Consider the following 259362-nt stretch of genomic DNA (forward strand, 5'->3'; position numbering starts at 1 on the left):
AAAAAAAGTATTCAATGATATTTTTAAGGCTGATGATGCGAATGGAAATAAAACTTCCACAAAATATTTCAGCATTAACTCTACCGTTACTATACAATGTACAACTTCCAAACAGTTTAAATAAACAAATGTATCAGTTTATTGTGTTGTTTTAACAAAACCGTACTTACAATATACTGTACATGTCATTAATGACTTTATGACCATTCTGGAGCCAGGACCAGTTATATTTAGCTTGGGTACACTCTGTTAGGGTGAGAGTATTAGAGCAATGGTCTTTGTTCATTTGCAAATTATGTTTATTCCAGAAGTTACAAAATCTCGGGTCAAATAAGTGGATATGTATATAATCTCAGTCATTTATATAAAGTTGGTTAACTCCGTGGTGGAGATGGTTTATGATCTCATCCAACTGTGCAGCCAAGATTTTAAAATATTGGTGAATCATTTTTAAAGACTTAGATTAATGTATATAGTTTTGGTTTAAAATATATATAGCTAAGCTTGTATAAATTATTTGTTAATGACTTAATAAAGGTGTCATAATAACTATAGTTTAAGACGTCATAACGACTACACTTAAAGATGTCATAATAACTCTAGTTTAAGATGTCATACTACATTTGTAACTATCACATAAGATGTCATAACTGCAGTTATCACAAAACATCACAATAACTTAAGGATGTCATAATAGCTATAGTTTGATATGTCATAATAACTATAGTTTGATACGTCATAATAACTAGTTTGATACGTCATAATAACTACAGTTAAAGATGTCATAATAGCTATAGTTTGATATGTCATAATAACTAAAGTTGGATACGTCATAATAACTATAGTTTGATATGTCATAATAACTACAGTTAAAGATGTCGTAATAACTAGTTTAAGATGTCATAATAACTGTAGTTAAAGATGTCGTAATAACTAGTTTAAGATGTCATAATAACTATAGTTTGATACGTCATAATAACTTTAGTTTGATATGTCATAATAACTACAGTTAAAGATGTCATAATAGCTATAGTTTGATATGTCATAATAGCTATAGTTTGATATGTCATAATAACTACAGTTAATATGTCATAATAACTATAGTTTGATATGTCATAATAACTATAGTTTAAGATGTCATAATAACTATAGTTTGATATGTCATAATAACTATAGTTTAAGATGTCATAATAACTATAGTTTAAGATGTCATAATAAGTAGTTTAAGATGTCATAATAACTATAGTTTAAGATGTCATAATAAGTATAGTTTAAGATGTCATAATAACTATAGTTTACTATGTCATAATAACTATAGTTTGATACGTCATAATATCTATAGTTTACTATGTCATGATAACTATAGTATAAGACGTCATAATAAATATAGTTTAAGATGTCATAATAAGTATTTATCCCAGGGTACTGATATGTATATATATGGAAATGATATACCGAATTTGTAGATATTATGTGTCATTTTGGTTACCCAGGCATACCATATGTACCATCAAATGAATGTCCCAATCCTGCTCTTGAAGAGAGCATGAGTTTTTCAACAATTTTTTTTTTTTTTTTTTTCAAGTAAACAATATATATGATCTATATACAAGACTGAAAGCTTGCAGAAATATATATTCCTGTTGAAATTGGTTAATAATCAGTTAAACTTGGCTTTGTGTGGCAATACTCACTAGACGATAGGTGTGGTGTACAGAGTGTGTGAAATATACTTGTAAAAATCTGTTAATGACCTAAATATGCTTGTGTATTCATCAGTTGCTAAATACCATAAATGTTTTTGACTATTTAGCAATTGTTGAGTAATTACCAGAATATTTTGTTTAAATAACATTTTAATTACCATCAAGCAATTTGTATTTGTACAAATGTAAAAATGCCATGAGAAATTGAGTATTACAATGTTACTCCACATTTGTGATAATTTGGACTAACATAGGATTAGCCCGATGTCCAATCCATTTCACATATTGAAAGTCAATAAAACTTTGTTGAAATTGAAATAAAGCAACAAATCACTTTTGTATATGACATTTGTTATATACAATGTACCATCAGGTAATTTGTGTACATTTATTTGATAAATTTTAACAACTAGGCTATTTGTGTATTTCACAATTGCTAAATTGCAATGGTACATTATGAATAAGCTATATGTCTTTTTCACAATTTTTAAGTAGCATTTGTTCCAAGCTATTACATGGTGGGGTTCAACATTGTATGAAATTATTATGTAACACAAATTTTTAAATGGCAGCATCCGTACCAAGCACAGAAAAAACAAGGCTATACAAGTTTTATAAAAATTATATTACATATGTTGTCATATTGCCTAAATTCTGCAGATAACCATCAGTTGATGAGCTTTCAATTCCAATATATTCGCTAAGTTTTCAAACTGTTACAGAATTTGATTGATTTCTGTCTAAAGGAAATCGCAGTATATATATTGAACTCATAACTCATCGATGGCTGGTTAACCTTTAAAATTTCTAGTACCATATGTTTGGCAATATCATTACATACATAAACTATGATTAACCTTGGTAGCCTTGAGTTCAATACATGTAGGCCAGCCATTTTGAAAATCTGCGTTCCCTATTTACTTCATACAATGCGATCCGTCACCATTTGTGTACTTGACGATTGTCAAGTAAACCTGGCTTCTTGCATATTTGACAAATCAAGCTTGTTGTGTATTTGACAATTGTCAAGTAGCACCAGGCTATTTGAAAAATTGGTAAGAAGCACCAGTTAGCTGTCATCAGGTTTAAGCCCCGCCCCCTGCTTATGTGTACGGTAAAAAGTTCCAACTCTGATTGGCCGACAGAGGTGACCAATGATTGGTTGACACAGAAGGCCATGAACATGTAGGTCAACAGTGTTTTGACTGTTGATTTTGTTATTATTATATTATTATTATTATTATTATTAATTATCATTATTATTAATCATGTGATCAGTATGGTGTAGATCCAAGATGGCTGCTGCTGACCACGCTACCAATATAATGAAATCATCAAAATAAAATTCACGTTACAATAGAATTGTGTTTCATTGTCTTTATGATGCCTAATAATTCTTTATTAATGACATTTATTACAAGTATGAATGGAAATCATGATGCTTAACTAATGTACACATTGATTTCTAGGCAATTTTCTTGGGTTTGTTTGTTGCTGGGTTTATCGCCTCACAAACAGCCAGGGTCATTTTGAGTATCCTTGTAGTAGCTGTTGACTACCTCAGTAGTAGATGTTGACTTCCTCAGTAGTAGCTGTTGACTACCTCAGTAGTAGATGTTGACATCCTCAGTAGTAGCTGTTGACTACCTCAGTAGTAGATGTTGACTTCCTCAGTAGTAGCTGTTGACTACCTCAGTAGTAGATGTTGACTTCCTCAGTAGTAGCTGTTGACTACCTCAGTAGTAGATGTTGACTTCCTCAGTAGTAGCTGTTGACTTCCTCACAGCACAACATATTGGAGGCCCATCACATGCCATCCAAAGCAATGAGAAATTTGTGTTGTCCAAGGTTGCAACCACAACAGCACAGGACGATCCATAACTGACTAACTTCCGTGAGAAATACAAACTGCTCCATGAAGGGATCAAACATATTTTGTCTGATGCTTATTGGCTTAGCTATCACAGTCCTAATTCTCATGTGTGTCGGCTACATACTCAAATCTTGAAAATAAGTGGCTGTTTTAGCAAGTATTTCATGGCTTATTTTCAAGGCATTTTTAGCTGCTGGCCAAATGCAGCAAATTTTCTTTTGAAGAATTCACACAAGAGTTGAATCATTATCCAGTTAATCTACTCTAAGGTGAAGGAGATCAAACCTCAAAGGATAGACAGTAAAACTTTTCTTAGATGACCAGGCTTGACATTCATTGTATTTGAATTTGTTTATAATGAAGTAAATTAAATCTCCAATAGGGCTCATCCTTATATATCCTTAAACCCTGTAATTCAATTTCCGATAAAACGAATTATCTCTTCTGGTTCTGTTGGATTCCTTATATCAAACCAAATTTTACTGTTAATTAATCCATTACATAAAATTTCATATTTCAATTCATAAAACAATTTATGTGAGTGTCCTAATATTAGTATGGTAATTTTCTAATATTTGCCAGCGTTCACCTCCTTACTATGTATAAAAAAGAAAAAAATCTTTTGACAACAATTTATTTTCAATAAATACACTGCAATAAACAACAATTGCTATATAATATAAAACTAATAAATAAAAACTAAATTGATATTTATATCGACAGACACGGGTGTATATATAATATGTTATTGTATATTAGTTTTTTGGCAAGTTCAACATTATAAATCCATCAGATACAAAAAGCTATCATCAAGATCCGACACTACCTACACAAATACCGTATTCAATCTTATAAGGGCACCCCCATCTGTTTTCAGAAAAATAAGATGGGTGTGCTAATATTGAAACAAACATGCATAAAAATTTTCTTACTTCACCGATTTGTTAATATAATCTTTTCTTTTAACCAATAATTTTATATAGATATATAAATAAATAAAAAAAATGTTCACATCCCGATTTCCCGGTTGTAACATGATTGATTACACCACATTCCGAATAGCAACATCTCACGTGTAACATGTGGGCAAGGCCGTTGCGTTCCCCAACACAATCTGACAGATGGAGTGGGTTGCCGCAAAGTGCACATGATTTCAAAGCATGGGCTAAAGTCTCCAACTCGACTATTTGTCGGCCTGTAAATCGTCGGCCTGTACGCCATGAAATGTCCTCTTCTTCTTCATTGCCATGAGTTTGAGATGTTCTGACCTCTTCCTGACTAGATATAAATAAATTTTCTCCGCCGAGACTGTAACATGATGTAATACGGCACTGTCCTTCTTTTCAATGGACCATCTATTTGTTCTCGCGTCAATTAGAGCATCAGCCTTTCCTTGTTTTCTAGTTTTGCAAAACTGCCCCCCTTTACCCCTTGATCGCATTCTGTTGTAGGCGTAAACATTTATCTCTGATCAGCTGACTTTAAAATTATCAAACCGGATGTAAACTGTGCGTTATACATTGTATAATCAAGGACCCGGACGCCGGATCGCCGGACGCCGGATCGCCGGACTCATGACTGTGACGTCACAGAAGGGTCGGTCTACCTTAAGCACACCTATTTCAGGCTATTTTGTGTTTTTGCAGTGTGCGCTTATTAGGTCTAATACGATAAACATAACTGAAGTTAAAACTTTCAACAATATGACATATTTAGTGCCAATGTACCATAGCTGTCATAACAACACACAAAATGGGTGTGTTTTATCAAACAATTATTATGAAAATGTTTCCATATGAAATCAGCATTGAAAAAAAAAAGCATTTTATCAAATAGTTATTATGAAAATGTTTCCATATGAAATCAGCATTTGAAAATATAAGTGTTTTATCTTTTCACAATGATTCATCAGATATTGTCAATCCCTGGTTTCATTGACGTTCCTTAACTTAATGAAATTCCTCATCATCGGATCCCCATGGTTGATGGCACTACGCTTATCACATGATGTAGCGTAGCGTAGTGCGATCAACCTTGGGTATCCTATGGCGGAAATTCCTTTGCTTGAAATTTTCAATAAAAAATATTGGATTGAAGGAAGAATCCTTCTTTAATAAACCTTCTTTAACTTCTGTAATGCTTTCCTACAATTCTAAGTTAAGGAATATTGATAAATCTGAGGTCAGGTTAGTGAAGAAAATGATGGTATCCAGTATGTGCTTACTGGGATAGATGAATAGGTTGAATACAATATTAAATACAAATATTTATGTATATTGAATGATGGGCCTCTTCTCTCATTCAGAGAGCCAGATTTTGATTTACCTAGAATTTGGCATTACATGTACATCTGTATTAATACTTCATCAAATACATAGCTTAATTAAATCTGACAAGTGTTGTTGGGAGACCAGCATACAGCTCTGCCATTAAAAAACATAATTCAAAATAAGTGAAGAAAATGTTGAATTTTTTCCACTTCTGTGTAGAAATTAAATTTCCACTCATCGGCACTGTCATCAGAAATAATTTTCAACACTTAAACCAAAATTTGAGTTTGTTTACGGCATCAATAGTTAACTTAGTCTCAATGACTTCAAACATATATATTGTTACTTATTTTACTGCTCTGTATGACTCCCATCATTGTTATCAGCATTGCAGTACAAATAGTAGTAGATAAATGTCCATTTTAGATATATGTCAACATTAACACTTGTACACGAACCTTAACTTAACAATGTCATTAATGTAAAACAATATTCTTTAAATAGGCAAGCTAAAAAATGTAAACAAATTTGATGCTATGTTATTTACAACATAAAAAATCCATGTTGTAAACTCAAAAAAACTATTGCACTTGTTACAAAAAAAAATGGTATGTTAATTACCAAACTATTGCACCAGATATAGATCAAAAACTATGTTACCCACTGATTGCACGATATACAAGTGTCCTGTAAAAGAGAACTTGTTAATGTATTACTGGTAATAATTCTGGTCCTCTGGTGAGTATAGGTCAGTATGGTGTTATACCAACCTGATAGAATCTGAATCAAATTATAACAAGGTCAATATTTCAGATTCTGTAATACCATAATGACCAAATCAAAGATTAAAATTTTTTATGTGAAAATTGTTTACAAAAGGTTGGAATTGCATTATATTTATCTTCATAACAGGAAATTTTATTCGGGCATAGTGACATCACAATGATTAGCACACTATTAATGCAATATTGACCCGGTATTTCTAAAATTAGAAATATCAGGTCAATATCACAAAGTAGTAACCTCACACGTGACCATGTCTAAATTAGCCAATGAGAATCAATGAGAATTCAGGAAAATCAAAGCATATCTAATATTCATAAAACAGTTTATCATCGTACATGATATTGAAACCAAACTCTGACAAATCATTGGATACACTGAACTGTCATTTAAACTTATTTTAAAGTACAAATAAACTGTACAGAAAGGATGGTACGAAATAAGTAATACTTGTGTCTTGGAAGTAGACTTTTCAGATAGTTTCAATTTACACATATATATATATGTATGTATTCAACTGCTGTCAATAACACTTTGGTTCCATGTAACATAATACTGATAAAATTGTATTTTTTGTAGATATTATCACAGGGTCTTGTCACAAATTCCCAACCTACGACACAAAGTTTTTAAATTTTAAATAATATATTTTTTTATTTCTTTTTTCTTTTCTTTCAATGATCATGAATCCCGATTTATTACATATATACATCAACTGAAATATTCAAATCTTGTTTTATCTCTCAAACTATAACATGAATCATGGGTTCAATGAGTATTTGTGCCAAGCCCCTGTGGATAATAAACATAAAGTGTGTCCTTAAGAACTGACCAAGTATAGGTTAACACCCATTTATAAGTATCATAAAATCACTTAATTAAGATGGTCACTTATATAGCGTAAAACTGAGTGGCAGCAGAGGACTGGACCTCGGTCTGACCCAGTTTAAACTGGCTACGTTTGAGCCAATTAAGAAGAACTGTGGAGTTGACTGACGCTAAGTCTTTGGTTGGACTGGGAGGTTCCCAATTCTCGCATGTCTGTAACTTCACCTGGAGATGGCCCGACAGCTGGCAAAGACAAAAATAGATACTATTAGTTAATTTTAACACAAGTGTATGCAAAATGTTTTGAAATGAACTTTCCTTGGAATAGAACATTTTTCTGTGCAATGAACAAATTTTCATAGATTGTTTCAGTGAAACTGATCAGAACAAAGAATATTTTACTTGGAAACTGAATTCACAATGGAGGTATTTATAATATACTCACGCTGGAGTGATGAGTAAATAAAATAGTCGTCCACATCGGAAACAACTGAAAAAGACACAAACAGAAATAATCAAACCTATAATCTACAAAATAAATAATTTACCAATGTGAAACCTCAGTAAAAATACCTGCTGGTGTGTTATTAATCCAACCAGTAGATCAGTACAAACATATGTTTGATTTATAATTTTAAAGATTTTGACCTAATACAATATTTATAATACATGATACTGTACTCTTATATGAATCTTATGAATGACCGAAGACAAAATGGACAAACAAACCTTCGCCAAAACAGAGGAGTTACACTCTCGCAGGGCCTCCATCAGACTCAGGAAGTGTAGGTTGACCTTCTCTGCCAGCTGTAAAGTGGTAAGTTTTCATTTAAAGACCAATATAACTACCCAGTAAACTAGTACTATTTGTGATGTGAGGTAAAACTTGTGACGCTGTCTTCATTGTAATATAAACAAAAAAAATATTTATATATTAATGAGACTACTGTCTATTCAAAAATTATAAATGTCTATTATAAAACAAGAGATCCCAGAGGGATCTTGGCGCCCACCATTGAATGTTCTTCATAGGTTCCATGTCAGATTGATCTTTTCTCTACTTTTCTCTTCTTCTAAGTCTTACTAGTCTGTGTAAATTCAGAAGAAACCTCTAGTACTTTTCAAACAAGGGAAACCTATATATGAAATTTAAGATTTAGGCACCAAGGGGAACCTATATATGGAATTTGAGAAAGATTCCTTCAGTACTTTCTGAGAAATAGCGATAACAAACTTCAATGGTCAAAATCCAAGATGGCTGCCTGTCAGCCATGCTGTTTTCTGATTGGTCTCAAAATGCAATATGCATAACTAGGCACCAAGGGGAACCTACATATGAAATTTGAGAATGATCCCTTCAGTACTTCCTCAGAAATAGTGATAACAAACTTCATTTGTCAAAATCAAAGATGGCTGCCTGTCGGCCATCTTGTTTTCTGATTGGTCTCAAAATGCAATATGCATAACTAGGCACCCAGGGGAACCTACATATGAAATTTGAGGAAGATCCCTTCTGTACTTTCTCAGAAATAGCGATAACAAACTTCAATGGTCAAAATCCAAGATGGCTACCTGTCGGCCATCTTGTTTTCCGATCGGTCCCAAAATGCATTATGCATAACAAGGCACCAAGGGGAACCTACATATGAAATTTGAGAAAGATCCCTTCTGTACTTTCTCAGAAATAGCGATAACAAACTTCAATGGTCAAAATCAAAGATGGCTGCCTGTCGGCCATCTTGTTTTCTGATTGGTCTCAAAATGCAATATGCATAACTAGGCGCCAAGGGGAACCTACATATGAAATTTGAGAAGCTCCCTTCTGTACTTTTTCAGAAATAGCGATAACAAACTTCAATTGTCAAAATCCAAGATGGCTGCCTGTCGGCCATCTTGTTTTCTGATTGGTCCCAAAATGCAATATGCATAATAAGACACCAAGGGGAACCTACATATGAAATTTGAGAAAGATCCCTTCAGTACTTTCTGAGAAATAGCGATAACAAACTTCAATGGTCAAAATCCAAGATGGCTGCCTGTCGGCCATGCTGTTTTCTGATTGGTCTCAAAATGCAATATGCATAACTAGGCACCAAGGGGAACCTACATATGAAATTTGAGAATGATCCCTTCAGTACTTCCTCAGAAATAGTGATAACAAACTTCATTTGTCAAAATCAAAGATGGCTGCCTGTCGGCCATCTTGTTTTCTGATTGGTCTCAAAATGCAATATGCATAACTAGGCACCCAGGGGAACCTACATATGAAATTTGAGAAAGATCCCTTCAGTACTTTCTCAGAAATAGCGATAACAAACTTCAATGGTCAAAATCCAAGATGGCTGCCTGTCGGCCATGTTGTTTTCCGATCGGTCCCAAAATGCAATATGCATAACTAGGCACCAAGGGGAACCTACATATGAAATTTGAGAAAGATCCCTGCTGTACTTTCTCAGAAATAGCGATAACAAACTTCAATGGTCAAAATCCAAGATGGCTGCCTGTCGGCCATCTTGTTTTCCGATCGGTCCCAACATGCAATATGCATAACTAGGCACCAAGAGGAACCTACATATGAAATTTGAGAAAGATCCCTTCTGTACTTTCTCAGAAATAGCGATAACAAACTTCAATGGTCAAAATCCAAGATGGCTGCCTGTCGGCCATCTTGTTTTCCGATCAGTCCCAAAATGCAATATGCATAACTAGGCACCAAGAGGAACCTACATATGAAATTTGAGAAAGATCCCTTCAGTACTTTCTCAGAAATAGCGATAACAAACTTCAATGGTCAAAATCCAAGATGGCTGCCTGTCGGCCATGTTGTTTTCCGATCGGTCCCAAAATGCAATATGCATAACTAGGCACCAAGAGGAACCTACATATGAAATTTGAGAAAGATCCCTTCAGTACTTTGTCAGAAATACCGATAACAAACTTCAATGGTCAAAATCCAAGATGGCTGCCTGTCGGCCATCTTGTTTTTCGATCGGTCCCAACATGCAATATGCATAACTAGGCACCAAGGGGAACCTACATATGAAATTTGAGAAAGATCCCTTCTGTACTTTCTCAGAAATAGCGATAACAAACTTCAATGGTCAAAATCCAAGATGGCTGCCTGTCGGCCATCTTGTTTTCCGATCGGTCCCAAAATGCAATATGCATAACTAGGCACCAAGGGGAACCTACATATGAAATTTGAGAAAGATCCCTTCAGTACTTTCTCAGAAATAGCGATAACAAACTTCAATGGTCAAAATCCAAGATGGCTGCCTGTCGGCCATGTTGTTTTCCGATCGGTCCCAAAATGCAATATGCATAACTAGGCACCAAGAGGAACCTACATATGAAATTTGAGAAAGATCCCTTCAGTACTTTGTCAGAAATACCGATAACAAACTTCAATGGTCAAAATCCAAGATGGCTGCCTGTCGGCCATCTTGTTTTTGATCGGTCCCAACATGCAATATGCATAACTAGGCACCAAGGGGAACCTACATATGAAATTTGAGAAAGATCCCTTCTGTACTTTCTCAGAAATAGCGATAACAAACTTCAATGGTCAAAATCCAAGATGGCTGCCTGTCGGCCATCTTGTTTTCCGATCGGTCCCAAAATGCAATATGCATAACTAGGCACCAAGGGGAACCTACATATGAAATTTGAGAAAGATCCCTTCAGTACTTTCTCAGAAATAGCGATAACAAACTTCAATGGTCAAAATCCAAGATGGCTGCCTGTCGGCCATGTTGTTTTTCGATCGGTCCCAAAATGCAATATGCATAACTAGGCACCAAGAGGAACCTACATATGAAATTTGAGAAAGATCCCTTCAGTACTTTCTCAGAAATAGCGATAACAAACTTCAATGGTCAAAATCCAAGATGGCTGCCTGTCGGCCATCTTGTTTTCCGATCGGTCCCAAAATGCAATATGCATAACTTAGCACCAAGGGGAACCTATATATGAAATTTGAGAAAGATCCCTTCAGTACTTTCTCAGAAATAGCGATAACAAACTTCAATTGTCAAAATCCAAGATGGCTGCCTGTCGGCCATGTTGTTTTCTGATCGGTCCCAAAATGCAATATGCATAACTAGGCACCAAGGGGAACCTACATATGAAGTTTGAGAAAGATCTCTTCAGTACTTTCTGAGGATTAGCGATAACAAGAATTGTTTACGGACGGACGGAGGGACGGACGGACGGACGGACCACGGACCACGGACGCAGGGCGATTTGAATAGCCCACCATCTGATGATGGTGGGCTAATTATAAATAAAAATACTTTTAAGCTATTTATAACTACTTTTAATAAATTTCTTACAAACACACAGAATGTGACAATATTAATCCTGTAATAAGCCCAGATGGCCAACTCATAAAGTTTCACTTAAATAGCACTTGTCAGCATATATTGAGGATCTGTAAAAAAGACAATGGTGAGCTTATTTCCAGACATGAGCTTATTATCAGGCATGGACTTGTTACCAGACATGTGCTTATTATCAGACACATGCTTATTGCCAGACATGTGCTTATTGCCAGACATGGACATATTGCCAGACATAGACACATTGCTTATTGCCAGAAAAATGTACTACGTGTATAGAGTACTGTACAACCAATGCGAAGAGTTGGAAGGTTTTCAGTGACTTTTACATCATGTTATATATAACTTTTTATGAAACAAAACCTTGAGGGCGGAAACCTGTGGGTGACATACAGCAAAACCTGTGAAAGTGACAACTGAGAATATACTGCGCTAGTTACTGAAAATTGTCCATTGCCTTGTTAAATGAATCAATTTCTACATATACTATTCAAACAATGAGATGTACACATTCAAATTTTGGCTGACATATATTACAGAATTCTTTATCATAGTCTAGTCATCAGTGAGGACAAATGTCGGTATTAGTTGTTTTTGCTGTACAGGCTGAAGACAAGCTCAACACAGACATCAAGTGTCAACAGAAAAAATGTTCAGTTAAATTTCATTATATGAATGTTTATTGTGATTTAAAGATCTTATCGCATCAATCACAGGTTAATATTACTCAAAACATATTGTCTGGAGAGTGGGAAATTCAATTTAGCTTTACTTAAAAAAAAAAGCAATTCAAATAAAAAAAAATTGTACACAAAGAACCAGTGACCCTGGTGACCATATTTGACATGATCATTGGAACATAGGAAATATTTTGAAAAATGAAAACTGTTGAATATCTTATTAATTAATCTAAGAAAAATAAAACAATCTCTACATGTAACAATCTTACATTGACAGCATACAACACAGGACATGACAACACAGTGACAGGACAGTCTAGGCATAACCACACATCCAACAAGTGTCTAAAGCGGCCAGGGCAAAACTAACTCAGGGGCACACAATCTAGGCATAACCACACATCCAACAAGTGTCTAAAGCGGCCAGGGCAAAACTAGCTCAGGGGCACACAATCTAGGCATAACCACACATCCAACAAGTGTCTAAAGCGGCCAGGGCAAAACTAACTCAGGGGCACACAATCTAGGCCTAACTCACACATACAACAAGTGTCTAAAGCGGCCAGGGCAAAACTAGCTCAGGGGCACACAATCTAGGCCTACAATCTTGGCCTAACTCACACATACAACAGGAGAGCTGGTCTTAAGCAAGCTACAATATAGTTCAGGGGGAGACAACTGGGCCTAATACAGCAGGGCAGATGGTCTACAGCATGGCTACACTATAATTGAGGGGGAGACAACTGGGTCTTACACACAATTACAACAGGGCAGCTGGTCTACAGCAGGCCTACACTATAATCCAGGGGCAGACCACTGGGCCCAACACACAAATACAACAGGGCAGCTGGACTACAGCAGGCCTACACTATAATCCAGGGGCAGACAACTTGGTCTTACATACAAATACAACAGGGCAGCTGGTCTACAGCAGGCCTACACTATAATCCAGGGGCAGACCACTGGGCCTAACACAAAAATACAACAGGGCAGCTGGACTACAGCAGGCCTACATTATAATTCAGGGGGAGACTACTGGGCCTAACACACAAACACAACAGGGCAGCTGGACTACAGCAGGGCTACACTATAGTTCAGGGGCAGAAACCTCAGCATAACACACACATACCACAAGGCAGCTGGCCTTCACTGGGCCCAATTCACAGATACAACAGGGCAGCTGGTCTATACCATGACTAAACTATAGTTCAGGGGTAGACAACTAGGCCTAACTCACATACAACAGGGCAGTTGGTCTACAGTAGGACTATACTACTGTTCAGGGGCAAACAACTGTGTGCAACCAAAAGGCTGAACATGGGGCAGGCGAGTATGGCATCGGCTGACAGGCTCAAATGTTTTCTGTGATGTTATTCAAATAACATTGCCATGAAACCTGGTATACCCTTTACATAATTTTAACTATTCTGATTAGAACTATAGTGAGTCTCCCCAGTTTAAACATGTATATTTTCTCCAACCCTTCTTCTCAGTATATAATCTCCAACCCTTCTTCTCAGTATATAATCTCCAACCCTTCTTCTCAGTATATAATCTCCAACCCTTCTTCTCAGTATATAATCCCCAACCCTTCTTCTCAGTATATAATCCCCAACCCTTCTTCAGGTCAGAACATACTCTCCTATCTTTCTTCAGTAAAACTTCTTCAACCCTTCTAAAGCTCATAATCCCAAACAATTCTTCAGTTCCTACCCTCCAACTTTTATTCTTCAGTACATACTCTCAAACTCTTCAGTACATACAGTACTCTCCAACCCTTCTTTAATTCATACCCTCCAACTCTTCTTAAGTACATACTCTCCAACTCTCCTTCAGCTCATACTCTCCAACCCTTCTTCAGCTCATACTCTCCAACCCTTCTTCAGCTCATACTCTCCAACTCTTCTTCAGTACATAATCTCCAACCCTTCTTCAGTACATACTCTCAAACCCTTCCTTGGATCAGTACATACTCTCCATCCCCTCTTCATTATATTGTAAATATGTACTCTGCAACCCTTCTTCAGTTCATACTTTCTTACTCTTCTTCAGTACATACTCTCCAACCCTTCTTCAGTACATACTCTCCAACCCTTCTTCAGTACATACTCTCCAACCCTTCCTCAGATCAGTATATACTCCCAAACCTTTATTCAAGTCAGTATCCTTTAACATGGATATGGAGGAGAAAACCTAAAACCTGCCTTATTTATCTCCTAATAGATCATCCCTTCATGCCTCCTCCGGAATTTCATAACTATAACTTCTACCTTCTAACCAACCCCTTCATAACCCTTCTCATTTCTACTCCCTCTGGTTTCTCCCCACCATACCTATCCCTTTCCTGCCCAAATCTCCCCTAATCCACCTCACAGCCGATACCCACTACCCACGATTTGTGTTTTTGTTCGGTATGGTGGAAGGGAGAGCAAGCATGATCAAACCTGGTGAGTTACTTTGTTGTCCTTTGAAAGTTTTAATAGCAAAAATAATATGATATAAGTTGATATGTACTTATTAAAATGATTAGAGTATTCACTGTCCCCTGAAATATATGGGCTACAAACTAGAATGTTTTTACAAAGTATATTGTAAACATCTGGGAAAATGCATGTTGATATTATGTTATACTATTTGTAAATCATAGTCATGGATAGCAGAATATTCCTTCACAATCAACAAACCAGTGATGCTGTTGCATTGATCGAAAGAATAGAAAATAAAAAAATTTGAATTTAATACAAGTACCACCATATCTCCAGTTAATGAAAACTCTATGAAGACTAGTTACTCAACAAAAATATTTCTAAAACCATGATGATGAAATTTTTTATATCAAAGATATATATTTCCTCAAACTACAGTTGGTAGTACATTTAAGACCAGCAAGTGATGAGACCATGAGTACTGTGATTCTCTCTATACTAGAGAAGCTACTTCAGACCTAGATCTGTAGGTCTACGTCTAAACCTACCCCAGGCTCCTTTGGCGTAGACAGCATCTGTAGTATTCCTGGAGTTACTCGTCCCCAGAAGTCCATCACGGTAGAGGAAGCCACTTTGTAGCTATCACTGTGGATAGGGTGCTGGGCCGCAGCAGACTCGCAGTACATTGTCCACAACTGGTGACAGAGGTCAGAGATCAAACACAGAGTTCAGAGGTCAAAACAAACAGAGTTCAGATGTCAAAAAAGCAAAGATCAAACCAGCAGATGTCAGACAAAAAGGTGAACTTTTATATGTCAATTCTGTAGAAAACAAACTAATATCAGTTATCATGATTTCTTCTTAAGTAAACTACAGTAAGCAATTCTTTAACAGAGTATTCATTCAAGAAATGATATTCTATATAAAGAGTTCTCATTTTACAAATTATATTCTATTCATACAGTATTCATTCCACAAATATATACACATAGAATTTTCATTCCACAATTAAAAAGTCTGTTTAAACATTTTTCATTCCACAATTAAAATACTATTTATAGAATTTTCATTCCACAATTATAATTCTATTTATAGAATTTTCCTTCCACATTAAGATACAGTAACATTATTCGCTGCAATAACAAGTAACAATATAGTTAAATCATAGTTACCTGGCACAGTATAAAGGCATGGAAAAGGGAGCTCATGTGTAGAACATTGTCCTGGAAAGTAGAGGACAATAGAGTTAGTAAATCACATACAGAATTAAACATATGTAACAGAGCGCATGATTAATTAAATTTAAATTACTGCCTCCGCTATGGATCGAACCCGGGACCTCTGGCTTACTAGTCTTATGCTCAACCGATCAAGCTAAAGAGAAATCTCTCTAGTGGAGTGGTATAGTGCACCAGATGTTTACAAGGGTTACATAGCCCTCCAGGAAAGAACTCTTTCCAGAGTTTTCAGGGATTACAGCGATGCTTGTACAGCAAGGCTGAGTATTTTTCCCGGGTCCCTACATGGGCACCAAATTGTACCAGAGCACATAATTAATTTAATTCAAATCACTTCCTTTGCTAGGGATCAAACCTGGTGTCATACATAATATGTACCCCCCTACCAAAAGGTATCCGGATACTTTTGTATTCCTGCATAAAATGTACCCCCTACCAAAAATGTTTAATTTTGAAATTGTGAAGATGTCATAAGAGGACACAGCGGGTCACGGGGTGTCATTTACAATGTTTCTGACCCCTTCCCACCAAATCCCCACCCCCAGTCAAAAAATGATTTTTTATATTTTTTTATCCCAACTTTCAAATATGACTTAGGATCAACAAAGGAAACCTTCATATTCATAGGTAAACTTACTTTTTATGGAGAATAAAAAGTATCTGGATACTTATTTTGCAGGAGGTACATATTATGCATGACACAGGGAACCTCTGGTTTACTAGTCTTATTGTTTCTCTAGCCAAGCGGTATTGTGGCTACTAATTACCAGGGTTACATATATATCTCATTCAACATCCTATAAGTTTGAAAATGAAGTAAGAAATACTTGTACCTTTGACCTTTCATCAAATCCTGTCATGATAACGAGAACATGTTCAGCAATATAGGTACTGGCATCCAATGGGATTGGCAGGCAAGAGATGGGGGCGGAGCCTTCTGTCATTGCTGTGTGAGTCAGTGAGCCAATGAGGAGCCAGGACAGTAGACGGATATGTCCGATACAATCAGTAAACTCCTTTGGTCTGAGAAAGAAAGGATAGATTATTCATACCTATCAGGAGTCTAAATTGGAAAACTGAAGATTTTGTGATGCAACTAAAAATTCAATTGTTTTATTGCTTAAACCTCTTATTACAACCTAACATGTTCTGTTGTGCAGTGGACGGAGGGCGGTATGGCCACGGTAGGTACCTACAGCTAAACTTTGTTTTGTTGTACAGTGGACGGAGGGCGGTATGGCCACTGTAGGTACCTACAGGTAAACTTACCCCTGTTGTACAGTGGACGGAGGGCGGTGTGGCCAAGTAGTGCCTACAGGTAAACTTACCCCTGTTGTACAGTGGACGGAGGGTGGTATGGCCACGGTAGGTACAGGTAAACTTACCCCTGTTGTACGGTGGACGGAGGGCGGTATGACCATGGTAGGTACAGGTAAACTTACCCCTGTTGTACAGTGGACGGAGGGTGGTATGGCCACGGTAGGTACAGGTAAACTTACTCCTGTTGTACGGTGGACGGAGGGTGGTATGACCATGGTAGGTACAGGTAAACTTACCCCTGTTGTACAGTGGATGGAGGGCGGTATGGCCACGGTAGGTACAGGTAAATTTACCCCTGTTGTACGGTGGACGGAGGGCGGTATGACCATGGTAGGTACAGGTAAACTTACCCCTGTTGTACAGTGGACGGAGGTTGGTATGGCCACGGTAGGTACAGGTAAACTTACTCCTGTTGTACGGTGGACGGAGGGTGGTATGACCATGGTAGGTACAGGTAAACTTACCCCTGTTGTACAGTGGACGGAGGGCGGTATGACCATGGTAGGTACAGGTAAACTTACTCCTGTTGTACGGTGGACGGAGGGTGGTATGGCCACGGTAGGTACCTACAGGTAAACTTACCCCTGTTGTACGGTGGACGGAGGGCGGTATGGCCACGGTAGGTACCTACAGGTAAACTTACCCCTGTTGTACAGTGGACGGAGGGCGGTATGGCCACGGTAGGTACCTACAGGTAAACTTACCCCTGTTGTACAGTGGACGGAGGGCGGTGTGGCCAAGGTAGGTACCTACAGGTAAACTTACCCCTGTTGTACGGTGGACGGAGGGCGGTATGGCCACGGTAGGTACCTACAGGTAAACTTACTCCTGTTGTACGGTGGACGGAGGGCGGTATGGCCACGGTAGGTACCTACAGGTAAAATTACCCCTGTTGTACGGTGGACGGAGGGCGGTATGGCCACTGTAGGTACCTACAGGTAAACTTACCCCTGTTGTACAGTGGACGGAGGGTGATATAGCCACGGTAGGTAGCGGGAAATGGCCCTGTTATCGCGACCATTGCCGCGTGTCATCTCCAGGGAAACATACTGGGCTATACCAGACTTCAGCTGGCTCCCGAGGGTGTCCTCATTAAGACTGCTAGATCCTCCCTTCATATTACTCTGAAAGGGGACAAACATGTTATATGGCACATTAATTCAGCAGTCATTCATTGAATACATGATAGGTGACATATACAGGGTTTCAAAACATTGGCACATTTTGAAACTCTAGGGGTGAAGATCGAATAACCTTATTTATTTTTATTTTTAATAATATAAACTTTCATTAATCACTCTTGTTTGTTCCGGATGAGTATGTAGAGAAAACCTGGTCGGGTATGTCTCAACCATACCTTTTCATGTCCGATCATTATTTTGATATTTTCATGTGTTATTTCTAGTTTGGGCTCAGAAATGAGTTACCTTCTTGAAAACATCTTAACCCTGATGACAAGAGGAAGAAGTTTTGACTAAGTTTTCACCATTGTGTCCTGTTCTTCATTTGCATTTTTTTTTAGGATAAAGCTATGACCTTACCTTGACCTTGGTTAGTGTGTGGGGGTCAGCCACAAATTCAATGGAGTCATGTAGATGGTCCCTCATACACTCCGCAGCACACGTACTGATGAGCATGTTAGCATGACTGTGGTACAACATGCCTCCTTCACCAACGATGTTTGTGTTTCCAATGGTGCCTCCTGCATCCAGCACCACAAACTGTAAACAATACAAAGGTTAAGATATACATTATATAAAGGGCACATAGATAATATAAAGGTAACATTTTAAACCTAGTTGTTACCTTGACCCCAGACATCCTGGGTATCTAATCACAGTTAAACCTATCTGTGACCTTGACCCCATATTTCCAGGGCTTATGATTACACCTAAACCTAGCTGTGACCTTGGCCCTTATACATTTAGGGTATCTAATTTCAGTTTAAACATGGCTGTGACCTTGACCTTGTATATATAATTACTGTTAATGTGACCATCTCCATTTAGGACCACTTTTGTTTTAATGTTCAACAACGTAACGAGATTCCAGGCTAGACTGTCAGTGGCATACCTACCTGTACAAGAAGGAGGAAGTTCTCGTCAGGCAGACTGTGTTTAAACTTCATAGCTTGCATCAGTTCAAAAATAACAGTTCTGGTAAGATAGAGCTTGTCCCGTTCCTGTCAAACAAAAAGTGAACAACAGTTAGTGTGACTAATGGTTTGGACAGTTTTGTCAATCTACTCAAACAACATAGATATTCTGTTTAATCTGTCTGAAACTAATCTTTCACAAAACAAGACTTAAAGCTCTAAGATTGAAGAATGACGGGGGCATGCTGGAATTATCTTACCTTGAAGAAGACTCTGTTACATACAGAACAGGTGTCGGGGATATGCTGGAGATTATCTTACCTTGAAGAAGACTCTGTTACATACAGAACAGGTGTCAGGGATATGCTGGAATTATCTTACCTTGAAGTAGACTCTGTTACATACAGAACAGGTGTCGGGGATATGCTGGAGTTATCTTACCTTGAAGTAGACTCTGTTACATACAGAACAGGTGTCGGGATATGCTGGAGTTATCTTACCTTGAAGAAGACTCGGTTACACACGGAACAGATGTCGAGGATATGCTGGAGTTTGAAGGAGCAGTTCTGTATGGTGAAGCTGAGCAGCTTGGAAAATGGTTCAAGGATATACTGACAAAGATAAAACAATACATATGTCAGGTTTCTCTCGCTGTAATGTAAACCGAGTCTAATTATAGAGGCATGACTAATCCTGCATCTCTCATCTCTTCAACAATATATTCTGTGAATATTTTCGTCTAAAATTATGAAATAAGAGGACATTTTCCAATTTTGAACGGCAATTCTTCTCAAAATATATGAATTTTCATGTTAGAAAAAGAAACTTTTTTCTTTTTTTTTTTTTTTGAACCTTGGAAATAAATCATATATTACCTTATGGCAGGAAATTTGTGTTCTTTTACCAAACAAGAGGCCCATGGGCCTTAACGGTCACCTGAGATTTGAAATATTTCAGTTTATTTAATTGACCCTTTTTGCCCCCCCCCCCCCCCCCCCCCCCTATCAGCCCCTAGGGGTCAGTCAGGGCCAACATATGCATATTATTAAACTTTCATTCCATGCTGAAAATGTTAACCAGAATGAATTCCAATAGAAATCAAAACAAATCAGTCAAAAATGTGATTTCCCTATATAAACTATAGTAAAATTTACCCCCTCCCCAGGGGCAAACTTGTGACCCCAGGGTCATGAAATTTAAAATTTCAATAAAGCACCATAAGACCCTTCAAACTATAAAGAGTATTTGATTCCACCTTATTTCAGTCTTGAGAAGAAGATTTTTGAAATTTCAGTCAATTTGGCCCTTTTAAGCCCTGCCCATCAGCCCCGGGGGGGTCAGTCAGGGCCAACATGTGCATGCCATCAAACTGTCATCCCATGCTGACAATGTGTACAAAATTAGAATGAATTCCAAAACAAATAAAACAAATAAAAGTCAAAAATGTGATTTCCCTATATAAACTATAGTAAAGTTTACCCCCGCCCCAGGGGCAAACTTGAGACCCCAGGGTCATGAAATTCACAATTTTGGTAAAGCACCTTCAGACCCTGCCATCTATGAAGTGTATTTGATTCTATCATATCTGAGAGTAGAGAAGAAGATTTGTGAAATTTCAGTCAATTTGGCCCTTTTTAGCCCCGCCCATCAGCCCCTGGGGGTCAGTCAGGGCCAACATGTGCATGCCATCAAACTGTCATCCCATGCTGACAATGTTTACAAAATTAGAATGAATTCCAATAGAAATGAAATAAATTAAAGTCAAAAAAGAGATATCCCTATATAAACTATAGTAAAGTTTAGCCCCTCCCCAGGGGCAAACGTGAAACCCCTGGGTCATGAAATTTACAATTTTGGTAAAACACCTTAAGACCCTTCCATCTATAAAGAGTGTTTGATTCCAGCATATCTGAGAGTAGAGAAGAAGATTTTTGAAGTTTTAGTCAATTTGGCCCTTTTTAGCCCCGCCCATCAGCCCCTGGAGGTCAGTCAGGGCCAACATGTGCATGCCATCAAACTGTCATCCCATGCTGACAATGTTTACAAAATTAGAATGAATTCCAATAGAAATAAAATCAATTAAAGTCAAAAATGTGATTTCCCTATATAAACTATAGTAAAGTTTAGCCCCTCCCCAGGGACAAACGTGAAACCCCTGGGTCATGAAATTTACAATTTTGGTAAAGCACCTTAAGACCCTTCCATCTATGAAGAATGTTTGATTCCAGCATATCTGAGAGTAGAGAAGAAGATTTTTGAAGTTTTAGTCAATTTGACCCTTTTTGGCCCCGCCCCTCAGGCCCCTGGGGGGTGGGGACCATATAATTTACAATTTTGGTTGACCTTTAGCCATAGAAGCTTCCTGCCAAATTTCATAGAATTTGGTTGGTGGGTTTTGGAGAAGAAGTCGAAAATGTAAATTGTTTACGGACGCACGACGCACGACGGACGACGGACGACGCACGACGGACGACGCACGACGCACGACGACGGACAAAAGGGGATTAGAATAGGTCACTTGAGACTTTGTCTCAGGTGACCTAAAAATTTGTGTCTGACCAATCCATATTTATAAAAATTTTCACTTTTCACTTTTCTCCTCTTAATGGCTTATGTCAAAAACTGAAATGTGTTGATTCAGAAAGTTTCTTGTACACTGTAAAACAAATGTTATGTTAAATGAATTTACCCTAGCGTTGTTAATGCCCGATACTTTGAGGATGGCCAGGATGATCTTAAGGAGAGCTGTGGTGTCACACGGGTTCGGCAACACAGTCGGTAGCTTCCTCATGAAAATGTCAAACTGGCTGATGATGCTGGTCACCATGGGAGCGGAGGTTTCTAGGGAGATGTAGTTCATATAGGTGGACAGATTGTTCAGGAGTGTCATAATATTCTCAGGAGACGGCAGATTTTTACGGTTGTTCAACCCCTATGGACAAAATTCAAATATTAATACATTATGTATACCTGTATATACCAGCTGACTCAACCATAGAAATCCAAAAACAACCACATCAATGTTTCATATAGGGTGACAATCTATATCCAGATTTAGACTTGAAACATGTGTAACAGGCCTTTTTCTGATACAGTGAAACCTGACTTTACTGACCACTGATTTTAACGACATTCTGTATCATCCGACCAAATCCATCAGAACGGTGACAGGCTCCACTGTAATTGCCCATACTGACTTGACTGACACACTGTCATATCCGACACACTGACTTGACTGACACACTGTCATATCCGACACACTGACTTGACTGACACACTGTCATATCCGACACACTGACTTGACTGATACACTGTCATATCCGACACACTGACTTTACTGACACACTGTCATATCTGACACACTGACTTTACTGACACACTGTCATATCCGACACACTGACTTTACTGACACACTGTCATATCTGACACACTGACTTTACTGACACACTGTCATATCCGACACACTGACTTTACCGACACACTGTCATATCTGACACATTGACTTTACTGACACACTGTCATATCCGACACATTGACTTTACTGACACACTGTCATATCCGACACATTTTCTTTACTGACACACTGTCATATCTGACACACTGACTTTACTGACACATTGTCATATCCGACACATTGACTTTACTGACACACTGTCATATCCGACACACTGACTTTACTGACACACTGTCATATCCGACACATTGACTTTACTGACCCACTGTCATATCCGACACATTGACTTTACTGACACACTGTCATATCCGACACACTGACTTTACCGACACACTCATATCTGACAAACTGACTTTACTAACATACTGTCATATCTAACACATTGACTTTACTGACATACTGCCTTATCTAACACATTGACTTTACTGACACACTGTCATATCCAACACACTGACTTTACCAGAACACTGTCATATCCGACACACTGCTTTTACTGACATACTGCCATATCCGACACACTGCTTTTTACTGACATACTGCCATATCTGACACAATGACTTTACTGACACACTGTCATATCCGACACACTGACTCAGTCTCACAGTGAGTTGGTAAAGTCAGGTTTCACTGTATGTTCTTTGAACTACACTAGAAAGACAAATTCAGATTAATTGTAAAAATTTAAAATATACAATGTACTGCCCTCTATTCAGTATCAAAAAACTACAGAACTGATGAATATATTACAAATGTAAATACCTCTAACTTCACCAGCACTACTAACCTCTAACTTTACCAGCACTACTAACCTCTAACTTCACCAACACTACTAACCTCTAACTACACCAGCACTACTAACCTCTAACTTCACCACCACTACTAACCTCTAACTTCACCAACACTACTAACCTCTAACTTCACCAACACTACTTACCTCTAACTTCACCACCACTACTAACCTCTAACTTCACCAACACTACTAACCACTAACTATGTAGTAGTGTCATTATTTGACAATATACTTTTAATATGTTTTTGTATTTTAAATATACGCGCCGTATGAAACGGAAGTCAGCTTTCCGCGAAGCATTCTACGGTACGCAATGCGGCAATAGTTTTAGCGCGCGCGGTAGAATAGCACGTGAGAATGCGAGCGAGCTAATGAGCGGATGTGATGTAACGTGTATGTAAACCTGTTTGTAGTGTACGTATTGTCTATTTATGGAATGCGAGTGTTGAATGTTGGGTAGTTTTACCTGGCGCACTGGTCACTTATGAACAGAGCGGTCAGAGGGACAACATCGTATATTGGTAATCATAGCCAGCATAGAGACGAAAAGATGTAGCGAACACTAGAGTCATTAAACCTTATTAACTGAACGTTAAGACGAGTACAGAGGACTCGGCGGACATAGTCCGGGAAAACCCTCTTCATACTGAAGAGGGTTTATTTGTATAATAATAAATATTGGAAACAAGAACCCGGAGTTGTATTATTGAAGAAATAAGACGACTATTACATTGGCGCCCACGTAGGGACCCGGGAAAAATACTCAGCCTTGCTCCACAAGCATCGCTGTTACCCCTGGAAACTCGAGGACGAGTCCTTTCCTGGAGGGGGAGTATGTAACCCTGGTAAATACTAGCCGCAATATACCGCTCGGCTAGAGAGATCTTCTCTTTAGCTCGATCGGTTGAGCGTAAGACTAGTAAGCCAGAGGTCCCGGGTTCGATTCCTAGCGGAGGCAGTGATTTACATCTGGTACATTTCATAATTTGATATATATTTGTGTTTTTGCCTTGTAATATTTTTGGTCATATAGTTTCATTACTTCCGGTATAGCTTCGTATTTCCGGTAAATTTAGGGAACTTCCAGTTTTTGGTATTTCCGGTATTTTTGTACTTCCGATAAATATTTTGCTTCCGGTAAAACTTTAACATCCTGTTTATTCATACTTCCGGTAGTTAACTTTCGGCGATATATTTTTTTTTGAAAGTTTCAGTATTCTATAATATTTGTTGTTGGAAATCATTGACTTTTGTATTGATTTATAATTTTTTTTATAAAATCACTTAAAAATAATTGAATAATTTGAATTTTGTTTTCAGATTATTAATTTTTTTTTGTAGTGCGCTCACTTCAGTTTATTTTCTAGTTTGGATTTTGCATTTAAAATTGATTTGTTTTTCTTTACTTTTCCAATTGTAATTTACTTTGATTAATTTGAATGTTTTCATATTTAGCTTAAAACTTTTGTTAGTATTAATTGATTTTGCTATAGTTGTTTCAAATTAATAACTTAAATAGTGTATTAATTTGTTTGTCTTTCGATTAATTTATGCTTGATTGTTGAATCATTTAACTCTGCTTCAGGGAAATCACTCGTACTTGCAAAATTTTTATTTTTTTTTATTTTGGCTTTTCATTTAAATTGACTTCGTTAATTTTGCGGAATTTGTTTTCTCATTTTTTTCTATTTTTGCTTTATCTGTTTAGACATTTAGTTTTTTTTGTCGTCGTTCATTGATAGATTTGTTTAGATTTTTTTGATTTTTTTTTTTTTGTTCTTCAGTTTCGAAAGTTAACATGTAGGATTACTTTAGTTTTTGTTGTAAGTGGGATTTATTTATTTGTGGATACGTACTTGGTCGCAGTTGGGGTTCTATGTTACATGTGCGGTGTGGATTTTCTGTTTTATGTTGAATGAATGATGGTGCGTTAGGTGCTATTTATCGCTTATCGGATTGACATTTGCGGTTACTTATACGCGAATACTGTGGCTGAACGCGACCGAATATCATTCTTTGCAGGATTCATTCAGTTTTCTTTCAGGTGTTGGATCATTCATTGACGGTAGATGATGCAGAGCTGGTTGATTTTATTTGATTTGTAAGTGTGTATATCTATGAGAACAAGAGTAAAATACTTGTTCTGTGTTTGGTAAGAACACATAGATGAACTTCGTGTTTATTTACATGAATATTTTATTTGTGTTTTGTTGTATATATCGTACCACCGATTTCGCCATGACGGATACTACAGAGCAACCTGCACAGGCGGAAGCGATGCCTTTACAGGCGGAGGGGAACGCTGTAGAGGATGTGTCTAAGTTGTTTTCACAATTGGGTGCTAGACCTAAAGGTGATAGTTTAGTTACGTTAAGGAAACAGATGCTAGATTTTCTTAATTCCACAGGAGGATTGGACACTGCTGACCAACCGATTGCTGAACAAGTGGTAAGTGGTAATGTAGTTAGTCAGGGTAATGGTTCTATTACAGGCACTCTGGACACCAGATTCTACAAGTTACCGGTATTTTCTGGAGATGAAGGAAAAGGTGAGGCTACTTTCGATTTGTGGAAATACGAGGTACAATGTCTGATTGACACGGGTAAGTCACAGGATGTCATTGGGCAGTCTATCCGGAGATCTTTGAAGGGCACTGCAGCCAGAGTAGCCATGCGACTGGGAGCTAATGCCACGCCGGCACAGTTGATCGCCAAACTCAGAAGTTTGTATGGTATAGTGGATGACCAGGAGACATTGCTTGAGAACTTTTATGCCGCACATCAGCAACCCAAGGAGAACGTGACGGAATGGGCATGTAGACTGGAAGATTTGTTACTGAGAGCTGATTCTTGTATAGGACCCGAGGAACGCAATAAGCGATTGCACAACAAGTTTTGGTCTGGATTGAGGCCAGAGTTAAGAGATATTACCGGCCACAAGTATGACTCCATTGCTGACTATGAAGAACTCTGCATAGCAGTTAGATCAGTAGAGAGGACCAGGAACAGCGAGAAATCCTTGAAGACGACCGTTACCGCCAACTCAGCTGTTGAGGGGGAGGAGAAGGAGGATTTGAGATCCATGGTCAACCAGTTGTCTGCTGCTATTCAGAGGTTGGAAAAGCAGATATCCGATGGTGGAGCAACTTCTGGGAAGAACAGCCGGGATTACCGGAACCGGAATAGAGGGAACTCTAACAACTTCGGAGGAGGGTCCGTCTACAATTCCAAGCCATCGCAAGAGAAGCCTGATCATGATGACTCGTCGTCAGGCAAGAAGCCTGATATTATATGCTGGAGATGCAGGCAGCCTGGACATATCAAAGCACGATGTAGAGTAATCTTGGACCACTCACGCAGTTCGCTAAAAGGGAAGGAGTCTATGAAGACGGATCGCTCATAGATTTCCGAATTCAAGGTCCGAACAGAAGTGCTAAGACTACAAGGACGGGAACGCAGATGATTGGCAACGCTAATGAAGTGGATGTCAACATAGAAGGTAAGGAAACCAGAGCGTTATTGGATACAGGCGCAACCGTATCTACAGTTAGTCAGGAGTTTTATGAGTGTCATCTGAATCATTTGGAGTTACAGCCTATCAATGAGATGCTTGCCATAGAATGTGCTGATGGACAACAGTTGCCTTACTCAGGACTTATCGAAGCAGAAGTCAGTTTTGATGGTTTGTCCGGAAGAGGTGAGCAGAGATGTCTTTTGTTGGTAGTCCCTAACAGCAACTATAACTCCAAGGTACCAGTGTTGATTGGAACCAACGTTTTGTCAGTATTGTTGGAAGAATGTCGTGGTAGGAATGGATCGAAGTTCTTGCAGAGGGGATTGGATACTCCATGGTATTTGGCATTTCGCTGCATGACATTGAGAGATCGGGATTTAGCTAGGAATCGTAACAGCATTGGCCTAGTCAAGAATGCAGGAAACATGGATTGCGTCCTTAGACCAAACTCTACTATCACCCTGAAGGGATATGTAGACCAGCGGAGCGCTTATCCGACTACATGTGCTATCATTCAGCCCTCAGAACGATCCAAGTTGTCAAAGGATATTGATGTTACACCTACTGTGTTTTCCTATGACTGCGAAAGTTCACATCCATTGGACGTCCAACTGTCAAATTTAACAACGCATACCTTTATTATTCCTCCGAAGGCAATTTTATGCGAGATACAGCCGGTGGTTGTCCAAGAACTTCCTACTGTCGATGGAGAGGTTGGAAAACCAAAGTCATTTATGGACAAGATAGACTTTACCAATTCAGCAGTTTCGAAGGAGGAACTACAGCGAGGAACGGAACTCATACAGGAATACGAGGATATATTTTCACATGGTGATACTGACCTCGGATGTACTGATCTCGTGAAACACCGAATCGATGTGACTGACTCAGTTGCTTTTAAACAACGCCATAGGAGGATACCGCCATCCATGTATGACGAGGTGAAGACTCATCTACAGCAACTATTATCTGCCGGAGTCATCAAACCATCCTACAGTCCTTGGTCATCAAACATCGTGCTGGTGAGAAAGAAAGATGGATCATTGAGGATGTGTGTGGATTTCCGTCAGCTAAATCAACGAACCATCCGGGATTCCTATGCGTTACCACGAGTTGAGGACATTCTGGATTGCTTAGCTGGATCACACTACTTTACAGTGTTGGACTTGAAGTCAGGTTACCATCAGATTGAGCTGGAGGAAGAACACAAGGAGCGTACCGCATTTTCCGTCGGCCCACTAGGGTTTTACGAGTTTACACGGATGCCCTTCGGACTTACGAATGCTCCTGCGACATTTCAGCGCCTGATGGAGAGATGTATGGGAGACCTACATTTAGCTATTTGCCTGATATATCTAGATGATTTAATCATCTTTTCACGGACTTATGAGGAACACTTAGAACGACTCGGAAAGGTTTTTCAGAGGTTAAGGGACAACGGCTTGAAGCTAGCACCTAAGAAGTGTCAGTTCTTCATGAACAGAGTTGCCTATGTTGGACACATCGTCACACCAGAAGGCATTGAGGCTGATCCTAAGAAGATTGAGAAGGTGCGAGACTGGCCGACGCCGTCTAGTCCCGAGGAACTACGCCAATTCTTAGGGTTTGCAGGTTACTACAGGAAATTTGTAAAGGATTTTTCCAAGATTGCGAGACCTTTAACTGACCTGTTACCACCGACCAGAGTCAAGAAGAACAAAGGGAGGACCAAGTCTGAGATGAATGGCGTGAAGTGGACTTGGACATCGGAGCATGCTACAGCATTCAACGGACTGAAGGAGGCGTTGTGCAATCCACCAGTGCTCGGATATGCCAACTACAGTCAGCCGTTTGAGCTTCACACCGATGCAAGTACTCTCGGACTAGGAGCCGTTCTTTATCAAGAACAGGATGGACAGTTACGACCTATTTGCTACGCCAGTCGAGGATTGAGCAAGTCGGAGAGGAATTACCCGGCTCATAAATTGGAATTCCTGGCATTAAAATGGGCTGTTACGGAGAAGTTCCATGATCATCTATATGGACAGTCGTTCACCGTATTAACGGACAACAACCCGCTGACTTACGTCTTATCGAAAGCGAAGCTTGACGCGACGGGACATAGATGGTTATCTGCTCTAGCCGCTTATAACTTCGACATTAGGTATCGACCAGGACGGAACAACGCTGATGCAGACGCGTTATCACGGCTACCAGGATGCAACATTTCATCAGAATCTGTACAAGCTGTCTGTAAAGGAGCAACACATTGTAATGGGTCGTTGGTGGAATGCTTGAGCCTATCAACAGAGGTACTGGATATGCTTGACGATGATAACGGACATGGTTTCCAGACCATTACACCTCATCAGTGGCGAACTCTTCAGGCGGAGGACGAAGTTATTGGGAAATGGCTACCCGTCATAAGGAAGAATATGAAGCCCACACGGAAGAAGTTATCAGATATTCCAGAGAACGCCTACCTAAACCGATGCTGGGATAGCTGGAAACTGAAACGTGGTGTGCTATATCGGCGACTTTCGGATGGTGAGACTGAGGTAGATCAACTCGTACTTCCGATGACTATGCGAGAGAAGGTTATGACGTCTTTACACAATGACATCGGCCATCCTGGACGGGATAGGACGTTATCTTTGCTGAGAGATAGGTTCTTTTGGCCGGGAATGGCTAAAGATGTTGAGAAGTGGTTGAGGGAATGCCAGAGATGTATACTCAGGAAATCATCGACTAACATCAGAGCTCCTTTGGTTAACATCGTTACCACTCAACCTATGGACCTGGTGTGCATGGACTTCTTGAAATTGGAAGCATCGAAAGGTGGATTTCAAGATGTCTTGGTGATAACAGACCACTTTACTCGCTACGCCAAAGCCATTCCAACTCGGAGTCAGTCGGCTAAAGCAACAGCTGAGGCGTTGCAGGGATTCATCGAACATTATGGAGTTCCACGAAGATTACATTCCGACCAAGGCGCTAACTTCGAGGGAAAAGTAATAGAAAGTCTGTGTGAAACGCTTCATATCACCAAGTCACGAACGACACCGTACCATCCTAGCGGTAATGGAATGTGCGAACGTTTCAACAGGACTCTTATTGATATGTTGGGCACATTGGAACCACATCAAAAGAAAGACTGGAAGAGTTATATAGGTTCAATGACCTATGCGTACAACTGCACACGGCATAAGACCACGGGTTATTCGCCATTTCAACTAATGTTTGGACGACAACCACGACTGCCCGTTGATCTACTATGTGGAACGGACGAGGAAGCAGCGTCAACCAATATGCCGGATTTTGTTAAGAATATGAGAAACAGGATGTCTCATTCGTTCAGTTTAGCGAGTAGAAAGGCTCGGGAATCGCAGAGTCGTCAAAAGGCAGGCTACGATCTACGCAGTAGAGAAGCTGTTTTGGAACCGGGAGACCGAGTTCTTGTTAAGGTACTGGCCTTTGAAGGACGTCATAAGCTGGCGGATCGTTGGGAACCTGACGTGTATATCGTGCAGAGTCAACCCAATAGAGACATTCCTGTCTACACCATACTTAGAGAGAATGGAGAGGGAAAAAGTAGAACTCTTCACCGGAATCATCTACTTCCAATCGGAACGATACCACTGGAAACAGATGAAATACCCATTGCACATCCACCTCGACCGGTACCTCGTGCTAGGAAGTCGAAGTTGGAATGTGGACCACATCATCAAGAGTCTGTGGCTGAGATTGTCGACTCGCCGTCCGTGACTGACAGCTCAGATGAGGAATTTGTGGGTATGAACGTTCCTAGCAACGTTCAACGGCCACCCACACAGGACAAAGCACAGCCGAGCGAGAATGTGACATTTGTACCTGGACCTCGGACTGGCTTTATTGATGTGGAGACATCGGAATCGGAACCGGAAGATGAACCTGCAACTGCAGTACAGGGGAATATTACTTTGCCTGATCCGGAGATTCCAATACCAAGACGGTCTACCAGGAACAAACGACAGCCTAATTGGATGACATCAGGCGAGTTTGTTTGTTCACAGCAACCTGTTGGAGCAGAACCAGAATGGAAGGTGAAAGCTATGTTCCTGATGGATATAACATCTTCAGTATCCTTCAGAAATATGACAGCTCCAGCTCAACAGGCACTGTTGAATATTTTAACTTGTTAAGTATGTGTACTTTTGCATAACTATATATTTCATTTGTAGATGTAGTTGTAGGTGCAATTGGGACCCTTTGGAAGATGAGGACATCTTTCATTTGAGCGGGGGAATACCTGATGAAATTGAGGAGTAGACAGATTTTTTTCCTTTTTCCTCAGTTGCAGATTTTACATTGTATGATTTTTTTTTAGGTATGGATTTTCGTTGTATTAATTTTATGTTTTATTTACAGTCTGTCCTGAATATGCAGATGGGGACATCTTCCATCCATGGAGGGGAGAATGTAGTAGTGTCATTATTTGACAATATACTTTTAATATGTTTTTGTATTTTAAATATACGCGCCGTATGAAACGGAAGTCAGCTTTCCGCGAAGCATTCTACGGTACGCAATGCGGCAATAGTTTTAGCGCGCGCGGTAGAATAGCACGTGAGAATGCGAGCGAGCTAATGAGCGGATGTGATGTAACGTGTATGTAAACCTGTTTGTAGTGTACGTATTGTCTATTTATGGAATGCGAGTGTTGAATGTTGGGTAGTTTTACCTGGCGCACTGGTCACTTATGAACAGAGCGGTCAGAGGGACAACATCGTATATTGGTAATCATAGCCAGCATAGAGACGAAAAGATGTAGCGAACACTAGAGTCATTAAACCTTATTAACTGAACGTTAAGACGAGTACAGAGGACTCGGCGGACATAGTCCGGGAAAACCCTCTTCATACTGAAGAGGGTTTATTTGTATAATAATAAATATTGGAAACAAGAACCCGGAGTTGTATTATTGAAGAAATAAGACGACTATTACAACTACACCAACACTACTAACCTCTAACTTCACCAACACTACTAACCTCTAACTTCACCAGCACTACTAACCTCTAACTTCACCAACACTACTAACCTCTAACTTCACCAACACTACTAACCTCTAACTTCACCAGCACTACTAACCTCTAACTTCACCAACACTACTAACCTCTAACTTCACCAACACTACTAACCACTAACTACACCAACACTACTAACCTCTAACTACACCAGCACTACTAACCTCTAACTTCACCACCACTACTAACCTCTAACTACACCAACACTACTTACCTCTAACTTCACCAGCACTACTAACCTCTAACTACACCAACACAACTTACCTCTAAGAGAAACTGAATAGGAGCATGGCAGGTTAACTCATTGAAGTCCACCAATGCAGCGGCCATCGTTTTGAAAAATGGAGGGTCTGAAATTAATTTTAGAAATAATTATGTTAAAAGCTAACTTAAACAATTACAAGAATAACTGATACCTTCCCACGGGTGCTAATTCCAAACTTTTTAAATAATCTGAAGACTTTGTTTCATTAATAGAGGCAATCGTAGAATTAAAGGAATGGTTACACTCTCAATTCCTCAAAAACTTCTTCTTACCAGTTGTCAGATTTATCAGACACTAGGTTAAATTCTAACTAATCACAGGGTCTGAGGTACCATGACAACAAAGAAATGTATGTCACCAAAATAATACATCAAACTTGAATGAAATACACTGTATTACAGATTTTAAAGGTGAAGTGGTTTTCACCAATCTGTGGGTGGGGGAATGAATTTTTTGAAGTTGATGCAGGAGTTTAGGGAGAATTTTCAACAAAGGGGGAAATTCACAAACAAAAAAAGGGTAAATATGGAAAAATAATACAAAATGTCAGAGGGTAATTGAACATTTAAAATTTCATCAAAATCGATCCAAAAATCAAGAAGGAAATGTCTAGAAAAGAATTACCAACAAATGGTCATGAATTTGTTAATGAGGGTCCAAATGAAAATAACACCTAGAGGTACAACTTTAGGTGGGAGTTATGATATGTATAAAGTTTCATTCAAATTTGCCAACATGTATATGAGGAGTTGTCAGGACATGGACTTGACCAACAGATAGACAGGTTGATTATAAACTTTGCTCCAGGTATCAAACCCAAATCTACAGTGAGTAAACACCTCCAGTAAACTACTACTACATATTTTCCATTTTCTATGTACACTATTCAGTATTTCTCTTTCAAATTCATATCTAAATTACTTTTAAACAATGTTTTAGTGTTACCTTCAAGGTTACTCTGGAACAACATTGGAAACACTCCGTTAGGTGCCAATTGGTGTAGACAGCAGCGAAGGAACTGACGGGCGATACTGACGCTGTTACCGGGGACCATCAGGTTACTAACGTGGGAACAACAGTAAAGGTCAAGGTCATAAATACAATCATGTTCTCCATACTAATACACATCGCTACTTAGAGCAAATGTAAAGGTCAAGGTCAGTATCATTGATCTGTAAGGTCAAGGTCATCAATACAAACATGTTCTCCATACTAATACACATAGCTACTTAGAGCAAGGGTAAAGGTCAAGGTCAGAATGATTTACCTGTAAGGTCAAGGTCATCAATACAATCATGTTCTCCATACTAATACACATAGCTATTTAGAGCATTAATAAAGGCAAAGGTCAGTATTATTGACCCGTAAGGTCAAGTTCATCAATATAATCATGTTCTCCGTAGCTACTTTGATGAAGGGTAAATATCAGAGTCAGTATGACAGACCCCTAAGGTCAAGGTCATAATTATAATGTAAATGTCAAGGTCTTTACTAAATTCTGTTTTTGATTTACCAAATGTTCCTGATCATGACAACAATTATAAAACATCACCATAGAAACAAAATTATAGAATTATAGATAAATCTATATTAAAGAACATAAAATATGAAGAATTATCATTGGTAGTGTTGACAAAATCACAGGACTTTAGATAACATTGGCTTTATATTACTGCTACTACATTGAAGTAACACAAACCTTTCTCCTTGCCAAACAAACGGGCTACTGGAGGCAATTCTGAAAAAAGGGCAACAACTTCATTTAATTTAATACATCATACACAGACAAACAAGGGTATTCCTTCAGTAGTTACCTGTATTCCTCCAGTAGTTACCTGTATTCCTTCAGTCGTTACCTGTATTCCTTCAGTAGCTATCGGTATACCTTCAGTAGTTACCTGTGTACCTTCAGTAGTTACCTTTATACTTTCAGTAGTTACCTGTATACTTTCAGTAGTTACCTGTATTCCTTCAGTAGTTACCTGTATTCCTCCAGTAGTTACCTGTATTCCTTCAGTCGTTACCTGTATTCCTTCAGTAGCTATCGGTATACCTTCAGTAGTTACCTTTATACTTTCAGTAGTTACCTGTATACTTTCAGTAGTTACCTGTATACTTTCAGTAGTTACCTGTATACTTTCAGTAGTTGCCTGTATATCTTCAGTAGTTACCTGTATGACAGTGGTTACCTGTACAGTAGTTACATTACACTTACTTGGACACACACTGTAATGTCTCCAACAGAAGGGGCGTGGCCAGTGACGGTTCCCGGTGTATAAAATGTAGATAGTACTACAATACAGTAACCAATGGTGTCCTCATCGTATTGTTCCAGTATAGCGTTACACTCGGGACATCGCTCCACCATCACATTCTCACCGTACCGGGACGAGGTCGGCTTTTTAGGAGTTTTTCGGTTCGTTAGCTGCTCATTCTTTCTTGATCTGCGACTGTCGTAAAAAAAAATAATTGGAAAGTGGGATTTTGAATGACAGCCTGGGATATATGCCAATAATTGTTGCAGAATTCGATATCTAAACATTAATTTTGATAAAAGAAAAGTTTTATTTTGAATTTGATGAATAAATATAACTTGGGTTTGAAGTATGAAGAATGATCGCTGACAGTACTTTAATATACATGTACAACAAAAGCTGCAAATGGGCGAAGTTTTATTTTATTGATGAACAAATTACACCAAATGATTTCTATATTTGTTACTAATAAGACATAACATTGTAAGGTACCCTGTAGGTTTGTGTTCCTCGGGAGATGGTTCTGTCATATCCGGATAAATCTTCTGTAGCTCCACAGTGGTCAGTCCGGTCTTACGCGCCTTCCTCTGGCGGAAGTTTGGTTTGATGGTATTACACCTGCCGGGCAAGGTCAGCAGATCTTGTTCACCTATTGGACAATGTTATCGGTCAGTCAGGTTACTGTTGGACAATGTTATCAGTCAGTCAGGTTACTGTTGGACAATGTTATCGGTCAGTCCGGTTACTGTTTGACAATGTTATCGGTCAGTCAGGTTACTGTTGGACGATGTTATCGGTCAGTCAGGTTACTGTTGGACAATGTTATCGGTCACTCCGGTTACTGTTGGACAATGTTATCGGTCAGTCAGGTTACAAGTTGATACTTACTAATGTATATTTATCAGTAGAATTATTACAAATGTATCTGGCATAATGACAAAGGAACGGTACTTTGGAACAAATTTAAAACCATGGTATATACTCAGTAACACTAATGTACAGTAAAGTCAATTCCTCTCATCACCGTATTTATCCTACAATAATCCCAGGAGTCCAGTGTCTGAAATCATGTCCAATGTAAGAATGGGCTTATCACCAAAGAAAAACCCAAACTTTACTTGAACATCACCTCGGATTTTTTTGCAAAGTGCTTGTACAGCAAAAAGGTGCAAATAGTAAGTGTACAGTTGATGCGAAGTTCTTTTATCTAATCATAATTATGGTTTAGTTTTTTTCACTGATATCAAATTTTTTTGTTTTCTAGTTGAATGAAAGTTTGAAAGCCTACTGTCATAATAATATACGAAAATTGAATTTCGAATGTTTCATTCAGAGTCAAAGCAAAGAAAAGACTGGACGGATGCTATAGCAAATTGGAATCCAACAGAAAGTAACATAAATGCAGTTGTTGTGAAGTTTACACATTAAAATATGTTTCGTTGCAAAAGGCGAGAAATGATTTTATCTGACATTCATATAGACTTATCTACCTTTATTGTCTTCCTGTGTTAAATCGCCTCCAGAATCTGTGTGTTTCTCCGAATCATCAGCATCAGATGTTGTCTGTGTCTTCTCGCTATCCTCCGCACTCTCAATCTCCGACATTCCTCCGTGACTTATGTCGGCTGTGGTCGTAGTGGTTGATCGAGAGCTGGATCCGTCCGTGATACTGCTAGCTGCTGACCGCGTGGCCTTGCCGCTGAGATAGGCCGGTATCACAGATACAGGTTCTACAATGGCACTACCGTCCTTGCTGGTTGCCTTTGTTTTATCTGTTGAACTTTCAGTCATTATGTCCGGTTTAGAAGTAGAAAATGCCTGGAGTTGCTGGGCCATGATACTCTCCACAGTTGAGGGTGAAATCTGTTTCTCCTCTGTAGGGGTGGTGAGAATTTTGGCTGGTGAAGGTGGCCGGGCAGTTGGTGTTGTGGGACGTGTGATGGGTGTGGTAGGCGAGCGGGCAAGGGGAGACAACGGGCGGGAACGGACAGCTCGAGCATGATGGATACCTCCCCCACTCTTCCCCTGAAACCAAAGGTGTCAACCATTTACAGGTATCTAATGACTACAAAATTACATACTGACAAGTAATCACAACATTGTTCTAGTACAGGTTTTCCATGTTACAAGTGAAATAGATTCCAAAAGAAAAATAAATTCCAAAATGGATGGATATTCTATACAGAAGTCTCAGGTATGTATAGAAACCTTCAGCTAATCTATTCTATTTCTTAAGAAATTTGGTTTGTTTTTGTTTAACGTCCTATTAACATTCAGGGTCATTTAAGGACGTGCCAGGATTTGGAGGTGAAGGAAAGCCGGAGTACCCGGAGAAAAACCACCGGCCTACAGTCAGTACCTGGCAACTGCCCCACATAGGATTCGAACTCACAACTTGAACTCTTAAGAAACATACAATGTCAAATACAAAGTTATTGATTCTATTATTAAATAACTACTAAATAAATGTGAATTATCTCCTTATAATAAATTTGAATATTATTACTATTCACATAACACTGGTTAAGATAAAACACAACACTACAAACTATAATCTCATTAGCTTCCCATACTTTGAGAGACTGACTTTCTTCCTTGTCCTTGACCTTTGACCCCTTGCCACCAACCAAGTCTGGTTCATTGTACTCTATGATCTTGCGTGGCTTTCGCTGTCGGACGGGTCGTTTGGGTGTTTCCGTCGTCTCCTCCAGGCTCTGTTCTCGGATAGGAAAACAACCCCCGGAAGCCCCTCCTTCCTTTGTGTAGGACACGGTGCTTGCCTCAGAAGGTGACTTAAGGTTCACAGCCACTGTTTCCTTGGATTTAGGACTCTGCGGTGGGGTTTCCGTTTCTTGAATTTTCTCAAGGTCATTACTCATTTTGTTATCTGTATATCAGAGATGTACATGTAATCACAACAGAGGTCATTATCAATTCTACTGAAATCAAAGGGACCCCTGGGGGCTAAAGAGAAGCTCTCTCTGTTGTGGAAAGGTATAATGCAGCTTGAATCAAATAGGGTTACATATGATGGTGATATTTAATATTTCAAAACACTGACTTAGAGAAAAAAAAGTCATCAAAATATAGCAGTCGTAAAAACAAGACAATCTTAATCTCAGTTAAGACTGGAATTTCAGATTTGTTAAAAACTAAATTTTCAATTTTGCTTTTTTATTATAGTACTACAATATCAACTTTGAAAATAATGATGTCAGGTAAAATTAAATTTCGGCATCATCAAAGTATTATTTAAGTCCTATTTCCTTTACTTTATATCTTGTTAAAAAAAAAACCTAGTCCTTTTCATGGTTCTCAGAAATCTGTTATAAGTGCATGAAGTTGATTTATTGATTATTCTACAGAAAGTAAACCTGATAGATTTTACCTTTGCTTCTAATGACGGAAGGACTCGGGGGTGGGAAGCCATCATCGTGAGAGGTCTTACAGCGATGATGCTGGGCGTCAATAGTGTTGATCACGATGTGGATTAGTGTCTGTATGATGGCCGACATGGGCGATGTATAAAACTGGTACTGTCAACACAAACATCAAATTATACACAACATTCTAATCAAAGTACTGAAAGTACTGAAGACACAGGGGTGCAGATTTTGGTTGTGGTTTTTTTTGCAGTCAGGCGAGAGGTAGGTGGAGCTTATGCTGGGTGTTGTAAGATGTAGCAACGTAATTTGAAAAATCGAGTACTCTACTTGACCACCCATATACTATTTTCATGACCATGATAATGAAATAATTGCACTATTTAAAGGATTCAAAATGCTTTTTATTTTTTAATACAGTGTATGATAAAAGATGGTAAGTTGGCCTATATTGTAAACTAGAAATGGTATTTACACCTCTAGCATAGTCAAAGGGGATTGTAAGGGTTGCACAAATTTGTTTCAATATATACACTCATAAGCAAACAATACTTGTTGTTTTAATTACATGTTGGCTATCTTATACATATAATGAATATAATGATTATGTAATATATGTATCCACTCAGTGTACTGGTGAATTAACCTACTGAATTTGTTGTTAGGCAATACCTTGGTACACTAATACCAAAATAATATATTAATAATGAAAGCAGTAGATGGTTTTTGCTACAAATTCCAACTTTCTACACAGATTCCGCCGGAAACGGGTGATTTATTGTCTTTAAGCTGCAACTAGTAATTGCTATAAATGTCAAGCACAATTTTAACTCATAAAAGGCAAAGTAGCAGATCAGTCATATTGGCATTAGGACGCCACCGAAAATGGCCAACGGAATACAGGGACACATGGAGATTAAATGTTCCATCACAATATCAAATTCGACAAAAAGAAATCCTCAGGAGGAGATCAGAGAGCACTTTCATGTCTTGCAGACATATTTCTTATTTCCAAAGAATAAATCCTTTCTATATATATGTGTCTATACAGGCATGAGAGAATAAGAAGATATCTCAATGTTGTCCACATCATACATGCTGTACACCTCTCAAGAAATAAAACTACTCATTAACAAAAGTGTAGTGTTTATGTTTTATACTTTTTGCTTCAATGGCTTCATGACATAATAACCAAAAGATCTGAGTGCGAGATTGATAGGGTAGCGGTATCACCGTGGAGAAGGTAAAAGGACTTGGATGGTGCAGGACTTACGCCTCCTTGTATTAGGTGGTATGGTGACACACTCGGAGGGAGCGCGAAGTGTGAATAGGGCAAGAGATACAAGCATGAACTTTTTCGATCCGACCTCGGAATAGATAATCTATCATTGTGGAGTGTTGATTTCAGCGACGAGTTCGCGATTTGCTCAAGCTAATTATATAGGCACATTAATGACGCGAGTGGAGACGAAGGATCATTGTTTATGTTTTCGCTGCAAAAAAACAGTGAGCCTATACGGTTTTGCATACTGTATAAACTTTGTATGTGATAATATTGCTTGGTCGATGCCTCCAGAATGTTTCTATATGTGTTATTTGTCTGTTTTCTGTGTCAATGCCATGAATTAGCAAAACAAGAGGCCCATGGGCCTTAACGGTTACCTGAGATTTGAAATATTTCAGTTAATCTAATTGACCGTTTTGGTCCCACCCATCAGTCCAAGGGGGTCAGTCAGGGCCAACATGTGCATATCATTAAGCTGTCATCCCATGCTGATAATTTTAAGAAAGTTAGAATGAATTCCAATAGAAATCAAACAAATGATTGTCAAAAATGCAATTTCCCTATATAAGCTATAGCAAAGTTTACCCTCTCCCAAGGGGCAAACGTGCGACCCCAGGGTCATGAAATTCACAATTTAAGTAATGCACCATAAGACCCTTCAATCTATGAAAGTATTTGATTCTATCTTATATAGGTATTGAGAAGAAGATTTTTGAAATTTCAGTCAATTTGACCCTTTTTAGCCCCACCAATCAGTCCCTGGGGGTCAGTCAGGGCCAACATGTGCATACCATCAAACTATATTGTTTGTTAGTGAGATCTGAATGTAGCTATAACTTACTGGATGTATTGATATTGTCAGTTTTAAAATTAGAACATTTTTTTTAATCTGCAGCATCTGTCAGATGAAAATGTAGTTCGAATGGCCAAAATGGATAAACTGTACATGCATAGCAGCATTGAAACATATTAGTCAGCAAAGAGGCAAGAGGTTGTAGCTCTAAAAACCAGACGAAGCAAAGTTTTTTGTGCTAGATCTTGACCAGTACATTTCATTTATTTTATCCTATTGTTTGTTTATCACTAGTATATAAATTTTTATTTGGTATCGCAACGTTATGACCAATCAGCTAATAAAAATAGAATGATGTCCAAAAACTATGGTAGGTAGGTCAGTTTTTATTTCTATTCATTTTTTTCTGTACTTCTTTTTAAAATGAAATTCATGTATATCAGGTATTTTTTAATCTAGATTAAAATGTCAAATAATAAAATTATACAAAAAGTGTTGATATCCCATTTAATAAGGCATTCATCACAACGAAATTGAATGAAAACTATAGCTGGCTTTGAAAAACTTAGATCTAATAAAAGGTTTGTTAGCATTAGACTATTGGTGTATAAAATCATTCTTACGGGGTGTTATTCTATTCAAAAGGATATATATGTATATGCTTGTTTGTAGGCAGTATGATTGCACAATCAGAAATTATCAATGACAGCGAAGTACCGTTGTAAAATTTCACTACAGTATATGGGTTTCGAGAATCTGCTCATTTAGGCTAATTGTAAACGAAAATGTTTTGTTGAATGAGAAAACAATGTCTCACCTGCTGTGTTCACTGTTGGTCAATTGTAACAAGAGGCCCATGGGGCCTGTATCGCTTACCTGGTTGGATTAGACCAAATGTCAAAACAAGAGGCCCATGGGGCCTGTATCGCTCACCTGGTTGGACTTGACCAAATGTCAAAATAATGTTCATGTTCAATTCCTTTTGTTTGTTAACCTCAAACAATGCTATATATGGTTATAGCGTGGGGATCCCAACTGCATTAAAGAAATAATGAAGTCCAGACTCTCTGAGTTTACAACATGCATTTATAACTTTATGACTAGTAGTGATTTAAAGGAATTACCTCTATTTCCCATATGGGGCCCCACCTCTTTTGCCCCTCGGGGGTCAGAGTCACCATTTACGCAAAATCTGTTCCCCTTCCCCCAAGAATGTTTCTTACCAAATTGGGTTCAAATCCATTCATAACTATATGACTAGTAGCGATTTAAAGGAATTACCTCTATTTCCCCATTAGGCCCTGCCCCTTTGGCCCCTTGGGGGTCAGAGTCACCATTTATGCAAAATCTGTTCCCCTTCCCCCAAGAATGTTTCTTACCAAATTGGGTTCAAATCCATTCATAACTTTATGACTAGTAGCGATTTAAAGGAATTACCTCTATTTCCCCATTAGGCCCTGCCCCTTTGGCCCCTTGGGGGTCAGAGTCACCATATATGCAAAATCTGTTCCCCTTCCCCAAAGGATGTTTCTTATTAAATTGGGTTCAAATCCATTCATAACTTTATGACTAGTAGCGATTTAAAGGAATTACCTCTATTTTCCATGTGGGGCCCCGCCCCTTTGGCCCCTCGGGGGTCAGAGTCACCATTTATGCAAAATCTGTTCCCCTTCCCCAAAGGATGTTTCTTATTAAATTGGGTTCAAATCCATTCATAACTTTATGACTAGTAGCGATTTAAAGGAATTACTTCTATTTCCGCTATTGGGACCCGCCCCTTTGGCTCCTTTGGGGTCAGAGTCACCATTTATGCAAAATCTGTTCCCCTTCACATAAGAATGTTTCTGACCAATTTGGGTTTAAATCCATTCATAACTTTATGACTAGTAGCGATTTAAAGGAATTGCCTCAATTTCCCCTATTGGGCCCCACCCCTCAGGCCCCTTGGGGGTCAAAGTCACCATTTATCCAAAATTTGTTCCCCTTTTCCCAATAATGCTTCTGACTAAATTGGGTTCAAATCCATTCATAGCTTTAAGACTAGTAGCGATTTAAAGGAATTACCTCTATTTCCCCTATTGGGACCCGCCCCTTTGGCTCCTCGGGGGTCAGAGTCACCATTTATGCAAAATCTGTTCCCCTTTCACATAAGAATGTTTCTGACCAATTTGGGTTTAAATCCATTCATAACTTTATGACTAGTAGCGATTTAAAGGAATTGCCTCAATTTCCCTATTCAACCCCGCCCCTCAGGCCCCTTGGGGGTCAGTCACAATTTATGCAAAATCTATTCCCCTTCCCCCAAGAATGTTTCTGACCAAATTGGGTTCAAATCCATTCATAACTTTATGACTAGTAGCGATTCGAAGGAATTACCTCTATTTCTCCATTAGGCCCCACCCCCCTGGCCCCTTGGGGGTCAGAGTAACCATTTATGCAAAATCTGTTCCCCTTCCCTGAAGGATGTTTCTGACCAAATTGGGATCAAATCCATTCATAACTTTATGACTAGTAGCGATTTAAAGGAATTGCCTCAATTTCCCTATTCAACCCCGCCCCTCAGGCCCCTTGGGGGTCAGTCACAATTTATGCAAAATCTGTTCCCCTTCCCCCAAGAATGTTTCTGACCAAATTGGGTTCAAATCCATTCATAACTTTATGACTAGTAGCGATTCGAAGGAATTACCTCTATTTCTCCATTAGGCCCCACCCCCCTGGCCTCTTGGGGGTCAGAGTAACCATTTATGCAAAATCTGTTCCCCTTCCCCAAAGGATGTTTCTGACCAAATTGGGTTCAAATCCATTCATAACTTTATGACTAGTAGCGATTTAAAGGAATTGCCTCAATTTCCCCTATTGGGCCCCGCCCCTCAGGCCCCTTGGGGGTCAGAGTCACTATTTATGCAAAATCTGATCCCCTTCTGCCAAGGATGTTTCTGACCAAATTTGGTCAAAATCCAACACAAACTTTTTGACTAGTAGCGATTTGAAGCAAATGTTGACGGACGACGGACGACGGACGACAGACGACGGACGCCGCACCATGGCATAAGCTCACCGGACCTTCGGTCCAGGTGAGCTAATAATGGTATTATGTATCACTCCGGTGTGTTTTTGTTTTTAATTTTGACCCAACCAGGTATGTCTATACACGAGGTGTGGAAGGGGGCAAGCCTGCCGCCTGACAGTTTGGGGAAAATCCCACGTTAACCGCAACTTTGCATTTTTTTTAACAGCAACCATCTCTCATAATAGTTACCAATGTCTAATGATCACATTGCATAGTATTCTGATCAGGTATTACAATCACAACAGAAAGTCTGCGTCGGTACGTAGACACAGTAAATACAAGATGGGGCAAAATGTCTCCATGAAGGCAAAAATGACACACACAACAGCGACCAGGTTAAATATCCGTAAATAATTAAACTGTGATATTTCATTTAATAAACCGAACAAAATAATTAAGACATTTCTAATAAAAGCTACACACAAAGTGACGTAAATTTACAAGCTTTTAGCATTTAAATAAAATAATGACTAAATAAATTAGACCACTTATATTTTTTTCCAGATTTGATATCCGGGCCGATTCAGGATGTTGTACAAACAAGACTATACCTAAAAATAGAGCGGACAAACTGGCACTATCGGTAATCTTTCGAAGTCACGATTACTCGTCAATCTGTCCCGTCACTTCAATGTTTCTACCTTCTACATCGAATATACAGTATGAATCCAAGTTAACTTTGCTTATTTATCGACAATTTGCAGTGTTGTGTATGAATTACACAATCGGAAGTGAAGTTATATATACGTCAACCCTACGATAACATATCCAGTAGCCTGGTGTTGCATGTTTTCGTTAGGCTAGTGACTGAACTGTGAATTACTTTTTTAATTGTGGTATTTTCATTCATTTGACGACTGCATATTTCAGAATTGATAGTTTAGATAATTGAACATTCAATTCCACAATTTCAGCTTACGTGTTTGTGTAACCGGCTAGCTTTTAAAACTGATGTCAAAATCGTCCCAGTGTAATGAGGGTCTTATGTTTCCGATAGGCAATACTAGGGTACGAGGTTTTCCGAATGCTGGCCAGCTGGGGCTCCACATGGGTGTGTTTAAAATAATTTGGAATATTTCTGATCGCTGGGCAGAAGCATTTTAAAATTAATTAATCTAAAATCTTTTCCCTAAGTTATATATACACGGTGTTAGTTAAAAAAAGGAAAATCACTTCTCACAAATTATTATTTGAAAATCAAATTTTAAAATAGCATAAATAAAATCTCTTAAGATTTCTTTTTTTAGAAATTAATTACTTAATTACATGTTTTTATAATTATTGTATTATTCCTCCATATATTTATATGCTAAATACCCACGATTCTATGAAAAGTACTAATTTTGTTTATAAAGTGAATTTTAAAAGTACATGTTTTTTTAATACACATGCTAAGAGACCACCCATTTTTAGCCTCACTATTTTTAATTTGACCTTCACCTTGTCAACCCAAATATAACCTCGGGGGATGCTGGGAAGACAGAGCTTGCAGACGATGCAGCAAGTCTTGATTTCGATGATGTTTTTAATGAAAATCATAATTTTTAACATTTTCTATAAAAAGGCTTAGCAGAAAAATGATTTTTCTACACGAAAAACATAAATTGCATATCTTGCCTGCTTCTGACGCATGATTGCAGAGTTTTGGAACCGGAGATGGAGCAACAAGAACCTCTCGGTTTATTGACATATGCAGATCAGCGCAGCGCGTGCTCGCGTGATTAGTACTTCCGAGTTTACGAAGCCTATCGAAAACATGTAACTATCGATATGCAAGGAGACACCATACTATCAGTATGGCTACAGCAGGCTAGTTTCAAAAGTAAACATCAAACAAACAAAAATATACTTACACAATAAAATAAGAAGGAAATGATGTAATAATAATATTATTATGACTAATTTACATGAATCACAATAACTACAGTAATGCTTTCACATCTTCCGTTCAACAGATGCAAAAATCGTGTATATTACATTTGATTGAAGGGAGGTAATTCTAATATTATTCAGAGAGCTCGGTAGAGGTCAGTACCTGTAATTTTACCACTGCCATATCCGGTTCAGACCAATCCCTATGACTCAGGGGTATTACACCCCTGTGTCAAAAACCAAAAAATATTGAAGTAAAAAATTTCAGTTGTTTCAAATTCTCATTGATCATGATATAACCATATAAAATATTCATTTAAAATATAGGTGTATCAAAAGAACACTATGTTCCAAGACAGAATACAGAGGTCTTTTGTTGTATTGTAGATTTAACAGGCACCATAACTATGAATATAGTGAGGGGCCAAAAGTTATGTAAAATTCACTTTTCTTGCTTGAGATACAGTAAACACACAACCCCTATGAAGGCAGGGAACTTTAAATGTTTCACTTTGGTCTATATGGTTGATTTTTCATTGACAGGCTAGTACATAAACTACTAAATGGCCCAAAGTAATATGCAACATTTTTTAAATTATCAATGAGCAAGTGTGCAAGAAAGCTAATTTTAAAATAAGACACTCAAATATCTGTGACCAATGTCATGTCAGTGGAGGTTTTTCCATGGAAATATCTTTGATATGTCATGAATATCCATTTCTGCATTATTAACATATTAAATTGAATGAAATGTACCAAACTGACTCAAAGTCATATTCAATGAAGAAACATTGTGTCCAACTAGGTTTCCAAAATATTGCCTAGCTATCCACTTCTTAATGTCTATACTAAGAATATGAGGAAATCCCCAGCAATATAAATATGCAGTAAGTAAAGTATTACCTACCTTATACAGTATATACGAGTGTGGGGCCCTAGGTATTTACCTACCTTATACAGTATATACGAGTGTGGGGCCCTAGGTATTTACCTACCTTATACAGTATATACGAGTGTGGGGCCCTAGGTAGGATATCTGTATTACCTACCTTATACAGTATATACAAGTGTGGGGCCCTAGCTAGGATATCTGTATTACCTACCTTATACAGTATATACGAGTGTGGGGCCCTAGGTAGGATATCTATATTACCAACATTATACAGTATATACGAGTGTGGGGCCCTAGGTAGGATATCTGTATTACCTACCTTATACAGTATATACCAGTGCGGGGCCCTAGGTAGGATATCTGTATTACCTACCTTATACAGTATATACGAGTGTGGGGCCCTAGGTAGGTTATCTTTATTACCTACCTTATACAGTATATACGAGTGTGGGGCCCTAGGTAGGTTATCTTTATTACCTACCTTATACAGTATATACGAGTGTGGGGCCCTAGGTAGGTTATCTGTATTACCTACCTTATACAGTATATATGAGTGTGGGGCCCTAGGTAGGATATCTGTGTTACCTACCTTATACAGTATATACGAGTGCGGGGCCCTAGGTAGGATATCTGTATTACCTACCTTATACAGTATATACGAGTGTGGGGCCCTAGGTAGGTTATCTTTATTACCTACCTTATACAGTATATACGAGTGTGGGGCCCTAGGTAGGATATCTGTATTACCTACCTTATACAGTATATACGAGTGTGGGGCCCTAGGTAGGATATCTGTATTACCTACCTTATACAGTATATACCAGTGCGGGGCCCTAGGGAGGATATCTGTATTACCTACCTTATACAGTATATACGAGTGTGGGGCCCTAGGTAGGATATCTGTATTACCTACCTTATACAGTATATACGAGTGTGGGGCCCTAGGTAGGATATCTGTATTACCTACCTTATACAGTATATACGAGTGTGGGGCCCTAGGTAGGTTATCTTTATTACCTACCTTATACAGTATATATGAGTGTGGGGCCCTAGGTAGGATATCTGTATTACCTACCTTATACAGTATATACGAGTGTGGGGCCCTAGGTAGGATATCTGTATTAACTACCTTATACAGTATATACCAGTGCGGGGCCCTAGGGAGGATATCTGTATTACCTACCTTATACAGTATATACGAGTGTGGGGCCCTAGGTAGGATATCTGTATTACCTACCTTATACAGTATATACGAGTGTGGGGCCCTAGGTAGGATATCTGTATTACCTACCTTATACAGTATATACGAGTGTGGGGCCCTATGGAGGGTATCTGTATTACCTACCTTATACAGTATATATGAGTGTGGGGCCCTAGGGAGGATATCTGTATTACCTACCTTATACAGTATAACCAACAGAGTAGACAGCCAGGATATACGAGTGTGGGGTTCCAGGAACCACAAAGTATAGTTTGGTGGTTGATAGTCACTGGCGTAACGCTGTGGGGACGGGCTATACTGGAGAAGCAGCAGTGTTATTGGTAGAATGGTTTTCCCCAGACTAAAGTTACGATCCAGCACCTGTAACGGAACAATAGATCGGTTAATTTCAAAGACAATCATTATCTTTATACAGCAAACAAAAGCAACAAAAATATCAAACATCAAAATTTTGATGGCAATGCTTCAATATGATCTTACTAGAAGAGTGATTCAAATAATTTAACATATGTATGTAAAATGTAAATTTTATTCATTTTACAACATTTGATATATCAACTTATATTAATCACACTTGTTGGCCCAGATGGAAGTGTAAAAGGGGTCTCCATTGTGGGAGGAAACCAGAGTACCCGGAGAAAATCTGTCTGGTCCGGTAGGTGACCCCCATACTTTTTCACGTCTAAATATTTCCTGTAAAGTCTTTTCATGTATCATGGCTAAAGATAACACTGTGATGCAGTTCACTGCTTAAATATACTGCAAAACGTTTGAATCGTATCTTGAAGAATTATTTGTTTCAAAGGTTGTTTGGCAATGATTAAACTTATTCATTGTCAATTAACAATGAAATATGAATTTTTTTCAGAAATATTTGCGAAAGAAAACATACTTTTTTCATTTACCACAAGTAAGAAATAATGTAAAAACTTACAGCAGGAACCCCGGACAGAAATGCATTGAACACCGCAGATGATCTGAAAATAAAAACCATGGGCTATAATCTATCTGACACATGACTCAGTCTATGCCTAGGCATTTCTTGTTTTTACAATTCTGAAAGGATCAGAAAGGTCAAACAGGCAAAACTGTCTTTATAATTTTAACAGGTCATTGTATGCAATATTTTCATGAGGCAATGAGGAAACAAGCATGCTGGGTATTACTAAAGCAATACTTGATCTGTAGCTACTCATACTGAAGTTACATACCAACTTTCACCAACATAACTTGAAGCATGGCTGAGAAAAGTTCAGAAAACTGATTGGACGGACTGACTAACAGACAGACAGATAGACGAACAGACAAACAGACAAATAAACAGACAGATGAAGGACGAACAGGGAGGAATAAGAGATGAGGAGACACCAACCTGAGCTTGTTAGGAGGCACGCTGAAGGATTTTTCTGTCTGATTATATCCCAGTAAGATTTTCAGGTGTCTCAATACAACATTCTGGAAATAAAAACAACAGTTAAATCATAATACACGTATCTATCAGCCAATAAGCCCAGGAGTGCTACATAAAGTCCATTGTAAGTCCTGTACTCCTGACTGGGGAATCAAACTAGGATGCCCAGCTTATTGCAGAAAAATGAAACAGATCTTCTTGGTATCTGTACTAAACTGCAGTAAATGTGTTGATCACCAGACAGGGGCTTATTGCTGGATAAATACCATAATGGCCTCTTAGTGCCACCACCCAAGTCTCATTTTCAAATAGCATTTAGTATGATTTAGTAAGAATGCTCTCAACCCACTTGAATCCCTTGATTGAAATTTCTAATTTTAGAAATATCAATTGATCAATTATTTACTAGTTACAAATGTACAAAACAGATACCTATTTATAAAAACAAACAAACCTGAGTCTTGCTGGTGTTCTTATCATCATCCTGATGTTCACATTTCACCATAAACTGCAAATAAAAAAGAAAGTAAACATTTTCAGCCAATATGACAATGTTTATTTTAATTATTCACAACATCAGTGTTCTACAAATTCTCTTGTAACTTTGTGTAAAGCCAGTTTAGAACCCTACAACAATATGGAAGTATGTAGTGTGTGGTTAAAAGAAAGTAGAAAGGTCAAAGGTCAGATTAGGATTTTGAGGCAGAACATTCAAATTGAACTATACAGACATTCTACAGATGGCTGAGGAGCCCTGATACCTCAGTTGTTAGAGCATTGGACAATGTAACCTCAGGTGAGAATTGGAGGCAAGTGTTCCATCCCTTCCTGCTGAGGCAGTTCGTTTTTGTCAATGATGCTGAAATCATTAACTGTATGTCCTGTGCTGTGGTGTTCTTGGGCAAGACACTTTACTAAAATTGTTCTTAATGTTTTTAAGTGAGGTAGCCACCAGCTACTACAAGGAGACTCTGCCTAAAAATAACCCCTGGCTGTCATGGAGCTGGTTGTTCAGTGAGGTAGCCACCAGCTACTACACTGAGACTGCCTCAAAATGAACCTGGTTGTCATGGAGCAATAAACCCAGCAAACACACAAACATTCTGGTATTTGACTCAATTCTTATCCTTTTCAACACTAGTGGGATATACACTGATTGCCTTTTTACCTTTTTTAACAACCAAAATTTTTCTTATTCCCCAGTAACGTTTGAGAGATGCCAGGGTGAGAAGCCCTGGATTCATTCCTCTTACAAAAAGTTGTCTCTTACAGGAGGCCTTCAAACATTGGACTTGATGTAATTACAACATGTACAGATAATTCCAGTAATTAATGTATCAATGTATTGTTATCATATGACCTCTGACCTTCATCAGGAGGTTGACCAGTGTGTAGACTGTGTCTCTGTCCACTCCCTCCATATCCATGGCTTTCTGTAACAGGGCAGTAAAGTTACTCTCCTCATCTGTAAACTCCTTCAGCTGGCCACCTGGTAAAAAACGTTAAAATGTCACTTTAAAAATCGTTTTTAAATCTCTTACTGTATCAGTGAGGTTTCAATAACTGTTTTTTCTGTAATGTCAAAAAGAATCAAGAAACCTTTTTACAAAATCTATGATAACCTTATTCCTCATTATTTTTCATTTATTTATTTTAAAAACTTTTAATTTTAATGAGCTAAGGAATATTCATGAGTGCAGAGCATTGTATAAGTCCTCTTCTTCATATTTGCTGAATCATCAATTTTTAAAAATGTTAGCTAAAAGTGGTTCACAAATAAAAATGACCCTTTAAAAATCATTTTTAAATCTCTTACTGTATCAGTGAGGTTTCAATAACTGTTTTTTCTGTAATGTCAAAAAGAATCAAGAAACCTTTTTACAAAATCTATGATAACCTTATTCCTCATTATTTTTCATTTATTTATTTTAAAAACTTTTAATTTTAATGAGCTAAGGAATATTCATGAGTGCAGAGCATTGTATAAGTCCTCTTCTTCATATTTGCTGAATCATCAATTTTTAAAAATGTTAGCTAAAAGTGGTTCACAAATAAAAATGACCCTTTAAAAATCATTTTTAAATCTCTTACTGTATCAGTGAGGTTTCAATAACTGTTTTTTCTGTAATGTCAAAAAGAATCAAGAAACCTTTTTACAAAATCTATGATAACCTTATTCCTCATTATTTTTCATTTATTTATTTTAAAAACTTTTAATTTTAATGAGCTAAGGAATATTCATGAGTGCAGAGCATTGTATAAGTCCTCTTCTTCATATTTGCTGAATCATCAATTTTTAAAAATGTTAGCTAAAAGTGGTTCACAAATAAGGATTCCCTGAACTTTAATACTAAAATTTTACACGATGGGAGGGGCTTATTTGAGGATAAAAACAGTAGCAAAGTTTTTACCTGGAAACATCATGTTACCAAAGGTGCCCATGTTGAGTTTGGTGGTCATGCGTCGTCCGAGGTTGAAATACGGTTCCGACTGCTGTCTGATACAGGATTTCTCTTTGACTTGGTCCACTGAAGATAACAAACAACTACTGCATATATACAGCAAAACCTCCTTATACTGCCAATATTTGGCTTATTTAACAACAGCATTATTCAAGGTCAAAGGGCATGGCGATGGATACATTAAGAGGAATATTTGAGAAAATAGGGAAAATGGGGACAATGAAATTTATTGACAGTAAGTGAAGTTTGAAATACAAAGGGGCATTTTATTGGGTTTTACTGTACTATATATAAACAAGTATATTGAAATTTCAAGGTATACAAAGGCGAGGCAATTATATTGAGATTTCAAGGTAAACAAAGGCGAGGCAATTAATTTAAACAAGGAGCATTATATACAGGGGGGCAGTACACTAGTATACTAAAGCTTTATATTATTTATACAGAATTTAACTGTATATAAATATGTGTATGTACGAGGGGGTTGGGCCTGGGGTGGGCTTTATACAGAGGTGTTATATTGTAGGGGGCAGAGTACTGATTTTTTTGCTGTTTGTAAAAAAAAGGACAAATTATTGAGATCTTTAATCTCACTAATATCTAGATCATATGTTATTATATTCAACTTAATATGATAAATTTTTACATATAAAATGTACATGTATCAGTGATATTTTTACGAAGGGCTTCTTTAATTAAGACAAACAGTATTCAAACAATCATTTAAAAATTAGGTTTCGAGGTCTGCTTTGCCTGCAGTGTTATAATGCTGGGAGTCCAATACATGCCTACAAGTATAAAATTTATTAAAAAAAAAATTCAATAGTTGAAAACATTTTTTTTTCACTTATCAAATTTTACTGAATCTACAAGATTTCTTAAACCATAACTGTTCTATAAATGTGATATTAATCTCTATCTAATCATTAACAGAGAGTTACATTAACGTAATTATCTCAGGTACTGGTGATCAACATTACATGTGTTATTTGTGGGTGTTATTTTGTTGAGGGGTATGCATTATGACAGGGAGGGCTGAGGTAGGGACACAATATTAGTTAGTTAACTTCACTTCACCAAACACACAGGGTTCCAGGTAGGTTTTAGTGACACAAAATCAAAACTTACATCTTTGTTTCACACTTACTCTAAACAATAACGGCGGCCCACAAGGTCTAAAGTCAGTGGCATTTACCAACTTATTCATAAACACTTTTAGAGAAGAAGCTTTTTACGTATAGGTTCTATATTTTGTTTCTCATACCATTCAAAGGATTTGCATTTTTGAGAAATATCTTTTCACCTATAATTTTATTAATTTACAGAAGTAGTTTTTTCACCTGCGAGTCCTTTGGGAGAATTTTGAAGTAGAAATTTACCTATACAAATGTAAGTACTTCTGGAGGTTTTTTTTTATTATTCTAAGTTAAAAAAATTTTGAATAGGTTTGATGATTTTACTATTAATTATAATAAATTGATAGTTTTTTTTTATTGTAGGTGCTTTAATAGCTTTTCAACTATTACCTGTACATGTAGTGCTTTGTTCTGCTTCCTATACCACTCATAACATTTTAGTGTGTTACCTGTAGGTACTTTATGAGAAGTGTAATTTCACCTATAAATACTGAATCATAGATAAAGAACTAGCCCCTTCTCACCAATTTATTATTTATAGAAATCATTCAAGCACAAGAAAATAAATTATCTTATAGAGAATGTATTTATTCACTGTAACATCTAATGTATAAATTGTAAAATGAGGTTCGTAATCCATATTCCCTTATTTCCATTTATAATTTAAAAAGGTAGTGTGGTAAAACCAACACAGGAGGCGGAGGAGTCCAACGTCCTATCAGTAAAGGTAGGTGGATGTTTCGGTGATGGAATCCTAGGTGGATACCGAAGTATTCTAGCAGAGCTCCATAGACGAAAGGTAATCACAAATAGATAAGGGATGGAGCATCAACACAAAGGATTCCGTAAACTTGTAGGTTTTAATATGTTTACATGTTTCAGATGGCTAGGCCAACCGTCATCAGAACAATTTTACATTGGTAAAAGGATAGCTAAGGTGCAAATTACGGTTCAACAATCTGATTGTTACATTGTCACGTGTTTAAACAATGGTATAATAAAATGCCGGGAAAAGGCAGAGTAACTTGTGATGGACATGATGGAAATATGTTTATGGTTGGGATATTTAAAAATAGAAGATTACTGTTGAATAAAATTACATTAATAGGTTACAGTTTTTAGTTTTGTTGTGATTTAACAGAGTCAAAGATGCCATAAACACTGTAGATAGCGACTAGCGCATCTCTCAGGTAAGTTGGTTTTTCATCCTGGCAAAATGTGGAATTTAAGGTAGTGTTCTCTTGTACATACTCCTTGTAGTATTCTGTACGTTCTGTATCCGATTCTGAATCTGTGTCACTTAGTTATATAGATATATTGATGACATATTTACCCCCCCCCCCCCCCCAGAAATAATGGGACCTGGAGATACACACAGAAATCTGTTTATTCTTCATGTCAAATCTTGTGCATTATCTGAATTCTTGACAAAATTTCTAACAAGAAAATTTTGTTGAACTACCAGGTAAACATTTTTTATTCTGTTGTTCTTGCTGTAAAAAAATTGTTAAAATTAATAAATATCTAGATAAAAAAATTTTTTTTTTAAGTAAACAAATATGTTCACAACGTCAATTTCACTAAAATTCAAAATTATAGAAAAAGGAGGGTAATTTGTTTGATTATATATACTGGGTACAAAAAAAAAAATTGATATGTAAAATGAAATCATCGAAATAACCGATAAAATCATAATCATATTAAAATAAAAATGTTTACATACCAAAAAATGCTATATTAATATACATACCCACATAAAACTAATGATCACATGAATTCACAGATTATTTAATTACACTAGATATCCATTTGTTCTACAACTGAAATGAAAAGTCTGATTAGGATAAACCAGGACTCTGCAACCCAAAGTCACTGTAAATGACGGCACAAATGAAGCAGAGCTGATTAAGAGGTCACAAGGAAAAGTCTCCTTATTGCTAAATTTCATACTTATTTCCATTTTCATAATTGCACTTTTTCAAAGCTTCTTAAAAATCTTTGATACTCCCCAAAATATAAGATAAAATGTATTTCAACTTTTTAATAATTAATTTTATACATTGAACTTTGCTCTTTTATTCCTATGGATTAAATCTTAAATAAAATCAAACAAAATTTCCCCATGATGTAAATTTCACTATTTTTTTCCCACGAATTAAATTAAATTCAGACATCAATATCAAGCTTTAAATTTTCCTTGGATATGTAAATTTCGCTTTTTTTCCCATGAATTAAATTAAATCAAGCTTTGAATTTTCCCTTGATATGTAAATTTCAGTTTTTTTCCAATGGATTGAAAAATTGCTCATTTTTTCCTGTAAAACGAAACATTATGCTGAGTGAAATACGATGATTGAAGATTATAGAAATCGCCTTGTGACCTCTCGTTAGTTATTGTGTGGTATCAGCAGCCAACACTGAAAAGCACCACCCAGGATTACTGGACTTACAATGGAGTTTATGTAAGTGAATCTTCCATTTATGGTGGTGAGAAGCTGAAACAGACATACAGAAACATGGACGCAGGAATATCCCACCGTGGCCATCACTTTGCTTCAACGTATCTCTCCTAATCATTACCTCAACGTATCTCTCCTAATCCACTACCTGAATGTATCTATCCAATTTTTTTTTTTTTCCCATTCCACTCAAAATGACTTGTGCAATGTATCTATAGTTGCCAACATCTTGGGATTCCCATACGGGGAGACTACGCCTTAAAAATTCAAGTCTGATAAAATCACATTTATAGACCTACTTTTTACAAATTATAACACCTTCAAACAACACACTTAATTTTATACGGTCTTTTCTAGTGGACAACTGGATTTATTTTCTTAATTATAAATGACACAATAGTTAATTTATTAATGTCTAATAAAGATTTTCAGCCATGTTTGGGAAATTTGGCAAGTACATGTATATCAAATCTCTGCCAATAATGGGGAGTTGAACAAAATGTATGTTCATTTTTTCCAGTTTCAGACTGAATAAATTAACATGTTCAGATCTACATGAAACTTTGAAAGAATTTAGAGATTTTATTTGACAAATTGTATTTGATATAATAGAATTGTCTGATTTCTTTCAGCAATATTATCAGTGAGTATTCAAGTCAAGTGATACTTTACAAGCGGAGATGATTTTGTTTTAATTAAACATTGCCAGCTACAATTCCTATGAAAAACAATGTCACTTAAACTATAATGAGCCATACTTAAGATATTCCAAATACTGATAGAACTACAAAACACATGATTTTTGGGAACAAAGATACAAGGAGAAATTGGCCAATACTGGATATATTTCAGTTTTTGAAATTAATTATCTTCAACATTATGTGCCAGATACTGTATTAGGAATTGTTTTGTATGCATTTGCTTTCTAATCACTGGACATGATTCCATCCAAATGAAAGGTCATAACAAGAATATGTGACCAAAAACAATTCAAGAAGAAATAACCTACTTGGTGGCGCCACAGCAATTTCAGTTGTTCATAACATGAAGAATAAAAGTCAACATGAGATGTATTTAACAAAATTTTATGAAATGGTATGAAATGACTCTAGGCTATTGTGCACTTCCTCCTTGTAAATATAATAACAATATTCAATATACCAGATTAGAGCCTGTAAGAACAAATTTCTTCACCAGACAATCCTAGTTGTATTTTAACAGTCATGGTAATACTAGAAGGAACAAAAAATGCTACACTCTCAATGTATGTAAAAATAAATGATGGATAAGCACGAAGGCTGAAAACCTACGTTTGGGTGGTGTTGTCTTGGTAATGAGATGCATTGGGACTGACACGGCCCGACGGTAAGGGGGTTTCCCGTTCATACTCGTGCTCAGTGACCGGATACTGTCCGTCCGTGCCATCGCAAACCTGGCTCTGTTTATCTTCCGCAGGAAGTGCTCACTCTCTCTATCACTGCTTGTTAGATCTACAAAATGAGACTAAGTGTCATTGCCGGTTTAAATAAAGCCAGATGTCTTGAACTCTGTACTTCTGGCTGGAAATCAGTTACTAGATATGCTGTAACAATTGCTACCTGATCGCTCTACTCAGGTGATCACTGATGATCCTCAGTAAGATACAGGTGTCTTCTTCATTTGTTTGTAATCACAACCATATTCATTCTCAAATAAGCCCTGGGACCAATTTTCTAAATTCAGATTCAAAGTTGGGCAATGGGTTCATTATATAGCAGTTAAATTGCAATTTTTAGCATTTCTAATAAACTGCTAGGAATAGGGGTGGGCTTACTACCAGGCATGGACTTATTATCAGACTTGGGCTTATTCCAAGGCATAGGGTTATTCCAGGATATGGGCTTATTACCAGGCATGGGTTGTTTTTTTTACAAGGAATTGGTTTATTAATCGGAATGGGTTTATTAACAGACAGTGGCTTATTCCCAGGCATTGACTTATTACCAGACATGGGCTTTCAAAACGATGTATTTATATATATATATTTACACGTATATTCATGATTATGTATAAAGGATTTTAGAGGAGTTTTTAATTCATATCATATGAGGTTTTATGAAACCAGTCTAATATAAGTTTCAATTTTTGCGAGCATTGGCAAGGAAAAATTAAAACTACCGAGTAAGGTTTCCTAAAATCTCATATGAAATGAAAACCACTATCAAATACATTTTATCACACAACTCTAAAAACATACATTTTGGACAGGTTTCAAAGTGAAAATGTGGAGGACAAATCTAAATGGACGAATTCACTAGATACCACAGGTTGATTACCTGATAAAAATAAATATCAGTTTATGTTGGATTTTACAGAGATTACAGGTGATTCAGTTGAAGCAATGGATATGGGACAGAGAGACCTACCTGTAGGACAGGCGATGTCCCAGTGGCTCTGGGACAGAGAGACCTACCTGTAGGACAGGCGATGTCCCCATGGTTCTGGGACAGAGAGACCTACCTGTAAGACAGGCGATGTCCCCATGGTTCTGGGACAGAGAGACCTACCTGTAGGACAGGCGATGTCCCCATGGTTCTGGGACAGAGATACCTACCTGTAGGACAGGCAATGTCCCCGTGGTTCTGGGACAGAGAGACCTATCTGTAGGACAGGCGATATCTCCGTCATTCTGGGACAGAGAGACCTACCTGTAGGACAGGCAATGTCCCCATGGTTCTGGGACAGAGAGACCTATCAGTAGGACAGGTGATGTCCCTGTGGTATGGGACAGAGAGACCTACCTGTAGGACAGGGCAATGTCCCCATGGTTCTGGGACAGAGAGACCTACCTGTAGGACAGGTGATGTCCCTGTGGTATGGGACAGAGAGACCTACCTGTAGGACAGGCGATGTCCCCATGGTTCTGGGACAGAGAGACCTACCTGTAGGACAGGCGATGTCCCCATGGTTCTGGGACAGAGAGACCTATTGTAGGACAGGCGATGTCCCCATGGTTCTGGGACAGAGAGACCTACCTGTAGGACAGGCAATGTCCCCGTGGTTCTGGGACAGAGAGACCTACCTGTAGGACAGGCAATGTCCCCATGGTTCTGGGACAGAGAGACCTATCAGTAGGACAGGCAATGTCCCTATGGTTCTTGGACAGAGAGACCTACCAGTAGGACAATGTCCCTGTGGTTCTGGGACAGAGAGACCTACCAGTAGGACAATGTCCCTGTGGTTCTGGGACAGAGAGACCTACCTGTAGGGCAGGCGATATCTCCGTTGTTCTGGGAGAGAGAGACCTACCTGTAGGACAGGCGATGTCGCCGTGGTTCTGGGACAGAGAGACCTACCTGTAGGACAGGCGATGTCGCCGTGGTTCTCCAGGTCCAGCTGAGCTTCCAAAGACAGACTGTCAAAGCGAGCCAGGAAAAACTCCCAGGACAGGATCTTCTCGTCCTTCAGTACATTAGAGAGAAGTTGCATCCGCTGCAGGATCATGATCCGATCTGAGATAACATGGTCAAACTGGAACTCCATGCACTGGCACAGACACTGTGGAATGAAAATAAAAATCTTGCTTCGTAAATTCATGCATGTACTATGTAAAAAATATTCAATAAATCATGATTAATTATGTATAATCATGATGCAGTTTGTCTTTATTGTTTGTTTGCTTGGTTTATTGCCCCATGAACAGCGAGCGAGGATCATTTTGAGGCAAGGTCTCCTTGTAGTAGTTGGTGACTACCTCACTGAACAACTTCAGGAGGCCCTATCATTTGCTATCCAGAGCAATAAGGGTAAAGTGTCTTGCCCATGGACACAACCATGAGAGCACAGTCCAGCCAATTTTCTAAACTTCCACAAAAACATAAACTGACACGGGTAGGGAGCATCGAATCATGCACCTCAGATCTTCACAGACTGAGCTATCAAGCCCCCCTTGAATTTTTGAGACAGGGGCTGCTTGTAGTAGCTGGTGACTACCTCACTTCACAACATACTGGCGCCTCATCAAATAAATAATATCCATAACATTGGATTAAAGTATCTTGGCTCAGGACACCACCACAGATGATGATGTAAATTTGTTAAATAGGTTATTATACTTCTGTAGATAATTAAGCTTTCTACACAATTCTGAAATTCTTTGCTGTGCAACAAGGAAGATCTAGTGTATAATTTATGTAACTTTGTCCACTGTACTTCAAAATCAATATACATGTAGATATATATATCAACACACTTTGGGTATAAAAGTCTTGACAAAAATTTTTTTTACAATTGTAGAATCGTCATCAATAGAACTGATTGCTTACCTTGATTGAAGATTTCTTGATGGTCTCCAAGTACTGTATCGTTCTCTGGGCAATGGCGGCGTTGATATCAACGAGAGAGCCAATGAGGAGACAGAAGGCATGTGCCAGAGCGGTTTGTATGACCTGGTTATGTTGTATGGTTTCTCTGTCTAGGACCCTGGCCAACACAATCACCTTCTCAACTATACAAAATAAATATGACAGTTCAATCAGACATTCGTCTAAAACATCCAATTCAAAAGTGTATATTGAGAAAATTAAGATTTTGGAAAAAAAGACTGCAACCGAGCTCCCATATGCAAATTCTAACTTTTTGAAAAAGATTGCAACCTATTCTTGCTTGTGTAACAGCATAAAGTATATAATGGTAATTTAACATGAAAAATAACTTTTGAGGGCATGTAAACATTGTAAGCTCATAAATACAATTCAATTATACAGTACAAAATCATTGTAAGAACAGAGTATCTAACCTTTACTTAAACACAGTAGACACAATATTAGTTATATTAAACAGAGTGTGATAAAATACAAGATCAAATATCAATTAGGTGACTTACCAGCAGCAAATCTACATCGCCAATCATCAGAAATAAAATCGTCCTCTACGAGCCTCCAGAAAATGTCTGCCCCCGTCGGTAGTGTAAGACAGTGTAGCAGTAACGGTACACAAACTGATGCTAGGTGGGAGTGTTTGGCCTTCAGTAGCTTCCATAGACTGAAAACAGTGGAGTGGGGATATGTACGGTATGTGTTTGGAAATGATCTTTTTAAGATTTATTTCAACTACCATATATTCAATTACTTTTAGGACACATATATGGGGTATAAACTGTTTGGACAGACTTACATGTGCATGAAGTTTGGACACAGATTTATGGGGTAAAAGTGTTTGGAAAAACTTAATTGTGTATGAAGTGTATGGACACAGATTTATGGGGTATAAGTGTTTGGAAAAACTTACTTGGGTATGAAGAGTTTGGACAGATTTATGAGGTATAAAGTGTTTGGATAGACTTATTTGGGTATGAAGTGTTTGGACAGATTTATGGGGTATAAAGTAATTGGATAGACTTAATTAGGTATGAAGTGTTTGGACAGATTTATGGGGTATAAAGTGTTTGGATAGACTTACTTGGGTATGAAGTGTTTGGACAGATTTATGGGGTAAAAAGTGTTTTGATAGACTTACTTGGGTATGAAGTGTTTGGACAGATTTATGGGGTATAAAGCATTTGGATAGACTTACTTGGGTATGAAGTATTTGGACAGGCAGTATTTGACGAAGTCAGGACATTGGTTGATGGTGTAGTTCAGACATTCACCGTGGAGTATGAGGTACTTCATGGACACAAGCAGAGAGTAAAGGGCGTCTGTGTCGGATAGTTTACACAGCTCCTGGGGAATAGAGAGGCACATTATAAGACATTGCTAGATCTTAATACTGTGTAGTATCTGCTTTATTATCTAAAGTTGTTGATTAATTTAAAGAGTCATGATTGTCTTTTAATTCTTGATTAATTCAAATAGTCATTGTCTTTTAATTGTTGATTAATTCAAACAGACAAACAAACAAGAAAATGTCTGCAAGACATAAATTGCCTTGCTGCCACTTGAAACCTCGAAACACAGTTTGGTACGGATCGCATCAGCAGTTCCTGAGATTAAACCACACACTGGCCGGGTATGATGTTTTTAGGACATCCTTACCTGTAGGAACTGATAACCAGACCACACTGGACAGGTATGATGTTTTTAGGACATCCTTACCTGTAGGAACTGATAACCAGACCACACTGGACAGGTATGATGTTTTTAGGACATCCTTACCTGTAGGAACTGATAACCAGACCACACTGGACAGGTATGATGTTTTTAGGACATCCTTACCTGTAGAAACTGATAACCAGACCACACACTGGCTGGGTATGATGTTTTTGGGACACCCTTACCTGTAGGAACTGATAACCAGACCACACTGGACAGGTATGATGTTTTTAGGACATCCTTACCTGTAGGAACTGATAGCCAGACCACACTGGACAGGTATGATGTTTTTAGGACATCCTTACCTGTAGGAACTGATAACCAGACCACACACTGGACAGGTATGATGTTTTTAGGACACCCTTACCTGTAGGAACTGATAACCAGACCACACTGGACAGGTGTGATGTTTTTAGGACATCCTTACCTGTAGGAACTGATAACCAGACCACACTGGACAGGTATGATGTTTTTAGGACATCCTTACCTGTAGGAACTGATAACCAGACCACACTGGACAGGTATCATGTTTTTAGGACATCCTTACCTGTAGGAACTGATAACCAGACCACACTGGACAGGTATCATGTTTTTAGGACACCCTTACCTGTAGGAACTTGTGGAACAACTGTAGATGGATAGGCATGGTGGATACATCAAACTGGGGGATCTCTTCTTCCTTCTCTTCCTCCTCCTCTGGCTATCCTCTCCATTGGACGAGGAACCTGTAGTAAAATGATACATGTTATTCTTTATTTCATAAACTAATGAAATATCACAGCAGGATTCATATGTTTTTACTGTGGAAAGGTGTACCTACACTTTTCCAGGTGTAAAATGCTGGTTGCTTTGTTTACCTTTTTTTATTGTTTTATGGCCTGTGGAAAGTTAAGATTAATTTAATTATAAGGCAAAACGACCAGAAAAAGATGTTCACAAAAAATCACATCAATCTCAATTTAAGGAATGTTAAGAGGTAAAATGCTAAATATCAATGCAGGCAAGTAAATATCATTTTCAGTGTCACTTGTCCTTCGGGCAAGTTTAGGTTCAAATTAGTACATATATGTACTTGCCTAGGGTGAAATATAGTTGTTCAATTTACCTGAATTGGTAGCATATTTAATTTCTTAAAGAAATGAAAATTCCACTTGTCTTTAGGCAAATAATGAACAATATTTACTTGCCCACAGATCAAATCTACTGGCACTCGGCCATCGGACCTGGGATTTTCCTCGGCAATTATCACACCAAACAAACTTGTTAAAACAAATATATATATTTATATATATCTTATGGTAAAAGTCTATTGCATGCATGTATTGTTTGAGAATATAGCTGTAATACAGATCACTTTTCACAGACAATGTATCAAAGAATAGCACTCTTCTTACTAACAGGGCAAATATTTAAGTTTTTTTAAAGTATGAATTTTATTATTTTGTTTTTCAACAATTGCAAAAAAAGAAACACCAATTTTTATCAATCACTCTTGTAGACTCAGATGGAAGTGCACAAGGTATCTTACTATTGAAGTATCTGGAGAAAACCCATGTGGTCAGGCAGGTAACCCCCCCATACATTTGCACGTCCGAATATGGAATCAAACCCTGCCTGCCTAGGTGAAAGACAAGTGCCTGACCACTGTGCCATCTGACCATTCAGACTGACCAGTATGACGTGTTATAAGGTTACAGAAAATGGTGTGTCATGTCCTTCTGCCCTGTACATAGCATCCAGGGCCAGGTTGTTCAAAAGGTGATTAGGTTAATCACTTGATTAGTGAAAATTTTATTTCTCATTTGTTGAAAAACCTGTTAATATATCGTCTTGAAATTACGCCAGTTGGAAGAGAACTAAGAATTACAGAATTTCATGAAGTTTTGTCAAGTAAGTTCTACCAGAAATTATTATACCAGGATTTGAAAAATGTTGTTAAAATGTGATTAGCCTAATTGCCTTTTGAACAACTGGGCCCAGATGTACAACTAAACCGTCGTTAAGTACTATACCCAATATGTATCGTTGTCTAAACTTACTCTTCCTGTCAGTTGGTGAGGATGCGTGAGGATGAGGCTTGGTGTTGACCGAGGAGAACTTCACCTCCTCGATCTTTGGCACGTCCTTGGGTGGAATCTTGGCAGTGTCACGGGGACAGTAGCAGCACATGACCTTGGAAGTCAGCTGGTGCCACAGGGCCACATTCTGACAGAACGTACAACTGGATGCCTGCAGCTCTTGGCTACAGGTGTGGCTACCGTCCCATGTCACATTCAGCATCGATGTCAGTAAAGACATGATCTGACGACTCGTCTCATTGTAAATGCCAAGGTATTTAGGAAATTCTTGAAGTTCAAGCTGTTTTGGTAAAATAATTACAAGAACATATGGTTATTTTATCTGTTAATAAGCCCCAGACCACAAATAAGCATGGTTCTTCATTGTTGCAGAATCATCAATTTAAAAATAGTCAGCTATAAATGGTTCACAATTAAGCCCTCCTAAATCTTACCTTAAAATACTGAACTTCTACATTAGGGGAGGGGACTTATTTGAGGATAGATACGATATTATTTTCTTGATATTAAACACAACCAGTTTAAGCTGATACTATGTATTTCAACCAATATGTTTCCACTCTTCAAACTGGCAAAACATGGTGGTCATATTGGCTGCAATGTCCATACAAAGCTTTTCTAAGATGCATGAATACAAGAGTTTCAGAAAATGTACATAAAACACTTGCCTGTTTTAGACACATGTCTAGCATCATACAAAAGCAAGGAAGAACTAGTTCCGTCTCACGGTCGTAAATCTCATACGCCTCGACCACGACATGAGATTTCTCGGGGCTAAGAGGTGGAGGGCATTCCTCTATAGGGGTGCTAGGAGCAAATATCTGCTGGTGGTTACCACCTGTGGCCCCCGCCTTTTTGGACTCTCCCTGTGTGATGATAGTACACAGGTTCTCCACCCCGCTCTGGAACATGTTCAGCAGCATGTTGATAGGGATGATCACGTCTAGTGTTGACAGAATCTGAGGAGGAAAGTTCAACAAATATTTATATAAATTTGAAAACAACTGCAAAACAGGTAAAATCAACTTAGTATGTTGACCACTCTCCAGATGGAAGTGTAAGAGTGGTCTTACTGTGGGATTTAACCAGAGTACCCACAGAAAACCCATGAGGTTGGACAGGTGATCCAAACACCTTTTAACGTTAGATTGTTGCCAAGGTGAAAGAGTGCATTAACACTGCATTAACATTCTACCCATATAAAAGAAAGGATATGATAAACATTCAAAGGAACATTTGTATGAAACAATTTTTTTTTTAATTTGCCTACATGAATTTTTGTCTCATACTCAACATTCTCATTTGGCAGTGTGTATCTCCCATATCAAAGTTAACTAGAACACAGACATTTCAATAAGGGTCATACTGTGCGCCTTGAAGTGTATCTACCCTAAAAACTTAAAGCAAAATCATTTTTTATTCAGAAATATGGGTAATAATGTAAAAAGTCTGGCCTTTATAATGTACATTTGAACGCATATTCACAGTTCTATCGCACATCATAGTGTATCATCACATGAAATTTCAGAAAATTTGGCCAACAAGATTATGAGATGATTTCTAGAAATGAAAATACTGGTGGACAGACAGACACCATGATTACCATAGGGCGCCCACATTTCGATGCAGGACCATATCAACTTGACATTTACCTGTAGCCACTGCAGTGCTTGCTCCTGTACATAGGCACTGGTGTCAGTGAAGCGGTCAGAGATAAACTGGAGGATCTTCTCAGGACTGTCCGGTGTAAATGGCAGGGGACATAACTGGATGTCAAAGGCTTTGCTGAAATACAAAAGGAAAATGGATTCCTGAATTAACGTTTCTGTATAAACTCATATCAGATTAATTTTTGGTAAGTACACAAAGCAAGGACCTGAAAGATGCCTCTGACACAGTCATTAGATACAATGTACTTCTAATCTCCTAATAACCTTAAACTAAGCTATTTGATCAAAGGAAAGATTATTTTAATTTTCTTGAATCAAGAAACCTTGTAATCATCATTTAACTGTTATTTGGTGCTATTTGAAAAATTGTTTTATATTGGACTTTAGTTTTGTAAACTAGACAAATTGAAAATTAAAAAAAAATTATCCTGGAAGAATTTGTTGAAGGCAGTTGAAGAGAAAATGAAGTTTCAAAGCTGATCAGATATGCCCCTGCAGATTTTCAGTAACAACTAATTTTCAGGACAATGACAAGTTCATTTACCCGTGAATAACTTTGTTAACACTGAATTCATGGAGTTAATGTTGAAAAATTCAGTAAATGATGAGATTGTAAGGACAATCTTGTATTTTGAATATAGAAATAATAGCACTTGACAATATGTATAACTGCTTACTCAGGATTACCATTCAAGAAGAATTCATTTCCAGTTTGAAAATTTGGTTAACTTAGAATTAGGCTGATCAAAAATCATGGAGCCAGGGAGAACTTCTTCAATTTCATCGTGAATTGAAAAGGGGAGTGGGTATCGCAAAAGGGGTATCTCTTTGCCAATTTAGGGCATATTTTCAGCAATTCTTGAATAGCAGATTTTTTATGAAAATTTTGAAAAAGTTGACAGATAGATGTGGAGCTTCAGCCATTTTGATTTCATTCAGACATGAAAATGTTGATTGTTGATAATTACCTGAGAAGAACTTTGAGTTCGTGAAGATCTTCTGTAGGGACCTCTGTCCTGATGGCCTCCAACCAGTAAGGCATCACATAATCCCATATCTACAAAATAATACCGCTATTCAACATATACGTAAAATGATGATATCATTCACCTCAAAGGTGTTGATGTCATTTACCTCAAATGTGATGATGTCATCTACCTCAAAAGTGATTATGACATTTACCTCAAAAGTGATTATGACATTTACTTCAAAGGTGTTGATGTCATTTACCGCAAAAGTGATGATGTAATTGACCTCATTAGTGCTGATGTCACTTACCTCAAAAGTGATGATGTCATAAGGTACCAGACAGAAGAAACAGTTGAGGCCCTCCTTGATTTGTGTTGTCCTGCTCACCAGTGTGTCCCTGTAGCAAAATAAATCAGCTTTTATCACCAAGTTTGTCCACTGACCACCTTAATACCATAATTAAAGACTATCATATACATACAACATTGAACATGGGGAAGTTTTGTGGTTAATTTATAACTTCATCAAAAAATATTCTAATAACGTGTCCTATATATTTAGATGTGTTTTATGCTTGTTTATATGCCCAGTTTATTTGTTATCATCACCCTAGTCCATGCTAGTTCTCATTTGGTACATGTAATATATAATGGATTTGACCGAGATCTATATGGTGGATGTCATACAACACGGATTTGACCGAGATCTATATGGTGGATGTAATATAACATGGATTTGACAGAGATCTATATGGTGGATGTAATATATAATGGATTTGACCGAGATCTATATGGTGGATGTAATATAACATGGATTTGACAGAGATCTATATGGTGGATGTAATATAACATGGATTTGACAGAGATCTATACGGTGGATGTAATATATAATGGATTTGACCGAGATCTATATGGTGGATGTCATACAACACGGATTTGACCGAGATCTATACGGTGGATGTAATATAACATGGATTTGACCTGAGATCTATATGGTGGATGTAATATAACATGGATTTGACCGAGATCTATACGGTGGATGTAATATAACATGGATTTGACCGAGATCTATATGGTGGATGTCATATAACATGGATTTGACCGAGATCTATACGGTGGATGTAATATAACATGGATTTGACCGAGATCTATATGGTGGATGTAATATAACATGGATTTGACCGAGATCTATATGGTGGATGTAATATAACACGGATTTGACCGAGATCTATACGGTGGATGTAATATAACATGGATTTGACCGAGATCTATACGGTGGATGTCATGTAACATGGATTTGACCGAGATCTATATGGTGGATGTAATATAACATGGATTTGACCGAGATCTATATGGTGGATGTAATATAACATGGATTTGACAGAGATCTATATGGTGGATGTAATATAACATGGATTTGACCGAGATCTATACGGTGGATGTAATATAACATGGATTTGACCGAGATCTATACGGTGGATGTCATGTAAAATGGATTTGACCGAGATCTATATGGTGGATGTAATATAACATGGATTTGACCGAGATCTATATGGTGGATGTCATATAACATGGATTTGACCGAGATCTATACGGTGGATGTCATGTAACATGGATTTGACAGAGATCTATACGGTGGATGTAATATAACATGGATTTGACCGAGATCTATATGGTGGATGTAACATAACATGGATTTGACCTGAGATCTATATGGTGGATGTAATATAACATGGATTTGACCGAGATCTATACGGTGGATGTCATGTAACATGGATTTGACCGAGATCTATATGGTGGATGTAATATAACATGGATTTGACCGAGATCTATATGGTGGATGTAATATAACACGGATTTGACCGAGATCTATACGGTGGATGTAATATAACATGGATTTGACCGAGATCTATATGGTGGATGTCATGTAACATGGATTTGACCGAGATCTATATGGTGGATGTCATATAACATGGATTTGACCGAGATCTATACGGTGGATGTAATATAACATGGATTTGACCGAGATCTATACGGTGGATGTAATATAACATGGATTTGACCGAGATCTATACGGTGGATGTAATATAACATGGATTTGACCGAGATCTATATGGTGGATGTCATATAACATGGATTTGACCGAGATCTATATGGTGGATGTCATGTAACATGGATTTGACCGAGATCTATATGGTGGATGTAATATAACATGGATCTACATATACTCTACTCACCAGAACCCACCAACACGGGCATACTCGACTGGGTGGGGCAACAGACATGACACGATCACCTCAAAATGTGTGTGTCCAATCTCCTCCAGCCACTCGTAGATATACTGTAACAGGTAACATCAGGTATATATAGAGGTGTAAACATCTGTATGTAAGTCTGTGGAATAATGGGGTAGATCAAATGATGTCATTAGTCACAAATTAGTCATGCATGGTTCATACAGGTCTGTCGAAGAATTTTTCAAGCACTTTTCATGTGGTTTTCAAGTAATTTTAAGCACTTTTTCCCCCCAAGTATCAAAAGCTAGTCTAAGACTAAAATTTCCTAGAGAGTGGAATACTTACACCAGGTTTCAGCTTTTCTAATGCATTTCCAATGTTATCTACAACATCAAATACACTGAATTACCAGTACTGTACTATATATACTTATCACACACTAATTGTTCATTGTTTTCAGATACAAAACATGAAAGTATTTCTTTACCTAAAGTATTGAGTAAATAACAATGTGCATCTCATTAAGAGATTTTACATATATTTGCAATATTTGCATTTAATTATGAGTCTATCATAAAATTAGAATACAGTATCTTGTAAATCAGGTCCAAGAACATTTTAAGAATCAACTTTAAGGCAGGCGTTATCAGGTACATTAATTTTGCAAAAGTATTCACTACAGTACAACCATGAAAATAAACGCTCACAAAAAGTGAGTAATCTACAGTATTTTTGGATAAATCCATTAATTTCTAACTTTTGATCAGTATTGATATGTTGTAACACTGTACAGACTTACCATCAGGGAGATAGGCTGTCGCATCAAACCACTGGAACAACATGCCGAGCAGACGGCCCAGGATCTCCTGTAATTAATCAAAACTTTAAACTCAGCATACAGTATACATGTGCTAAAGAAAATTACAGACATGTAAATTGTTGCAAAAAGAGTTTTAATTAAGTAAACTATAGGAAAAATGTCTGTTATTATTTTACTTTCTTAGAGGCCAAGTTTTGTATGCAACACACTTCCACCTCGAGATATTCCCCAGACAAACTAACACAGGGAGTAATGGAGTAGTCCAAGGTCTGGCATAACCCTATTGGGAAATAATAACCATGATATATATTATAATACAGAAAGTCACCAATTAATCCACGTACAATAGGAATATCCTCTCGAGAGCTGCACAACTCCACCATCAGCCAAATGCCGTAGCGACTTAGCAGTTTTCTTTCTCCGGCTTCTTCCATGGCAAAAAAATCATCGTCATCAGTGAAATGTGGCCGATGTTCATCTCCCATCTCGACCATTCTCTTAGACTCGATGGGCTGGGCTTCCTTCAGGAGACTGCAACACAATCAACATTAAAGATTAAATTTCTAAAAGAGCACAACCAGAGTTTTAGCTAAAGCTGCCTGTATAGCCTTTTAAACTACATTTATAGAAAAAAAGGACCCCACTTATTTCAAGAAAGTCAATTCAAACTTGACGAGACCCATTTGATCTGAAAATTACTCCATTTATGAAAAGCCCATATGCAAACCTTATTACAACACAAAAACATTTAGGATAAAATCTCTGAAATTAAACAACACCAATTCAAAAGTAAAATCTCTCAAATCTTGTTTTGATTATGTAAAAAATTTGGCAAAAAATGGAATAAATTAAAAAAAAAAAAATCACTCAAGGACTATAATGTTAACATTATTCTTACCTTACAATGGCATCCATGAGATAGCGTTGCATCTCCAGACTACAGTCCCAGATCTCCGGTACACTGACATGGTATACATGGTTACGGCCTCGGTTAGTGTTGTGTCGCGACTCGTGACAGATCTGACAGTACCGAATTGGACGGTTCCCGTTGAAACTGGCGCAGTCAATCGAGAAACACGTACACATTGCCAGGTTGTCTCGTGATTTACAGTTCTGGAACGAAGGGAATAAACTTAATAAATGTATGATGTTAAAGAGAAAGGTGATTGCAATAAAATTCTTAAAGAATAAGCTGATCATTTTAAGAGCAAAATCTCATTTATACAGATGGTTGAAGCGTAAGACAGAGGATATAGTTGTAAATCTCAAGGTATTTTCACAGATGAAGCGTTAGAGAGAGGATATAAAGAGGTTACACAGTGAGTGGTTGTTTGATATGGAATTTATTTCACACTTGTAAGTTATTTTTTAAAAGTTACAAAAGACACTCGAAAGCTTGTGTCTTTTGTAAGTTTTAAAAAATAGCTAACAATTGTGAAATAAATTCCATATCCAAAAATCACGAGTCATGTGACCTGTTTCTACCACAATAATATTGGCTTGAATAAAACGGAAATGTGGCCAAGTCTTATTACCGGAAGGTCATATTCAACTAGTGGAATATAATATATATATATATCCAACAGTCGGCACATTTAAACAATGACTTGAGTGAAATAACACAGGGTATTGTGGTAGAAAGTTGTAAATCACACCTTATTTTCACATATGGTTGAAGCATGAGAGGGAGGATATAGTTGTATTTCACCTTATTTTCATAGTTGTAAATCTCACCTTATTTTCACAGATGGTTGAAGCGTGAGACATGGGCAGTAGTATGTCAGTCATATACTCGCTGTGTTCCTTCCTCAGCACGTCAGCACAGTCACTACAGATGTAGAGGGGAGGCGGTTTGTCACCGGAGTGGATAGCCAGGGCGGGGTTCAAACACATCTAAACCAAAACACACATTTTACCATCATATTACATGATATTATTTACATGATAAACCATGATATTACATAATATTAGTAATTATTAATAAGAGTATAATATTAAATGCAAAATTAACAGTCAAATACACTGCTGAATTATTTAAATAGATATTAAATAATTTAACTTCACTTCAAACATTCTGCTTACCCTTATGACCCCTTCTGTGTCAACATGTCATTAAGGCTATCTCTCTCCTAACAGGGGCTACTATCTCTATTCATAGAAAATTAACTTTTTTTGCTTGTTTGCGGATGTTTCATACTAGATTTGGTTAAAATCTGCTTGGCTCTTCTGAAAGAGTAGTCTTTGATGGAAAATTTATAATAGATGACAATCTTCATACGATTGTGTGAGCTCAAATTTGACCTTCAACCAAATAAATTCAAATATATTTCAAACTCCTGGTATCAGACAACATTGATAGCCATATCATTCTGTAACGGATGTCTTTCAATCCTCACCTTCACAGCCTGGCAGTTTCCGGAGTTTACACACCCTCGCCTCTGACACAGGACCGGGGGCCAGGCTTAAAAAAATACAGGACACAAAACATGAAATATTTCACTTTGTCAATCAATGATAAATACAAAACTTTATATAAGGCAGTCAAGTTATTCAGAACTAAATAGAACATTCATTTCATTTCATATGAGGATTACAAACCAACTTTAGTAATTATAGCAATCCTATGGCTATCTTTTTCATGTTTCTTCTAGAACTTAACCTATCAGTCAGTAAGTTTTTGAAATTTCCATGGGAAGAGTATAACATGTTCAGCTTTTCAAGTCAAAGAAAATTACAAAACTTTATAGACTTCCTTTTGACATCTTATGAAAAATATATATTTGAAATAGGTCTTTCCTCTGGCATATACATGTACCTGGATTTTTAAAGATATCTATACAATAAAGAAAGTTTTACTGATCCATTAGGTCATTTACCTTTCAAATAAAGAGGGATGTTAAATATGAATCAGGGATACTTCAGACATCAGTACTGACCTACATATCTGTAATTAATGCGCCTCCCTGTGTCCGACTGTGATGGACTCAGCTGTGGCCAGTAGTAGAACAACAGGTTGGCCGCTGGTGCCCGACCCGCTGGCGGACCATAGGCAATGATACTGAGGATGTCCTGTATAAAGACAATGTTATACATCGTTTCTTTGACCGATAAGTATAGATAGGTAAAAACTATGAAATATCAACATTTGTCAAACAGTATTCAACTCACAATAACACTTATAAAAAAGATGCAGATTGAAATTCTATGTTATTGTATTTTTTTTATGCAAAAACAAAATTGGTATTCAAAGAAAGGAAAATTATATATTTGTATTTCTGAAAAATTAAAGTTATTTCAAGTGGAAATAGACCAGAATGGAGAGAGATATGAATTTAATTTGCTGGTTATAAAACTCACCTTAATAAGGTCCCGCTTGATGCTCATAAAACACTCCATGATCTGAGAGTGGAAGGCTACAACAGCAAGTATACATTGGGTACAGGTAATATCAAACAAATAGCAGTGGTGTTGTGTAAGTGACCACATTATCACCAAATTCTATTTACCATATTCAACCTAATAAGTACATTCTCTGCTTACAAAAAACACAAAAGGGGCATGCTTAGTAAAACCATGTACTGCGAAAATATTTTGAGTTAAATTTGTGTGGAAAAAATAACTTTTTTTTTTTTTTACAACTCTTTATGTAGTGAAAACAGTCTTGGTTAAAGGACTTAAAATTCTATTAGCATATCAGTGAGGTCAGAATGTTTCAATTAACATCATCTTTTTTCTGAAAAAGTAGAGTGTGCTTATAATTATAGGGTAGGACCAGGACGTTATATAGGTAGAATATGGTAATATTTTTTGTGAGTACTGGTTATGATACAAAATACTTTTGTGAGTGATGGGCCGACTTGTCTAAATAAAATGTTTGAGGATACTTACAGCCATTATCTGTATGCTGTAACACCATAGTTATGATGGCCGCAGCGGACTCACTGGCATAGGACGGCTCGAGACAGCCATCGAATCCTACAATTCAAAATGTATCATATACAGTAAAACATGTTTAGTACGAACACGCTTATAGCGATTTTATGGATATTGCGAACTGATTCCGATTCCCTAGTTATTCTCCCTCTTACTTCTATGTAATTCTGTAATTATATTGCGAATTTCACATAGCGAAATATTGTCTATAGCGAACCAATTTAGCTGTCCCGACGGCTGAAATTCCATGTTATTTTAACACTATAGTACGAACTCATCTCCGAAGTCGGAGTCATGCCCTGGTGATCACGACGGTGTAATCGATAGGCACCCGAGGGCATGTTTCAGGGTGTATATTTGTACAGCGATTGAATCGGTGAGTTATGTTTTGATGACCCCTGAATAAAGTGAGCTGTTTTGTCGATGATTTTTATGTCAAGTTGTTAATCCATTCTTAGATGTCTAATTAGTGTGTACACAGTACATGTATGTTTCGCAATGGCTTTATCATCAAGCGATTGAGAGCTAGTGAAAGCGAGACTTCCGGGGTAAAGGTCACCGTGACCGATTTCGTCAGTATTGATGCAGATGTTGTAAAAGACATTATGAACGTTTTGGACAGTGAAAACGAAGAGAAAATAGAGACAGAGTAGGAACATTCCGTAATCAGTGGTGCTACGGCGAGTGATTATTTACGCGGGATAAGCCATTTTCTGGAGTCCCAATATGATATGTCAGATGTTTTAGTACTTTGTACACACTTGCCTCACCCGGAAAAGTTTCGCAGAAAGTTATACTGACTTAAAATATTGAATCGCTTCTTTAATTATACTTGCTGTAATTTTATTTTTACTATATTCATACAGCGAAGTTTTTAGGAAAAAACAATGAAATTCGTAATACATGTAATACGAACTATCGATATAACGAACTGATTCAGTTGGTCCCCTGGGATTCGTTATAACCGTGTTTTACTGTATATAATAAATGTATATCAAGAACGTTAACAAATTATATTTATCACAGTACATGTTTATCAAAAATAAACTATAATTAAATTGTCATGAAATCCTTTATAAATTTGATTAAAATTTCTGACTGGTTGCTCATCAGAAATATAACAAACTTCAATTGTCAAAATCCAAGATGGCTGCCTGTCGGCCATGTTGTTTTCCCATCGGTCCCAAAATGCAATATGCATAACTAGGCACCAAGAGGAACCTACATATGAAATTTGAGAAAGATCCCTTCAGTACTTTCTCAGAAAGAGCGATAACAAACTTCAATGGTCAAAATCCAAGATGGCTGCCTGTCGGCCATCTTGTTTTTCGATCGGTCCCAACATGCAATATGCATAACTAGGCACCAAGGGGAACCTACATATGAAATTTGAGAAAGATCCCTTCAGTACTTTCTCAGAAATAGCGATAACAAACTTCAATGGTCAAAATCCAAGATGGCTGCCTGTCGGCCATCTTGTTTTCCGATCGGTCCCAAAATGCAATATGCATAACTAGGCACCAAGGGGAACCTACATATGAAATTTGAGAAAGATCCCTTCAGTACTTTCTCAGAAATAGCGATAACAAACTTCAATGGTCAAAATCCAAGATGGCTGCCTGTCGGCCATGTTGTTTTTCGATCGGTCCCAAAATGCAATATGCATAACTAGGCACCAAGGGGAACCTACATATGAAATTTGAGAAAGATCCCTTCTGTACTTTCTCAGAAATAGCGATAACAAACTTCAATGGTCAAAATCCAAGATGGCTGCCTGTCGGCCATCTTGTTTTCCGATCGGTCCCAAAATGCAATATGCATAACTAGGCACCAAGGGGAACCTACATATGAAATTTGAGAATGATCCCTTCAGTACTTCCTCAGAAATAGTGATAACAAACTTCATTTGTCAAAATCAAAGATGGCTGCCTGTCGGCCATGTTGTTTTCTGATTGGTCTCAAAATGCAATATGCATAACTAGGCACCAAGGGGAACCTACATATGAAATTTGAGGAAGATCCCTTCAGTACTTTCTCAGAAATAGCGATAACAAACTTCAATGGTCAAAATCCAAGATGGCTGCCTGTCGGCCATGTTGTTTTCCGATCGGTCCCAAAATGCAATATGCATAACTAGGCACCAAGGGGAACCTACATAAGAAATTTGAGAAAGATCCCTTCAGTACTTTCTCAGAAATAGCGATAACAAACTTCAATTGTCAAAATCCAAGATGGCTGCCTGTCGGCCATGTTGTTTTCCGATCGGTCCCAAAATGCAATATGCATAACTAGGCACCAAGGGGAACCTACATAAGAAATTTGAGAAAGATCCCTTCAGTACTTTCTCAGAAATAGCGATAACAAACTTCAATTGTCAAAATCCAAGATGGCTGCCTGTCGGCCATGTTGTTTTCCCATCGGTCCCAAAATGCAATATGCATAACTAGGCACCAAGAGGAACCTACATATGAAATTTGAGAAAGATCCCTTCAGTACTTTCTCAGAAAGAGCGATAACAAACTTCAATGGTCAAAATCCAAGATGGCTGCCTGTCGGCCATCTTGTTTTTCGATCGGTCCCAACATGCAATATGCATAACTAGGCACCAAGGGGAACCTACATAAGAAATTTGAGAAAGATCCCTTCAGTACTTTCTCAGAAATAGCGATAACAAACTTCAATTGTCAAAATCCAAGATGGCTGCCTGTCGGCCATGTTGTTTTCCCATCGGTCCCAAAATGCAATATGCATAACTAGGCACCAAGGGGAACCTACATATGAAATTTGAGAAAGATCCCTTCAGTACTTTCTCAGAAATAGCGATAACAAACTTCAATTGTCAAAATCCAAGATGGCTGCCTGTCGGCCATGTTGTTTTTCGATCGGTCCCAAAATGCAATATGCATAACTAGGCACCAAGGGGAACCTACATATGAAGTTTGAGAAAGATCTCTTCAGTACTTTCTGAGGATTAGCGATAACAAGAATTGTTTACGGACGGACGGAGGGACGGACGGACGGAGGGACGGACGGACGGACGGACGACGGACCACGGACGCAGGGCGATTTGAATAGCCCACCATCTGATGATGGTGGGCTAATAAACATATATGCGTTCTACCACTGTTACACTATACTATATCACTGATTTTCTGACTGTCTGCTGTTTCATCCCAGGAAATGAAAGTGACTAACAAAGACATTTAGTTATAATTAATTCTGGTTTTTGGGATAATGAACAAAGAGAAATTAACTATAGAACATGTCAGATTAAATAAATTCCAATGCCTCCGCTAAGCATCGAACCCACGACCTCTGGCTTACTAGTCTTGCACTCAACCAATCCAGGTAAAGAGAAGTTCTGTCTAGCCAAGCGGTATATTTTGGCTTGTATTCAACAGAGTTTAACATAGAAACAGATGACTTCCTTAACATAGGTTTTATATGAATACATTACCTAGTGTCATCGGCAGCATGTTGCTACAGAGCAAGTCGATGGTGTCTTTGTGGAGGGTCGGGGGGAAAATAGCCAGTGTAGAGGCCACGGTGTAAGGGAGAGAATCCAATAAGTCATGCTCCAGGAACGGTACAAGACAGCCCAGCACCTTCAGTACATTCTCCCCGATCTCTGTAATAATCATATCTTATATAACAGCTGTCTGTGTCATTTTCAGTTTTATAGTAAATGCAATGCAGCTGCACCTGCTGTATATACTGTGTATGTACAACACCCAGCAATAAGCCTAATATGTCTAATATATAAGCCCAACCATGTTTACTGTAGCTCAGTAAAATTACTAGCAATAACAAATGCTTTATCATTGTCCAGTAATAAGCCCACCCCTTAACTTTGAGTTATGCATTGAATCTCTAGGTTGTCACAGTATAAATATGACATGTACATGAACTACCTTAGTTTTGAAAATTTGGGAAATCAATAAGGATCAAGGAATTTGTTAGATAAAAAATAATGAAAAACACACTAATTTATTTTTAAAACTCATGTTTTTTGACAATTTATTTTTGTTACTTAAAACATTTTTAACAGAAAACACAAATACTTAAGGTCTTTTTAATCATGCAGACTTACCTAGCTGTTTTACCTGCATGGTTGGTACAATATCAATCATGTCCAGAACGGCATAGTAGAGCTCTGTATACTTAAGGTTAGGAAACACAGACAGTCTGACACTGTCTCTCTGGCGCGGGCCATAACTCTCAGCAGGGAATGTTAGGGACATCCTTCAGCACGCTGCAATAGAAAAAGTGTGGCATTATGTAAAGACTGAAAAAATGAAGTTCAATGCTAAACCTTTTCATTCCTTTTCATAATAACATACTATAGTATTTTTAGTAATAATTCTTCCATTAAATACCGACAAGAAAATATAAAATGTCTTTAAATGAAACAAAATTGGCAAAAATTAATACTTTTTCTGTAAACTATGTACATTGTATATTGAAGTTGAATTATTGTAATTTTGAATTCAATACATGTATGAAAACACAGATGTACAATAGTGGAAAAAATACAATTGACTGCATGCATGATTTTCTTTTGGGCAACAAAACAAAGGGAAAAGATACTGATGAGCCGTACTATATATCAGAAGTCTAGATCTGATAATAAACCTTTCCAAAGGGAATAATTATAAATCTAGTCTGAGTTTCATCAGACCCCAACACCAGTCGTTAGACATTTTCACAAACTGGTGTCTTGTGTGAGGCCCAGACCTAGAGAGACATCTGGTGTTGGGGCCAGAGGAAATGTTATGTATAAAATTAATGTACATAAGGGATACTGATGAACTGTAACAGATAGGTCATCATGCAATGAAACATATTAAATCATCAATTATGACTCTTAAAATGTTGATATTATTTATCTTTGTACCTGAGAAGTGACTGAGAAAAGTACTTGAGTGTGTTCTCGATCTCAATACCAGTAGGCTGTGGCGTAGTGTTGTTGATGATGCGATACCTGTAATCCTTCAGGTTATGGATCTTGGACGCAACTTCAATGAAAACAAATTTAAAGAAATATGTTCATAATATCAAGGCAAAATCATATATAACTTTAACTACAATGTAATGGAATTTTATTAAGCTTTGTTTTTATCCCTTATCTACATTTATATACAGATCATAAGGAACAAACTGTGGGAACTTCATGATCAAATGATATTTTAATTAACAGTAAGATAGCCCCTGTAAGATGTAATCTTTTACCTTCATATCCAATTAAAACAAAAATATAGACACAATTGCATGAAGACATACAAATTCTTGTAACTGCTTCATCAACTTCTTACATTTTACAAACTACAGAGGGGGCAATAATGCATCTCCATCAAGTTAGATAATAGCAATGATAGATTGACTTAATTGTAAAGTGGTTGTTTTTTGTTTTTTGTTTTTTTTTTGTTGTTTTTTGTTTTGCAATAAGGTTTATAATACTATAGCCAGATTGCTATACCAATATTATATGGATTTGCACAAACAATGCTGTAAGACGAAGGAGTCAATAAACTGCAACATATCTAAGAAACGAAAACAAACAGCTGGACATCGCTGAAAGCCCACAAATTACATAACATCCCATCTATTTGATTGAGAAATTTGCTTTATCGAGATGCATATACTGGCTGAAAATATACTCACAAGTGGCTGCCTTTGTAGTCATCTTGATGGCTGGAAAGCAGACTAAGTGAAAGGTTATTTCGAAGAAATATCTGCCCAAATCATAACAACAATTTGGTCCATTGAACCATCTTCTTATTTCGGTCCGATGTTAAGTGTTGTTAACATCCGAGAAGTTCCGAAAAAAAGTTACTGCTGCTGATCGGTGTCGTTCTTATTTTTTGTCCATATTTGAAAATTGTCTTTTAGCCAAAATCTTTACTATTACATTAACTTCGGTACACGTCTTAAATCTTATTTTAGAAATGTCATGTGATATCAGATAAAATGGTGTTTTCCCTGTTTCAGATTTTAAACACGAAATGAAGTACAAATATCTACCTAACGTGGAAGTATTTTACATGGGTATAAAACCTCGTCGACACTTCTTAGCAAGTGCGTTCATTAGGAAAATTCTCGAAACGTTCCGATTGGTCTAATACAGCACAAGCAAGATGGCGAAAAGGTCGGACTGGGTTTACGATCAGTTGCTTTGTTTTCTGGGCAACCCCTTTTTCCAGATACCAGTGATAACGTACATGGAAGAAAACTGCCTGAGTAAGTACATTTTACATATTGTAATGTAAAAATGTTATATTTTTTCCTACGATGGTCCGTAATTAGCCGATAAATGCGTTGCCTAGGACTCATTTCATTTAGCAGATTTCTACAAATTAGACTTGTCAGAGCTGGATAACCGATATGATGGTTTTCTTTGAACTCGAAAATGTCGTTTGGGCTTTCATGGTAAATGTCCCTCATTTGTTGCATTTATTATCATATAATGATTCTGACACAAATATGACCAGAAGAATTTGTCTCTCCTAATTCCATACTGGTTCTTCAGAGCTGAATAGCCTAATGGAATATGTTGATCAATGCAATGTACATACTTGAAGCAGAACATACAAAAGGGAAGTATCATATGCTTAAGTTTGAACAACATCAACAAAAGTGATTTACATGAATCTGTCAATAATCTATTGGAAAATTTCCATTAAGGCATTGTTTTACCCATGGCCACCATCTATCAAAGAATCAAATCAAAGAATAAGATGTTTTTAAAATATTTTGTACAGGACCATGTTATCATTTTATCGTCTAAGGTGCTTTTTTTCATTTGCACAAGAATTTTGTAGCAAGTATAGTTTACATCGTAAATTTCTTTTTCATTTGCTCAAGAATTCTGTAACAAGTATTGTTTTCATCGTAAATTTGACCTAATAAATTTGTGGAAGAACATGGAAAAACACATTCCTGCTGACTGCCCTGGCAAGAATTGAACCCGGATCTTAGGTGTGATGTACTGGTAGTCACTAGCTCGACCAGCAGCTGAAGGATGCTAAATCAGCTGAGTCAGAGTGACTGCGAGACTATATTTAGTACTATGTAAAAGCCACAATGACTGGCTCAATTTACACCTGTACTTCCCCTTTTTCTTGAGATTTCTTAAATCTCAACATTCAGACTCGATTCTGATACTACCACCACGGGATTTTATTGGGTGCCAATATGAAAAAACAGGGACAACACATCTCCTGCCAAGAGCTCTGACGGGATCCTAGATCTAGCTCCAACATGATCATCTGTGACACTAGCAACTAAGCCAAAGTAGATTGTAGTATGGATTGGTCTAGTCTAGCTCTACCAGCTGAATCACAGGGACAACATGTGTATACATATCTAACACTGAGTACACTTTACAAGACATTCTGATCTTATCCTTTTACAAATGTATTCCATCTAATCCATGCATCCTCACTTCATTGGATTCCAGATCCATCTTTGATATTTTGTCATTTTTGGAAATGGCCAATATCCAAAGATCTTCAGTTTCATTATACATGTAGTAGGCAATGGTGTCACTGAGATGTGAATACATAAGCCCTGGCTTGCACTTCATTTTCCTAAGTATTTGTTTTAAGAGCGAGAAGTTTTAACATTCAACGTTTGCTCTAAATTAATACCTCAACTGTTTTAGTCGTCAAATTATTAAGCTATAGGTATATGTATGTGTATGATATAAATACTTAAATAGACTCATCAGATAGATATTTTGGTATTGATGTTTAGTAAGCTTTCTATTGGAATGATAATTGTGTTTCTGTGAACAGTTTTCTCGCAGTAAACACCTCCAGCATCGATCACCCCTGGTAGGTCATTATTATCAAAGAAGAGTTATTAACCAAGATCTGTATGTGATATTTGATCATGCCAAGCTTGTAGCTGGAATGAGTTGTTAATAAATATTACCTTGACTTTCATCAAAGATTACAAGGGTCAAAGATGTATACAGTTTACTGGTAGTCAAGATGAAACACGAATGTTTAAGTAACTGACCTTTAATTAATTGACCTACTCTAATTAAGTATGGTTAGTTGTTAATTCTGGGGAGTTTTATTTTTTTTTATTTTGATTGTTACTATATGCGTGGGGATTATTTCCATTTTTATTGATGTAGCTTTTTCTTTTCAATTTGTACATGTTCCATAGATACATCACAAAACAATACGCCTGTGGGGAATTTTCGTGACCTAATGACCTACGTATATTTAGTACAATTGAGTTTTCCCCTCAATTAACTGTATCAAAACTACGAAACACTTTTTTTTAAGAAAATCATGAGGTCTATAATTTAAGTACATGTATATACTTGGTGGTCATATAGGAATCTAAATCATTTTTTAAATAACTGATAATCTGTTAATTCTTGAGATCTGATCATGATTGTCAGACCAAATTTGTTCATCTTTTCTAGAGTGTGCATTTTTTATTTTGAGAGTAGATCTAGAGTCAGCTTTGAGGAGGCAGAGCATATCTGTTTATTATTGCCAGAAAAATATGTACAGAGTTGTTTTTTTAATCCCAAAATCTCCTCTCCTTCTGTTAAGATAAATCTGAAGAATAATTTTCCAGATAAGAAGCAACTACCTAACTTTTTGCTCTTGATCATGTGTCAGCAGTTTAATGTACAAAGTAGAGGCAGTGAAAAAAATGACATACCATGGTCTTCTAAGCCATAATAGTCATATAATCGTAGCCCTCTTTTTTATTTTAGAAATTGTAGCCCTCTTTTTTATTTTAGAAATTGCTCTCATGTAAACAAAGTTTGAGTTGAAATTGATTACAATAAAGACATTGAACTTAGATGCTGTAAAATAAACAATTTGAATTTAATATTTCATGAAATTCTTTTTTAAAATCAATACTGTCAATAAATTGATTTTTCATCATTTTGTTAGATTGTAATTGTCTGAGATATGATTTCCAGTTTATAATAAATGATTTATTATTTAAAGCTTTGTATAGTGGTAGAGAGTACTGTCTACATTGTCAGTATGATTCCATTACTACAGAACTGTAGTGTTTGATGTGCCAGTCAGCACAGGTATAATATTGATTGAGCTCTGCCTGCAATGCATCACAAAGACACACACTCTCACAATGACCTATACTGTCAACATGTCTCTAACAGTACATTGTAAGTCCACAGCTCAACCTTGACAATGTTGATGATGAGTCTGTACACATATTGGTCAGGGTAATTCCTGTCCAAAACTGGGAACCTCAAGCCATGATTGTCTTGACGTTTGTACATGTAACTCTCAAAAGAGATGTGTAATAAACAAATGGTATATATTATGAATATTTCCTGGCTAGATCAAAATGCAAACTGCTAACCCAGGGCTTCCAGCAGATCATTGAGAGTGTAATTAGGCAAATGAAATGAAAAACAACCTGCCTATGCTGAGACTCAAACTAGCGATGTCACGCTCTGTAAGCATACCGCTAAGCTAAACATAAATTCCTTCCATCCAGAGTTGGTAATTAGCTAGTCACAACCACAATAGGCTAGAGTGTGAATATCCCCTGGAAATGTATGTCATCGTTCTGAAAATTTTCAGAACCTGGTATGTTGACTTTCTCTGTAATACACACTAGATGCTACCACATGTATATGCAGCTTTGACCGCCGGTCTTCATTTGGGTAAAACATTATTATGATGATAAGATCACCCAAACTTGAAAAAAATGATTATACACAACTTACAATGTGCGGCGGGCGGGCGGGCAGCATGGAAGACTCAAGAGATGATCAATGTTACTTTCAATAACAAATAGACATCTTCAAAGTTGTCAAGCAGGCCTGATATTTAGCTTATTTCAAACCCAGATTGAATAAATGAATGGCATTATGATCTATTGCAGTTCAATTTATTATGTTATAGAAATTTTCCATCAATGCACCGTTCTGCTGCATACTTTATTAAAACATGACCAGATCCAATCTTGACATAATTTATAAAGTCTCAGTCAGAGGACAGAACCCAAATCCTTCCTCACAGGGGCTAATTAACATTCATTTGGTTCGTTTTTATTTAACGTCCTATTAACAGCCAGGGTCATTTAAGGACATGCCAAGTTTTGGAGGTGGAGGAAAGCCAGAGTACCCGGAGAAAAACCACCGGCCTACGGTCAGTACCTGGCAACGGCCTACGGTCAGTACCTGGCAACTGCCCCACGTAGGTTTCAAACTCGCAACCCAGAGGTGGAGGGCTAGTGATAAAGTTTCAGGACACCTTAACCACTCGGCCACCGCGGCCCCCGAAAAAAATTAACATTCAACTAAAGGGCGAAAGTGAGGCAGTGTCAAGGGGACTTTAGGAACATTAAAGTTGTAAGAAAGAAGAAAAAACAAATTTAGTCGCCTCTTACAATCATGAAATTAAATGGGGGCAGCAGTTACAATTCTAATGCTTACTTTGGATATCATGGATTCATGTTAAAACTTCTGCTGTTTGGCATTTAAATTTTCACCATTTCTTACTGCTGTGTCAAGTTTCCATAATAGGGAGGGCAGTTAATGGTCTTGGTTCATTAAACATTATATATATATTGCCCCAGATTATTAGCTGCAGCAGCCATTTCACTTTCCGGGCTTATTATACTTATTTGATTTAATGGCAGTGATGATTATCAGATCGCTATCCTCGTTAATTATTGATCGCGTTTTAGTACCACATGATAAAATCTCAGATATTGATTGGAAAACCTCACGAGAATTACCAGTATGGCCTGCCAGCCTCTCGAGTCTTGTACATCATCACACACCTATATATATATGTAATGCCTTAAGTAATTTGTGTGATATACCAAATTGCTTATGGCCTTCAGCTGAGGGCCTTCATTAGTAGACATTATAGTTTTGCATGTTATCCCAGGAGGGAATGATGCCCTATCATCTGGAGTCAGCATCCCTCAGAAATACAATGTATAAATGTATACATAAGAAATATTCAATGTATTTGTATTGTTTTATTATTATTATTTTGAGAGAGTCAGAGAGAGAAAGAGAGAGAGTCAGAGAGGGGGGACTTTTCTCCTTTCTCCTTCCTCTTTATTTAAGGAAGACAATTGTCATATATACCACATGGAATAACTCTTTTACACAGGAAACAAGAACATCCCTTGGGCTGTTTGTTAGGTTTTATAGTCCTGTCCAAGCTGTCTGGCACATTAGCATGACAGTCACAACATAGTAACATAATTCCATATCCAATTCACTTCCTGATGCATAGTCCACAAGGGAGGTAATTCAGTAAACATTTTAAAAAGTAGATTTAGACACAGAATATCAGCCCTTGACTGAGATAGATAATTTCTAACACATACAGGTAACATATGTTATTAATCCCAGATGATAAAGCTCATTGATCTCTACTTCTATGACATCACAATTAGTTTGATGACAAATGTTACATTATAACATTACAATCAGAGTGATGATGACCATTACATTATGACATCACAATCAGACATGATGATGAAGGTTAGATTATGACATCACAATCAGAGTGATGATTAACGCCATATCATGACATCATATTTAGACATGATGATTAAGATTAGATTATGACATCACAATCTGAGTGATGACTTTGCATTATAAAAAGTCTTTTTAAATTTCATGCTTATTCAGATTAAATCTTTTTTCGTGAAATTTTGAAAAATCTTACACTGTTTCCTTTTCATATGAAATTGCATGATGAAACATATTGCATCAGCTTTTTTAAAACCATGACGTCATGGTAACCATGACGACATTAACCTGTTTCTTTAACCTTATATTAAATTAATCATTTGTTGTTAAGATCTCACATACCTTAGGTTTACATGCCAATAGTTTTCTATTAATAGCATAATTGGTGTTCAATCCATATACATTGTATATATGTTTGTACATAGGCCTATGCTCACCTCTGGTCAGCACAGAAGTGACTTCATTTAAAACAAATTTTGATTAATCTTCATCCATTGGTCATGTAGGTGACTAACTCAAAGAAGTTTGTTTTCAGGGTGGAAAAGTCAAGATCACGGTTAACTACCAGGGGTATTTATAAAAATCTTTATCATCATTCCAGCAACTTCATTTAAAACCATGATTTTGATCAAACTTCAGGTAGTATGAGAATACCTTCAAACAAATTTGTATTTACAGGAGATTATGAGGGGATAAATGTGTCATTTTTGCAATACCTTGTTATCATTATTTTTTCCCATATACATTTCAGTATTTGATATGGCTGTTGACATCTGTGAAGAGCACCACACCATCCACAAACGATACAATAAGTTGGTAAGTAATATAGATGTATGTAATATGTTGGTAAATAATTTTATGTACATGTATATACACAAAAAGACATTATACATGTAACATGTAATAGCGTGTTAAGCATATATAGATGAGTTAAAGTTTTCAGCCTTATAATACTGAATTCAGTACTTTGTAACTATCTTTCCCCATATATATATGTTAATTTCAAATTTTTTTAAAACAGAAATTTCTGTATTATGATATTCTTACAATTTCATCCATGTGAAGGCCATGCAAGCAATTTTTTTCCGCCTTTAGACATTGATATTTTCACATTTCTTCCATTAGACAATTATTATTTTCACAATTTTATTCTTTACCTTGACAGGTGGAGAAGTTACTTGAAGGTTTCATTAGAGATTCTAAGCTGACACATGACGAGCTCATCAAAGCCTTGGCGGACATGAATGCTAGACCAGACCTTAGGGAGATTTTTCAGGTGAGAATATCTTCCTTATTTCTGAAAAGAATCCCTACTGAACACACTTTCATTATATGCGAGATAATTCTACTTCCTTGAACATATTTTCAATATTGTTACTGTTATAGCTAAAGCAAGTGTTCTGTACACTAAGTCTCATGAATAGTGTGACAGATAATAACCACATATTTTGGTTGGTTGGTTGGTTAGTGGTTTAACGTCTCCTTCCACTGCGTGGGCTGTGTTCAGACCACGTGAGGGGGCCGGTGGTCGAGTGCCTCCGGTGCCTGCGTCCCCCTCAGGTGAGTCTTGTCCTATCCATCCGGTACGTCCACAGGGCCAGATATCTCCCTGGGACAGACATGGGCGCGGCTAGGTGGTCCTTCTCGGTCCGATGTCGAACTCCATATGAATAAATAACCACATATGATGTAAATCTGTAATTATATAGGTCACTAGTGTTATAAATAGAATCACAAGTTAGTAGTCACATTAACAAGTGTTATTTCCACTAAATAAACTTGTCCTAACATAGCTGTTGCAGATTTAACTTGAAGCAGAGGATATGTTACAAAATGGCTGCAAATGAGGCATCATGTCAACATATTTGTACTTTCTGTCCATTTTTGATGCAAAATTAATTTCATATGAAGTGACCCTTCAACAACTTTCATATGAAATTCATCAAAGAATTTAATAAATTCGACCATATATGAAAATGCATAAGAATTTTCACTGCCTTTCCTCTAAATAGTGATATATATAATTACGGAATCTGCATTTTTCAATAGGTTACAAGCGTACAAGAGTAGCATAGCATTATGTCATGTGTTATATTTTGTCAACATTTATATATAATTTTGTACTACCCTGGTTATAAATATATATAAAATCTCATATTAATCACTCTTGTTGGCCAGTACGGAAGTGGTTAAGAGGTATATCGAGCTATTGTGAGAGCAAACCTATAGGGTTGGGATGGTAACCCCCATATCTTTTTATGTCTGAGCATGATCAGGACTCAAAATCCTGTTGTCTAACTAGGTGAACGACAAGTATTTATTGTAAAGGTGCCATATTGTTCTTATTAAAAAGCAATAATTTACGGCAAATAGACTCTGTTTATAATAGATAACAATGAAATGTTGTTTATAATAAATAACAATGAAATGTTGTTTATAATAGATAACAATGAAATGTTGTTTATAATAAATAACAATGAAATGTTGTTTATAATAAATAACAATGAAATGTTGTTTATAATAAATAGCAATGAAATCTTGTTTATAATAAATAACAATGAAATGTTGTTTATAATAGATAACAATGAAATGTTGTTCATAATAAATAACAATGAAATGTTGTTTATAATAAATAACAATGAAATGTTGTTTATAATAAATAACAATTAAAGGTAGAGGGAGGGTACACGTTTCACAAACCTCTTATCCTGTTGTTGTAGGTATTATTTGAGCAGATCCTTTGTACGGACCAGTTTGACCTGTTTGTACAACTGATGAACCAGAAGAATATCGAGCTTCAGCAACAAGCCCTTCTTTTGATCATGAAGCGACAAGGATCCCTTCCAAGTAGTCTACAAGATGACACTGGTGAAACTCCGCCTCCTTCCCAGGAAAATATCCACTCCGAGGAGGAGGTCCTACGGAAGGTTCTCATGTAAGAATGCAATTGGAGTTGTGTGAGGATTGGATATTTGTTTATTGTTTGTAGAATGGTACTCCATACATTGTTATCATTGTGGATAAAATTTGTGGGGGGGGGGGGGGGGGGGCTGCAGTGGCTGAGTGGTTAAGGTGTCCCCACACTTTATCACTATCCCTCCACCTCTGGGTGGCGAGTTTGAAACCTACGTGGGGCAGTTGCTTGGTACTGACCTTAGACCGCTGGTTTTTCTGCAGGTACTCCAGCTTTCCTCACCCTCCAAAAACCTGGCAAGTCCTTAAATGACCCTGGCAGCAAATAGAACGTTAAACAAAATAATCCAAACTAAACCAAATGGTGGAAATTTATAATAACTATCCTACTACAATACCAAATGAATGTACAAAGTTTCCTTTTGCTGCTGTAATTCCCTTCTGCAGCATACATGTATATACCGGTATATATATAGCCCGCAAAATATGACGGAGATAAAATTTGTACATCTTTATATTTCTGTAATAACAGGGAGTCTGAGAAATCAAAGGATGCCCCACGAGGAAACACACCATCAAGAACATCCCCGGAGGAACCACCACAGGCGGTGATAGCATCTCTGATGTTGACACCCACACATGTCCAAGCAGAGGGCCTCAAGTTGGAGGAGGAAAGGACAAAAGGACAGGAGAAAATAGTGGAGGTATACAGTGATATCTGGGCTTTAATCTTAATAAAGATCAAAATAAAATGAGCACTTCATCATGTTGAATTAACATTATGCTTATATATGTAAATGTAAACTTTATTTTACATCAATTGCGAAACAAGTTATATCAACTTATATTAATCAAGCTTGTTGGCCCGTATGGAAGCGCACTGGGGTCTTTCTGTGGAGGGAAACCAGAGTACCCTGAGGAAAACCCATGTGGTCGGGCAGGTGACCCCATACCTTTTCACGTTCGATCCGGGAATCAAACCCCGGCGGCCTAGGTGAAAGGCAACTGTGTTACCACTGTGCCACCCTGACCACCAATATGCTTATATATGAGTTGAGTGAAAAAAAAATACAATCTTGTACTTATGTCATTGTAATGTTGAGCTTCAGTCACAGCCTTATTTCTGTACTCTCCCATACTTGTGGTATTTGTATATTACAGGCTATGCAGAACGTAGCCATTGACGACACCCCTAAAGCACCAGTTGCCGTAGCAGCAGCCAGTAAACCCTCAAAACCTCTGACAGACCTCAAATCTGCAGTAAGTCGCGACCCTGTATCATATCAGCAGTCTCCTTGTCCTGTACTGTTTAAATTATTCATCAATGTAAATATTAAGTCTCAACCCAGTATTCATCAACCTGTATTATATCAGTAGTTATCAACCTGTCTCACTGCCTCTTCCCTATTTAAGTTCTTCACCAATAACTATATACCTTGTATTCCCATATGCATAGCTATTAGATTTGATGTTTGACTAATATAATGTATATTGAATATCTAAATTGAGTATTCACAACTGGAGATTATGATACAAAATAATATTATGTAATGTGAGGTCATAAGGTCAACAGGCAGCATTCAACAAAGATTGATTGCTTCAGCTAAGATGGTTCACATGTGAGATGAAAATATTTGAAATGGTATGTATTGGAATTAAAATTATCAAATGTATCAAAGTTTTTCCACCTTTAGTCACATATATATATATCAGATAGGAAAAATGGGTCATGATAGCTCTGTTGGTAGACAATATAACCTCGGGTGGTCATCCGAGGAGATAAGATTTTAGAGTATGAGAATTAGGAGTACAAAATAGCTCAGTTTGTAGATGTGCAGACAACATATTCTCTGGTAAGATTGGAGGTCAGTGCTCGATCCCTACCAAAGGTGGTTTCTGTCTCCCATGGCAGCTGAGATCAAGAACCATCTTGTATCAATGCAGATGTGGCCTTTAGCAATACAATTTACCATAAATTCTGTATGTAGTTCTGTGAGGTAGCCACCAACTGCTACAAGCAGATCTTGCCTCAAAATGACCCTGGCTATTCATGGGGTTATAAACCCAGCAAACAATTAATAAAGAAGATAAGTAGGATCTCAGGCAATATTGGTCATTTGAAATGTATTGATGAAAAACTTCCAAATTTCAACAGCCCCAAGTGTTCGAGAAGTTTAGCCCCAAATGTTCGCGAAGTTAAGGTGCTTTTCCATGATAGAGATGAACTCGGTTAGATATGGAGCAAGACTTTTTCTGTGGGCTTTTCGAGGCCATTAATGGGCTCAATTCCCAATGGAAATTATTTCATATTTAAATGGAATTCCCAAAATTTGCAGTCTACTCCTGAAAAAATCTTTCCCAATTCACCAATTTTCTTTAAAAAATTAGACAAAAAGGCCGCATCCCAATCCAGTATGAAAAAGCCCTGTCAGGACTCCTCTTCTGATTTCACATGCATTCAATATTACAGGGAGGATGGTTGCTGTTGCTTACATATATATTTATAGTGAGTTTACCTGTATGCTGATATCCTTATTTACATGTTTTCAGCCTTCCATAGCTATTACACCAGCACCAAAACCAGCTCCAGTTAAACCAGCTGCAGTCAAACCAGCTGCAGCAACAGTACAGGCTAAACCTACTCCCATCAAGCCTGCCCCACTGAGTGCTGCCACCCTGCCCAACATTTCTGGACAGTCCAAGGTGACAGGATCACAGGCAGCCGCCATGTGGATGCAGGAGGCCCAGAATGAGGCCACGTCGGGGAAACCTTCAGCAGCGGTTACTGCTGCAGCTGTGAGTTTTTATTTACGTGGATTATAATTTCACAATTCGTAATAGATAAAACATTTCTTTTGTGTCAAAGAATGATTCCTGATGATGTCGCTGCCCAAAGAGTGGATATTTGATATGCTCTGTGAATAGACTTTTATGTATTACAACCAGTATCTGCATTAAAATCCAGTACTAGTTGTGACTGATAGGAAATTCTATTCACGTACATATGATACTTACCAACTCCCGAAGAAAAGTACATATGATACTTACCAACTCCCGAAGAAAAGTACATACGATACTTACCAACTCCCGAACAAAAGTACATATGATACTTACCAACTCCTGAACAAAAGTACATATGATACTTACCAACTCCCGAACAAAAGTACATATGATACTCACCAACTCCCGAACAAAAGTACATATGATACTTACCAACTCCTGAAGTAAACATTTTATAATTTATTGTGCACTCTCTTCTAGCACACATCAAGATCAAGGAATTTAAAAAATCCATTCACAATAGTTTGTCTGTTTTGAAATGTAATATTTCAGGCTTGTATCTTGACAGACCTGCAGATGTTACCATACAGGCATTGAAAGTCTTTATCAAGGCTCATCTGAAAACAACTTAAATTCACCAGGTCAATCCTTATTTCATAAACAAGTAGGTCTGGCTCAACTGCCGATCCGCTTGAAGTACAAAAACAAAAACAACCTAGGTCTGCATTAGGTTATACTGATAACATATGCTGCTGTTTCAGGCGGAGTTGTCCAAGCTGGATGCCAACACAGCTGAAACAGAGACAGGACTACCTGAAGCAGCAGAGAGACAAACTTCTGTCCATGAAGAAAGCTGAGAGGGAGAAGCAGCTATTGTCTGCCGAGCAGACTCAGCAAGCACGCCCAACGTCGGCAAGAGTGGCACGTGCTGCACTTAAAAGTCAGAAAGAGGAGATAGCTTCAAGCAAAACCATGAGTCCTGAGGAGGAGAAGAAAATGGCCATGCGTCGTGCAATAGCCAGCAGGCTAAAATCAGAAATGTTAGAAAATAATTGAAAGGAATTCTTTCACTGATCATTTGTTTTAATGGTTTTTAAAATTGAAGATATCTGATACATGTTTTTTTTTTTTTTTTTTTTTAACAATTCAGAATTTATACTATCTGTTTATTAATTTTGCAATATTGATTGGTTTAAATCTTTTGAAAGTACACTTTAAAATTAAAAAAAAAAAAAAGAAACATTTCAAAACCTCTTACAGTATGTATAGTATGATTGCAATATTGAAATAGATCGTTATAATTGTATATGATCATTTTTATATAAATCATGTCATGAAATCATTAAAAAATGTTTTTTTCCCCCCCCAACATATTTGTGAAATCATATAGGATTTCTCTTCAAGCCAACAGTAGTATTTTTAACATGATGCAAACACAAGATATTAAAAGCAATGGTTGATGTACCTGCATCATCAGACCCAGCTGAAAATCACACTATAGCATACTGCAGTTTTCACATGGGGCCTAGGATGACGTACCTGTAGCTAGCCCAGAGTGCTTGAGCCAAGAATCACAAAATTTTTAGCTTAAAGAACATGGTCAATTCTTATTTGCATTTATTATACTGCTATATTTCTTAAAACATGAATTTAAATATTTCTTAAAACATGAATTCAAATACCGTAAGTATTCAACAAAGTGCCCACCATAATCTCTGAATCCAAAACTGGACTTGTTGTCGTTTCTCCCGAACTGAAATAGATTTGGATAAACCTTTTTCTATACCAGGCATGAGACTTGTATAGGTTTGTCGAAAAATAATGTTAAATTTTATCATATCAAATTTGTTAAAGAATAGCTCTTGACTTCAATAAGTGGAAATTTGAGAGGATTTGTGAAAATGAAATTACTGAAGAACTTATTATAGACTTCAAAATTTCTCAATCCAAGGTCAAATCCTGACACCACTGATATGATACAAGACTATTTATAAAGAAGACTAAATGTTTTGCTTTAACAAAGATAAAATTGACTTAATTCTGTAAAATATTCTCGAGACAGATAAAGTATTACTAATTAATTATTGGTTTAATTATACAATATTGTATGCTCGTGTCGGCTTTCTCTAGCGAGGCAACATTGTCAGTAGTAGTGATGATTCTTAATATATGTTGAGCCTTAATGAAATCAATGTGCGCTTATATAATGTTAAAGCAAGTATGAGAAGCCTTGTCATTTTTATAAATCATATTTTTTTTGCAAGTGTGTGCTGCTCTGTCTTTCGACTTGTGTGCTATTTATAGATGATATTTCTGTATTTTTATGTAGATGTTGTCGGCCAGTCTCAGCATTTCTCTCTGTAATCTTCTACTTGTAAACAAATTATTACTTTACATATGATGAAAAACAAAAATTATTCCATTAACTCTAATAAAATTACATGGGTCATGGGAGATGACCCCATTTCTCCTGCTGTTACAGCAGTTGGCATTTGTGTCAATTGGTTACTGATTTCGGCCCTTCAAAAAAAAAAAAAAAAAAAAACAGAAAGTGACATTTTTTGTTTCGTTGTGAGAGACAGTGAACAATAAAAATAAAACTGTTCCTCTTAGTGCAAAACTTTTGGTATCAACTCTACAAAAGAATAATCTTCTTGTGCCATTTTCACTGTGCAGTCTTTTAATCTCTCAGATAGCTAGTCATAGTAAAAATTATCAACTACATATTTTTTTGTTACTGTATATGATATTCAAGTTATTAATCCATTTGATGCTAACAGACAGTAGAATCACTAATTCCTGTGTAATGTAAACAGATATCTTAATCCATGGGTAAGATTTTTAAAGTTTAGAATGAGGCTTTGCCGAGTGCTAAACTTAAAATATCTTATCGGAAGGGTGGAGATATATCTGATCTCTGTCTAATCACTCATTGGTAACTGATTACCATAATTTCTCCCACACTTTCCAGTCATTTGATTCAAAGTTGTAATGGTGAAAAGAATTGATTTATTGTGACATCACCATCAATGTCATAACGAGTTTCGAGGTTTTCAGAATAACAACACGTCAGAACTATCTTGTTTCTGGGTTTGGGAAAAAAAAAAAAAATTCCCTACCAAAAATGAAAAAGTACCTGTGTGGAAGAAATAAGAAATCTCTTTTAAATGTTCCGTCCAGTATATTTTAGACCAAAATATTTATTTTCTCAATTGTTCGTCATGTACTATGTACATGCAGCAATAGAAAACTGATAATAGAAATTATTATATTTCACCTCATAGATATGTATGTTTTTAACACTGTTAAGTGTCAGCCTCTTCTGTGGGTATTAGTTTTAGAGTATTATTATAGTAACCGCATATAAGTACAAATTAAAGTGGCCTTATTTTTCCTCCTTGAATATTTGCATATTTAATCAAACCAAAAAAAAAAAAACAATTTTTTGTTAAAGTTAAATAAATGAACAGGTATTTTAGCGATGGTTGTTTATAACAACTGGTGTTTTGATATTGTGTCACAACCCCCTAAGATGATAAGCAGTCATGGTCTTAAGGACATTTCTTCTTGCCCAGAAAATTTACATAATCATATTATCTTTGGAGACACAAGGAATATACAATCTGGCATATACATTGGCCTAACTGGGCTGCTCTTTTTGTTTCAATACAAACTAATTTGTTTTTATGAAAATAAAAATAGACTAAATGATCAGATATTTCTGATGAGCCTTGAGAAAGACTTTTCTGGCTCAAAAGGCATTATTCCAGAATTTTTTACATTTAAAACAAATCTTTTTGTTAGTATAGGTGAACATGGCCCATTTAGTCTTAGTGGTCGGATTTCTTCACTTTCAATTTTGTATTATTACATGGCTGAACCGCCATGTAAAACTATCCCTGTGATAATCGAGATATAACTTTGACCAAAGATTCATTACGACTTCTTCTCACAGTGTATAAAATAGTTCACATTTTATTCACATTGCAGGCATTTCACATAATATAGGAATTTAAAACTGAGTTAGCTATTCACATGTGATGTTAAATTCTGTTTGTGTTATATACCTGATCCTGTGATAATGTCTTTGTTAAACATTCCGTTTCTTTATATTAATACTGGGTGATTGATAAATATAGCATCTATTCATTCCATATATTGAAACATGCATTTATATACACTAGACAACATATCAATACGTTACATAAAATGTGTAATATATAATTATCAAGATTACGGTGTCCATGTCCAAATAACATTAATCATGGAGAGGAAACTGGACATGTGGGGAAAATGTGGTTGGAGTTTATGTCTTTATACCACGGAAATGATAATTAAAAGTATTTTAAACAAATCCATTTTTTCTTCAAAGTTGTGCTGTATATTCCGTCCTTAAACCAAATTGTAATTTATGGTGACCTCATTTACCTGTGCATAATTTTTTTTTAAACTTATTATTCAGCTTTACAACATTTTCATTCCAGGTACATTCCATTATATAAAAGAAAATCCATTGTTGGATCAGAAATCCATGCTACATATAATACCAGACATATCATTACAATGTAAATGTATTGTATATTACAGTATGTATACAAATTTTACTCTGTTATCCGTACATACAGTACAACAACACAGTTATGTGTTGTTTCTCTTTGGGAATCTGCATTTCAAAAATGTAAACATTCATTTGAATATCACATTTTTTTTCATTGGAAAATCATTATTGAAAGTTTTAATGAATATGCTTCTGTTAAGTCAAATCTTGCATGATTTTGATTATGATAAATACTTATATTAATCATGTTTTGAAATTTGAAAAATGTTTTTTCTTGCTAATTGATATTAATTCTATGTAAGAGAATAAATATCACAGCCTGTAGTTTCCGTAGAAATCACAACACATTCTGATGTGGTTGGTGAGATTTTTCACGTTTATGTTGTACAGCTCTGTAAATCACCATGTTGTTCCTTCGGCACTTTTCACTTGTGATTGTTGTTATCACACATATCTGTAGTGAAGTCGTCACGTTATCTAGTATTCTCATGTCCCTCAAACTACAAGGTTGTGTCGCCATTAACAGTTTGATCTTTTAAACATACAAATTCATGAATTTGTAATTTTTGTCAGAATAAATGATTAAAAAAGAAAAAAAAATTCATTCTTTTTTTTTTCTTTTGAAATTTAACTACATGTATCTCAAATTACATAGGAGTATAAAAATGAAGTTTGTTGTCATTATTGTACAGCAAGTCAGAATTCCTTTGCTTGCAACTGTCTTCACCTAACATTGATTATAGCATATGACTTCAATATAGGTTACATGGTCCGAGGATTCTGACTGTAAGTGTTTGTAATCAAAGCAGTTATATGTACCACCAATAGAGAGAGTTCTGTAAACTTACATATTCTAGGGTACTCAAAATTTAGCAGATAACAGAATTTAAACATGTTGGAGCAATAATGAATTAGCGCACTAGTAGTGCTTGTGATAGAAAACAATGTACAGAAATTTTTATTAGCACAAACATGATTTAGCGGAAGGTTTCCAATACGAAAAACGCTAAATTAAGATTACCGCTTATGTATCTAATTTTACAGTATTAAGATGGTTTATCTCTGCACAAAAAAAAATATTTTTTTTGCAACGCCCTGAGAACTATTCGAAAACTTATGATACATAATCTATATTTATTAAAATGATTTTTTAATAAATATTACAGACTGTGTTTGACACAGCTAAAACTTCGGGTCATACCAGTAAAGTTGTGAGGATGATTGCTACATTAAGACTAGTATATCTTTTAGAGATTATCTCGCACTATGTAAAACTTGTGTGTAAATATGGCTTTCCTTCATACATTTCCTGTATATATTTGTTTGTAATGATATGTTGAATGTGTCTTACGTGCAATTTTTCTTGACTTTATGATATAAATATATATTATATATCCAGTTCAAGTCTGTTACAGTGTGTCTACATTACAGTACAACAGGGTATTTTGTATTCAGTTGAGAAATGAGTTATTTCTGGAGCTTTTTTGTACAATTTGTTGCCTGAGAATATACACAAATTATTTGGCCATCACAGTACTTACAAACTCTTCACTGAGATCAATGTCAACTATTTCCTTATTTCATAAGCAAGGGAAAATAGATTTTTTTAACACAATTGTTTTGGCTCTTATTCATAACTGTGTTAATCAAAATTGATTTACTTGCAAACAATAATTTATTATAATCCTAAAATCCGGTTATTCAGAGAGAATCCGATAATATATACCTGGGTATAGTCGGTAGTAATTAAGATTATTTCCACTTTGTCCGATACATATCATAACATAACTGTACTTGTGTTTGACAGTTATGCATGTCCCTTGTTGTGAGCATATCATGCACAGTAGCTTAATACATGAAATGATTTGGAAACAAATGTTTGACAAATGTGAATGAATAAATCTGCATTTATTCCTTGTATCCGAGTTGGACTTGTCTGTGACCTGGTACGAGAACTGTGTATTATTTAACAAAAGTTATTATATTCCATACCTAACCTCAAATAATGTTTACTTAATTACCTCCCCTACACGTTTTACATATTTTTGCCATCATAAAATGTACACACTGATGAGCTAATATGGAACAAGAGGCCTAATGGGCCTGTATTGCTCAACTGTTCTGCAGATCCAAATCGCAAATTAATACTCTATCTTTCCAGTATGAATAGACTATAAAATATGATATTAAGCGGTATGGGAATCTTGGTTTCCTGGTATTCAGTAGAAATGATTTTAAGATACATGCCTTGGTACATTTGACCTCAATGACCTGGAAGGTCAGTCAAAACAATTAATTTCATAAATAAGACAATGGAATCTGATATCAAAATTATATAACATTTAATGTTCAATTGACATTAAAGTTTTTTTAAAAATCAGAAAAAAAAAAATTTCTGTATATTTCAACAATCACTGTCACCTGGTAACATTTTTACACTCTTTTTCCTTTCAAAGTCCTCACTATTCACCTTACAAAACTCACGACCTTAAAAAAATCTTTTTACGCAATTGATCAGCAGTTATTTTTTATCTTTCTTTTTCTTCTTTTTCTTTCTTTGTTTTTCTCCTTGTTTTTCCCCTAATCCTGTGCCATCATCATATCCTTCATCGTCATCCTTGTGTTTCCTTTTTTTCGGCGTAGCACCAGGTACAATGATTGGATCCTCGGATGACGCACCAGTGGTAGCCACTTTCTTACTGTGTTCACCTGCGTGATGAAATCAATGCTATAACCCACCATGCTCTACATAGTTACATTGTGCCATGAAAAAGTTACAGGTAACTCATCTATTCACATTTCTCTAATATATGTCCATTTCCATCCATCTTCCACATATTTCTACATTTTTTAAACTTCGGTCACAAAAATTAACATGATCAATGGCTAAAAGGTATTTCAGTATCAAGTATCCAAAAATCTGCCGTCCCAAGAGAAGATAATTCAGAGCATCGGCCTATGTAAATTCTGACGGGTGAAGATCCTAGATAACATAAGTTAACACGATTTGTGATTTTTGGAAAGCTGAGAAATGAACTGGAGTGTGTCGACATAGTTTAGAACTTGGGCAAGATTTATACCCTAAATTACTCTGGATGGCATGTGATGGGCCTTCCATATGTCGTGCCATGAGGTAGTCACAGACCACTACAAGGACACCCTACCTCAAAATGACCCTGGCTGTCCACGGAATGATGAACCCAACATACAAAAGCCATCCCAAGATACATAAACTCATCATAGTGAATTTGATGTATATGATCCAACAAGTAAAACAAAATATTGTTGATATCTAGTCCGCCATACATCTATCTAGTCATTAATACAGTACCATACATAATACAACCTGTTTAAATATATAAAGGCTGTTCTCTATAAATCTATGTATCAAATAGATTCACTGTGCATTTATAATTTCTAATGTAGAAGTTTGGTAGTTTCTTCAAACTCTATTGAATTACACATATCTTACTTTGGCAAAATGACTTGTAAGTAGAACTCATTTTCCAACCCTCATCATAAATAGTATGATATAAGCTGAATTGATAAAACTAAACTGTAATACAAACTGAACTTAAACAACTAACCTGTACCAGCTGAACCCTCAGCATTATCTGGTCCCTGTTGACTTTTGGCCGCTTGCCACAAGGCATTCCTCTGGAAACGTTTGGCGGCATCTTTGTCAATATGTGGCATGATGGTAAGTTTGTCCTGTACATCCTTCACCCTCGTCATGTAGCTCCTGATGCGGTCCTGTTTATAAAGTATTTAATATTGATAAATAAATACAACTACAGCTGACACAAAATGAAAACAAAATTCTTTCATATACAGTGGAACTTCCTTAAACCAATCGTGCACGGTACATTTAGAGAGGGTACGGTTTGGAGAAGTGATCCATTTTGACTGGTCAGGATTCAGGGATAATGTTAATCATATAAAGTTTTGTATCTTTGGTATAGTGATGATATTATGGCGATATTTCATATATATGGGTTAGCTCACATAAGGCAAAGGCTAGTAAGCTTATGGTATGGTGAAGTACTTGTCCCTATAGTAAAACAAGTTTATCACAAGACCCTAACACCATTTGCTAAAACATTCATTGATTAAATGAATACAAACAAGTGGCATAATCTTCATTCATCTCCTCTCAATTAGTTACACAGAAAATATGTAACACTTTAACATTTACTTGTGCATCAGTGCATATACGAGATTATGTCGGCACAATTCAGAGAAGAATGAACAATGTAGTTAGTGATGATGGATATCAAATCATTATAAGCACTCGCTATATATGATCACTTGGTCACAGGCACTAGGTACATGTTCCCATCCCATGGTCAACATATGGTACATTAATTCACATAAAATAGAATTTGTGTCAGGTGCCTCAGCGCTAGGAAAAAATAACTGACGATGGGATTAAATGAATACCAGGTAAGTGCTAATTACATTGAAAAATAAATTATGTTTGAAGGTGGATTTTTTTAGTATTTGATAAAATAATGCACTCTCTCAATGATTTGTATTTTCTGGAAAAAAAATAATATGATGTACAAGATCTAAAGTCTAAACTGTGTATATCTTTCTCTTTTATTCATGTATATAAACAACATCATAGTTCTTGAACCAGTAAGATTTAAAATAACATAAGGCCTAAGAATAAATTTGTTTCTGCTAATCATACCAACCCTAAATTGTTGTGCCTACCCTGAAGTTTTTTTCAAGAAACAACATGTATTTTTTTTTTTTTTTTTTTGGACTAATCATAGAGATATGTTGTAAAATACCTGTGTTTCTGCTAATCAAACCAACCCTAAATTGTTGTGCCTACCCTGAAGATTTTTAAAGAAAATACTAATAAAGTCAAGATTCCTGGTCAAACCTTTGTAAAAAATTTTTGAAAAAATAGAAAGATTTCCCTACCTTCCCTATCCAGGGCTTTTTCTCACAGGTTTGGGATGGGGCCTTTTTGTCTCATTTTGGGAAGAAAATTGGTGAATTGGGAAAGATTTTTTCAGGAGTAAACTGAAAATTTTGGGAATTTGGCTTTAAAATGAAATCATTCCAATTGAGAATGGGGCCCATAAACAGCCCCAAAAAGCCCTCAGAAAAAGCCCTGCTATCTATTTTACACATATACATGTATTATTTTTTGGGGCCTAACCAGGGAGATAAGAAGGCAAATTCTATCTCACATACATGCACCTGCTATGTTAAAGAATATAGGCAAGGACATTCAATATAATTTACATGTACATGTATACCCTAGAAACCTAACTTACCAGTTCCTGTTTTACATGTATACCCTAGAAACCTAACTTACCAGTTCCTGTTTTACATGTATACCCTAGAAACCTAACTTACCAGTTCCTGTTTTACATGTATAACATAGAAACCTAACTTACCAGTTCCTGTTTTACATGTATGTACCCTAGAAACCTACCTTACCAGTTCCTGTTTTACATGTATACCTAGAAACCTAACTTACCAGTTCCTGTTTTACATGTGTACTCTAGAAACCTAACTTACCAGTTCCTGTTTTACATGTTTACCCTAGAAACCTAACTTACCAGTTCCTGTTTTACATGTATGTACCCTAGAAACCTAACTTACCAGTTCCTGTTTTACATGTATAACATAGAAACCTAACTTACCAGTTCCTGTTTTACATGTATGTACCCTAGAAACCTACCTTACCAGTTCCTGTTTTACATGTATGTACCCTAGAAACCTAACTTACCAGTTCCTGTTTTACATGTATACCCTAGAAACCTAACTTACCAGTTCCTGTTTTACATGTATACCCTAGAAACCTAACTTACCAGTTCCTGTTTTACATGTATACCCTAGAAACCTAACTTACCAGTTCCTGTTTTACATGTATACCCTAGAAACCTAACTTACCAGTTCCTGTTTTACATGTATACCCTAGAAACCTAACTTACCAGTTCCTGTTTTACATGTTTACTCTAGAAACCTAACTTACCAGTTCCTGTTTTACATGTATGTACCCTAGAAACCTAACTTACCAGTTCCTGTTTTACATGTTTACCCTAGAAACCTAACTTACCAGTTCCTGTTTTACATGTATACCTAGAAACCTAACTTACCAGTTCCTGTTTTACAGCATGCTCTTTAGGTTTCTCTCCACACACATTCAGGTACACTGAAAAGAGTGAAATAAAGTGCATTCATATTAAACTTGTGTCATTTTTGTTGTCATAATAGATTTATTAAGTATACAATCTAGCTGTTCACTTGTTAAATATTTCTACATCTACATATGAAAAATTACTGTGTAATTATACAAATGTACTTACTTTAAAATCACAAGAAAATATTTATCTTCAACTATGCACATACACCTATATGTATATATGATATACAAAATGTATCTGCAATGCATTTATAGAACATACCTTACTTTAATTATGTTTTTATTTGCCAATAAATTCTGAAGAATTTTATTTATTTATTCATTTATTGATTTTTTTTTTACTTACTCCAAAACAATGAATTAATTGTATAAGCACCAACCAAATCCAACTTGGCTTTGTCAAGGGGAGATAACTGAAATCAAACAAAAGTAATCAATATACAAAACTAATGAACCGTACATAAATAATGTGACAAAAGTGACTGGAGTTATTGGTCAATTATCACACAGTCAAAACAGTAAAATTGGGAAATAAACTACTACTTTTGCACGGAACTTTTAATTACTCCTTCCTATTACAGCTTTGGTGCTGTTAACCCTCCAAGTGAAAACTATAGGAAATTGGGATGGTTCCTTGAAGCTAATTATATATATAAAGAACCTGGGTTATGCATATGGCTGTCTTTAGGAGCAGGAGCAAAGACTCTGTGAAAAAGCAAGTAGTGTAAAAGTGATGAGCATAGGTCACCTTACTAACATATAGGCTAGTGGGAGTTTCCCTTAAGTCTAGAAATAGGATGTTTGTCTTGAAAGCAAGAGATCACTGGTTGAAGCCCTAATGTGTGCAGGGTATATCATTTGTATTGTGATGTGTGTACTTGAATGTTAATAAAAATATTGTTTAAACTAAACTAATGTGTGTAAGGTATTTGGATATTTTCATCACTCCTTCTTATTACAGATAATGTAGAGTAACTTTATAGACTGAGCTGAATGACTTTGACCAGGTACCTAAAATGGTTAGAGCCTCATTCTAAAGTTGAGAGGTCCCAGGTTCGAGTCCCGGTCTGGTTGCTACATTTTCTCACTCCTGTTACACTTGTTTTAAAAATATATCTTAAAGGAACACCCAGTACTAAAGTGAACACAAAATACTTGTTGGTTCAGGGATATATACTACAGTCTAACAGGTACATGTCTTATTGGCCAAGATTACATTTTGGGTATATAACTTAGACAGACAAGACTATGAAAATAACATTCTGTGTATCATACCTTTTCATGTAGCTCACTCTCTGGTACTTCAAGCCAGGGGCGGATGACTTTTTCCATATCTGATAATGAAGTGTCAAACGCTGCCAATTTTTCCTTCAATTCTGAGGGTATAGCATTTTCACTCTCTTCTGCTGTCTCCATGTTTTTTGTTTACAGCAGGAACGCTTTATAAATTGTTAAAACACATAATTAATATGAGAATCCTGTATGTAGATACATAGTAAGTAATACTTACGTAGGCTAGTAGCAGCGGTTATATAGCCTACGTGGATTTAGATTTGGGAATTTTTATCAGTTCCCTGTGGAAGACACTATGCGAGATTTATTGAAAACTCTTAATTAGAGTGGTAATACAAGTAGACCATATTTACAATAAATAATTAAATATACATGGAAAGCAACATTTTCTTTTCAAATGCTGATAGACAGATGATCGAACGAAAAGGTAGAAGACTGGAGTTGCACAGACATATATATTTTCCTATGAGTCGGAACCCGACTACACTTGTCTACAGTACAGTGTCGTTACTGAAAAATAGTTGCAGTCAAACGAAAATATTATTGTAATTTGTGGTGAATCCTGCATATTTGACTGACCGACCGTTTAAAACATACCCTTCAAACATAAACTTAATATCTGTCAAAGATGCTGGCTGTCGACTATCTATGTATGTTACGAGACATTTCCCTACACGTTCATCAGTAAGACTTCCAAACTCGTGGTTGTTGTTTTTACCGGAAATGAATAACTTGGTGAGATTGTCTCCCCTGAACAAAAGGCCAAATTGGCCTGATCGATATACGCATCTGTCCATCTTCGCTAGCCTAGGTTTCTGGCATGTTAAATATTTCCTAGACTATATATATATATATATATATGAACTTATCCTGTACTTCCATGAATACAATTACAGTAAATCATGTAAAGTTTGAATACTATAGTCATCATGATATTTTTTTTTTATTAATTTAGGAATTTGACATAACCCATGAAACGTGTAATAAAGTTATATAAGTCCTTATACATAGGGATATGTAAAAATAGCTCAGTCTAGTTAATAAAAGATGATTATGATACCCAAAAGAATGTTTAATTCTGCAATACAAGTATAAGGTAACTCTATATATATGATTTTAATGAAATAGGATACCAAACTCCATAAATCACAAGCGACCATCCTCTTTCAAATTGTACATGTTGACTTTTTTTAATTGCAAGAATTGCAAGAACGCTTGGAACACGTTTACATAATGTCCGAATATGTGTTCAATAACCATACGTACATAACCATAGTCCATTGGGCAAAGCAATACCTTTCCTGTGGGAAGGGCTGTAAAAGAAAGAAATCAAGACCAAAAACCTGAGATCAACCTTGTATTTAAGTCGCGTTACCGTAACACGACGTTTTGGGATGATCATTGCGATAATGGGTGATGTTTTCATGACGGTATGTGTAGGTAAAATACATTTATATATAAAAATACAGTTTTAGGTTCAAAGTTCCAGTAAAGTCGAATTGAATTTAATATAAATGAATCTTTCAACTGTACCGCTGGTCATAACATAGCACGAGATGTGTTTTAGAGTGAAGTTAAAAGTTGGAATTATAACGATTATCATTGTACTCAGATAGGGGTTGATTGAGGAGGATTAATGTCCTTGCTCCGGTTATAGCCGAGCCTAGGACACTCTCTCAGATAAAGGTCAGAGTTCAGAAGCTAACTGCAAGGGAACTGTGTTCATGTGACAACCCTGGCAAGCCGGGAAAACCACACTTGGTTTCGTTTGGAGACGTTAATCCAAAGCAGCCTTGATATACAATGTATATGGCAAAACATTCGTGACAGCGTTGGTGTGCAAACCTAATGATTTAAAAATACATTAATTTACTAATATCATTGAAGATGACAAAGGGTACATATATAATATCGAAATCTGTGCATTTGAAAATTAGATTTCTGTGTCTATCTGCGTTCAGAAAGCTGTGTTTCATTATATTCAATAACATTCCTAAGCATACGTATAGTAACGTTCACCTAACGTTTGAAAGAAAAACGATTTCCTTAAAAGTATTGACTCATTTCTGCATCTTTCCAACTGTCATGCAGTGAGGAAAATTCCAATAGTGAATTTTGTACTCTATGCGCATATATAACTCCGGACCTGTTCTTTTGGTTAATGTTTTATAATTCTTTTTTAAGATTAACAGTAACAAATATGTAAATCAGACTACACCCTGGTTTCCGGTTGTAAGTAGTCCTTTATAGGAATGGCACCAAAGGGAGGATGGGGGGGCTGGATCAGACCCCAGAAAAAAAATTAAATGTTATTATGCCCAAATTTTAAATCATATTTAAATGAGCAATTTAAATATGTAAATGAGATATTATCTCAAATTTTCACTATTCGCTCATTCACTACTACATGAACGTTTAACAATAGATGATATAGGCGCTTATTTTACTTTTCTTAATTGAGAAAGTATGAGATTATTTTTTCTTCAAGTTTCATGCAATTTGTGCCGAAATACACACACATATTTGAAAAAAAGAAGTTTTTCTCGTTGTGTATAATTGTTATAATGGAATGAGTTAAATTATAATTCTATGTTGTATTATGTTTCGGCATATCATCGTGATAACATATCTTATATAAGATAATACATTTTAAGGGATAGGAGATCTAACAATGCTATATAGTTTACATTCAGCACGTATCTGAATATAGCTGTTAGATTGTCTGACATGTGTAAAAGAGCTTTCAGATACCCCTTTTCCTCGTGGAATCAATTGAAATATACTTTTACCTGAAATGGTTTTACATGTACGTCTAACTGTAAAAAAGCACGTGTACTTGAGACATATTTAAAAATATAATCTGTTTAGTATAAAAAAGATATTCTGAATTGTATAAAATAAATATATATTGTAAAAGGGAATGGTAGGAGAGTTAAACAGAAGAAAATTAGGAGAATTTAGAAAATAATTTGCTCTATTTCGAAGGTACAATACCAAATAGACTGATTGATCAAGACAAAAGAGGTGGAGGACGCCAAACCGGAATCAAGTAAATAATGATTTAGTAGAGTAAAGTTACAAAAAAATATTATTGAATTATTCAATTTTTTCTTTTAATTTAAGTTTCCTATGTTTAGGACTTAACGTTTTTGTATCAAAGCTCATTTTAAACTTATCGAAACACTTTAAGTCTATATTAAGTTTATAAGTCTATATTAGTATATATAATGGCATCTTTTTTATTTGACAACCAATTTTGAAATTATTTGGATTTATTTTCATTTTCCCCATATTTTGTGTAAACCGTTGGATATCAAAACTAAGTTTTGTGTGCTATTTAGAATTTGCTTCAACCTCTCATATGTACATATATCTTGCAAATTTTGTATATAAAATGCATAAATTTGGCATTGATCTTTTATGTCCTGAATGCTCTAAAATGTTCGCGTAAGCATTTTGCAATTCTGACAACCACCAGGGAGCTTTGTTACATCAGGTTACCATTTTGACTTGTTTCTGATGCTGATGGTTCCTGCAGGGCAAGCTGAAATTTCTTCCAAAGAAACAGGTCTTCGGATTTTTCTTTGTCCCACTTTAACCGACCGATTGATTGCGTTCCTTACCACGTAATGACTAGTTATATCAATTAGTGGGTTTGACTAGAACCATCACCTAGGGACAGCATTCATAGCTTGTGTATAGATAAGCTCATATAAATAACAGAGTTTTTTCTTTCTTTGTTTTGTTTTGTTTGTTGTTGTTTTTTTTGTTTTTTTTTTGTTTTGTTTTTTGTGTGTGTTTGTGTGTGTGTGTGTGTGTGTGTGTGTGTGTGTTTGTTGTTGAAAACTGATGTGTACGCAACTGTGTATTTGCGTATAGGCAGCTACGCGCCTGAATACGACTGTATTTCAATCAGGAATATAATTTTATTAATGTGTCATTTGAAAAGATGCATCCACGTATTCAGCTTGCATTCAATCTTAACTTTGTTCCGTTTTTAACTGCATATCTGCATTTTGCATTTACCGCTACATTGACCAATCACATACTTCATCTTGACCAGTAACGCCACCTGTCGCGTCATTTCCGGGGACAAAAGAATATTATACGGCTATGCCGAAAAAGTTAATATATATACTTTTCTGCACATGCGCCCAGGAGGAATGTTATATACTCTTTCCTTAGAGTCTTCTCCCAAGAAGAAGAAGAACCTTTATATATATTTGTTGGACGTCTACTATATAAATATTCATGAAATCGGAGAGTTGTGACGATGCCAGTGACACCTATGGAAAAATAAATATTGACGAAAAGGAATAAATGAACCTTTATCACAAATTGTCAAATTGTTATCTATAAAATGAAGTGTTTTAAATTAGTTATTATCGCAAAGTGATCAATAAAATCAGTTCCTTTTTGAGAACTACCTTAGCAAGTTTCCTTAATTTTCAATTCTAAGTGAAAGACCGTACCACAACAACTGAATGATCTCTATTGCTAAAAATGAGATACTTATAGGGCATAATTATTTTATTTTTATTTTAATATAATTGTGATTTCATTATAGTATGAAATAATTAAGATTTTACTAATAAGATACATTAGTACATTGTAGTTTTCTTTTTAAAATGTCTCATTTTGGGTAGTTCTACGTGAGATGTCATGAACATGCAAATGTTGGTTTTTTCAGTAAATGATAATATTGCAGTATCTTGTCAAATATTCCCAACTCGCGGTCCATATAACTACCTGTATATCTGTCGAATACATATACATATGTACTATATGGACCAATTCCCCCCCAATCGATCTCTATAGGCAGTAATTCCTTGCTAAATCAATGGTCTAGCAAACAGGGACTTGAGAATTTGTCACAGTCTACAGGTATTTGGACCTTCCCTAGTGTGTATGTAGACTGTAACAAATTCTCAAGCCCCTGTGGTCTAGCTGGTCCAGTGCGGATCATCCACACTCTGCCATTGAAAACCCTCATTCGCTTATGATTTTCTTTTCATTTCCAGACAACATCATTTCAATTATTAACGCCGTAACAATTCTTTCTTGTCCTCTTGTCAAGTTTAGTACGGCATATCGTTGAAAGAGTTATCTCCCTTCACATATATCTAAAACGTCATTTCTAAGATTCTTAAACTATATATAAAAAAAAAAAGTAAAGATGGCTTTTTTCCCCGCAAGTTGGTGGAGTGTTAAGTCCCCGTATCATTTATCTAAATCTTACATGTCACGAGAATCCAAATGCCTTTGGTTCTGAACATACCTCCGTATATTTGTTTCTTTTTAGACTTCCCAATACCTAAACGTCGCTAATTTGATAAAGTTAATTATGGAATCTGGGTATCGCCGCATCCTTCAGTTTCCCCAACACCCTTCCGTTCGGATTCTCAAGTACACTATCGGTATCTCCCAAGAGTACAAGAAGGATCAATCTGGTCACTAGATTTCGTTAAAATCATATTGTAGAGGGAATAAACGGCCGCATGTACATCTTTAGATTTTGTACTCAGTTTTATTTCTACTAAATTCACACATTCATAATTAAACTCGAAATGTGATGATTAAAAACAAAGAAGGACGTGTCATTACGATGGACTATACATAGTCAAACTGTCAAAATCTTACCTATCTTTCTCCGTTTTAATATCCGTTGATTGAATAAGCAGGTCTGAAATAATCAGATAAATTATGTATTTAGTGGCGGAAAGGTAAACAGCAGAGTACGGATGTACAGGGGAAATCCCTTTCAGTTCCTGGGCCACGAGGATATTTCCCCTGGGGTTTATCTCTTTTTTTTCACATAATAATTTCCATTTTCTAATTTGTGATCAAATGTTAATTATTATGATGCAACCGTGTTGTAAGGGGAAGTTTGAATTGCGCAAACATTTCCCGGTAGTGTCGCATAATTAATCGCCCTGTTAGTCGCATGTCGCAACATTTAATTTATCTTAGAAAAGGGTCACAGATGTACTATACGCCTGTAATTATATGTCATTCCAATATCGTCGACATACATGCTTTTGCTTCCTCAGATAAACTAAACAAATCACTCTATCGTAATATTCAAGACTGTCTGTATATTTAATTCCATACAGATATCGCTTCCTTTTTCTGGAAACAATGTATATACTAATTATACACCACGAAAAGATCAGTGTAACAATGCACACAGTAGCAAATTCTCAAAAAATCTTTAATTAAATATAAAGCGCGATTCTTGATATACTTGGGAAACAATACTGGGATAAAAAAAAATACCACATACCTCCTTATGCCATTGTGATTTTATTGCCGTGAAAATACAACAAATTGCTACACAAACAAATAAATTCACCGTAAATAGATGGAAATATTTAAAAATGGTAATCAATCGAAGTGAATGTGTTTGCCCGTAAACAATGATGTATCACTTTGTCCGTGTATTGACAAGTTCATTGTTACAACACATGCAATGTTGAGATACACAGGTGTGGTGATATTTCTACTTTCCGTTACAATCAATATCTACTCGGAGGCAATCCTACAGGTATGTTGGGGATATTCGGCGGAATACACAATCTCGGTTTATATACAACTCGCCCGTGCGCCGACTCTCCTCTCTCTCAGCTTGTTTTCATTTTTTCTCTGCTGAGGAATAAAAGAATTCGAATTATTTAGTTCACATAGATCTATATGGACAGTGAATTTAAAGGAGTGTTGTGTTTCTCGACACCAATCAAGTTATGTCAGGTTCCTTGTCAGTTGTGTACCGTAAAACATGTTCACTCAAGTATGACGACGGTCCACACATTCCTCTGATTATTGTGCTGAACGCTGTAAGCCCGCGCCCGACTGAATCGCGATCATATACGATTTCGTACCTGTGGGCTCAGGTGAGGTGTGGACTGGCAAAGTACGGTATACTCACCTGAAGGGCCAGAGACAAGTGACACCCTATTGACAATACGGGGCAGCGAGTGTCTCTCTCACCTGTCTTTGACGGATATTACAAGGAAGTGCCGACCTGCTGTTTTCTTGTGTAACTATCACTGGGAAGTGTGTACTTGAAAAGTTTTAAAGAAATGTGTGTTTAAACTGAATGACACCGATCATTTTGGATGTTTTATTGTGTAAAGACATCATTGTATCGTAATTAGCGATATAAAGTACTTTTACATACCTGTACAAACACGGATATTATCATCTGTTCTCGCCTCATATGTGATATGTGGCCTGGATTAGTGGTTTTATTTATCTTCTCAAGAAGGCCGTCGACGAGGAAAGAAATATTGTATGCTATATCTATATAGTGTACTGTCGATATATAATATTTACTCTTTGGCTTTACGTGAAAATTATTTGACCGAGTTCGCGCAGGGACTGGTGTTTTAAAACTTTGGTGTTGACGCGACCCCCGGGACTTAGCGGGATGAGCGAAGGTGCAATGAGGCTGCTGGGCGCTGTGATAATGATGGCAGGTGTGGTGGGGGTTTCAGCCCAGTGCCAGGGCCCCAGTACTGCCGTGGTCGTGGTAGCAAGTGTTTTTAGTACACTTGCAGTCGTTTTCTTAGTGTTGGGAATTATTGCATTTCTTGTCTGGAGACGCCGAAGAGGTAAGTGTATTGTTATATAATTTACCTGTGCTTAGCCAGTGTGTTGCTGTCATAAATTTTTACACCTGAAACTTGCGACGTGTATCATAAATATCTCTCCATATGTAACATTTGTGTTAATCAGATGCTTCTCTTTTATTGTCTGAAACCTTCGATGGCCTTTAATTCAAATATATCCTCAAAAACCATACATGTTCTAAACTTGTTAAGCAGCAGCACACGTGCAAGTTTCAGAGAATAAATATCCAGTATTGACCATTGTCCACTAAATGGTTCGAAATGCCCTACAGCACGGACGAATTGTCGGACAATACTAATGTCCAACCTAACCCCAGGCCTGAGAAGTTAATCACTAAATGCTTGTAAACAAAATTCCTGTCCCAGATATAAATAGAAGTGTATTCAGTAATGTTCACAGCTGATATCATCATGAGCAAATTAAAGACGTGCATAGCCTAGTATGTTTTAATTCTAACGAGCATGAATCACCTGGCTTTCAATATGTTGTAAAAGTTAGCATTCCTGATGTTTTATACAATGAAGTCATATTGATCTTAAGAGTCATATCTTGTTAAAGTAGGCAGCTTTTATCATCTGTAGTCTAGCGGTATCACACCTGTCGCTGTGTTACCATCAGGTAAAAATAGCAGTTTAACTCCACATGCATTTATTACATTATCGACTCCGTGCAGTTACAAGTGATGCAAAGTCTAAAATGAAAATATTTTTTTTATATATGAGGGTAATTCTCGGTGAGGTTTAGAGATTTTTACCTATACTTTTGCTGAAAATCTCATTGAAATTCTCAGAATGTACTTTATTTGATACAAAAATACACCACTTTCTCAAAAATCCTTAACATTCTACAAAACATGAATGACCCTGAATTATCTCAGTATTTATAGTAGCTGTAACTTTTTTTTTCTAAATCATATTTCTCATATCAAAACAAAATTATGAAATTGTCACTCCACCCACCTCCACCCACCCTCAAACCCCAAATAAACTGGCATACTGGTTTGGTTACAATCAAATTTGAAATGTTTAAATCATTTTCACCTAAAGCTAACCATGCTTGAATTTCTTCTGTTCTAGACACCTACCTTTAAATTAATTCATAAGTATAAATATATCTGGTGCTTAGTAAGGTTTGAGCTCCCAAACTTGCCCTTGGCTGTATTGTGTGTCAATGATGTTTGGTGTGGCAGATATGTGCCAATTAAGCATTTTAAAAACAGTGCCAGATATTTAATGGCTCGAAATCTGATTTATCTCTTTACCTGTAGGACAATGGAATCAAACTCATCTAGGTTGTTAAATCAATGACCTAGTATTCAAAAGCGATAACCCGACATTTTTGTACAGTAAATATTCCTCTGATGTGACAGATCTTATAATTATATGGAGTACATGTATATGTAAGTTTGGTTGACCACCTGTGAAATTCACAGATTGTTACTATAACTTGTGACATTGTGCTTTTCCTGGCCATTTTGTGAGATTTCCACCTGGTTGAAATTTGATTTTTTTGTTTTTTTTTGTAACAAATGTGTAAAATTAACATTGAAGATTGGGATTGCTAGATTTCATATCATTACATTGAAAATTTTGATTAATTGATTGAGAAAAATAAACAACATACAAATTTGGGAAAAGGGCCTTAATATTTCAGACTCAACTTATAGGTAGGAAAAGCACTTCAGTCTTATTTTAGAAAAGATGGATTTTCCCTTGCGGTAGTTCCCACAAATAATGCCAAAAATCTTGAACATTATCACCCTTTGAGCTGAGTGCCTAGTCCTGAATGGTAATGTCGGAGAAAAAAAACCTAAAGATTATAGTCTTTTGAATTAGTCGCTTCTGTTAATTATGAGAAAATCTGGCAGATTATTCTATTAGATATCAAGGACTATTCGTTCTGTATAATTTAACAGCACTGGCTTATTGTGACAATTTAAACAAAGGTGAAGGACATATATGTATGGAATACATAGCACTTAGCAATTAGCAATACCCAAGAGGGGTCACCATTCAACAACCGTAATAATACAATATTGATTTTCAGGAGATATCAATATAAATTTACTATGCGTTTACTACAGAGCTTTGCCTACTCATCAAAACTGCTGAGCTTACTAGTATATATACACAAAATCATTTTAAACGCCTGACCTTTAGGCCTTTTTGTACTTATTTCTGCGACTGAAAAGAAGAAAGGCATCAGAATTATATCAAGATTTCATTTTCTAGTTGGTTAAGGTTTTTCAGTTTTATGAAAAGATTTTAATCTGTTAAATTAGGACCAATTTGATAAATTATTCCAAATTGTATACTTATATTTAAAATCACTCTCAATTAATAAGGATTTCTTTCTATTCTGAATTAAATGGTCATCATGTGCTCTATACAAAAGATAAGTGGATTATAATAATTGAAGTCTACAATAAATTTGTTTGAATTTCATTTGTAGATGATTATAAGGGTCATCTTAAACTGTGGGACTGTTAAGGGTCATCGTAAAATGTGGGAGTGTTAATGTTCGGGTGTTTCACACTCAACCAGCTGGACCCGTCTACCTGGTTTTTACCTGGATTGTAATTAAAGGGGACATTTGTTGACTTGATTTAGAGTCTCAATATAGCCTCATTTATATATAACAATAAGGATTAAATGTTCTGGGCTCTCCATACTCTTAGGTTGACTTGTTGAGTATTTGAACAGTATACATGTATACAAATCCAACCTATTAGGGTTAAGATAAACACATTATTTACACAAGCAGGAAATGATCTCAATCAGTCTGGCATACCGATGATGCAACTTTGTACACAAAATGAGTACCCAAGGTATTACTTAATATAATCTTAAGCCTCCATTTATTTTCGCTGCCTTGAGTAGTGGTGTAGAAGTTATGACGGGCAGAAACGTGTGACATGTTTATTTTTGTTTATCAATAATCTGCCGCCTCCGGGGCAGTATTATGATAAAACTTCAGGCAGTGTTCTGATAAAACTAGCAGTGTTATTAAACTCAAGGCAGTATTATAATTGAAAACCTGCAAGATTAAACAAACTTCGGATGACTTCTGGCAAAAAATATGACTTTTTTATTACGGCATTATTTATAATATGGTAAATCTTTTGAAGTTTATGTCTTACTGTTCCAAAAAAGAAAGAATTGAAAAAAATAAAATAAACATTTTCGCTCGACTTCTTACATAATTTCCATTCACATTTGTATAATATGCTAAAAATATGCATTTTTTAATGGTTGGGAATGAATTTTCAAATAACATTTTTCATTTATTAGTATTTTTGATATCAAAAAGCTCTTTACGAAGGTACTACATAAATTTGATCAAGTGAAGTTTTCAGACAAATATTCCTTTAATAATCAATATGTCTGTTGTGTAGTGTACTGTATTCAAGGAATGTCATCGGAATTCAGACAAACCCAGACAGTGTATAAAATGGGGACTTCGAGCGAACATTAATTGAGGTTTCACTGAGCACCAATCTCCCGAACACGCAACGCAATTGTTTGAACTGAAATCTGTGAAAAGTTGACATGCAATTTCTTGAGCAGCTAAAAAGTTCACAACCCAGCACATGGACAACCTGAACAAATTCACAACCCAGAACAGAAAATCTCTTGAAGCCTTTGTTAAGTAAAAATTGTATTGTTTGTCCGAATCGCAGATATAATTGTTCAAATGATGTCCCAGTGGAGTGTTTTATGTTTAAATTGCGTTTTTTTCATATGTCGGCATTCAATTAAGAGTTGATGGTGGATAAGAAATTTACCTGATCTCTTGAGTTTAAATACTTGTGTGACAACTCCTATAGGTTTACATATAGAGAATATCAGTTCACATTGTTCAAATGTGTATATAGAGAGAGATTCAATGTATTTGATAGCCTGATCCGGCAAGATTTTCGATAGCCAGGTTTTCAACACCTTAGGGAGAAACCTTTAATTTCCATACGTGTTTGTCACGGGACAGAAAGAGCTGGATTTATAGCAGATAATCATACAATACTATCTATATGATCTTCTTAGAAAATTCCACAGGATAAATACATATATTGGAGTTTTATACAGGGAATTAATTATCAAAGGGTATATGTACATTCTCAAGTGACATCAGCATTTTTGTATTTATAATGTTTGTGTATGTTCATTAATTCATTTTTTATAACATTTTGTTAATTTCATTCAAGGAATACCATTGCAAATATAATCTGCAATGCAGTGAATATGTATGAAAATAGTGAACAGGTATACATTTACATCTTTGGCATACATGCAAGAATTAATGCACAGCTGGCTTATGTCAGCGAGTCTCTCATGAAGTATTAGAATTCGACAAATATGTGACCGAAATATGAAACTGGAAAACCCTATACCTTTTTAGTTTAATTAAAATTTTTATAGGCAATATGGTAAGAAAAAGAAAGTTTATCAGCGTTTTATAAAAAAAAAAAGGAAAAGCAAAAATGATGATATTTTAAGTAAACAAAAACAATGCCTAGAAATTGGCATTACAATAATTTTTTTTTGTTTTTATTTGAAACAATGAATGAAGTTGTGTAGTATATTGCCGCGGGACATTTGATCAGTATATTCTGTCTACTTATTGTTGTAATAACACGGTATGTCACAGCTCTCTACCTACAGGGCTTCGACGCCATGTCACCAGCTTTATTTTGGATGATTTATAAGCGTGAGGTTGTATGGGGATCAAAGAGGAACAAGAAGTCTTTTCAAGCGTGACAACATTCCAGCCCGACGATGTCCTGTCAGCTAGTCCTCTTTCCCCATTTATCACACCTGTACAGGTATACTTACCTGGCCGTATAGGTAAAATGATGTCTTCCTGGCACTGTGACCTTACGGACCAGACCCGCCTGACACACACCTAACAATTAATGCAGGTGATGTCTTGTCTGACCCTGAAGCAGATGGTGTTCTGTAGGTGTGGATGGATTGGGGGGGGGGGGGGGGGGGGGGGGGGGGGTGAAGGAGGAGAAGATATTCACAGGTGTTGATAATGGTGACTGAGGGTAGTGGGTGGGGGTTGTAGGTGTTGATAGGGTGTCTGAGGGTAGTGGGTGGGGGCTGTAGGTGTTGATAGGGTGTCTGAGGGTAGTGGGTGGGGGCTGTAGGTGTTGATAGGGTGACTGAGGGTAGTGGGTGGGGGCTGTAGGTGTGGATGGATTAGAGGGAAGGGAAGGGGGGGGGGGGGGGTCCTTAGGGTGACTGAGTAAATGGGGGGAGGAGGCAGAGGGGGGATTCACAGGTGTTGACTGAGGGTAGTGGGTGGGGGTTGTAGGTGTCTATAGGGTGACTGAGGGTAGTGGGTGGGGGCTGTAGGTGTGGATGGATTAGAGGAAAGGGAAGGGGGGGGGATCCTTAGGGTGACTGAGTAAATGGGGGGAGGAGGCAGAGGGGGGATTCACAGGTGTTGACTGAGGGTAGTGGGTGGTGGCTGTAGGTGTCTATAGGGTGACTGAGGGTAGTGGGTGGGGGCTGTAGGTGTTGATAGGGTGACTGAGGGTAGTGGATGGTGGCTGTAGGTGTTGATAGGGTGACTGAGGGTAGTGGGTGGGGGCTGTAGGTGTTGATAGGGTGACTGAGGGTAGTGGGTGGGGGCTGTAGGTGTTGATAGGGTGACTGAGGGTAGTGGGTGGGGGCTGTAGGTGTTGATAGGGTGACTGAGGGTAGTGGGTGGGGGCTGTAGGTGTTGATAGGGTGACTGAGGGTAGTGGGTGGGGGCTGTAGGTGTTGATAGGGTGACTGAGGGTAGTGGGTGGGGGCTGTAGGTGTTGATAGGGTGACTGAGGGTAGTGGGTGGGGGCTGTAGGTGTTGATAGGGTGACTGAGGGTAGTGGGTGGGGGCTGTAGGTGTTGATAATGGTGACTGAGGGTAGTGGGTGGGGGTTGTAGGTGTGGATGGATTAGAGGAAAGGGAAGGGGGGGGGGGGGATCCTTAGGGTGACTGAGTAAATGGGGGGAGGAGGCAGAGGGGGGATTCACAGGTGTTGACTGAGGGTAGTGGGTGGGGGCTGTAGGTGTTGATAGGGTGTCTGAGGGTAGTGGGTGGGGGCTGTAGGTATTGATAGGGTGACTGAGGGTAGTGGGTGTGGGCTGTAGGTGGTGATAGGGTGACTGAGGGTAGTGGGTGGGGGCTGTAGGTGTTGATAGGGTGTCTGAGGGTAGTGGGTGGGGGCTGTAGGTATTGATAGGGTGACTGAGGGTAGTGGGTGGGGGCTGTAGGTATTGATAGGGTGACTGAGGGTAGTGGGTGTGGGCTGTAGGTGGTGATAGGGTGACTGAGGGTAGTGGGTGGGGGCTGTAGGTGTTGATAGGGTGTCTGAGGGTAGTGGGTGGGGGCTGTAGGTATTGATAGGGTGACTGAGGGTAGTGGGTGTGGGCTGTAGGTGTCGATAGGGTGACTGAGGGTAGTGGGTGGGGGCTGTAGGTGTTGATAGGGTGTCTGAGGGTAGTGGGTGGGGGCTGTAGGTATCGATAGGGTGACTGAGGGTAGTGGGTGTGGGCTGTAGGTGGTGATAGGGTGACTGAGGGTAGTGGGTGGGGGCTGTAGGTGTTGATAGGGTGTCTGAGGGTAGTGGGTGGGGGCTGTAGGTATTGATAGGGTGACTGAGGGTAGTGGGTGTGGGCTGTAGGTGTCGATAGGGTGACTGAGGGTAGTGGGTGGGGGCTGTAGGTGTCGATAGAGTGACTGAGGGTAGTGGGTGGGGGCTGTAGGTGTTGATAGGGTGTCTGAGGGTAGTGGGTGGGGGCTGTAGGTATTGATAGGGTGACTGAGGGTAGTGGGTGGGGGCTGTAGGTGTTGATAGGGTGACTGAGGGTAGTGGGTGGGGGCTGTAGGTGTTGATAGGGTGACTGAGGGTAGTGGGTGGGAGCTGTAGGTGTTGATAGGGTGACCAAGGGTAGTGGGTGGGGGCTGTAGGTGTTGATAGGGTGACTGAGGGTAGTGGGTGGGGGCTGTAGGTGTTGATAGGGTGACCAAGGGTAGTGGGTGGGGGCTGTAGGTGTAGATAGGGTGACTGAGGGTAGTGGGTGGGGGCTGTAGGTGTTGATAGGGTGACTGAGGGTAGTGGGTGGGGGCTGTAGGTGTTGATAGGGTGACTGAGGGTAGTGGGTGGGGGCTGTAGGTGTTGATAGGGTGACTGAGGGTAGTGGGTGGGGGCTGTAGGTGTCGATAGGGTGACTGAGGATAGTGGGTGGGGGCTGTAGGTGTTGATAGGGTGACGGAGGGTAGTGGGTGGGGGCTGTAGGTGTCGATAGGGTGACGGAGGGTAGTGGGTGGGGGCTGTAGGTGTTGATAGGGTGACTGAGGGGAGTAGGTGGGGGCTGTAGATGTTGATAGGGTGACTGAGGGTAGTGGGTGGGGGCTGTAGGTGTTGATAGGGGGACTGAGGGTAGTGGGTGGGGGCTGTAGGTGTCGATAGGGTGACTGAGGGTAGTGGGTGGGGGGCTGTAGGTGTTGATAGGGTGACGGAGGGTAGTGGGTGGGGGCTATAGGTGTTGATAGGGTGACTGAGGGCACTGGGTGGGGGCTGTAGGTGTTGATAGGGTGACTGAGGGTAGTGGGTGGGGGCTGTAGGTGTTGATAGGGTGACTGAAGGTAGTGGGTGGGGGCTGTAGGTGTTGATAGGGTGACCAAGGGTAGTGGGTGGGGGCTGTAGGTGTTGATAGGGTGTCTGAGGGTAGTGGGTGGGGGCTGTAGGTGTCGATAGGGTGTGTGATGGTAGTGGATGGGGGCTGTAGGTGTTGATAGGGTGACTGAGGGTAGTGGATGGGGGCTGTAGGTGTTGATAGGGTGACCAAGGGTAGTGGGTGGGGGCTGTAGGTGTTGATAGGGTGACTGAGGGTAGTGGATGGGGGCTGTAGGTGTTGATAGGGTGACTGAGGGTAGTGGGTGGGGGCTGTAGGTGTTGATAGGGTGACTGAGGGTAGTGGGTGGGGGCTGTAGGTGTAGATAGGGTGACTGAAGGTAGTGGGTGGGGGCTGTAGGTGTTAATAGGGTGACTGAGGGTAGTGGGTGGGGGCTGTAGGTGTTGATAGGGTGACCAAGGGTAGTGGGTGGGGGCTGTAGGTGTTGATAGGGTGACTGAGGGTAGTGGGTGGGGGCTGTAGGTGTTGATAGGGTGACTGAAGGTAGTGGGTGGGGGCTGTAGGTGTTGATAGGGTGACTGAGGGTAGTGGGTGGGGGCTGTAGGTGTCGATAGGGTGTGTGATGGTAGTGGATGGGGGCTGTAGGTGTTGATAGGGTGACTGAGGGTAGTGGGTGGGGGCTGTAGGTGTTGATAGGGTGTGTGATGGTAGTGGATGGGGGCTGTAGGTGTTGATAGGGGTGACTGAGGGTAGTGGATGGGGGCTGTAGGTGTTGATAGGGTGGCCAAGGGTAGTGGGTGGGGGCTGTAGGTGTTGATAGGGTGACTGAGGGTAGTGGGTGGGGGCTGTAGGTGTTGATAGGGTGACTGAAGGTAGTGGGTGGGGGCTGTAGGTGTTGATAGGGTGACTGAGGGTAGTGGGTGGGGGCTGTAGGTGTCGATAGGGTGTCTGAGGGTAGTGGGTGGGGGCTGTAGGTGTCGATAGGGTGTGTGATGGTAGTGGATGGGGGCTGTAGGTGTTGATAGGGTGACTGAGGGTAGTGGGTGGGGGCTGTAGGTGTTGATAGGATGACTGAGGGTAGTGGGTGGGGGCTGTAGGTGTTGATAGGGTGACTGAGGGTAGTGAGTGGGGGCTGTAGGTGTTGATAGGGTGACTGAGGGTAGTGGATGGGGGCTGTAGGTGTTGATAGGGTGTCTGAGGGTAGTGGGTGGGGGCTGTAGGTGTTGATAGGGTGACTGAGGGTAGTGGGTGGGGGCTGTAGGTGTTGATAGGGTGTCTGAGGGTAGTGGGTGGGGGCTGTAGGTGTTGATAGAGTGACTGAGGGTAGTGGGTGGGGGCTGTAGGTGTTGATAGGGTGACTGAGGGTAGTGGATGAGGGCTGTCGGGTGGGGGGTTGGGGGGGGGGGGGGGGGGGGGCTGCAGATATGGTAGTGTATGGTGGATGACTCTCACAAAGAATGTAAGGCAGACTCCAATTGTCCCTGTAGGGTTAAGGTCATTTCTGTAACACACAAGTAACTGGTCAGGAGCAAGTTATAGCAGTTCAGTGTTATATAAACAAGATCCAATTAGGGTAATGATATCACTTGGAAGAATAAACCTGGTATACAGCTCTTTTAATATAATGATGATAGATCAAATGTCTCCACAGGGAGGTACTTCAGTATTGTAAACACTGTATAGGCTACACGTGACACTCTATATACATTATAACTAAAACGGGTGTGAAAATATGTATGTCAAGTTCGAAGCCACTAGAGTTGGATCAGATATATCGTGGGCTGATGACTAGGTGAATGGTCTGGAATTTGAAGGATCTACAGAAATAAGGATTGAACTTTAGTCCAGTTGGAGATGTGAATGGGTGTTATAGGTCTATGTGGTGTGGTCGAGGGATACGACCGAATGACATGCTCCGATGGTGTCGAAATAGTCAGATGACAGTGGTTGACCATCAATCTCCGTTCACAATCACGTATTCAGTTATTCTGCAAGGAAATTGACACTTAACATGCAACTCATTTCTGAATTTGACATATCTGGGTTTTACAAAACATCATGAATTCTTCAGATGGTTTGAAATATCTCAAGGTCAATAATGCCATGGAGATAACTCCATCAACTTTTAACATTCAACAATTAAACTTTTAATATAAAACACTTTTAATGACATTCTTATGCCTCATTAACTCTGAAATTATTTCTTTTTGAATGTAGGGGTCAGAAAGTTGAGAATTAATGTGGAGTTATTTCCTATCATTTTTCAGGATCAACAGGACGCCTCTGTAAAAATTATTAGATTTTTTATATGTATCTTTAAAGGGGCATTCCTTCTTTTATTAAGTTTAGGCCGTTTACATTAATACAATAGTTTTACTCTCTGGATAAACCGAAGTTCTTCGAGTGTTAATTCCTAGAAATTCTTAATTCGCCCGAAGTATCACTAATTACCACAAAGACATAAATATTTGTATACAATACGTCTTTTTCCTGTACATTTCGGTGTTAATTTCATTACCTGTAAGCACAAACACTCATATAACCATCGTTTGGACATAGATTTCATCAATAGAAATTGTGCATGTTTCTGATGTCCAAACGAAGGAATGCCCCTTTAAGTAAGTGACATTGTGTATGGTTTTGATACAATATTGGCAAAAAAATCTCCCATTTATTACAACCGCAAAATTGGTATCCACATATTTCAGATATCTACATCCGTGAAATTAGTATTACATATAGACAGCATGTGGTTTACAATGCAACGACAGGTATTCTACACCTCTGTGTGGATATATCTTACCTGACAGGTGTAGGACAGAGTGTCCCTCTGGAATATATTAACACAGTTATGTGGACGCGTAGCCTTCAACAGCTGATGTACGAGTATGATAGCTGCACCTCTCCTGTCAAATGTAATACAATGACGTATATCCTAGCATCGGGTAGAAATTACCCTTGCTCTAGTTTGCAGAAGCCCATATTGCAATCAGTAGTATGCATTCTTGAACTATCGTAACAAATTTTTTGAAAATCTATAAATATCTTCTTTTTCTTCTTTAAATCTTTATGAAATAGTTTCGTTATTAACTAATAACGAAACTATTTCATAAAGATTTAAAGAAAAAATGTAGATATTCATAGATTAATAACGAAACTTTTTCATAAAGATTTAAAGAAAAAAAGAAGATATTCATAGATTTTTCAAAAAATTAGGATACTATTAAGAACTTCTTTCTATTTCTAAAATGTTTTCATTATATGTAGAAATAGAATAAAATTTTGATGGAAATTCCATATGTAATCCAGCTAAAGGTTTGCTGACCACACAAACAAACCCAAACATTGTCTGGCCTCCAGGTCACAAAGGTATGCCCTAGCTGACCATGGGATAGGGGTATACGCCCGAGGATTTTACGCCAATCTTCACTCCTCTCACCTCCTACACGTACCAAGGTCGGCAGCTACGGAAGTTGTTGCGTGGAAATTACTACCATAAGTAGCTCCATTCTGAGTGTCTTGTATTTACAGAGATAAGAACTTAGAGTTTATTTAATCACGGTGTAACTTAAGTCTCCAGTTTGTTTCTAGGGAATTAATATTGATTGGATAATGGGCAAGGGCCACATTCCGGGAGGGGTGTCACAATACATAGACACTTGTAATTAAATCTACCCTTCTGATGTCAACAACCTACCAATCTAGGGATGTGAGGATAGGCACCCGTAATTATAGTTGTCGGTGTCAACAACCGATCGATGTATGGGGGATAGACACTCGTAATTAACGGTAGTTTGGATGTAAGCGTGTTTCAGATAAACTTTTGATCATTGAAGTGTACTTTGAATCCATCATAATTAAGTTATGAAATATGTAATGATTATGTAAACATTATTTCCAATAGTTTAAAAAATTAATGATATCTATTTTCAAGACTTCAAAATCTAAGGACATTTACATTAATGAGATTCTGAAACTTAGTGATTTGCTTTAATGCATAGTATCTACGATATTTCTGTAATTATTATCAGTACAACAAATATGATTTGGTAGAAATCTCTTTTAAAAGTACAATTTTGATTATGAAAAAAAAGTTAAGATATTTTTTTTAATTCATTTATTCAACTTGGAAGTTGTTTTGCTGAAAACTGGACATATAATTTTCACCTAAATATTGTAAATACTACCATTATGATATTACCGTAGTCTCCAAAATTTAATGAAATTACCAAGTACAATTTTAGCCTTCAAATGTTAGGAGATTTTCAATACAGTACGTAATTGGCCATATGAAACTTCAAACTGACCATAAATCTATTTGAGGAAATTAACAGACTAATATATTTCGCTCTGGAAGCATTTCGCTAAATTTTGAGTGCTATAATTATCATAAATTTTATAAAAATATGGCTGTAGCATATTATATTGTTGATGCCTCAATTCATCATCATGCTATTTCTGTTAAAATCGGGAAATTTATATAATGTTCTAAAATTTGAAAATGTGCTGATTAATATCTTAGTGCGCCTTAATGAATATGTTTACAGTATATATTTTAATGAGGTAGAGAAAACTGTCACTCTTCACAATATAGAAAGTCACAAACATATGTAGCATTGTCTTGTAAACTAGCAGATATGATTAAATATGGCAGGAACTATTTGTCATGAGGCTGTCCCAACTTGGCGAGACAGGGCCCTTATGGCTAAAATAAGCTTATAGTGACAGTCGAGTGAATGTTCACTTCCTGTCATATATTGCTGTGAAAAAGCTTCTTAAGTACCTAAACAGGGAAGTAGATGACAAATTATGACACAACTTTGAAATTATGTTAAAAACATTTATTTCTCTGTTAATGGATTTTGCATAATGTTGTACACAGGTAAAATATACATTCTAATTTTCAGCCTGCAACAAAATTTAAGACATTTGAAAATAAATTGCATGCATTCACCATCACAAAGGTGCCTGTGAAATCTGCTTCAGAGAAATTAAGCTAATTTTCTTTTCAAAAGTTTATTTTGTAGGAAATATAGTAATAATTCTGTTCTCTGAAGTCCATTTGTCACTCTCTATAGATCTGCAATAGGGTTATCATGATGTGCAAGTTGCATGTATTTACTAAAAGCGAAACAGCACAAGGTCAGTTTTAAAGCTGAAATATGATGTATCTTTTGGTGGTCGGGACTGGCACAGTGTTAATTAAAACACAGTTGCCTTTCACCAAGGTGGCTATTGCTTGATTCCCTGATTGGACCTGATAAGGTATGGGGTCACGGTCTGCCCGACCACGTGGATTTTCCCTGAGTACCCCAGTTTCCTCCCACACTAAGAGCCCTCACGTGCTTCCAACTGGGTCAAAAAGAGTGATTAATATAAGTTGGTATAACTCGTTTCGCAATTGTTGTAAAATAAATAAATTTATATTATTCATATACAGAGACACTTGAAAATTTTTTAAGGAGAATAAAACTAGGTGCTTAGGGAGTGGAGGTGTCGTCTGCTTCATCGACGACACCCACCATACAAATCTAGGTTAAATTCCACCGGTTACGTCTCAAAATAAGGATGAGGGTGGTGAAAACAAAACCACTAGGTGTATCAACAAACATCCAACATGTCCAACTCCATATTGCATAAGAAAATAGAATGTATATATAGGAATGAAATCACAATGATGACCTTGAAACTTTCTCATTAGTATTCATCAACCGGTGTCTCTCAACACCGTGAAGTTAAATTTTCTGTCAGTAGTTGGAAATCATCATAAAAACAGATCCTAAATCGGATATGTGTTAAGTTGATAAGAAAGATAAAAAAGCCAAAACAGTTCCGATTTTGGTCAGAAAAGTGGATTTTAATCAACAAACTCCTGACAAATTGTTACACGTTATTGATGTTAGGAAAAGGAAAACTTGTTGTTTTATGATTTGAGTTCCAACTCGCTGCATGCAGTTGTAATTCCATTCTACACTAATCAATTATTCAGTGGAATTTATACCCGTCTGCTTCCGTATGATAGTGGCTCCCCAGACAGTGCATTCTTTTCTCTATACCCTGATGTGACAGATACAAATCTGCTACAGAAAATCTGGTCTATAAAATTGCTTTGCTTCTTAATGCTTTTAGAAGTGTTTTTAATTAAAACATGCTGAATTTATGTAAAATGTTTTTCATCATGAGCACACTAATTAGATAAGAACTTTAAAATTGCATTATTTATTTCAAATCAAGCACATTCATAATTAGATTTTGTTAGAATTCTTAGAAATATTTCTTTGAAGCATTTATTTCAAATTCAAGTCAGCAATTTATTCCCCCCCCCCCCCCCCCCCCCCCTCCCAAATAGAATTTAAATCACTGACATCATTTTTCAACTCTAAATCAAATCTCTGATACACTTTGACAGATAAGCTTTAATCTAAATAAAAAATTGAAATCATTTGTCAAAATATTTTAAAATTATCAATTCATATATACAATTCAATAGCATAGAATACCGTACTTATATCTTTGATAGGAATACATATACAGTAAAACTCACTTGTGTCGAACACGGTTGAATCGAATACATCGGATGAGTCGAACGTTTCGTTCGGTCCCGATTTTTTCCCTTCTTTATCTTAGTAAATTAAGCACGGATGACTCGAACACTGTTGAATCGAATACTGCGGTTGTGTCGAATATATTTTGTGGTCCCTCCCTTCTAAACTATACCAAAATTTCCATTTTTGTGTCGAACATCGAGGCGTCATGTTGTCTCAGGTAAAATTTGCTGGCCTCGTCTGATTGACCGAGTGTGACCGATCAGCCGTAACGGTGTTACCAGAGCCTATTGTTAGTTTCCGGCTGTCGGTTACGCATCATCCCATTGTTTATACAGGTGCTCGGGTGAAGTAAAACGTTCAGGTATACATAACTAAGAATAAAATGTGCACGTTTTAGTCTACAAACCAATATGTGTTCTGTTTACTGTTTTGATGCACACGGCCGCCGAAAAAAATAAGGAAAGAGTAAATGATAAATTACATATCTTCCATCGAATAATGCAAAAAAAAAATACCTGTCTGTCAATGATTTATTTATATATGCCTAAATTCTGAATACGACGATGCAATAGTAACAATGATATGCGGGATGTTTTTACTTTGTTCAAAAGATTGTGGCAATGCATGATTATGCAGCCGATAAACACTGACCGCGGCCTTCACCTTTGATACAAAATCAGCACGCGTACGGTCGATCAATTTTCCCGGACTGTTTATTGTTTAATATTGTTAAATTGGAGAACAATATCAACGGATTTTACGATAAATAATATGAGTAGAATATATACACTTACATTCTGATAATGTATGTAACGTTTTCATAGAATATTATGTTGTCATTTGCGACTCCCGTGTGTAAATCGTGTGTCTATGTCAAAGATGATTTTACGCATGAACTTTGTTTTTATCTGTAACTGTGCACAATATTGTTTATTAGATAAAGGAATAATTGTTATCATGTACAATTAATTAATTTCTTTGTTATTATTTATTGCTTATTTTCGACTATGTTATCATGCAAGCACTTGTTCTGCATACAAACCGATGATAGTCGGGTATTTTGTCTCCGTATACAAGCACGGATAAGTCGAACCATCGGATAAGTCGAATATTTTGCTTGGTCCCGTCGACTTCGACTTATCCGAGTTTTACTGTACTACATATATAGATTTGTGTTTATATAGGTATTTAACAATTTATTTCATGATTTGTGAAGCTTCAGGCCTGAACATGATATGGTAAAAGATATCACAATTTCTGTATAATTATTTAGCTATAGAGCCTTGATGCAGGAAATGGACCTGTTATGCATCAATGTGTTTGATGTGACCTTCACAGCCTCTAATTTGACCTTCAGCACTATATCCTGGGTAGACGAACAATACAGTCATTGAACTTCACCTCCTCTACTAATCCCTTCAATTTATTTTGAAAGAGAACCTGTAATGTTTGCAGGATTGGCGCCACAGGTTTCCATCTCAAACTGGACACAATAGTTATGTCCCTGACAGTTGACGGGGACATAAAGCTGTCGGCTATACCTTCATTTCCAAAGGGTGGGTCTTGCCCAATTCTGAGGTGGAGCATGCAGTATATAATGTAGGGGTCACTCTAGCGACAAAATTTGTCCAAGTCACGCAAGCAATTTCATATCGAATGTGTTAAATATCATTACATGAGTAAATAGCTCTGGTGTAGTTAAGTTACTGACTTTGAAATGTAATCCTATATGTCATCACAGTGTTTATGTACTCTGTACATGCCAACTAGACATTTACCTATTGTGGATTCTATGTAAGTTATGCACTATACAATGATTACTTACTGTAGCAATAGCACATCATTCTCATCTAAAATACAGAAATAAAATTCCTTAAGGATGTATGCTACCTTTACGGGGATATGACACAGCCAGGAAATAATGAACTGATTGTCATGAAAAATTGACATGAGTGATCTTTGTGTCACCATTTGCTTTTGTTATGAAAAATTACTATGCCTTTTCATATGTCATTTTCCCCTGAAATCTAGACCTTTATAAAAAAAAAATGCATTGAAAAAAGTGATTATTTCAAATAAGGATGAAAAATTGCCTCAATTCTCTGCAAATGTTTCCCGGTTAGAAGGAGAATCCTATTTTAGTGAGAATTTTTATAGAAGTAAGAATTTTGTTGTAAAATAGACTTAAGGATGCATGGTCACTGTATCATGAAATAGACTTAAGGATGTATGCTACCTTATTTTGATGTAGCCTTGAGGAAACTTAAAGATGTATGCTACCTTATTTTGATGAAGTCTTGAGAAAATTTCTTAATACTTATCTTAATTGTATTGACAAGACATTTTTGAGGGAGATATATTTTTAAGGTGCCATAATTCCTTAAGACATCAACTACCAAGGGTATTTTACCCATCTACAAAATGTACTTGCATATATCTGCAGGATAATTCTGGTAAACATGGAATTCAAGTGAATTGCATCAGTAAATTTTAAACATAGAGATCCAGTTATTTCAAGCTGTTTAAAGTTTAATTATGATAACTTAATATTTTCAATGCTGGCTCAGCCACCGTAGCAAATATGTCAGTCCCCTCCATCCCCACCCTTGTGTCTCAGGGTCTGAACTGGAAAATCTACTCGGAAGATAGATTATGCATTTCAGGAATTCCTCATGTTCTTCAGTAGAACAAATGTCTGTAGATCTATACTGTGGTAGGAGATCATTAATATTTACTGATAACACAAAAATATTTAGTGTAGAACATGTATGGACGAATCTTTAATGGTTGGCTAATTATAATTACATGCTTGAAGAATTGGAAAATTGAATTCATAAAAAAATAACCACAAAGACATTATTTATTTATGGAAGTGAGTTTTTATGTTATTCCCGTTCATCTGAATTAAGTACCTACGAACTGTTACGTTGTGTATAGTACTGTAAGTTATAACACTCGGGCAGTATGCCAGTCCTATGTTAGTTTATGGTATAAAGTGGGATAATGGACGGATTTATCATATTAAAAAGGCACATGACTTTTATAAAGTCTATATGAAATGTACCGCCTTTTGCCTGGGGCGAATCTTAACTTTAACCATTTAGCAAATGTGGGTTGTAGAAGTCTATATATAAACGCATATTTAATATATTATATAATCACGATTTTGACTTTATTATAATAGATACTGTGACTTTATTTATATAAGGGGCTGCTTTAGCTCAAAAGGGGCCACGATAGCTCAGTTACTTAGAGTGCCAGCCAGGTAACCTCAGGTGAAGGTCCCAGGTGTGTAGTTCAAAGCTCCCTATCCATGGCAGTTTGTGTTTCTCTGGAAGCAGAGAAACGAAACGGTCTGTATTGTTATAGTTGTTTCCCTGGGGAAGACACTTTACCCTAATTACTCTGGATGGCATGTGATGGGCCTGCCATATGTTGTTCAGTGAGGTAGCCACCAGCTACTACAAGGAGACCATGCCTCAAAATGACCTGGCTGTTCATAGGGTGATAAACCCAGCAAACAAACAAGCTACAGCTCAGTTGGTAGATCATTGGCCCTGATGGGTGGTCTCAGCTGAAGCAGTGATATCTTACTCGCCTTTCACCTTTAAGGTGACCAGGTTCAATTCCCAATCAAATATGAAGAGATGTGGGGTCAGGTGCCGGACCATGTGGGTTTTCTTCAAGTACTCTTGTTGTTTCCTCTAAGGATTAGACCCCTTGTGTAGATAAAGGTTAAAAAGAGTGAAATACATGTTGAAACAACTTGTTATACAATTGTTGTAAAATAAATTAACTTTATACCAGGTAGTGTTTAATTCCTACCCAGAGCATTTTTTGTTTCTCATGGAAGCTAAGATCACTCACTGGCCTTGCTCTGGATATAAAGTATAAACAACTATTAAGACAAGTTCATATTACTTGTTGTAAAGATGAAACTGACAACATATACTGTTATATAAAGAGTTATAGCAAGCTGTACACTTTGATTCAAGAGTGTGTAGGAAAGAGAAATTGATTGACCTGTTTATAGATACAAATGTCTTACTGTAATCTGTGCAGTAAGTCAGCAATAAACACTTTGGAGGTAAACAACAGGGGTCATTAACGTCTGCACCACTCATTCATCACATAATGACTGAGTGGTCAGCATTGTCTCTTGCTGATCACTGTCATTTGTATTGTTCTTTTTAACACAATGATATCACTGTCTTCTTTGGCTTGGTGGTAAGCGTTGGTTGAATGGCAAATCACGACAATTCAGTCAAGGTCACAGCTGAAGGAGAAGACAAAGTCACAGATAGTCAGGTTAAGGGAATGTCAAGAGATGTTAAAGACATTAAAGGTCACAGGAAGTCAGGTCAAGGTTATGGGTAATTAGGTCAAGACAAGGTCACAGATATGTTACTAGAGAAGGTCACAAGAAGGCAGACCAAGGTAATCAGGTTAAGACAAGGTCACAGTTGATCACATTAAAACAGGATCACTGCAGGTATTCCTTCAATTAAGGCAAGGACACAAAAGAATTGAAAGATACAGTCAAGTTAAGACAAGGTCACAGTTGTAAGGTCAAGGCAAGGTCACAGGTTGTCAGGCCAGGGCAAAGTCAGTAGCTTAGAGTAAATATATGTCACAGTCAGTATCAGTATCTAGGTCAATTGAGGCCAAACCTGTTGGAAATACAAGGATCATTATAGATACAATATTATGTAGCTGTAATTCATTTAAGAATGCAACAAAATACTCAGCAGTCAGCAATATAACAAGTGATATAAATCAACTGTTATAAACAGAAAATTAAAATTTCATATAGAATCCAGGTTGATTAATGGCCTTGTGTTCTGGGCTGAATAACTTATACCAGAAACACATGCATACAAATGTAAGCTATAGGTGTCATTTTGTGCATGTAATTATACCATATATAGATAAATTATGATAGGGACATTAATTAGAAGTTAATGGATATATGATTGATTAAAATTAATCACATATTTATTGAAATTGATATAATCAGCATAAGTTACATCTGATAATCAGGTATAAATCCACAGGTGTGATTCTTCCTAATCAGGTATGTGTAATTTCTCAGGTATGATTCAACAGGTATGATTCTACAGGTACGATTCCACAGGTATGATTCCTCTGGTATGGCTACTCAGGTATATAATTTTACAGGTAGGATATATTCCACAGGTAGGATTCTTCAGTATGACTCCTCCGTATAATTCCACAGGTATGATCTCGAGGTATGATTCCACAGGTATGGTTCCTGAAGTATGATTCCTCAGGTATGATTCCACAGGTATGGTTACTCAGGTATATGATTCCACAGGCAGGATTCTTCAGTATGGTTCCCAAGTATGATTCCACAGGTATGATCTTGAGGTATGATTCCTGAAGTATGATTCCTCACGTATGATTCCACAGGTATGATTCCACAGGTATGATTCCTCAGGTATGATTACTCAGGTACATGATTCCACGTACAGGTAGGATATATTCCACAGGCAGGATTCTTCAGTATGGTTCCCAAGTATGATTCCACAGGTATGATCTCCAGGTGTGATTCCACAGAAATCATTCCCTAGATGTACTTGTATTTGATTCAGTAGGTTTTAAATTCACCGACAGGTGTGCTGAAAAAAATGCAGATGTTGATTAATGAGATGTTGAAGATGATTTGTCTTTCCAATGGATGTTTCTGTCTAGGTAGTAATTGAACAGTTTTGCATTAAGCTTAAGGACACTTGGCCTACTAACTTTGTACATTTTTATCTTATTTTATTTTGTGATAGTTTATTTTCTTCCTTCCTGAAAAAGAATACCTAAACAAAATCATAATTTCAGCTGAAAATCAATAGAACAAGGACAAAATATGAGACTTTTGAAAAAGATAAAATTTACAAAATCACATATCAACAAGCATCTAACATTATACAGAATTCATATCGCAAATACAAAATGGTAATGTCAAAAATTTTCCAATAGTCTTCAGCAACCTGTATAGGTTATAAAGTAGACAATAGTGATAGAATATTTCCACTATTAAAATATCCTCATTATCAGTAGATAATGATAGACCAAATATATATCAACCATAAAATTTTACTCGGTTTTCATCAACTTGCATCTCTCGAAACACTACATGTAGCTGTTAAATTCTTATTATTAATCAACAGAATCATGTACGTGTACAGTCAAACCTGCTCTAACGGCCACCTTGAATAAGCGGCCACCTCCGTTAAGCGGCCAGTCTGTGGTCTGCCCGATAGAAAACACTATATAATGAACCTTAAATAAGCAGTCATCTGTCTAACGCGGCCAACGGCCACAATTAACAATCTGCCCCGAGTCGTTGTATCGTCCTGTATTAAGCGGCCATTTTGTCCGGAAGTATAAAAGCTGAGGCTGAACATGACAAACTATATGTGAAATGTACAAGCAAGCAAACTACAATTGCAGACTTCTAATTCATCAAAACTTTGATCTTTGTTGGTTTTCATTTCAAATACACTGTACATGGTATATTGTTATCAATATCAAAATACATGTATGAATAAGTGCATTATAATATGATAAATTCAATAAACTGTTGAAAAAAGAATTGGGCAACAGTCCGTTTCTGGCCCACCTGGTTTAAGCAGCCACCTGTCTTAAGCAGCCAATATCTGTTGGTCCCTTGGGTGGCCGCTTAATACAGGTGTAAGCACTGTAGGTAAATGTTACACTATTCTGAAACAAATCCACACAACTTTGGTTAAATTATTACCTTCAGTGTAAAAAAATTCATTATGTCAGTTATAATAATATAATTACTTAAATTTGTTACATTAAAATTTTCAGAATCATACAGTCAATTTATCTCTAGTTCACGACCGAAAATTATGAAATGAATGTTTTGATATAACCTGATAACAGAAATGAAATAAATGATCATTTGTACAATCAGAGAGAGTACATGGTAACTAGAAGAAAATGGAGTGAAGTGAATTTTTCTGTATGATACAGTCAGCTTAGGGCAGTGACCTATTAAATTAAGAGATATTATTTTAATTAAACACTGAGTAGTGTACAGCAGTGTCCAGACATTCTATTTGTGTATCGGATAGATATTGATTGGCAGGTACACAATAGCTGTTATACAGGTAGATACATATGATAGTCGGGTAATCAAATTCCATTCTAGGTCATTATAACCCGTTTAATGGGCTATATATACTGAAGAGGCCATTTAGATATATAAAGTGTTTTATAGGCCCAGCTAAGCATTAAACATTCAGAACACTGTTGAGATATACCCTACTAGGGAAACTGTTTTGTGGGATGACCTAGATAACATACCTGTAATTAGGTTAACAGGTATATACTGTCTTGTATACAGGCCTGTGTTTACCTGTGCATACCTGTTGTGTATTGTGTAGACATAGGTAATTGACTGCACAGCTGCCCCTGGTATATAACTTACAAACAATTCATCACCTGTTGTAGAATGTGTACCGTAGATATCACATGCTCGCCCTGTACAATTCATCACCTGTTGTAGAATGTGTACCGTAGTAATCACAATGCTCGCCCTGTACAATTCATCACCTGTTGTAGAAAATGTGTACCGTAGATATCATATGCTCGCCCTGTACAATTCATCACCTGTTGTAGAATGTGTACCGTAGTTATCACAATGCTGGCCCTGTACAATTCATCACCTGTTGTAGAATGTGTACCGTAGTTATCACAATGCTGGCCCTGTACAATTCATCACCTGTTGTAGAATGTGTACCGTATTTATCACAATGCTCGCCCTGTACAATTCATCACCTGTTGTAGAATGTGTACAGTTAGTTATCAAAATGCTCGCCCTGTACAATTCATTACCTGTTGTAGAATGTGTCATAAAATGATTGAAATAAAACCAAAAAAGATAAGATCTGAAAGTTGAAGAAGTTAGAAATCTGGTCAATAAGGAAGAGAAAAAAAGTCATTAAAATCTATACTGTAGACATCCATGCTGATCTTATAATGGGGGTGTATACTAGGTAAATATCTGTTGTTTACATAAAGCTCATTGACTGTTTACTGACACCCACCAAGGTGCAGTTTAAAAGCCCTCAGTTATGTGTCAAAATAAATCTATCTAATATATATATATACTATATATATCAAAGTGTAGTAAAAAGATATATTAGACAATTTCGATATTGTGCCACATCCATGCTGATCTTATAATGGGGGTGTATACTAGGTAAATATCTGTTGTTTACATAAAGCTCATTGACTGTTTACTGACACCCACCAAGGTGCAGTTTAAAAGCCCTCAGTTATGTGTCAAAATAAATCTATCTAATATATATATATACTATATATATCAAAGTGTAGTAAAAAGATATATTAGACAATTTCGATATTGTGCCACTTATCTAGCCGGCTTCTTATGTATTACACTGTTAACACTTTCTGGGAGTGTATATTACAGGACTAAATGGTTAACACTGTCTGGGAGTGTATATTACATGATTACATGGTTAACACTTTCTGGGAGTGTATATATTACAGGACTAAATGGTTAACACTGTCTAGGAGTGTATATTACAGGACTACATGGTTAACACTGTCTGGGAGTGTATATTACAGGACTACATGGTTAACACTGTCTGGGAGTGTATATTACAGGAGTACATGGTTAACACTGCCTGGGAGTGTATATTACAGGACTACATGGTTAACACTGTCTGGGAGTGTATATTACAGGACTACATGGTTAACACTGTCTGGGAGTGTATATTACAGGAGTACCTGGTTAACACTGTCTGGGAGTGTATATTACAGGACTACATGGTTAACACTGTCTGGGAGTGTATATTACAGGAGTACCTGGTTAACACTGTCTGGGAGTGTATATTACAGGACTACATGGTTAACACTGTCTGGGAGTGTATATTACAGGAGTACATGGTTAACACTGTCTGGGTGTGTATATTACATGATTACATAGTTAACACTGTCTGGGTGTGTATATTACATGATTACATGGTTACACTGTCTGGGAGTGTATATTACAGGAGTACCTGGTTAACACTGTCTGGGAGTGTATATTACAGGAGTACCTGGTTAACACTGTCTGGGAGTGTATATTACAGGAGTATCTGGTTAACACTGTCTGGGAGTGTATATTACAGGATTACCTGGTTAACACTGTCTGGGAGTGTATATTACGTATACAGGAGTACCTGGTTAACACTGTCTGGGAGTGTCTATTACAGACTACATGGTTAACACTGTCTGGGAGTGTATATTACAGGAGTACATGGTTAACACTGTCTAGGAGTGTATATTACAGGACTACATGGTTAACACTGTCTGGGAGTGTATATTACAGGACTACATGGTTAACACTGTCTGGGAGTGTATATTACAGGACTACATAGTTAACACTGTCTGGGAGTGTATATTACAGGACTACATGGTTAACACTGTCTGGGAGTGTATATTACAGGACTACATGGTTAACACTGTCTGGGAGTGTATATTACAGGAGTACCTGGTTAACACTGTCTGGGAGTGTATATTACAGGACTACATAGTTAACACTGTCTGGGAGTGTATATTACAGGAGTACCTGGTTAACACTGTCTGGGAGTGTATATTACAGGACTACATGGTTAACACTGTCTGGGAGTGTATATTACAGGAGTACATGGTTAACACTATGTCTGGGAGTGTATATTACAGGACTACATAGTTAACACTGTCTGGGAGTGTATATTACAGGAGTACATGGTTAACACTGTCTGGGAGTGTATATTACAGGAGTACATGGTTAACACTGTCTGGGAGTGTATATTACAGGAGTACATGGTTAACACTGTCTGGGAGTGTATATTACAGGACTAAATGGTTAACACTGTCTGGGAGTGTATATTACAGGACTACATAGTTAACACTGTCTGGGAGTGTATATTACAGGAGTACCTGTTTAACACTGTCTGGGAGTGTATATTGCAGGAGTACCTGGTTAACACTGTCTGGGAGTGTATATTAGGACTACATAGTTAACACTGTCTGGGAGTGTATATTACAGGACTAGATGGTTAACACTGTCTGGGAGTGTATATTACAGGAGTACATGGTTAACACTGTCTGGGAGTGTATATTATAGGAGTACCTGGTTAACACTATGTCTGGGAGTGTATATTACAGGACTACATGGTTAACACTGTCTGGGAGTGTATATTATAGGAGTACCTGGTTAACACTGTCTGGGAGTGTATATTACAGGACTACCTGGTTAACACTGTCTGGGAGTGTATATTACAGGAGTACATAGTAAACACTGTCTAGGAGTATATATTACAGGACTACATGGTTAACACTGTCTGGGAGTGTATATTACAGGACTAAATGGTTAACACTGTCTGGGAGTGTATATTACAGGACTAAATGGTTAACACTGTCTGGGAGTGTATATTACAGGAGTACATGGTTAACACTGTCTGGGAGTGTATATTACAGGACTACCTGGTTAACACTGTCTGGGAGTGTATATTAGGACTACATGGTTAACACTGTCTGGGAGTGTATATTACAGGACTAAATGGTTAACACTGTCTGGGAGTGTATATTACAGGACTACATGGTTAACACTGTCTGGGAGTGTATATTACAGGACTACATGGTTAACACTGTCTGGGAGTGTATATTACAGGACTACATGGTTAACACTGTCTGGGAGTGTATATTACAGGACTACCTGGTTAACACTGTCTGGGAGTGTATATTACAGGACTACATGGTTAACACTGTCTGGGAGTGTATATTACAGGACTACATGGTTAACACTGTCTGGGAGTGTATATTACAGGACTACATGGTTAACACTGTCTGGGAGTGTATATTACAGGACTACATGGTTAACACTGTCTGGGAGTGTATATTACAGGAGTACATGGTTAACACTGTCTGGGAGTGTATATTACAGGACTACATGGTTAACACTGTCTGGGAGTGTATATTACAGGACTACATGGTTAACACTGTCTGGGAGTGTATATTACAGGACTACATGGTTAACACTGTCTGGGAGTGTATATTACAGGAGTACATGGTTAACACTGTCTGGGAGTGTATATTACAGGAGTACATGGTTAACACTGTCTGGGAGTGTATATTACAGGACTACATGGTTAACACTGTCTGGGAGTGTATATTACAGGAGTACCTGGTTAACCCTATCTGGGAGGGTATATCACATGAGTACCTGGTTAACACTGTCTGGGAGTGTATATTATATGATTACATGGTTAACACTGTCTGGGAGTGTATATTACAGGACTACATGGTTAACACTATCTGGGAGTGTATATTACAGGAGTACTTGGTTAACATTGTCTGGGAGTGTATATTACAGGAGTACCTGGTTAACACTATCTGGGAGTGTATATTACAGGAGTACATGGTTAACACTGTCTGGGAGTGTATAGTACATGATTACATGGTTAACACTGTCGGGGAGTGTATATTACAGGAGTACATGGTTAACACTGTCTGGGAGTGTATATTACAGGAGTACCTGGTTAACCCTATCTGGGAGGGTATATCACATGAGTACCTGGTTAACACTGTCTGGGAGTGTATATTATATGATTACATGGTTAACACTGTCTGGGAGTGTATATTACAGGACTACATGGTTAACACTATCTGGGAGTGTATATTACAGGAGTACTTGGTTAACATTGTCTGGGAGTGTATATTACAGGAGTACCTGGTTAACACTATCTGGGAGTGTATATTACAGGAGTACATGGTTAACACTGTCTGGGAGTGTATAGTACATGATTACATGGTTAACACTGTCGGGGAGTGTATATTACAGGAGTACATGGTTAACACTGTCTGGGAGTGTATATTACAGGAGTACATGGTTAACACTGTCTGGGAGTGTATATTACAGGACTACATGGTTAACACTGTCTGGGAGTGTGTATTACAGGAGTACATGGTAAACACTGTCTGGGAGTGTATATTACAGGACTACATGGTTAACACTGTCTGGGAGTGTATATTACAGGACTACATGGTTAACACTGTCTGGGAGTGTATATTACAGGACTACCTGGTTAACACTGTCTGGGAGTGTATATTACAGGACTACATGGTTAACACTGTCTGGGAGTGTATATTACAGGACCACCTGGTTAACACTGTGTGGGAGTGTATATTACAGGCGTACCTGGTTAACACTGTCTGGGAGTGTATATTACAGGCGTACCTGGTAAACACTGTCTGGGAGTGTATATTACAGGACTACATGGTTAACACTGTCTGGGAGTGTATATTACAGGACTACATGGTTACTCTGCCAGGTAGTGTATATTACAGGACTACATGGTTAACACTGCCTGGGAGTGTATATTACAGGACTACATGGTTAACACTGTCTGGGAGTGTATATTACAAGACTACATGGTTAACACTGTCTGGGAGTGTATATAACACTTGTATTAGATATATTACGAAAATACTTGGTTAACAATAAGCATATTTGTTTATATTTTAGAGAAATTGAACAATCTAATTTTTGCTGCACAGTTTCTAGTGAACAAGGTAATAATTTATGGCAGGTATGATTAGGTATTTTTGTTTAATGATATATACATTATTGACAGCAGGTTTGATTTGTGAGGAAGATTGAAATCTGAAACTGTCTGTCGGAAGTTTGATAGCCAGCGACACAGCCATCAAGTCTACATTAATAGATGATGTTCACCGATTTAAATCTCCAGTGTACTCAAGGACACAAAGTTCATACATGCATGAATACCTGTGACCTGGGGTTTATGGAGGATAACTATGACCCAGGTTTCATACATGTCTGACCCAGGACCTGGAATAAAGTGTGGGTGGATCATTAATGTGTAATCATTTCATTGACAAATAATGAAATGCATTCAAGGGATACAATTCTATAGAATTAAGATGACTGTTAAGCTTATCCAAGACCAACTTTATATAAAGCCTTTTACTTCTTTTGTATATAAGTATATAATATGGTAGTGTGTTTGTATGAAACTGCAAAAAGAAAATTATGAGGACTAGCTGCTAATTGAGCATTTTATGTCTCTGTAAAGACAGCGTTCATCTCTTTATTAGTTGAGTACATGGTTTTGAGACACATGACTTGAAGACGTAGTATTTTTTTTATTTGGCCTCGAGGTGTCTGATTATTTTCTAAGAGCTCTAGTCACTAATTTGTCATTTAAAACCTGCCTCCATATATACCTAAAGGAATGAGAAAACTCATCACCATACTAATGAAAACAAAGCAAAATGATCTGGTTCAGACAGAAGCTTTGTGTAGATAGATATGCTTTAAGATAAAGGCCTGGTTGTTTATATAACACTGAGTCTCGCTGTGAAGAAGAAGAATACAAAATGAAAATTCTCATAAACTGACATTAATCCAGACTGGTTTTGATTGGCTATGTAGGTTGATATAAACATCAATGTCAGATATCTTACTGTTTACTACATATACCAGCTGATCAGAGTTACACACATACCCTGTAGTAATATTGTGATGGATGAAAAACAATACCAAGTGGTCATCTATGATTGTACTTCATTGGCTTGAATCCAAACCATAATTGGTTGAATATGTCTCATCCCTTATAAGTATGCCTACCATTTTGTGGCCAGACCATCTCATCCGGTCCATGCATCATACTTATAAGTTACTGACTTTCTTGAAAAAAAAAGTTCTAATTATGCAAGTATCTTTTTTAGACTTTTGAAAGGCTTTCAATTAACTCTTTCTTATTTGACCAAATTGGTAATAATGCATGGTTCATTTTTAAGGTACGCAAATAAAGGAAGTGTTGACTGCAGTAAAGAGTACTGACATTATATACAGCATTGAAAATAATTATTGTACAAGTGCTTCAGCAAATGTAAGGATGCTACCTACAATATTTGACCATATATGTCAACACATTATGGCCATTTTAAGACAAATATATATATGTATATATACTATGACCTCAGATGTCGATGAGGTCACAGAACTCTGAGGAAAAGTTGTTAGAGCCAATGTAGGGTCCTCTAGCCAGCCTGATTGTCAGACAAATAGAACTTGGCTTGACCATCTTAGATTCCTCTACTCCTATATATAACATAAGAGGGCCGCTGGTCGGCTCTTTTTCTATCGGATATGATTTTGCCGGTCGGCTCTTTTTCTATCGGATATGATTTTGCCGACTGTGACGCCTGTCAAAAGTATCTCGCTGTGTAAAACCTCTAACATTGTTGGAGTAAGATTCCTCTAGCCTGCATGGGCCCAGAAAAATAGGACTTTGCTGGCAGTACCATCTGAGATTTCTCCCTGTTGGTTCTCAGACAATTGCAAATAGGACTTGGCTTGGCCATCTTAGATTCCTCTAGCCTTGGCTGTCTTAGATTCCTCTAACCTGGTTCTCAGGAAAATAGGACTTTCTGGCAGTGCCATCTGAGATTTCTCTCTTGGTTCTCGGACAAACAGGACTTTGCAGTGCCATTTTGGTGTCCTCTAGCATAGTTCTCAGACAAACAGGATTTTACAGCGCCATCTTAAATTCTCCTATGCTGGGTCTCAGACAAACAGGACTTGGCTTGGCCATCCTAGATTCTGTAGGCCCGTTCTCAGACACAGCATTACAGCATTGTCTCAAGTCTTGTCCAGGCATTGCTATGTGGCTTTACTATGATCAAATGATGAGCTCTGGTAGCTTAGGGATAGATGTGAGATCAATCAGATTAAAGGCAGGTTGTATCATTATCATCACTGGAGGTTTGTGTGTACTAAACAGCTCTACAGGTCATAACAGACACATCATATGCATCCTTAAATAAGCCCCCTCCCCTAGTGTAAAAGTTATGTACCGTATTTATCCTCAAATAAGCCCCCTCCCCTAGTGTAAAAGTTAAGTACTGTATTTATCCTTAAATAAGCCCCCTCCCCTAGTGTAAAAGTTAAGTACCGTATTTATCCCCAAATAAGCCCACTCCCCAAGTGTAAAAGCTAAGTACCGTATTTATCCTCTAATTAGCCCACTCCCCTAGTGTGAAAGTTTAGTACCATATTTTTCCTCAAATAAGCCCACTCGCTTTGTGTAAAAGTTTAGTACCATAGTTTTCCTCAAATAAGCCCACTCGCCTTGTGTAAAAGTTTAGTACCATATTTTTCCTCAAATAAGCCCACTCGCCTTGTGTAAAAGTTTAGTACCATAGTTTTCCTCAAATAAGCCCACTCGCCTTGTGTAAAAGTTTAGTACCATATTTTTCTTCAAATAAGCCCACTCCCTTTGTGTAAAAGTTTAGTACCATATTTTTCCTCAAATAAGCCCACTCGCCTTGTGTAAAAGTTTAGTACCATATTTTTCTTCAAATAAGCCCACTCCCTTTGTGTAAAAGTTTAGTACCATAGTTTTCCTCAAATAAGCCCACTCGCCTTGTGTAAAAGTTTAGTACCATAGTTTTCCTCAAATAAGCCCACTCCCTTTGTGTAAAAGTTTAGTACCATATTTATGTTTCGGGATGATTTATATTTGTGAACCACTTTTAGTTTAATGTTTAAAAGTGATGATGCTGCAAAAGTGGTAGAGGGGACTTTTTGTGGGCAGGAGCTTTTTGTAGATATGGTATATAGAAGTTACACAACGAGTTGGATACGGAATTTATTTCACTTGAGTTAGTTATTTTTTTAAAGTTATAAAAGACAAGCTTTAGCAAGTGTGAAATAAATTCCATGTCCAAAAATCATGAGTCGTGTGACCTGTTTCTATCACAATGATATCGGTTTGAATCAAAGAGCAATTTGACCAAGTCTAACTTTGCGTATGCCGATATAGCTGTAAGCTGTACAAGTGACGGCTGGGACCTGGTGATGTGACGTCATTCGATTATTGATGACGTTTATAACAATTGAAGCTCAGGTCAAAGTTCGAATTCTTGACCAATCAAAAGACCGGAAGGTTATATCCAACAGTCAGAGCATTTCTACAATGGTCTGAGAGTGGAATAACACAGCGTATTGTGGTAGAGATTATAATGTACTATACACAGGTATAGTGTGGTGTAACAATATGGCTCAGCATCTGATTTCATTACAGGTGTGTTCCCATCCATGTCAGATTAAAATCCGCTCTATTGAACTTTAACTCTGACATGTGACAGCATTAATTTAAAAATTTATCTTTTGAGTTTTTCATCGAATGTAGTGAAAAATAAGCCAGTGTATACATAAAATGCAGGAAATATTAATTTAGGAAGAAGGCAGATAAACATGTGTTTTGAAAGCATGTACAATCCTTGTCATATTGACTTCCTTTTATCTGAAAACATTAACAATTCTGTGAACCGGTTATTTCTGTTTAAAGGAAATGTAGATTTCCAAATGCCGTAGAAACCAAATTTACAGAAGTGTATACAGTCTCCTACTACACCTATCGTGCATACCAAATATGTCTGAACATATTGAAAGCATATTAAATTTTGTTACTTACAACAAATTCTAAAAATTTCAAAATGCCTGTGTCCGTATCTATCAAATGATTTGTTTTCGATTTAAAAGTATAGCTTATTTGACTAGTGATTAAATTATTAAAATAATAAAAAAAAAAAACCTGATTTTGATGAAATTTGGTGTGTATAAGTGACATGTAGCACTGCTATGTTTGCCATTTGCTAGCATCTGATTGATGGAAATTTAGATGTTCAATTTCAATGAAATTTGGTGTTCAGCATATTTATGACTTAAGGAACATTAATATTGTGATTTGTTTAAAAATTCATTAGTGACAGTAGGGTAAAGTTTGGGGACTTCTTTAGCAGGTTTGTTATTTTGATGTTTTCTATGTTTCAGGCCTCTCCAGCCCACCTGGTACACCCTCAAAAAAGAACCATCTACAAGAAGTGAGGGATGTGCCCTCTCCAGAAGGGGGTGTGTCTAATCCAGCGTTCAGTGATATTGACGTCAGTCTTGCTGAGGAAGGTGAGTACATTATTTTAGTCCAAGATTCTTCATTTGTAAAAAAACATTATCCCCCACCGTACCCCCGTCCTTGCGCACACACACATCTTCAGATGTATCACCTACCATAATGTTATGGGTGCTTTAAAATTACAGGAGTCTATATCATTAGACAAGAAAATTGTCTGGAGATGAATGCCCGATTAATATTTTAACCAATAATCAGTTGACCTGGATTATAAATTGTGTACTTTAGTATTTGTTTTTTTATTTTTAAGACTTTTCAAGGGTTTGCATAAAATTCATAATTTTTCAACTGATTCTTTTGAAAATCTTGAATTTTTGTTAAATCTAAACATTGATATTTTCTTCTTAGTCAGAATTTAGATTCTAACTGATTATATCTACCTAATGTTGAATAAATATTTAGGCAAAACATATGCATATATATATAGAGTTTAAAGGACCACGTTCATGACATAATTTATGTAGCTCTAATTAAAATATCAGGTGTTGAAAAAGTAGGTGTATACTTGAAATTCCAGACTTGTATTTAATTTAAAACCCTCCATTATAATGTGTCTCTGTACAAAGTGCCAGATCTATATCAAGTTAGCTGATTGATCTAGTGACCTTCCCTCCCTTGAAGTGTAATGGGATGTTCTCATTGGATGGAACAGAATATAGAGCAATCTACTGAATTTCACAGTGGAGGGTTAGCTTACTGATGGAGTGATAAGGGGAGAGGTATCGAATGTTGGTATCAGCATATTTTTATTTTGTGAAAACCTGTCCATGCAAGTTCAACCTAATGTGCATACAACTGATTTGTGATAAGATGCTCTGCACTGTACCTTCCACGATCTTCTTGCCAGCTGGTATTTCCTCCTCAACTCCGATTGCCTCACAGGAAGTGTTTTGTCCCATATCAGTATAATATATTGGTGAACGAATGCCTACACTGCAGGTACATATTCTCACCTGTAACAAAAACAGAATGCCACTTGTAGCCTGAACCTTAAAAAAGATAGTTTTGTTTGTTTTAACTACTGCTTAATATTTAACAAGTTGAGTTTCACCTCTACTTTGTCAAATGGTATTCAAAATAATGTTTTATGCATCACTTTGTGAGATATATGACTACTTCAAATTATTGCTAATTTTTTGTTAGATATCAGGTAACTCTTCGACTATTGTCAACTTTGTCATGTAACTGGCTCCGACTATTGGCCAACTTTGCCAGGTAACTGGCTCCGACTATTGGCCAACTTTGCCAGGTAACTGGCTCCGACTATTGAATTGGAACCCCGACTATTGGCCAACTTTGTCAGGTAACTGGCTCCGACTATTGGCCAACTTTGCCAGGTAACTGGCTCCGACTATTGGCCAACTTTGTCAGGTAACTGGCTCCGACTATTGGCCAACTTTGTCAGGTAACTGGCTCCAACTATTGGCCAACTTTGTCAGGTAACTGGCTCCGACTATTGGCCCACTTTGTCAGGTAACTGCATGGCTCTGATTATTGGTTCACTTAGTCCGGTAAATGCCTTGACTAATTTTTCCACTTTGTAAGGTGACTGACTTCGAATTCTGACCCATTTTGTCAGGTAACTGTCTTTGACTGATTTGTCCACCTTGTCTGGTAACTGTCTTTGACTGATTTGTCCACTTTGTCAGGTAACTGTCTTTGACTAATTTGTCCACTTTGTCAGGTAACTGTCTTTGACTGATTTGTCCACTTTGTCAGGTAACTGTCTTTGACTAATTTGTCCACTTTGTCAGGTAACTGTCTTTGACTAATTTGTCCACTTTGTCAGGTAACTGTCTTTGACTGATTTGTCCACTTTGTCAGGTAACTGTCTTTGACTAATTTGTCCACTTTGTCAGGTAACTGTCTTTGACTTACTCTTAGTAATTCCATGGTCCTTTTAAATGTCTCATTAGATGATGACTCTGAATTTGCCAGCTTTTGAAATCCTTGGTCACTTTTGTCCATTGTGACTCAGACCAAGTCATTAATTCGTGTTTCAGCTATAGAATCTTGTGAAATTACTGACATATCAGAGGAATAAGTAGAAAGGCGATACTATGGGACAGTTAAAGACAAACTGGCACTTCATGGTGATTTATCAAAAACCTCATAAGCTCTCAATCAGTCATATTTTGTACAGGGCCCTCTGTAGTATAAACAGCTATTTTCCGATTACAGATGACATATGTAATTAATCTTTGATTAATGTGATCCTGAGGTATAATTCTGGCCACACAGGGTCATAACTGAGAATTTTATTAGGGAGTCACAACCTGTGGCCAGACCGTGGTGCCATAATGATGATTTTCCTGTTGTGAAAAAGTAATTATATTTGTCTCCTGCCTAGGGTAATTTTGCTGTAAGCTGTATGATATACTGTTTATTTTGCCTATTATTGGAGCTAACTTACTCAGTCATAATAAAGACCTGGCTTTTCAGACATAAGAGGATTTGATTACATTTGATTACTGTCTCGCTGTAAACAAATTATCCTTGTATTTATCTCCCCGTCAGTGAAACAAGTGTATAATTTTATTATGTACATGCCTATCAAGTCACACCAGAGTTCGTAAGGTCATTTAATTCCAAAAATTTCATAATTTCATGAAAATCTACAGACTCTTGTCTTGAAAGAACATCACTGAACAGGTTGGCCCTCTTTTTGGCAAAATCCCCTTTTTTCTATACTGTCCACTATTCTAGCAAAACAGTATTTAAACTCTGACCTTGGTCCGTATGAAATGTAAATGAACTAGTACTTAATACAGACCAATCAAAAGCCAATTAATTACTGTGATAGAAATTCTAAGATCCCCAATGTTGACTGAAAAAAGGAAAAAGGAGAAGTTTTAACTTAAGATGATAATGCTATTGATTAAGTCTTTATGAGCCTCATGCTGCATCTTAGCTGTGGCGGTCCAAACACCCCCTCCCCCTCCCGAGGCCGACACGATTGTCACAGAAAAAAGAGAAACAGGTGAAATTGAGCCTGATTGATAGAAAACTTAGAGGAAATAGGATTAGGCTTGAAAATCAATGGAATTAAAGAAACTAACACCAGACAGTTGTCGTCAATAGCCCACTCGTGATTATAATGGTCAGCTTAAACTGGACAGTGCACACCTGGGGAAAGTGACCATTATGTACATCAAAAACATCTGCTTATCTCTGATCATTGGGCACAGCGGTAAAGTAGTCCAAGCCACAGGCATAGGATATTGATTCTTAATATTACTATATAAGGTTATTATGTCCAGTTTGGATCTGGACGTTGGCCAAAATCTGATATTATCTGTGGTCATCCATGCCTGGGACTGACCACAATAAACATCAACACACTACGTTTCATTACTAGGTGAAATCTGAATGTTTTTATTATCAACAATTGTGATGTTGGAAAAGACAAGGGATGATGGTAGCTGTCAGGTATTAGAGAGTTCATTCAGGGGACACCCAGACAAGATGTTAAAGAATATACCCTCTAACCAAAATTAGATAGGATGTTATAGAATATCCTCTAACTAAAATTGATTTCTGTACAGCACCAATGTATGTCCTTAAACCCAAATTGATTTCTGATAAGCAAGAAATCGGGACTTGGAAAAATAACCAGATTATTTTTTAATAAGTTAAGCCAAAGATGTTACAGTCATTCGTCTGTAATGCTAAAACAATATTTCTTCTGTTTGACCTGTCAATAAAGACCATTGTAATGTGACAGTAAACCAATGTTTGTTATAGTCAGGTCTTTTTTATGTAGAAAGTAAACAGGTCATGACATTTGTTGACAGGTAACCAGATTCCAAATCAAGTTTTTGTAAAAAAAAAAAAAAAAAAATTAAGCATACCTGGTAAATAAAAGAATCTATAGTGACAGAGAGGTGGTGCTATTCCAAAATAGGCCAAACTGTAGTTACTGGTAGGGTGATCTTTAGGGCAGGTTTGACTACAGTTGTAGACATTTGGTAGATATAGACAGGTGGTTTTTAAGGCAGGTTCGACTTGTTATAGACAGGTGGTCTTTAAGACAGGTGGTCTTTAAGACAGGTGTGTCTAGTTATAGACAGGTGGTCTTTAAAACATGTTCGACTAGTTATAGACAGGTGGTCTTTAAGACATGTTCGACTAGTTATAGACAGGTGGTCTTTAAGACAGGTGTGTCTAGTTATAGACAGGTGGTCTTTAAGACTTGTCTGACTATTTATAGACATTTGGTAGATGTAGACAGGTGGTCTTTAAGACATTTGTGTCTAGTTATAGACAGGTGGTCTTTAAGACTTGTCTGACTATTTATAGACATTTGGTAGATATAGACAGGTGGTCTTTAAGACAGGTGTGTCTAGTTATAGACGGATGGTCTTTAAGACTTGTCTGACTATTTATAGACATTTGGTAGATATAGACAGGTGGTCTTTAAGACAGGTGTGTCTAGTTATAGACGGATGGTCTTTAAGACAGGTCTGACTATTTATAGACATTTGGTAGATATAGACAGGTGGTCTTTAAGAAAGGTCTGACTAATTATAGACAGGTGGTCTTTAAAAAGGTCTGCATGACTAGTTATGGAGATATGGTTTTAAGGCATGTTGAACCAGGTATAGACAGGTGGTTTATTTGACAGGGCTGACTGTATATTTATACACAGGTAGTTGCTATGGACAGGTAAGACAGATTTCACATTGTAGACAAGTGTAAGGTAGCTTACAGGTGACACCTAAGTATATACAGGTGCAGGTCTTTAAGACCAGTTTACTAGCTTTAGACAGGTGGTAGATATAGACAGGTTTAATTTGTATACCCTGTTAATATCAGGGGGGGGGGGGGGGGGGGGGATATATTTCATTCAGTTGGCCCCACACTTCCTATCCTACATCAACCCTCCATGGCTTTTGATTCAGTGGAAGAGATGCTATATAATATATATCATAGAAACTATTAATTTACATACAATGGTGCTTGAAAAACACGACCATCGTCACACCATCGGTATGTGACTGTCCTTAGGCAGGGAATCGGGACTAATTCAGTCCACGGGGCACTGTGCTGTCAAGGATTTGGACAAACTGGTTAAAATTCATGAGTGTATCTACACTAACAACATGTATGGTGATGTATAATGTATGGTAGAGTAATGGCTTCCAGCTCGGGGACCTGAGTATATATCAGTGTTGGATATGTAAATGGAATTAAACATGCATATTGCAGTATATATAGAGTAGAATTAGGGAAGTTTGTTTACTGAAATTCCTGGTACAACTGATGGCTACCTCAGTGGTTGGTTGGGTGGTGGTTTGTGACATCTCCTATCATATTGTCAAAGACTTGTGCTCAGTTGAAGTAAGAAGGTCAGTGGTCAGTTCTGCCGTGGTCTGAATCTGCTCTCTCTGGTGTGTTTTTACCATTTCCATACGTATGGCCACAGAGTCAAACGACTCCCCGGGACAGACATGAGTGTGGCATAGTGGTCCTTCTTGGTCCGGTGTTGAACTCCATATGGTCACCTCAATGACTGAACACAATAAGAACACACAGCAGCATAGGACAGTGACCAATGATCTCATCTCCGATCCATGAGAAACATAAACCGCCCCATTTAGGAATTGCAAACACCACCTTGGATGTATTGCCTGATGTTTAGGTACCAACTGAGATTTGTCAACACACACTTTCTCTTTAAGGGGAGAAGCAGTGTAGTGTACAGAAGCATAATAGAAGAAACATTAATTGTAGACAAAATGAAGGAATCTGAGCAGCGTCATTGTCTTTTGCAGTAACGGTTATAGCTCTAAACATGTTGTTGACTAATTGCTATACCCCTTTTATAGTACTTAAGTGAAACTTTTAAGACTAGACACTAACATTTGACCCATGCACCTTTTTTGCCCCATTTATACTCGTAACAACTTTTCTTCGATTTGCCCCACATACAGAAATCCGTGCCTGAGCCGGAGATCCATGTTTGCCCAATCCATCATTTATGTAGTGTTACATGGTCTACACCTGTATGGTGACTTTGATGTAAATATCTATCATATTTCTGTTTGTATGGACTGTGGTCTAGTAAATAAAACACCTACAAATTTATAGTACTTTAATGATTCTTGAACTCAGTGATTTCTCACCTTAGTTTATCACCGAACTTGAGGAAGACATCTTAGAAAGAATTTTTTTTTTTAAGTTTTTAAAAAATGAGTTGATCAATTGACTTTTTTACTATTTACCACCTCAATTATAAGATTTGTCTAGTGGAGCCAAAACATGTATCAATTTAGTTACAATTTGTACAGGAGTCATATATATATTCTTGTTTATGTTTTGCCCTTGGTTAAAGAATTTTTAGTTTGAATTATCGTTTCGCTGTTATGTCAGTATTCATTGATATTTTCACAACTTGGTGTAATTATGATTATAGTGTAGCCAGACAGACCTGTCAATTCTATTATAATTTCATATCCTAGTGTACAAATGCATTATACTGGTCATTTGTCTGATGATCATGAGGGTTATACTGAAATATCATGCATAAAACCCAACACTGGTCATGACATACAAAAATCTATTCTCTTAGAGAAAGATGGTTAATCACTTATCAGGCTTAGCATAGGATGCTGTCTATGACCTCTTGTTGAACACAGTACTGTGTCCGAGTTTGTGAATAAATCTTGAGACCTAGGATGGAATGCAGTACTGGTGCTAGACAGTTGTACATAAGGACCATGTTCAGGACATGATATACATGACAGGTCTGACAGGTGACAAGTCTCTCTCATCAGTGACAATTGTCTGTATTACGGGCGAGGGCCACACCCAAACCAGAGTACATGGTAAACACACATGTAAGAATGGTCATAATTAGCACTCTACCTGGACAGAAACAGGCATATATCACATGCTTACCTTACCTACCACACACAGGTACATAAATAACCCACCTGTGAATATATAACCTCACATATAGACTCACCTGTACCTGTCAGGGCATATGACTCAATATTTTTGTACAGTTGATATATACATTGTATAGTTTTAATACAAGAAATGGATATTTTAAAAACAATCATTCAGATTATTTTAATATCAGTTCTAATTAGTTCAGAGTATTAAAAACCAATCATTATTGATGCCTTTTTGGTATTTGGTTTCCATGGTCCAAGCCTTAATATTGGGTTTCCATGGTCCAAGCCTTAATATTTGGTTTCCATGGTCCAAGCCTTAATATTGGGTTTCCATGGTCCATGCTAATATTGGGTTTCCATGGTCCAAGCCTTTGATATTTGGTTTCTGTGATCCAAGCCTTTCATATTTGGTTCATGGTCCAAGACTTGGTAGTGGTTTTCCATAGTCCAAGCCTTTGATATTTGGTTTCCATGGTCCAAGCCTTTGATATTGGGTTTCCATGGTCCAAGCCTTTGATATTTGGTTTCCATGGTCCAAGCCTTTGATATTGGGTTTCCATGGTCCAAGCCTTTGATATTTGGTTTCCATGGTCCAAGCCTTTGATATTGGGTTTCCATGGTTCAAGCCTTCGATATTGGGTTTCCATGGTCCAAGCTTTGGTAGTGCCAGGTTTCCATGGTTCAAGCCTTCGATATTGGGTTTCCATGGTCCAAGCCTTGGTAGTGGGTTTCCATGGTTCAAGCCTTTGATATTGGGTTCCCATGGTCAAAGCAAGCCCTTGATATTGGGTTTCCATGGTCCATGCCTTGATATTCCTGGGGTTTCCACATGGTCCAAGCCTTTGATATCAGGTCTCCATGGTCCAAGACTCTGATATTTGGTCCTTAATTCAGGCCTATCATAATGGGTTTTTTTTTAGTCAAGCTTAAGTCAATGATATTTGGTTTCTTTAGTCAAGGGTTTGGTGCACTTGAGACCTCTGATATTGGGTTTCCTGAAGTTGAATGAGCATTGATAGCTGTATTTTACACTTAATGGTTATACCTAATGGCTGCTTGTCTTGCTGTCAGGTAGAAAAAGGTGTAGTAGTAATTACATTATCTGTATACTTATAAAAGAAGTGAAATTAGGTCTGATAAAATATCAAAATCATATTGAAAAGTATTTGAAACATGACCTTTGAAAACAATCTCCTTTTTTCTGTTTTTCAGGAGTAAGCTATGTCCAGTGTAAAGAGTACAAAGGATCGCCAGTAAAACAGAAGGTTAGTACACTACTTTATAGCATCTATCATGGACACTTAAACATGCATCTGTACCATCATAACAGGGAGAAAACATGCACCATTGTGTGACTGTGACAGAAAACATGCATCATTGTGTGACCGTGACAGAAAACATGCACCATTGTATGACTGTGACAGAAAGCATGCACCATTGCATGACCGTGACAGAAAACATGCACCATTGTGTGACCGTGACAGAAAACATGCACCATTGTGTGACCGTGACAGAAAACATGCACCATTGTGTGACTGTGACAGAAAACATGCACCATTGTGGGACTATGACAGAAAACATGCACCATTGTGTGACTGTGACAGAAAACATGCACCATTGTGGGACTATGACAGAAAACATGCACCAAAATGTGACCGTGACAGAAAACATGCACCATTGTGGGACTATGACAAAAAACATGCTCCATTGTGTGACCGTGACAGAAAACATGCACCATTGTGGGACTATGACAAAAAACATGCTCCATTGTGTGACCGTGACAGAAAACATGCACCATTGTGTGACCGTGACAGAAAACATGCACCATTGTATGACTGTGACAGAAAGCATGCACCATTGCATGACCGTGACAGAAAACATGCACCATTGTGTGACCGTGACAGAAAACATGCACCATTGTGTGACTGTGACAGAAACATGCACCATTGTGTGACCATGACAGAAAGCGTGCACCAAAATGTGACCGTGACAGAAAACATGCACCATTATATGACTGTGACAGAAAACATGCACCATTGTGTGACCGTGACAGAAAGCGTGCACCAAAATGTGACTGTGACAGAAAACATGCACCATTATATGACTGTGACAGAAACATGCACCATTGTGTGACCGTGACAGAAAACATGCACCATTGTGTGACCGTGACAGAAAACATGCACCATTGTGCGACTGTGACAGAAAACATGCACCATTGTGTCACAGCTACAGAAAGCATGCACCATCATGTCACAGAAGAAAATGCAGGTGTATAAACTCTGTAGTGGTGTGTGTTGTGTAACATTCCTACCTGTCTGTTCTGCACCACATAAATGTCACAATATAACCGTAAAAGTCACACACAGGTATTTACTGAACAAGTTACGTATTCATGGGAAGGTCTCATACAACCTTGTCCATTTTTCTCTAAAGATTTATAATATTGTTGTTTTTTTATTTAAGTATCTTCACAGATGTCCTTACAAACATTTTAATATCGCATACTTTAAAACACTATTCACTCTTCTGAATGACAATCATCCTATCTACACCTTGAGGTATGCCATTGAATATACTCTCTGATCATTAAAATGCAAATGTGGTTTTATATGTCCCATTTATTGTATGTTAAATCATACAGTTCGTGCTACATATAAAATTAATTGAGCAGACATTTATAATTGAAAATATGAAAACATATATGCTTTGATATCAATATATTTTTTTTTATTTTGAGAAGAAAACTTTTCTACGGATTTCTATTTCATTGCTTAATAGAACAAACATGGCTGCAGTTACACTGTTTTCCAACTCCAGGGTTTATGTAGAATTATACTGTACACATATCTGTGTGGGCTTCATAGATGATAGTCCTGTCACAGACGGACATATTTATTGGGCAAATTTGTAACTTACACCTACGAGGTAGATACATGTACTGGAAAGAAGTAGAACACGATAGTATAAATACTATTGTCTCCTTAGCCAACATCTTATTCAGATTCATTGAGAAGCTTAAAACGTACAGCTTTTGTTATCTAAAGATCTTAAATGTCTCGCTGAAATGTGTTTTTTTTATTATGATATTGAATGCGTCCTAGTGTAGAGTTTTATAGAGCGTTTTGTGTGTTTTATTTTCACCTGAGGTTAATTTAATACATGCATACCTGTAACATAAACACCTTATAAGATTTTTCAAATGGCGTCGGTCCGTCTGCTCATTAATTTGTCCATTAAACAATTATCTACTGTTTTGCAGGCTGTAAATTACTGGGTAATTACTCGGTGAATTTTGATGAAATTTCATATACATGTACTTTTTTCTTGCATCAAGTTTTGAAGCCAAAACTAAATCCATGGTCATATACATTTCCAAATACACTTTATGTCAATGTTACTTTTTTATGACAACACCTTACCCCTCTCCCTACTACCTGCCAAAAAATCTTAAATTTTAAGAATTCTGCTTGGTAAATTTCTATTTTTAATGTAAAGGAATCTTCATAGCTGTTTTTTTCTCTCATAATTCCCTTGACCTGAGTTGAATTTCGAAGTCATACTTTAGAAATGTAATAGATCACCATCCTTATTTTTTGAAAAATAACATTAAAAAACTCACTAAATCAAACACTTAACTGATTCTGATGAGACTCATTCATACAATTAGTCCATTTGTGATACCCTTGTCATATATTTTTAACTGAATTCAGAAGTTCTTCGTTTTTGTAAATGAGAGAAAAGGATTATATCTCGATAAAGTTTGCATTGCAATCCTGACTCCTCCTGATTTTATCAATGGTGTTAGTTTCACAGGAATTCTTGAGTAAGCAAAGTTTTTTTGTAGTCTTTCCTAAGCTTTGGGTGTGTAAGGGGATTCACAGGGAGTATGGTACACTGGTCCTAACAACATTATACCAGGTCACTTTTTATCGCCTGGTCTTTATACACAGGTAAAGGTTTTGTCCGGACTTTTCCTGTGAAAACTAACAACAGTGTCTATAACTTCACGACCAAACAATATATATAACTGACTTTACGATCTGAGTGTTATTCGACGGCCTTTGTCAGATCTGACAATTCAGATGGCAAATAAAAAAAAACACGTCCAGTATAGACTTTATAATATGGGGTGATTGCCCACGTAACTCTCTTACCAAGAATTTACGGCAGCTTTACGTCATGAGAAAAGTCGGAAAATTGCATGATCATACTGGTACATATTTGTCATAATTCCGGTTTACGATCAAGATCAGAAGATAGAAAAACTGTATTTATTATGCCAATACACTTGGATGCTTCACAGATACCGGCTAAATCTGGTTATGTAAATTCTATATGGGAAAACTATACCCTTATTCTTTTGTGAAGTCTTTCATTTCTAATTCAATTAAAATAAAACCTGTTCAACAAGACTCATTGCAAGGTATAACTCATTATCTTGTGTATAGGTGTAGATTTCAGGTAAATCTTAAAATACAATAACAAAACGTGGGTTTGGCTATTGTTAAATGTCAGCTATTCCAAATAAGGGCTCAAATTCAAATAAATGTTTTGAATTTGTTACAATATCTGTTAATTATGCTGTTGCTGTTTGTTATATGTATAGATAGATAGATATAAATGTGACCTAGAATGTTAAATTAATATACATGTAACATGGAGGCAGCAGAGTTGATAATTGATTACATGTTAGCAATTCTAGAATTGTGACAATAATCATGAACGGCAAAATATGATAGAATTATCTCGTATCAACAGTTGTTTGTGGCCAGCTAACGTTCAAGCTACAGTAACTACGTATACCCTGCAGGCTTGACAGTCCGCCATGATGTCGACTCGGATAGTTCGAACGTTCGTCATTTTAACGATTTAGACTCGGATAGTTCGAACTTAGGTTTAATTTCTCAGCATATAATTTCGAACAGTTCGAATAGGACCGACAATATTTATTTAATTTTGTTCGAACTAACCGGAGGTTTACCGTACTTGATTTCATTTTATGTCACATTACTTATAGGTAATGTTAGATTTCTGTTAATGTAATGTTTAATGATAAACTACCAAATTTCAGGCTCTAATGTTAAATTTCTGTTAATGCAATGTTTAATTAAACAATCAAATATCTATAATTTAGAATTTCTATTAATAGAATGTTTATTAATTCCAAATTTCAGGCTACAATGTTCAATTTCTGTTAATGTAATGTACGTTATATAATAAACTACCAATTTTCAGGCCAGCTATAATGTTTAATTTCTGTTAATATAATGCTTAAATAATGAACCACCATCTCTGCCTATAAAATTACATTTCTGTGAATGTATAAAATACAGTATAATTTAGCTGATTTTCTATGATATAATTTTACCTTTACCCTTTCAAGTTACCCATAATTCCACATTCCTACAGTTAATCACTGTGTCACAAACTTACTTCACAGAGTAATATATATAAGTACTACATCTAATATTCTATGTAAACATTTTCCAGTTGCCGCAGACAAATGGAGGGAAGGACAAGAAAACCTGGGCGTCCCTGCCTATGGGGGACATACCTGGCCTACAGAGGAATGGGTCTGTTGGCTCACTGGATGATGGACTCATGTCAATGGTACGGTTAAATGTCATTGTGTAAAGACTAAGACAAACCAACATAAAAATGTGTGTTGAGGGAAACATCAAATTGGTTGTTCAATAGTATATTTATTTGTTGGGTTTATCGCCCAATGAACAACCAGTCATTTTGAGGTAGAGTCTCCTTGTAGTAGATGGTGGCTACCTCACTGAACAACATATGGGAGGCCTGTTGCATGCCATCTAGACCAATTGGGGTAAAGTGTCTTCCCCAAGGATACAGGAGATAGGGTGTCTTCTCATCTGTTTGTCCCTCTGTTTGTCCATCTGTCTGTCCATCTCCATCAGTCCGTCTCTTTACACTCTCTAAATAGTGTGCAAAGAGTTCAAAAAATAGTTTTTGTTCACATTATCAGTATTAAAAGCAGTTATGAATATTTTACTTCATTTGATAAGAATGTGATAAGAATCATGCATCATTATGTGAGAAATATGAATATTTCAATAAAGCGTGGACAGTTTATCGGTATATGATAAAGAAGGCAAATCTGTTTTTATTTTTATCTCGTTTGCTGTTTGCAGGTTTATTATAATTTTCATTTCAATTTACACATCTGTGTGATGAAATATAGCACAGATCTACATGTATATATTTAGTCAACATGATAATGAAAACAAAGACCGTCCAGACTCTTTTGTTTCAGTACCTATAGTTTGGTGTGCATCAAGTGAAAATTACATTTCTTTCTAAATTAATTTCACATAGGTTCTCACTTTAGAATATTGAAAATCAAATAATTAAGAATCAATTCAAGACACCATATTTTACGAGAAAACATTTTTTGGTTGAACTTTTTAAAAATTGGGTCAACCTTTATCGACCTGTTCAACTAGTCCGTTCCTATCTACTCAATTACTATTATGCTTGTCCAATCAGGTGATAGAAATTTAACTCGATTTTCTAGCAGAATGATCACTTTCTGTCCCCACAAAGCGTTGAGCATGTCAGTTGAGATTTGTAAAACAGTTAATGTCTGGAAGTCCATGGTATGTGCTTGGTGCGACTGGGCAATTTAAAGTGACTCGGTGCAAATATTTGTGTTTAAACCCTAATCTGATGGCCATGAAAAGGGCGAACTTTACATACGAAAATCTCTGGTATCCTAAAGTTGGCTCAGTAAGTCATTAGTAAATCTCTGGTATCCTAAAGTTGGCTCAGTAAGTCATTAGTAAAATTCTGGTATCCTTAACTAGGCTCAGTAAGTCATAAGTAAAATTCTGGTATCCTTAACTAGGCTCAGTAAGTCATAAGTAAAATTCTGGTATCATTAACTGGGCTCAGTAAGTCATTAGTAAAACTCCAATATCCTTAACTAGGCTCAGTAAGTCATAAGTAAAACTTTGATATCCTTAACTGGGCTCAGTATTAGTCATAAGTAAAACTCTGGTATCCTTAACTTAAGGCTCAGTAAGTCATAAGTAAAATTCTGGTATCATTAACTGGGCTCAGTAAGTCATTAGTAAAACTCCAATATCCTTAACTAGGCTCAGTAAGTCATAAGTAAAACTTTGATATCCTTAACTGGGCTCAGTAAGTGTTAAGTAAAACTCTGGTATCTATAACTAGGCTCAGTAAGTCATTAGTAAAACTCTGGTATCCTTAACTAGGCTCAGTAAGTCATAAGTAAAGCTCTGGTATCCTTAACTAGACTCAGTAAGTCATAAGTAAAGCTCTGGTATCCTTAACTAGGCTCAATAAGTCATAAGTAAAACTCTGGTGTCATTAACTGGGCTTAGTAAGTCATTAGTAAAATTCTGGTATCATTAACTAGGCTCAGTAAGTAGTAAGTAAAACTTTGATATCCTTAACTGGGCTCAGTAAGTCACAAGTAAAGCTCTGGTATCCTTAACTAGGCTCAGTAAGTGTTAAGTAAAACTCTGGTATCCTTAACTATAGGCTCAGTAAGTCATAAGTAAAATTTTGTTAATAAGAAATTATGGATATGAAGAAGTTTAATATTGGGAATGGTGAAAACAGAAAAACTCTACCAGATCATGAACTCGACAAAAGTTGCTTTTCTTACTGATAGAGAAATATATTGTGCACACATGTCATAGTGTAAAATAGCCAATGACACAAGTACAGTAAATAGATATTAATTGCTGGGTCATTTTGTGGTCAAGCTAAAGGATGGTCACTGTATATAAGGCTTGGTCAGTGGTCAGTGGTCAGTTTGAAATACCAGGCCAAGTCGGTGTGCTATACAATAGGTCTTTGGCAGAGATTGATAGCCATTGACCTTATTCTGTACGAGTGTTTTCTTTAACTAAGTAATGTTTTCACCTGTAAATATCAAACACCAATTTATCAAACTACCAATTTAATATTAGAAAGTTGCTTGTATATTTATACATGTGCTTAATAATTGTAAAATATAGTGTATATTTGTATCATGACAAAGAAGTTTATATGTTAAATATGATATACATATATCATACCTATACAGGTGTGGGAGGATAGATGTGGGAGGACATCTCACGAGTACCTGTATTACAGGACAGGTGTGACACTGGGACGCTCCCAGAAAGTGTCAAATACCAGTATCTGAGATCTAGAGATAATTTTAAGCAACGAAAGACAATAAAAAATTTTTAATATTAACAAAACATGATATGGTGAAATCTTTAGAATTATACCCCACCTTCATTTAAGATTTATGTTTGACAAATAAAAAATAAATTCTTTTCCTTATACTTTTAAGCTAAACCTGAGGATGAAAAACTACCTTTATATACTCCTGAAGTAAATGGCCTGTGATATATTTGATCTTAGTGATAATTTAAAAACCGTGAGGATGTACACATTATATATAGATCTCTGTGTATAATTAGTAATTACTTTGTAAGAGATATATTCAGGTTACTATACACAAAAATTTAAAAACAGGAAATACCTGTTCACCAAAGTCTATTTTATGTTAATTTATCCAGTGTACACCTGTTATATGACTGTAAAACCGCAGGTAAATCATAGCAATTATCTTATGATTAATAATCCCTGTGTGAAAGGTCAGGTAAATTAAAATCGTTGAATGACTGAACCAGATTTGTTTTTCTTTTTTGACTTAATATCATTTAATACACAGGTACACAAAACTGTTTGTCATTATTTTTATCTTTTCTGGGATTTATAGATTTGACATTTTAAATAGTTGACTCAGACTCATCAATTCATAGAATTTTTTTAAAATGTGAAACAAAAACCAGCATTTTTGTGTTTCAAAATTAAAACTTCAACTTGTAGTAGTGATAATTATGATGGTTGCCCTTAGTTTATGATGATGATGATGATGATGATGATGATGATGATGATGATGATGATGACAAAATGTTGTGTATTGTTATGGTTATGCTCATGTGTTGAATTGAAAAATAAAAAATAAATACAAAATAAAAAAAATTAAAAAAAACTTCAACCTGTTATATTGGTAAGTAATGATTGCTTCGGTGGCGAAGTGGGAAATTCCTTTTCATTTAGGTGGCAGTCATTTCTGCAATCCTACATGAAAATGTATGTGATCACCTGCACCACCATGTCGGGTTTCTCTACATACTCTTGTTTTATCCCTTCAGTCACTTCCATATAGGACAAAAAAGTAGTAATATTAGTTGATATAACTTGTTTCACAATTGTTGTAAAATATATAATTTTATCTTTTATATATAATGATGTATATTTTTTGCTTGATCGCAGGACCCCGAAGTGACCAGTGTTTGGTTACAGAGCCAGGATTTCATTGGGTTAGGATTTAACATAGCGGGCAGTATGAGGGACGGAATCTTCGTCAGTCAAGTCCATAACAGAGGCCCAGCCATAGAGTCAGGGAAATTTAAAGTTGGTAAGTGACATGCCCAAATAAGGTAAATTCTATTGGTACCAGCTTCAGGATCGCATACATGTCAACCCTCCAAGGTATTTTAAAGACATCTGAATTCAAACATGGTTTGATCGTCATAATGGAGTCATCAAGGGCCACTAAAAACATATTAACACTCACCTCCCTCACAAATCAGTGCATTAATATGACTTAAAACTTGGTAAGAGAAAACCGTGGTCAGTAAATTGTTTACAAATGTTTAAATAATGATTCTATATCTGTACAAGTTACTCTGTTACATTAACATTCTGTTAATTTTTTTTGCCCTTCAGGAGACCGGATACGAAGTGTAACCATCTCATTTGATAACATGGTATTTGAGGATGCCCTGACTATCCTCAGTTACGCCTCTCCGTATCCTGTCAAGGTCACGCTACAGAAGGAGCAGCAACATCAGAAGAATCGCCGACTCAGCGATCACAGCACACGCCTGACTCACCCACTTTATCGCAGCCAATCAGTGGACACTTTACTTAAGATCAACAAACAGGCAAAAGTGACACCAAAAAGAAGTTTTAGTGAAATGAGATCGGAAACACGGGCAAATAATTCTCCTAAGAAAAATGTACTACATGTAAAACGAAATAGTGCGACAGAGGAAAACAAACCAAGTCAAATTCTCGCTACAGAGATTCCGCAAATCAAAGTAATTCCCGCCAAGAATATCAATTTAAACCAAGCTGTGGCCCCATCAGATGTGGTAGTTCATAAAGTGGATAATTTTAATGTCGAAGATGAAACGGAAAATGTGCAGTTAAGAAATAAAGATAATAAAAAGCTTACGCCAGCTGTTAAATTTGTTATGCAAGATAAGGCGTCAGATTCTTCATCCTTGGAGCCCGTATTACCAGCTAAAGATAGCACTGATACAGAGGCTGCACGCGACTTTGTGGAGGTATTTGATACGTTAAATGAAGAGGATAAGCTAGACATGCTTCGACTAAGTTACGAAGACCCAGACACTAGTGTTAATGAAAGCGTAGTGATACCGGCAAATGAGCCAGAGGTAGAGGAATCAGTGTCTAGCTTTGAAATAAAAACAGATTCTTCTGGATTAGATACTGATTATGTTAATATAGAGCTGAGGTCACCACCTCCCACGAAGCCAGAACGCAGGAAAAAGAAAAACTCAAATGAGGAAGGCAGCGAGCCTGGAACACCACAGTCAGACTTCAATGAAATTCCTCAGGAAATTTCGACAGATGACATCATACCCACTGTCTCTATGGTAGCAGAGTGTCAGCCAATCAACACACAGGAAATCTCTGAGGATTTCATTGTTGCCGAAAAACATGACCGAGATATCAGTTTTGGTTCTAAGGACTTCGAGTTATCTCCAGTCACGGTCAAGTCAGAGGAGGTGACCGCGATATCCTCCCCAAGTAAGCTTCCTCCGGATCTTGGACCTCCTCCTCCCTATTCCTCAGGAGGAGGGCGAAGACAGCGGTGGGGATTGTAGTCGCACTCTCGTGGATTACAGTCTGTCAGACATGGAAAGTACGTTGACACGACCTCGCAGTCCAGAGATTGTCATTGAAGAGGACACGATCATGCCCCAGTTTTTATCAAAAGAGCCACTCGAGTCGGTGATGCCTCGTCTGTTTTCACCAGCCGAGGACACTACAGACAGCTTGCAGACGACTCAACGCCACCTACAGGATTCGTCTAGTGACGATTCTGATGAACTAAGTACATCGGAAAACAAAGATTCTGTGGTTGAAATGGGAAAAGACTTGGACTTCAGTCTAAACATGACCTCTGACCCCAGCTTGTTTTCTACGCCGTTTCCGAAACGAAATACAAAGGAAACAGAAAGTGGTATGTCTTACGATATCTCCGTGCAGGAGTTAGATGCTATTGAGTCAGATAAGAAGAAAAGTTTGCATTCTTCTGGAGACCCTAAAGGGGGAATAGCCTATGTGATTAGGGACGATGTCGTGAGTGGTGTTCAGAGGACAATAAATTACGATCACAATACCGTGTCTAAATCAATGTCATATGCGGGGACAGAGCAATCGTCATTGGATCAGAAACAACGCACGGGTTCTCTGAAGGACATCAACAAAGGGTCCGAAGAGGAGGAGAGTGATCTCGATTGGTCAGGAAAAAGACTTGTTCGATCAGAATTATTTTCGGATATTCCCCAGAATGATTCTGTTAGTGATTGGACCGAACAAAAGCTCGACGATGAAGGGGAGAGTACTCTAGTGTTGCAGAGTACTTATCATGACAACAGTGTCACATCCTCTGAGGAAAATTTAAATGACATTGATAACCCAAGACTTATGAGGGCAAACATATTCAGGGCAAGAGAAAATCTTGCGAACTTGTCAGATAATTCTGATTCAATGATTCTTACTTCGGAATCCACCAGTCACAGTGAAAGTTCTACCCCTCCCCCTCCGTACACTACAGCAAACGGGGAAAACGATGTCGCTCTCTCCCCAGAAACAACACCTACCAAAACACCATTCAGCCTCAGTGATGTACAAAATGAACAGTCCATCAGTACCGACCTAGAGAACAATGAGGTCATCACAAACGTCATCTCGTCAAAGTTTGAAGTGTCCGGTAATGGTGGCTTTAACGTCGCTCTGAGTACCTCGCCCGAGCACGACACAGACTGCTAGCTACAGTGTTCATTGCAAAAAAATTACTACATTGTTACGGGTCAACATCACCGCTGCCCAACCATAAGTTCAAGGTCGATTTCATTGTTGTCTTAAGCTAAAGGTCAAGGTCATTGTTGTCTTAAGCTAACAACTCAAGACTACATGCAAATATTAACTCTTTCACTATAGGAGTATACTGGGATCAAGGTCAGTTTTACTGCTGCTGCCTAGGGGTCAAGGTCAGTGCTATTACAGCAGCGGTGAGGAGGTTTTATGTATGTGCTATTGCAGATGTTTTCGTGATCAGATTCAGCAAGTATGATGCATATTGTGTAGGAGTTGATTCTCTGTAGGTGTCAATGTCAGTGTTTGATACTCTGTAGAGGTCAATGTCAGTGTCTGATACTCTGTAGAGTTCAAGGTCAGTGTTTGATTATCTGTTGATGTCAAGGACATTGTTTCCTACTCTGGAAAGGTCAAAGACAGTGTTTGATACTCTGGAGGGGGTCAATGTCAGTGTTTGATGCTCTGTAGGTATCAAGGGCTGTGTTTGATACTCTGATGGGTCCAAGGTTAGTGTTTGATATGATGGAGAGGTCAAGGGCAGTGTTTGATACGATGGAGAGGTCAAAGTCAGTGTTTGACACTCTGTAGGAGACAAAGTCTCTCTTATGTTACAGTAACCATATAAGGTCAAGGTCAGTGTTTGATAATGCAAAGGTGCCAACATCACTGCAGGTATTGTTACTGGCTTACCCTGAGTCATCTTGGAAGTTCTTGATAGAATAAGTGTGTTCAGTGGATCCTGTAAATAGATATTCTACCTCTGTGATGTATTTAATTCCTCATATTTCTTAATACCAGAATAGTATCATTCAAGGTGTCATATGTATACTTAACATTCCGTCATCAGCTGTGTGGGAGGAGGAGGAGCTTTTAATCTACTCTGGTATTCACTGCCATATGTGTCCATTAATCACCGTAAACTTGGTGACATGTCCTAAACTATAATTAATGACAGTAGTTGTGGGCTTCAATAGGGCTGATCTGTGTAACTCGTACAACCATTTATCTATACATAGTAATGTCTCCAGGTATGGTTCAAACAAAATCTGAAATGTTGGTGAAAATAACCATCATTTGAATTCATATTGTTCATTTCATTTCATTTAGAGAACTTTTTGATATGATATCCCATCAGTTGATGAATGAAGATTTACTCTGATTCATTGTTTCATGAACATTGGCTTTACACATTATGTCAGATTTACATGTATCTTTTTTGCCAAATCTTGTAAAATGTCTGGGGTTTTCCTGCTGCAACACTTACTGCTGTGTGTATGAAACAAACTTGTATATACAATGTATATCTTCAATTTGACATTCATCAGATATTTTTTATTGTATATGCAACATCAGGAAGATGAGCATTGATGGTAGATTACAGCATTAGCAGTATATATATATATTTATACCATAGTAACTGTAGCATTATCCATCATTCCCGATAATATCACATGTCAGGTGAAAATGTGATATAATGCAAAATGATGACATTAACAGAAATACTGTGAAAATGATTTAATTTCAATATAAAGTTAAACATATGTTTATTTATCATACAATGACTGTTGTTTACACTGATGTCCTTTTTGTTTGTATACCATATTACCTCATGTAATATATATCCATTGTGACATCAATACACAAACAATGAACATGTCCGGAAGCTTTCTTTTTGAGCTCAGCCTCGCTTAAATAATTAATAACTTGTAAGACTTGTTTCATCAATATAGTTTTAAATAGAAACCTGTCACATGTGTAACTTCAGGTTTTTTTAAAAAAATTTTTTTCTAAATGGTCTATTGAAATATAACATGAACCATAAAACAACCAGTGTGTCAGTATATGTAGATATCAGAGTTGCCAGTCCAAGTTAAGAAACACTGAACAAATGCATACAAACTCATGTTTCTTAAAAAAGAAAAGTAATTTAGTACAATGTCTATTTGGCAATAAGCCTTTAATGTTTGACAATAAGGCTATGTTTTGTAATAAGTCTTTGGATGGCAGTAATCCTACTGTATGTTTGGTAATTAGCCTATAATTGGCAATAAGCCTATACTTGGCAATAAGCGTATATGTTTGACAACAAGTCTATGTTTGGCAATAAGCATATGTATGACAATAAGCATATGCTTGGTAATAAGCCTACACTTGGTAATAAGCATATGTTTGGTAATAAGCCTATACTTGGCAATAAGCATATGTTTGGTAATAAGTCTATACTTGGCAATAAGCATGTGTTTTGTAATAAGCCTATACTTGGCAATAAGCTTGTGTTTGGTAATAAGCCTATGCTTGGCAATAAGCCTGTGTTTGGCAATAAGCCTGTGATTGGTAATACGTCTGTGTTTGGTAATAAGCCTATGCTTGGCAATAAGCCTGTGCTTGGCAATAAGCCTATGTTTGGTAATAAGCCCAATACATGTCTATTGCAGTTCAATCAAAGTGCTAACAAAGACTATTTCTTTGTTCTTCAATAAGGCCTCCCCCTACTTTGTTCAATAAAAAATTCCTCAAAAATAAATTAAAATAATAATTTAATAGCATACTTATCTGCCAATAAGCCTATGCTTGGTAATAAGCAACTAATGTCTAATTTGCAGTTTATTTATATTTTCTTGTCCAGCCCTTCATCTGCACTGCCTATTTTCAGTCAAAGTTTGTATTTTCAATACCCCATCCTTTACCCACCCCTACCACTGCAACCCCTCAGGTTTATTACAGGATAAATACAATATGTTAAAACGTATGATAATTTATTACCTATTGAGTCAGACATTGAACTATTATGGTAAATAGTTTGTCAAAGGTTTTGTCTGTTTTCCAAAGTTTTGCTACCTCATTTTATTTCATATGAATCTGCAAGATTGTCCTCGGAATTGAAAATATTAAGAAATCAAGAGGTCAAGTGAAACCATATACAAACCTTAATCAGATTTTCTTTCTAACATTCCAAAGTTATTTGACAGGAGTTTGTTGTATCGGTATTTATTTATAATTCATAACACTGTGAAATTTAGTAATGCTCTGAAAAGCATTCTTGGAGAACTTGAAATGTTGTCAGCTAGACATCCAAAGTTAATGCAGACTGTGTGTGCTTTTAAAAAGAAATGTTTTAATAAGTGTACTCAAGGTCTGTAGTAGTATGAAAGGTTAAGAAAAATTATATTAAGTCATTATTAATCAAAAATAGAATGTTCACTGTTTTTCAAAAAAAAAAAAAAAAAATCTTTGTGGCAGTAAATATCTAAAAATATACATTTTGACTCAGGTTAAAACTGTTTTAGAAAAAAAAATGTCTTGGATACAATATTATGAAATTTTAGTATGAAACAGACAGTAAAATTGATAGTTTAACTGAAGGCCTAATTGTTATGATAGAAAACAAGACAAACTTTGTTTAATTTAGTTATACAAAGTAATGAGTAATTAATTTAACGGGATATTAAAGGTACCGCAGCAGATGGCTTGATTATTACACTGAAAACAGACATTGAAATTCAGTTGATCAGAATTGTCTCCTGGTGAAAATGTTTAAGAAATATTCTGTGTCAAATGCAATGATAGCTTTCTGAATTAAAGAATTGTAACGATTAAAATTTAGAATATTGTAAATATGTAAAATAAATTATTTTTTATTGAGAACAGGTTCCATGCGATGTACATACGTAATATCATTTTTTATTAACATTGTATCTATTTGTGTAGAAATGAATATATTCAAAATATATATGTACATGTAATTATAATACTTATATACAAAATTACTTGTATATAGCTTTTATCATATATGTTGACTTCATTTATATATGTACATGTATATATGTATTTATGTATGTCTATGCATTTTGTAAAAAAAAAAAAAAATCCATAATATTGGACAAATATGTATTTAAGTGCAATATAAAAGACACATTTTAATTGTTTACATTTAGGGCACAAAACACAATGGGACATACAACTATAATATCAAAACATCATGGTCAGTAGCTTCATCATGGTTAGAAGCCTCAATTCCTTTAAAATGATATAATGTCTTTCAGGCTGGACATCAGAATTCTGAGCGGTTCCTATGTATCTACTCTGTGAGTTTGCAGAGTATGCTGTGGTACTCGATCAGAGATCTTCAGAGAAAAATGGGATGCAAAAATCAGAATCGAAGGGCCAGAATGTAGGCCTCTGCACTAAAACATTATTTCATTTGTTTGATTAGTTTCTTTGAAACAAATTCTAATTTGTCAAATTGGTTGTGAATTTAAATTTAAGTAGCAGTTATTCATTTGTGGGTATTTTCAAAAAAATCATTTAATTGTCAGTGTAATTTGGTAGTTGTAGTATTGATGAAAACAGTTATCCTATTCATATCTTTATTATCAGAAATCAAATACTTTTGAATTCTGTTAAATTTCTACAACTGAAACAAGGACATAAAACAAAGCAAGTTTATATTGAACATATTTCCAGTAAGGTATATCAGATATTTTGGATGAAATTTGATATAATGGAAAGATTTTTTAAGATAAAAATTTATGTTGCACAATTTTGCAATTTCTTGCCATCTGAATATGCAACATTTAAAATGACAATCATAATTTCCAATTTGAAAGAAAATTCATGATGATTTAAAAAAAAGAGTACATGTATATTATGACAGAATGGAAACTGATACTTTGTCCTCACAGATCTTACAGAGTTACTTCCCTTAGTAAATTTCTTTTAATCCTTTCTAAAAAGCAATTTTCGAAAAAAAAAAAAAAAAATAAAAAATAAAAATGATAATATTTGTGTACAACCAGTATGTATCTTTAAATTATCATCAACAACAATTTTGTCTTGCATAACAAAACATAGGGAAACTTATTGATGGAAATATTAGTTAAATGAAGAGACCAAACCAATCAAATTTCTGATCAAAACAATTAAAATCTCATACCTGATCATTGTCAATTTGTCATTAATAAATGAAATTTGGTGCAAAATGATTGTTTTGATCAAAAGTATTAGTTTTGTTGGAGATATTGGGTCAAAATTTTACTTCTGTCGGAGAAAAGAAAAACCCATATATTTATATTTGCTAGGGCATGTCAAATTGTCCTAAATGCTGTGAGCATAATGTTTAAAACTGTACTAGTATAAGTTTAGTTATTTTGCAGATATACATGACAATGTTTTGTTGACAGGGTGCTGGGCATAGCCATGACGACATGAAAATGATTTAATCTTACCAGGGGGTATTTGTTTTCATAGATTTTTATTTCAATACTTCCATATTTAGTAGACCTAGAAGAATGAAGTAACACAGTTGACCATTACTAGGAATGATATCGTAATATAAGATAACAGATATACTTATTGTAAACACATTCCACTGATCAACTTATCAATTTCCAAATATAAAATAAACAATATTTTTTAATTTATATTCCAACGCATTGACATAGTGTATGGTATTTAAATATCATTTAATGATTTTATTATCCTTTAAATTGTATACAATTTTAACATGTTTTTTATTATAATCATTTTGAGCTGAACAAGCTCCGTATTTGTTATATTAAAACACATGGCATGTTTGCAGAAATCAAACTTTAATCAAATCAACATAATGTGTCATTTTGATCCACTTTATATAATGTGGGATGTCTCAAAACATGTATGTACTGTGGGACGTCTCAAAACATGTATGTACTGTGGGACGTCTCAAAACATGTATGTACTGTGGGACGTCTCAAGACATGTATGTACTGTGGGACGTCTCAGGACATGTATGTACTGTGGGACGTCTCAAAACATGTATGTACTGTGGGACGTCTCAAAACATGCATGTACTGTGGGACGTCACGGGATATATATTTACTATGGGACGTCTCAGGACACGTATGTACTGTGGGACGTCATGGGATATATATGTACTGTGGGACGTCTCAGGACATGTATGTACTGTGGGACGTCACGGGATATATATGTACTGTGGGACGTCTCAGGACATGTATGTACTGTGGGACGTCACGGGATATATATGTACTGTGGGACGTCTCAGGACATGTATGTTCTGTGGGACATCACGGGATATATATGTACTGTGGGACGTCACGGGATATGTATGTACTGTGGGACGTCTCGGGACATGTATGTACTGTGGGAAGTCTCGGAACCGTATGTACTGTGGGACGTCTCCGGACATGTATGTACTGTGGGACGTCTCAAAACATGTATGTTCTGTGGGACGTCTCAGGACATATATGTACTGTGGGACGTCTCAAAACATGTATGTACTGTGGGAGGTCACGGGATATATATGTACTGTGGGACGTCTCAAAACATGTATGTACTGTGGGACGTCACGGGATATATATTTACTGTGGGACGTCTCAGGACATGTATGTACTGTGGGACGTCTCGGGACATGTATGTACTGTAGGAAGTCTCGGAACCGTATGTACTGTGGGACGTCTCAGGACATGTATGTACTGTAGGACGTCTCAGGACATGTATGTACTGTGGGACATCTCAGGATATGTTTGTTCTGTGGGAAGTCTCGGAACCGTATGTACTGTGGGACGTCTCAGGATATGTATGTACTGTGGGACATCTCAGGACATGTATGTTCTGTGGGACATCTCAGGATATGTATGTCTTGTGGGACATCTCAGGATATGTATGTACTGTGGGACATCTCAGGATATGTATGTTCTGTGGGACATCTCAGGATATGTATGTCTTGTGGGACATCTCAGGATATGTATGTTCTGTGGGACGTCTCAGGATATGTACATTGTTTGTTACTGTGGGACGTTCTCATATGGGGAATGTTCTATGCTGTGGGACCCCGTCTCAGGGACATTGTATGTTCTGTGGGACATCTCAGGATATGTATGTTCTGTGGGACATCTCAGGATATGTATGTCTTGTGGGACATCTCAGGATATGTATGTACTGTGGGACATCTCAGGATATGTATGTTCTGTGGGACATCTCAGGATATGTATGTCTTGTGGGACATCTCAGGATATGTATGTTCTGTGGGACGTCTCAGGATATGTACATTGTTTGTACTGTGGGACGTCTCATATGGGGATGTGTCTATGCTGTGGGACCCCGTCTCAGGACATGTATGTCTTGTGGGACATCTCAGGATATGTTTGTTCTGTGGGACATCTCAGGATATGTATGTCTTGTGGGACATCTCAGGATATGTATGTTCTGTGGGACATCTCAGGATATGTATGTCTTGTGGGACATCTCAGGATATGTATGTACTGTGGGACGTCTCAGGACATGTATGTACTGTGGGACGTCTCAGGACATGTATGTACTGTGGGACGTCTCAGGACAAGTATGTACTGTGGGACATCTCAGGACATGTATGTACTGTGGGACATCTCAGGACAAGTATGTACTGTGGGACATCTCAGGACATGTATGTACTGTGGGACGTCTCAGGACACTATGTACTGTGGGACTTCTCAGAATGTTAGTACTATGATGAGCCAGTACTTAGGTTACTGACCTACTACACCATGGTGTAACACATACTCTGTATTATTACAAAATAAAGTCTATACTCAGGTTCTCTTATTTGTTTTTCTCCTCATTTACAGTTTGCCGTCATGTTGTCAAAAAATTACTGTTCTTAACTTGTTAATGGTGACACCATGAACCAATTGACAGGACATACCACAATGTGATCCTAATTCTGCCTAGATACTCCATAGGAACCTTCTAAAAAATGAATGTAGGTAAAACTGCAGAACTGTCGAATCACAGTCCCATAGCCCTTGGTAGGTGTCTTCGAGGTAGCGTCAGACACCCGCCACAATACCAGAGTTTAGAGAAAAAGTAGAGTGGGTCGTCGAGAAAACACAATTCAACACCATAGTACAGTTCCAGGCTATCTGTATTTAGCAACATCAGCGTACAAAGGACATCGTTACAGTTTTACAGAGTATAACTCGAAACACCACTCTCACTTCAATCCAGCAAAGCAACACCTAAGCATGTAAAACTCAACAGAAACCTGCAGAGCGCTTGCAGGAACAGAAGGAGCACACCACTGTGGTCAGCTCCTTTTTCCCTAAATGTGGCAATAATAATACACATAACACTTAGAAAAACAATTAGTGACAAGTAAATGTTGACCTTGTGTAATATAGATATGGACACGACAGGAGCCCCCAGATTGGTGTACCCCATCTGCAGTAGATAATGGGATTGAAAGGCAATAAAAACCTCTCTAACAGGGGGCAATAAAACTGAAGGAGAGCCATGCAGGCGATTAGTGCCACAGGCGTGAACAATTAATTACTTCATGGATTAACAGCCCAGCGTGTCCCCCCATCTGACTACCAACGGTCAACAGACAGATGTGCTATTAAAATACATACAACAATAATTGTATAGAATGATAGAAAAATACTACAAGAATATAGAAAAATACTACATGAACATGAAAATTAGCTAATGAATTGTAGGTATTAAGTCATTAATACAATATTAACAAGATAGAATGGGGTAAATGTCATTCATGTCAGGCTGCCAAAGTATATACACCTGTTCGGTCATCCATGGGTCACCTTTCATCCTCCTCCAGCTGCCTGCTTTGCTCAGCAGAGCATGGCATGTCAAGATGGGGGCAATAGGACCTTGGGAACCCCTCTGCTGGAGGAAGGGAATTTGTTTGGTTAGCCAATCATCTCATAGGCTCAGCAGTTTCCAGCCAATGGCAGCCTAGCAGATGGGTACAGTACATGTGCTCTGACCTGCCAAGTTACAGTCTCAAAAACTCTATTTGGGTGTAAGGTCCAGGTGCCAGCTCTGACCTGATATTGACTGTCCTGACGGCTGAAAAAACTTCCAAAACTACAGCTCACAATGTCACACTCAGATGAGGACCCAGGTATTGAGGAGGCTGTCGGCAAAGAAGAACTGGAGGTGGATAAAGTCAGAAAATGGGCAGCAGTCCAACATCTCTCCAGAAAAACAGTGAATCTACTGCTGGATCTAGGGTTCCAGTGCATGGAGGCTAATGATCTGTCTAGCTCCAACATTTCCATTGGCCAGAAGAAGCTTTTGCTTAAAGCAGTGGCTAAGACATTCCCATTTTCACAAGTTGCCAGACCTGGAGGAATCCCAGTCCAGCCTCCAATGTGGGATATAATCACTATTCTTTAGTGGAGGGGGAACCCACCGGGCCATTCGCATGTCACCTGTCGACAGGTGAGACATCAGCTGAGCCGACCACAACAAACCAGCCAGCATCAGAAGAGAAGGGGCTCACAGGCCCACCATCAAGTGAGCATGGGCCAGTGAACAGCTATTTGGACAGTGTGTCTAATCTACTGGGGCAGATGAGCCATGACTAGAATAGAGTGACTGGAAACAATTGTCCTCGGGAATCGGCATCGTTGAGAGACCCTCGAGTTTATCTTCGTGCAGCAGCTACTACAGGTAAGGGTGCAGCCTATCTAGACATTGTCAACTTTGTTAATGTCAGGGATGGCCAAATATCAGAGGAGGTTCTGGGGTCAGCAGATCACATGGTAGGGGGCCAGTTAGTTTACAAAGCAAAAATTGGAATCTATCTCTTGGTTCCACAGTGGTCGGCGGCAAACTTGGCCATCTTATACAAGTTGGTGCAGAATCAAGCCCTTTCTAGGGAAAGGATATTTGACAACTTGTCCTACACCACCTGAATTTATCAGATGTTGATCTGCTATCATCAGTCTGGTTTTTCGAGAGAATATCGAAGGCTGCAGGCTGAAGATCAGTTTCAATGGGGTACTGATGTACCTCATCTCCAAACAGTATATCTAAGGCTTAAACAACCTAGATCTGTTCCCCCAACTTCCAACAATAAGAAAAAGGGGCAAAAATCAGAGAAACTGGGAGTTTGTAGATGCCTGGGATGAGCTTCTCCCCTCTAATGATTCTGATAGATCCTTTATTCTTAATGGTATTTAATAATGGTTTTGATATTATTGATCCAAACTCATCCCCTATTCCTTGTGAAGCTCCCAATCATCCCTCTGCATCTATCCACAGCCCCCTTTACAAGTTGGCCTCAAAATAAGTTCAGACAGAGATTGATAATGGTAATTACATCCCTACTTTCACTAAACCCCTAATCATTAGCCCTATAGGGGTTATCCCTAAAACATCTGGGGGTGTCAGGCTCATCCATGACTGTAGCCGGCCAACAGGACAGGCAGTTAATGACTATTGTACACAGCTGGACAAACAAAAGTTTCAGTCTATAGATGATGCAGTTGGACTGCTCACCCCAGCTTGTTTTATGGCCAAGGTTGACCTTAAATCAGCCTATAGATCTGTAGCTATAAGTGAACATAGTAAAATGGTAACAGGACTCCCAATGTTTTTTTTAATTAACGAGGAACCTAATTATTTCTATGACTCCAAGCTACCCTTTGGTGCAAACTGGCAAGTTCATGTATTTTTCATAGAATTACACAAGCCATTCATGGGATTGTGTCTTGTGCTGGACACCATAATCTGGTAGTTTACTTAGATGACTTCTTCATTTGTGCAGATACTCAGGAGGAATGCTCCACTATGATAGCATATCTTATAAGCCTGTTGAGAAAGCTAGGATTTCTTATTAATTGGTCTAAGGTACATGGTCCAGCTCAGGTTATGACATTTTTGGGTGTAGAGATTGACTCAGTCAGAATGATGTTACAACTACCTTTAGAAAAGCTGGCAGCTCTTAGCTCCGATATTTGTGATTTCCGTAATCGCAAACGTGCTACTAAGCGACAGCTCCAGTCCAATGTTGGACAACTGTCATGGGCTGCCAATGTTATCCGAGGCGGGCAAGTATTTCTCCGCTGTTTCATTAACTCTATGGCAGCCCTTAAAAACCCGGCCCACAAAATCAAGTTAGTGGGCCCAATGTTGCAAGATATTGAATGGTGGGAAACAGGCCTATCTCTATTCAATGGAAGGTCATTGATACTCAATGACATCCCCTTCACTGCCATGTATACAGATGCATGTTCTGTTGGGGGTGGGGGACACTGGGGGGAGGACTGGTTCTACACAGCCTGGCCTCAAGATTTTCCTCAAGCTATACATTGGCTTCACCTTTCTGTCCCACCCAGGCCTTGACCTTGGCATTTGCCTTAACACGGCATGCTAATCCACAAGGTCCAGCCTTTGTTTATGAGTCACGGGGTACTGTCATCCCCCTAACATATGAATCCTTCCTTGATTGTGGGTTTAATGCAGTAGATATTTGGGCCATAGCTTTCGCAGGGGCGGGGCATCTTTTGCTTTAGAATGCGGCTTACCTGCTGACCTCATTCAATCTCGGGGAGATTGGCGTAGTGATGCCTATAAACGATATTTGGACCCCTCCTTGTCATTACGTCTCAAAGTGGCATGTACCTTGGGGAAGGCAGTGTTAAATAATGTAGGTTCTACTGAGAGATAGGCTGCATCCTTGTTTGTGTGTAACAATATAGGCATTGGCATATAAACTGTATTTATTACATCTTCTGCCGCTGGAAATCTTAAAGACTTAAGACAATATGTGTTATGGGCATCCTACATGTTGACTGCTGCATCTGTCAATCTTGAGTGGTCACCTAAGTCTGGACAGTGAAAGTGACCATCACTATTGTGTATTTGTGTAGCTGTGATGGTTACAACTCTCATGTCTCTTCCTGGACAATGAGGACTTATAATTCAATATCTTAAGGATGTACCCAATGAAATTTTAATCATTAACAGTAGTATTTGTTTTTCTGTTTTTAATGCATGTTTACAACCTTGATCCTATCTACTACTATTTAGACAGGTTTAGGCTTTTATTTTGGAAGACCAATATTTCATAATTTGTGCAATATATTGTCCACTGCTTCATATTGTGTATTGTTAAATTAACATTACATAATCATTAAATATTAGTTATTTCTGGCCCAAACCTGAGTTTGAGTTTTATATAGGTTTTTTGTATTCTACAGTAGATCTGATTAATTGGGTACAATATTATAAAAAAGAATCCAGACTAAGACAGTTCCTTTGTATTACTGTATTTATTAATGAACTCTGGTCTAGAAGTGACTTTAAATTCGCGAATGATGAGCTATTAGAGTAGACAAGACTCGTATCAGTAATTGATAGCCTGCCATCGTCAAAGGTGTTATTTTCATACAAATAATCATGAAGGATTAGAAGTCCTGATTGACTCTTGCATATTAACGCGAAAATAAATCCCACACGAAATATAAGTAATTAACAGTAACCTACACTGGTACGATAATCATAACGTAATCACAGTTCTCTATTATCCAAATCTTCGTATTAATTATTATAGAAATGAAGCCTTAAAATATCAACAGGAGTGCATCAAGTTCTCGATCTCAAAATTCTGACAAACACTTTTGAGCAAAATAATCAACAAGCAAATAATGGTATAAATAATGATGATGAGAGGCACCAAATGTGCATGATTCTTAGTCAGCAAAGAGCTTGAATGACATGAAAATTAGTGAAAAAATGAAAGTAAGCAAAAACCAACAAAGGGCAAAAACCCTGTTTGTAAGGATGAAGGGCACATGTTCAGGTGATGATGGTTGTAATTGGCCATGAAGTTTCATTTTAATCATCAAGTCCACAGAGCGATGACAGAAAATTCTCAGACGAAGGAACGCTTGGCCACAGCAGGGTAATATGACCTGCCATTTGATGGGAGTATGATTAAAAAAGACCACAACACAAAATATGATGAAAACAGAATTTATTTTTAATAACAACTAAAACAAGAATGTAGATAGAACTTAATGTACCAGGTAGACAACAAATATAATATTGATATCACAGATAAACACAAATAAACCATCATCATTTCATACATAAATATACGCTAATATAAGGCATTTAGAATAATATTATAAAAGTAAAAGACAAAATACATTGTATTAGTATCTAGAATGTCATATTCAATATATATGATGCCATATAGCTACTGAGTGTCATATTCAATGAATGTGATGCCATTTAGCTACTGAGTGTCATATTCAATGAATGCGATGCCCTAGCTACGAAGTGTCATATTCAATGAATGCAATACCCTAGATACTGAGTGTCATATTCAATTAATGTGATGCCCTAGCTACTGAGTGTCAAATTCAATGAATGTGATGCCCTACCTACTGAGTGTCAAATTCAATGAATGTGATGCCCTAGCTACTGAGTGTCATATTCAATGAATATGTTGCCATATAGCTACTGAGTGTCATATTCAATGAATGCGATATCCAAGCTACTGAGTGTCATATTCAATGAATGCGATATCCAAGCTACTGAGTGTCATATTCAATGAATGTGATGCCCTAGCTACTGAGTGTCATATTCAATGAATATGTTGCCATATAGCTACTGAGTGTCATATTCAATGAATGTGATGCCCTAGCTACGAAGTGTCATATTCAATGAATGTGATGCCCACATAACTACTGAGTGTCATATTCAATGAATGTGATGCCCTAGCTACTACCAATATGCATCTTGATTTTTACTTCCCAAAAGATTTGAACACAAAAAGATTTCAAATAAATGAGAGTTTGAAATATTTTGATCAATTACATGTATGTCCATCAATTCTGAATGTTTAGACAACCTCATAATAAAATTTGATGGGAGATTCTTCACAAATCAAAGATCGACAATGTAATGTCAAAATAGGCAGTTAAGACAGGCTGTGTTCTTTTATAGTGTATAAACCAATTACCTGGCCACAACAATGTCCCTGAAATTACGGAAATTCCTTAATTTAAACAATACGTCTTAAGGGAACTCCTTAAATTTTAATTGAAATGATTTCTATGGAAAATGTTGACTTAAGGAATTTGTAGGGGAAAACATTGATGGGGCCTCATGTATTACATGTAAAATGTAAAAATATGACCAAACTTGGACTCAAACCAGGGCCCTCTAAACTCAGGACACTCTCTACAATTTGAGCTACTCACAGTCGTTTAGCCTAGTCTAGTTCATCTAAATAACTTTTATGGTATTTAAGACACTTCTCATAATTCAATCTAAACCGTCACTTTTAGGAATACAAGGCTTAACACATATTTTCATTCCTTGGTCCAAAGTACACAAATGTACATGCAATTGTGATACATAAATACTATATAATTCATAACCAATATGGGCCATGGGTTGTGAATTTGTACAGAGTCCCTGTGTTTTAAACTATTTCTTTCACAAACACAGAATATTTAGGCTCATATATTCAAAACTAGATGCACAATGTTAAAATGACTTTTCGTTTCAGTATAATTTCTCCATAAATATCTACAGTCAAAGTGTCATGGATACATACAGGTGAGGATCAGAAACTGCTCTAACATTAAAAAAATCATCTACATATCAAATTGTAGTCATGACAATAACAAAAACACTCAATAATATAATGCAGGTATTTTATATCACGATTTCATCATGGAAATAATAAAACAGATGGATGATCAAGACTGAGTGGGTAAACAGACAGATGATCAAGATTGATTGATTCAGTAAACTTTGGTTTGTTTTGTTTAACGTCCTATTAACAGCCAGGGTCATTTAAGGACGTGCCAGGTTTTTGAGGCGGAGGAAAGCCGGAGTACCCGGAGACAAGAGGCCCATGGGGCCTGTATCGCTCACCTGGTTGGATTTGACCAAATGTCAAAATAATGTACATGTTCAATTTGTCAATACATATACAAAAATGTACTCTCTGAAAGACCATATGGATTAGTTTTACACCATAATGGTGTTTAAAGAAACTAAGTCCCTTAGGGTGGGGAAAACCCCTTTGGCCTATTTTTACATAAGAATTGTGTTTATCTCTTAATGCCCAGCGATGATATACATAGTTATGGGATTGAGGGTCACAGTAACCATTTATGCAAAATCTGTTCCCCCATCACCACGGATGTTTCTGACCAAATTGGGTTCAAATCCATTTAAAACTCAAATCTCTATTTCCCCTATTTGGCCCCTCCCTTCAGGCCCCTTGGGGGTCAGAGTCAATATTTATATAAACTCTCTTTCCCCCTTCCCCTAAGGATATTCCAGACCAAATTTGGTTCAAATCCATTCGTAACTTAATAATTAATAGCGATTTAAAGGATTAACCCCTATTTTCCCTATCAGACCCCACTCCCCAGTCCCCTGGGGATTCAGAGTAAAAAATCATACCAACTCGGTTCCCCTTCTCCAATGAATATTCTTGACCATATTTGGTTAAAATCCATTTAAAACTTTATGACTAGTAGCAATTAAAAGACTAATCTCTATTTCCCCTACTTGGCCCTGCCCCTTAGGCCCCTAGGGGTACAGAGTAAAAATTCATATAAACTCTGTTCTCCCTCCCCTCAAGGATGTTCCTGACCAAATTTGGTGAAAACCTATTCAATACTTTAGGACTAGTCGCAATTTAAAGGAGTAACTCTATTTCCCCTATTTGGCCCCGCCCCTCAGGCCCCTGGGGGTTGAGAATAAAGATTTACACAAACTTTGTTCCTCTTCCCCCAAGGATGTTACTGACCAAATTTGGTTCAAATTCATTTGTAACTTTATGACTAGTAACGATTTAAAGGAGTAACCCTATTTCCCCTATTTGGCCCCGCCCCTCAGGCCCTGGGGGTTCAGAGTAAAAATTTATACAAACTCTGTTCACCTTCTGCCAAGGATGTTCCTGACCAAATTTGGTTCAAATTCATTCATAACTTCATGACTAGTAGCGATTTAAAGGAGTAACTCTATTTCCCCTATTTGGCCCCGCCCCTCAGGCCCCTGGGGGTTCAGAGTAAAAATTTATACAAACTCTGTTCCCCTTCTGCCAAGGATGTTACTGACCAAATTTGGTTAAAATTCATTCATAACTTTATGACAAGTAGCGATTTAAAGGAGTAACCCTATTTCCCCTATTTGGCCCCGCCCCTCAGGCCCTGGGGGTTCAGAGTAAAAATTTATACAAACTCTGTTCACCTTCTGCCAAGGATGTTCCTGACCAAATTTGGTTCAAATTCATTCATAACTTCATGACTAGTAGCGATTTAAAAGAGTAACTCTATTTCCCCTATTTGGCCCCGCCCCTCAGGCCCCTGGGGGTTCAGAGTAAAAATTTATACAAACTCTGTTCACCTTCTGCCAAGGATGTTCCTGACCAAATTTGGTTCAAATTCATTCATAACTTCATGACTAGTAGCGATTTAAAGGAGTAACCCTATTTCCCCTATTTGGCCCCGCCCCTCAGGCCCTGGGGGTTCAGAGTAAAAATTTATACAAACTCTGTTCACCTTCTGCCAAGGATGTTCCTGACCAAATTTGGTTCAAATTCATTCATAACTTCATGACTAGTAGCGATTTAAAGGAGTAACTCTATTTCCCCTATTTGGCCCCGCCCCTCAGGCCCCTGGGGGTTCAGAGTAAAAATTTATACAAATTCTGTTCACCTTCTGCCAAGGATGTTCCTGACCAAATTTGGTTCAAATTCATTCATAACTTCATGACTAGTAGCGATTTAAAAGAGTAACTCTATTTCCCCTATTTGGCCCCGCCCCTCAGGCCCCTGGGGGTTCAGAGTAAAAATTTATACAAACTCTGTTCCCCTTCTGCCAAGGATGTTACTGACCAAATTTGGTTAAAATTCATTCATAACTTTATGACAAGTAGCGATTTAAAGGAGTAACCCTATTTCCCCTATTTGGCCCCGCCCCTCAGGCCCTGGGGGTTCAGAGTAAAAATTTATACAAACTCTGTTCACCTTCTGCCAAGGATGTTCCTGACCAAATTTGGTTCAAATTCATTCATAACTTCATGACTAGTAGCGATTTAAAAGAGTAACTCTATTTCCCCTATTTGGCCCCGCCCCTGAGGCCCCTGGGGGTTCAGAGTAAAAATTTATACAAACTCTGTTCACCTTCTGCCAAGGATGTTCCTGACCAAATTTGGTTCAAATTCATTCATAACTTCATGACTAGTAGCGATTTAAAGGAGTAACTCTATTTCCCCTATTTGGCCCCGCCCCTCAGGCCCTGGGTGTTCAGAGTAAAAATTTATACAAACTCTGTTCACCTTCTGCCAAGGATGTTCCTGACCAAATTTGGTTCAAATTCATTCATAACTTCATGACTAGTAGCGATTTAAAGGAGTAACTCTATTTCCCCTATTTGGCCCCGCCCCTCAGGCCCCTGGGGGTTCAGAGTAAAAATTTATACAAACTCTGTTCCCCTTCTGCCAAGGATGTTACTGACCAAATTTGGTTAAAATTCATTCATAACTTTATGACAAGTAGCGATTTAAAGGAGTAACCCTATTTCCCCTATTTGGCCCCGCCCCTCAGGCCCTGGGGGTTCAGAGTAAAAATTTATACAAACTCTGTTCCCCTTCTGCCAAGGATGTTCCTGACCAAATTTGGTTCAAATTCATTCATAACTTTATGACTAGTAGCGATTTAAAGGAGTAACCCTATTTCCCCTATTTGGCCCCGCCCCTCAGGCCCCTGGGGGTTCAGAGTAAAAATTTATACAAACTCTGTTCCCTTTCTGCCAAGGATGTTCCTGACCAAATTTGGTTCAAATTCATTCATAACTTCATGACTAGTAGCGATTTAAAGGAGTAACCCTATTTCCCCTATTTGGCCCCACCCCTCAGGCCCATGGGGGTTCAGAGTTAAAATGTATACAAACTCTGTTCCCCTTCCCCCAAGGATGTTCCTGACCAAATTTTGTGAAAATCCATTCAATACTTTAGAACTAGTAGCAATTTAAAGAAAAAGTTGACGGACGCCGGACGCCGGACACCGGACGACGGACGCCGGACAACGGACGCTGCACCATGGCATAAGCTCACCGGCCCTTCGGGCCAGGTGAGCTAAAAAACCACTGGCCTACAGTCAGTACCTGGCAACTGTCCCATGTAGGTCTCGAACTTGCAACCCAGAGGTGGAGGGCTAGTGTTAAAGTGTCGGGACACCTTAACCACTCGACCACCGCGGCCTGATTCAGTAAACAGACAGATGATCAAGATCGATTGATTCAGGAAACAGACAGATGATCAGGATCAATTCTGTAAACAGACGGATGATCCAAATCGATTCTGTAAACAGACAAATGATCAAGATCAATTCTGTAAACAGACGGATGATCAGGATCAATTATATAAACAGACGGATGATCATGATCGATTCTGTAAACAGACGGATGATCATGATCGATTCTGTAAACAGACGGATGATCAAGATCGATTCTGTAAAGAGATGGATGATCAAGATCCTTTCTGTAAACAGACAAATGATCACGATTGATTCTGTAAACAGACGGATGATCACGATCGATTCTGTAAACAGACGGATGATCAAGATCAATTCTGTAAACAGACGGATGATCAAGATCCATTCTGTAACAGACGGATGATCAAGATCAATTCTGTAAACACACGGATGATTAAGATCAATTCTGTAAACAGACAAATGATCAGGAACAATTCTGTAAACAGACGGATGATCACGATCGATTCTGTAAACAGACGGATGATCACGATCGATTCTGTAAACAGACAAATGATCAAGATCAATTCTGTAAACAGACGAATGATCAAGGTCCATTCTGTAAACAGACTGATGATCACGATCGATTCTGTAAACAGACAAATGATCAAGATCAATTCTGTAAACAGACGAATGATCAAGGTCCATTCTGTAAACAGACGGATGATCACGATCGATTCTGTAAAGAGACGGATGATCAAGATCGATTCTGTAAACAGACAAATGATCAGGATCAATTCTGTAAACAGACGGATGATCACGATCGATTCTGTAAACAGACGGATGATCACGATCGATTCTGTAAACAGACAAATGATCAAGATCAATTCTGTAAACAGACGAATGATCAAGGTCCATTCTGTAAACAGACTGATGATCACGATCGATTCTGTAAACAGACAAATGATCAAGATCAATTCTGTAAACAGACGAATGATCAAGGTCCATTCTGTAAACAGACGGATGATCATGATCGATTCTGTAAACAGACAAATGATCAAGATCAATTCTGTAAACAGACGAATGATCAAGGTCCATTCTGTAAACAGACTGATGATCACGATCGATTCTGTAAAGAGACGGATGATCAAGATCGATTCTGTAAACAGACAAATGATCAGGATCAATTTTGTAAACAGACGGATGATCACGATCGATTCTGTAAACAGACGGATGATCACTATCAATTCTGTAAACAGACAAATGATCAAGATCAATTCTGTAAACAGACGGATGATCAAGGTCCATTCTGTAAACAGACGGATGATCATGATCGATTCTGTAAACAGACAAATGATCAAGATCAATTCTGTAAACAGACGAATGATCAAGGTCCATTCTGTAAACAGACTGATGATCACGATCGATTCTGTAAACAGACAAATGATCAAGATCAATTCTGTAAACAGACGAATGATCAAGGTCCATTCTGTAAACAGACGGATGATCACGATCGATTCTGTAAAGAGACGGATGATCAAGATCGATTCTGTAAACAGACAAATGATCAGGATCAATTCTGTAAACAGACGGATGATCACGATCGATTCTGTAAACAGACGGATGATCACGATCAATTCTGTAAACAGACAAATGATCAAGATCAATTCTGTAAACAGACGGATGATCAAGGTCCATTCTGTAAACAGACGGATGATCATGATCGATTCTGTAAACAGACAAATGATCAAGATCAATTCTGTAAACAGACGAATGATCAAGGTCCATTCTGTAAACAGACTGATGATCACGATCGATTCTGTAAACAGACAAATGATCAAGATCAATTCTGTAAACAGACGAATGATCAAGGTCCATTCTGTAAACAGACGGATGATCACGATCGATTCTGTAAAGAGACGGATGATCAAGATCGATTCTGTAAACAGACAAATGATCAGGATCAATTATGTAAACAGACGGATGATCACGATCGATTCTGTAAACAGACGGATGATCACGATCAATTCTGTAAACAGACAAATGATCAAGATCAATTCTGTAAACAGACGGATGATCAAGGTCCATTCTGTAAACAGACGGATGATCATGATCGATTCTGTAAAGAGACGGATGATCACGATCGATTCTGTAAAGAGACGGATGATCAAGATCGATTCTGTAAATAGACAGATGATCAAGATTAGTGGGTAAATTCTATGCATGTAGTTGATGTTCAACTTACAGTACGCTAATTATTTTCACTATAAACACACATAAAACCAATACAGAAACCTTCACTGCCTACCATTTGGGTTGCTTTCACATATCTGGTTGAAGCAATTCAGATGGTAACATAAAATGGAACCTGTACATGATAAAATGTCGGCAAAAATAAATAACAATGCTTAAAGGCATTTTCTGTCAAATAGAAACACATGTGCACTAAAGTTTATAACAGTTTTTGAAATATACATACCTGGTACACAATACATCAATCTTGTTTTATAAAGAAGTACCACAGATTGCCAGCTAAATCCTGATCAGTTCTGTTTTCACTATCTGCACGGGAGACGATATTCAGTGAGGCGAGTCTCTAAATATGTGCCTGCATTTTTCTTACAGACTCAACCATTCTAACAGCAAACAAAGAACTTTGAGATTTACTCTGGAAGTAGTGATCATATTAATTAATTATATAATTAGTGTGACAAATATGTTCAGTCTCCACACAGGAAATACAAAACAAGATAATTCTGCGAATTACAGTCCTGCACTGAACTGTACTTGATAAATCAAATGACCTAGGTGAACCCATGCCCCAAGTGTGAAGATCCAGTACCTAATAAGTAGTGTAGGAGATATAACCTGGATTTTTTTTTTTTTTTTTGTAGGTCAAATGTCAAAATATAGATCCAAGTGACCTACTTATGACAAATAACAAATTATCTCGCCTACCTGAACCAAGGTCCCAAATATGAAGTTCCAATGACAAGTAGTGAAGGAGACAAAGCCTGGACAAGATAAAGTGCAGATGGACAAAAGGATGGATGCCAATTGGATGGACGGACACAACATAAAACTATCGCCCTCACCCGTTCCCAGTTGGGGACTAATAATTCATATTATCTATTATATATTAAACTGATGGCACCTGCCTTAAATCCATCTGACTTATTAGATATTATGCAGTTATAATAGTTCACTAACTGGTTAATTTATAAATGGCCTGAAAGTGATATTCCAGTGAATATAAATCCACACATTGAAATCTCTCCTTTACACCTCAAATTTTCCTGAGTAATTAATTCTTCTGTTCGTTAAATTAGCCCTTTTGTATCTAAGTGGCACTCAGTGGAACTTGCCTAAGAATACAAGAGTTTACTACTGACTTCTGAGTTATCTTAGATTCAACAATGTATATCTTAAGTATATGAATGTCATTACTTTAGTTCTAAGGTACAGATTGTACATATTTTGATCCAAGAACAGCCCATCTCACTTGGCATATTTTCAAGTTTCTATTTATACAGTTTGTTCTTTGTTGGGTTTATCACCCTGTCAACAGATGGGGTCATTTAAAAAAAAAATCCTTGTAGTAGCATGTGGCTACCTCACTGAACAATATACAGAAGGTTTGTCATATCACATCCAGAGCAATTACAGTAACTTGCCTTGCCCAAGGACACAACTACAACACTACACAGGATAGTCTGTGTTTCATTGAGAAACACAAACTTTCCCTGGTAGTGATCAATTACATGTACTCACTTCAGATCTTCATCCGGAGTGTCCAATGCTCTACCGACTGAATTATCACAACCCCTATATATTAAAGGTAAATAATGTCCTTGTGGTGAATTCACATAATAATAATGATAAAAAAACACAAACCATGAAATCGCTAGCGCTTTCACTTTGTTTCAGAGCAAGCTTTTCAACTGAAAAAATCTGAAGAGCTTTTTCCTGAAAGCAAGTGAAAGCGCTAGTGATTTCATGATTTGTGTTTTTTATTATTATATATATACATGTATGTACAAATTGAATTACACAAAATAATATTACAATAGCTTCACAAAGACAGTCATATTATTTGGATTTTTCAATAAAACATTTGTTCCAAGCATTTATTACATACAATTTTATCTTATTTGTCTTTTCAGGATTTCTGATGTTTTAATTTAGCAGGCATGCTTTGTATTCCCTTTATAGAAAGTAATGATTCAGCACTCTGTAAGTAAGTAGAGCCAGGCAGGTATTATTCTAATGCCCTCAAGGTCAGTTGTAGGTCATGTTGTTAGCTTCCTCCAAAAATTTATCAAATTTCCCACAAGAGTTCAGCAACACAACATTGGAAACCAGTCATCATTTGAAATCAGGAATGATAGACCCTGATAAGTTCTGTAATGTCCTTCCGACAAATTGGACAACCATCCCGGCGATTCAGGAGCATCTTTGAACATTCGTAACAGGTGATCATGTGGTGGCATGGACAGATGAGACAGTCTCGCATGCGGTCCATACAGATAGCACAGTCTGGGTCACGATCTTCCTCTATACCCTCTGTAGACAGACAAAATATCAAATTCACTTAAGGAGGTATCCAACATATAAACAATACCCTCACTGTTAGCAGACAAAACATAAGGTTTAGTTAAGGAGGTATCCTACATTTAAGTAGAAAGTACATCAGATTTAGTTAAGGAGGTATCCAACACATACAGTACCCTCTTGGCAATCATTTGTTTCCCACTGAAAATTCTCATTATGTGTCTCTTCACTTGTTATAATACAATCAAACATGGAAAACTGACAATGCCTCTTGGCAACAAGAACTCCACGGAAGTGAATTTGTCGCCTGCGCAGAAAGTTGGGTGATTACAAGAGTTATCACAAGGAAACAAAAATTTCTACTTTTAATAACAGTGACCTTGACCTTTGACCTTTGCACCTGAAAAGCAATCCCAAGCAAGCACTACTGGTACAGAAGATCTGCATGAAGTAAATGGTCGACCCTGGGGAACTCAAGTTATTGAGAATCCTCCTTTTGCAAGCGACACAAAAACATCATTTAGGAGGTATCCAACATATAGACAACCCTCCAGGCAAAAACATCAGTTTTACTTAAAGAGGATAAAAAAACTCTCCAATCAAAAACGTCAGTTTTACTTAAGGAGGATAAAAAAACTCTCTAATCAAAAACATCAGTTTTACTTAAGGAAGATAAAAATACTCTCTAATCAAAAACATCAGTTTTACTTAAAGAGGATAAAAATACTCTCTAATCAAAAACATCAGATTTGCTTATGGAGGTATCCAACATATAAAAATCATCCTCACTGTAAGCAGACAAAACATCAGGTTTAGTTAAGGAGGTATCCTACATTTAAGCAGACAAAACATCAAATTTATAGTTAAGGAGGTATCAAACATCTAACCATAGTCTGTCCAGATTCACTAAACGACCTATCAAGCTATTGAAAAGTCTAATGTATGAGTTAGATTTGTAATTGATGATAACATTATAAAACAGATTGTAATTTTGAAAGATATCAATATAAATTGGTCTGAAACCAATTCCAAAGAAATCATCTTAATGTAATTGTTGGTAAGAATACTTAAAAGATTATTTATAAGAGATTCATTGATACTTAACATGTTATCATGCTATCATTTTCATTTTACCAATCTAAAAATAAAGCACTTGGGACTGTTTTATCTAATATTTTGCACTCCATGACCCTGAATTTTCTTATTCCTTGAACAGTTTGTAAAAACTTTAACGAAACTGAATTTTATCATAAAATATAATATTTTGCACTCCATGACCCCCCCCCCCCCCCCCCCCCCCCCCCCCCCCTCATTCCTTTAATGATTTGTAGAAACTTTACCAAAACTGAATGATATCATAAGATCATTCCTATTATATAAGTTTCCAATATTGAATAAGGTTGACCTTGAAATACGATTTTAACATGTAGAAAAAAAGACCATATCTTACTCACTTTTACTTGACAAAGAAGATCCTCATTAAAGTGAAAATCATGAAAAACCAATACATTAATATCACAAAGGAAGACAAAGAGATTTAGGTAGATAATGATGCGAGTAAGGAAAAACCCAAACATAAGTCTGTAAGACCCTATCAGAGGTCGTCTCCAAGGCAACCTGAGAAACAAAGCACTCTGCATACCAGATATGCAGGGTTGATGAGGCTGAGGAGCTTGGCATGGGGTCCACACACCTAAGTCCCCACTAATTACAGCTCAATCAGAGAATCTGGAGGAGGCTCTCAATGTCAATCAGCAGCCGTACCAGGCCCTATATAGCACCAGTCAGACTCTCCACACCTCTAAACCAGTAATAAACCCATCCTCTCCGCATCATCAAAGAAAACTTCAATAAACACAAAAGATGTAGTTGACATAAATAACTATTTATAATAAAAAAGTATATCATAAGTATTGAATTTTTTCATAATTAAATTTCAAAATAATATGTAATGGAGACAAAAAATAGGTATTTGAGATGTTATTATTGTTTGATTTGAGAGATCTTAATCTTCATATAAGGTTGATATCAATCTGTGATAGTATTGTTGTTATATGACTGAAGGACTTACGATATAAGCCGATCTGTCATCCCATGTATATATCGGTCATTGACACACAAACACATACCTGGTAGGTACGCAAATATCATTTTCATAGCCATTGTCTTCAGAGCAAGATAAACAAAAAATTGCTGTCTTCTGCCAAGACTCTTTCAATAAAATACATACATATATAATTTTTATATGCAGTAGATATATATAGGTATGTAATTCAAATAAAACTTTCAGATATGTCTGCATATAGTAAGCTAAATGCCTTTTTGAGATACCATGCTGAATGGAAATTATCAGAAAACTTTCTCAGATACTGATCAAATAAACTAGAACTGACAGTTATATCATCAGGAATTTTAATTTCTTGTTTAAATCGTATCAATAAGTAAGAGGATCAAATCAAAAGGATTTTAATCGTGATCAAGGTCATTCCTTCAGGAAGTTTAGTTTATTATGACCTACATCCCAAAAAGACATCATCAGGTGCAAGTCATTCTAGGTCTCTGTATTTGTTCTTTACTGAGGCAAAGAGCCAAGTGTTGAGATGGACAGGGTATATGAATTTGTCTGTCCATACATGGTACAATATCCATCTACAAGAAACATCCTATTCTGGACATTCTCAGTAAAAACAAACTTCCAGGTGACATTTTTGTCAATAAAAAGGCATTCCCTAGCCTCAATTAATAAGTACTGAATATTTTTAGTCTTAGATAACAAGACAAGAGGCCCATGGGGCCTGTATCGCTCACCTGGTTAGATTTGACCAAATGTCAAAATAATGTTCATGTTCAATTCCTTTTGTTTGTCAACCTCCAACAATGCTATATATGGGGATCCCAACTGCTTTAAAGAAATAATGAAGTCCAGACTCTCTAAGTTTACAACATGCATTAATAACTTTATGACTAGTAGCGATTTAAAGGCATTACATCTATTTCCCCTATTGGGCCCCACCCCTTTGGCCCCTTGGGCGTCAGAGTCACCAATTATGCAAAATCTGTTCCCCTTCCCCCAAGGATGTTTCCGACTAAATTGGGTTCAAATCCATTCATAACTTTATGACAAGTAGCGATTTAAAGGAATTGCCTCAATTTCCCCTATTTGGCCCCGCCCCTCCGGCCCCTTGGGGGTCAGAGTCACAATTTATGCAAAATCTGTTCCCCTTCCCCCAAGGATGTTTCTAACCAAATTGGGATCAAATCCATTCATAACTTTATGACTAGTAGCGATTTAAAGGCATTACCTCTATTTCCCCTTTTGGGCCCCGCCCCTTTGGCCCCTTGGGGGTCAGAGTCACCATTTACGCAAAATCTGTTCCCCTTCCCCCAAGGATGTTCCTGACCAAATTGGGATCAAATCCATTCATAACTTTATGACAAGTAGCGATTTAAAGGAATTGCCTCAATTTCCCATATTTGGCCCTGCCCCTTTGGCCCCTTGGGGGTCAGAGTCACCATTTATGCAAAATCTGATCCCTTTCCGCCAAGGATGTTTCTGACCAAATTTGGTCAAAATGGTCAAAATCCAATAAGAACTTTTTGACTAATAGCAATTTGAAGCAAATGTTGACAGACGACGGACGGACGACGGACGCCGCGCCATGACATAAGCTCACCGGACCTTCGGTCCAGGTGAGCTAAAAACTGTTTGTGGGAACAAAAACAAACATCTCCATTTATAACAGGGTGTGCAACGATTCAAGTATCCCACGATTCGATTTGATTTTTTATTCTTACCTCACAATTCCATTATTTTCTATTAGATTATTTGTTAAGCCTAGAATTAATGTTTTTTTTCAAAAATAATACACAAACAAAAGATTAACAACAAGAGGCCCATGGGGCCTGCATCGCTCACCTGGTTGGATTAGGCCAAATGTCAAAATAATGTTCATATTCAATTTGTTTTATTTGTTAATCTCTAACAATGCTATATATGGTTATAGTGTGGGAATCCAAACTGCTTTAAAGATTAATGAAGTCCTGACTCTCTAAGGTCTGAAAGACCTCAAGAATTGCTTTTAGAACATGCATTCCTCACTTTATGACTAGTAGTGATTCAAAGGAATTACCTCTATTTCACCTATTGGGCCCCGCCCCTTTGGCCCCTCGGGGGTCAGAGTCACCATTTATGCAAAATCTGTTCTTCTTCCCCCAAGGATGTTTCTAATTAAATTGGGTTCAAATCCATTCATAACTTTATGATAAGTAGCGATTTAAAATAATTACCCCTATTTCCCCTATTGGGCCCCGCCCCTTTCGGGTCAGAGTCACCATTTATGCAATATCTCTTCCCCTTCCCCCAAGGATGTTTCTGACCAAATTGGGTTCAAATCCATTCATAACTTAATAACTAGTAGCGATTTAAAGGAATTACCTCTATTTCCCCTATTGGGCCCCGCCCTTTTGGCCCATTTGGGGTCAGAGTCACCATTTATGCAAAATCTGTTCTTCTCCCCCCAAGGATGTTTCTGACCAAATTGGGTTCAAATCCATTCATAACTTTATGACTAGTAGCGATTCAAAGGAATTACCTCTATTTCACCTATTGGGCCCCGCCCCTTTGGCCCCTCGGGGGTCAGAGTCACCATTTATGCAATATCTCTTCCCCTTCCCCCAAGGATGTTTCTGACCAAATTGGGTTCAAATCCATTCATAACTTAATAACTAGTAGCGATTTAAAGGAATTACCTCTATTTCCCCTATTGGGCCCCGCCCCTTTGGCCCCTTTGGGGTCAGAGTCACCATTTATGCAAAATCTGTTCTTCTTCCCCCAAGGATGTTTCTGACCAAATTGGGTTCAAATCCATTCATAACTTTATGACTAGTAGCGATTCAAAGGAATTACCTCTATTTCACCTATTGGGCCCCGCCCTTTTGGCCCCTCGGGGGTCAGAGTCACCATTTATGCACAATCTGTTCCCCTTCCACCAAGGATGTTTCTGACCAAATTGGGTTCAAATCCATTCATAACTTTATGACTAGTAGCGATTTAAAGGAATTACCTCTATTTCCCCTATTGGGCCCCGTCCCTTTGGCCCCTCTGGGGTCAGAGTCACCATTTACGCAAAATCTGTTCTTCTTCCCCCAAGGATGTTTCTAATTAAATTGGGTTCAAATCCATTCATAACTTTATGATTAGTAGCGATTTAAAATAATTACCCCTATTTCCCCTATTGGGCCCCGCCCCTTTGGGGTCAGAGTCACCATTTATGCAATATCTCTTCCCCTTCCCCCAAGGATGTTTCTGACCAAATTGGGTTCAAATCCATTCATAACTTAATAACTAGTAGCGATTTAAAGGAATTACCTCTATTTCCCCTATTGGGCCCCGCCCCTTTGGCCCCTTTGGGGTCAGAGTCACCATTTATGCAAAATCTGTTCTTCTTCCCCCAAGGATGTTTCTGACCAAATTGGGTTCAAATCCATTCATAACTTTATGACTAGTAGCGATTCAAAGGAATTACCTCTATTTCACCTATTGGGCCCCGCCCTTTTGGCCCCTCGGGGGTCAGAGTCACCATTTATGCACAATCTGTTCCCCTTCCACCAAGGATGTTTCTGACCAAATTGGGTTCAAATCCATTCATAATTTTATGACAAGTAGCGATTTAAAGGAATTACCTCTATTTCCCCTATTGGGCCCCGCCCCTTTGGCCCCTCTGGGGTCAGAGCTACCATTTATGCAAAATCTGTTCCCCTTCCCCAAGGATGCTTTCTGACCAACTTGGGTTCAAATCCATTCAAATCTTTATGACTAGTAGCGATTTAAAGGAATTACCTCTATTTCCCCTATTGGGCCCCGCCCCTTTGGCCCCTTGGCGGTCAGAGTCACCATTTATGCAAAATCTGTTCTTCTTCCCCCAAGGATGTTTCTGACCAAATTGGGTTCAAATCCATTCATAACTTGATGACTAGTAGTGATTCAAAGGAATTACCTCTATTTCCCCTATTGGGCCCCGCCCCTTTGGCCCCTCGGGGGTCAGAGTCACCATTTATGCAAAATCTGTTCCCCTTCCCCCAAGGATGTTTCTGACCAAATTGGGTTCAAATCCATTCATAACTTTATGACAAGTAGCGATTTAAAGGAATTACCTCTATTTCCCCTATTGGGCCCCGCCCCTTTGGCCCCTCGGGGGTCAGAGTCACCATTTATGCAAAATCTGTTCCCCTTCTCCCAAGGATGTTTCTGACCAAATTGGGTTCAAATCCCTTCATAACTTAACAACTAGTAGCGATTTAAAGGAATTACCTCTATTTCCCCTAATGGGCCCCGCCCCTTTGGCCCCTCTGGGGTCAGAGCTACCATTTATGCAAAATCTGTTCCCCTTCCCCAAAGGATGCTTCTGACCAACTTGGGTTCAAATCCATTCAAATCTTTATGACTAGTAGCGATTTAAAGGAATTACCTCTATTTCCCCTATTGGGCCCCGCCCCTTTGGCCCCTTGGCGGTCAGAGTCACCATTTATGCAAAATCTGTTCTTCTTCCCCCAAGGATGTTTCTGACCAAATTGGGTTCAAATCCATTCATAACTTTATGACTAGTAGTGATTCAAAGGAATTACCTCTATTTCCCCTATTGGGCCCCGTCCCTTTGGCCCCTCTGGGGTCAGAGTCACCATTTACGCAAAATCTGTTCTTCTTCCCCCAAGGATGTTTCTAATTAAATTGGGTTCAAATCCATTCATAACTTTATGATTAGTAGCGATTTAAAATAATTACCCCTATTTCCCCTATTGGGCCCCGCCCCTTTGGGGTCAGAGTCACCATTTATGCAATATCTCTTCCCCTTCCCCCAAGGATGTTTCTGACCAAATTGGGTTCAAATCCATTCATAACTTAATAACTAGTAGCGATTTAAAGGAATTACCTCTATTTCCCCTATTGGGCCCCGCCCCTTTGGCCCCTTTGGGGTCAGAGTCACCATTTATGCAAAATCTGTTCTTCTTCCCCCAAGGATGTTTCTGACCAAATTGGGTTCAAATCCATTCATAACTTTATGACTAGTAGCGATTCAAAGGAATTACCTCTATTTCACCTATTGGGCCCCGCCCTTTTGGCCCCTCGGGGGTCAGAGTCACCATTTATGCACAATCTGTTCCCCTTCCACCAAGGATGTTTCTGACCAAATTGGGTTCAAATCCATTCATAATTTTATGACAAGTAGCGATTTAAAGGAATTACCTCTATTTCCCCTATTGGGCCCCGCCCCTTTGGCCCCTCTGGGGTCAGAGCTACCATTTATGCAAAATCTGTTCCCCTTCCCCAAAGGATGCTTCTGACCAACTTGGGTTCAAATCCATTCAAATCTTTATGACTAGTAGCGATTTAAAGGAATTACCTCTATTTCCCCTATTGGGCCCCGCCCCTTTGGCCCCTTGGCGGTCAGAGTCACCATTTATGCAAAATCTGTTCTTCTTCCCCCAAGGATGTTTCTGACCAAATTGGGTTCAAATCCATTCATAACTTTATGACTAGTAGTGATTCAAAGGAATTACCTCTATTTCCCCTATTGGGCCCCGCCCCTTTGGCCCCTCGGGGGTCAGAGTCACCATTTATGCAAAATCTGTTCCCCTTCCCCCAAGGATGTTTCTGACCAAATTGGGTTCAAATCCATTCATAACTTTATGACAAGTAGCGATTTAAAGGAATTACCTCTATTTCCCCTATTGGGCCCCGCCCTTTTGGCCCCTCTGGGGTCAGAGTCACCATTTATGCAAAATCTGTTCCCCTTCTGCCAAGGATGTTTCTGACCAAATTGGGTTCAAATCCATTCATAACTTTATGCCTAGTAGCGCTTTAAAGGAATTACCTCTATTTCCCCTATTGGGCCCCATCCCTTTGGCCCCTCCGGGGTCAGAGCTACCATTTATGCAAAATCTGTTCCCCTTCCCCCAAGGATGTTTCTGACCAAATTGGGTTCAAATCCATTCATAACTTTATGACTAGTAGCGATTTAAAGGAATTACCTCTATTTCCCCTATTGGGCCCCGCCCCTTTGGCCCTTCGGGGGTCAGAGTCACCATTTATGCAAAATCTGTTCCCCTTCTGCCAAGGATGTTTCTGGCCGAATTTGGTCAAAATCCAATAAGAACTTTTTGACTAGTAGCGATTTGAAGCAAATGTTGACGGACGACGGACGGACGGACGGCGGACGGACGGACGACGGACGGACGACGGACGCTGCGCCATGACATAAGCTCACCGGACCTTCGGTCCAGGTAAGCTAAAAATTCAGCAGACAGTTGTGTTTATGTGTGCTTTCCCTCCAAATGATTGAAAGCCGAAATGCTTCCTTACCGATGGTTTTAAAGAAGCTGATGGATCAACTAGATCTGGTCTGTCATCCATTATAACATAATATTGTTGTATTAATGTCACAGTTGCTGTGATTGGTTAAACAAGCTCATAGAACAAGCCGTCAGCCAATCAAATGTATCGTCTGCATAACTCACTGCTTTTGCAGAAACCAGAATTTTATTCTAACATGCAGAAACTAATTGAACTCTGGACATAATGAATCGAGAATCAAATTGACATCAATAAATCGTGATTCATCATAATCGCGGTGAATTGTACTGCTATCTTATGAGTATGTCACATTTACTGTTTACTATGAAATATGTTAGCATTAATAATAACAAGATGCCCATGGGCCTTAACGGTCACCTCAGTTTTGAAATAATTCTGCAAATTTGACCCTTTTTGACCCTGCCCACCAGCACCTGGGGGCCAATAACTGCATACCAGCAAACTGTCTTCCAAAACTGCTAATTCCAATAGAAATGACATAAATGATAGTCAAAAATGTGATTTCCTTATATAAACAACAGTAAAGAGTACCTCCTCCAAAGGGGCAAACATGAGACCCCAGGGCCATAAAAAATTTGGTAAGGCACCTTCAAACCCTTCCATCTATAAAAAGTAATTGATTCTATCTTAAATTGGTCTTAAATGAATTCCAATAGAAATGAAACAAATCGTAGTCAAAAATGGGATTTTCCTATATAAACTATAGTAAAGTTTACCCCCTCCCCAGGGGCAAACGTGAGACCCCAGGGTCATGAAATTCACAACTGTGGTAAAGCACCTTAAGACCTTTCTATCTGTGAAGAGTATTTGATTCTACAACATCTGGAAGTTAAGAAGAAGATTTTTGAAATTTTAGTCAATTTGACTCTTTTTGGCCCCACCCATCAGCCCCTGGGGATCGGTCAAGGCCAACATGTCCAAACCATTAAACTGTCATCCCATGCTGATAATGTTACATGTAATCTAGCTGCCAGTTGTAGAACTTAAAGAACTAAATAAGTTTCCAATAATTTTTGTAAGTTGATTATTAATAGTTTTATTCAATAGTTTAGGGTTAAGATTATAAAATGTTTTGAAGTAATGGATAACTGTTCTATTTATATCATGTAGGCGTTTGAGATTTTTGGATTTAGTTTCTAGTAGATAAAGTATCTAGCTCTATGACTAGGTACCAAAAAATCCATGTCAAAGAAGGATCATGCAGGGGGAACTTTGCAATCATTTTGTCCGTCACTGCCGTATAGAATTTCCTGATTGTCTTGCAAAAGTAAAAATAAAATGCGATTACTTATGAATTATCTGTCAAGAGTTTAATTTCTATCTGTGGTAATTATATAAACTTTTACCTGAAAAACCAACTCAATGCCAACTGACAAAATGTGGCGTTTTATATCACATACTGCGCTTGATCTGATCGAAAAGTTAGCTTTAAACAACTTGCAATAGGCATGCTCATATCCGAAAACACTTTTAGAAATCCAATCGTGATTTTTTTCCCATGGTGATTTTTAACTTGGCGAGCTTAGTGGACCAGATAGCGATCTTTTTCCTTTTAGGCGACGGCATATTTCACGAAATATCAAAGGGATTGTTCAGTTATAAACTGAGAATGTGAATATTACTCACTACTTTTGTAGGCCTAAGCTTAGTTATCACGTTCAGAAGTCAGCTCTCCGAACGTGCTTCCGTCGCTACCAACCGGATGTGATGTGATGTGCGACGCATGGTGTAATCTTTACAAAAACTGTAAGAGTTATTCCCCTTTGAACACTCCCAAGCTAAAGTCGCCGATTTCATGGCTTTGCGCGAGGCGACTTGAGAAAACTTTATCGATGTGTGAGATTTGTACCTCACGTTACGTGAGGATTGCTTCAACGTGAGAAGGGACATTTTAGGGACGTTTTTACGTGAGTTTTTTGTCTCACGTGAGTGAGTTGGCAACCCTGCCCTGGGGGGGGGAGGGGGGGGGGGGGACCATATAATTAACATTTTTGGTTGACTTTTGGCCATGGAAGCTTCCTTTCATTCAATTTGGTTCAGCAACTTAGTACTTAGAACTATGGTCATTCAACTCCTAGTTTAATTCAAATCAATTATTATACAGACAAAACTATTAACTATAGTCAAAAGATAAAAATTTGACCCTGACTTCTGACTTTGATCTCTGACTGTTCCATTGGTTGTTTAATTTTGATCATTCAGGTTCATAACTTCCTATCTGTACATATTGGACCTTGAACTTTGACCCAGTGACCTTAACATTTTATCAAGTCAGTTCTCCCTTGAATTTGATCAGGTTAACTTCATAATATAGTACATGTTGTAAGAAAATATTTCATTTACCAATTGGATTAGAAAATTGGAAAACAGACTTTAAACCCAGTGACCTTGGCCTTTCAATTCACTGGACACTTCTGATATGATTCTGGTAAACTTCGTTTCATTAAATTACAAAAAAAAAAAAAAAAAAATCCTGTCTCAGTTCTGTATGATACTCACTTTTCTTCTGCTCATCCTGGGGGACATTACCCTGGTGTGATAGCGCAGGAATCATGGACTCAAACAGATGCCCCACACCTGATGAGCTCTTTATCTGTTCGAGGCGAGCTGTAAATGAAAAGGTAAAATATATAGTACACAAGGATTACAATACCTTAAGCTTATTGATAAACGACCACAAATCCTTTTTTGCAGCATTGTTTCAACAATATATGAATTCAATATTGAAGCTAATTACATGTATAGATTAAATCAAATGATTTTCTACACATTTTCAAATTATTATGAATGAAGTGTCCACATGTATTAGAATGATTTCAATGAGTAATTAAATAAATTAAAATGATAATGAGAACAGAAAAAATAGCAAATTATTGAATTCAGTTGATGAATATTCTTTCTTCTACATGCATTTTTGTATAGAAATACAGCACAAAATTTTACCAAGAAAAAGAAATGTGCTTTTTATTTATTACATTTTCATTATGTACTAATTTTGTTTATGTACCTTTCTTCCGTTCCTCTCTCTGCTCCTCTGACAATATTAAGGGCTCTCCACCAGATCTGAAGAACAGGGTCTTTCCCATCCTCTCCAACATAATCCGCACTGAAAAGTACATTTTTTTTGTATATTAAAAAAAGTGTATTTATTTGCTGAAAGATTTAACCAATACCACCACTGAAAAGTATAGTAAAAAAATCATTTGCTAAAAAAACACTTTATCATCATCACTGAAATGTACATCTCCAAAATCCAAGGGTTTAGTTACCTTGTCTGCACATCATACATGGTTTCATTTACAATGTATATGGTTACAGAAGCTGTTTGTCAAATTTTATTAAACAAAAAATATTTATCCTTAACAAAATAATGTAAGCAACATCTAACATAGGATTTACCTACATATGAGGTGAACTTACCTTTCTGGATGGCTTTCTGCGAGGAGAATGAGCTCGGTGTGATTTCTACCTCTGGGATACAGTACACAGGAAATAAGAATCGCAGACCCATCGTCCTCTGTAACAAACCCAGTGATTGGTTGACAAAATTTCTCTGTGATTTCAGCTTTATGGTTTTCTATACACCCTTACAGCCAAATGTGCCATTTTCCTGATTCAGCACCAGGGCCTTATAGAACTATGTATGTATTATATACATTATATACAAGTACTGTATAGGGATAGATGATACACTTAATATTTACTAGAAGGGATGATTACTTTTATCAGAATGAATATTAACCAAACATATATATATCTGAGATTTTGTCCATATATAGGTAAACTACTAGAGTATTTGAGTGAATCTAAAATGCTTTTAAAGATCACAACCTTCACTTACATTTAGAAATCAGGTTAAATTGATTAAGGTGGCTAGAGTTGTGTCCCTTATACCATCATACATTGAATGGTGATAAATCATATTTGCCAACCCTCACTATTTAGAAGCAAGACTTATTAAACTATTTTTAAACACAAGTTTTCATCACAACTTCTGCATTCTTTATGACTTCAAAGATCAAAATATTAATAATATTAAGACAACAGCCTCTTTAAGTGTGTTTTTTTAACATTTAAAAAAGAATGGTCTATTTTTCAGCAAACTGAATGTCTCCTATAAAAATTCCAAAAAGTTGGCAAATTAAATTTAGGTATCCCAGAACCACCTTTAAAATCCAAGGGTTTAGTTCTCTCTTTAATTTTCTCCTATACATGCATTCACACATCGTACATAAATCCAACCCTGCATCAAAGTGCATGCATTTCCAGGATGATCTGAGAACATGCTATAAATAAACAGTTATCATACCTCCTTAATGTTTGTCCTTTGAACAATATCATCTATCTTCAGCCTCAGTGTGTTGCTGCTGATGACAGCTTCTGGCTTACATACGTGAGATATTCCTGGCAAACAAACACAGAGAGCATGATTTATTGAATTTAAACCAAAATTTACTTACTCCGTAGTTAACTGTAAATATGGTAATTTTGCGGGGTGTTAATTTCGCAATCAAAAGGACTCCGCATAATTAGCATAAATTTCCCCTAACATAAATTTCCATGTTTACAGTAAACAAAGGATTATAGTTGTGCAAAATTTCAGATAAGTAATTAAATACAGACCTATTTTGTCATTTCTGAAGTCCATCGTTTAATTGAATTTTCAATTTTTAATTTTGACATCAGAATTAGTTTAATTTCATTTTTCAATCATATTTTTTATTTTAATTAAAAATCAACCAATCATCTCCTACGACACATACAACTTACTTTCAAACAGATCTTTCTTCACCTCCAAGTCCTCTATAACACATTCAATGATAATATCGGCATCACAAACAGCCTCCTCTAGCCGACTCATACACAGTACCTGGCCCTGAGGAGTGAGGATGGCAAACAAGTAACATTCAATAAATCACTAATTAGGCAACTTTTGTACAACATAAGACCTAGCCCTATGGAGGGAAAGTTAAAATAAATAACTTGAAATTATGTAAACTTTACACAATATAGGATATCATCCTATGAGGGGGAAATGTCTTTACCATTACAATAATTGAGGGCAAAATATGAACAAAAGGAAAGTTAACACATGTATTTTGCAAAGAATCTGAAGATTATAATTCTTATAATGTCATGTTCTCAAAATGAGAACTGAGGTAGTGAGAACAAAACCACAAGGCATACTAATTATACTTAAACTAATATAATATACACATATGAAATACAGTGTATAATATACTGATTATACCAACAAGCATCTATAGAGACTGTGGTATGTGAAACAAACCCTTGATACCATTAGTTTAGGGAAATATATGAAAAGATGTTATTTCATATGGTATCAAGAAATGTAAAATTCACAATATGGATATTGATGTTATAATACTTATTGTCACAATATATATATTCCTTTTTGTTAAGTTTTAAATAAAGACCAAGTTAAGTTAGTGGCTGATGAAGACGACGATGGTTCACTTTTTTTTCCCAATTTCAGATGGCATGGTATCAATTATATCTTAGTCATTGAATTTTATTATTTGATTGAGTTTTGGGAAGGGATTTAATTCAATATAGGTGATAAAAGTAAATGTGACTTACAATAAAGTTTTTATGAATTAATAATCCCTCTTCTCTTAGATTCTTTTTATCTTCCTCCATACGCTGGAATACACTGTTGAGGTTCTTTAGGCTAGCATCATGGATCTTTACACGATGGCCATGGTATGCTAGCTCACCTTCAAAATAGATCATTCATTATTACATGCATTGCATATGTTTATATGAAAGTAAATACCATATGATAATTCTACATCTTCTAAATCTATGGCCATTCCCTTTAGTGATGGCTGATGTTGTTGCCAGTTAAAGGTGGGGTTCCGGTCTACACATATAAACAGTGAGTTTTAATCTCCTTCTTAAATTAAAAGGCAAGCATTTTCGACTTCCTGGTAGCAGATGGTTATAGCTATTCGACAAAGTGTTAGCTACATTTCCAAAGCACCGGTTAAAAATTACCATAAGTTATAGTGTGAGAGGTTGGAACCCAATTATAACAAGGATTTGTCTCTGATTATAGAGATTGTGATGGCTGGAAGAGAGTAAAAAGTTCCTGTAAATACTCTGAAGCTGTTCCATTTATTGCCTTATAAACATCAAAATCTTTGCATCCGGAACTCCCCGGGGTATCTACATTTCAGCAACAACACCCTATGAGTTCAGGATGTGGTGTGATATGCTCCCTCTTTCAAGTACAGGAATCCAGTTCTGGACCCTCTGGGCAGTTAATTATATAATCAGTCTATCAGATACACCAAAGAGCAATTTAAGCGAATCGAGAAGTAACAAGCAAATGTACCAATATCTTACATGCATCTGTGGTGATGAACTGCTGGATACACCCAATGTCTCTGATTTGGTAATAACAGGGACTTGCTATATCATTTACCTGTTTTTCCATGTTTAGAGAGCTACCAAAGTGTCCACCAAGGTTTCTCACAGCTTAATACTATATAATGGACAGCCTCAATAGTTTGTGCACCAACCTATAGCTTATATATAGGTGACCTTTTGTGTGATGGCACTATGGGAAAAGACAATTAGTTCTGTCTTTTCCCGATTTATAACGTAGCTTGAGCATTTGAGTCCAAGTACTGATGTCATTTAGACAGGCTTTTAGACTTGTCCCTAGTCATCTTGTGGTATTTAGGGCTACTGGTCTAAGACTAGCTGGCAATGCACTCAATGTATATTGAGTGACTATTGGCAAACATAGCGAGCCCCAGTGATATAGGCCTCATATAACTTGTGCATTTGCATTGTTTCAATGAGTGATTCTTACTACAGTTGCCTGGTTTCAAATAATACATACTGTATAACAACATGTCTAGTAGATTCTAGTAGAGTGGATTTTTTAATACTGTATACATTACATTATATGGGTTGTTAGAAACCGGGCAGCACAGGGACATGTCTAGTCTAATTAGAAAAATAGCCAGAAATACCTTTATATAAAGGCTTTATATAAAAGTACAATAATACTACTGGGACATGTCCCTGTTCACTAGCACCTGTGATTCTTACCTGCGATTTTAGTGCCAAGAAGTCCAGCTCCTATTACAGCGATCTTCACCATTTCGAATTATATTTTAACAAAAATATTAATCAAATAGGTGTATGACACCACAAGAACGACGGCAAATGCATAATTTATAGTCAATTAAATGGTGCGTAACCACAGATGTTGAAATCCATTTGTTTACGCTTCCGTCATCCATCTTGAAAAGCAAGGGAGAAATAATTAATTATTTAGAATTGTAATTAATTCTTCTGCTATTATAGCGCTATGCATGTATATTCTAGTTGTTATCTGCTACATAATAATTATATCATTATATAATTTTACACGTGTAATTAAATATCTATCACATTTTTCAAATTATTTTTTTTTCGTTAAAGTTGTGACGTGTGACGTTAACAATAATGACTGCTCCCATGTATGGAAAATTTTGGCGTCCTTGGTTGTGGACCTAATTTTCCCAATTTATAATGAGTTATTTATAGATACGGTTTTAATCATGAGTACACAGTTGAATCGTTCAGAGAAGGCACGGGAACGATGGAAACTTTTAGCAAAGGTAATAATTTCAGTGATTTTCTGTAAACATAATTCAGCTCTACAGGTGCCCGATTTGTGCTTGTCGCATCACACACTGCATGTGCCACGGGGGGGGGGGGGGGGGGCGTCACTATCAATCATACGGCTCTGTATACGCTTGAGATTTCAGTTTATCTGTGTCTGTCACTCAGCTAAAGGAGTATTCTTATTTTATTAAGGGGGTAGACTTGAGCCGTTGGTTACCATGCCGGGGACCTGGGTTTGATTCCTGTGTTTTTATCTTTCACATTGCAATTTGGTGCCAACTGAAATCCCAGTGATATGGTATTGAGAGTCTTAAGATTTAGGTAAATCAAAAGAAAAATAGAGAGAGTAGTGTAAAGAAATAGGTCAGCATGGCTTGTACATGGTGTTAAATATGGTCTCATTGTCACTCAGCTAACAGAGTATGATTCTTTGGCTCAGGGGTACTGTAGAACCATGTAGAGATTTATATAACTATAGTTATTATATAGATCTCTGGTAAAACGTACCATGGGCATGGGTTATCACTCAGGTGACGATGGTTCGCAATTTGATTCTTGTTGGGACATTGGGTTGGGCTGTGTTTTTCTCTGTTCTTTCACACTGTTATTTTACAATTGTGTATTTGGACCTAGCTTGACTGATGTCCATTAAATAGTACATTATTGTAGATGACTTTTTATGTGTCTCATTCGAAAAAATGCAGCTGCATTTTAATCTAGTGCATGCATCTCCAGGCAATTATAAACTAATGTCTACAGTCATCGAGCCAGGTGTACTTGCAGAGTAACGCTGTAGTCATAGCTTGTGACCTTGTCTTGTAGAGTAAACGCTGTAGTCATAGCTTGTGACCTTGTCTTTGTAGAGTATAACGCTGTAGTCATAGCTTGTGACCTTGTCTTTGTAGAGTATAACGCTGTAGTCATAGCTTGTGACCTTGTCTTTGTAGAGTATTACACTGTAGCCATAGCTTGTCTTTGTAGAGTATTACACTGTAGCCATAGCTTGTCTTTGTAGAGTATTACACTGTAGCCATAGCTTGTCTTTGTAGAGTATTACACTGTAGCCATAGCTTGTCTTTGTAGAGTATTACACTGTAGCCATAGCTTGTCTTTGTAGAGTATTACACTGTAGCCATAGCTTGTCTTTGTAGAGTATAACACTGTAGCCATAGCTTGTCTTTGTACCTAGTGTTGTAGAGTATAACACTGTAGCCATAGCTTGTCTTTGTAGAGTATTAGACTGTAGCCATAGCTTGTCTTTGTAGAGTATTACACTGTAGCCATAGTTTGTCTTTGTAGAGTATAACACTGTAGCCATAGCTTGTCTTTGTAGAGTATTACACTGTAGCCATAGTTTGTCTTTGTAGAGTATAACACTGTAGCCATAGCTTGTCTTTGTAGAGTATTACACTGTAGCCATAGCTTATCTTTGTAGAGTATTACACTGTAGCCATAGTTTGTCTTTGTAGAGTATAACACTGTAGCCATAGCTTGTCTTTGTAGAGTATTACACTGTAGCCATAGTTTGTCTTTGTAGAGTATAACACTGTAGCCATAGCTTGTCTTTGTAGAGTATTACACTGTAGCCATAGCTTGTCTTTGTAGAGTATTACACTGTAGCCATAGCTTGTCTTTGTAGAGTATTACACTGTAGCCATAGATTGTCTTTGAATTACTGCATTTTTTTCTGCCAATTTGTATTGGGATCCGAATTTAGGCCCTGGAGTGTTAAGTTCTCTTTAATGAAATCATCATTTCTAAAAACTGATATTTTCATGTGAAGATGTGAAATTCAGAAATCTATGTTCACAATTTCCTCCTAATTTCATGGTTTCAGTTTGGTTGCAAAAATAAAAAGTTCTGTGCCAGGTGGAACCATCCAAAAATAGTCAGGAAAACTCTGCAGGTTACCAATTAATTATTGGACTTCCATGTTGTACATGTACCATCTTCTCTATAGCCAATATTTCTCTGGTCTTTACAGTAAGTTTACACCATGTCTGGTGTCAGGGCCAGAGGAAACTCGGGCTACCTTTTCTCATGATTATCTGTAAATTTCTTTTCGTGGTGTCATCCTGGGCACCAGTTGATAGACTAACCTCTTGTGCCAAGGGAAAGACCCCTATTAAGGCATTTGATAGACGATGTAAAGAACCCTTTTCACCACATTTATTTTTGGCATGTTTCCAGGCATTAAAAGGAGAAAGATCTGATGAGACATGTCAGAGTACTGTGTCCGTCCGAAGGTTCGGCAGCTATAGCCTACTACAGACTCAGGAACTCTCTACACCCGAAGATGTGAAAAATTGCGGATCAACATGGCACCGCTACACTTGTCCTGAAGTTCAGAACTTTTCCATGACCATCAGGTAGGTACTTCAGTGCTTTAACTATATAAGTATAATATCAGAATATCTTATCTTCTCCAAGTGTTAATTATAATTTTTAACTGAATTTAATGGGTCCAGATCGAGTCTTTCATTTCTGGTATTTTTATTTCAGACACTTAGCGGGGACGATAAAACCTGAGACTGTGTTTGGTTTTAACAATACAGGGAATGTTTGTAAGTAGATTTTCTTTGGTTGATTACACTGATTATGTACAGCTGCCATAGTGGCGATAAATTTAAACTATTTTACTGGTATATTAACTGTAGAAGGGTATACAAGTCACAAACCAATCAACACTTTGCATAAAGTTAACTCGAGTTTATTAAAGTAAACAGAATCAATTATATAAACTAAGTATACACATATGAAGTATAGACAAATAAATAATTGTCAGTAATCCATGCCCCAATAACATGGTAACAAATGCACCTATCTAGAGCACTAATTAACACAGCCAACTCTCCATACCGTGATCCCCCAGCCAACACTAACGTAACCTACACCCTATCGTATCCTAACATAGGTGTGCTGCTGTCAGCTCGTGCAGTACTGTTAGTCAGTACCTGGTGGCAACGTTATCGGAGCCTAGTTGGCCGAGAGGTTATCCTCTCCGGGTGCGTTGGCTGGGTATCTGACCATGCAAGTCCCCGAGTATCACTGTGCAGCCCCTTTTATACCCCAGCCCTGGTCCTACTTGCAGCCTGCATCCCTGCATCCCATACCCATTCTGATCGTACAAATCTATATGGCATATGCGTAGTAAGCTCAGAACCTCTTCCGGCAACTCATCAAGATCTGGTCGTCTCCAAAATAAATATCTCTGTAAACTTACTGTGTGTTCCTTTATTTGGATCGTACCAGTTGTACTGAATAGGTAAGGTAACATATAATGGAAGATGAATCTGTAAAAGGAGACTTTAATATTTCAATCAAAATTGTAAATGAATTATATTAAAGCCTATTTTCACATACACGTACATTCTTACCAGCCTAAAGGATATGTTTCATGATAACCAAACCCAGATTAATCAGTCCTGAACATATACAGAAATAATAAATTCTTTTTTCTCATACATCAAAATTGCATAAAATAAATGAACTATCAATAATTCCAAATTTTTCAATTCAACTAGATTACCTCCCTTGTGATTTAAACGTCATGCAGAAATATAAATGGATCTGACTTGATTCAGATGAGATAGAAAAATCTAGCACTTAGTAGCCTGTGAGATTTTTCTGTTTGGAACAAGAAATTCATGTAAAACTTGGTAACCTGTGAGAGTTTTTGGTCTGGAACAAGAAATTCATATTTTAAATGTGTACATAATAAATTGATTTGGAAGATAAACATATTTACACCACATTCCTAATATGCTGGATGTTGTTTCTGTTTCAGGTGTTTGGCCCTCAGAAGAAGTGATGGCCTACCATACTCAGACGTACCTTAACGACTTCAGGTACCGGTATATATCACCTGAGGAGCTACATATACTCACTCACTTTGTAAACAAGTTTGTGTGAAATCTAACAAACATATTTATTTTACACACAACAACTTATTAGAAATTATATATCTGCAAATCTGACACCAATGTAGAACTATATCTACACACTACTGTACACTGCATATAAACAATGTTATGAATCAAGGAAATACAGCTTAGCATGCATTCTCCCAACTGTCTGTCCTTCTGAAGTTTTAACTCAAATTTTTCAAAAGGCTGAGCTGGGATACTGACTTCCGACATGGATGTTATGTTTGGATATGCAAATACATTGTAATGTAATTCAGTTGAATTTTTTTCATATACATATTTGTATATTCCTTTTTTTCCTAATTTTCAAAACTATTTCTGCCAAACCAGGAGCAATAACACTCTTTAATGTGTCACAAACATATAGTTTTAAAATATCAAAGATATTTCTCTTTGCATGAAAATGTTATTTTTGATGATAATGGTGTGCAATGTAAGGCGTTGTTGAGACCAACAAATAAGCATTTCATTTGTGTAGTAGTTTTATGAAATGAATTACAAAGGAAATCATTTCCAAGGATTTTGATTGACTTACTAAAACAGAGGTGTGTTTTTTTTGACAGTGGAGCAGCAGTCTGTGAGTTGGGAGGTGGAATGACCTGTCTAGCTGGAGTCATGGTAAGTCTCATCCGAGATAGAGAAAGTCTTCAGTCAAACCTGTCATATACAACCCTCCAAGGGAGGCAACAAAAAAGTCACACATGACAGGTGGTCTCTTAATCCAGGTTCAGGTAACTAGTATAGTAAATAACATTGGGAGGGGGAGGGGGGTGGGGGAAATATGGTCAGATATTAGAGGGAGTCATTTAATTCAGGTGGTCGCTAAGGCAGGTTTGACTGTCCTCAGTAAGGCTCTTGGTCATTAAAATAAATGCTGGCTATTTGACATTGATACCAGTGTGTTTGGGACATATAAAGCAGTTCTCAAAAGTTGGTTCCAGTACATTATCTAAGAAATAATTAACGATGATTCGTGTATTATTGCAGGATATACAATGAGGACGAGGATATTTTGCAATTAAATTAATAACGAAGGCCGCAGGCCTGAGTTATTAATTAAAATTGCAAAATATCCGAGTCCGAGTTGTATATCCTGCAACAATACACGAGTCAAAGTTGATTATTTCTATTCTACCATGTACTGTTTAGTTCTGAGATCGACCTCTTTCTAATAGAAAAACAGCAAAGAAACCCCGGGAAAACCTTGTAATTTATTTCTTGAGTATTGCATTATTTGTTGATGAAAAATACAGGCAATACAGTACTATGATCAAGAGCATCTATCATATTGCATTGATTTTGAAAATTAAAAAAAAAAGGATAAAAAAAAAAGAAAAAAAGTGGGGGCCTCCGTAGGATTCGAACTCGCGTCGTGATAAAAATATATTGAAAGACTAACCCATTAGCCCAATCGGCTATAGTAACCTTTTATGAAGCAGGTGAATATTAGATATTTAAAATTGTAACAGCCGTGACTCACGAGCGTGTATTATTGGCACGAGCGTGGGTTATTGGAAAATAATACATGGTTTTTAACCAATCAAAACTGGCGTTACATAGCAAACATGGTAGAATATAAATTATAAATGCTTTGCAATTTCTACTGTGTGAGTCTGAAAAAGAAAAAATTTCCATCTGCTTCAAAGCAGTGAAAAGTTTTAAAAAAATTGAGCATTTCTGAATTGCTGTTACCTGATTTTTTTAGCCCACCATCATCAGATGGTGGGCTGTTCAAATCGCCCTGCGTCCGTGGTCCGTCGTCCGTCCGTCCCTCCGTCCGTCCGTCCGTCCCTCCGTCCGTCCCTCCGTCCGTAAACAATTTTTTTTATCACTATTTCTCAGAAAGTACTGAAGGGATCTTTCTCAAATTTCATATGTAGGTTCCCCTTGGTGCCTAGTTATGCATATTGCGTTTTGAGACCAATCGGAAAACAAAATGGCCGACAGGCAGCCATCTTGGATTTTGACAATTGAAGTTTGTTATCGCTATTTCTGAGAAAGTACTGAAGGGATCTTTCTGAAATTTCATATGTAGGTTTCCCTTGGTGCCTAGTTACGCATATTGCATTTTGAGACCAATCGGATAACAACATGGCCGACAGGCAGCCATCTTGGATTTTGACAATTGAAGTTTGTTATCGCTATTTCTGAGAAAGTACTGAAGGGATCTTTCTGAAATTTCATATGAAGGTTCCCCTTGGTGCCTAGTTATGCATATTGCGTTTTGAGACCAATCGGATAACAACATGGCCGACAGGCAGCCATCTTGGATTTTGACAATTGAAGTTTGTTATCGCTATTTCTGAGAAAGTACTGAAGGGATCTTTCTCAAATTTCATATGTAGGTTCCCCTTGGTGCGTTGTTATGCATATTGCGATTTGAGACCAATCGGTAAACAACATGGCCGACAGGCAGCCATCTTGGATTTTGACAATTGAAGTTTGTTATCACTATTTCTGAGAAAGTACTGAATGGATCTTTCTGAAATTTCATATGTAGGTTTCCCTTGGTGCTTAGTTATGTATATTGCGTTTTGAGACCAATCAGAAAACAAAATGGCCGACAGGCAGCCATCTTGGATTTTGACAATTGAAGTTTGTTATCACTATTTCTGAGAAAGTACTGAATGGATCTTTCTGAAATTTCATATGTAGGTTTCCCTTGGTGCCTAGTTATGCATATTGCGTTTTGGGACCAATCAGAAAACAACATGGCCGACAGGCAGCCATCTTGGATTTTGACAATTGAAGTTTGTTATCGCTATTTCTGAGAAAGTACTGAATGGATCTTTCTCAAATTTCATATGGAGGTTCCCCTTGGTGCCTCGTTATGCTAATTGCATTTTGAGATCAATTTGAAAACAATATGGCCGACAGACCGCCATCTTGGATTTTGACAATTGAAGTTTGTTATCTCTATTTCTCAAAGTACTGAATGGATCTTTCTCAAATTTCATAAGTAGGTTCCCCTTGGTCCCTTGTATTGCATTTTTGGACCAGTCTGTCCTGAAAACAACCTGGCAAACAAACAGCCATTATCGTTAAATCTCAAATTTCTTATATAGCTAGGATTCCCTTGTTTGAAAAGTACTGGAGAGATGTCTCAATTTGTACAGATTAGTAAAATGAAGGGAAAAGTAGAGAAAAGATCAATCTGACATGGAACCTATGAAGATCATTCAATGGTGGGCGCCAAGATCCCTCTGGGATCTCTTGTTCTTTTTTTTTCCAGCTATCCATATTGTCTGATGCTGAAAGCATGCTACTGACAGATGGCAATGAAGAATCTGTGGATAGTAAGTGTTTATGGTGGTCAAAACTATCTACTGTCTTTGATCAGCTTTAAATTATTACCATAGCAGATTATTGATATTAACATATACTGGACCTCATTTTCTAAATGACCAAATAAGGTCAAAACTATTGTTCTGTATCTTTTTTCACAGTCTACCTGGTACTTTATTTAACAATGGCCTTCTGGATGTGAAAAATAATATTAACTTGATAAAACCTACTTTTAACATTTTCTGATATTTTTTTTAATAACAAAAGAAGAAACTTTTTTGTTGTTGTTTGGCCTTGTTCCTATGTACTTCTAGGCTTAATAACAAAATCATTAAATTGATACATATATATTAGATAGATAGAAAGTGGAACGATTTGTCTAAATATTTTTTTTGAAATAATGTGCATATTTACAGGTATCTAAATGCATGTACATTTGTAATACAATTTGTTTATCTACTGTTTAGGCCATAACTAGTATTGCTTTGCATCATAGTCAATAAATTATGTGACGTTTATAAACATTATGACGTCATCCTGTTCCTAAGCAATAAAACAATCACCTAAAGATGGCCTAGAGGCCTGAAAGCACTAGCAATAATGTTGTGTTGATTTTCTTTTATTTTTGATATATATGTATATATACACGACTTGAAAACGTTAGAGATAATCAACTGTATTCGCCTTGTTTATCCTTTTATATTTACATATATAAATACCTAAAGTCCTTTTGAAGGATAGATATCGAGGGGGAAAACAATATTTACTGCAGGCCTCTCTTTCCTTTTTGGCTTCTTGAGGTAGAATGATGAGGTTTTACCAAATAGATTTCAGTCAATGATGTCATCAAGTTAAACATATTCCTATTGTTTACAGATCTAAACAAGATAATCGAAAACAACAGTTCAGCCTTTGGAAAGACAAAGGTTACAAGCAGGTTTGTATTGTTATTCAAATAGAAATTATCATTGTTTCAATTTTAGACATCTAAAAGTACTCGATGGGGTCAGTTATATATCTGAATATGGGCCTATGCAATGGAAATGTGGAAAAGAAGGGATGGACTTATCCCAGGCAATAGCTATAGGCTAATGATACCTGCTAAATTACAATGTCAAAATATCACTTGTAAAAAAAAAATTCTGTTTTTATAATATAAATATAACTTATCACAGATAAAATAAGGATTACACAGTAATAGATCTCTGTGATTTTATTTGATCTTTTTCCATCATGAAATCTTGTTTTCTGAAACTGGATTTCATACTAAAGCATTGAGCTGGTTATTTCAGAATGTTGCGGTGGGGGAGTGGCCCGGTAGAGGAATCCCTGGTCGAGAAGTTTGATATCATCCTCTGCGCTGACTGGTAGGTGTATTTTAATAGTTGTAATGATCAAAGACAGGAACAATTTCTTGTTGAACTAAATTATCGACTCTTATTGAGATTTGTGACACTGATAACTTTCTAATTGACACAGAATTACATTGAATATTCATGGCCACCATGGCATCGTTTTTATGACTGACATCAATGATGTCATTAACAATTGTCATTCAGGCTACCTATGTTTCAAACAAATTAAAATGCCTTGTTGATGTTGATGATATTGTGGTTCAGGTATGATAATACATTTACACATGGATATTTACATGTTATTTACAGTAAAACAGCATGTTTTTAAACTGCATGTCAGTACCACCTCACATGTTACAAATGAGTCACAGTTTTTACTCACAGTAGTCAAGAAATAAACATATTTACACATGTACATACTGTACGAAGGAAATAATATTAGTAATGATCTTTTAATGATATATAGATCTACCGATTGTGGTGTAATTTATTAATTTTTCGTCATTTCAGTTTGTTTTTTGATGAAGGCAGGAAAGATCTTGTGGACCTAGTTTATACCATGCTCAAACCAAAAGTAAGTCTGTTAAATGTTCCATGTTACTTTCTGTATCAACATATTTACTTACCAAGTGAAACATCAGCGTATACATTGTATATCATATAGTTCTTTGATTAAAGTACAATATGTTGGTCAGCTTATTGAATTTAGATTGTTATCAAATTATATTGTAATTTTTTAGGTTAAATCATGAGTAAAATCCTGTCCAAATCTCGTTAACTATTATATAATGTTAAAGTGAATGCTATATATTAGAGATTTCTAGTTAAGGGCAATAACTCTTCAGACACTTAGTGTTTTTAAACCTGCTAATACTAGGAACCTTAATTTGTTAGGGTAAGGTGTTAATGTATGCACCACGGCGAGGCAAGACATTTGACCAGTTTGTCACGTTAGCCGGAGAGAAGTTTCACACCACTGTAAAGGAGGAGTATGATCCTACAGTATGGAGTCTTCATAAAAAGGTACAATATATAGTCTATAGTCTGAAGTCTTCACAAACAGGTACAATATCTAGTCTACAGTCTACACAAACATGTACAATATATAGTCTACAGTCTACACAAACAGGTACAATGTATAGTCTACAGTCTACACAAACAGGTACAATATATAGTCTAAAGTCTGCACAAACAGGTTCAATATCTAGTCTACAGTCTACACAAACAGGTACAATATATAGTCTACAGTGGGAAGTCTACACAAACAGGTACAATATATAGTCTACACAAACATGTACAATATATAGTCTACACAAACAGGTACAATATATAGTCTACAGTCTACACAAACAGGTACAATATATAGTGTACAGTCTACACAAACATGTACAATATATAGTCTACAGTCTACACAGACAGGTACAATATATAGTCTACAGTCTACACAGACAGGTACAATATATAGTCTACAGTGGGAAGTCTACACAAACAGGTACAATATATAGTCTACAGTCTACACAAACATGTACAATATATAGTCTACAGTCTACACAGACAGGTACAATATATAGTCTACAGTCTACACAGACAGGTACAATATATAGTCTACAGTGGGAAGTCTACACAAACAGGTACAATATATAGAATACAATGTACACAAACAGGTACAATATATAGTCTACAGTCTACACAAACAGGTACAATATATAGTCTACAGTCTACACAAACAGGTTCAATATCTAGTCTACAGTCTACACAAACAGGTACAATATGTAGTCTACAGTCTACACAAACAGGTACAATATATAGTCTACAGTCTACACAAACGGGTACAATATATAGTCTACAGTCTACACAAACAGGTACAATATATAGTCTACAGTCTACACAAACAGGTACAATATATAGTCTACAGTCTACACAAACAGTTACAATATATATTGTACACAAACAGGTACAACGTATAGTCTACAGTCTACACAAACAGGTACAATATATAGTCTACAGCCTACACAAACAGGTACAATATATAGTCTATAGCCTACACAAACAGGTACAATATATAGTCTACAGTCTACAGTCTACACAAACAGGTACAATATATAGTGTACAGTCTACACAAACAGGTACAATATCTAGTCTACAGTCTACACAAACAGGTACAATATATAGTCTACAGTCTACACAAACAGGTACAATATATAGTCTACAGTCTACACAAACAGGTACAATATGTAGTCTACAGTCTACACAAACAGGTACAATATGTATCTACAGTCTACACAAACAGGTTCAATATATAGTCTACAGTCTACACAAACAGGTACAATATGTAGTCTACAGTCTACACAAACAGGTACAATATATAGTCTACAGCCTACACAAACAGGTACAATATATAGTCTACAGTCTACACAAACAGGTACAATATGTAGTCTACAGTCTACACAAACATGTACAATATATAGTCTACTGTCTACACAAACAGGTACAATATATAGTCTACTGTCTACACAAACAGGTACAATATGTAGTCTACAGTCTACACAAACAGGTACAATATATAGTCTACTGTCTACACAAACAGGTACAATATATAGTCTACAGTCTACACAAACAGGTACAATATGTAGTCTACAGTCTACACAAACAGGTACAATATGTATCTACAGTCTACACAAACAGGTTCAATATATAGTCTACAGTCTACACAAACAGGTACAATATGTAGTCTACAGTCTACACAAATAGGTACAATATATAGTCTACAGTCTACACAAACATGTACAATATGTAGTCTACAGTCTACACAAACAGGTACAATATGTAGTCTACAGTCTACACAAATAGGTACAATATGTAGTCTACAGTCTACACAAACATGTACAATATTAGTCTACAGCCTACACAAACAGGTACAATATATAGTCTACAGCCTACACAAACAGGTACAATATGTAGTCTACAGTCTACACAAACATGTACAATATTAGTCTACAGTCTACACAAACAGGTACAATATATAGTCTAGTCTACACAAACAGGTACAATATATAGTCTACAGTCTACACAAACAGATACAATATAAAGTCTACAGTCTACACAAACATGTACAATATATAGTCTACAGTCAAGGGTCTACACAAACAGATACAATGTATAGTCTACAGTCTACACAAACAGGTACAATATGTAGTCTACAGTCTACACAAATAGGTACAATATATAGTCTACAGTCTACACAAACAGGTACAATATATAGTCTACAGTCTGAAGTCTTCACAAACAGGTACAATATATAGTCTACAGTCTACACAAACAGATACAATATATAGTCTACAGTCTACACAAACAGGTACAATATATAGTCTACAGTCTGGAGTCTACACAAACAGGTACAATATGTAGTCTACAGTCTACACCAACAGGTACAATGTATAGTCTACAGTCTACACAAACAGGTACAATATGTAGTCTACAGTCTACACAAATAGGTACAATATATAGTCTACAGTCTACACAAACAGGTACAATATATAGTCTACAGTCTGAAGTCTTCACAAACAGGTACAATATGTAGTCTACAGTCTACACCAACAGGTACAATGTATAGTCTACAGTCTACACAAACAGGTACAATATGTAGTCTACAGTCTACACAAACAGGTACAATATGTAGTCTACAGTCTACACAAACAGGTACAATATATAGTCTACAGTCTACACAAACAGGTACAATATATAGTCTACAGTCTACACAAACAGGTACAATATATAGTCTACAGTCTGAAGTCTTCACAAACAGGTACAATATATAGTCTACAGTCTACACAAACAGATATAATATGTAGTCTACATTCTACACAAACAGGTACAATATATAGTCTACAGTCTACACAAACAGGTACAATATATAGTCTACAGTCTACACGAACAGGTACAATATATAGTCTACAGTCTACACAAACAGATACAATATATAGTCTACAGTCTACACAAACAGGTACAATATATAGTCTACAGTCTACACAAACAGGTACAATATGTAGTCTACAGTCTACACAAACATGTACAATATTAGTCTACAGTCTACACAAACAGGTACAATATATAGTCTACAGTCTACACAAACAGGTACAATATATAGTCTACAGTCTACACAAACAGGTACAATATATAGTCTACAGTCTACACAAACAGGTACAATATATAGTGTACAGTCTACACAAACAGGTACAATATGTAGTCTACACAAACAGGTACAATATATAGTCTACAGTGGGAAGTCTACACAAACAGATACAATATATAGTCTGAAGTCTTCACAAACAGGTACAATATATAGTCTACAATCTACACAAACAGGTACAATATATAGTGTACAGTCTACACAAACAGGTACAATATATAGTCTACAGTCTATTCCAACAGGTTCAATGTATAGTCTACAGTCTACACAAACAGGTACAATATCTAGTCTACAGTCTACACAAACAGGTACAATATATATAGTCTACAGTCTACACAAACAGGTACAATATATAGTCTACTGTCTACACAAACAGGTACAATATATATAGTCTACAGTCTACACAAACAGGTACAATATATAGTCTACTGTCTACACAAACATGTACAATATATAGTCTACACAAACAGGTACAATATATAGTCTACACAAACAGGTACAATATATAGTCTACAGTGGGAAGTCTACACAAACAGGTACAATATATAGTCTACAGCCTACACAAACAGGTACAATATATAGTCTACAGCCTACACAAACAGGTACAATATATAGTCTACAGCCTACACAAACAGGTACAATATATAGTCTACAGCCTACACAAACAGGTACAATATATAGTCTACAGCCTACACAAACAGGTACAATATATAGTCTACAGTCTACACAAACAGGTACAATATATAGTCTACAGCCTACACAAACAGGTACAATATGTAGTCTACAGTCTACACAAACAGGTACAATATATAGTCTACAATCTACACAGACACAATATATAGTCTACAGTCTACACAAACAGGTACAATATATAGTCTACGCAAACAGGTACAATATATAGTCTACAGTCTACACAAACAGGTACAATGTATAGTCTACAGTTTGGAGTCTACACAAACAGGTACAATATATAGTCTACAGTCTACACAAACAGGTACAATATATAGTCTACAATCTACACAGACATACAATATATAGTCTACAGTCTACACAAACGGGTACAATATATAGTCTACAGTCTACACAAACAGTTACAATATATAGTATACAGACTCCACAAACATGTACAATATATAGTCTACACAAACAGGTACAATATGTAGTCTACAGTCTACACAAACAGGTACAATATATAGTCTACAGTCTACACAAACGGGTACAATATATAGCCTACAGTCTACACAAACGGGTACAATATATAGTCTACAGTCTGGAGTCTACACAAACAGGTACAATATATAGTCTACAGACTCCACAAACAGCTTAAAACTTTATTTCAGTACAAAAAAAATTCACAAATTACAAGAGTTTTTACAGTATATGTGCATACATAATATCAAAGTTTGTCAGCCCTCTAGCGGCTTCGTTCCTCAAGGGATTTTGCTCAACCTTCACACAGTGATACAGGACCACAATATCCATGTTAAGTTTAACCCTCACGCCTTTTTTGGGTCAAGGTCACTGTTACTATTTTTAGAGCAGGGGCTGGTGCTTAAGCAATACCCAGTGTACTTGTTGGTCGTGTACTGATGATTTTAACCTGTGTTATTTTCAGATGGATGCAAAAGGCCTGGAGCACTATGATGCCAACATTCATTTCCCCTTATTTCTGTCCATGGAGCGAATCAACGAGGCTAGCTGATACCTGTACTGTTGATAATGTGACCTTGTGATACTAATTTAGATCCATGAACACTTGGAACTTCATACAACACCTTGGATTTGATATGTGTATAAATATACATGCACAAAGAATTTAAATATTTCATTCAATGGAAAACTGTTTTCTCCCAAACAGCGAAAAATCAGGGGGAAAAACACACTTATTATATGTTACAAATTTAATCTTATATCTGTAAGAAAATTTTTTTGAACAATGATTAAGATCAATGCATGACATAAATACCCTGTCAGTATAATGCATGACATAAATACCCTGTCAGTATAAACACCTTCCACAAAAAGGTAATATTGTTTTGAAAAATATAGTTCCCTAGTTACAAAATGGATGCTGAATCTCACATCCAAAGTTTTGTGGCACAATATTTATGGAGTTCCGGGTGATTATGAATGTACACTGCCTTCCAAATAACCATGACATATTGTCCGGACTTTCTGTCACTTTATAGAATTTTTAGAAAAAGAAATTTTTTGAGGAAATTTATTTTTCAACAATTACACGATTGTTACACTGTAAAACGTATTATGATATAAAGCTATTAAGTAAAAAAACCCAAAAAACTGCAATATTTAAATCTGAATAATTATACTGGATTTTGCATTATACTGTTTTAAAAAGAAGTTCCATGACTTATGGAGAGCAGTGTATATTTATACACATGGTGTTAAATGTACCAAAGACGTCTGTATTACGCAGACTAGGTAACGATACTCAGACAGAAATTGATACTCATTGTTGTGTAAAGCTGATAAGACTGTGATCTAAGTTTAACAGTTCATACTAAAGTGATTTTATCTCTATAGATATTTTTACAAGGTATAGTCATTAAAATCCAAAATTGCGATGGAATGTTTCATTAAACATATCATTATAGATACAGTTGTACCTCCTAACTGTAAATCAGTTATATCTTGTGTGCGATTTATTTCTGCATTAATCTGCGAGTAGAATCAATCGCAAATTCAAATCCTCCCCAATTATTTGTACGAAAATAACACCTTTGGATGACAGCAAAGCTATTGGTAAAGAATACGAGTTTTGTGGAGTCCATGGCTCTAAAAGCTCATCATTTGCAATTTTAAAGTCATTTCTAGATCAGCGTTTGTGAATTATGTACATTTGTATTTGCAAATATGTCTGAAGAGATAGTTTCGTGAAATAAAGTATTCGCGAAATCTAAGTGATTTACAGTATCACCGATTTGAACAAATTAACGATTTTCTAATCCCATGTGATTGTCCCTGAACTAAGTACATTTGTATACTGTTATGCCCGTCAATTTTGTGTATTTTCATGTTAGTAAACTTAAAAAATACCCTTAACCAAATTAACCAAAAAAAAAGACTTTAGAAAAGTAATTTAGTGTTAACTGTGAAGATATTCCTCTTTATTTTCAGCATTTTGGAAAAACAACAGACTTTTTTTCTTGACAGTCAAGGAGCTCATAGAAGTTGGCCACCCTTTCCCCTTCCTGTGTGTACATGAAATAGGTGTAAAGATACATTGTCAACTGGTTTGATGATGATGGGGTTTGATTGTATGTATATTGTTTGTATGTATGACATGTACAATATCTGTTTACAATGAAAGTTGCTGATTTTTTTTAATTTGTGAATTTTTTAGATATTATTTATTAAAGTATATAAGTATGTAGGTATAGAATGTTACATCATTCCTCGGTGTAGTGGTTTTTACTGTGTTAGAGCGTTGTACATTTATTTTCTATGCTTTATAGACATTCTGCTTTTTGAAAAAAAATATGCAAACAAAACCACATTCCAATATGTTAGAAAAATCTGCAAAAGGGGCTATATTTTATTTTAGGCCTGCTACCTGTATATATGTATCCAGACTTGTACAAACCTACATGTGACATACAAACATTGCTCATGTGTGACCGACATGTGACATACAAACATTGCTCATGTGTGACCTACATGTGACATACAAACATCACTCATGTGTGACCGACATGTGACTACAAACGTCACTCATGTGTGACCTACATGTGACCTACAAACATTGCTCATGTGTGACCTACATGTGACATACAAAGGTCACTCATGTGTGACCTACATGTGACATACAAACGTCACTCATGTGTGACCGACATGTGACTACAAACGTCACTCATGTGTGACCGACATGTGACTACAAACGTCACTCATGTGTGATCTACATGTGACATACAAATGTCACTCATGTGTGACCTACATGTGACCTACAAACATTGCTCATGTGTGACCTACATGTGACATACAAAGGTCACTCATGTGTGACCTACATGTGACATACAAACGTCACTCATGTGTGACCGACATGTGACTACAAACGTCACTCATGTGTGACCGACATGTGACTACAAACGTCACTCATGTGTGACCGACATGTGACTACAAACGTCACTCATGTGTGACCTACATGTGACATACAAACGTCACTCATGTGTGACCTACATGTGACATACAAACCTTACTGAAGTGTGACTTGAGTTAACCTGTTTTGAAGTAATTGATGTTTGAAGTTTTACACATTAGTATTATTGACTAGTCTTTGTTTTGATGTGTTTTGAGTTCCTTACATCCTGATTTAATTTTTGCTGACTCATGGATGATTGACTTTATGTAATTTCTATTTTTATACGTTTTAAAATGTCCTTGAATTGTCCTTGTACATATACCAACTTTATCTGTGGGTATGCTGAATTACATGTAAATACTGGATATTTATAATTTCTATGTTATTATTAGGTTAATGTAATTACCAAATAGTTACTAAGTACATGTAATTACCAAGTAGTTATATGTAATTACTCAACAGATGTAAGTACATAAAGAGACATAATATCCTAGCTGCTACAACATAGCTCTCCTGAGATACCTATCTATATAGGGACAGAGGAGACAGGGTAAGATTGTTCATTTTGACAGTATCCACAGGGACTTGACACAAATTCTCAACACACTGTCCTTATACATGTATATAGATCACCGCTAAGGAACTTGTGCCAAGTCCCTGTGATTGTTTCCATTAATGGGGTGGTAACTGGTGTGAACATTTGCCACAATGACTATACATATCATATCATTGGTGAACATTGAAATAAAACAAAAGAGTATTGGATATTTTTTGTTCTTGTTATTCTTTCAATTGCAAAGCTGACATATTGTTTGAGAAACAGTACTTTTCTATTTACAGGTACTGAAGATTTATAAATCTTACTACATACTAAAAGTTTCAGACCACTAGAAGTTGCTCTACTTGGTATTTGACCTCCACAAGGTATGACCTTCACAATCAATTAAGGTTATTTGTTGGAGCAAATTTTAGAGCACTTCATCAGAGACCTACAGGCAAAGAACTACAAAGATTGTGATATGTTGATTTGACTTTAAACTTTGTGATGTGACCTTGACCTCTGAGTCAATTCAATAATTAGTCACTCTGAAAATATTTATAAATATTCATAAAAAGATACATCATGGTGTTGACAAAGTTTCCATGTTGGGTTTATCTACCCATCAATGGCAATGCCCATTTATGGTATCCATGTAGTAGCTGGTGGCTACCTTACTAAACAACATACTGAAAGCCTATACATGCCGTATATAGAAATTATGTTTAAGTGCCCTGCCCAAAGACACACCACAACAATACTGTGGCGGTGTGGTTTGAGCATTATGGTCATTTGACTTGCAGCAATGTGACTTTGATCATAGGTGTTGACATCTGTAATTTGACCATCAGGCAGACTTCAGCAGATAAAATGTCATGATTTTGACCATGAAATTTAAAATCATAAATATAATTTTGTGTGAGGTAAAATGTAGCTGTCTGATCAAGTTCATAGTGATTTGACCTAAAAGTATGTGTCCACATGAAATGTCGGACATAAACGATCCTAGTTCTGATATCCCACAGTCACAGGAAACACTACATAAATCTAATGCTTTCTATTTAGATTCTTACATCAACTTATATAGCATTAGATTATAACGCTATTTTACCTTGTAATGAGGGAATGGAGAGTTTCAAAAGTGAGATATGGATTTAACTTCTATCTCTTTAATACGTCCCAGTTGTTACTATAATCTTAAAGGCGGACAAGAGGGGCGTACCATGAACTGCGTATTTCCATACAGATTTAAATATGTGTTCAGTCGAAATAAGTATCATTATATAGGAAGCCGTAATCATTGCAAAACCCAAGATACATCACAAAAGTCAATACGACTTAATTTGATGTCAACCAGTGATTACAGTGATTATAAAGATAGGGTGACAATCCGGTACAGATGACAAGAAAACGCGTACAACTAAATATGTAAAAACAAGAGTGTCGTTTGGTAAATTGAGGAAATTTTAGTTCAGAAAGCTTTACTAAATATGAGGAGTTTTATACAAATACATAATCTATTAAAGACAAAGAGCTAGTTTATGCTTTGATATTACGAGCAGGTGTTAATGTTTGAAATATTTCTAACAGGAAGAATGGCTTTATCCACAGGGGTTTGGCACGAATTCCGAACCCACAGTTCGTATACTGTAGTATAGTATTTTAATACAAATTCGTGCCAAGTCCCTGTGGCTTTACCGACACATTACCAGCGATTTGTTAACATTTCAAGAACAATCTAAATAGCTCACAGATGGTCACTCAAATATCAACAAAATCAATTCGCGAGGAATATGCTGTACAAACAGTTGCTATGGTAATCGGAAATGTGGATAATCCTTTAGCTCCTTATCACGTGCAATTACGTCACCAATAGAATTGACGAAACAGATGTACCAAGGCACGCGTGTTCTATAGGGAAGTATAACGCCTTAGAGGGAAATATAATGAAAAAAGGGGATAACTTTGTTTGAACATGTTATTGTCATAAAACAAAGGGATTGGGCACAAGTTATTAACTGTTAGCTGCACTCTCGCTCCTAAGGGTATAATTGTGTGCAGTCATTGTATCGAAGGACAAAAGTCATTGTATCGAAGAACAATGAGCCCATGCAACATTCATACTTTTGGTCCATTCTTCAAAATTCATGAATTCAAGCAAACGCCGTTTCCCCCACAGATGCCTGCGTTTGGGATTATAGTAATACATGTACATGAAAGTAAACAATATCAGTTTTAATCAAATTTACATATACACATTATCAAAGTTTATATCGAGTGGATCGATTTGTATAATAAAAGATACATTTGAGTTTAATTATTTTAGAAACGCTGTGATGTGTCATCATTAATTGGTAATTACATATTACTCATAAAAAAGAAACCGAGTCCCTGTAATTTCCACTAGCATCCATAATAGACTGAAAAGGGTTACAGACAAGCATGCAGTCACTTCGGATTTCAGATCCGTTTTATTCTCATACAAACAACTAATTGGTATCGATAACGCATTATAATATGTGCATGACACATTACAACCATTGCAGTAAATGTAGCAGTACGTGAGCTCAAGATCTGGCCAGGACAAGACACGAAAAAAGTCTCCTGACGTCATTTGTGTGTTCCTATATCGGTATGGTTTACTGAAAGTTTTGAGAAACTACACAAATTCCTTGATATCCGTGCTCTGTCGTAAGAAAAAATCCAAAAATTTAGCAGCCCACTTTAAAAAAAAATAGCGCTTTGATACAAACTCGGTGCCGTTTAGTGAAAAACGACGCTTTTTTCGTAACGTCAAAGCAAAAAGCAAGAATAGCCACAATATTAAGTCCCGAGAGGCTACAACGATTAAACCTCCCAGCATTAAAATGCATGTATACTGTTGGATTAGAGGTGATTTTATCAACGTATTTAGAAATTCTAAATAACATAGACTATGGCAACCGTGTCAGCTCTAGTACTAAAGTATATGTTTCAGTTGGATCTCAACAAGAGGCCGTCCCGTGGACCTAAACATATAAGAGTCCGTGGCCATATCGGAAAGATCAGGAAAAAGAAGTTTTTCATTCATTAAGATTCATTAATGGACCATTGGAACAGTTTGTCGCAACATGGTATTGTCAAAGAATTTAAAATTGAACATGTTCTTGACAATTACTGGTTAAACGACACTTTTTCAAATGCATTGATGTTGAAAAGCGTTCAAACAGATGTTAAAAAGGCTTGTGGTTACCACACCATTTCTGGTGTAGTTTTTAAAGAGTGCGCTGATGAGTTATGTGTTCCACTGTGCAATATTTTCAACCGTTCTTTGAATGTTTTTGAAAGAGCTAATTATGTAAATTAAATGTAGTTTCTAATTACAGACCAGTGTCTTTACTTCCAATTTTATCTAGAGTTTTCGAAAAACTTGTTGACGTTCATTTTTCAAAATTTATAAATACGCTTAGCTGCGACAGAGACGTGTAGGCCTATATATCTGATGTACACGTCTCTGGCTGCGACGAGCAACATAGTTTCATGCCAAGAAGGTCTACTTTGATAGTTCTAGTTTGAAAACTGGATAGTTATAAAATCTAGTTAATTTAATGTTCGTATCCTCAAGTTCTACAAGCACATCTTGATGGTCATACTTCGTACAAATCCCTACCCATGGTACGCGCTTTATAGATCACTGGGACCAGAACTATATATATATACATGTACGGTATATAGGCCTATAGGTATATACTATAATACACGTGGAACGTGGGTTGATATAATGCATATTTAGTTAAAAGTCCAAAGTTGTTGACAACCTCGTAAGATTGTAAGTCTCTTTTGCTGATTAATCCCTTTGTCAATTTATGCAATAAAATATGTTTAAACTTTAAACTAGTCTCTCGGAGCATCTCGAATGTAGCACTTGATATCGCGACTTCACGGATGGGATATCGGTGGTTGTGACTCAGCCACCATTGCGGGCAAAGAATTCCATGTATCAACAATTCTGTTTTTAAAAGCATGGTCCCTAACTGTAGTCACGAAACAGTTTTTGTGTAGTTTTCTGGAATTTCCCTGGTAATTTGAATCCCTCGATCGGTCAAACAGGATTAGGTTGTTAATGTTCATAATTTTATAAACTTGAATCATGTCTTCCCTTATTCACTTATACTTGTCCCCTAGAGTGCTGGTAAAGTGAGTTTATTTCTGAATAGGATTTCCCCCCATGTAGGATGGACCCAGGATTTCCGGAATTCGTGCGAAGTCACTGTGTCATAGATCTACGCCGTTAGAGGTCTTGGTCTGTTGTTGATTGTAGTGTTGCTATTGTTATAGGGGAATGGTTTCCGATAAGTTTTGTAAACTTTTGCCAAATCCTATTGATATCATAAATCAAACACCATTAATTTTCCCTGGTAAGGGACTGGGGATTACTCCGTGAAACCCCCTGGACATGTATGAGTTAATGTTTATTTACTTTAGTTTTGAAATACGCTTTTCCTCGTAACTTAGGTGTGTCGCCAGGGTATATTGTTCCACTTGTAAGTAATATATATGTCAGTTGTGATAATATAAATTAATATATATATATAGGTACATTACGTTTATCTCAGAGAAACTCGTGTTTAAGGCGCGATTGTACCATAGTTCATTGCTGCGTGAAATTGACCAATCAGCATTCGCCGTTGTGTATCGAACGACAAATATTTAGCCTACAGGCCATGCTGTGCCGATGTGACAGTTCAACATCATGACCGGCACATTCAGTACGATGTTCACGGGTGGATCAGAGATGGTTGTCACCATGGACAGGACTGTATTTGAGGTGACATCTTACATCTATGTGTTTTGGGCATTATCTGTTTTGATTGCTCTACAATTTGTGAATGCCCCGTACGGACGGTACACGCGCGAGGGATGGGGTTTGCAGATTAATGGAAAGCTGGCATGGTTCCTACAGGAGATCCCCTCTATACTAGTGCCCATGTACTTGTTATTATTTACAGAGTCTCCAACGATATCGTATACGCCTAACAGGATTATGTTATCGTGTTTTCTCATTCATTATTTCCAGCGGTAAGTTATATAATTTGTCGAGTGTTGTTGGAACTCTTTTGCGAAGGAGGTAGATATAGTCTTGTAAATGTAAACAAATGTGACCGGTTGCTCAACACCGATCATCTTAGGTGTTTCCTTTGCTCTTTATTATTCCACAAACATACATACAAATAGGATACATTACATGTTCACACTCGCATTCATATTTATTACCTTAAGACAACTTTCGATTACAATTGCATACATCTATCCATTATATTACACGCACGTACCGGGTAATAACACGCTTGTACTGGCTGTACATCTCTCTATATTGCAGCCATGTAATAAGAACGGCATTGGCATTCAGTCGTGGCAGATCCTTCCCTTACGAGTCGGATTTCTAGAATGACACGGACAGTAAGTATTTACACAGAGGTCAGAATAGTTGCGGTGATATAGGGTGTTTTTTGCTCATGCAAGGGACCAGTCCAAAAGTCAACATCATGGTCGAACATAACAACACATTTACATTCCAAACTGATATTTACACACCCGTATGTACACACATACCTCGGCTACACAAACACCATGTGATCATAAGCTGTCAAAACTGAACAAAAGAATTTATACTTGGTTTGCATTCCTAATATGGTGCGTAACAGTTGCTTCTTAACCCAACATATTTAAACAATGATAATAAAAAATGGGATGGACCCATATGCAACAGTTCAGCTTGCAGCTAGTTTTACATATAGACAAACGTGCTTGATTTCCTGTTTCTAAATATATGTACATTTGTATTCATTGTCCTCCTGCTGTGCTACTGCTAAAGGGTACAAAATACTTCCTAAATTACTTTCTGTACTGGCTCTATGGCTTTATCTGTATTAAATGCTTGTTATGTATTTATCTGTATTATTTGACTTTTATTCATTAATAACTGTGATATTCTTCATGTTTAGAGATTTTTTTATACAACATCTGCTTTTCATGGCCTTTGGGTCGTATGCTTTTCATGCTTTTTTATTGCTTTTGATTTACATGTGTTATCTTGAATACAAGCTCTTCAGAGTTTGTGTTACATTTAAAACATGCTCAACTTTTAGATATAGATTCTGTATCTGTAACGACAATAGTTATACTATCACAATCAATTTAAATGGCTTATGCAGAAGCCTAAGTTTCCTCTGGGTCTCGACACCGGAAATGGATATTTTGACATAGTTGTCTGGTCATACATCATGAAACATTTATCTGTCGGAATGTCCAAGTGTGGTGTCAGGGCCAGAGGAAACTTAGGTTAGTCTAGATATAGTATTATCTACTGTTACTGTTGAAGTGGAAAAGCATTTGACTTTTCGAATATATTAAAAAGTCTTGAATGCTTTTCAGCTACAACAGTAGCTAGTCTGATAATATTGCACCTACATGTTCCTAATTGTGCATCATGCGTTCTCTCCTTGTAAAGGACTTGACTAAATTGTTTTCTGTTGCAATTGTAATCAGGGTAACCCTACTAACCCAGCAGTTACCGGGTAGTCCATAGTGTTCTGACTATCAAACCACAGTTTACTTTTGATCTCTGTCCTGACGGATAGCCTTTCCCTGCTCTCAAGCCATCAGGTTTTACAATGAAGTGTTGGAGAGTCGATAGAAAACTCAGACTACACCATAGTCTGATTGTGCTTTTATAGTGGAACTGGACTGGGACGAGTATTAGTGGCCCTGTAGCTGAAATGGTTAGACAATCTGTTTAGAGTTCAGAGGTCCCGGGTTTGAGTCCCACTCTGGTCATTATTTGTAGTATATCCAGTGGGATATATGACAGGTCTGTTTCAGTCAATGAAGAATGAATAATTTACGGTAACAAAAAGATTTTAGTAAACTAGACTCGGATGTAAAGCCAGTGTCTTAGAGATCATTGTGGACACTAGCTTCACAGATAAACAACAATTTTCAGTTTTATTAATACTTCCAACATCTAAATTTGATATTTAATGATAATAATGTTTTCCTTGTTTCAATTATTCCTTTGAAATCGTATTGACAAACTTCAGCATAATAAATTTGTATTGTGTGATTTATATTTTGACAAATTAATTGTATTTTCAGGTCACTGATATTTCCATTCCTAATAAGGGGAGGTAAGCCGACACCATTGGTACCATTTGTACTTGCCTTTGTTTTCTGTCTTGTGAACGGATACATCCAGGCGGGATATCTGCTCCACCATGCAGACTTTGGGGACAAGTGGACTTCAAACCCTCAGTTTTACTTAGGTATTTCATTATTTACAAAGATTAAGAAATACATTGTATATTTCTATAGGTATTCTATCCAGGAAAGTAAATAAGATCAATTAACAAAATGTCAATTAAGTTAATTAATCTCCTTTTAATGCCATATGCATGATATGAATATTTCATAATGGCTTTGTCTTTGAAAATTAAATTTTACCAATAAAATCTTGTCGCAACAGAAAATAAGGTATTGATTCAATAAAAGAAGTGGATGTCACATTAACAAACCTAGTAATTGTCTTTAAATGGTCATATTATTGTGCCTTCTCATGAATATCACAGGGGTTTGTTATACAAATGAGCAATTATAAGAGTAACCAAATTAACTACTAAAATGATATAAGAATCAAAGAAGATGAGCATGTGACTATAAGCTTTTAAATTCAAATTTACATGATGAAGGGTTATTTGCATATTGTTTCATTATTAACTCTATCCTAATTTTTTTGCAGGAGTAGTCATGTTTTTTGTTGGGATGTTTATAAACATACATTCTGACCACATTTTACGGAATCTCAGAAAACCAGGGGAGAAAGGATACAAAATTCCACAAGGTAAATGTATACAGTGTATAGGTTATAATATACCTACATTCTACTAGCTATTATACCAGGAAAACATATAATGCCTCTTTATAATGTATTCATAAAACTATAAATGACATTATGGTATTCATTCATGTTATCATGTGCATTATGGAAATTCAAAGAATACCATTCACATACACCAAATTTGTAACATGTAAATTTATGTATAAATGGTAATCAAAATAAGAAAAAAATGCCAAAAAATAATATAAAAAAAAAAAAAGAGAGAGTGAGAAACATTTGGATGAACAAACAATTATGGTCCTAGTTTGTGTACATCATTTCCATCCTTTACATACCCTGCATTTCTTCCTTAATTTCAGGGGGAATGTTTGATTATGTGTCTGGTGCTAACTTTTTCGGAGAGATATGTGAATGGTGTGGGTTTGCTGTGGCCTGTGGAACTCTGCCAACATACAGCTTTGCTCTCTTCACTGTCTGTAATATAGGACCTCGTGCGTGTCAACACCACAGGTAAGAAAATGGATAGTCAGAGAATATGTTACAAATTAACAAATACTGAACCTACTGACACTACAGGTGAGAAAACGGATAAATACTGTACCTACTTACACTACAGGTGAGAAAACGGATAAATACTGTACCTACTTACAATACAGGTGAGAAAACGGATAAATACTGTACCTACAAATGTACTTACACTACAGGTGAGAAAACGGATAAATACTGTACCTACTTACACTACAGGTGAGAAAACGGATAAATACTGTACCTACAAATGTACTAACACTACAGGTGAGAAAACGGATAAATACTGTACCTACTTACACTACAGGTGAGAAAACGGATAAATACTGTACCTACTAACACTACAGGTGAGAAAACGGATAAATACTGTACCTACTAACAATACAGGTGAGAAAACGGATAAATACTGTACCTACTTACACTACAGGTGAGAAAACGGATAAATACTGTACCTACTTACACTACAGGTGAGAAAACGGATAAATACTGTACCTACTAACACTACAGGTGAGGAAACGGATAAATTCTGTACCTACTAACACTACAGGTGAGAAAACGGATAAATACTGTACCTACTAACACTATACAGGTGAGAAAACGGATGAATACTGTACCTACTTACACTACAGGTGAAAAAACCCAAAAAAACCTGAACCTATTAAAGGAAATCCATTGTATTCAGATATACAGGTTTGCATAGGTAAGAAAATCTGTTTGATATTTCAAGCAAATTAAAAAACATGATTATTTGAACAGGTCAGAATAGTCTAACTATATGTTTAACAGGAAAAGAGCACCTTGCATTAATAGTAAATATGATATGTACACAGGTAAAGGTTGTGGGGTACGTAGATAAGATGTGTACACACGTAAAGTGAATGATCAACAGGTTGTTCGAGTGTAAGGGTCAATGATCATGGCTGCCTGTCGTGATTTGTAGATTGTGTCAATATTTCACACTGATAACGAGCTTTGATATCACTCCCACCCATCAGCACTGTAAAGCTCCCGTTCTCCATACCCTAGCTATCAAACCAGGTCAACCAGAGACCTTTATATTATTAATATATCTACGATATATAGGTCTCTGGGTTATCCAAAGATCAAAAGTCCTATAGAGACTTTTGAGATATTTGCAATGCTTGCTTATTGTTTCTATGCTAGGGTAAAACATGTCGACAAATCTGCAGCTTGCTAAGTATACTTCTGCATGAAGCTGGCATAAGGGACTGTAAGCCGAGGGTTCATGACAGACACTAGGGTTTTGTAAAGGAAGGTGTTCGATCTGGTTAATATTTCATGTTATTGACCTCTCATGAGGTCAGTATCATATTCGAGACCCTGCTCAGTCGATTGTTAGAGCATCTGCATACATAACCTGAGGCAAAGTTACGAGGTCCGTGGTTAGACACTTCCTATCCGCGACAGTTAGTGTTTCTCAGGAAGCTGATCAGAAACAGACTGGTCTGTGCTGTTGTGGCTGTGTCCTTTGGCAAGACATACCCTAATTACACTGTATGGCATGCGACAGACCTTTTCTATGTTCATTGAGGGAGCCATTGGCTATTACAAGGAGCCCCTCCCTCAAATGACTGTTTATGGGGCATGTTTATGACATCATTGTCAAGACAACAAAAGAATACAACACTGGAAGATAAGGATATATTTTCTGAAATCCTGAACCAAACATCCACCCTTAATTGCCTGGGTCACATAGTGAAAGAACTAGTCTTCAGCTGCATTAAATAAAATGGTTATTTATTAACCCTCAAATGATGTTATTTACTTCCCTTTGTGACAGTCAATATCAATGTCTTGCGTATTGAATCTTTGGGTTAATAAATATTTTTATTCATCTCTGCTAAAGTCAGTAATTGTATACAGTAACGCATATTTTATGTGATAACACACTAGCGATAAAAGCAAAATTGAAAGGATTTGTTTGATTTTGTAGATACTACTTGGAGAAGTTTGAAGACTACCCAAAGGAAAGGAAGGCCGTGATTCCATTTGTGATCTGATCAACTATAAGAATTCCATTTGTATTTCTGGTCTGCAGGACATCTCCGAGTCGGAATCTGTTGTTCCATTTGTAAATAGTAAGCAGGACAATCAGTTAACTTGAGACAAGACAGTGTTAAATAGGTGCCAAAATTAGATTACTGAGGTATTAAGTTTTATATTCCTGCTGGAACTTGTTTCTTATACTTTACATTTGATCTTTTACTTGATGTGATTTTACTTTTCTGCTAGATATTAAAAGAGTTATATCTACTATAAGCCGTCTTGTTATTGGTGTATATATAGCCCATCTGATGATGGTGAGTTGTGTAAATCGCCCATCGTCTGTGGTCCATCCTTAACAATACTTGTTATTGCTATTTCGTATTTTGTATATCTTTTTCAAAGTATTACATATATTTCCATTGGTACATACAGTAAAACTTTATCTCAAAGTCAGTTAGGCCATGAAAGCACTTTCAGTATTCAAGTTTACAGAGTACATTCTATATGATTTCAAACGTTAAAACTGAATTTGTGTTTACTGAAGTTGTAATAAAGTTTTGAATTATTACAGTTTGAGATAATGAAAGTTTGACTGTAGATCTATTTTGAGACTAATGAGAAGAAATCATTATGTTATCTTTTACCAGCTGAAATTTTACATCAGTGAAAAAAAAAAAATATACAAAATATACAAATTATCTCCCCTTGGTTATAAGTATTACAATTACAGTGTATGTATAAGCAAATGATGCAACACAGATCCAATAGATTTTCAACAGGTTTTTAATCTTTTGATAAACAGTTCAACAATATCCACAATCTTTCATCACAGACTTCATACAAGTCACTGTTCAAAACAATGGAGACATCAGAGGATCTAGGCTAGACATGGCACATTTCTTACATATATAATACATTGTTGGTTTGTCGTGTCAAGAGATTAACGTTGAGCCAGCCACATGCATTTACCCCAGAATTACTACATGAATCTAATTTATATCTGATCCTACAGTTAAAAAATTTCATATTGCTTTAGATATTTACAATATATCTTTTATTTATAAAGATGTTAAGTCTATCTCAACTAGCTATATAAAACTACACTGTACTACAAAATCTGTTTTCAACATTGAAAGATTTTTTTTCTCTGCTGTGAAGATGCTTTAATTTGAAATTACATCTTACGAACAATATACTTGGTATACATCATTTAAACAAAGACATATTTGATAATTATTGATGTGCCTGCTATTTCATTAAATGTTGTATATTTTGTTCTTTACTTAACATAACAATAACAAGTCATTCTCCTGTGACTGACACATCTTAAGAGTATTCTTCAAGAAAATGTTATTTTGTTCGTTCATGGAGAAATAGGTTTAAATTGGAATTTCAAATATTGGATTGATACATTACTAATACTATGGCAGAGCATATGAATCATCTTGTATGGAATTCATTTTATTGTGTCTATCACACGGAGTTAAATACTTGATATTAATTTCACAAAACATGATAAAAACTAACATATATTTTAAAAGGAAACAATAAAATATATAAAACTTCATCAATGCCGTATCATAACGGCCATCAAATCAGAGCATTAAAAATTGAGTCAAAATTTTGTAAATTATCAAAGACTTGATAGGTTTTCACTTATAACAAGAATGAACTTGCAGATTCTTACAACACAGGTAACGGATACAATGTACATGGTTCTCACTGCTAACATATACAATGTACATGGTTCTCACTGCTAACATATACAATGTACATGGTTCTCACAGCTAACACACACAATGTACATGGTTCTCACAGCTAACACATATAATGTACATGGTTCTCACAGCTAACAGACACAATGTACATGGTTCTCACTGCTAACACACACAATGTACATGGTTCTCACTGCTAACATATACAATGTACATGGTTCTCACAGCTAACACACACAATGTACATGGTTCTCACTGCTAACACAGACAATTAACATGGTTCTCACTGCTAACATATACAATGTACATGGTTCTCACAGCTAACACATACAATGTACATGGTTCTCACAGCTAACATATACAATGTACATGGTTCTCACTGCTAACACACACAATGTACATGGTTCTCACAGCTAACACACACAATGTACATGGTTCTCACAGCTAACACAGACGATGTACATGGCTCTCACTGCTAACACATACAATGTACATGGTTCTCACAGCTAACACATACAATGTACATGGCTCTCACTGCTAACACACACAATGTACATGGTTCTCACAGCTAACACATACAATGTACATGGTTCTCACAGCTAACATATACAATGTACATGGTTCTCACTGCTAACACAGACGATGTACATGGTTCTCACAGCTAACATACAATGTACATGGTTCTCACAGCTAACATACAATGTACATGGTTCTCACAGCTAACATATACAATGTACATGGTTCTCACAGCTAACACACACAATGTACATGGTTCTCACAGCTAACACATATAATGTACATGGTTCTCACAGCTAACAGACACAATGTACATGGTTCTCACAGCTAACACACACAATGTACATGGTTCTCACAGCTAACACACACAATGTACATGGTTCTCACAGTAAACACATACAATGTACATGGTTCTCACAGCTAACACATAAAATGTACATGGTTTTTCACTACAAAATATACAATGTACATATACCTGGTTCTCACTATTAAAACATTTAATGAAGTTGTTTTCTCATTACATATATTTTCACAACTGTCACACAAAAATCAGGGTGCTTACAAATCTGCCTAAACCAAATTCAAGACTATTTCAAAGCTTCTCAAGGCTAAAATTAAACTTTCAAGGAGCTTTTCGTAAGAAATATTATCAATAATACATTTAACATAAAGGATTTTTCCAATTCCTACTGCTTCATACTTTACATGTGGTATTTCAGTATTGATTCGCCAATTTCATTTTCTTGAGGTCTTATAAGTTTGAGACGCAAAATGCTTTTAAAAATTTGCATTAGAACTGTCATCTTTGAATCTATCAACCAAACTTTAAACAAAGAGCTTCTTTTCCAATTTGAATTGAGAGTTGTAATTACATACAACAACGAGTCACAACACATACAACAGTTATTATTCTTACTTCATTACAATTCACAGTTTACAATATTGATGAATCACTGAAGATTTCTTCACATGATTTGATGATGATAATTGTTCCCATTCAACCAAAGTTAACATTTCATCATCATACTTTTGTAACAAACTGATGATAATAAAAAAGATAAAATCTTTTAAAAGTTACATAGGCATCAAATCAACCGATAAGGGTGAGGAACAAATCACATTTTGGAGAAAGCAATTTCATATTTATATTTGATAAGCTATTCTAGAGTAAATGGATTTATCTACAAATTCAGTATCCATGGCATTTCAGGATTTCTTAAAAAATATCATGGGTAAATTGATCATAGCATGCAGTATGATTTTCTAAAATTCCTACTTTTCAATGATCTGGTGTTTGAAAGTTAACGAATTAAAGTGTCCTGTGAAAAATGTTCTTAATACCATAACATTGGTTATTTAAATACCAATCAATATAAAATACATTTATATTGTAGTCTTATTTTCTGATTGCGTAGTCTAGGATGACATGTCTGATATCATACAAATACAAAATATTCAGTTTTAACACGCTCAGGTACATATACAAATTCAATTTCTGAGCAAATGTTTTGAATGTGGAATTCAAGTCATTGAAAATGTGAAATGTTCTCTGCACACAAATTTGAGCATATGAAAGAATGGTTTGATCACAATGGCTAAACAGAAACAAAATTCTTTGTAGATCTCAGTTCTGATGATCTCGGCTTTAATCAAGATCATGCATTTATTTTAAAATATGGGATATAAAATACAGGATTTTAGACCTGAATGAGGTACCTCCATATCAGATATTGGAGAATCAGTTTTTATTTTCATTTCTTAAATATCCTCTAATCAGTGAAATCCAAGACCAGCTCAATTGTCTTAATTTCTTCAAAATATTTTCAATTAACTTTTCAGATCAGTATACAATAACATCTGTCTGTAACTCTCTTTATCTGTGAATAATAACCATATTGCAAATTGACACACAATTTAATTTGGTTTCTCTATCACAGTTGGATAAAATCACAATATATTGAAACTCTGTAGTGCAAAATGCAGTCATTTTACAAAGCATGTTTTAGATTGTGACCAGAGAATTGTTTTTCAAAACAAATTTTCTAGTTGCCATAACTAATTACAAATGGTGAATTTAAGGCGACATGGCCACCAAAATAGGTGCCACTTTCAGCCCTGAATAAATTTCAATCAGAATATCATGATTTTTTTCATTTTGATTTTGTAAAATAGCAAGGAAAATATTGCTGTCATCTGACACACCCTGGATTCCATATCTGTAATACTGTATATAGCGGACTGTACAGACTATCGCCTGTGCTTAGCCAGCAAGGCTTCCACTTCTGTCTGCGAGGCTTTGTCCTGTAGAGAGAATGCAAGGTCAAAATATAAACAGCTTGTATGAAGAGTTATAGGCTAAAATACAATACATAGAAGAAAGGATCAATGTCCAACATATCCCAAGGTCAATTTTCAAAGAGATCAAGGTCAAAACATAGTAGCATGTAGATAGAGTTCAAAGGTAAAAAAACAAACTCTAGTAAGTTCAAAGCGTAAGCATATATATAGATATATATACATGTACATGTTTCTCTCGGTACAACTCTGCAGGATATTTTAGGTCAGCTATGCTATTCTATAGTACCATATTAGTCCTGTAATATAGCAAGTGGGTCAACAAAATCTTTCATTAAAGGTGACTTTAACAACTGGGATAGTGACAGGTGGCCTATACTTACATCCTGACTAACTACTGGGATGGTGACAGGTGACCTATACTAACTACTGGGATGGTGACAGGTGACCTATACTAACTACTGGGATGGTGACAGGTGACCTATACTTACATCCTGACTAACTACTGGGATGGTGACAGGTGACCTATACTAACTACTGGGATGGTGACAGGTGACCTATACTTACATCCTGACTAACTACTGGGATGGTGACAGGTGACCTATACTAACTACTGGGATGGTGACAGGTGACCTATACTTACAACCTGACTAACTACAATGGTGACAGGTGACCTATACTAACATCCTGACTAACTACTGGGATAGTGACAGGTGGCCTATACTAACATCCTGACTAACTACTGGGATAGTGACAGGTGACCTATACTTACATCCTGACTAACTCCTGGGATGGTGACAGGTGACCTATACTTACAACCTGACTAACTACTGGGATGGTGACAGGTGACCTATACTTACAACCTGACTAACTCCTGGGATGGTGACAGGTGACCTATACTTACATCCTGAATAACTACTGGGATGGTGACAGGTGACCTATACTTACATCCTGACTAACTACTGGGATGGTGACAGGTGACCTATACTTACAACCTGACTAACTCCTGGGATGGTGACAGGTGACCTATACTAACTACTGTGATAGTGACAGGTGGCCTATACTTACATCCTGACTAACTACTGGGATGGTGACAGGTGACCTATACTTACAACCTGACTAACTCCTGGGATGGTGACAGGTGACCTATACTTACATCCTGACTAACTACTGGGATGGTGACAGGTGACCTATACTTACATCCTGACTAACTACTGGGATGGTGACAGGTGACCTATACTTACAACCTGACTAACTCCTGGGATGGTGACAGGTGACCTATACTAACTACTGGGATAGTGACAGGTGGCCTATACTTACATCCTGACTAACTACAGGGATGGTGACAGGTGACGTATACTAACTACTAGGATGGTGACAGGTGACCTATACTTACAACCTGACTAACTACTGGGATGGTGACAGGTGACCTATACTAACTACTGGGATGGTGACAGGTGACCTATACTTACATCCTGACTAACTACTGGGACAGTGACAGGTGACCTATACTTGCATCCTGACTAACTACTGGGACAGTGACAGGTGACCTATACTTACATCCTGACTAACTACTGGGATGGTGACAGGTGACCTATACTAACTACTGGGATGGTGACAGGTGGCCTATACTTACATCCTGACTAACTACTGGGATGGTGACAGGTGACCTATACTTACATCCTGACTAACTACTGGGACAGTGACAGGTGACCTATACTTACAACCTGACTAACTCCTGGGATGGTGACAGGTGACCTATACTAACTACTGGGATAGTGACAGGTGGCCTATACTTACATCCTGACTAACTACTGGAATGGTGACAGGTGACCTATACTTACTACTGGGATGGTGACAGGTGACCTATACTTACATCCTGACTAACTACTGGGATGGTGACAGGTGACCTATACTTACATCCTGACTAACTACTGGGACAGTGACAGGTGACCTATACTTACATCCTGACTAACTACTGGGATGGTGACAGGTGACCTATACTTACATCCTGACTAACTACTGGGACAGTGACAGGTGACCCTATACTTACTACTGGGATGGTGACAGGTGACCTATACTTGCATCCTGACTAACTACTGGACAGTGACAGTGACCTATACTACTACTGGGTGACAGTGACCTATACTTACATCCTGACTAACTACTGGGATGGTGACAGGTGACCTATACTAACTACTGGGATGGTGACAGGTGACCTATACTTACTACTACTGGGATAGTGACAGGTGACCTATACTTACATCCTGACTAACTACTGGGATGGTGACAGGTGACCTATACTTACTACTGGGATGGTGACAGGTGACCTATACTTACTACTGGGATGGTGACAGGTGACCTATACTTACTACTGGGATGGTGACAGGTGACCTATACTTACATCCTGACTAACTACTGGGATGGTGACAGGTGACCTATACTAACTACTGGGATGGTGACAGGTGACCTATACTAACTACTGGAATGGTGACAGGTGACCTATACTAACTACTGGGATGGTGACAGGTGACCTATACTTGCATCCTGACTAACTACAGGGATGGTGACAGGTGACCTATACTAACTACTGGGATGGTGACAGGTGACCTATACTTGCATCCTGACTAACTACTGGGACAGTGACAGGTGACCTATACTTACATCCTGACTAACTACTGGGATGGTGACAGGTGGCCTATACTTACAACCTGACTAACTACTGGGATGGTGACAGGTGACCTATACTAACTACTGGGGTGGTGACAGGTGACCTATACTTACATCCTGACTAACTACTGGGATGGTGACAGGTGACCTATACTTACTACTGGGATGGTGACAGGTGACCTATACTTACATCCTGACTAACTACTGGGATGGTGACAGGTGACCTATACTTACTACTGGGATGGTGACAGGTGACCTATACTAACTACTGGGATGGTGACAGGTGACCTATACTAACTACTGGGATGGTGACAGGTGACCTATACTAACTACTGGGATGATGACAGGTGACCTATACTTACATCCTGACTAACTCCTGGGATGGTGACAGGTGACCTATACTAACTACTGGGATGGTGACAGGTGACCTATACTAACTACTGGGATGGTGACAGGTGACCTATACTAACTACTGGGATGGTGACAGGTGACCTATACTTACATCCTGACTAACTACTGGGATGGTGACAGGTGACCTATACTTACATCCTGACTAACTACTGGGATGGTGACAGGTGACCTATACTAACTACTGGGATGGTGACAGGTGGCCTATACTTACATCCTGACTAACTACTGGGATAGTGACAGGTGACCTATACTAACTACTGGGATGGTGACAGGTGACATATACTAACTACTGGGATGGTGACAGGTGACATATACTTACATCCTGACTAACTCCTGGGATGGTGACAGGTGACCTATACTAACTACTAGGATGGTGACAGGTGACCTATACTTACATCCTGACTAACTACTGGGATGGTGACAGGTGACCTATACTAACTACTGGGATGGTGACAGGTGACCTATACTTACATCCTGACTAACTACTGGGATGGTGACAGGTGACCTATACTTACAACCTGACTAACTACTGGGATGGTGACAGGTGACCTATACTTACATCCTGACTAACTACTGGGATGGTGACAGGTGACCTATACTAACTACTGGGATGGTGACAGGTGACCTATACTAACTACTGGGATGGTGACAGGTGACCCATACTAACTACTGGGATGGTGACAGGTGGCCTATACTTACAACCTGACTAACTACTGGGATGGTGACAGGTGACCTATACTAACTACTGGGGTGGTGACAGGTGACCTATACTTACATCCTGACTAACTACTGGGATGGTGACAGGTGACCTATACTTACTACTGGGATGGTGACAGGTGACCTATACTTACATCCTGACTAACTACTGGGATGGTGACAGGTGACCTATACTTACTACTGGGATGGTGACAGGTGACCTATACTAACTACTGGGATGGTGACAGGTGACCTATACTAACTACTGGGATGGTGACAGGTGACCTATACTAACTACTGGGATGATGACAGGTGACCTATACTTACATCCTGACTAACTCCTGGGATGGTGACAGGTGACCTATACTAACTACTGGGATGGTGACAGGTGACCTATACTAACTACTGGGATGGTGACAGGTGACCTATACTAACTACTGGGATGGTGACAGGTGACCTATACTTACATCCTGACTAACTACTGGGATGGTGACAGGTGACCTATACTTACATCCTGACTAACTACTGGGATGGTGACAGGTGACCTATACTAACTACTGGGATGGTGACAGGTGGCCTATACTTACATCCTGACTAACTACTGGGATAGTGACAGGTGACCTATACTAACTACTGGGATGGTGACAGGTGACATATACTAACTACTGGGATGGTGACAGGTGACATATACTTACATCCTGACTAACTCCTGGGATGGTGACAGGTGACCTATACTAACTACTAGGATGGTGACAGGTGACCTATACTTACATCCTGACTAACTACTGGGATGGTGACAGGTGACCTATACTAACTACTGGGATGGTGACAGGTGACCTATACTTACATCCTGACTAACTACTGGGATGGTGACAGGTGACCTATACTTACAACCTGACTAACTACTGGGATGGTGACAGGTGACCTATACTTACATCCTGACTAACTACTGGGATGGTGACAGGTGACCTATACTTACAACCTGACTAACTACTGGGATGGTGACAGGTGACCTATACTAACTACTGGGGTGGTGACAGGTGACCTATACTTACTACTGGGATGGTGACAGGTGACCTATACTAACTACTGGGATGGTGACAGGTGACCTATACTAACTACTGGGATGGTGACAGGTGACATATACTAACTACTGGGATGGTGACAGGTGACCTATACTTACATCCTGACTAACTACTGGGATGGTGACAGGTGACCTATACTTACATCCTGACTAACAACTGGGATAGTGACAGGTGGCCTATACTTACAACCTGACTAACTAATGGGATGGTGACAGGTGACCTATACTTACATCCTGACTAACTACTGGGATGGTGACAGGTGACCTATACTTACTACTGGGATGGTGACAGGTGACCTATACTAACTACTGGGATGGTGACAGGTGACCTATACTAACTACTGGGATGGTGACAGGTGACCTATACTTACATCCTGACTAACTACTGGGATGGTGACAGGTGACCTATACTAACAACTGGGATGGTGACAGGTGACCTATACTTACATCCTGACTAACTACTGGGATGGTGACAGGTGACCTATACTTACATCCTGACTAACTACTGGGATGGTGACAGGTGACCTATACTTACTACTGGGATGGTGACAGGTGACCTATACTTACATCCTGACTAACTACTGGGATGGTGACAGGTGACCTATACTTACATCCTGACTAACTACTGGGACAGTGACAGGTGACCTATACTTACTACTGGGATGGTGACAGGTGACCTATACTTACATCCTGACTAACTACTGGGACAGTGACAGGTGACCTATACTTACTACTGGGATGGTGACAGGTGACCTATACTTACATCCTGACTAACTACTGGGATGGTGACAGGTGACCTATACTAACTACTGGGATGGTGACAGGTGACCTATACTTGCATCCTGACTAACTACTGGGACAGTGACAGGTGACCTATACTTACATCCTGACTAACTACTGGGATGGTGACAGGTGACCTATACTAACTACTGGGATGGTGACAGGTGACCTATACTAACTACTGGGATAGTGACAGGTGGCCTATACTTACATCCTGACTAACTACTGGGATGGTGACAGGTGACCTATACTTACTACTGGGATGGTGACAGGTGACCTATACTTACTACTGGGATGGTGACAGGTGACCTATACTTACATCCTGACTAACTACTGGGATGGTGACAGGTGACCTATACTAACTACTGGGATGGTGACAGGTGACCTATACTAACTACTGGAATGGTGACAGGTGACCTATACTAACTACTGGGATGGTGACAGGTGACCTATACTTGCATCCTGACTAACTACTTGGATGGTGACAGGTGACCTATACTAACTACTGGGATGGTGACAGGTGACCTATACTTGCATCCTGACTAACTACTGGGACAGTGACAGGTGACCTATACTTACATCCTGACTAACTACTGGGATGGTGACAGGTGGCCTATACTTACAACCTGACTAACAACTGGGATGGTGACAGGTGACCTATACTAACTACTGGGGTGGTGACAGGTGACCTATACTTACATCCTGACTAACTACTGGGATGGTGACAGGTGACGTATACTTACTACTGGGATGGTGACAGGTGACCTATACTAACTACTGGGATGGTGACAGGTGACCTATACTAACTACTGGGATGGTGACAGGTGACCTATACTTACATCCTGACTAACTACTGGGATGGTGACAGGTGACCTATACTAACTACTGGGATGGTGACAGGTGACCTATACTTACATCCTGACTAACTACTGGGATGGTGACAGGTGACCTATACTTACATCCTGACTAACTACTGGGATGGTGACAGGTGACCTATACTTACTACTGGGATGGTGACAGGTGACCTATACTTACATCCTGACTAACTACTGGGATGGTGACAGGTGACCTATACTTACATCCTGACTAACTACTGGGACAGTGACAGGTGACCTATACTTACTACTGGGATGGTGACAGGTGACCTATACTTACATCCTGACTAACTACTGGGACAGTGACAGGTGACCTATACTTACTACTGGGATGGTGACAGGTGACCTATACTTACATCCTGACTAACTACTGGGATGGTGACAGGTGACCTATACTAACTACTGGGATGGTGACAGGTGACCTATACTTGCATCCTGACTAACTACTGGGACAGTGACAGGTGACCTATACTTACATCCTGACTAACTACTGGGATGGTGACAGGTGACCTATACTAACTACTGGGATGGTGACAGGTGACCTATACTAACTACTGGGATAGTGACAGGTGGCCTATACTTACATCCTGACTAACTACTGGGATGGTGACAGGTGACCTATACTTACTACTGGGATGGTGACAGGTGACCTATACTTACTACTGGGATGGTGACAGGTGACCTATACTTACATCCTGACTAACTACTGGGATGGTGACAGGTGACCTATACTAACTACTGGGATGGTGACAGGTGACTTATACTAACTACTGGAATGGTGACAGGTGACCTATACTAACTACTGGGATGGTGACAGGTGACCTATACTTGCATCCTGACTAACTACTTGGATGGTGACAGGTGACCTATACTAACTACTGGGATGGTGACAGGTGACCTATACTTGCATCCTGACTAACTACTGGGACAGTGACAGGTGACCTATACTTACATCCTGACTAACTACTGGGATGGTGACAGGTGGCCTATACTTACAACCTGACTAACTACTGGGATGGTGACAGGTGACCTATACTAACTACTGGGGTGGTGACAGGTGACCTATACTTACATCCTGACTAACTACTGGGATGGTGACAGGTGACCTATACTTACTACTGGGATGGTGACAGGTGACCTATACTTACATCCTGACTAACTACTGGGATGGTGACAGGTGACCTATACTTACTACTGGGATGGTGACAGGTGACATATACTAACTACTGGGATGGTGACAGGTGACCTATACTTACATCCTGACTAACTACTGGGATGGTGACAGGTGACGTATACTTACTACTGGGATGGTGACAGGTGACCTATACTTACATCCTGACTAACTACTGGGATGGTGACAGGTGACCTATACTAACTACTGGGATGGTGACAGGTGACCTATACTTGCATCCTGACTAACTACTGGGACAGTGACAGGTGACCTATACTTACATCCTGACTAACTACTGGGATGGTGACAGGTGACCTATACTAACTACTGGGATGGTGACAGGTGACCTATACTAACTACTGGGATAGTGACAGGTGGCCTATACTTACATCCTGACTAACTACTGGGATGGTGACAGGTGACCTATACTTACTACTGGGATGGTGACAGGTGACCTATACTTACTACTGGGATGGTGACAGGTGACCTATACTTACATCCTGACTAACTACTGGGATGGTGACAGGTGACCTATACTAACTACTGGGATGGTGACAGGTGACCTATACTAACTACTGGAATGGTGACAGGTGACCTATACTAACTACTGGGATGGTGACAGGTGACCTATACTTGCATCCTGACTAACTACTTGGATGGTGACAGGTGACCTATACTAACTACTGGGATGGTGACAGGTGACCTATACTTGCATCCTGACTAACTACTGGGACAGTGACAGGTGACCTATACTTACATCCTGACTAACTACTGGGATGGTGACAGGTGGCCTATACTTACAACCTGACTAACTACTGGGATGGTGACAGGTGACCTATACTAACTACTGGGGTGGTGACAGGTGACCTATACTTACATCCTGACTAACTACTGGGATGGTGACAGGTGACCTATACTTACTACTGGGATGGTGACAGGTGACCTATACTTACTACTGGGATGGTGACAGGTGACCTATACTTACTACTGGGATGGTGACAGGTGACCTATACTAACTACTGGGATGGTGACAGGTGACCTATACTAACTACTGGGATGGTGACAGGTGACCTATACTAACTACTGGGATGATGACAGGTGACCTATACTTACATCCTGACTAACTCCTGGGATGGTGACAGGTGACCTATACTAACTACTGGGATGGTGACAGGTGACCTATACTTACATCCTGACTAACTACTGGGATGGTGACAGGTGACCTATACTAACTACTGGGATGGTGACAGGTGACCTATACTTACATCCTGACTAACTACTGGGATGGTGACAGGTGACCTATACTTACATCCTGACTAACTACTGGGATGGTGACAGGTGACCTATACTTACTACTGGGATGGTGACAGGTGACCTATACTAACTACTGGGATGGTGACAGGTGACCTATACTAACTACTGGGATGATGACAGGTGACCTATACTTACATCCTGACTAACTCCTGGGATGGTGACAGGTGACCTATACTAACTACTGGGATGGTGACAGGTGACCTATACTTACATCCTGACTAACTACTGGGATGGTGACAGGTGACCTATACTTACTACTGGGATGGTGACAGGTGACATATACTAACTACTGGGATGGTGACAGGTGACCTATACTTACATCCTGACTAACTACTGGGATGGTGACAGGTGACGTATACTAACTACTGGGATGGTGACAGGTGACCTATACTAACTACTGGAATGGTGACAGGTGACGTATACTAACTACTGGGATGGTGACAGGTGACCTATACTTACAACCTGACTAACTACAATGGTGACAGGTGACCTATACTAACATCCTGACTAACTACTGGGATGGTGACAGGTGACCTATACTAACTACTGGGATGGTGACAGGTGACCTATACTAACTACTGGGATGGTGACAGGTGACCTATACTTACATCCTGACTAACTACTGGGATGGTGACAGCCTTTTCCAACCATACAACAGCTTGTACATTGTTACTTTGTTGAAGGTAGCACTGCAATTACAAAACAATTTACTCAGACACTATGGACTATCAGCTTTTGCTTTCAGCCTGTACAGTATATAATTATAATCAGGAGATTAGATTTTATCTTTTATTTTTACAAGAATAAAATCATTGTTCATAAATGTGATAAATAGGTATGTTATCATTCCTTATCCAAACAAAGATATTCACCTTGGCAATAAATAACATGTTTTCTTTCCATTTTCCTGGGTTCAGTCTTTCAGCCTGAAAGTCAGAAATCATGGAAAATATATATCACATTACAACATAAACCTGATAAAGAAACAATGTATTGATGAGAAATTCTGAATCCCAGCTGTCTATTGTGTAATGAGGAAGTGCCATACTGTTACAGAACTAGAAGTTTTTACTTGGCGGGTATACATAGAGTAACTGTGACATCTGGAGTTAAAGAGCAATTCCACCCAAAGTCAGGATATGCTTGAGTGTAAGTTAATTAATAAACAGTGCATGGGGTATACAGTATATTAAAATACATTTTAAGAAACAGCTTGTGTTATGCTTTGATGATGATGTCACTTCAATTGTGATGTCACAATACTCTCTGTTAAATGTAGCACTTTTCTTATACATTTGGTATTTCAATTAAATATAAACATTTTTTTGAATATAAAACCATTGCATTGTTTAAATATATCCCTGGTTCAGTTCAATAAAACGACTTATACACCTAAATGAAAGTCCATAACCAATTAAATGTTTTGAATTGAGAATCCCACGTAAGCAGTTTTGGCAAGGAATTATTCAAGGGAAGGAAACCAATGTTGAATTTATCTGAATATATTGTTTCATTCAATAGAAATATTTAAGATAATGATATTACCTCCAGAAAGTTTTGTAAGGCCTCTTCAACAGTCGCTGTAGGTGGGGTAGCATACAGGGCAGCAGCGGCCTTCCTCTCTATCCATGACAGCATGTATACCTGTCGGACCACTTATACATTACAGAAACACAATACCATGTATTGTTACATCACATCAGAAATAAACGAGGTATCGCTAAATGATACACATTCGCTCAATCCGTTCGGTATCTCCTTTTAACCCAAAATCGAATTTCTAGCAAGCAATCCTAATGAAGAAACAGTGTGTGAAGCCTGAGATTGATAGGTTCATTTGAAATCAAGTTATAGCAAGTGACCTTGACCTTTGACCCAGATAGAAATCCCAAGCAGTAGTAGTGTCCTGATTAGTATGATTGATAAATTACATAAATTACATAAAAGATAATTGTCTTATATCAATTAACAAACAAGTTTTATCAACCCATGATGTTCAAGATGGATGTGTACAAATCTCGGTGCAAACCAGAACCTCCATCGGAGAGAAGCATGTTGGGACAGCACAGGTGACCCTATACATTTTCACATCTTATTTAGGTATAAACCCCAAGCTCTCTTGGTGTGAGGCAATTCAAGTGTTCTACATACAGCACCACCAATTAACATGAGTGATTACATACCCCGAAACACCAGCGCCCCAACAGGTGGTGGTTAGAAGGATCATCTGGGTTAATCTGTATGGCTCGTTCTATATGTTCCTAGAAGAGTAGGGGGAAATAACAATTCTAAATACATGTAAGAAATATTGCAGAAGTATCTATATTTCAGTCCTGGGAATCAACATGTATTTGAATCTTCGTTTATGATTTATTTGATAATATTTCACTGTGAAATACATATACATTTTTGTACATTGTACTACTAAAGATGTAGGATCACAACGTACATGACAGACATGGCAAGGCCTGTGATTGGTTCAATTTGTTTTAGATAAGTAAATATATATTTATGTATAATCTTCATCAATCTCTATAATACTAACCTTGAACACATATCCATTTTTTATTTTTTCCTGCGTTCCTTCATAATCTCCAATACTTCCCACCGTAATTGCAAACCTGCACCAGAAAAGAAAATGTTTCATGGTTATAGGAAAGGCCGACCTAAAAAATGATCTAGCAATAAATTATGGATGTAAAATCAGAAGTATTGAGTGATACCAAATACATACATTTGCAAGTATAGAATGATGTGGATAATTTCCAGGTCTTTGTCAGAATTTTCACACACTGGGCCTAACTCATATAATAAGTATCTTACTTGAATGGCTATGTCATATAGAGTATATTGAATGACTTTAATAAATTTACAGGACATTGTCACAAATAACTCTAATTTTTCTATGTAATGTTGCCACAAATAATTCTAATTATTCTGTATATCATAACTCATATTCATAAGAATGCAGGTGAAAACTTTCAAGTTAATTTCTATATAAGGCAGACAAATTCAGACTTGGTTGGCATGTGTAGACAACTGTGTGACATCATATATTGTGATATCATAAATACTTTATGAGATCACAATAGTGTTTTTACATAAGTATATCATGCCTTTTGATACTGATGACCTAGGTGTATTTCATTTTGTTTGGTTTGTTTTTGTGTAACGTCCTAACAACCAGGGTCATTTAAGGATGTGCCAGGTTTTGGAGGTGGAGGAAAGCCGGAGTACCCGGAGAAAAACCACCGGCCTACGGTCAGTACCTGGCAACTGCCCCATGTAGGTTTAAAACTCGCAACCCAGAGGTGGAGGGCTAGTGTTAAAGTGTCGGGACACCTTAACCACTCGGCCACCGCGGCCCCCGTGTATTGCATGGCAGCAGGCCAGGGCAGTTATGTGATAAGTGAAGATTATATATGAAAGGTTTTTAGATAGTGTATACCAGGTAAATAATCTATTATATATATATATTTTACAATTATAGTCTTTTGATGAGGTTGATACATGGTTTAAAATAATATATATCGACTGAGGACGAAGTTTTTATTTCAGAAATACTTAGTCAACCACCATTTTTTACCTTTTTAAATTTGTTATCAGGAATCATGTGACAATATTTTAGCCAATAAGAAAGTGTTCAAATATTATTTTAAAATAAAAACATCTAAATTCCATTTTATCGAAGTTAACATACCATTTATGGGCGTTAGCACAATCCTCATTCAGTGTCAGGGCCTTGGCTGCACTATCCTTGGCACTGTACACCATTTCCTTTTTCTTATCCTCATGTCCTAGACTTCCTTCAATCTGGGACACCTGATATGTACACTTAGAAAGACGCCAGTGGAAGTCGGCATCATCCAGAAACTAGAATAGTGAAAATTTCATTATAGGGACACAAAAAATGGCCCAGTGGAAGTCCACATCATCCAGAAACTACTACAGTGAATATGTCATTATAGGGACACTTAGAAAGGCCCAGTGGAGGTCTGCATCATCCAGAAACTACTACAGTGAAAACTAGTGAAAATGTCATTATAGGGACACTTAGAAAGGCCCAGTGGAGGTCTGCATCATCCAGAAACTACTACAGTGAACAAGTCATTATAGGGACACTTAGAAAGGCCCAGTGGAGGTTCGCATCATCCAGAAACTACAACAGTGAGCATGTCATTATAGGGACACTTAGAAAGGTCCAGTGGAGGTCCGCATCATCCAGAAACTACAACAGTGAACATGTCATTATAGGGACACTTAGAAAGGCCCAGTGGAGGTCTGCATCATCCAGAAACTACAACAGTGAACAAGTCATTATTGGGACACTTAGAAAGATGTCAGTGGAGGTCTGCATCATCCAGAAACTACTACAGTGAAAACTAGTGAAAATGTCATTATAGGGACACTTAGAAAGGCCCAGTGAAGGTCTGCATCATCTAGAAACTACTACAGTTAACAACTCATTATAAGGACACTTAGAAAGATGTCAGTGGGAGTCTGCATCATCCAGAAACTACATCAGTGAACATGTCATTATAGGGACACTTAGAAAGGTCCAGTGGAGGTCTGCATCATCCAGAAACTACAACAGTGAACATGTCATTATAGGGACACTTAGAAAGATGTCAGTGGAGGTCCGCATCATGTCATTATAGAGACACTTAGAAAGGCCCAGTGGAAGTCCGCATCATCCAGAAACTACTACAGTGAACATGTCATTATAGGGAAACTTAGAAAGGCCCAGTGGAGGTCTGCATCATCCAGAAACTACTACAGTGAAAACTAGTGAAAATGTCATTATAGGGACACTTAGAAAGGCCCAGTGGAGGTCTGCATCATCCAGAAACTACTACAGTGAACAAGTCATTATAGGGACACTTAGAAAGGCCCAGTGGAGGTTCGCATCATCCAGAAACTACAACAGTGAGCATGTCATTATAGGGACACTTAGAAAGGTCCAGTGGAGGTCCGCATCATCCAGAAACTACAACAGTGAACATGTCATTATAGGGACACTTAGAAAGGCCCAGTGGAGGTCTGCATCATCCAGAAACTACAACAGTGAACAAGTCATTATTGGGACACTTAGAAAGATGTCAGTGGAGGTCTGCATCATCCAGAAACTACTACAGTGAAAACTAGTGAAAATGTCATTATAGGGACACTTAGAAAGGCCCAGTGAAGGTCTGCATCATCTAGAAACTACTACAGTTAACAACTCATTATAAGGACACTTAGAAAGATGTCAGTGGGAGTCTGCATCATCCAGAAACTACATCAGTGAACATGTCATTATAGGGACACTTAGAAAGGTCCAGTGGAGGTCTGCATCATCCAGAAACTACAACAGTGAACATGTCATTATAGGGACACTTAGAAAGATGTCAGTGGAGGTCCGCATCATGTCATTATAGAGACACTTAGAAAGGCCCAGTGGAAGTCCGCATCATCCAGAAACTACTACAGTGAACATGTCATTATAGGGAAACTTAGAGAGGCCCAGTGGAGGTCTGCATCATCCAGAAACTACAACAGTGAACATGTCATTATTGGGACACTTAGAAAGGCCCAGTGGAGGTCTGCATCATCTAGAAACTACTACAGTGAACAAGTCATTATAGGGACACTTAGAAAGGTCCAGTGGAGGTCCGCATCATCCAGAAACTACTACAGTGAAAACTAGTGAAAACGTCATTATAGGGACACTTAGAAAGGCCCAGTGGAGGTCTGCATCATCCAGAAACTACTACAGTGAACATGTCATTATAGGGACACTTAGAAAGGTCCAGTGGAGGTCCGCATCATCCAGAAACTACTACAGTGAAAACTAGTGAAAACGTCATTATAGGGACACTTAGAAAGGCCCAGTGGAGGTCTGCATCATCCAGAAACTACAACAGTGAACATGTCATTATTGGGACACTTAGAAAGGCCCAGTGGAGGTCTGCATCATCCAGAAACTACTACAGTGAACATGTCATTATGGGGACACTTAGAAAGATGTCAGTGGAAGTCCACATCATCCAGAAACTACAACAGTGAAAATGTCGTTATAGGGACATTTAGAAAGACCCAGTGGAGGTCTGCATCATCCAGAAACTACTACAGTGAACAAGTCCACATCATAGGGAAAATACAGCCTCAAATCATTATTAGAGTGTTCATGCATATTATCGAAAAAATATATCATTTAAGATTCATGTACTTTGAAATAATGAATGAATATTATTGTGGAATTGATTCTATAAAATCTCTAATGACCTGGGATTTGTGTTTCAGGAGAAGGCTGTAAGCTTTCTGTTTGTCATCGTCTCCCCCATCCAGAAGGTGATCCACTTGCTGGTAAACTTGGACTTTTTGTTCATCGACGGACTGTTGTCTGTTTGTCTGTCCAGGTGTGATATCCTCCACTTGTAATTCCCTGAAGGACTCGACAAACTCTTGATCACTTGGCGAACTAACAGTTCCTGACCTGCACAAAACCAAAATTCTGTGTGAACATATTGATAGTTTAACATTAGAACAGGATAAAATACTGCATAAAATCAGCCAAGTGTTTGAAGCCTAAATATACAGTTAGTCCACTGATTGGTTAAGTTTGGTTTATTTTGTTTAACATCCTATTAACAACCAGGGTCATTTAAGATGAAAGATGGAGGAAAGTCGGAGTACCTGCAGAAAAACCACTGGCCTACGGTCAGTACCAGGCAACTGCCACACGTGGGTTTCAAACTCGTGACCCAGAGGTGGAGGGCTAGTGATAAAGTGTCAGGAAACCTTAACCACTCGACCACCGTGTTAGGTAAAAAAAAAGAGTTACTACAGAAAATCCTAAAACTGTCTAATTATACACATATTTATCATGTACATGTACACTGTAAATTGGCAATCTAGAGGCCAAATACATACAACTTCGTCAATGAATGACATGGGCTTAAAGCATATAATATATATATTGCAAGAAAATGAAATAGGAATTTAAGCATTTTTTTTTTTAAATAACTACAATAGCCATGGGTGGACCTAGACCAGACAGGGGCCTATTGCAAGATATCTGCACCTTGAAAATTTGTATGTGGATTGTCTCCCTTTATTCATATTTTTTTATCCAAAAAAATAATTGTAATAGGATTGTGTTCCTTTGTCAGTAATTCACATTTTCAAACTCTCTTTTTGCTTTTTAATTTTCTTTTTACATAACTCAATACTTCTGTACAACAGAAAATGGATCTCCTCTTTGCATGATATATATTATGAGCTTATACATGTAGATAAATTACAAATGATCGGATATTATAATTTTGTGTACTATCATGGTAAGTTCAGATGAAACAGATCACATGCAGTTTCAATTTATTTTTCTATTGATTGACTGCTACCTTGACATACTTGTGTGATACATTTAGTATAATTTAACAAAAGGCCCATGGGCCTTGACAGTCACCTGAGTTTTGAAATAATTCAGTTAATTTTACCCTTTTTGGCCCCACCTATCAGCCCCTAGGGGGGGGGGGGGGGGGGGGGGGGGGGGGGGGGGGGGGGGGGGAAGTCAGAGCATAAATGTGCATACCCTCAAACTCATCCCATGCTGATTATGGTAACCAAGTTAGAATGAATTCCAACTGAAATCAACTAAATGATAGTCAAAGATGTGATTTCCCTATATATATGCCACTCTCCCGTAGCAAACTAGTACTTGAGACACCAGGGTTATGGAATTCACAATTTGGATAAAGCACCTAAAGACCCTTCCATCTATGAAAAGTATTTGATTCTACCTTATTTCGGTCATAAGAAGAATATTTCTGAAATTTCTGTCTCTTTTGGCCCTGCCCCTCAGTCCCCTGGGGGTGGAGACCATATAATTTACAATTTTAGTTGTCATTTGGCCATGGAAGGTTTCTGAAAAATTTCAGTGAAATTGGTTCAGGGGTTTCTGAGAAGTGGAAAATTGTTTAGGAACAGACAAATTACACCACACCCAATGACAGACAAAAGGCGATTAAAATATGTCACTTGAGACTTTTTCTTGGATGACCCAAAAAGGCAAAAAACAAGTTTTTGAGGTCAATCTCTCCAGAGTAAGCAATCTTTAAACTTTTACACAATAGTTTATATCTGCAGTGGAAATTCTTAATGTTATAAAAATGTAGACTTCTTGCTTTTAAAACCTGCAGAAATGTATGTGTCATTTATTCAAAATAGATAAATATCTTTTATTTATATTTATTACTGATTCAATCTGTTATTTCCAATTGATTTAAAATATAATCATAATTTTGGCCTAAGCTAATAGATAACCTAGTACATTTGTGCTGATGACATAACTCATGGTGTTATTTCCAATCTCAAACATATTAAACAATTTACCGGTATATAAAAAATGAACATGTACAAGATTATTTATCTGGTTGCTATCATGATCCAATGAACGAGATAGCCATCTCTGGCCATCTTACCATGTCTGGTGTAGGGCCAGAGAGCACAACCATATTATATGAAAACATGGATTTTTCCGACACTGTTTGGTGTCGCTATGATTTTGGTGCAGATAAAATAAAATCGGGCATGATATAACACCTAACTTAGATATATTGATAAGCGAGATATTTCTATACATTAAACACCTGTTTAATCCCTCGTTGGTTTTTAATTCCATCTGTATATATAGATCATTGACTATATTGCAAACTATGTAGGTCGCAGTTGGGCTAATCACCCTATCAGAGTATGATAGAGCAAGAAGAAAAAAAATAACATCTATTTCTATATAGTCTACCAATTACAATGCATTTTTGCGTTAAATAGAAAAGGCTTTGGGATGCAATAAGCTCAGTATCTTAGTATTCTTGATTTAAACAATGTAAGAAGAAAATTATATTTGGTCTTTTCGCTACATTGCGTTCCTGTTCGAGTATTTATTTGCATCGTCTCCCTGAATAAATCACCAATATGGGACTAAATGGGTGTTTGGAGGTAAATAAATATCTCATTCATCCATATTTGTAACTTAAGGTAGTTGTTATATCATGCCCAATTTTATGATGCACCAGATCTTAGCAACACCAAACGTGTCGGAGAATTCAACGTGTTCATATAGTAGGCCTTGTGCGCCCTGGCCACAGGGGCATGTCTAGTCTTATATTGAAAAATAGCCATGCCCCTGTGCTCTGGCCCTACACCAGACAAAGAAACTCGGGCTATGTGGCAGACAGGGGGTACAGTCGTTTCGGTACCTGGTCGTTTCGGTACTTTAAAAAAAAGTTGTTTCGGTACTTTTCGGAAGTCGGTTCGGCATTTTCAAAAAGTTGTTTCGGTACTAAACGAGTCGTTTCGGTACTTTAAGAGTTGTTTCGGTATTTCATTGTGATATTAAATAATGATAATTAACTGGTTGTTGGTTGTTTATTTAACGTTTACCTTACCGTCTGATTTGTTTATACAATCATGCACATCACACTTCAAACGTGATCACGGTTGTTTTCTTAAATGTTATATATACGTCCCGATATACTTAGTAATTTGTTTTATTGGTCTTACATGTTTTATATACGTCCCGATATACTTAGTAATTTATATACAAGATATCAAATAGCCATGGCGCATGTCTTCAAACCTCTGACATTTATAGGGACTTTAATCGTAGATTGTGACGGATTTAAGATGATGATAATAGGAACCATGAACAATGAAGCAATTCTGTTTAGCTCGAACGTAATGAATAGTCATTCATATTACAAACGTAAACGTTCATTCTGTTTGACTATTAGAGTTTTCTCCCTTTGTTCAGTTAGGATACTTGGTAAAAATAGCACAACAATCGTCAAAACATGGTCTTAAGACGTTCATTATTGGTCGAAAATAAGACTTATATTCAGGTACCGAAACTACTTTTGTAAATACCGAAACGACTTTCGCAAAGTACCGAAACGACTTCCGCAAGTACCGAAACAACTTCCGCAAGTACCGAAACGACCGAGTACCGAAACAACTTGGTACCGATACGACTTGAATTCGGCAGACAGATCTAGGAAAACTATACAAGTATCATAGAATGTACCCTCCATAAGCATCTTCAAACGTTTCATCATCATCATCGCCACTACTAGCATGTACGGAATAAAATCCCGGACTCCGGCGACGTTTCTTTTGTGTTTCCAGCTGCTGTCGGAGCTCTTTCACCTCAGCCTTGAGTTCGCTGATGGATGCAGACAGTCGCCGGATCTCCCTGAGAAAGGTCCCCGTTATTTTCAAGTAAAGGATAGTTCCACCTAAACCAATGAATATACCTGTCCCCAAAGCACCAAAGAAAGGCGCGTTTGGTCGCAAAAGGGAGGACATCTTGAGGTTAAAGAACCAAAACGAAACGAAACTAAAGAGTATCTGAAGACAAACAAACAGTCGGACTCTTCAACCGGATGTGGATAAGTACGTGTAGCGCCCTCTGTAAATAAACACGAAATACATACACGTTGTGGTGCACCAGTGGTCGGATGCAAGCATTTAAAATTATAGACATTTTTTGTTGACGCTGTTAGCTGTTGTATGCCATGATGATTATTATATATTAAAATTGTTGTTTATTTGTTTATATCAACATACTAAATCATCAACAAACCGTGTCGCTATGAATTAACGGTCCAAGGGCCCATAACTATAATTGATGCCTACTTATCAACTTCCGGTCAACTGTCAAAGAAAGTCAAAATGCCTCACGTTCTTATTAGCACTCAGATCCGTTTGGTAAGGCATTTGGATTTGTGTCAGTTAATATGAGCATTATAAGAATGTTAAAATACATCTTATTTTCCTTAAAATTATGACGGAATGGTACGATAATGAGCTAATTATTCAAAACAGTGATCTAGATTTCTACTCGTTTCTTATTAGGTCCTACTTCTACAAGTAATGGTGTATGTAGCCTAGTCATGGACTTTTAACAAACACTTACAAAACTTGTACAGTAAATGACAACCACACATGCATACAGGTACAACACAGTTACACAATACAATCATTTTAATTTATATATATATTTTGTTATTTTCAGGAAAGTGGTCCAACAGTTGTTGGAGATGAGTGGAGTGATAAGAAACTGATGGAACACCTAGGTGCCTCTATGATGAAGACATTAGGAAACAATTTGTATGTTACTCTCAGCAATATTTAATGTTAGAGGTTTAAAACAAGACAATGTACTTTGCAAACAAGCAGACTAAGAACATTTTATATGTATACTATAGGAGTAGATATACAAAAAAGATGTACATCTACATCTACATGTACCATGTATTATTTCAAAATGTGTTAGCAAAACATGTGCAAAGTTTAAATAATTTAAATAACAATAGCCTTTATGAAAGAATAGCAACAGTGACATTTTATTTCAGGATATCTAACATCAACCCAAAGAGCATATATATAAGATAATTGCTTACCATTCAGCCATTGGTGAATTATCATGTTGTTAAGTTGAAATGGTTTTCAGCTAATCAAATCATGGAGTGATGCATAAGAAATTATATTTCTGAAAACTGAGTTAGTGCAGTTAAATTTCCATAATCAAATGTTATAATTTTATCATTGTGCTAAGTGCTAAGTATGATTTTGGGGTATTTTTTTTCTTACAGTATGGAGTATCGTACACCTGACCCTCCCCGTGTGGTGCTGGATAAGCTAGAGAAGCTAGACTATCATGTGGTAGCCATGACTGGCATCGGCCAGACATGCATCTGGACCCTACACAAACCAGACCACAACACACTCGATAAAAAGGTTACCACCTCCAAAGGTGACAGTTGACTTGGGTATAGAGATATTACATAGACAACAGGCAATTTAGGAAGAAGACCTTCAGCATTATATGAAATCTATATGTATACACAGCATAGAAAGAAATAATGAAAATAAAATCACAGTATTATACAACATGTGGATAAAAGTATCTAGCAGGAAAATATTGGAAGTGTAACTTTATACAATAAGGGACCACAAACTACCCAAGAGTATGATTTTGAAAAAAAAACCAAAAAAAAAAAACCCAATAGATTTAATGTTTGCATATTGTCTTATTATTCAGACAACATATCATACAAATGTTTAAAGATATTTCTGTAACTTTTTGCTTTGTAATGTGGAATCATAATGGTGATAGAAGATACAATTTCATGCAAAGTCATCAATCCTTTGAAGATGAAATTTCACAAATACATTCAATCTGAATGGTAATGCTGTATTTTTACTCGAATAAGCACCCTCTCCTAGTGTTAATGTTAAGTACCAATTAATACTCAAATAAGCCCTCTCCTCTTGTGTTTGAGTTTAGTACCATATTTATCCTGAAATAAGCCCCCTCCCCTAGTGTAAAAGTTTAGTACCATATTTATCCTGAAATAAGTCCCCTCCCCTAGTGTTAATGTTTAGTAATGTATTTATCCTCAAGTAAGCACTCTCTTCTTTTGTTAAATTAAGTACCATATTACTCCTCAAATGCCCCCTCCCCTAGTGTAAGTTTATTCCCATATTTTCCCTCAGGTAAGTCCCCTCCCTTAGTGTTAAAGTTTAGTATGGTATTAACTCTAGTATCTTTTAATAAAGCCTTCCCTAGTGTAAAAAATACTGCTGTAGAAATCTTCAAATAAGGCCCCCACATCTAGTGTAAAATTTCAGTATTTAAGTTTGGGGAGGCCTTATTTGTGAACCACATCTAGCTTAATAATTTCAAATTGTTGATTCTGCTAAAATGAAGAGAGATTTGTATGTTTGGAAAGGGCTAATTTGTAGGAAGGGGCTTATTTGCATATAAATACAGTACATGTTTGGCTATGAGGGTTTCGGAATGATTAATGCAGTACTATTTGTTTACTCAAAATAACATTATATGGTTGATAAAATTACATTCGGTGTTTGATGAAAACCCACAGATATCATCATTTTGATGGTCTGTTACAGCAATGATTAAACAGAATATGAATATTAATAAGCTTGTAATTGGACTGTCAGCATTTTTGCATTTAATGTTAAATATCACTGGCCAGTCCTTATCTGCAAAGGAAAGGGTTTCACTACCAATGTCCATATGCAGAGATTTATTTATTGAAAGGGAAAGTGCAACTCCTGTTTTTGAGGATACCAAACTCTTGATTTGTTTTATATTATATGTCAGTCATTTTGGAACCGTTGACACTTTCCAAAAAAAAAAAAGTGCCAACAGTCCTCAAGTTGGTGAAGGGAATATTTATTTGGGAGAGGTCTTTTCACTGTATATGGGAGAGATGTGTTTGTATGTTTATTTTGTACGTGGTACATATGTTGCAGTGAATCAGAAATATATTTGAATCTCATTGTGCTTGTTAATATTTTCATTGTATCAATATAAATAATTGATGTGAATTTAAAAAATAAAAACTGGTATTCATGGAGAAAAGTTTGATTTTTTTTTGTAAGCAAATCTAAACTTCTGGAGTTTGAATTGTCAAGGGAATACTATTTAAATGTCCCAGAGGCACAGGGTCATGATATTGAGCCACAAGCATGCTTAGATGATGGGTTGCAAAGTTTGTTCAAATGAATGGACTTTTCAATCTCACTGACATCAATGTTTTAAAATCTTTAAAAGACCTCTAAATAACCAAGAGGTACATGGTCATGGGATTTGCTGGGATGAATTTTGGCAATTAAGGAAAGAAAGGAAATTAATCTGAGTTCGATATAGGACCATCCTGCCTTTTGTAACAAAAATCCAGAAGGCGATGTAATGTCGAAAATGTACTGTTTCAGAGAGGGCAGTGTAATAAAGCTGGATGATGAATAATCTAATTCATGTTGATCATTATAATTATGCTTTGTAATCACAACAGGGGAGGTTTGAGTATTTATGGAGGAAAAAAAAACCAAATCGCTGCAGATTTTTAAAAAGCATCACGTGATCATCGCCTTAAGCTTGTTAGTTCTACCAGAGACCTATATACTAAATATAGGTCTCTGGTTCTACTAAAAGCGCCATTTGTAGAAAAAAACAGGAAGAAAAGGGGGGAAAAAGGAGTGCCTCGATAACCATAATCTGCTAAATATTGGCAGTAATTTGTTATATATATGGTATATATATATATATTATCAACCATCAAGTGTGTATCCGGAATTAATCAATATCATCTTTTTATGTTAGTATGTTAATTGTTCCGTAATTTGTGTCCGTCCATCACCGGAAGTTGTTTTGATGTTTAGTTGAAGAAGAATAAAATATAAGTTGGAGGCAGCACGTGTTAGAGATTTTTTCTATATTGTACACACAGCCAAGCAAACCCCAAACTCAACAAATTCATAGACAATTTAACGACTTGATTTTCAGAAAAATAATCATTGCCTTTCCCCTATTTTTATCATTTCATTTACACTAGAACGTGCGTATTCTCTCTCATATTTAAGACTCTGTAGACTGGCTAACTCTTATTACCAAGCTTGTTTTTCAACACAAAAAAATGTATGCCCTTATCTATAACAACTGCCACTTCGAAGGTGAGAACAATACTACATATACTCCATTGTTATCGTCGTAATGATAAACAGGACACCATTTTTCATCTGCGAGTTCCAAGGTGCAGTTCTGATTATATTCCTGTGGACATTTCAATTACATTTGTACAATCTTTAGTGTCCATTTACATGTACACATTTGCTTGAGTGAATACAATGGTAATTTTAGATGCCATGAAGTAAATCGGAAATTAATTGCATCATACCAAATATGGTAACTTAAAATCAGGAAAATATTTACCACTGTGTGTGGTTTGTATGGAGACCAAGGGGACAATATATATATAACGCCGATACAGGGGATGTTAATGACCAGCTAGGGAGTCGTCTCTAACACTGAAGCCTCGGCATGTTGGTTACACCAAGCATGTTTAAATAAAATATCGCAACAGCGAATCCGTATGGTGTCTTGTGTATACAGTCACGTAAACAACATATATATAGACACCAGGGGTTCCAGGCTGTGAATAAACACAGCGTGTCACGTGGTCGATACGTACGTGTCGCTCAATCTGATTGCACGTGTCTTATGTTAACACATAGGAACTTGACAAATTCCCAATTCACTGCCCACATGTAAGAAAAAAATATAAGACATTGAAAACGAAGTATTGGCAATATTTGAAACCTATACTTTTACAATTACAAATGCAAGAAGTGTAAAACGATATTGAGTAAATTATCTTCTAAAGTATTTTAAAACAAGAGGCCAATGTGGCGCGCGCGCCGGCACCGATCATTTCGATTTTCGGTTTAATTTTTTTAGTACATGTACACGTGGGTTTGAGGGACATAGGGAGTTTCTCGTTTCTAAGGCGAAGCAAAGGGAATGCCACAAGGAAGCGTCTTTGGGCCTTGTTTCTTAACATGAGTATCTCGAATCTCCGGCGAACCTGTTCGCGGGCGACAGAAAAATATATTGAAATATCTTTTGGAAAGAGTTATATGACGATCTAAGTACATCAGTGGTCAGGGCTACACCGGACATGGCGTCAGGGCTAAAGAAATTCGGGCTAGGCATGTAAGCAACATGCTATCGGGAAGTGACAAAACAACTATAAACAACTGTAAGTTATACGATACATGTGTATGGCATATGGATATTGGAGGGACTAATTAAAATAAATTAACCATAACAAAAGAACTAACCGTAGGTATGATTTGAGCTGCTAACAAGGAAAATGTCGGATTGGACATTTGGAAGTGTTCCTTCACACCGATGGCAATTGATTACAGTTGATTTAACACCGATGGTAATTGCTTACAGTTGATTTAACACCGATGGTAATTGATTACAGTTGATTTCACACCGATGGTAATTGATTACAGCTGATTTCACACCGATGGTAATTGATTACAGTTGATAGCTTGAACCCCGTCCCAAAAACACACAACTTAAAATCATTTGAACGCGGGTAATCTTAAGGCTGACTTTGAGTTCCTCAACATACCAGTCAGTATTACATGTATCATAGTCACCAATGCGCTCATCGCAGTAAAGAATCATGTAAAGGTAGACAGTCTTTCACTTCTTATATCATACAATACTACACAACATTGTAATAAACAGTATTGGTCGGGTGGCACAATGGTAAGCGGCACACTGCATGCCATTCACCTAGGCGATTCCCCGATCGGACGTGAAAAGGTATGGGGTCACCTGCCTGACCACGTGGGTTTTCCCCGGAAACTCGGGTTTCCTCCCACAGTAAGGCCCCTCGCGCAGTATTTAAATAGACTACTTATAATAAAGGCGGTAATTCATATCGTTTAGCCGATTTAAAGACTTAATTGTCAGAAAAAAACCATATTCAAGACCTTTTCCCCATTTTATCATTTGATTAGCACATTCTGGATAGTGCGCATTCTCTCACATTTGAGACGTAGCAGGTTGGCAAACTCGTTTTAAATAACCGATATGCTGCTAATTGTAATGTCCTTTTAAATACTACGTCATTATTTTACCGTCGCAATGATAAACAATCCTGTGGGTCCGAGGTGTAAATTGCCTGTGATTGTGTTTTTCACTGATTTCTTTTCACACTTTCATTTCTTGAGGCAAACATTTCTTACTGGCGAAATATGTGCGTAAATGATTATATTCCTGTTAATGATATACCATTGCAACCGTTAATGTCCAACAGGCACCATAAACAAATGTTTATCTCCTACAAAGAAAATAACCCAGTGGAGTGTCATATCCAACACAGAAGTCTCTGCATGTTAGCAACACCAAGCATGTTTTCGTAGAAAATCGCCACAGCGAATCTGTGGGATGTATTATTTATAGTATCAGAATCACCTGCTTCACTATGCAGTTTAAATAAACACAGTAGCATGTGACCTTTAGCAAAACATCTATAGTACCTTCCTTTTATGTTCTCTCTTAATAGTTAAAAATTCCTAACCACAAAGTCCATATGTGAAACTAGAAAATGACCGTAAGACATAAATGTCCCCGCTTCCACTTGATATCCCGAAACACAAGAATGACAGTAGTATACGCATACTTGACCTATAAATTTTGACGAAAATCTGACAAAGAGTGAAGTTGTTATGTGTATATCTAAATTTTAACGAATCAGGATCGAGCCTCTTTTCGGTGGCCATCTTGAATCCTATACCAGTATTTTTGCTTAAAATGAACATTGTCATGTGATCCCTCCCACCAAATTTCATTGTGATCGACATCAAACAAAACATGGATATGATTTCAGCCATTCAGAGGCTGTGGCGGCCATCTTGGATGCTTGATCCATAAAAAGATGCACAACAAGACATTACTATGGTGTTCCGTTAGGGCCAAATTTCCAATATCGCTCCTTCGACCTAAAAGCAAAGAAGAGAAGGAGCGAAAATACGATGGCGAACAAGCGAAGGAGCAAAAAATACGATGGCGAAGGTGCGAAAACACGATGGCGAAGGAGCAAAAATACAAAGGCGAAGGAGCGAAAATACGATGGCGAAGGAGCGATGGAACTTCGCTCCTTCGCTATCGTGTTTTCGCTCTTTCGCCATCATATTTTCGCTCCTTCTCTTTTTCGCTCCTTCGACATCGTTTTTTTCGCTCCTTCGCTCCTTCGCATTTAGTTTGAAGGAGGGAAGGAGCGATGTTGGAAATTTTGACGATATGGTGTTCCGTTAGAAAAACACGATAGCGAAGGAGCGAAAATACGATGGCGAAAGATTCGCCATAGTGTTTTCGCTCCTTCGCGTTTAGGTCGAAGAAGCGAAGGAGCGATATTAGAAATTTGGCCCAAACGGAACCTATGGTGTATATCAACCCCGATATAGCATAACTATCACAGGGGACTGTATCGTGTTAAATACGAACCCGATATAACATAGCTATCACAGGGGACTGTATCGATATAATTACGAACCCGATATAACATACATGTAGCTACCACAGGGGACTATATCGTGATAAATACGACCCCGATATAACATAGCTATCACAGGGGACTGTATCTTGTTAAATACGAACTCGATATAACATACATGTAGCTACCACAGGGGACTGTATCGTGATAAATACGAACCCGATATAACATAGCTATCACAGGGGACTGTATCGATATAATTACGAACCCGATATAACATACATGTAGCTACCACAGGGGACTGTATCGTGATAAATACGAACCCGATATAACATACATGTAGCTACCACAGGGGACTGTATCGTGATAAATACGAACCCGATATAACATACATGTAGCTACCACAGGGGACTGTATCGATATAATTACGAACCCGATATAACATAGCTATCACAGGGGACTGTATCGTGATAAATACGACCCCGATAAAACAAAGCTACCTTTGTACCAAAGGGACTGTAACGTGATACATACGACCCCGATATAACATAGCTATCACAGGGGACTGTATCGTAATAAATACGAACCCGATATAACATAGCTATCACAAGGGACTGCGTCGTGATAAATACGACCCCGATATAACATAGCTATCACAGGGGACTGTATCGTGATACATGTATCCCATATATTACATATCTATCACAGGGAACTGTAACGTTATATTTACTTTATTTTCCTAAAGTATTATAAAGATAACAGAAGACGGAAAGGTGGCATTAGTCTATCCGATAAAATATAACTACCACAGGGGACAGTAGCGGGTAATTATCCATAACAGTTAGTCACGAATCTATTCAGGGGAGCTACATCACGATGTCATGTCTTATTGAAATTAAAACCCCGTGTGGCATGTGTAATTTCATCCTCGAGGAAGCAAATCTCCCACATAGAAAATATTACCTTAACTGGATATGTACTTTTATCCTTTGTTTTTGAAATCACCTGTTTCGACAGGCGTGTACACCAGGTGAAATAAACAAAAGGACACGTGACACAGCGGGGGTCCTTTGGTGTGGGGTGTAGGATGTAAAAATAGATATGCCTCAATTTAATAAAAAGCGATGTCGTAAATACGGATATACAGACAAATCAGACCTGCGCTTAAAACAAGTATCAAATAACTAACAAATAAACAAATACAATTGTAAATAAATAAAGACACATAAATAAATACAAGAACGGCAAACAAACACAACATTTATTGAACGAATAATGCATTTTTACTTTACTCACGACGTGACCAACAGGGATAGCTTACACATGAACGAAATGCTCTATTGACAGTTTTCCGTTGCTAGATAGTAACATAGTAACAGACTTTATTGGATGATTAACCTAATGTTAATTCGACTTGAATGGGTTCACTTGTATTGGTGACTCAACCACCGTTGAGGGCAACGAGTTCCATGTCTTTAGAATTCCATTCTTAAAAGCATGACTCCTGACTGTGGTCCTGACGAAACGATTTCAGTGTAATTTAATTTTCTTGAGTTTCTCCTAGTATTTTGATTTTCCAGTTCGGATAGGACTCTTTGTTAAAGTCACATACTCCCAAAGAAATGTACATAAATGTTTTTATTTTGACCTCTTTACAGATTTCAGACTTAATATATGCCTAACAAATTATTGCGAATCAAAAACTGGAGGAAAATGTGTATTTATGAAAGTATAGGGGAGATGCCCAAAAATAATAACTAGGTCCGACGGACTAAGTTTCTATCCAAACTAGTCCCACAATGCAACGGGCGGGTTATCAGGAAACAACTCGGCTCCGTG

The 259362-nt window shown here is 37.3% G+C and overlaps 11 protein-coding genes across 11 annotated transcripts; 7 read left to right on the forward strand and 4 right to left on the reverse strand.

Annotated features, from left to right (window-relative positions):
- Nucleotides 1-1539: 1539 nt before the first annotated feature.
- Nucleotides 1540-78424, reverse strand: LOC117322614 (protein unc-79 homolog). The gene is given in 53 exon segments (XM_033877552.1): nt 1540-7703; nt 7906-7950; nt 8190-8267; nt 15452-15598; nt 16076-16126; nt 16975-17164; nt 18410-18585; nt 19003-19182; nt 19539-19643; nt 20057-20167; nt 22246-22488; nt 32623-32708; nt 33569-33684; nt 34323-34361; nt 34839-34903; nt 34905-35073; nt 35371-35527; nt 36369-36903; nt 37452-37765; nt 38267-38414; nt 47573-47755; nt 48330-48372; nt 48768-48850; nt 49261-49314; nt 50174-50295; nt 51218-51334; nt 56174-56353; nt 58199-58400; nt 59168-59349; nt 59728-59885; nt 60417-60565; nt 61542-61634; nt 62040-62089; nt 62974-63292; nt 63681-63971; nt 64665-64797; nt 65651-65739; nt 65961-66048; nt 67888-67991; nt 68233-68270; nt 68687-68753; nt 69052-69238; nt 69606-69820; nt 70442-70600; nt 71104-71168; nt 71644-71776; nt 72065-72120; nt 72596-72682; nt 76098-76268; nt 76731-76866; nt 76868-76892; nt 77535-77655; nt 78302-78424. Coding segments are annotated over 53 exon segments (7257 nt in total). The 5' UTR covers nt 78324-78424; the 3' UTR covers nt 1540-7523.
- Nucleotides 78425-78748: 324 nt separating this feature from the next.
- Nucleotides 78749-90811, forward strand: LOC117323362 (cilia- and flagella-associated protein 36-like). Its single transcript, XM_033878538.1, has 8 exons — nt 78749-78877; nt 84892-84956; nt 85306-85416; nt 86861-87075; nt 87586-87757; nt 88215-88313; nt 89604-89849; nt 90596-90811. The coding sequence occupies exons 1-8, from the start codon at nt 78775-78777 to the stop codon at nt 90689-90691; spliced, it is 1107 nt and encodes a 368-aa protein (XP_033734429.1). The 5' UTR covers nt 78749-78774; the 3' UTR covers nt 90692-90811.
- A 5955-nt stretch (nt 90812-96766) lies between these two features.
- On the reverse strand, nt 96767-102589 carry LOC117323363 (nuclear nucleic acid-binding protein C1D-like). The gene is made up of 6 exons (XM_033878540.1): nt 102449-102589; nt 101834-101997; nt 100905-100971; nt 100512-100567; nt 97980-98145; nt 96767-97101 (listed from the first exon to the last, which is right to left on the reverse strand). The coding sequence occupies exons 2-6, from the start codon at nt 101972-101974 to the stop codon at nt 96914-96916; spliced, it is 618 nt and encodes a 205-aa protein (XP_033734431.1). The 5' UTR covers nt 101975-101997; nt 102449-102589; the 3' UTR covers nt 96767-96913.
- Nucleotides 102590-108175: 5586 nt separating this feature from the next.
- Nucleotides 108176-164521, forward strand: LOC117323364. Its single transcript, XM_033878541.1, has 6 exons — nt 108176-109461; nt 140545-140673; nt 148792-148844; nt 153070-153189; nt 156907-157051; nt 157363-164521. Exons 1-6 carry the CDS (start codon nt 109278-109280, stop codon nt 158547-158549), a joined length of 1818 nt encoding a protein of 605 aa, XP_033734432.1. The 5' UTR covers nt 108176-109277; the 3' UTR covers nt 158550-164521.
- On the forward strand, nt 158581-159720 carry LOC117322615 (dentin sialophosphoprotein-like). The gene has a single exon (XM_033877553.1). It carries the CDS (start codon nt 158581-158583, stop codon nt 159718-159720), a length of 1140 nt encoding a protein of 379 aa, XP_033733444.1.
- Nucleotides 164522-164807: 286 nt separating the features above from the next.
- Nucleotides 164808-167341, forward strand: LOC117323365. Its single transcript, XM_033878542.1, has 2 exons — nt 164808-166291; nt 166618-167341. The coding sequence occupies exons 1-2, from the start codon at nt 165424-165426 to the stop codon at nt 167244-167246; spliced, it is 1497 nt and encodes a 498-aa protein (XP_033734433.1). The 5' UTR covers nt 164808-165423; the 3' UTR covers nt 167247-167341.
- Nucleotides 167342-179020: 11679 nt separating this feature from the next.
- Nucleotides 179021-197963, reverse strand: LOC117323366 (probable 3-hydroxybutyryl-CoA dehydrogenase). Its single transcript, XM_033878543.1, has 8 exons — nt 197778-197963; nt 196296-196432; nt 195465-195570; nt 195004-195098; nt 194115-194211; nt 193702-193800; nt 193194-193301; nt 179021-182335 (listed from the first exon to the last, which is right to left on the reverse strand). The coding sequence occupies exons 1-8, from the start codon at nt 197827-197829 to the stop codon at nt 182148-182150; spliced, it is 882 nt and encodes a 293-aa protein (XP_033734434.1). The 5' UTR covers nt 197830-197963; the 3' UTR covers nt 179021-182147.
- A 226-nt stretch (nt 197964-198189) lies between these two features.
- On the forward strand, nt 198190-215959 carry LOC117323367 (calmodulin-lysine N-methyltransferase-like). Its single transcript, XM_033878544.1, has 11 exons — nt 198190-198331; nt 200529-200707; nt 200841-200902; nt 202126-202186; nt 202828-202882; nt 205497-205560; nt 206426-206486; nt 206842-206916; nt 207415-207478; nt 207799-207927; nt 212709-215959. Exons 1-11 carry the CDS (start codon nt 198272-198274, stop codon nt 212793-212795), a joined length of 897 nt encoding a protein of 298 aa, XP_033734435.1. The 5' UTR covers nt 198190-198271; the 3' UTR covers nt 212796-215959.
- Nucleotides 215960-220384: 4425 nt separating this feature from the next.
- LOC117323368 (3-oxo-5-alpha-steroid 4-dehydrogenase 1-like) lies at nt 220385-226408 on the forward strand. The gene is made up of 5 exons (XM_033878545.1): nt 220385-220788; nt 222865-223031; nt 223505-223606; nt 223963-224113; nt 226083-226408. The coding sequence occupies exons 1-5, from the start codon at nt 220463-220465 to the stop codon at nt 226147-226149; spliced, it is 813 nt and encodes a 270-aa protein (XP_033734436.1). The 5' UTR covers nt 220385-220462; the 3' UTR covers nt 226150-226408.
- Nucleotides 226409-226902: 494 nt separating this feature from the next.
- LOC117323369 (regulator of microtubule dynamics protein 1-like) lies at nt 226903-250086 on the reverse strand. The gene is made up of 9 exons (XM_033878546.1): nt 249726-250086; nt 245927-246137; nt 243363-243535; nt 242208-242283; nt 241846-241923; nt 241208-241306; nt 240535-240588; nt 240271-240351; nt 226903-230667 (listed from the first exon to the last, which is right to left on the reverse strand). The coding sequence occupies exons 1-9, from the start codon at nt 250004-250006 to the stop codon at nt 230614-230616; spliced, it is 1107 nt and encodes a 368-aa protein (XP_033734437.1). The 5' UTR covers nt 250007-250086; the 3' UTR covers nt 226903-230613.
- A 193-nt stretch (nt 250087-250279) lies between these two features.
- Nucleotides 250280-252868, forward strand: LOC117323371 (GTP cyclohydrolase 1 feedback regulatory protein-like). The gene is made up of 3 exons (XM_033878547.1): nt 250280-250408; nt 250716-250810; nt 251296-252868. Exons 1-3 carry the CDS (start codon nt 250373-250375, stop codon nt 251465-251467), a joined length of 303 nt encoding a protein of 100 aa, XP_033734438.1. The 5' UTR covers nt 250280-250372; the 3' UTR covers nt 251468-252868.
- The last annotated feature ends 6494 nt before the right edge of the window (nt 252869-259362 follow it).

Source organism: Pecten maximus, chromosome 3, assembly GCF_902652985.1.
Source record: "Pecten maximus chromosome 3, xPecMax1.1, whole genome shotgun sequence".
NCBI lineage: Eukaryota > Metazoa > Mollusca > Bivalvia > Pectinida > Pectinidae > Pecten > Pecten maximus.

Excerpts from the sequence above, each read along its gene's own strand:
- LOC117323362 (XM_033878538.1), top strand. The coding sequence starts at position 78,775 with ATGGCGAAAAGGTCGGACTGGGTTTACGATCAGTTGCTTTGTTTTCTG. Across the intron at positions 85,417-86,860 it reads ACCTTAGGGAGATTTTTCAG|GTATTATTTGAGCAGATCCT; the intron begins GTGAGAATATCT and ends CTGTTGTTGTAG. Across the intron at positions 88,314-89,603 it reads TGACAGACCTCAAATCTGCA|CCTTCCATAGCTATTACACC; the intron begins GTAAGTCGCGAC and ends ACATGTTTTCAG.
- LOC117323363 (XM_033878540.1), bottom strand. The coding sequence starts at position 101,974 with ATGGAGACAGCAGAAGAGAGTGAAAATGCTATACCCTCAGAATTGAAG. Across the intron at positions 100,568-100,904 it reads AATTAATTCATTGTTTTGGA|TGTACCTGAATGTGTGTGGA; the intron begins GTAAGTAAAAAA and ends CACTCTTTTCAG. Across the intron at positions 97,102-97,979 it reads TGAGGGTTCAGCTGGTACAG|GTGAACACAGTAAGAAAGTG; the intron begins GTTAGTTGTTTA and ends TTCATCACGCAG.
- LOC117323364 (XM_033878541.1), top strand. The coding sequence starts at position 109,278 with ATGAGCGAAGGTGCAATGAGGCTGCTGGGCGCTGTGATAATGATGGCA. Across the intron at positions 140,674-148,791 it reads CGTCAGTCTTGCTGAGGAAG|GAGTAAGCTATGTCCAGTGT; the intron begins GTGAGTACATTA and ends TCTGTTTTTCAG. Across the intron at positions 148,845-153,069 it reads GATCGCCAGTAAAACAGAAG|TTGCCGCAGACAAATGGAGG; the intron begins GTTAGTACACTA and ends AACATTTTCCAG.
- LOC117322615 (XM_033877553.1), top strand. The coding sequence starts at position 158,581 with ATGGAAAGTACGTTGACACGACCTCGCAGTCCAGAGATTGTCATTGAA.
- LOC117323365 (XM_033878542.1), top strand. The coding sequence starts at position 165,424 with ATGTACTGTGGGACGTCTCAAAACATGTATGTACTGTGGGACGTCTCA. Across the intron at positions 166,292-166,617 it reads GGACATCTCAGGATATGTTT|GTTCTGTGGGACATCTCAGG; the intron begins GTTCTGTGGGAA and ends GGGACATTGTAT.
- LOC117323366 (XM_033878543.1), bottom strand. The coding sequence starts at position 197,829 with ATGGTGAAGATCGCTGTAATAGGAGCTGGACTTCTTGGCACTAAAATC. Across the intron at positions 194,212-195,003 it reads AAAGGACAAACATTAAGGAG|AGGACGATGGGTCTGCGATT; the intron begins GTATGATAACTG and ends GGTTTGTTACAG. Across the intron at positions 193,801-194,114 it reads GCAGAAAGCCATCCAGAAAG|TGCGGATTATGTTGGAGAGG; the intron begins GTAAGTTCACCT and ends TGTACTTTTCAG.
- LOC117323367 (XM_033878544.1), top strand. The coding sequence starts at position 198,272 with ATGAGTACACAGTTGAATCGTTCAGAGAAGGCACGGGAACGATGGAAA. Across the intron at positions 205,561-206,425 it reads CAATGAAGAATCTGTGGATA|ATCTAAACAAGATAATCGAA; the intron begins GTAAGTGTTTAT and ends TATTGTTTACAG. Across the intron at positions 206,487-206,841 it reads AAGACAAAGGTTACAAGCAG|AATGTTGCGGTGGGGGAGTG; the intron begins GTTTGTATTGTT and ends TGGTTATTTCAG.
- LOC117323368 (XM_033878545.1), top strand. The coding sequence starts at position 220,463 with ATGACCGGCACATTCAGTACGATGTTCACGGGTGGATCAGAGATGGTT. Across the intron at positions 223,032-223,504 it reads AAACCCTCAGTTTTACTTAG|GAGTAGTCATGTTTTTTGTT; the intron begins GTATTTCATTAT and ends ATTTTTTTGCAG. Across the intron at positions 223,607-223,962 it reads AGGATACAAAATTCCACAAG|GGGGAATGTTTGATTATGTG; the intron begins GTAAATGTATAC and ends CCTTAATTTCAG.
- LOC117323369 (XM_033878546.1), bottom strand. The coding sequence starts at position 250,006 with ATGTCCTCCCTTTTGCGACCAAACGCGCCTTTCTTTGGTGCTTTGGGG. Across the intron at positions 242,284-243,362 it reads TGTGCTAACGCCCATAAATG|GTTTGCAATTACGGTGGGAA; the intron begins GTATGTTAACTT and ends TTTCTGGTGCAG. Across the intron at positions 240,589-241,207 it reads CCTTACAAAACTTTCTGGAG|GCTGAAAGACTGAACCCAGG; the intron begins GTAATATCATTA and ends TCTGACTTTCAG.
- LOC117323371 (XM_033878547.1), top strand. The coding sequence starts at position 250,373 with ATGCCTCACGTTCTTATTAGCACTCAGATCCGTTTG. Across the intron at positions 250,409-250,715 it reads TTAGCACTCAGATCCGTTTG|GAAAGTGGTCCAACAGTTGT; the intron begins GTAAGGCATTTG and ends TGTTATTTTCAG. Across the intron at positions 250,811-251,295 it reads AAGACATTAGGAAACAATTT|TATGGAGTATCGTACACCTG; the intron begins GTATGTTACTCT and ends TTTTTCTTACAG.